The 267,665-nt window shown below is 56.6% G+C and overlaps 23 protein-coding genes across 30 annotated transcripts; 8 read left to right on the forward strand and 15 right to left on the reverse strand.

The window, feature by feature from the left end:
- The first annotated feature begins 19,953 nt into the window (after nucleotides 1-19,953).
- On the forward strand, nucleotides 19,954-38,877 carry CA9 (carbonic anhydrase 9). The gene is made up of 13 exons (XM_062018839.1): nucleotides 19,954-19,987; nucleotides 20,837-20,998; nucleotides 28,444-28,473; nucleotides 30,131-30,301; nucleotides 32,449-32,591; nucleotides 34,195-34,287; nucleotides 34,538-34,604; nucleotides 34,942-35,099; nucleotides 35,248-35,389; nucleotides 38,249-38,272; nucleotides 38,415-38,444; nucleotides 38,562-38,655; nucleotides 38,814-38,877. Exons 1-13 carry the CDS (start codon nucleotides 19,954-19,956, stop codon nucleotides 38,875-38,877), a joined length of 1,212 nt encoding a protein of 403 aa, XP_061874823.1.
- A 920-nt stretch (nucleotides 38,878-39,797) lies between these two features.
- On the reverse strand, nucleotides 39,798-47,014 carry LOC104559866 (gamma-secretase subunit Aph-1b). The gene is made up of 7 exons (XM_062018364.1): nucleotides 46,808-47,014; nucleotides 43,549-43,719; nucleotides 42,069-42,142; nucleotides 41,786-41,908; nucleotides 41,326-41,453; nucleotides 40,930-41,053; nucleotides 39,798-40,678 (listed from the first exon to the last, which is right to left on the reverse strand). Exons 1-7 carry the CDS (start codon nucleotides 46,918-46,920, stop codon nucleotides 40,641-40,643), a joined length of 771 nt encoding a protein of 256 aa, XP_061874348.1. The 5' UTR covers nucleotides 46,921-47,014; the 3' UTR covers nucleotides 39,798-40,640.
- Nucleotides 47,015-50,302: 3,288 nt separating this feature from the next.
- TPM2 (tropomyosin 2) lies at nucleotides 50,303-62,260 on the reverse strand. Its single transcript, XM_010195607.2, has 9 exons — nucleotides 62,058-62,260; nucleotides 61,180-61,305; nucleotides 56,975-57,108; nucleotides 55,318-55,435; nucleotides 55,143-55,213; nucleotides 54,827-54,902; nucleotides 54,156-54,218; nucleotides 53,801-53,870; nucleotides 50,303-50,607 (listed from the first exon to the last, which is right to left on the reverse strand). The coding sequence occupies exons 1-9, from the start codon at nucleotides 62,169-62,171 to the stop codon at nucleotides 50,525-50,527; spliced, it is 855 nt and encodes a 284-aa protein (XP_010193909.2). The 5' UTR covers nucleotides 62,172-62,260; the 3' UTR covers nucleotides 50,303-50,524.
- A 3,680-nt stretch (nucleotides 62,261-65,940) lies between these two features.
- On the reverse strand, nucleotides 65,941-100,759 carry TLN1 (talin 1). 4 transcript variants are annotated; one of them, XM_062017393.1, is made up of 58 exons: nucleotides 100,674-100,759; nucleotides 94,740-94,903; nucleotides 92,465-92,562; nucleotides 92,106-92,235; nucleotides 91,728-91,880; nucleotides 91,295-91,437; nucleotides 90,776-90,903; nucleotides 90,232-90,292; nucleotides 89,843-89,947; nucleotides 89,355-89,510; nucleotides 89,018-89,119; nucleotides 88,737-88,813; nucleotides 88,375-88,555; nucleotides 87,660-87,773; nucleotides 87,243-87,351; nucleotides 86,553-86,761; nucleotides 86,335-86,433; nucleotides 86,104-86,154; nucleotides 84,243-84,410; nucleotides 83,691-83,985; nucleotides 83,441-83,607; nucleotides 83,002-83,130; nucleotides 82,552-82,665; nucleotides 82,222-82,335; nucleotides 81,930-82,064; nucleotides 81,678-81,806; nucleotides 81,466-81,568; nucleotides 81,182-81,390; nucleotides 80,979-81,098; nucleotides 80,608-80,805; nucleotides 80,133-80,272; nucleotides 79,939-80,032; nucleotides 79,695-79,784; nucleotides 79,416-79,538; nucleotides 79,090-79,233; nucleotides 78,623-78,784; nucleotides 78,394-78,534; nucleotides 78,000-78,181; nucleotides 77,550-77,682; nucleotides 77,328-77,429; nucleotides 77,047-77,217; nucleotides 76,757-76,906; nucleotides 76,532-76,633; nucleotides 76,314-76,433; nucleotides 75,859-76,005; nucleotides 74,513-74,679; nucleotides 74,094-74,277; nucleotides 73,708-73,833; nucleotides 73,289-73,405; nucleotides 72,867-73,052; nucleotides 72,650-72,757; nucleotides 69,730-69,835; nucleotides 69,464-69,588; nucleotides 69,050-69,175; nucleotides 68,849-68,911; nucleotides 68,413-68,595; nucleotides 67,665-67,790; nucleotides 65,941-67,146 (listed from the first exon to the last, which is right to left on the reverse strand). In XM_062017393.1, the coding sequence occupies exons 2-58, from the start codon at nucleotides 94,867-94,869 to the stop codon at nucleotides 67,015-67,017; spliced, it is 7,677 nt and encodes a 2,558-aa protein (XP_061873377.1). In that variant the 5' UTR covers nucleotides 94,870-94,903; nucleotides 100,674-100,759; the 3' UTR covers nucleotides 65,941-67,014. The 4 variants fall into 4 exon arrangements, with proteins under 4 accessions (XP_061873377.1, XP_061873379.1, XP_061873378.1 ...); XM_062017395.1 differs by lacking the exon at nucleotides 100,674-100,759 and adding an exon at nucleotides 95,047-95,115; XM_062017394.1 differs by lacking the exon at nucleotides 100,674-100,759 and adding an exon at nucleotides 94,992-95,077.
- A 1,944-nt stretch (nucleotides 100,760-102,703) lies between these two features.
- Nucleotides 102,704-107,172, forward strand: CREB3 (cAMP responsive element binding protein 3). Its single transcript, XM_010203750.2, has 9 exons — nucleotides 102,704-102,835; nucleotides 102,922-103,192; nucleotides 103,462-103,574; nucleotides 103,796-103,888; nucleotides 104,462-104,571; nucleotides 105,948-106,016; nucleotides 106,177-106,261; nucleotides 106,386-106,467; nucleotides 106,886-107,172. The coding sequence occupies exons 1-9, from the start codon at nucleotides 102,704-102,706 to the stop codon at nucleotides 107,170-107,172; spliced, it is 1,242 nt and encodes a 413-aa protein (XP_010202052.2).
- Nucleotides 107,173-111,363: 4,191 nt separating this feature from the next.
- On the reverse strand, nucleotides 111,364-112,698 carry LOC104552218 (avidin). The gene is made up of 4 exons (XM_010195885.1): nucleotides 112,627-112,698; nucleotides 111,912-112,122; nucleotides 111,681-111,813; nucleotides 111,364-111,397 (listed from the first exon to the last, which is right to left on the reverse strand). The coding sequence occupies exons 1-4, from the start codon at nucleotides 112,696-112,698 to the stop codon at nucleotides 111,364-111,366; spliced, it is 450 nt and encodes a 149-aa protein (XP_010194187.1).
- A 1,964-nt stretch (nucleotides 112,699-114,662) lies between these two features.
- On the reverse strand, nucleotides 114,663-116,515 carry LOC104552145 (avidin). Its single transcript, XM_010195886.2, has 4 exons — nucleotides 116,348-116,515; nucleotides 115,575-115,788; nucleotides 115,056-115,176; nucleotides 114,663-114,762 (listed from the first exon to the last, which is right to left on the reverse strand). Exons 1-4 carry the CDS (start codon nucleotides 116,459-116,461, stop codon nucleotides 114,663-114,665), a joined length of 549 nt encoding a protein of 182 aa, XP_010194188.2. The 5' UTR covers nucleotides 116,462-116,515.
- A 5,615-nt stretch (nucleotides 116,516-122,130) lies between these two features.
- LOC104552208 (avidin) lies at nucleotides 122,131-124,101 on the reverse strand. 2 transcript variants are annotated; one of them, XM_062018908.1, is made up of 5 exons: nucleotides 124,027-124,101; nucleotides 123,092-123,211; nucleotides 122,767-122,977; nucleotides 122,293-122,413; nucleotides 122,131-122,211 (listed from the first exon to the last, which is right to left on the reverse strand). In XM_062018908.1, exons 1-5 carry the CDS (start codon nucleotides 124,099-124,101, stop codon nucleotides 122,178-122,180), a joined length of 561 nt encoding a protein of 186 aa, XP_061874892.1. In that variant the 3' UTR covers nucleotides 122,131-122,177. The 2 variants fall into 2 exon arrangements, with proteins under 2 accessions (XP_061874892.1, XP_061874891.1); XM_062018907.1 differs by having other exon boundaries at nucleotides 122,767-122,980.
- An 8,003-nt stretch (nucleotides 124,102-132,104) lies between these two features.
- LOC104551042 (avidin) lies at nucleotides 132,105-133,472 on the forward strand. The gene is made up of 4 exons (XM_062018840.1): nucleotides 132,105-132,210; nucleotides 132,301-132,505; nucleotides 133,034-133,160; nucleotides 133,418-133,472. Exons 1-4 carry the CDS (start codon nucleotides 132,139-132,141, stop codon nucleotides 133,470-133,472), a joined length of 459 nt encoding a protein of 152 aa, XP_061874824.1. The 5' UTR covers nucleotides 132,105-132,138.
- A 3,041-nt stretch (nucleotides 133,473-136,513) lies between these two features.
- On the reverse strand, nucleotides 136,514-137,839 carry LOC104551820 (avidin). Its single transcript, XM_062018773.1, has 4 exons — nucleotides 137,756-137,839; nucleotides 137,212-137,422; nucleotides 136,652-136,772; nucleotides 136,514-136,583 (listed from the first exon to the last, which is right to left on the reverse strand). The coding sequence occupies exons 1-4, from the start codon at nucleotides 137,828-137,830 to the stop codon at nucleotides 136,550-136,552; spliced, it is 441 nt and encodes a 146-aa protein (XP_061874757.1). The 5' UTR covers nucleotides 137,831-137,839; the 3' UTR covers nucleotides 136,514-136,549.
- A 351-nt stretch (nucleotides 137,840-138,190) lies between these two features.
- Nucleotides 138,191-139,584, reverse strand: LOC104549112 (avidin). Its single transcript, XM_010210851.2, has 4 exons — nucleotides 139,449-139,584; nucleotides 139,145-139,358; nucleotides 138,569-138,689; nucleotides 138,191-138,309 (listed from the first exon to the last, which is right to left on the reverse strand). Exons 1-4 carry the CDS (start codon nucleotides 139,518-139,520, stop codon nucleotides 138,267-138,269), a joined length of 450 nt encoding a protein of 149 aa, XP_010209153.1. The 5' UTR covers nucleotides 139,521-139,584; the 3' UTR covers nucleotides 138,191-138,266.
- Nucleotides 139,585-142,619: 3,035 nt separating this feature from the next.
- Nucleotides 142,620-160,627, reverse strand: GBA2 (glucosylceramidase beta 2). The gene is made up of 18 exons (XM_062018841.1): nucleotides 160,516-160,627; nucleotides 159,507-160,242; nucleotides 155,966-156,057; nucleotides 155,622-155,737; nucleotides 155,298-155,516; nucleotides 153,825-154,064; nucleotides 153,344-153,446; nucleotides 151,891-152,044; nucleotides 150,370-150,495; nucleotides 150,082-150,266; nucleotides 149,636-149,740; nucleotides 149,150-149,257; nucleotides 148,629-148,780; nucleotides 148,377-148,483; nucleotides 148,076-148,218; nucleotides 147,683-147,798; nucleotides 143,575-143,766; nucleotides 142,620-143,497 (listed from the first exon to the last, which is right to left on the reverse strand). Exons 1-18 carry the CDS (start codon nucleotides 160,625-160,627, stop codon nucleotides 143,276-143,278), a joined length of 3,228 nt encoding a protein of 1,075 aa, XP_061874825.1. The 3' UTR covers nucleotides 142,620-143,275.
- Nucleotides 159,913-170,585, forward strand: RGP1 (RGP1 homolog, RAB6A GEF complex partner 1). Its single transcript, XM_062018249.1, has 9 exons — nucleotides 159,913-160,134; nucleotides 160,602-160,741; nucleotides 164,042-164,178; nucleotides 164,533-164,616; nucleotides 168,176-168,325; nucleotides 168,405-168,551; nucleotides 168,882-169,009; nucleotides 169,236-169,413; nucleotides 169,639-170,585. Exons 2-9 carry the CDS (start codon nucleotides 160,626-160,628, stop codon nucleotides 169,860-169,862), a joined length of 1,164 nt encoding a protein of 387 aa, XP_061874233.1. The 5' UTR covers nucleotides 159,913-160,134; nucleotides 160,602-160,625; the 3' UTR covers nucleotides 169,863-170,585.
- An 882-nt stretch (nucleotides 170,586-171,467) lies between these two features.
- Nucleotides 171,468-172,886, reverse strand: MSMP (microseminoprotein, prostate associated). The gene is made up of 3 exons (XM_010195975.2): nucleotides 172,775-172,886; nucleotides 172,018-172,126; nucleotides 171,468-171,657 (listed from the first exon to the last, which is right to left on the reverse strand). The coding sequence occupies exons 1-3, from the start codon at nucleotides 172,884-172,886 to the stop codon at nucleotides 171,468-171,470; spliced, it is 411 nt and encodes a 136-aa protein (XP_010194277.2).
- A 9,344-nt stretch (nucleotides 172,887-182,230) lies between these two features.
- NPR2 (natriuretic peptide receptor 2) lies at nucleotides 182,231-193,782 on the forward strand. 4 transcript variants are annotated; one of them, XM_062017572.1, is made up of 22 exons: nucleotides 182,231-183,000; nucleotides 187,846-188,045; nucleotides 188,130-188,243; nucleotides 188,528-188,663; nucleotides 188,747-188,841; nucleotides 188,936-189,068; nucleotides 189,183-189,267; nucleotides 189,381-189,501; nucleotides 189,947-190,021; nucleotides 190,192-190,269; nucleotides 190,407-190,511; nucleotides 190,784-190,855; nucleotides 190,935-191,094; nucleotides 191,169-191,324; nucleotides 191,412-191,580; nucleotides 191,694-191,840; nucleotides 192,019-192,142; nucleotides 192,259-192,327; nucleotides 192,423-192,597; nucleotides 192,678-192,776; nucleotides 192,872-192,963; nucleotides 193,101-193,782. In XM_062017572.1, exons 1-22 carry the CDS (start codon nucleotides 182,238-182,240, stop codon nucleotides 193,161-193,163), a joined length of 3,231 nt encoding a protein of 1,076 aa, XP_061873556.1. In that variant the 5' UTR covers nucleotides 182,231-182,237; the 3' UTR covers nucleotides 193,164-193,782. The 4 variants fall into 4 exon arrangements, with proteins under 4 accessions (XP_061873556.1, XP_061873558.1, XP_061873559.1 ...); XM_062017574.1 differs by having other exon boundaries at nucleotides 192,647-192,776; nucleotides 193,101-193,188; XM_062017575.1 differs by having other exon boundaries at nucleotides 192,650-192,776; nucleotides 193,101-193,188.
- Nucleotides 193,783-200,028: 6,246 nt separating this feature from the next.
- On the reverse strand, nucleotides 200,029-201,232 carry HINT2 (histidine triad nucleotide binding protein 2). Its single transcript, XM_062018842.1, has 5 exons — nucleotides 201,179-201,232; nucleotides 200,686-200,841; nucleotides 200,475-200,579; nucleotides 200,299-200,371; nucleotides 200,029-200,198 (listed from the first exon to the last, which is right to left on the reverse strand). Exons 1-5 carry the CDS (start codon nucleotides 201,230-201,232, stop codon nucleotides 200,107-200,109), a joined length of 480 nt encoding a protein of 159 aa, XP_061874826.1. The 3' UTR covers nucleotides 200,029-200,106.
- A 230-nt stretch (nucleotides 201,233-201,462) lies between these two features.
- Nucleotides 201,463-205,871, reverse strand: TAF1C (TATA-box binding protein associated factor, RNA polymerase I subunit C). The gene is made up of 14 exons (XM_062018575.1): nucleotides 205,737-205,871; nucleotides 205,562-205,655; nucleotides 205,213-205,319; nucleotides 205,025-205,120; nucleotides 204,864-204,934; nucleotides 204,529-204,776; nucleotides 204,343-204,453; nucleotides 204,129-204,252; nucleotides 203,944-204,015; nucleotides 203,691-203,826; nucleotides 203,466-203,594; nucleotides 203,158-203,332; nucleotides 202,901-203,038; nucleotides 201,463-202,631 (listed from the first exon to the last, which is right to left on the reverse strand). The coding sequence occupies exons 1-14, from the start codon at nucleotides 205,869-205,871 to the stop codon at nucleotides 201,463-201,465; spliced, it is 2,805 nt and encodes a 934-aa protein (XP_061874559.1).
- Nucleotides 205,872-206,249: 378 nt separating this feature from the next.
- TMEM8B (transmembrane protein 8B) lies at nucleotides 206,250-216,025 on the forward strand. Its single transcript, XM_062018843.1, has 14 exons — nucleotides 206,250-206,705; nucleotides 207,641-208,115; nucleotides 210,483-210,672; nucleotides 211,183-211,390; nucleotides 211,545-211,678; nucleotides 211,814-212,073; nucleotides 212,333-212,682; nucleotides 212,986-213,082; nucleotides 213,278-213,401; nucleotides 214,366-214,508; nucleotides 214,713-214,891; nucleotides 214,982-215,128; nucleotides 215,203-215,319; nucleotides 215,544-216,025. The coding sequence occupies exons 1-14, from the start codon at nucleotides 206,250-206,252 to the stop codon at nucleotides 215,877-215,879; spliced, it is 3,216 nt and encodes a 1,071-aa protein (XP_061874827.1). The 3' UTR covers nucleotides 215,880-216,025.
- Nucleotides 216,026-226,228: 10,203 nt separating this feature from the next.
- Nucleotides 226,229-231,786, reverse strand: LOC133628888 (uncharacterized). Its single transcript, XM_062018844.1, has 8 exons — nucleotides 231,716-231,786; nucleotides 230,128-230,849; nucleotides 229,933-230,007; nucleotides 229,733-229,810; nucleotides 227,733-227,783; nucleotides 227,527-227,583; nucleotides 226,722-226,865; nucleotides 226,229-226,627 (listed from the first exon to the last, which is right to left on the reverse strand). Exons 1-8 carry the CDS (start codon nucleotides 231,784-231,786, stop codon nucleotides 226,290-226,292), a joined length of 1,536 nt encoding a protein of 511 aa, XP_061874828.1. The 3' UTR covers nucleotides 226,229-226,289.
- A 75-nt stretch (nucleotides 231,787-231,861) lies between these two features.
- Nucleotides 231,862-234,825, forward strand: LOC104561337 (killer cell lectin-like receptor subfamily G member 1). The gene is made up of 6 exons (XM_010206979.1): nucleotides 231,862-231,910; nucleotides 232,356-232,466; nucleotides 232,937-233,017; nucleotides 233,635-233,783; nucleotides 234,038-234,141; nucleotides 234,630-234,825. The coding sequence occupies exons 1-6, from the start codon at nucleotides 231,862-231,864 to the stop codon at nucleotides 234,823-234,825; spliced, it is 690 nt and encodes a 229-aa protein (XP_010205281.1).
- Nucleotides 234,826-240,177: 5,352 nt separating this feature from the next.
- Nucleotides 240,178-242,685, reverse strand: LOC133628889 (B-cell differentiation antigen CD72-like). Its single transcript, XM_062018846.1, has 6 exons — nucleotides 242,514-242,685; nucleotides 242,342-242,437; nucleotides 241,115-241,429; nucleotides 240,862-240,995; nucleotides 240,549-240,631; nucleotides 240,178-240,307 (listed from the first exon to the last, which is right to left on the reverse strand). Exons 1-6 carry the CDS (start codon nucleotides 242,659-242,661, stop codon nucleotides 240,178-240,180), a joined length of 906 nt encoding a protein of 301 aa, XP_061874830.1. The 5' UTR covers nucleotides 242,662-242,685.
- A 1,811-nt stretch (nucleotides 242,686-244,496) lies between these two features.
- LOC104555972 (B-cell differentiation antigen CD72-like) lies at nucleotides 244,497-247,460 on the forward strand. The gene is made up of 7 exons (XM_062019022.1): nucleotides 244,497-244,581; nucleotides 244,675-244,776; nucleotides 244,978-245,067; nucleotides 245,296-245,610; nucleotides 245,817-245,965; nucleotides 246,312-246,463; nucleotides 247,322-247,460. The coding sequence occupies exons 1-7, from the start codon at nucleotides 244,497-244,499 to the stop codon at nucleotides 247,458-247,460; spliced, it is 1,032 nt and encodes a 343-aa protein (XP_061875006.1).
- A 1,540-nt stretch (nucleotides 247,461-249,000) lies between these two features.
- Nucleotides 249,001-260,452, reverse strand: TESK1 (testis associated actin remodelling kinase 1). The gene is given in 11 exon segments (XM_062017881.1): nucleotides 249,001-250,152; nucleotides 250,154-250,710; nucleotides 250,949-251,099; nucleotides 251,243-251,332; nucleotides 251,790-251,873; nucleotides 252,113-252,203; nucleotides 252,549-252,631; nucleotides 252,786-252,932; nucleotides 253,114-253,162; nucleotides 253,299-253,420; nucleotides 260,123-260,452. Coding segments are annotated over 11 exon segments (2,070 nt in total). The 5' UTR covers nucleotides 260,342-260,452; the 3' UTR covers nucleotides 249,001-249,675.
- Nucleotides 260,453-267,665: the final 7,213 nt, after the last annotated feature.

The following is a 267,665-nucleotide window of genomic DNA, read 5'->3' on the forward strand; positions in this document are numbered from 1 at the left end:
TGGAGCTTTCCTTTTATGTCCTCCACTGAGCTGTGTTTCTTGACTTTGTTGCAGGTCGAGGTGGCTTAGCCTGATTTTTCTCCAGTGCTGCTGGGCCTTGCCAAACTAGGTGAACATAGCCAGACACAGCAGCCTTTTTTTTTTTTTTCTCATGTTTTTGCTGCATCCATCTGGCCCTGAGCCTTCAGACAGCACTGCTGCAGAAGGTAGCTTTCATCAGCACTCAGCCAGACTCAGTGGCTGAAACTGCAGTGTCTGGACCGGTCTCTTCCTGGCAGAGGGGACGGGATATGAACAGTCACATGCTGCACAGACCCACAGTGCCTGACAGGCCAGTCAGTATGTTGATACTTCAGTGTGCCTGGAGGCCACCTCACCTCACACTGTTACTAGTCACAGACGGTGGATCTCCAAAGAACTGTTCTTTCACAGATACCTGTACTGATTGTGCTGATTTCCTACCTCTTCAAGTTCTCTGTTTTGATCCTATGTATCTGGGTGCCAAGGGAGGCTGGGCGTGGGCTTGATAAGTAAAGAATGAACCATAGAAAAATAGAGTGGTAGGGGTTGGAAGGGAGCTTTAGAGATCATCTAGTCCAACCCCCCTGCAGAAGCAGGTTCACCTAGATCAGATCACACAGGAACACGTCCAGGTGGGTCTTGAAGACCTCCAAGGAAGGAGCCTCCACACCCTCCCTGGGCAGCCTGTGCCAGGGCTCCCTCACCTCAACAGTGAAGTAGTTTTTCCTTATGTTTAAATGGAACCTTTTGTGTTCCAGCTTCATCCCATTACTGAATCTGGTGCAGCAGCACTTGAGTGCAGCAGCACTTGAACAGGACCTGAGATGAGGGGCAAGAAGATCTTTCTGCAGAGGAAATTTCCTGCCTGTGCATCAGTGTACTGGCACATTGTTCCCAGGTCATTAACCAGAGCTCAAGTCGGGGAACCATTAGCCAAACTGTATGGTTGGAATCACTAGTCCAGGCTGGACAACACCCTGTTTTACACTGAAGGTAGAGAGCTTGCACCATACAAGCAATGGTTAGTGTTTGGACTTCATGATCTTAAAGGTCTTTCCCAACCAAAACAATTCTATGATTCTATACAGGACCATGCTACTTTTAATGTATTTTCTAGCTTTGAAAATATATCTCTTTTCAATGAATGTATAAGGAAAAGCTCAGTGTTTGCTTTGTTTCTCTTAACCCACAATCAGTTCATTGGCAGACTGCAGAGGGAGGAGAACGGCTGACACCTCTGAGGGTAGACACAGAGTTTCTCAGTGGAGAAGCTGAAAGCTCGTGGGCCAGCAATCAGGGTGTCCCACATGCCAGCCTCACCCCCCCATATATGCTGCGGGCAAGTCTCCTCCTTTGCAGCCACCCTGAGGTTCCTCTGGCTCAGGGTGTCTCTGACAGGCCCCTCTGCACCAGAGCACAGGGCAGCCAAACTGCCCAGCCTGCTTCACTCCTCCCTGGGGCTGCACAAGTGCGGCTCAGGCCCTATTGCACAGGCTGGCATGGTGGCCAGAGAAGCTTGCTAGTGTGTTGCAGGATGGCCGTGTCTCAGCTGTCTCTAACTGTGGGACTGTGGCTTCTCTTTCAGGAGAAGAAAGGTCAGAAGGCAACAGTGCTGATGACCAGACAGGGAAGCGGTGGCTGTCTCAGCCCCACGTCCTGGCTCTCCCCAGCATTGCCCTGCAGCATTAGTGCACCTTTTCTCTTCCTTGTGCTGGGTTTTGGCAGCTGCTTTGAGACTGTTCAGGACAGAACCAGTCCAGGCAGCCACAGGCTGCTGTTTGCAGTCTTCCTGGCTAAGCTCAGGGACGTTTTGCTCGGCAGCCTTGGTTCCTGTGCTAATGTTCTCTCTGATTTCCCTCACCACTGGGCAGCTGGAAGGCCTGCCTTCTGAGGAACACATCCAACCACTTCAGGGCCAAAACTCCCAAGAATTCACAGATGCACAGAACTGAGCCACGTATGAGAAATGCATTTCAATAACAGAGCTGCTCTGTTATTCTTTCCTAGTTTCCGTGCCACAGAGCATGGTGTAAGCCTAGAGCTAAGATCCAGCTGCAGAACACTATTTGCTCCTGTAGCCTGACAGGAATAATGCTGAACCAAGGAAGGTGATGAACAGCTTTCCTCCAGCAACTGCTTCCAGTACCTCCTGGATGCTGCTGCAGGCAGAGCACACAGCTTATACTGAGGGCAATGACAATAAGGAAGGGTCAGGACAATTCTGTGATGGGTGTGCATGGTACATCTGGCAAGCTTCCCCAAACCAGAGGTAATTGATCACAGATTTCTTTAGCCCCTGATTTCTGATTCTGGGTGGGAAGTAGAATCTCGAGGTAGAATCTCATTGTAAGGAGCCAGGAGCCTGGTATGGACACAGGCAGCACGCCTGGGCTTCCAGGTCAGATTTCTTCCATGGCTGCTATTGCTCTTTCAGTAACACATCAAAAAGAAACCAAGAGAAGGGCGAGAAGCTGTGAGGCTGAGGTTGCACAGCACTGGAGGCATTGTCACAGTTTCTGCAGGGCTGTGGCCCACAGGAGCATTACCAAACACTCAATGCTCTGTCTATAAGCAAGGTCTAGCCAAGCTACTGGAGAGCAGTCTGGGCTGGCACAGGGAGAAATGTGTGCCAGCAGTGCAGAAAAGCTGAGAGAAAGTGCTGGGAATACAATGGGGTGCTGAGGAATAAAATACAGATTTGACACATCTGGCATGGTCTTTGCTTGCATGGCCAAAGTCAGGAGCTTCAGCTCCATGTGAGAGCATGAACTGTGCCGAGGATTTCTTTCAACTTCTCCCTGGAGATGATTTTCCCTGCTGAAGAGGAGCAGCTGAAGGAGCAGCCGTACCTCATTTCCCACAGCAGCAGCTCACTTTGTGGCACTCGGAAAGTTGTGACTTATAAATAAAAAAAAGCAAAGAGCAAATTGTGTAAGGCAAAGTGGGAAGGCCAGTCATGTTGTATCATGTTATGGTTCAGTTGGAATGCAATGAACTGAACGGGATGTACTCACATAAAAAAGGCAATTACCAGGCTGCATCAGGCTGCGTGAGCAGAGGCAGCACCCAGAAGAGGGCCTGGTAGCCCACAAATCTCCTGAGCACTGAATTTCGTGCCCCTTGGGACTCAGCTGAGCTCAGACAGGAAGGCTGGGAAGAGAAGCTGAGCATGGGGAGCTTGGCAGAGCCAGTACCCAGGAAGGTAGGAAGAGCAGTGAGAAGGATCTGCAATCTTCAGTCCACAGGAGAACTGGAAGTGGGCAACAGATCTCCGAGCATGGAGGCTTGAGAGGAGTTTTATTTCATAACCTGTGCCTTTCTAGTTGCCTCTCTCACACTCACACATCCCCCTACCCACCTATCCCCACCCCCTATCCCTACAACTTCTGCTTCAGGGCATCCTTTAGAGAGCTTCGCTCACCTGCCTCCCTGTTTTTGCAGAAGGGTTGCTTCTCTCCGTCTGTGTTTTGCCTCTGAATGTTCTTGGCTGCAAACATTTTATCTAAGCACCACTAGGCTAAGACCTACTTCAGGTCAAGTCTTCTGTCCAAACTAAAGCTCTGGCTTGCCTTTGGCCCTTGAGGTGGCTGGCCAGCAGCTCCCCATCAGGCTGGCTACACCAGAAACTTTCGTTTGTCTCTCTTTCCATTCCCAGCCCTCTTTGTTCCCCTTCTGAGTTTAATCTTATTCTGACCAAGGCATCCTTCTGTGCAGTAGTCCTTGCTGGGCTGGTCTTCCACAAAAGATTGGTTTTGATCCTTTTTAGATTATTTTGCCTCTATGGCAACCTTGGCAAATAGGAAGTATTTAAATTTGTTTTGTTTTTAACCCACTATGTCATTATTCAAACAATACCCCCTTGCTTCTATACTATAAAACTTCATAAGTAATTGTTTCTGGAACACCTTCCTCACAGCATGTGGAATTACATACATTAGTTTCTTTCCCTTAGCTGTCTTTCTCTGTTCTATGCATTTGGTTTTCCTTTTCCTCTTTTCTGCCTTTTCTTAATTCCACTGTATCTTGTCTGAGAGGGAAGGGAGAAAACACAGAGCCAACCTCCAGGCTAGAGATCTTTCTTGAACTCTGCTCATTTTCATTACACTGCACAGCTGAGCCTCACCAGCAAACTCTGCCCCATTGTTGCTCACACATTTTCCCAGACTAATTATGAATACAGCAAAAATCACAAGCCCTAACTAGTCCTAATTAGGATGCTATTCCTAATTCCCATTCTGGAACTCAGATACGCAAGTCATAGGTCCCTAGATTTACCCAAGCCTCTTAAAAAGAAACCACCAACCCCGGCGTCTCGTTTGCGTCCTGTAACTCCTCTGGTTTTGGGCTGAATTGAGTGATAGGCTGCATGTCACACAGCAGCTGAGAGATCTGTGTTGGCTTCCTCCAGAGCTCCTGGATAAATGTCATTATGTAATTTACTGTTTGTGTTATAAATTTGTGTTGAAACACACCCTGCTGATGCTCACACCTGAAGCAGGTTGCTTCCTTCATCCGTGAAAGAGGAGACTGCAGTAAGGGAATTTCCCTGCTTTCCTTGATAGTGTGGATAACTCATTGTGCTTTTCTGCTGAGCCTCTGTCTTCTCTGAACAGGCTTTTGCATTTCCCGTGTGAAAATGTTGGGTTTTGGGGTTCTCAGGAGGGGTGGTTCAGTGGTCTTGTGGGAGGTTTTTAGTTTTTCAGCTTCTGACTCTTAACAGATACTGTTAAAGTTTTCAATTTAATTTCTTATAGTTACTCTCCTTCAGAGAACTGAAGGAGGTTTTGAGATATGGCAAAAGGTGTGTCATCTCTGACAATATGTGTCATTTATCCTTTTGCATGTTAATTTGGTTCTCCAGAATTTGGATTTCACTGGAAATCCTACTAGCAAATCACATCCTATTAGCCACCTCTCTACCTCTTGCAGCCAGTTTTTATTCCAGGAGATTAAACACCACTTAAGATTTCACTAGTTTCACTTTGAGCTCTTTAGAGCCTCTTTGGAGGAGTTTGGGATGTGAAACATCCAAAGGTGAAGGATTAAATCCCAAAGTAGCAGCATGGTCACAGCCAGTCTTTTGCCACTTTTGAGATACATTCACACCTGAGTGAGGCTCTAGGCAGTTACTAACCCTGCTCTCATTACGTTTTGGAGTGTTGCCAACTACAGGGGCACGTTTGCAACAGGATGCCTTGAAGGAAGCACAGTGTTTCTGAGGCTCACAGCCTCTCTGGACAGGGCAGGCCAGGCTGGAGAGTTTTCAGCTTGCATTTTGGTCTGTCCATCGAGTTTGCCATGTCCTGGGCCAGCTCTTAGCATCACAGATGCTGGCAGTTATCAGCCAGGGGAACTCCCAGTGCACTACAGATTTTTTCCCCCAAAGCTGTGCTTGGCTTTCACTCAAGCAAAAAATATTTGGCAAATTAGGACGTTGGAAAACAAGGAGGAAAAACCACTTCACAGCATCAGAAAACCTGGGAGAGCGTTTCAAAGCATTTCTACTGCTGCTTTTGTGCCTTGGAGGTGTCTGCCAGCAGCTGAGCTCTGCTGTGGTTGGTGCAGTGGGCAGCGGGACAGCTGCTGAGCGTCTGCCAAAGGCATCATCTCACCCAAAAACTGTCTAGGCTGGAACAACAGCAACCACATAGCAAGGCCCTGCGGAGCTGAGACTGCGCCAGCCTGACCCTGCTGCATGCACGGTGCTGGGAGGAGAGAGGGGGGAAGCGATGGGTTCTGTGGGAGCTCTGCACAGCCCCAGGACAGTATGCTGGCCCCTCTGGAGATGCTGAGGCCATGACACCACGTAGATCACAGTTAGGAGTAGGCAGTTGTCTGTTTTAAGGCCATAAGAGGTGCATGAGGTTTGCTATTGTCCAGACTGGGGAGTGATGGGGAGTGAAGTGCAATCCCAATGGATCAAGTACATACTTGCCAGTGCAAGGACACAGAAATGTTCCTGCAGAAGCCAGCTTGGATCCAACATGGTTACCCCTGACCCAGAGCTACTGCACCTACCACTAGCTGCTTCTTGCAGCGCTGTTTTTATGTGCCCACCATGCTCCCTAATGCCAAAGTGTTGTGAGCACAGGGATATTAGCATGGATAGTGCTCCAGCTCCATGCCAGCAGAGGCCAGGAGCATGGAGGCACCCTGGCCTCTGCACAGAGCTGCCTTGCTGCACATTCCCTGGAGTTCTGAGATGGAATTGCATCCAGGTGTTTGCTAAAGCTCTTGTAAAAAAGCAGCTAAGGTTTTTCTAGCCTGAAAAACAAACTACAAATATGTCTGATGTGTCTTGGCTATCGGTGGAGCCGCCTCTGTGCCTTCACATCCCCAGCATGGTTAATCCACAAACCGTCCTCAAACAAGGGAGAGACAGAGTTTCAGTGAGGACTTTGTAGCTGAGATAGTGCTGCAAAACATGACCCTTTGACATAGCCAGAAACACTCAGTAACATTTGCCTTTAGCTTTCAATTGCGGTTCTCTTCTGGTTTTGTCCAAAGTGAGATGCTGTCTGTCATCCTGGTTCTTGGTAACTAACACAAGACTCTCAGCATCTCTAGTTGCACTTCTCTGTGACCAAATTTTTCATTCCTCTGTAATTTGTCTCAGTGAAAGAAGAAAGGAAGCTGCTCTGAAGCATTTGATTTCTCCAATAACACATCAGAGTACATGGGGAGTGGTAAGGTGGTGCCAAGGACTCCAAGGAGAGCTGCCATTTTTTTCTCAAGACCACCTATGGCATGCGTGTTCTAGCTCTGTAGCTCCTGCAACTTGCTGCAAATGCAGGCTGTTCCTCGGGTCCTAGGCTGAGGCAAACTTGGCTGCTTTTCAGCCAGATGGCTAATGGCTGGGACAGGGGACGGCAGTGCTAACGCTGTTCCAAAGGCTTAATGGATTCCAAAATCATGTGCTCCACGTGACAGAACTAATGCTCCCCTTCAGAGGCTCATTTGGCATTCAGCTGAAACACGGTTGTCTGACAAGTTCCCAGAGCTTGTTACTTGCTCTTTTTGATCTTGTTATCCCCTCATGGTTCTGCTGCAGCAAGAGTGAGAGGCCAGGGACAGGTCTCCGCTGGGATGGGGGTTTGGGGGGCCCACAGCCATGCCCAGGCATTTGCCTGGCAGTGGGCAGCAGAGCAAGGAGGCTGCGCTGCCAATAGGCCCCTCACAGGGGACATAGTGTGCCCAGCTCTGTCGTGGGCTTTCCTTATCATCTCATTGGGTTCTGCTGACTTCATTTTTTCTTAGGAAGACTTTTTTCCTCCACAGAGGATGCAGTTTAAGAAACAGGCTGGTCTGCAGTTGAATAATGAATGTCCTCCGTTTCTCTGCAGCGTGTGCAGATGACTTTGCAGTTGTCCAGGAACACTTGGTGTATTCTGCCCACACCAGTCAAACTTAGTGTGACGTGTTTTACAGAGTATTCCTGCTTCCTCTTCTCATATACATACACATAAATACGTCTATATGTACAACAGTCACATATTTCTGTGTTCTGTCTTAGTGGTTAACATCTTGCTCGATTTTATCTTCTCATTACATTCATGCTGGTTTTTTACACTCTGTGCAAAAGCCATTAGCACTGGCACAAGTCCCGCTCTGCCTCACCCCAGCCCAACACAGACCTGTTGCTTTTTTCTTTGCCCCATGTGTAAACTGTATCCCTTTCTGTGGGGACTGCTGCCAAAGGAGATGGTTCATTCGGGCAGACTTGAGTGGGCAAGGAGAATATGGTGTTTGCAGAAAGTTTTTCTTTGGCAGTTGGGGACTGCCTTTAGGTTTGAATTTGTAGCATGAGCTTTGGCTTGGCAGTCCTATCTCTGCCACTCTGGAAGGAGTTGAAAGGTCTGGAGCTTCTTGGAAGAGACAATGTCAGCCCACATCACATGCAGAGAAGCTTCATTGCTCTCGACTCTTAGATGCATATAGTGTCCTTCAGCAACAACAGCTGATTATAGCACTGAGGAGCCTCTTCTGCAGGAACAGATAGATAAATTAGGGCACTAAGTCTCAGATCTGGTATTGCCTGACTTAATAATACTTAAACTGTTTTTGCTAAATGTTTTGTTAACATTTTTTCCCCTCTAAGAAAATGGGATCTGATGCATCAGAGAAATAAAATGCAGGAAGACTGATTGTGGGAGGGGAGAATGACCAGCATCTAATGGTACTCTCTGCATTCCTACTGTAATTATATCTGCTACAGAAAATAGTCTCTGCATAACAAGAAGGTCTATTTAAATGGCCACCAGGAAAGGACTCGTCAATTCATAATGTATTAAGCCTATAAGAGACCACAGGATCACCTGGCCAGACCTCTCAGATGGCCCTGGGGAAGGCTTTCATACAGTCCTCACCACATCATTGCAAACCTCCCCCTGGCTCTGGGGATGATTCAGGGCACACATCAGCTTCACTGCTAACAGTCAGCTTCTGCCATTTTGGGTTTCTGTCTTCTCAGGATGCCTACTTTGAAGCATCTATGATTCAGCAGCCTGTGCCAAGTAGCCTGGGCTGCTGTCCCACTAAGCACCAGCCTTTTGCCCTGGTGTCTCTGGGCTCTCTGGGCATTATTTGGGCAGCAGTGGGAACTGGTTGCTCCTATCTGCACGGTGCAGAGTGTCTGCCCTACTTCTGAGATGTGTTCCTGCCAGCTGGAAGCTCTCCCGTGAGTACAGCATCTGCACAGACTTGCAGTGTTGTTGTTTTGGGCTTTTCCATTTTCCTGGCAGGCCAGGGCAGATGGACACTGGTGGTGTGTTGGGCTGTGGGTTTTTTCATGCTGGCCCTGATTGCTCTTACTACAGTATGTTGCAGTATATTGTGAGTCCCAACCCACACCACATCCACAGGAGCTCCTGTTGTCTTTGCCCATGTGGAGATGCAGTCCTTCCATCAGTGACAAAGGATCCCAGGGGAGCCCAGTGCCTTCTGTTAGAGCCAGAAGGAAGGGATGCCTGGTCTGGAGCACGTTGGCAGTGCAACTGATGCTAAGAAAAAAAAAAGGTTCATGAGGGGGTTATGAAGAGTTTCAGGTAAGAAAGTATTGGGAGAATACTGCACAGAGAGCCACATGGGGTCAGGTCCCCAGCGGCTGGATGAGCATCCTGGGAGCCCTCCTGCTGTATTGTGCCAGCAGCCTCAGCCTTCTCAGGCATCACATGTGCCAGGAGTCAATGTGACTGAAGAGGAGATCCAGCCACAACTGGGTCAGACACCTGCAAAAAGGACGACTGAGTTGAAAACACTGGCTTGATGATCCAATGAGGCTGTAGGAGGATCTGTTAGGGATTCCGATTCTGCGGGAGATGGAAATGCTGGCTGGTCTTTAACACCGCAGTGGGGTACAGGTGAGTGTCCCCAAACTGTGCTGTGTGGCCCTGGGATACCCCAAAGCCCTCGCGCTCTGGGAGTATTTCCTTCATCTCAGCGCCAGTGCTGCCGGACAACATCCCTTGTGTCTTGTGCTGCTGGCAGCCAAAAAGCATGGATTAGGGTAAGCAAAGGAACCTGGTGCATGTGATATCAAGGTCCTGCCAAGAAACCTGGGAAACCAAATTTTTTTTGCCAGAGCACCTCTTACAGGCAACACTTCACTCATGTGTCAGAACTAAGGCCAGGAAAAAAAGGAGGAAGGCAGATAGGGAGAGGCAGAACCAGCTTGGGAAAAACAGCAGTTTACTAGTGGATGCTGTAGTGAATTGAGACATCCTCACCTCCTCTTCCCAGTGTCCTCTCAGCAGTCAGTGCTGTCAGTGTCACATGGCTGTGAGTAGGAGTGTCACAAGGCATAGCTGGCTCACAGGCATCCCCGCTGCCTTCCACCCTGTCTCCTGCTTCAGCTATCATACAGATTCTGAGCTGTGAGCCCCCCTATCCTTGTCCAGGAAGGAGCTCCTCAGTGGTTGTGCAAGGGCCTCCCTAGGAGCTGCTGTCTTTGCCATCAGCAGTACATTTCTACAGGCTTCCCCCCAGCTCTTTGCCACCTCAGCTCATACTGTGCTGCTGATCACGTCCACCCCAACACCCTGCTGGCACAGTTATCTGCGGGTTTTATCACCCAACAATGCATGCAATGTTATCGTGCTTGAAAGAAAACAAAGCCTAATCCATTCTAAATTAAAACAGTGCCCCAGTGTCATGCAACTGATGAAGACATGGTCTGGCTGTGCAGTCCTGCCAGCTCCAAGTGGGATTTGCCTGGGGGGTGCTGGGCTGTCCCAGCAGACATCAGCCACAGCTTTCAGGCTGCAGGGACTGGTTTGCACAAGACCCTCTGGGTCCAAACCCTCTGGGTTCTCCTGTCTCCTAAATTGCTACATCACTTTGGGTGAGGAGTGAAGCATTGACACATGTCAGAAGTTATCAGGAGACAGAAACCAGAGAAGACAGAAACATCTGAGATCTTTCTGTGGTGGTATGCCATAGAAGCCTTGGCCAGGTCTGGCTGGGAGTTTATAAAGTCTCAAAGGTCTGAAGACCAAGTGAGCAAGGGCATGGCATTTGCAAAGCAGAGAACTGCCCTTTCAGCTCAAGAGATTTTTTTTTTTTTGCTATATTGCTTCTATTGTAAGAAATTTCTGTCCGTGATGACCCCTTGTAGCTCCATTGGTCACCCAGCAATATCACGGAGCCTGCATAGAAGGCAAGGCTGGCCCTGGAGGTGCTGCTGAGCCAGAGCCCTTTCCCAGCCCTTTTCCAGGGTGATTTTGTTTCCAGCTGATGTATGCGTGGACACTGGCCACAGATGTTGTGCAGGCAGACCCATGGTGCCCACAGTGGCTTGCATGACAGAAAGCAATGCTTTGTGGTTGTGATGAGCAGGCTCACCTCCCCCTTCTCTTCACTCCAGAATCTGGCAAGATGAGTAAAGTTTCATCCTGCTGTTGTGGGGTACAAGCTGTGCCCTGGCAGCTCCACTGTGCTGGGCAGAGCTGTTTGACTTATTTGATCTATGGCTCTTTTCTGTCTGCACTCTCACACAGCAGTCATGGATGTGGGCTTCACTCAGAAACCATCATGTTGCAGTGAGTCTGGCCAGTGGGACCTCTGGCTGCAAACTCCTTCTGAGGTCTCTGTGCTGGGATGTGCAAGCATGCTGCCTGAGGAAAGCCTGTTTAGCACATGGCAGAGCCTGTGGTTGCTGTGCAGCTTTCTGGCTGCGCTCTCGGCTCTCCTCCTCTCCTCTGTCACAACCTTGCGAGCGTCATTTGTGAATCCAGCTTCCTTTTCTTCAGCCTGCTTTGCCAGCTCATCTCTGAAGAGGATGATGATTAAGAACAGAAATGAAAAAGTATACTGGATATCTCCTGACCCTTCAGTACCCTGGCCTGCTACATGTTAAAGAGACCTCCTATCTTCTGTCTGCTGCCTCCCACTCGAGTGTCACCAGAGGTGCTCAGGGCATCTGAGCTTCAGAGCTCAGCTTGTGGAGGTGTTTAACAGCTGAAAGTTCTCTCCTCTTGTGAGACATCCTGCCTGTCTCACTGCCAGGGGTTCTGTAGAGACTGGCTCCAAGCTGAGGATGACTGCTCTGTTTTGGAGGCTAACACAAGGACACTCTGCTAAAATCCCAGATGTTCTCAAAGGCTGGTGAAGTGAGGATTTACTGTGAGGCCTCAGTGGCCAGGATCTTTTGAAAGCATGGCCCGTGAAAGTCAAGCATGTGGGCAAGGAGCAGGGCAGGCTTAGGAAATGAGGGAGTTTTTTCTGGAAATTCACATGCTGTAAAGTGGTCTTGAGTCCTATAAGCAGAATGCTATGAATTTCTACCAGCATGCTGTGCCATAAAGAACTAATGTTTTCCCACCCAAATATCTTGGATCTGAAGTGGGAACAGGGATTTGATCTTTCATCCATAAGCAGTTTTGGTGAGGCTGTGACTGACATAAAAGGTCCTGTTCTAGCCTTCACACCTTCGAAATAACATTGACAGAAAATAGGAGAGAGCACAGGAAAAAGTTATAGACTGCTCTAAGGCCGGGAAAGTAACCCTGAGAGAGAAATTCCAAGGTCTTCCTTTGGTTAGTTTATCAAGGTCGCTATTGAGGGGTACTTTGTGGACGTGGGAAAACACATAGAGACTAAACACTGAGGGTGCCCTGGTGTCTGAGGATGCAGAAAAGGCTGGAGTACTGAATGTCTTCTTTGCTTCAGTCTTTACAGCCAAGGCTGACCCTCAGAAAGCCCAGTCCAGCAATGATAACAGGATGGCCAGGACAGCAGAGGACTTGCCCTGGGTGGAAGAGGAAGAGGTTAAAGACTTGTTGGCCAAGCTTAAGGCTCATAAGTCAATGGGTCCTGATGGGATGCATCATAGAGTGCTGAGGGAACTGGCTGATGTGATTGCTAAGCCTCTCTCCATCATTTTTGAATAATCGTGGAGGACAGGTGAGGTGCCTGAGGACTGGAGAAAGGCCAATGTCACACCAGTCTTCAAAAAGGGCAAGAAGGACAATCCAGGAAACTACAGGCCAGTCAGCCTCACCTCCATCCCTGGAAAAGTGATGGAACAACTCACCCTGAATGGTATCACTGAACATATGAAGGATAAGATGGTTATCAGGAGGAGTCACCAAGGGGAAATCCTGTCTGACCAACCTGATAGCCTTCTATGAGTGCATAACCGGCTGGCTAGATGAGGGGAGAGCAGTGGATGTCATCTACCTTGACCTCAGCAAGGCTTTGACGCTGCCTCCCATAACATCCTCATCAGAAAGCTCAGGCAGTGTGGCTTGGATGAGTGGACAGAGAGGTGGATGGAGAGCTGGCTGAATGACAGAGCCCAGAGGCTGGTGATCAATGGCACAGAGTCGAGTTGGAGGCCTGTGGCCAGTGGAGTCCCACAGGGATTGATTCTGGGGCCAGTCTTGTTCAACATCTTCATCAACGACCTGGATGAGGGGACAGAGTGTACCCTCAGCAAGTTCCCTGATGACACCAAACTGGGAGGACTGGCTGATTCCCCAGAGGCTGTGCTGCCATTCAGCGGGACCTCGACCAGCTTGAGAGTTGGGCAGAGAGGAACCTCATGAGGTTCAACAAGGACAAGTGCAGAGTCCTGCACCTGGGAAGGAACAACCCCACACACCAGTACAGGCTGGGGATTGACCTGCTGGAGAGCAGCTCTGCAGAGAGAGAGCTGGGAGTCCTGATTGATAGTAAGCTGAATATGAGCCAGCAACGTGCCCTCGTGGCCAAGAAGGCCAACGGCAGCCTGGGATGCATCAAGAAGAGTGTGGGCAGCAGGTCAAGGGAGGTTCTTCTCCCCCTCTCCTCTGCCCTGGTGAGGCCTCATCTGGAGTCCTGTGTCCAGTTCTGGGCTCCCCAGCTCAAGAGGGACGGGAAAGTGCTGGAGAGAGACCAGCACAGGGCCATCAAGATGATCAGGGGACTGGAACATCTTTCATACAAGGAAAGGCTGCGGGAACTGGGGCTGTTTCGTCTGGAGAAGAGGAGACTGAGGGAAGATTTTATTAACATTTATAAATCTCTAAAGATTGGGTGTCAGGAGATTGGGACATCCCTCTTTTCTATAGTAGCTAGCAACAGGCCAAGGGGTAATGGGATGAAGCTGGAACAAAAAAATTTCCACTTAAATATAAGAAAAAAACTATTTCACTGTTGAGGTGATGGAGCCCTGGCACAGGCTGCCCAGAGGGGTTGTGGAGTCTCTTTCCTTGGAGGTCTTCAAGACCCACCTGGACATGTTCCTATGTGACCTGATCTAGGTGATCCTGCTTCTGCAGGGGGGTTGGATTGGATGATCTCTAAAGGTCCCTTCCAACCCCTACCATTCTATGATTCTATGATTCTATGACTGTGGAGGATACTGGACTAACAGCAAAGCAGAATGAGAACCAGAGGTGCAGGGTTATTGGCAGACTAATGAAAACCATATCAGAACTCTCAACATCCATTGGAGGAGGCTCCTAAGGGAAAGTAAACTCTTTGTAGCTCTGTCAGTTGGAGTTTTCTGACCAAATCATGTGTTTTCCAAAAGCGAAGGCTGAATCACACACAAGCTGCTAGGGTCAGTGCCAAGGGTGGGTGGGTAAGGTGATGCATAGCCACAAGAAATGGTCTGGAGAGCCTTTTCGCAGCTTTTATAACCACAAACTCCCCTGCTTGTCCTGCCACAAGGGTATCCTGCCCATCACAGGTACTTGCTGTTTCATTGTAACAGCTTTCAGACAGTGAAACACTGCTGTAGGAATTCAGAGTGTTTCCTTTTAACCTGCTGTCTCACAATTTCCCTTTCTTTTAGATATCTGGTTTGTGGTCTCAAGGGAGGCTTCATTAGTCCATTTCTCTTTTCTGAGAAGCAATTAAGGAAGAAAAAGCCACCAGCATGGAGGACAGCATGCAGCCACTCCTGATCCCAGTGACCCATATGAGTAGCTCTACCCATCACCAAAGATCTTCTACGTAGTGAAAGATGTTTAGTTTCTAGTAGTATGGAGTTTCCAGTTCTGATGAAATGTTTACCAGGAAGCATTTCACAACTTTCTGTAAATTACAGACAAATCCTCAACTCTGCTCATTTCTTACTCATCAAAACGTCGCTTCTCTTTCCTTAATGCCAATCCACGCTACAGCAACTGGTGGGGAGTAGCTTGGTAGTTTCCTGTGACTAGAAAAGCAGTTCAGAGTTTGCTAATGGTGTCTCAGAGAAGCCACTTGCACCAACTCCTGCTTGCTCAATTTAAATGTCCAGGGAGCTATCCTGAGTCTATAGTCATTAACGTTGTTTCTTAGATGTGAGGAAATTACAGTGTACAAGCTGGTTACAGAAAACAACCTTATATTGAGAGATAAAATTTTAATTACACAAATCAGAAGGTTAAAAATGCTTACAGTCACGATTCTTAACTTCAAGGACAGTAGTTAAAGAAATAAATGATGGAACTAATTAATGAAGTCATCTGGACTGGGAAGCATGCGGACTTGGCATGGAATAAAGAGTGGCATGGAATTTGTTGTTCACTCAGTACAAAAGCCTTCTGAAACTCCTGAGGAAGCTCCAGCTCTCGGTAGTTGTATAACTACAGTGAGTGATACTAAGAATGAACAAAGAATCTGCTCCCAATAGTAAAAGCGGTGTCTCAGCAAAGGATGCTGTGGCTTGAATGTGAAAACTCACATGGAAAACCTGAGAATTGTTCCCAGTTCAGATCCTGTGGAGAAAACTCTTGATACTCCACAAAAGGGTCTTTAGCAGTATTTGAAGGAGATTGGGGGAACAACAGAGGGAAGATGGCCCCTATGTGAAGGCTAAAAACTAAACATTAAGTGTGACTCCACAACTGAACAAATTGTCAGACGTAGCATAGAAGGACCCAAGAAGTATAAGCAAGTATAAGGACAGACCACCACATTCAGAACAAAGCTTGGAGAGGAAGGTGTTCAAATGGCTCAGAGTTCACAAACTGAGAACTGAAAGAAGCAGTGATCAGCTTGCAGGGCTGATGTCCAGCTGGAGGTGGTGCCACACAAGAGACTGATAGATGTACCTCATTTTTGGTGGAGAAAGGGGATCTGGATTTCTTTAGAAGAAAGAAAAGTTACAGAATAAGCAGGAAGAAGGATAAAATGGAGTACATATCTGCTAAAATTTTTAAGTACCAGACTAATATAGTATCCTTCTGGACAAAGGAAGTGTTCCAGGGTACTTTACCAGGATTTTCAGTAAGTTATTTAGAGTAATTTCAGGTGTGAGTACTAATTAAAGTGAGGAGGATAAGGATTGTAAAGTAAAAATTGAATAAAACAAAAAAAAATTATAGCTCATTCCGATAGATCTGAAAATATTAATTAAACTTGAAGAGGTGCAGAGGGCTGACGTGATCGTGAGAAGAAGGTCATTTATTTTCTGATAAGCTAAGCTCTACTGAGCTTCTATCTAACCTTTCAAAACACAGTTCAAGAAGGGATAGAGTTGCTGCCTATAAATACATGAGGAAATAAATGCTACCAAGACTTCACACAGGAACAAATAAATAAATTTTAATGGAAAAATCAAAGAAGATTCATAAAGAGTGAGGTTTTATAATAAGCCCAAAGAAATACAGGGCAGGAGGAGGACCATTACTTTCCACAAATAGTTTGATCAAGACGTGAGGGAGGCCACGTAGTTGCTTTTCAACAAAAAGGGATCAGACTCAGTGCCCAGACAAATCCTGTCAGTCCTAATTTGCACATAGCTATAGGTAAAATCTTGTTCTGTTTGCTGTAATTAAAAAGATTGACTTATTCACTGCTTGAGCAGAGGTCATGCAAGATCTCAGCACTCTTGGAAGTGCTTGCCAGCTCTGAGGCTCCACATTTTTATCCTGCTGGGACAACGCTACCACTGCTGTTTGCCAGCAGCTGCTGTGGAGGTTGCTTGCCTACCTGAAACAGACTGACACAGGGATCTGGAGGCTCCTACTTAGACCTCATCTGGTGTCAGACTTTCCTGGTTTCCTGAAGTTTTGATATTTTGGAATATTTACAAGAAAATCCCTTAAAAATAAATAAATAAATGAAATGAGTTTCTCATCACTCAAGATTCATTGTCGCTTGTTTTTACCAATAGGTAACAATGGATGCATGAATATTTATTACACATTGTAATTGCATATAGAAATGGGTTAAAAACCCAAGTGTTTTTAAACCATACCAATTGGAGCTGCCAGAACTCATCATCCCAAAGCAGTGACCGTACCACAGGGGTGGCCCTGGGCCAGGAGTTCCTGGGCCAGCTGGCTCCTCTGGCTACCTGTTCCTGACAGTTTTGGTTACAGAGCAGTGCCAGGCCGGTTGGACTGTGTCTAGAACCCCGTAACATGGGGTTACTCTGAAATTAGTATCCTAGGAGATCACAGGATAGCATCCAGCTAATTAACTCTATGTCCCCCCAAAATATTCCCCACTATCTGCGCCTCAGACACTGCAAGTTGATGATCTGCTGGAGGTAAGCTATGCACTGTGATGGTGGAGGGCTCAGGTGGCCGAAGGTACCGGCACAATGAATGTGCAAGTATAGAGGTGAAAAGGAAAACAGTAGGAGACCTTTCATGCACTTTTTGCAACTGCAAAGCAGATTCTAATATCATTTTGAAGGAAATATTATCATTTAGCAAATTCTAACCAAATCCCAGTGAAGAAACACAAACTGCAGGGGCCAGTGTCTGGGATTCACCTCAGTGGATGGGCATAAATCAGCCTGGGTTTGTTTGGAAGTCATCTGGGGCACTTCTAAATCGTGAACAGGCACAACAAGAGCACTGGTGAACTATTGCCCGCTGCTGTTAGATTCAAAGTAACAGACAATAAGACAGCGAAAGAGCTCAGGAATTTGCTAGTATATCCCATGGGAAAGGATTACTGGTACAAATTTGAATCAGACCCTGGATCCCAGAGATTTTCTAGACATCTGAGCCTTTCCTTAGCATGAGTTAATTTTCCTGGGAATTACGTCTTTTTTTTTTTTTTTCCTGAGAATAAACCCTTTTACAAGCATTTAGAGGTCATTCCTTCTCACAGCACTGGAGCTGAAACGAGACCAGCCAGTGTTTCCAGACATACATCCACTCTAGCTCTGCCCAGTGCATCCTGTGCCACTGAAGATGGGGGAAGCTCCCTGGTTCATCAGTGCTTTCTGCCTCAGGCTGGGTCTGTGCTGAGCTGAGCAGAGGTTTGATGCTGTACATCCCAGGATACCACACAGCAAAGAAGGGCACCGAGCTGGGCTGCTTACAGGGGGCTGAATCCAGCTCATCAGACCTCCTCTGATGTAAGTCTACCAGAGAAGCCTGAGGGACATCTTTCAGTGAGGGTATCACGTCGTTATGAGCCTTGTACGGGAGGACAAATGCTGTGCTCTTCCACTTGGCCCGCGAGGCTCGTGGGATGGGCCTGTGACCCACAACTCCCAGTGCTCCCAGCAGACAGGTCCAGACAAAGTGCCCTGCTCCTGGAGTCACCTTTCATTGTAAAGGTGTCCCCAGACACCAAGTATCATCTCTGGAAGAAAGCTGACAAAGTGTAAGAGATCATAGGTGGAAAGAAGACACGTGCCGTTTCAGCTTCTGTGATATGATATGCCCAGCCTCAAAGAGCAATGAAGAGGAAGGAAAATGAAACCTAAGAAAGACAGGGCAGGAAAGGTGACGGCTCCACAATGACTCCATTTGCGCAGAGTCAAAGCAGGCAATGCAGGGTAACCTCCGTGGGGAGGAAAACAGAAAGAATATGCTCAAGGGTGAGGTGGGAACCACGTGGGGCTTGTCCTGAGAAAGGGATACAGTGAGGCTGTCCTCCCTCTGCCATATCCAGCCACCTTCTTCCTGTTCATTCGGGACCGTTAATAAGACAAACCACAGGAACACGAGCGGTAAAGAGTGTTGGAATTGTTATGGTTTGTTTTTCACCCCACAGTCCCATTTCCTGGAGCCTTGATAAATTAATTTCTTCTTATCTGATGGCTCATTTTATCTGGGGTTGGAAGGGACAAGGTGAATTGGGGTTGTTTTCAGTTTGGGAGTGCATTGATTCTACATGCAGGTCACCGCCAGAAGCAGGGCTCTATGGAGAGGCCAGGAGCACAGGAAGGCCTCTGGCACAGCGAGTGAGGAGCTTATGGTGTCAGGTTGCCTGTGCCTTCTGCTCCCAGCTGACAGCTTTTCAGGAGAGGTTCTTTCTGCTCAACACAAAATCCACCCCCAGCCCCAGAGGATCTCCTGTACTGCTTGACAGGTCTGGAGCTCTCTTGCAGTGATGGCCAGTCTGCAGATGCAGATGTATTCACATGGGCTACGCTGAGCATGTTCATCAAGGAACATGCTGGGACGACGTGTGTTTTGGGCTGGGAAACAGCAGGGCAAACTGGTCTAATAGAGCTGTGGGGCTCATGGGGCATGGCACAAAGCTAGGACTCTGGAAGCACTGCAGAGCAAGGTGGCCATTAGCTTCTAATACCTTCTTGCATGTGCACAAGTTGCAGGTTTGGGAAAAGGAGGTCCCCATTCCCCTCTACAACACATTAAAAATAGTTTTCCAGTTGGACTCAAACTTCTGCTTGATTATTTTGGTTGATTGTGATGTAAACCTGCTATCCTGACAGAGTGGGTGCTTGTTCCCTGCTCACTGATCCTGTATAAGCTGGGATACTGTAAGCACAGATTTCACTTGTCCAGGTTGGGCAGCTCACGTCTGCCTTGTTCCTTCCTTCTGTAGAAACCACCCCTGTCCCTGAGTGGCACTGGGAACATATGTCTGCTGTTTATGATTCTGACCCTTTTGTGATGGGAGAAACAAAACTGTGGGCAATAACTGAGACAAGGTTTCACCCAAGATTTATACAACAGCATAAATGTTTTGTTTGTTTTGTTAATTGTTTCTTTCTTCATCATCCCCAATGCTTTCTCCTTAGCAGACAGTGAGCTGACGTTATCTCAACTTTCTGATCTCTTCTGCAAGTTGCATTAGCTGATTTAATTCCAGCCTCATTCTGTGCATCCTGGATTACACCACCTGCACATCACTCTGCGTCTGCCAACCTGGACAGCAGTCTGCCATTGATGTGCCTGGTCACTCGGCACCATTATTGTCCCCTGATCTCTTCAAGGCAGCTCCAGTCCTTTACTGCCCTAAATTAGTGTTGTGGCTAGTTCTGTCCCATGACTGCTCGTGTGCTTTTTCAGATAATCTCTGAAAATGCTGAAAAGCACAACACTGAAAAGCACAAGCCCTAGGGAGGCATTTCTAGCATCTCTCTCCACCTTGAAAACTGACCTACCATTCTACCTTCCACTGTCTTTCTGCTTAACCACAGAGACTGGGACCTTATAGCATGAGATGGACTAAGGAGATTTGGTGCAGGACCTTGTACAAAGCTTTTTGATCCAGGTACACTATGTAGATGCATTGAGATACACCCACATGCTTCCTGCCACCTCCGAGAGGCAGCAGAAAGGCAAGACTTCTGCCCAGAATGGAGTTGTGGCATCCTCTAGACTCAACAGAAAGACATGCTCTTCTTAAGTGTCCATCACCAAGAAGAGGAGACACCCACCACTGAGAGGTCTCTTACCCATCACTGAGGAGAGGAGACATTCACTGCTGAGGGGTCTACCACCAAGTGCTGAGGGGACACCCACTGCTGAGAGGTCTTTTGGCCATTGGTGAGGAGAGAACCACTGCTGAGGGTCCGTCACCCACTGCTGAGGAGAGAACTGCCACTGAGGGGTCCTTCACCCAGTGTTGAGGAGAGGGGACACCCACCACTGCGGTGTCCCAATCCCATCACTGAGGAGCAGGGACACCCACTACTGAGGGGTCCCAAGCACAACGTTGAGGAGAGGGGACACCCACCACTGAGGTTTCCTTCAGCCGTCACTGAGGACACCCACCACCGAGGACTCCGAACCCCATCACTGAGAGCGGACACCAACATCCGAGGGGTCCCGAGCGCACCCACCACTGCGGGTTCCCAGGAGCCGCCGGGGCTCCCCGGCCCCCGCGCAGGAGCCCCCGCCCGTGCCGGTGGGCGCGTGGGGTGGGAGCGGAGCAGCCCCCCGGGGTGTCTCCGGTTCGAGCCCCGCGTCGGGCGGCTCACCTGCTCGGGCCAGGCCGAGCCGGACTGCGGTAGACTTTGTCTCCAGCCTCTATAAAAGGTATCGGCGGCGTGAGTCAGAGCCGCCGCCTCCTCCCCGCCCGCTCTCACGTACGCGCGGGCGGGCGTGCACGGAGCTGCCGAGCCGAGCTGAGCCGAGCTGAGCCGAGCCGAGCTGAGCTGAGCCGAGCCGAGCCGAGCCGAGCCTAGCTACTGTCCGTCCGTCCCGCACGTCCCGCACCGAACACTTGCTGGAGATGAGCCGCGCCGCGCTGCAGGTTTCCCTCCTGCTCTTGGCTGCCCTGGGTAGCGCCGGCGCCGCCAACGACCAGGAGCACGGCGGCGAGGAGACCCCGCACTCCCCGGAGAAAGGTGAGTGAAGGGTCCTCGGGGCGCCCCGGTGCCTGGGACACCTCCGATGCCGCATTCGGGGTCCCCTATGCACGGGAGGAACTTGATGCATGGTGCAACCCGCTGCTGCATTTGGGGTGCCTGTGTTAACGTGGAGTACCCCAATACTGAGTCTGGGCTGCTTGATGCATGGGGTGCTCTGATGCACAGGGCTCTCACTAGATTTGGGATCGTTGGTGCATGGGGAACCCCAGTGATTAAGGTGCTGGACTTTGGATGCTGAATGCTTTTTTTGGGGGGGGAGTGCAATGGTGAGAAGCTCTTCACTTGCTTAGTTTTTTTTTTGGGGGGGGGCTGCTGTACCTCCTGCTGCACCCTCATTAAGAGCCCAGGTGTGTCCTGGTGAGGGGTGCCCCAGTGAGTCTGTGACCCCCAGCATCGCACAGCGGTGGGAGCTGCCTTCCCCCAGCACATCCCTGCCTTTGTCTGTGCTCCCGCCAACTCCCGTGCAGCCCGACCCCTGCCCCCTGACCGGGGCCCTCGCCTCATGTGCAGCCCTTTTTCCCGCTAAGTAGCTTTTTGCATCAGATTAAGGGGCTCACAGCTGCCGGTATGGGGATTGCCAGGGCTGTGCAGCAGTGTCTTGCTGGGACTGCCTAGAGAGTCCAACACTGAAGGAATGTGTGGTGGGACAGCGGCTGGTCTCCTTTGTCCTGCAGCGTGGCTTCTTCCCAGCAGGATCTGCTGTGACTGGCCCTGCTTCCACATTGTGCCCCCACAGCCCAATGAGGATAGGGGTCTGGCCCCAGCGCAGAGTTGGTGAGGATCTGCCCCATGGCTGGCAATAGCAAACAGGGAACCTGAACTCAGGGCTGGGTGGTGTTGTGTGCCCCCTCCCCTTAGAGATGATTTGCTGGAGGTGTGGGGGCTTTCAAGTTTTAGGGTCACTGTTTTGGGGGAAAGGTTGTAGGTCTTTAGTTTTGTTCCCTTTTGTGACTGGGGACAGTGGGACTGCGAGTGCTCAGCAGGGATTTTGAAGCAGTGCCATACATTTGCTCGAGTGGGGCTGAGTACTGCACTGGGACATTCCTGTCCCTGGCCCTGCTGCTTATCCCAGCTTTTCCTGCAAATTTGTTTCTGGGGCTCAGCCCCATAGCACATCCTTGGTTTTGCCACTGGTACAGAGTTGCCCTGACCTGTGCCAAGACAGCTGTCCTGTGGTATGAACCAGCAATTGTTTGGTGCCAAGAGTGGCTCTTGTTATTGCAGTGAATCACATTTCTTACCAGAGCCTCGCTTGATGGGCTGAGTGCTAGACAGAGATGGGGATGCAGATGGTCCTTGCCACAGAGATGAAGCAACCCCGGCCACAGGGTGGGAAGGCGTCAGGCGTTCAGCATTTCGTGGTGCACTAGCAGTGAGTGCCTGGGCAACACGTGGGGTTTGGGATGGGTGGATGGATGAGTGGGTGGGGAGACAGAGGTGGAGATGAGAACAGGAGCCTGGGAGGTGGTAGGAGGGTAGGTAGGGAACAGCCAGCCTGGCTGATGTTAGAGATATGGCTGGAGTCCCATGAGGGAGCAGGTCTTGACTGGGACCTACCAAGGCTCCTGCTGGGTGCTAGAAGCTGCATGTCTCAACATTGCTGCCAGGCAACGTTCTGGCTCCTTCTTCCTCAAGACTTGTGCATGAGGTGGGGCTGGTGCTCCCCCAGGCCTGGCCACTCAGCACTAGTAGGGCACGGTGTCACCAAGGCTTTGCCATGGGGTTGTTCTCTGAGGAGCCTCTGGTTTGCCCAGAAATGTTACTCCTATGTTATAGGTCTCTTTAGGAAACAAAAACTCCGTTTCCCACTGCAGCCTGTTCCTTCTCTCCCCTCTATTCAGTCCTGTTGTGTTCTCCATCTCCTCTTTTTGCTGATTCCCTGATGCCTTCTCCCTCCAGCTGAGCCTATTTCTTTAGCTTAGTACCCCTTACTCATCTCGTTTGCCATCTCCAGGCACTGATCTCTCCTGTGGGATTTCCCCATTTTTTATCCTTTTTGCTGGGATGGCCCTTTCTCAACAGTGCTCTGGGGTTGTATCCTCCTTCATCTGGCACTTGCTGGGGCAGCTGGGTTCACAGGGAGCAGGAATGTGTCCTGGGGTAAAGCCTGCCCTGTGCCTTCTTCCATCCAAGCCCTTACCCCCCTGAGGGGGAGCTGGCCCAGTCTCAGGCCCCACAGCTTGAGCAGTTTCTCTCAGGAGCACAAAGAACAATCCCTGCTGTAACCTGTGCTACCAGTGACAGATTAAAGGCTGATCCCAAAGGCTTGCAGTGGGTCAAAGTTTATAAACACAAAGAGGTTTTAATGCAGCCAGGTTTGGGAGCGATCAGTGCCCTGTGGGCAGCACACGTGGTGGTGTCCTGGACTGAAAGGGCACGTGTGCTGCACGAGATGTGTGTCTGGGTGGAGAAACTGGGGGCTGGGATGGCAGAGTTACGGTTGGGATGGCACTGATGTCCCGTAGAGAGGCTCTGCTTGGCAGAAGGATGCTCAGATTGTACGCCCTGCTGCCCATGCCTGTGCCATGCTTGGCACAGACCAACCTGGGGGGCTGGTTGTGGGCAACATAAGCACAGTGGCACAGCCCAGGTACTGTGGTTGGGTTATTGCTTTCAAGGAATATGGTGCTTGGATGTGTTTTGTAGGCTGAGACCTGACTGCTGCAGCTGGTCCCTGCTTTAAGAACAGGACGTCTCTGCCTTCGCTCACTGAGCGTCAGGAGTAACACCATGCTTTCCCTCTTCCTTGGGCTGTGAGATGCACCGGTCACCCCACAGCCTGGGACTTTTCCATAGACAGGATCTTCTTCCTCTGGGGCATGGCAAGGTGGTCCTGCCTTGGCATCCCTTACAAACAGGCCTCATCCCACAGCGCTCTGACCTGGATCTGGCCCAGAGCTGGGTCCCAGCAGGGTGAGGAGGCTCTGGCAGGATCCCAGTGTTCTCTGTAACTGAGCACAAGGCATCGTCTGCCCGGCTGGTAAATGAGCAAAGTGTCTGAGCTAGAAGCAAGCCTTCTGCACCACTTAGAAGCCATCAAACTTCTGCTGGAGCTCAAGCCACGCAGGTTGCGTCCACACTGTGAGCGGCACACACATTTCAGTGCTGTCAGGTGCCCTACAAGAGCTGCAAGCTCTGTACCCCCAGTGTGAAAATAGGAAAAGCTGAGGCTAGAGGGAGTGGACATATAGGACAGACCTACTGGTCTCCCTCCTTCTCACAAGGGATGCCTCTGGCTCTGTGTGGATGATGCTGAGTCCCTCGAGTGTGTGGTCCTTCCCCATGGTGAGATCTCCTGGGAGCAGTCGGCTGAATCAGTGCCTTTCCTAGGCGGGGTTAGCAGCATCCGTGGCTGCAGCAGCTCCTCACCCTGCAAGAGCTGCTGCTGCCCTTCCTCCCCGGCCGCGGGACATGCCGAGCAGCACGCCGGTAATGGCAGCGCCTGCCTGGGCTCAGCAGGAAAGTGTTGTTGGATGGTGTTGGATGTCAAGGAGGGAAGGGAGCTGCCCCTTGCGGCAGCACCGGTATCCCAAAATGGGAATGCTGAGAGGGAGTGAGCAATAGGGGGAGAAAGCACAAAGGAGGGAAGGAGGGAGAAGGGAAACTTGGCGGGAACCAGGCTACTGCGGGAAGGGGGGTGGCATCTAGTGCTCAGCTGGACTGAGGGGCTCTGCGTGGTTGAGCACGGAGGCTTTCTCATCTGCAAGGGCAGGCAGCTCTTGTTGGTCACCTACTATATTTTCCTGCTGGGCCTCCTGCAAGAAGTCCTCTTCTTGCACGTTATCTCCCAGTATGCTCATTGCAGCAGCAAAGTTGTTTCCCCCTACATTTTTGGGAGTGCTTCGCAGTCCCTGCCAAGGGTGATCAGAGGTGGGGCAGGGCATGCAAGGAGCTGCAGCATCCACTGCCGAGGTGCAGCCACATGTGTTGTGGTATGTAGAAGCAGTTCAGCAGAAGCAAGACCTGGCACCATGCAGCTTTCCAAGGGAGAAGACGTGGGAGGTAGGATGAAATTACTCAAATTGACGTTTGGGCAGAGCAGTGGGTTAATATTCATGGCAAAGGGCTGCAGGATTGCGAATGTCCCCACATAGAAGAGACATAGGGCTCCCCCAAGCCATGCTGAGGCTGGGGCAGATACCAAGAGCCTGACCCAGAACGCAGACTGGGCTCACATCCTTGCTGTCTTGCAGGGCTTGGTGCATGTGCCAAGGGGACCCCGGATCAAGAGTGATAGGTTCTAGAGAAAGTCCAGTGGAGGATACCAAGATGCCGAGGGGACTGGAGCATCTCTCTGGCGAGGAAAAGCTGTGAGACGTGGGGTTATTTAGCCTGGAGAAGACTGATGGGGATCTTATCAACCCTTAGAAATACCTAAAGGGCAGGTATTGAGAGGATGGGGCCAGTTCCTGTTCCGCAGCACCCGCTGTCAGGACAAGGGGTAACGGACACAAGCTGGAACACAGGAAGTTCCACTTGAACATGGGAAAAACTTCTTTGCTGTTCAGCTGAGGGAGCCCTGGAACACGGGGCTTGTGGAGTCTCCTCCTCTGGAGCTTCCCAAACCCTCCTGGACACATTCCTGTGCACCCTGATGGAAGTGAACCTGCTTTATGAAGGGGGCTGGACTGGATGATCTGTAGACGCCCCTTCCAACCCCAACCATTTTGTGATTCTGTGACACTGCACAGCTGGGCTTGCAAAATGCCTCCCCAGCTGTGCCAATCCTGCAGCCAGATCCATGGGATGGGGTAACACACTTCAGTGTGTGGACAAGTGCTCGTGGATCTTCTTGGCTGTGATGCCGTGAGACTGTTCTGTTTTGTTGGAATGGATCAGATTGAGTCCTGGGTGCAGCTGCAGCCTTTGGGGTGTTCAAAGCTGCTGAGCTGAGCTGGCAGGCAGCTGTGAGGAGGGTCTGGACCCACCTTGGCTGTGAGAACAGACAGGCACGGGGGGGCGTGGGAGCCTGGGATGAGTGACACAGTGCTGACACAGCAGGGCAGGTGCCAGCATGGTGCTATTTCTCAATCTACCATATGATGTCAAGGCAGAGTCTGGAGGGGAATAGAACATGAGGTGCCAGGGCAGGCCGTGCCAGTTGAGGCATGTGAGGCGAGCAAGGGCACCACATGCTCAGGCTGCTGTGCCTTACCTCTGCTGGGACTGCCCCAACGCGAGGGCTCCTCAGCAGCCTCCTCATGCTGATGGGCACCCTTCTGCTGCAGGAGAGGAATCCTGTCGAGGATGCATCAAATGTGACTCTCGTGTGTAAGCCATGACCACTGTGTGCAGACAATGTCAGCTGGAGCAGGAGAGAGGGGACGGGGTGAGGGAAGACGTGGCGTGTTTCCTGAGGAGGACTGATGTACTCTGGATTTTGGTGCATAACCAGTGTCTGGGGAGCAAGGTAGGCAGGGTGAATCTCAGTTTGCTGCAGCATTGCTGGATGCATCTCAGGGCAGGGCCATGCAAGCAGTCTGTCCCAAGGGCACACATGTTCCTGCACAGCCCTCTGCGTGTTGCCCCTTCTTTATATGCCTTTGGGAGCACCCCGTGCCTGGGAAAGTGACTCCCAAGCGTCACTCCTGAGCATCAGAAGCACTGCAGAGATGAGTCACTGGTGACACTGGAAGAAGCCTGGAGGCTGTTCCCATCTCTCTGCATCTCCCAGCGCCCCTAGGCACCCTCCAGCCCTTCCCAGCGCAGTTTTGCCGTGGCCATCCACTCTCCAGGCCGTGCGCTGTACCAAAGGCCCCCAGCAGTGGCCATGCCTGAATCCTCGCTGGGAGGAGAGCAGGATCCCACTGGGCGTGGGGCCTCGCACAAGTCATCTGGGCCTGGGAAAGCGTGCCTTTTCTTTTCTCACCCCTGAGCTGGAATCTGCTCCTATTAATAGCAAGTGACTGTCGGTAGCTGTTGTCAGCAGCAGGGATGGGGCCCAGCACAGCGCCTGCTGAGCCCCTCCTGCAGCCCAGACACCCCACCATGAGACAGAGGTGGTACTGGGGATGAACTGCCCCAGTCAATTGCACCTTGGAGAGCTGATGGAAGCAGGTGTTGCTGCTGCCCCTCACTGAGGGGCCGCATGGACCCCTTTGCCCCAAGCTTGTCCCATTCTGGCACCCTCCACCTCATGGGCTGGGATGTGCCAACAACCTGTCTGCAAGGATGAGCATGCTGGTAAGGACAAGGCAGAGGACGAGGCTGTGAGTTACCTGTCATGCCAATCACGCCAATCAGAGCAGAAGCATAATCCTTATAGGTCACGTTTCCCTGTCTGGGGCAAATCCAGTTCCTTCACCTGGAGCTAGTTGCATGCAGAATTGCTGGTGATAGCCAAGGTGTTTGGTGGTGGAGAACTGAGAAGAGGCTCTGGGGCACCTCTAAGGCCAACTCCAGTGATGTGCCAGGAGCCTGTGCTTTGCTGGCAGCTTTGGAGGAGAGTGATGGTGCGAGGGCCAGTGTGTGGAGTGCTGTTCTACCTTCAGGACCTTCCCCAAAAGGGCTTTGGTCCTTCTAGACCTGCACACTGGTGACTTTTGGCTGTGGGAGGCTCAGGCCATAACAGCACACGACCTACAATGCCATGGCCATTGTATTCCCCATGGGTGACATGTAATATGCAGAGGCCCTACCTGGCCTTGGCTCACCCATCCTCCTCCCTCCTCCTCAGTGTAGGGTAAAGGTTTGTTTGTGGTAGGACCCTTATGCACTTCTGCCTGGAAATGTGTGTGGCCAGGTGAGTTGGGGCAGGTGACTGCTGGGATGGGAGCTGGGTGGCCCATTTTCCTGTGGCAGTGGGAGGGACACATAGTGATGAGGATGTTTTTGGTGCTCATTTGCTTCTTCTTTTGTGAGTCCCAGGGCTACTTTCCCTGGTGGGAGGAGTGTCAACACAGTGCCATGCATCTCAATGCCCAAACCCCTCAGGTGGGTTCTGCTCTTCCCCACACCCTCTCCAGCACTTCAGCATCATAGTAGTGCCACCAGGACAGCCACCTCCCTGGCTGCTCCTGCTTACAGAGCCTGAGCAGGGCTGGTGCAGACCTGCCTTGTTAAGTGCTTTGTCATTCAACAGTGGGAGGTTTTGGCCACTTCAGAGTAGCTGCAAGAGTGCTGGTACAGCTGCTCAGTGACGGAAGCTATCTCTTGATTTTTCCGTTATAAAGTTGTTAACAAAGCACCAAGCCCTGGGGTTTTCCCTCTGGCTGACAACTGCAGGAGACAAGGCCCTGCTCAGGGAAGGCAGTGCCCTCTGGGAGTATCTCCTGTGGGAAAGCAAAGGCAAGGAGTGGGATGGAAGGCAGTGGGACCTCAGAGTCCTGCTGCTGGGGCTGGGAGCACTGCCTGGCAGAGGTGTGTTTGCTGTCAACCTTTCCCTTGCATTCATGGGTGGTTTTTTTTCTCTTCTTTTCAAGGTCCTGGCCACAGTCACTGGAGCTATGAAGGTAAATACCCTGCAGCTACTCCTGCTTTTTTTCCTACCACCTGCCAGACCCTGGGCCCGAGCCATCTGTGGTTAATGATTACAGGGCTCCTGTACGCACTCCACGGCTCACCCTTCCCTACTGCCTGGCCCTGACTCTTCATCAGTGCCCAAACACAGATGGGCTGAAGATCCAGAGCTTGCTCTGATTTGAGCAGGAAGCAGTGGCTTTGCTGAGGGTCAGGGTCCCTCTCTGAACGGGAGCTCTCGAGTGGGGAAACAGGCTGCGCTGCCCAGGTTGGACTTGCAGCCTATGCTGGGACTTTGACCCACCCAGGGATTAATTTGTGTCCTTACCTCTATCCTCTGTCACCTGCCCTTCCACCATTACCTGGGGGGCTTCTTCCTGAGACTAGACAGTCGGGCAGCTTCTGGAGAGAGTCCAGTGCAGGGCCACCAAGATGATCAGGGGACTAGAGCACCTTTCTTGCAAGGAAAGGCTCCAGCACCTGGGGCTGTTTAGCTTACAGAAGAGAAGTCTGAGGAGGGACCTCATCAACACTTATAAGTATCTAAAAACGTGCATGTCAAGAGGATGGGGCCAGTCTTTGTTTCTGTAGTGTCAGACAGAACAAGGGGTAATGGGCACAACCTGGAACACAGCAAGTTCCACTGGAACATGGGAAAAACTTCTTTGCTGTTCAGGTGAGGGAGCCCTGGCACAGGCTGCCCAGGGAGGGTGTGGAGTGTCCTTCTCTGGAGCTTTCCAAACCCCCCTGGACATGTTCCTGTGTAACCTGATTGAGGGGAACTTGCTTTAGCGGGGAGCTGGACTAGGTGATCTCTAGAGGTCCCTCCCAACCCCCACCATTCTGTGATTCTGATTCAGAGCACCCATGATGGGCATCATTGCAGTGTGAGCATAAACACAAGCGCAAACACCTGTCCCTTGTGGTGGTGGGCCAGGACCCAGCACCATCACTCTGCTTGGGACCAGGGGCTAGCTCGGACCACCTAGTGTCCAGATACATCTTCACAGGGGTCCTGTGAAGGGCTGGACTGCGTGGGTGTGAGGCTGGGTTGGCACTGGCCCGAGACATACTAGAAGCAGTGTAAGGGAAGGTGTCTGGGGCATCAGAGAGTTGTGGCACTGGAGAGAGGTGGCAGTTGAGGTAGCCACCCTAGACTTGTGACCTGCAGAGCTGTATCAGTGCAGTTAACAGCCAGGAACCTGTCATACCCATGGCTGTGTGCTCATATCATCCCAGCAGCACTGCAGTACCTTGCTTGAGTAGCAGCGTGGGTCAAGTGGTGAGTTGACACCTGCCAGAGTCCAGGCTGTGCAAGGAAGCAAGCATGTGATGAGTTGCAGAGCAGCGGTCCCTTAGCTTGCCAAGTCCAGTTGTAAATGATCTTCTTGCACTCTTCCCAAACACCCCAAAAATAGACGTTCCTGGCAGCTCACCATGCTCTGAGACCTTTCATGAGACAGCTACATGCAGTCACATGGTGGCACAGAGCTGCTCCCAAGCTAACTTGGTGGAAACTAACCTTACATACATGGCTTATTCCTTGACGAGTGCCTTTCCCCTTCCCCACCACCCACCAAACCCCCTTTCAGGTGGGCTCACTGCCCCAGGTAGTCTCACTGGCATTCCCTCCCTTCCTCCTTGTACCAGAGCTGCAGCACTGGGGCATGGACTACCCGTTCTGTGCGGACACCATGCAGTCACCCATCAACATTGACACAGCAAAGACCATCTTCAGCCCCCAGCTGCGGCCGATCCAGCTCTCTGGATACAGCCTGCCTGCCAACGAGAGGCTCAAGCTGAGGAACAACGGGCACACAGGTGGGTGCAAAGGCACAGGCAGAGACTGGAGCACAAGCAGAGCCCACAGCCTCTTGCAGGCAGGACCGATGTCCTTCCCCTGGCCTCTGGGAAGGGGATTCTCTCTCTCATGTTGCCTTCCAGGCCAAAAGGGAAGCATAAGGCTGTTGAGCCTTTATAGGTCCATGTGTTTTCCTGTCTGGAGAGAAGAAACAATGAGATGGAGAACTTGCCACTTACTGCTTTTGGGAGCTGTCTCCAGAAATGCATGCTAAACCCCATATATCATTTAGAAAAGTGTCCCTAGCATTTCTGATGCAGGTTTATAGCCACTGGCTCCTCCCTCTTCCTCTTTCAAATGGACTAGTTGGTGGTTGGTGTAACTTAGCCTTTAAGGTACCTACCTCTCACTCTTCTAGGATGCAATATTGGCAAACTTCAAGTCTGTGTTTCAGGATGCATCTCAAGGTCTTAAGGATTTTTTTAATAGGTCTTTTGTTTCTCCTCTCTAATTTGGGAAAGCTGGTTTTTTTTTCTTAAAGCCTGGGTGCAACTTATAGACATTATTTTAGTGTCAGCCGTTCCTGCCTGCCACCCCACAGTTGGGGATGGCAGGTCCTGCTTGCTACCGGCTTTTTCTTGGAGCAAGCCAAGTGCTTTGTGCACGCTGGTGTCTGCCAGTCCCTGAGCCAAGAGAGAGGTGGTGGAGAAAGCAACTTAAAAACTCTCTGATGGTGTGATAAGGCACCTCCTTGCCCTGGTAGCTAGCGAGATGGAGCTGACCTGCGCAAACAGCTAATCAACAGGTCGGACTCACCGTGCATGGTCAGATCAGCCGCCCAGTGCATGCAGAGAGCTTTATATTATGGCCTCCTGCCCTAGCATGCCTGCAGAGCTAAACTAGTTGAGCTCAGTAGTTGCTATTTTAGACACCCTGGCATCTGGTGTTGCTTGGTGTTTAGAAAAGCGTTTTCTAAACAGAGCGTTTTCCTTGGGGTGGGGTGGGGGGAAGTAGTTTCTCATATGCTTGTAAGATGCCTTCTCTTAATTCTGGCAACTACTGATCTCCTTTATGAAAAGCCATAAATAAATAAAAAGTTGCAAGTCCAGTGAGATATCTCTACAGTTCCTCCTTTTTGCAATATAAAGCCTATACACTGTATAAACCTTTTCAAGGGCCTGAAAATGACTCAGGTAGCTAATAGAAGGAACACCATGATTTAGATACACAAAAGAAAAGTAAATGCTGATAAATCCCCAGTCTCCCACTTCCTGTATTTGAGTTTTGTATCTCTGAATCTAGTGTCAGGGAACATAGGAGAGGACGAATGACTCATCACAGCGCTGTTATGTGGTTAATTTCGAATCTGTGCCCTAGTTCCATGATGTACGGGACACTTCACCTATAAAGAAAAAGGTGCTTAGAAGGGTGGAACAGCCTTTCTCAGGGTCCAGGGAGGCTCCCAATACATTTCACGTCTGTACAGGTAACTCAGCTTTTAGGTTTGTCACATTGCTGCTTGAGCCCAAGATAGCTGGCTAAACTTCATCAAAGTAAAAGGTAAATCCGAGTATGTATTTACCATACCTAAAGAGGCAAAATGTTAGCTCTAAGTGCTTTAAAAAAGATTAAATGCTTCTGTGACATCAGCTCCAGTGGTGTCAGACACACACACTGCGTCTACTCTGCGTTTATTTGAAAGGTCCCAGCTCGCCAAGCGCTGCAGCTCTCTCTGTCCAACTGCTTTGCTCTTGCAGATATTCACCACTCTGCCAATATCGTTCTTCATGAATTTGCTTCTATGGTCTCTTTATATTTTTCTCACTTACTGAATAAATTGCTGGATAATATTTGGCTTGGAGCTGGCCCATGGGAGTCTCTGCAGAAGGCTTCATTGCTTTCCATCACAGCAGCTATTTTTGAAGCTGGTGTATTTACTGGGATGCCCTACAACCTTAGGTTGGTGGTTGAACCCTGCTGCATTGGCACAGCTCTGGGTATGACTTGCCCATAGCCTCAAGAAAGTGGAAAGTAAGTTTGTGTGTGGTAAACAATTTCCACAAGCCCAGGGTGACTCTTTCCCTTCATACATCTCCTCTGTGTACCTGTGGGATGGGCTGTGGGCTTTGTTTAACTGACCAACGACCTCTTCCTCTTGCTTCTGCAGTTGTCCTGCAGCTGCCTGAGTCACTGGCCCTCACTGGCGGCTATGCCCAGCAGTACCGAGCTGTGCAACTGCACCTGCACTGGGGCTCCCCGTCGGGACCCGGCTCAGAGCACACTGTCAATGGGCACCGCTTCGCTGCGGAGGTAAGGAGGCCTCATGAAGGGGGATGCATCCTCTCCTCTCCCGCTGCTGGCCAGGGAAGATATTGGAATACTCTCTCGCTCCTAGCCCATGGCTCTGGTTATAGAATCATTATAGAATCATTTTGGTTGGAAAAGACCTTTAAGATCACTGAGTCCAACTCCTACCCTCACACTGCCCAGCCCATCACTAAACCATGTCCCTCAACACCTCAGCTACGCAGCTTTTAAATACCTCCAGGTACTATCTTTCTGTGTCTAACAACCCCCTCAGCAAAAAAGTTCTCCCTAATCTCCAATCTAAACCTCCTCTGGTGCAGCTTGAGGCCATTTCCTCTTGCCTTGTCACTCATTACTTGGGAGAAGAGATCAACCTCCACCTCACTACAACCTCATTTCAGGTCGTTGCAGAGTGCTCATGTCTCCTCTCAGCCTCCTCTTCTCCAGACTAAACAGCCCCAGCTCCCTCAGCTGCTCCTCATCACACTTGTGCTCCAGACCCTTCACCAGCCACAGTGCCTGTCTCTGGACACACTCCAGCACCTCAGTGTCCCTCTTGTAGCGAGAGGTCCAAAACTGAACATAGTATTTGAAGTGTGGCCTCATCAGTGTGGAGTACAGGGACGTGATCACTTCCCTGGTCCTGCTGGCCACACTGGTTCAGATACAAGCCCGGGATGCCATTGGCCTTCTTGGCCACCTGGGCACACTGCTGGCTCACGTTCAGGCAGCTGTCAACCTAGTCTCTTTCCTTTGGGCAGCTTTCCAGCCACTCTGTCCCAAGCCTGTAGTATTGCCTGGGGTTGTTGTGGCTCAAGTGCAGGATCCAGCACTTGGCCTTGTTGAACCTCATGCGATTGGCCTCAGCCCATCTATCCAGCCTGTTCAGGTCCCTCTTGAAGAGCCTGCCTGCTCTCAAGCAGATCTATGCTCCCACCGGGGAATGTCACTAGATGAATGCTGTAAGCTCTGTCCAGGAACGCTGCTCCTCAGACAGCTCTGCAGCAGCACAGTTCGGTTTAGAAGGCCATACTTTGGTGCTGAGCTGGACTCAGGCTGCAGCCTGGGGTGCAGAAGTGAGGAGGAGATCCCCTTCCAGAACACAGTGGGCTGGGGCTGGCTGTGTGTGAGCTTGTCCCCAAACTGCAGCCCAGTCCTGGGCTGATGGAGCAGGAGCTGTGGCAGTCCCCAGGCTACTCACAGCCAGGCAGCTGCTCACAGCCTGCTTTGGGAGCTGCAGGGACTGTTTACTCTGTACACACTGTCCTCCTGTTCTGACAGCTCCTATCTGGTTTTATCTCTCCTTCTCTAGCTGCTGTCCTCAAACTGGGCCTGTCTCTGCAATAAGACCCCGCTGGTATCTAGGGCAGAATGCTGGCTTGCTGTCCTTGCCCAGGAAAGTTCCTGCAGGCAGACCTTCACGGTCATTGCTCTGCAGAAGCACATTTTTTTTCAGCCCCACCAGTGTATTTTCCTTCCTAGGAGGGGAGCTTGTCATGGGTGTATGTCTACCCTGGCCCTTTCTCCTGCAGACTGGAGCCCTGTGTGGGTGAGCACTTTCCCAGAGTGCCCATCCTGCATCAAGGATGACATGTTTCCTTTACAGATCCACGTGGTCCACTACAACACCAAGTATAGCAACTTTAAGGAGGCAATGGTCCACCCAGATGGCTTGGCAGTACTGGGAGCCTTCCTGGAGGTGAGTCCCATAGATCAGCCTTGGGTAAGAAGGAGTAGGGACAGGAATGGGACAGGGGTGTGCAGGTTTCAGGCATGGTTTTAGGGGCTAGCAAAAGTGAAGATGCTCCTGGGGAGGAGAGAGTGGGCAGTCCACAGGGTAGAGCAGCCAGGATAGGAAGGAGGGATCACCAAGACAAGGCACTGCCACCACCAGCCAGTCTCCACTCATCCCCTGTCCTTGTCATTACTGTCTGGTCTCTATGTTGCAGGTTGGGCCAAGGGAGAACCCATACTATCAGGAAATACTTGAGCATCTGTACAAAATCGAAGGAGAAGGTAAGGTCCTGTCCCACCCAATACTTGTCTCTGGTGCCAGAGCCCAGCAGAGAAACCTGCTACACAGCAAAGAGAGGCTGCAGCAGGCATTTGCTTATGTATGTGAGAAGGGGAGCAGTGCACAACCTGTACAGAAACATTTCTCCAAGGTGCCCTCTGCTCCCAGGTACTGCCCACTACCTCTGGGGAAAACCCACTGCTCTTTCCCCAGCATGCTGCTGGCAGTAGTGCAGATCCTGGCACCTGCAAGGCCCGGCTGTCCACTACCTCCATGCTGTTTCTGCCTGTCGTCCAAGAGGTTGCCCTGGTCTCACTCCCATGGTGTTTCTTCTTGCAGACAAGGAAGTCTTGGTGCCCGGATTCAATATTGCAGGTCTGCTGCCTGCCAACCTGAAGCACTATTTCCACTACAATGGCTCTCTGACCACCCCTCCCTGCTACCAAACAGTGAAATGGACAGTCTTCAACCAGACCATGCTGCTGTCTCCTGAACAGGTCTGTCAGGGCAATGAGCTCTGCACTGGGTCTTGCCCAGCCTCTCCCTGCAAGCGTGCACTGTCCATGCTGGTGCCCTGGAGCTTGCCTGGCTCCTGAAGGCAGGACGCACCCGCACCCTGCTCTGCTCACACCATTCTCCTTCCAGATGTCAATGCTGGAGAACAGCCTGAGAAACGACAACGGCAATCCTCTGCAGAACAATTACCGTCCGGCGCAGGACCTGCACGGGCGACGCGTGCTGGCGAGTTTCCAGACCACCCTCATGTCAACAAAGCAGCTGCCTCCTGGTAAGGAGTGTGTGAACACGCTTAGCCTGCACCCAGCTGCAGGGAGGCAGAGATGGGGAAAGGAGCAGTTTCTCTCTTTGAGAAATGCAGCACTTGCATGGGTTAGCCTTGCCCAGCAGGTGACTTTGGGCAGCACTAGTCTTAGGGTCCCACTCTCTCCCATTCCTGCACTCCTCACAGCCTGGCTGGGGAAGATTGTTTTCCAAGATCTATTTTGTCCTTGGTTTTGCAGATATCAGAGTAGCAGAACTAGGGGATGTATGATCAAGGGTAAACAGCCAGGTCTTAGCATCCCAACCGGAGAGCTGGAAGGGTCCTTGAAAGATCATCCAGTCCAACTCCCCTGCCAGAGCAGAGTCACCTAGATTAGGTCACACAGGAACTCGTCCAGGTGGGTTTTGAACATGTCCAGAGAAGGAGATTCCACAACCCTTCTGGGCAGCCTGTTCCAGTGCCCCATCACCTGAAAGTGAGGGAGCACTGGAACCTGAAAGTTTTTCCCTGTGTTTCTTTGAAACTCTTCTGTTCCAGCTTGTACCCATTACCCCTCATCCTATAGTTGGTCATCACTGAGAACAGCCTGGCTCCATCCTCCTGACACCCACCCTTTACGTACTTGTAAACATTAATGAGGCCACCCCTCAGTTTCCTCTTCTCCAAGCTAAAGAACTCCAGCTCCCTCAGCCTTTTATCATAAGGGAAATGCTCCACTCCATCGTCTTTGTAGCCCTGTACTGAACTCTCTCCAGCAGCTCCCTGTCCTTCTGAACTTAGAGGCCAATATTCTAGATGTGGTCTCACAAGGGCAGAGTAGAGAAGGAGGAGAACCTCTCTCAAGCTGCTAACCCCAGGATGCCATTGGCCTTCTTGACCATGAGGGCACATTGCTGGCTCATGCTCATCCTGCTGTCCACCAAGACCTCCAGGTCCCTTCCCCCTACACTACTCTTTTAAGAGTTCATTCCCCAACCTGTACTGGTACCTGGGGTTATTCTTTCCCAGATGCAAGACTCTACACTTGCCCTTGTTGAATTTCATTAGATTTCTCTCTGCCCAACGCTGCAGCCTGTCCAGGTCTCGTTGAATGGCAGCACAGCCTTCTGGTTGCGGCAGCCACTCCCCCTAGTTTAATATCGTCAGCAAACTTGCTGACAGTGCCCTCTGTTCCCTCAGCAAGGTCATTAATAGATTCAACAGTACCCAAATGCAATGGCTGCATTTGATAGGAGCTGCAGAGGTACATGCTTGCAGCAAGTACCCTTCTACCAAGCCCTGTGGGGAGGGGACCCGTCCTGAAGACTGAGCTCTGCCAGCGGGGCCACGCAGCCATCTCAAGTGTCCTCCATGAGGCATCTCCATCTGCCTGCCCTCGGTCCATCCTCAAAGGCCTTTCTTGCATTGGTGGTTTCCAGTGATAAGCAGGAATTCCTGTTAGTCCTTAGGTGTGACTATCACTCTGCATCACTGAATTCTTGCCTGTTGCTGCTCTCTGAGGTCGCTGGGTTTTTTCTGTCTAACATCCTGTTCTTTTTCTGTTTTGATGGCATTTCCTACACCTTGTGTCAAGGTGACTAATAGAAACAGCACACAGGCTTACTCCCATGCCCTTGGGCAATGCCTTGGTAGCCACACACCATGGTGCAAGGCACTTCCCTTCACCGTCCCACCTGCAGCCAGCTCACTAATGTCTCCAGGCTTTTAATCACCGTGGTCTTCAGCCTTTCCCATGTGGCACTGCCTCAAATGCTTCACTGAAGTCAGGAGAGATAAAATCTACCGCATTTTCTTTGTCTAGAATATCAGTTATCAAAGAAGGATATCGGGTTAGGCTGGCATGCTCTATCTTTGGTAAACCTGTTAGACACTTTATCAAATTTTCCACTTACCTCCAAGCCTTTCTTTTACCACTTTCTTAAGAGAAGCTGTTCCAAAGCCTCCAAACACCAAGGCTGGGGTGGGGGGGGGGAGTTGCTGGGCTCACTTCTCTTTCCTTATTTGCTATTTCTATCCAACAACCCACACTTTAACAAAGCCACAAAGCCCTTGTTCCTGGAGTGCCAGAACACTGTCACAGTACTCCCGGATGAAGTTACCGCTCCTTGGCCTTGCATGCACAGGGTTCTTGAGGTTTTCTGCCCACCTGGTGCTGATAACTGCTTTAGCCCAGGGGGCTGATGAGCACTAAGATGAGGCGCTAGGGGGGTCACATCTCGCTTCACTGGCAGCTGCACCTCCCGCACCCATGCTTGGTGATCTTTCCCCAGTCACTCCCAGTGCAGGACTTGTGCCCCAGGCTGCCAGGGGAAGGCTGTGCAGCTGCATGTGGCCCACAGATTGTGCCACCCTGTGCGCAGTACCCAAGCCATATACAGATGATAATGCAGCTGTGCAAAAGCCACACTTTCACCACAGGTAAATATTTGCGTGGCACAGTTCCTGCCCAGCACGTAGGGCCACTAAGCCATCCCCCCTGCCCCCTCCCAGGAGCTGCTTCCCATCTTGCTGTTCCCAACTGTCCTCATGGTCACTGCCTGCTGGGCTCACCTCATCCCTCTCTCTGGGGTTTGGTTCAGTCCATGGGGTGCTGCAGTGCTTAGCACCCTGCTTGCCTCCTCCCTGGGTGATGGGAGAGTTTCTGGCTGTGATCAGTGAAGCCTTTGTTCTGTCTGTGGTTCAGAGATCCCTCTTTTGTCTCCTTCCTTCCATGCTTCTGGCACAGTGTCAGGGCTGGGCTTCCAGTAGCAAGACGCTGGGGTCTTGCAGGCAGCCTTGCTTTGGCAGTATGGCCTCAAGCCCTGCAGGCTTGACACTTCCCTTGACACCTCAGGCAGCCTCCTAACTGCCCTTTCTCTTTTCCAGGTAGTGAGAGTGCAGTAGCAGGAGGTAGGTGAGGGGCTGGCCTGAAGGAAGGGAAGGGGGGCAGGTGGGGGGGAGATGGGCAGGGGGTGAACCTGCCTGGAAAGAGGGTCCTGGCAGCCGTGTGCTGAGCAGGCTGGCTCTCATCCTCTCTTTTTCTCCTTTGCAGAAGGACACTCCACATCTTCGTTCCATGCAGGTGAGCGTGCCCAGCCAAGGCTGCTGCCTTGGTGTGCCCTCTGCCTTTACGCCCTAGCCTTGCTCCATGTCCCTCAGCCGGCAGCCGCAGAGTAACGTGCCTGTGCTTGGCTTGCAGGGGACGTGCTGGCCGTGCTCTTTGGGGTGCTCTTTGCCATCACAGCACTGGCCTTCCTGCTGTACATCTACAAGCATCGCAGCCAGAACACACGGTGAGCGACAGGGAGCTGCAGGAGAGGGGCCAGGGGTGACAGCAGATGCCCAGGGCATGAGAAGGGGGATTAAAGGTGGTGTCTCATGTGGCAAGATGGTCTAACAGGGCCTCCCTGCCACTCTAACACTCTTCCCCCCAACCTTCCTCCCCCGCCAGGCTGGACTCACCAACCAAATCGAAGGTCATCTACACCGCGGCCTCCACCGAGAACACAGCGTGAGCCCCGTGCCCGCCGCGGAGGCTCAGCCGGCCGCCCACCTCCCCTCACTCCCAGCCCGGCCCGAGGGAGGGCCAGCGCTCCGGCGTCCCTCGGCTGCACGGGCTGCCCACACAGACTGTTTGCCTGGGGCACCACCTGGGCCCAGCACATATTTTTGTTATAAAAAAGGTCAAAAAAGAATTATAAAAAAAAAAAAGAGCAAAAAAAAAAAAGCGAAGGCCTTCCTTGGTGCCAGCCCTCTCTGCTGCCCCTGTGTGAAGCTGTGGGCACGAGAGAGCACCAGTGGAGCTGGACCCACAGCACTGAGTGGTGTGCAGGGACCATTTCCCCACCGGCAGAGACAGCACCGGCCTCTGTGCGCTGGGCAGAGCTCCAGACCAAGCAGCGCAGGGCTCTTTCCACAGCCCGGCCCTGCCCTCCATCGCTCTGGGACTTCTTCCTCCTCTTATTTGTCCAAAGTGTTGGAAAAACATAGCTGCAGCTCAGTAGGGCTGGGGAAAGGCAGAACTGAAGGTCACAGAGCCACTGCTTCCTCACTGGCCTGCCCTCAGCCAGCTCCCGTCTCTACCATAGCTGGAGTGGTCTCAGATCCATGGCTGCCTCCTCGTTTTAGTGGTGGCTCCAGTGCAGCTGGAGCCCAGGGAGCTCTACAGCCATGCCAAAACCAAGAGAAATGGATCAGGTCTGGGAGGAACTCACAGGTCTCATCTCTCAGCAGCCTCCACTCTAAAGCAGTAAAACTACAGCCCAGCCCCTCTACAGAGCAAGAGCAAGACCTCCAGGCAACCGGGGTCTGCAACTGCCAGGCCCTTCACCCCAAGTCACAGCAGAACAAGCCCCTGTCACCACTGCTGCAGGGTGCTTGCACACCCCACGAGGGCAGCACTGCTGGCTGCACAGAGCCCCGTTTGTTTGTGGTACTTCTTTTTATTGGTATAAAAGCCCAATCTGGATAAAAGTGCCTTCTCAGCCCTGAGCCTGACGGCAGTTTATCCCCTTTAGCCCTGCGGCACACCATCAGGGCTGGTGCCTGCCTGAAAATCCCCATCCAAGTACAGGAGAGAGCAATGATCTACTGGAATGGCCCCTTGAACCCCTTCCCCAAGCTGCGCCAGCCCCCAGCTGCAGAGCTGCATTCCCACCTGCGCCCTCCACCACCCTCCATGACCACTGCGCCCTTTGGGTACCATCTCTTCCCCAGTCCTCCTCCCATCCTCAGTGCTGTCAGTCCCCTCAGGTCTCACAGCACCAGGATGCCTGCTGCCTGCAGCTCCCACAGTCCAGCCTGGGCTGTCGCAGTGGGCACAGAGCACAGCACTCATCTCTGACCCAGAGCAGCGCATCGCAAAGCTGCTTCCTGCACTCTGTGGTGAGGGGCCTCGCGGGTGGTGTCCCTGCAGCACAGGGGTCCGGATGTCTTCTGGGGTGCGGGGAGAAGCGATGGGTTTCTTTGGACTCAGGCTGTTGGCAGTTCATCCTTCCCAGGCAGGCTTAAATGGGGCTCATGGCAGGGCCAGCGAAGCTAGGCCCTCCCAAAACTGAGCCGTCCTGCAGGGGCTCCCCGAGGGGTGTGGGAACAAGCTGGCCTCAGCCACGGCAGTCAGCTGGCTGCCACAGCCAGACCCCAGCGCCCACCCCACCAGCACTGGCCACGGTCCCCCAGTCCAGGAGAAAAGATACTGCAGAGCAGGTGGTGGCCGCTGTTGCCGTCAGGATGGAGGGGAGGGCAGGGGTGGCCAGGGACGGGAGCATCCCATGGGGCCTCAGGATCCTGGCTGAGGGCTGGCTCCGCTCCGTAGACCTGCAGAAATGCAAAGGAGCAGAGGGGCAGCTTTCATCAAACCCCTTATCCCATCCACTTTCCCCAAGAGAGGCAACAACCAGAGCATAGACCCAAAACCCATCTTCTCCATTCTGGCAGCCAAGGGAACGATGCCGTTGCTTCAGCCCCCTAAACACCCTTTCCCCGTTCTGGTGTCAGAGGGGAAACACTGGTCTTGGTACCCAGAGGGACCCATGGGGTCCCCATCCCCTTTATGGAGCAGGACTTACAGAGCAGGAAGCGCCGCAGGTTCTGGGCAGATCCCCCTGAGAGATGGTAAGCCCAGACAGCTGCAGCGGTCATCAGCAGGTAGGAGGGCACCAGGCTGCCCACGTATAGGGGGTTGCAAAACGTCTGGGGAGAGATGTGGGAGAGCAGTGAGCGCACAGGAGATGGAGAGGATGGGAACAGGGAGGTGGCAGCCACATCCCCCCTGACGAGTGGAGCAGCACACGGGGCACCAGCCCTAGGATTTGGTTTGTGAAGGGCCAGCTGCAAGTCCCTCAAACCTAGCTGCTTTGCTAGTGATGAAGGCTGCTCCCCTCCTGCCAGCACAGGGACCAGCACACTCTGCAACCACCCCTGAACACAGGTCCTGGCACAGAGTTCTGTTCCCAGCTACTCACCGACCCCGAAACAGCAAGGTGCATGACAACAACTGCCGTGATCTCCCACCAGCGCCGATGCTCACAGCCATGGAAGAAAAGGATCCCCCAGAAGGTGTGAAGGAAAATCAGCACCATGGTCATAAAAGCTGCGTGAAGACACAGAAGTGTGTCACCGTGGAACCACCCACCCGGCAGCTCAGGGAGGGATGGAGAGGAGCTGGGCAAAGGGGATTAGGGGCACTGATGAGATAGACTGGGAAGTGCTGGGGCACACCCCAAGCGTGGGAAGGAGGGCTGAGAGGAACAGGGAGGGTCACATGGGGCAGAAAGAATGGTTTAAGCACATAGGGATGCAATAGGGGACTGTAAGGGCTTCAGATGGGTATAGGGAACAGCATGGAGTGGAGACTCCAGCCCTGCTGGGTCTGCTGCGTCTGCAGTGGGGCAGAGATGTGAGCAGAGGCTGCCGGTTGCTCACCTGAGGTCAGGAAGTAGAGCTGCGAGTCGCCGTGGATGCCCACGGTGCCAGGCCCCAGCGCGTCTGCCAGCAAGTTGATCATGGAGAAGGCGCCACTCATGAGCCCGAAGCCCACGCCAGCCACTGCCGGGATAGGGCAGCTGTCAGGCCTTAAGCCTCCCCAGGAACGTCCCAGCCAGCTTCAGCGTGAGAAACCTCCCCGTGCCTGCCACACCATGCCCAGCATTGCCCAGGCCTGCCCTTGTCCCCGCGGCCGGGCCGCCCCGCTCTGCGCAGCGCTCACCGTATGCCATTTGCTGGATGGATATGGGAGAGCAGCCGTCCTCGCTGAGAGCCACCAGCCCCTCGATGGCCTTCCTGTGGGGTGAGAGCACGCTGGAGCCCCACACAGCCTTGCCACCTCCCGAGGCACAGTCCAGCACTAGGATGGGGTCTCATTCTGTACCACCCCACCCTCCTGGTAACCTCCACGTCACTGAGCTGCAACACTGCGTGACCGCCCCAAGCCACCAGACAAACCACACCTGTGAAAGCCACACAGAAAGACTTTCCAGAGAGGAACACGAGTGCCAGCCAGGCCCGCACAGCAGGGCTGGGGCGAGTGGGACATGGTGCGCGTAGCAAGCTGCACCCCAGCATGGAAAGCAGCCCCAGTGCAGGCACGGCAGACACAGATCAGGTGGGTGTATCTGATCTCCACCTTTATACCCTTAGAACTTCCTGAAAAAACACGGAGGGGGTGCAAGGAAAAGCTCAAAGAGACAGAAAAGTGTCAGGGGAGAGAAATTAGAAGAGGTGGGGCTTCAGAACTTTTTATCAAGTTAAGAGGTCTGGCAAGTGAGGAGGACGCCAGATGGGTCCTCAGCCGGAGGAGGGCTGCAGAACCTGAGAGTGGCAAGGCAAGTGAAACCGCAGTGGTTTGTGTTAGACAGAGGCTGGTCAGTGGAGCTCTGCTACCCTCTGCCTGCCTGCCTCCTGCAGCACCTCGCAGAGGGAGCCGCAGAAGCCTGAACACCCAGCCCTCCCCCAGCCCACCTAGAGCCAGCTGGGAAGGCGGGAGGGTGTGAGGGATGCTGACCTGTCTGCCTGCCCAGCCCCAGCACAGCAACCGTTGGTCTGTCAGGACACAGGACAGGGTGCAGCACGTGCTCACTCATCAGGCAGCACAAGGCCCTGCGCTCCGGGACATGGTGAGACTTTGCCCTGGGCTGGCCAAGGCATCAAGCACGGGGCCAGCAGTGATGTGCCACCCCACAGAACCCTGAAACCATCTTCAGGCTGCCCCTGCTTGCATAAAACTCTCCCTAAGACAGCAACACAACTTGCCAGGCTGTGAGGATACATTCCTAACCCTTCTCTGTCCCCTGTCTCTGTCCCCTATGCAGCAAAGAGCACATTTCCTGGTGCCTGGCATCCCCCCAGCATCCCCTCAAGCTGTTGGAGCATGGTTGGTGCTAGTCACACCAGGGCACAGAGGATGTGACATGCCTTGCAGCAGACCAAACCGACAGCCCACCAGTCTCAAGTTCAAGTTGACACTAGCAAGCACCGCCAGATCTTAGGGCTGCTCTGCTCCACCACCTAGAAGCTGCTCAAGGTCAACCAACTGACGCAGGTACCACTCACACACTCCCAGCAAGGACCAAGGTGGCTCGGCGCCATGGTTGACATCCCCAGCCCGAGAGTTCCCAGCCAAAATCTGGCACCCGCCACAGCTGGGAGGACCACCCACAGTGCTGGAGCGTGGTGGGAGATGCCCTTACCTGAGGAGCTTGTAGTACAGGAAGCGGAAGGCCTCCTGCAGCAGCACAGAGAACATCACCCCAAATATCAAGAGCCCCTTCTGTAACGGCTCGTCATGGGGGTCGCTGGCTTTGACCGCGATAAACCAGATGAGGGAGGAGAGCAGTAGAGACACCAGCCAGAAGAAAGCCCTGCAAGAGAGAGTCTGTGCCGGGATCGGTGCCATGCCTGTGCCCAGCAGCACTGCACCCCTCTGTGCTGGCGCTGCCACTCACAGCTCTGCTCCAGCCTTGACCACTCTCCTGCCAGTACCAGCACGGTGCTGGTATCAGTGCTGGGCAGTGCGTGCCCATATGGCACTGCTGCTGTGCCTGCTGGTAACCAGAACTGGCACCAGTGTCCACACCAGCGCCAGGCTCATACCCGCATCGGTACTCCTTCCAGTAACATACTCTACTGATCCCACAGTGGTACTGGTGCCCTGGTGCCCTTGGTTCATGCATATACCAGTACCACTACCAACCCTCCACTGGTACTGGTACCAGTGCCCCATCAATCCCACATCATTATTAACACCAATTACCACACCATGTACTGATCATGATGGCACCAGTACAAAACTGGTGCCCTTGCTGTGCAAAGACTGGCATCAGTACAAGCACTAGTACTGGTATCCCTGTCATGATCACAATGGTACCAGTACAAGGATCAATGCTCCTGCAGTTCTTGCAATGGTACCACTACAAGGATTGATACTACTGGTGCCTCGGTCACATTCACAAGCATATGAGCACCAGCACTGTGTCACTTCTGTCAATATGATGACTTCTGTCAATATGATGTCAATATGATACAAGTACTGGTGTCTCTTGACGTGCCCATGACTGTATCCGTAAGAGAAACAATACTGGTGCCCCTGCCATGAATGCATTAGCACCAGTATGAGTACTGGTATTGCTGCCACTGTTGTGTGCACCACAGCATCAGCATGAACACCAGTACTGGTGCCCCTGTGGTGCCCACAAGTACTGGTTGTGCCTCTGCCCATACTATTCACGTCACTGTGACACCACCAGTACAGGCATCAGCACTGGTACCAGCATCGCCATTGCACGCATACTGGTACTGGCACTGGAACCAGTATGCCTGTCCCACCCATGCTGGTAACCACAGCCCCTGTCACACCTGTACTGGTACAACAGCCCCTACCACATCTGTACTGGTACCAGTGTCTGTGTCACACCTGTACTGGTACCGTAAACCTGTCACATCCATACTGGTACCAGTGTCTCTGTCGCACCTATACTGGTATCAGTGTCTGTGCCACATCTGTATTGGTACCTCAATCGTTGTCGCACCTGCACTGGTACCACTGTCTCTGTCGCACCCATACTGGTACCAGTGTCCCTGTCACACCTGTACTGGTATTAGTGTCTCTGTCGCACCCGTATTCGTACCACAGTCCCTGTCACACCCGTACTGGTATCACAGCCCCTGTCACACCCGTACTGGTACCAATGTCTCTGTCGCACCTGCACTGGTACCAGTGTCCGTGTCGCACCCGCACTGGTACCACAGCCCCTGTCACACCCGCACTGGTACCAATGTCCATGTCACACCCGTACTGGTACCGTGTCGCACCCGCACTGGTACCACAGCCCCTGTCACACCCGTACTGGTACCGTGTCACACCCGCACTGGTACCACAGCCCCTGTCACACCCGCATTGGTACCGTGTCGCACCCGCACTGGTACCACAGCCCCTGTCACACACGCACTGGTACCGTGTCACACCCGCACTGGTACCACAGTCCCTGTCACACACGCACTGGTACCGTGTCACACCCGCACTGGTACCACAGTCCCTGTCACACACGCACTGGTACCGTGTCACACCCGCACTGGTACCACAGTCCCTGTCACACCCGTACTGGTACCGTGTCACACCCGCACTGGTACCACAGCCCCTGTCACACCCGCACTGGTACCAATGTCCATGTCACACCCGTACTGGTACCGTGTCACACCCGCACTGGTACCACAGCCCCTGTCACACCCGCATTGGTACCGTGTCGCACCCGCACTGGTACCACAGCCCCTGTCACACACGCACTGGTACCGTGTCACACCCGCACTGGTACCACAGTCCCTGTCACACCCGTACTGGTACCGTGTCACACCCGCACTGGTACCACAGCCCCTGTCACACCCGCACTGGTATCGTGTCACACCCGCACTGGTACCACAGCCCCTGTCACACCCGCACTGGTACCAATGTCCGTGTCGCACCCGCACTGGTACCACAGCCCCTGTCACACACGCACTGGTACCGTGTCGCACCCGCACTGGTACCACAGTCCCTGTCACACCCGCACTGGTATCGTGTCGCACCCGCACTGGTACCACAGTCCCTGTCACACCCGCACTGGTACCAATGTCCATGTCACACCCGTACTGGTACCACAGCCCCTGTCACACACGCACTGGTACCACAGCCCCTGTCACACACGCACTGGTACCGTGTCGCACCCGCACTGGTACCACAGTCCCTGTCACACCCGCACTGGTACCGTGTCGCACCCGCACTGGTACCACAGTCCCTGTCACACCCGCACTGGTACCGTGTCGCACCCGCACTGGTACCACAGTCCCTGTCACACCCGCACTGGTATCGTGTCGCACCCGCACTGGTACCACAGTCCCTGTCACACCCGCACTGGTACCGTGTCGCACCCGCACTGGTACCACAGTCCCTGTCACACCCGCACTGGTACCAATGTCCGTGTCGCACCCGCACTGGTACCACAGTCCCTGTCACACCCGCACTGGTACCAATGTCCGTGTCGCACCCGCACTGGTACCACAGTCCCTGTCACACCCGCACTGGTACCGTGTCGCACCCGCACTGGTACCACAGTCCCTGTCACACCCGCACTGGTACCAATGTCCGTGTCGCACCCGCACTGGTACCACAGTCCCTGTCACACCCGCACTGGTACCACAGCCCCTGTCACACCCGCACTGGTACCGTGTCGCACCCGCACTGGTACCACAGTCCCTGTCACACCCGCACTGGTACCACAGCCCCTGTCACACCCGCACTGGTACCGTGTCGCACCCGCACTGGTACCACAGCCCCTGTCACACACGTTCTGGTACCGAGCCGGCACCGGTGCCACTCCGGCACCGGTACTCGCAGCAGTGGTGCCATCGCGCCCGCACCAGTACCCGCGGCGGTACCAGCGCCCCTTGCCGTGCCGCCGCCGGCGCGGGACTGACCCGGCGATGAGGATGATGATGCGGAGCGGGTCGCGGGCGATGGTGAAGAGGAAGAGGCCGAACGCAGGCCCGAAGGCGATGAAGGTGCACCCGAAGAAGACGGCGAGCGTCATGGCGGCGGGAGGCGGGACGCACGGACGCGGGGCCGAGGGCCGGCAGGTCGCAGGCTCCCGCAGCGCGGCGGCCCCGCCGCCCCTTCCCCGTCCCGGGCCCGCCGGACGTCACGCGCCGCCGCCGGACGTGGCGCGCGGGGCGCGGCCGGGCGGGGCCGCGGCCTGTCATGGCGGGCGCGGGGCGGCGGGGCCAGGTGGCTGGCTGCTGGCAGCCTCACGGCGCCACCGAAAGCCCGCCTCGGAGAAACCGGCAGGCGCTCACTCGGGGACTGCAACGCTGCGTCGGGCGCCGGGTGCGTGGAGGGGTCGGTGCTCCTAAGGCGCGCACACCGAGGTACGAAGGAGCAGTCCTTACATACAGTGCAGGGGAACGAGGCAGTGATCATTCGCAACCCTGTGGCCTTGCTGGACCTGCTTTGGAGTTGTTTTTCTGCTCGGGTCCCGCAGAGGAGAGGCTGCTGCCGCGTCGGGTTTCAGAGGCCTGAGCGCGCAGGTGTCCGTCTGCACTTCGGAGAAGCGGCACTGGTGCTTTTGAGCGCTCTCAGCCCGCTGGTTGCAATTCGCATTGTGCAGCTCGAAGCCCGGATCATGCCTGTATTAAAAAAGCAGCGAGTGACAACAGGGATTTGGGAGTCTAGAAATGAGAAAACTCTGAAATCTGGTACCAGCAGGGGCCAGGCAACGCTGCCTGCGAGGCCTCAGAGGGTGGAAGACAGAAAGAATCCACTATACCTTCTGTGCTAGTCATGTTTTGTTTTTGCTGGAATGACCACGGGTATGCACACATAGATAAGAGGCTCAAGAAACCTTAAGCTTTGCGATTATAACTAGCAAAAGCCCATTACTTTGAAGTTATAACTAGCAAGAGCCAATTTGCCGGTGTGGTGGGACAATATAAACTTGACCTGTTTAAATACGTGTGGCATGCGCTTTAGGTGGAGCAATCAATCCCCCTGTGCATCAGGCACTGCAACAAAGAATGCCTGCCTTCTAAAACTTCAACAACAAAGTGCTAGAGTGTCCTTTACAATGTCACCTGCCAGGCCCTGGGCCAGCCACTGGTGTGCTGACTGTCCCCCAGGGGCCCGTGTTGCCTGTCACCCTGCCGCGGGCCTGCCTTGCTGCGGAGGGGCTCCTGCAGAGACCCGGGAGTTGGAGGCAGGGAGCTTTGTGTGGAATTTGGCTTTAGGCAGCCTGGCCCACTCCGAAATCAGAGCCAAAGCCCTGCAAACGCCACACAGCTCCTTCCCTCATCCAAACATAAATGCAGGAAGGGGCTGGGAGGGGAGTGGTGGTCTGTGCCCAGTTCCGCACAGCTCAGCATGACTTATCCAAATGTCTCTGTGGTGCTCCTTATGTGGTCCTCCTACAGCCCATAGTTCAGAGGTATTGAACTGGAAAGATTTGGACATGAGACACCAGAGCAGTGAGAAAACTGGAGGAGAGAGCAGAGGTGAGAGGCTGCCGGAGATTAATGTGATGGTTTATCTATGGAATGGCAGCCCACACCAGGGCTGAAAGCTTACTGGGGAGATCGTCAATCTGTTAGGCCAAAACAAACAAATCCAAAGGTTCAACGGGAGAGGTGCCAGGGGAGGAAGGGAGATGGGGCCAGGCACTGCAGTCCCTGGTGTGAGGCTGAGTTGTGCATGTGGGCAGATGTGCTTCTAGGTCAAGCCTCACTGCCAGCAGCTCCACAAGCGCCCTGGCCTCCCAGAGCTTTCCCCAGCCTTTGTGTTTCTGCAGGGCCATGGGGCAAATGTCTGGGAGGATGGAGAAAGTGCAAAACTTTGCTGAACCATGACAGATAGGCTCATCTCTTTGGGGCAGAGCATCACCCAGGAAGACCACCCAGGACCTCACTGCCAAACCATGGAAAGCTCAGAGGGACTGGGGCCCTTGCAGTGGGCTTTGAATGGTTAAGCTACATGGGCTGGTCCAAAGCAGGAAGCAGCAGCAGCTAAAAGGGGAAAACTACTGGGTGTGAAAAGGCTCTTTGTCCCAGCAGGAAGGGGAGGGCCTCCGGGAGCTGGGAGCTGACACTCTGATAGGAGCACAGGGCAGGCAAGGTGCAGGCTCCTGGCAGAGAGGGTTTTGCGCTCTTATTCCTTTCCCAGCCAGACAATGTCCTGCCTGGAAAGTACTTTCACTAGACAACATCTCAGCTGCTGTGCTGTGGAAAAGCAAGGCGGAACCAAGGCCGAGTTAAAGCCCTGTGCAGGGCCACCAACCGTCCTTCCCTCCAGCGTGTCCAGGGCAGGAGGCTACAGCTCACAGAAGGTCACACAGCCTGGGAGGGCAACCACAAAATGAGCAGGGAGAGCCCTTTTCCCTGTAGGAGAAGGTCTCAGAGACACAAATCAGAGGTGCTGGGCCAGTGGGAAGGCAGGAAGCCAGCAGCACCTAGGCAGGAAAGAGATGCAATTTCACCAGCTCTCCTTTCCTGAGCTGAGAGGCACAGCAAATAGAGGAAAGCAGATAGCTGACAGCTGTCCCTGCTGGACACTATCTGGGGCAATGGGCTGAGCAAGGGGTCAGTGTGCATTATCTTTCCTGGCAGCAGGAGGCTGGTTTGCAGAGGGATATCCGCTGTGCGGCACGGGGCGATGGGGCTCGGCACACACCACAGAGGGGCCCAGAGGGGAGGGAAGGGCTACACCATGACTTTGGGCATCCCCAGGAAATCCAGCCTGTTCTGGTGACAGCGATGAGGACACATCCTGCTCCTCTTCTCTTTGTGTTGGAGAAAATATGGCAAACCAGGAGGAAGCTTCCTGAGCACTTGGGGAAGTGGTTGCCTGCATGAATATTGGGCAGTTTATACAGCCATCCCTCAGGCAGGCATCCAGTGACTCATTCATCTTTCTGATGGTAGAAAATACAACCAGTATGCAGGGTAAGCAGCAGCTAACCCCAAACATGGAGAAGAGCCTGATAGCTAACAATGTGTGGATTCATGGTCACAGGGTTGGTGTGGCTCCTCAGGGGGCACCATGAGCATGAACTGTGAGGCCAGCTCCAGGGAGAGGACAAAGACATTGTGGATTCCACAGGTGCCAGGCCGGTAATGTGGCAGCTGTGAAAGGGGACACACCAGTGACCTCTGTCTGTTCACTGTGTACTTCAAAATGATGGTGAGTTTGGATGGAGCTGGAGAGGTGGAGGTTTCTGTGCATTCCAAAGAAGTGATGGAGACGAGAGCACAGCCCAAACTGAGTTGTCACTCCCAGTTCCCCATAGTCACAGAGGACATCTCTATGCTGGCCAAACTCACCCTGGACCCCGGCTCTGGCAGAACCTCCTTGCACAAAGCCATCAGGGATACCCCCACCACATCTCCCAGAGCCTGTGCCCGCCCCCAAGGACCAAACACAGCCATCCATCTTGTCAAACTGCTTTAATATTGGGACATGAAGACAGGACAAAGCCAGTCAGGCTGTGGACAGACAAGATTCCTGCAAGCCATAGTCTAAGGCTGCAGGGCTTCCCTTCTCAATGGACGTGTGGATTTGGCCAAAACGCAGTTCAGCTGATAACATCCTGAGCGTGCCAGCGGGGTGCATGTGTGGGGTAAGGGAGAGGGATGGGGGCTCCCCAGCACAGCTCAGAGGTTGTTCAGCTCCAACAAAGTCTGGTCCAGAACCTGGTGGATGCCCACGTTCTCTTCTTTGGCACTGGCCAGGTTCTCTGTTAATACAAGAGACACCCAACCACACACATAGATACAGCCCAAGCATATGCAGATGCCGCGGGGCCCACGCACACCACACCGAGCACAGGCACACACACACACACACACACAGACACACAGACACACACACAGACACATAGACACACACACACACACACACAGACACAGACACATAGACACACACAGACACATAGACACACACAGACACACACACACACAGACACAGACACAGACACATAGACACACACAGACACATAGACACACAGACACATAGACACACAGACACACACACACACACACACACACAGACACATAGACACACATAGACACATAGACACAGACACACACAGACACAGACACATAGACACACACAGACACAGACACACACGGACACACACAGACACATAGACACAGACAGACACACACAGACACAGACACACACAGAGACAGAGACAGAGACAGACACACACGCACACGCACACACAGGCACACACGCACAATTTCAATTTCAATGTGGTGGCAGCCTCCTGAGCAGCATCCTCTCAAGGAGACCCACTTGCCAGCAGTGATGAGTCCACCCCCTCCGAGACTGGCCCTTGGCTAGGCTGGTCACAGGGAGCAGGCAGGCCTTGCTCCCAGGGTGCCCATGGCTGGGCCCTCGCAACACAGGTACTGCTGGTGGGTACCATTCCTTGGCCATTCCTGGGTCATTACCACCAGTTGCCTGTGGGCACATGCACAAACCTTTAGCCAGCAGAACAGGAGAGAAAGTGTATGACCCACATATGCTGCAGGTGCTCTGTGAAGAAAAGGAGAGACAACAGCCTAGGAAGGCAGGCAGAGAGGACAGCAGAGACAGAAGAAGCAGAGCTAACAAGGCTGCAGAGATGAGCTCTACCAGCCAGCCTGCTGCTGACGAACCCTCCTCCTGTGTTTGCTTCCAAATGGCATCCTCTTCCCCTCTATTGATGGGGATGGGAACTCTGCCCACCCAGCCCCATCTCCCAGTGCTCCTTGTTCAGCGCTTCTGTATCGCCTGACTCAAGTTTGGGGCAGCAGTTGCTGTTGGGTCCCCAGCTCCTATCCTAGCCCTCCCAGCACCCTGCAGGAAGCCTCCTCTGAGGGGGTCTCCCCTGCACAGTCTGGGGTGATGAGAGTGAGGAGGAAGAGGCTGGCCCATAGACTCCTGGGACAAGGGGAAGAAGGCAGTGATACACACCACTGCATGCCTCCCTGACAGGAACAGGCTTATGCCAAGGGACAGACATCAGTCACCATGTGGACATCCCACAACATCACAAATACTCTCGTTCCTCTCCCAAGAAAAAAAGTCTGCTGCAGAAGGGCTCCCTGTGCCCCCTACAAGCAGGATAATTATCCCTGGGGTGGGGGAGAGGAATTAGCCAAGGCTCCAAACCCCACCTAGCTCTGTTGGGGACCAGGCTGGGGCTCCCAGCCCCGAGACAGCCTGTCCAAAACAGGTGAGCACAGGGAGGCTGTGCTGAGGCCAGGAGCTCTGGGCAGCTCAGTTGTTAAGTTCGGTAAGGATGACCCACAGCTCATTAGTGAGAACATGGTTTTTCTTAGCCTCCTGAGAGTGCTCTAGAGAAAATGGAGACGTCAGCACAGCAGAGGGGAGAGAGAGAAATAAAGGCCAGTTAGTGAAAAGAGACAGCGTTCCCCAAAGCCTTTACTGGAAACTTTACAGCCAGGCAGCCAGAACTGGCAGGAGGAGGCAGCTGGGCCCAGGGCAGGACCACGGCTGTGGAATTTGGGAATCAGGGTCTGGGTCAGGGTAGCATGCTGAGGAGGAGGAGAAGGATCAGGTCAGCCCCCTCATCGAGGGAGAGTGATGCAGGATAGGTGTCAGGGCTGAGATCACTGCATGCAGGCAATGTCTGAGTGTGAGGATAGGAAATGGACAGGACCAGGATCAGGACCAGGTCTAACCCTGCTTTCAGGTCAAATGAGTCAGGGAGAAGATGGCATGAGACGAGGAAAGCTGCCTATGAGAGATAGGGGGTGACACCTCCTACCACCCAGCTGCCAGCACCCTCAAGAGACAGGCAGGAGATGAGGGACAGAGCGGAATAAAGAAAACAAAAGAGAAACCAAGGAAAGAAAATGCTTTTATTCAGACCAGAGGATAACCCTGAAGGGTCGGATGTAAAACATGAAATGCAAACTGAAGAATCCACTTGCAATGGACAGAAAAGAGGTGGGAGTGAGGGAGGAGCTGGGGGCTGTCTCTCTGTTTGCTCAGGGAAAGTGCTGCCAGCACAGTGGGACCGAATCTCCATCCCCCCATTCTAAGCTTTGGCAGTGCAGATGTCGCTTCCGTTGTGCAAGTCCTCCCCAACTTTGGCCCAGCATGCAGTACCAAGGAGCATGGCTGGGGCAGGATGTCGGAGGCAGGTGGCCCCCCAGCCCCATAGCTGCAGGGTCCCTGGAGCCTCTGATACTAAGAAGCTGAGGAAGGAGCTGCTGGAGCGAAGGGCTCCTGGGCATAGCCCATATCCCCTGGTGCTAGGGCACGGACCAGCATGTAGGGGTCCCTGGGGCTGCTTCCCTGCCCTGCCAAATAGCCCTAAGCATCTGCACCACATCTGCCCAGAAAGAGGGGTGCTGCAGGAACACCCCAGGCTGGCTTCTGTCCCAAAGGAGCTGACAGACATGCACAAGCTATGAAGGACAGCGGGGCCATGAAGAGAGAACAGTGGCATGGCCAGACAGGCAGGCAGCTGAGCTGTGGAGGGGAGAGGTGGGCTGGGGTGAGGGGGATGCAGTGCTGATGCTCGGCGAAGGACTCAGAGGGAGGTGATGTCATTAAGTGCATTGTCCAGCTCCTCGCTAATGGCTTTGTACTTCATCTTCTGAGCATACACTTCATCTGCAGGTGCGGGGGGTGGGCAGCGGAGACAGAGAGTGGTGGTGAGCAGGGGCTAAGGGCAGCTTGAGCATGCAGGCACAGGCAGCGTGTATATGGCCCTATTCCCCACCCAAGGGCAGAGCACAGACCCCAGCAGCTCTGCATTCGCACACCAGACACCCAGGCATCCAGCCTGACACCTTCCCGGGACCTTTACCCACCCACCGCCCCAGCCAAGCCCTGTCCAGCCTCACTGGGGGCACGCTGTGAACAGTGCTCCCCAGGAAAGAGGGACACAGGGCTGGTGGGGGACATTTTACCTTCTAGGTCGTCAATAGTTTTCTCCAGCTTGGCCACAGATCTCTCTGCAAACTCTGCCCGGGTCTCAGCCTACAGGATGAAGGAGAGAGGGTGAGATGTGGGGCATGACCACAGTGCAGGCTGCACAGCACCCCAGATGTGCATCCCTGGTGCCCTTCCCCATGAGCCCTGCCTTGGGAAAGCCAAGAGATGAGGGCCTCATGGACCCCCACACCCTAAACTAGGATGGGCTGCTGCAGGGGCATCTCAGAGCCAGGCATCTGCTGTGCTGTGGGGCTGCAATGTGGGGAATGGTGAGAGGACACGGGCATAACAGGGTCAAAATTGATGCAGTGCCAGCCCCACACCCCTTACCTCCTTCAGTTTTTCCCCTAGAAGCTTGATTTCCTCCTCGTACTTGTCCTCCTTGGTGGAGTACTGCAGAGACAGAGACGGCACCCATGAGCCCCACGGGATGCCTCCAGGCATCCTTCACCCCAGCAGGACACCCCAGCACCTTCCTGACCCCACTCACTCTGCCCAGTCCCCAGCAGCCCTGGCAGGTCCTACCTTGTCAGCCTGGGCCTCCAGGGACTTCAAGTTGTTGGTGACAATTTTCAGCTCTTCCTCTAGGTCACCACATTTACTACATCCCAAGCAGGAGCCACGAGGAAGGGGAGTGAGGCCAGAGGATGGCAGGAAAGAGAGGAGCAGAAAGAGCAAGTGCGGGGAAGGAAGAAAGAAAGAGAAAACAAGTTGAGAGAGGAGAAAACAATGCAGGTGGAGAAGGAGCAGGGCCGCTGCGAGTGGGAGCTGCTGGGACACATCAGTTTATCCATTCCTCGTGCTTCCCTGCGCAGACGCTCTGTGCTGGTAGGAGAGCAGGGAAGGATGGAGGAGTGTGCCCAGCCCATGCTTGCCAGGGGAAAGGTGAGGGGCAAGGGGTGGTGGAGGCAGCTGTGCAGAGGAGATGGCTCACATGGCTCAATAGACAGCGATAGAGAGGGGGCGCTGCTGCATGTCATCCTGCACCCCTGCCCCAGTACCTCTTCCTCTGAGGCAATGAGGGATTTGAGAGACTGGTCCATGGTCCGCAGCTCTTCTTCCAGCTGTCTCATGCGGCTGGGGTGGATGAGGGGCACCCCGGGGTGGGGAGGGGACAGTAGAGAACAAGATCAAGGATGTGTTGATGGCTGCCTGACACCTCCCTGCCCCCTGCCTGTGAGCCCAGGGACCACCCTAATGGTAGACCCAGCTGCTCCAGAGGAGGGACATCCCCATTCCCATGCAGACATCCACCCCCACAGCTACCAGCGATTTGGAGCTGGGCCTGCTTAGAACCATGCCTGCTGCCCCACTCACCTCTCTGCCACCTCTGCTCTCTCCTCTGAGCGCTCCAGCTCTCCCTCAAGGACAACCAGCTTGCGAGCAACCTGTTGGCAGCAGCAAGAGGCACACCGTGTTGGCCCTGCACTTGCCCCAGCTGGTGGCTCCAGGGGCTGTCAGGGGGTCAGGTCTAGGGGAGGCAGGCACAGACCTCCTCGTATTTGCGGTCAGCCTCCTCTGCTATGTGCTTTGCCTCCTTCAGCTGCATTTCCTGGAGCTCCATCTTCTCCTCATCTTTCATGGCCCTGTTTTCGATGACCTTCATGCCTCTGAGGAAAGCCCAAGCCAAGAGACGTTACTGCTGTGGGTGAAGGGGGCACCCACACCTCCTGCCTACCCACTGTACCCTTACCTCCCATCCTTCAACTCCAAAGACACAGGATATCACCCGAGGATGCTAGCACCTGCTGGCCACCCCACGCAGTAGGGTCACACCAGTGGTACCCTAAGGATGCCCCTGAGCACGATTACAGCACAAGGACCTGGCAGGACCTGAACTTATCCTTTGAGGGGGAAAGTGTACAGCCCAGGAGAAGCCAGCTGCAGCCTCCACAGAAGCAGCCTGGCAGGCCGTCAACCTTTAGGAAATGCTAGGAAACATCCTGTGGCAAAGCCTTTTCTCGTGCAGGGGTGATGCTCACAAGCAGGGGGTCACTGGAACCCCAAGAACTCCTGTGGCACAGAACCCTGCAGATCTCCTTTCACTCAGATGCTGTTGCTCAAACTGGTGTTTGCCAATGGAAGGAACCAGGACGAATGCTGGGACACGTCCGGGCACTCCCATGCAACCTGAGTGCCCTCATCTGCAGAGCTCCTGCCTGGGAAACCTGTTTGCTGAGAGGACGGGGCAACACACTTTGCAGGGCTTCTTTTCTGTTGGGTTTTTTTGGTTTTTTGTTTTTTTCTAAATGAGGCTGGTTTGTTGTCAAAAGTTGAACGTGGTTTCCAGCAACAGATGTCCCCTCCTGGGCTGCTGTTCAGCCTTTGAGCACAGGACTCCACTCTGGGGCAGAAATGAGGTTTCAAGCACCCTCTGGCTTTGGTTACAGCCCAATATAAATATAAATATAAATATAAATATAAATATAAATAAATGCCAGGTCATATTTTTCAAGATTTTATCGTAGAATCACAGAATCTTAAGGGCTGGAAGGGACCTCGAAAGATCATCCAGTCCAACCCCCGCCTGCCAGAGCAGGATCACCTAGAGTAGGTCACACAGGAACTCGTCCAGGTGGGTTTTGAATGTCTCCAGAGAAGGAGACTCTACAACCCATCTGGGCAGCCCGTTCCAGTGCTCCCTCACCTGAACAGTGAAGAAATTCTTCCTTGTGTTTCTTTGGAACCTCTTGTGTTCCAGTTTATACTCATTGCCCCGTGTTTCATCATTGGCCATCACTGAGAACAGCCTGGCTCCATCCTCCTGACAACCACCTTTTACTTATTTGTAAACATTAATGAGGTCACCCCTCAGTCTTCTCCAAGCTGAGGAGCCACAGCTCCCTCAGCCTTTCATCGTGAGGGAGATGCTCCACTCCATCATCTTTGTGGCCCTGCACTGAACTCTCTCCAGCAGCTCCCTGTCCTTGAACTGACGGGTTCTTGATGGGTACTCTGTTAATATCAAAGCTTTTCAAGAATGCTTGTATGCCTGTGGGATTGCAGCTTTGCTCTCTCCCCTTGGGGTCTGGAGGAAAACCAGTGCAAGCCTGATAGTGTCGCTTTGGAGGGACCCCACTGAGAGAGCAAGGGGGCTGGCTGCAATCAATGAAGACCAAACACCACCCCGTCATCCCCTCCTGTCACACCTCTCACTCTCATCAGCTGCTTTTTCAGCCTCTTCCAATTTCTGCAGGGCAGTGGCCAGACGCTCCTGGGCTCGGTCCAGCTCCTCCTCCACCAGCTGGATACGGCGGTTCAGAGAAGCCACTTCAGCCTCAGCCTGGGGGAGCAGAAACCACTTGATCAACCCGTGTCTCACACATACAGACTCGTTTTAAAAAGCATTTTCAGTGGTCACGTCTGCATTTGCTGTCCAGAACATCCCTCGGCACTGCACAACAAGTACCGCAGTGGGATGCCTGGCCACGCATCCCCTTGCCTTTCCAATCCCTCACTGCCAGTTTGACGCTGGCTGCTCGCAGCCATGTGACCCCAGCCCAGCACGTGCAGCCCCTCCACCATGTCCTCAGCATCTCTGTTGCCCAGCCCCAAGCGGGAGGCGATGTGTTGGCCAGGGCAGGGTGGCCATGGGGCTGTGCTGTCACAGGGATGGTATTTGGGGTTTGTAGAGCAGTGAGTAAAAGGGGAGGAATGACCTTGGGCGGCTTCACTCCCGAAAAGGAGAGAGGAGCCGCTTGTGGATTTTGTTTACAGAGGCAGCGGAGCAAGTTGGGAGTCTCTCTGGTGGAAACTCTCCCAGCCTGTGCAGCCTCAAGGACTGCCAAAGGCCAAGCTGCAGCATGGTGCTGGGGCAGTGAAACGAGTAGCCCACACAAGCTACGGATGCTGGGACCCAGTGACCAGGGCTGGCCCCCCACAGCTTTCCCAGGCTCCCTCCATGCAGGGCCAGGAGCCGGGGACAGTCAGGAGCAGTGGCCCTGGCCTCCTGCCAACCCCTTGACGCCTGGCCTCACTCTCTTTCCATTTGGTAATGGCCTCCTTCTCCACTGCCACTGCCAGACAAACACAGCCTCAGCTCCAGACCCCATCCCTGCCGGGGACAGAGGGGCTGCGGGAAGACAAACCCCAGGTGCAAAAGGATAGTTGGCAATGAGACCTCATCATGAGGAGCAGCCCCATGCAGCACGATGCCGAAAGCCACACGCTGACCCAAGACATTATGCCTCATGCCCTGTGCTCCAGAATGCCCTGCAGGACATTGGCTTTCATCCTGCATGGCCCTGCTGAGCAGTCCCATGGTGAGCTGGCTGGGATGGGCACAGCGGGCACCTCTCCCTACAGGGCAGCCCGGTGGCACAAGAGCCACCTCCTCCCTGTCAACACCCCTGTTCCAGCCTCACCTAGAGCTTGTCCCCAGCCAGATTGCCCAAGGGGAAGCTAGGGTTGGCCCCGTAGGGCAATGCTCTGCCTGTGGCATCTGCATCACCTCCCCAGGAGCTTTTCTTTTTCCTCAGGGACTCACCCCCAAAGTGGGTCAGAACTGCCCAGACAGACACTCGGGAACACAAGCCCTCCAGCAGCTCCCAGTGCCCGGGGAACCCAATCTGTGGCCGCACAAAGGGGCCATTTCCTCCGCACACAGCCCTGCCTGCACTTCACACCTGCCTCTGGGGACACCGATTCCAGTTCTGACCTTGGCTCCAGGGCCAGGGGTCCCAGGGGACACAGCCACAGTGCCGGCAGAGCCCTGCAGCCCCCCAGCCCCCTGCCAAGCGGCGGTGGAAAAGTGGGTCCCCTGGGAGAACATGGTGTTGGGCTCAGCCCAGATCCCAGCTGGTCCCGCCCCGCTCCCAGCCCAAGGCCTGGGTGCCCAGAGCAGAAGCGGGTTCCTGGGCAGCAATGGGGCAGGGGTGGGCTGGCTGCAGGCAGGTGGGGGGGCAGGTCAGGGGTAGCCCCCCATGTGCCATGGTGGCCAGGCTGGGTGCCTCCTGCTCTGGCCCCACCCAGGGATGCAGTCACTTCCCAGCAGAACCACGCTCCCTCCCACCGGCTCGGGGAATTCGCCAAATAAGAGCAAAGTCTCTGCCGAGGAGAGCAGCTGGGGCGGGAACTCGGGTGAAGCTTTTGGGATCACAGCCTGGGAACGGCAGAGTTTCCCTGGGCCCTGCTGGGATGTCTGGGGACCGGCACTGACGAGGATTTGTGGGGTGGCTGGAGGGGGCTAGTCTGGCAAGCCTGCCCTTGCGGGGCAGCCCAGCAGCCCCTGCTCCGTCCCACCCTGGGCACCACCGTCTGTCCCTCCTGGGCAGAGCAGGTAGTGAGGCCGCATTGCCCTCTCAGAGCTGCTGGGACGGAGCCACTGGTGACATGGAGCTGCGAGTTAGGGTCGAGGGCTCTGCGGTCTGTGTCAGCATCTGAGCTCCCTTCCAAGGACCCAGGGAGTCCGTCTGCAGTGCCCGTGGGTTTCATGCACTGCCACTCATGCCAGAGGCAGGGCAGTGCTAGTGCTGGTGCTAGGGGAGATTTATGCTTCTAAGGTATTTGTTGACATTTTTTGCCGAGAGCAGGAACCTGCCTGCATGGTTGTGATGGGCTCTGACTTGGCAGAGGGATGAGGACACTCTGTGCTCATAGGCACATGCTGTCCTGGCAGCCAAGGCAGGTACAGGGTCCCTAAGGATGCAGGCAGGTGGGTTTCAGGGGTCTGTTCTGCACTTCCTCTGCTGCAGCCCGGAGCTGAGCTGTGCCTCATCCCAGGGAGGAGGTGACACCAGCCCTGGCACTTAGTGCTGTCAGCACATTCAGGTCCCTGGCACGGGGGGACGGTGACTCCCAGAGCCCCCTCACATGGCCCAGCCTGTCCAAGCTTTGGCACAGATCCAGGGCAACTGTGCTGGCAAGGGGCTTCTGGCCCAATCTGCGGCACCTGCTGCAGTCAGCCTGCCCTCCCCGAGGCTGCTCCTCCACCACGGCTCCCTCCAGTCCTTCCTTGGAGGGGTTGGTGGCTCCCATCCACCATACCTGCTGGGATGTGACTCTCCATGCTGCAGCCCACAGAGCTGCTGAGAGCTGAAACAAGGGCAGCACGTCTTCCCTGCCCAGCACAACTCGCTGTTGGCAACAAACAATTCTGCACCCTACAGCTGACATCTGCCCAGGGCCACCACGCGCCCCGTGCTTTGAGTCCTGTAGTGGGGACGACCCATCCACACTCAGCCAGCCTCTACAGTTTGCCCAGTCCAACATGCTAGCATGGAGCCAGTCAGGCTGGTGTGAACCCTGCTACACCCAGCAGCCACCCTGCCCAGCTCAACACATCCCATGCCAGGATAAAAATGCCCTTCCAGAGGATTTTCAATGTTTTAACTGCCTGGTTTAGTGCCTAACTAAACTCGAGCAGATCTGTAGGGTCACCAAACAAGGCTGAGGAGCTCCCCAGCTGCTTCCTAGGGCTCCCAACCGCCTCAGAGACTTGCTGCGGCTCGTCCTTGTCCGCTCACCCCTGTCCTTGGCGTCCGTCTCAGAGACACATCTCCCCCATTTAGCTCCATAAACCACCTGGGATTGAATTTTTTTGTTCTCAATCTCAAAAAGCCTGGCCATGCTCTGCTGGCTCTGCTCCAGACAGCTCCCCTTTAGCTTCTCCTCGAATTTCCAGGGTTGGTTTTCATCAAAGAAGGACTGGCTATCAAAAGGAGGATTTATTTATAGGGTGTCAAATACCCGAAGTGGCACCGCAGGTTGTTATACCCCGTTCCCGAGTGTCTCTGTGGCCACACACAGCTGTTCAACCCTTCATCCTGGCCGGGCACAAGCCAATTTCAACACCTCCCTAACATCTCCCCAGTGGGATCCACTTCCCAGGAGAAACATCAGTCATGGCACTAAATAAAACTCTTCTTGGCCTTGTCCTTCCCAGGGTACAGGGTGGTATGCGAGACCCCAAAGTGACTGAATGCCCCCGCCAACCCCCCCAAACATCCTTCTTTGGAGCCAACACTCGTCAGCTGGCCACAGGCAAAAGCTTTTTCTGTTTCTCTCCTCTTTTTTGCTTCCCTGACACGGTTTATCAAGTGCCACTGAGGTTTTTCCTCCTGGCATTGCAGAGGCGTGTGTGTGAGGACCGGTGACACAGCTCGAGGCGTCCGTCCCTGTGACCAGCGACTCGAGCAGTGCTTGCCACGGCTGGCCTGGCCCCGTGCCCCGAGCCCCGAGCAGTGCCTGTCCGGTCCCTGCCCAGCATCCCAGCCCGGCCCAGTGTTAGCCTCCCAGGAATGGGATCCTGACAGTCTGCCCCACGGACACTTTCCATATAAGGCCCCCCTCCTCCTTCACCCCCCCAGGGCCCAGCACCCGTGCAGGGGAGGGAGTTGCTGGGACGTCTACATACGTCTGTAGCTTTCTTCTCCGCCTGCTCCAGCTTCTCCTGGGCCTCCTTGACAGACTCAGAGTACTTCTCCACCTCATCCTCTGTGCCCTTCAGTTTCTTCTGCAGACTCTGCTGTTCCTCCTCCAGCTGGGGAAAGGGTGGAAGGCAGGGGTCAGGGGGGACAAAGGTGGGGGTGGGAGATGCCGAGGGACACCCAGGCTGAGGGCACAACTGGAGCACACAGATGTGCTCTCTCTGTCAACTTTGAGGCCACATTTCCTCAGGGAGCTCTGAGTCCCTCCAGAGCGAAAGCAGTCCCCCAGCATCCCTGAGCCCAGTGATGATAAGGGATTGGTGGGCTCCTTCCCTGTGTAAGGGAACAGAGAAGTCCAGACTTTGGGGACGCTGCTCTGGGGAGTACCCAGAAGGTCCCCATCTCTGTGTGGCTGGAGTGGGGGTAGACTGTTCCCAAGGGTCTCCCTGGCAGAGGGATAGAGAGGTGGAACTGGGGGTGAGGTGTCCCACCAAGGTAAGGCATGTCCGGGGAGGGGTGCAGGGACAACAGGTTGGAATGCCGGTCCCTGAGGACAGGCAGTGGGGCAAGATCCTCAGGTACAGGTGTGAGATCCTTGGGAAGCGGGACACAGTGTGGTGAGATCTTGAGGGCTGGACATCCCCAGAGCTGGGATCCACAAGCTGCACAGCTATCAGAACAGAGTCACCAAGGCAGGACACCCCTGGAAGACAGGTCCACAGGCCTGCAGACGTCCCCAGGGCTGGGTACCCCGAGGGTTGAGTGTCCCCTGGCTGGACACCTAGTGGGATGGGGTCCCTGGGGCCGGACTCCATGGGACCGGACAGTCCCCAGGCAACGCCAGGGAGGTCTGTGGGACACCCACCTGCTTGCAGCGGTCCTCTGCTTGCTTCTTGTCAGCCTCCGCCTGCTCGGCGCGGTCGATGGCGTTCTCCTTGTCCAGCTTCAGCATCTGCATCTTCTTCTTGATGGCCTCCATGGTGTCGGCGGGGTGGCGACGGGGCGGCGGCGAGACGCTGAGCGCTGGAGGCAGCGGGAGCAGTGGGAGCACTGGCACCGCGGCCTCGGGCCCCCGCGCTGCTAAAGAGCTGGGGAGGGGCCGCGCCGGGCCGGGGCCGCCCCCGGACCTCCCCCGCCGCCCGTCAGCACCTTTTAGGGACAGGCTCGCCACCGGCCGCACGGAGCGGGACGGGGAGGGCGGCGGGGGCGGGGGTGGCAGCCCCGGCGGGCGCCGCCGCAGCCTCTGTGCTGGGCACCCACGGGGGCGCGGGGCGAGGGGCACCCCGAGGGCAGCGGGCGAGGGGCATCCCGGGGCACTGTAAGAGCGGCAGACAGCCCGGGACGCGCCGCGATGGGTGCCCCGGCGGCACCGAGCCGGGCACTGCGGGGCACCGCGCTGGGGGTGCCCGGGGGCACAAGGTAATGGACGTCCCTGTGCGAGGGACACCTTGGGGCCCTGCGAGAGGGACATCTGCGTCCATGCTCGGGAACTGTGTGGGCTGTCGGTGTGCTGTGACTGTGTCTCAGGGACATCACCAGGCATCTGTCCCCAAGAGCTTCAGACTTGCTGCTGCCCTGGCACTGCCCACGGCACACCCTGTCACTGCTGGCCACTGCAGCATGGGGCCTGAGGGCCCCTGATAGCTGGCACTGGGTTGGAGACACTTCAGAGGCCGCCATAGCACTTGGGACACCCATGGGGTAGCACTGAAGCCTTGGGGACACCCTCAGACTGTGATTGCAGCTGGGGACTGCCATTGGGTATGTCACAGGCTGGCACTGCAGACACCCACAGGCTGTGTTTGCACTTGGGGACACTGTGGGCTGGCGCTGCTTACATGAGGAAGATCCCCTGGGAGATAAGCAGGGAGAGTCCTTGGCCTCCCCATCCAGCTCTGGCACCATGGTGGGCCTGTAGTGTTCCTCCAGCTCTGTGCAAGCACCCTGGCACCCACCTCCACACTGTCTTGCACCCTGGTGGCACCATCCCCAGCACCCATGGGGACACCTGGCATATGCACAGCCCATAGGGTGACATTTCAGTGTGACACAGGGCAGCCCACTGCCCCTCGCCATCTTTCTGCTCTAAATAAACTGTATTCCACAGGCAAAAAAATTGCAAACCTTTCAGATCCTGTCTCCTCCAAAAATAACCCGTGCTTTAATAATGCTCATAAATGCTTCTGGTGCATTCCCAGCTGCAGGGTGGGCTCCGAGACAGGGGGGCTGGAGGGAGACAGCTTAGGGGCCACGGGAGCCGTGTGGCACGTAGGGAGGCTGAGATGGGACAGGGACAGGGACAGGGACAGGAGGGGTGTGTGGGCTTCCCTGGCCCATTGCCTTGAGGCCGCATCCTGCCCCTGCCTGCCATGACTTTTCAGCACTGGTGCACCAAGCAGAGGGGAGAGAAAACAGTGTTTGAGAGCTGGAAAAAGTGGTTTTGTAGAAGGCCTCATCTCTGGGTTACGGAGCACATAGAAGGGACGTGAGCAGGCGAGGACTGAGGGGCCGCTGGCACAGAGAGGAAAGCAGCAGAAGAGCCGCTGCTGGACTCCAGAGAGCAGCTATTAATGCTGACGGATTAGGCACATATTTGGACAAGGCGAGTCAGTAACCGCCAGCACGCCGCTTTGGAGGGGAGGGGGAAGATCCGCCTCCCATCGTCCCTCTGGAAGGATGGATGGTTTTCAGTGAGCCCCTTTGGCCTGGAGCAGTTTCATGGCTTGGCACACAGGGGAAAGAAAATGATGTGCATGGTGTGAGCAGGCAGGCAGCCTGGAGCCAGGCAGGCCTTCGCCCCTCAGATATTCCCCCTAAAGGAGGTAGTTTTCTCTTGCTGCCCACCCTTCTTTGCTCTGTGCATCATAGCCACATCTGACTGCCAGAGCTGGGGCCATCCCGGTGCCCAGGCCAGTGCCTCTGTACTCATGGCAGTCCTCTGGGGTGGGACAAGGGGGTGCAGATGGGTGTGGAAGAGCACCCTCTCATTGCTGCCCCATGCCCATCTCACTCTGGGCTAAGGTCTCCAAGGATGGAGACCTACTTCATTCATGTCCTGCTTCAGGGTCTGTCTGCTCTCCCAGGGAAGGGCTCGTCTTGCCATCCAACAGGAACATCCTAGCAGCAACCCATGCCCTGCCCCTGGGATCCGAGGGAAGCTGGGCTGCAGCTTCCCTGTCTGCCTCCAACCCAGCCAGATTTGGGTGCCTGCAGAAGCACTGGAGCCTCATGACTGCAACGTCCCAGCTACAAGCCTTCCTGTGTCCTCAGCCAAACCAAAATAACCCCTTGCTCTGACAGGCAAGATTTAGGGGACAGGGATGAACTCCCCTCCCCTGGGAATAAAGAACTGGAAATTAGCAACTGCTCTTCAGATTGTGAGACAAACGAGAGCAAATAATTGTGGGCAAAGAAGGCAACATTATGAATTGTCCTGTTGTGAGCATGAGAAGCAGCAGCGTGAAAGTGGAAAACAGGCAAAATCTGAAGGTCGGTAGGATGTAAGAAACAAAAAAAATTGATGGTTCCTCTTTATAACAAGTTGGGAGCTTGCACACAGCACAGCAGCATTTGCTCATGGCAGTGCTCCCCCTTCAGCAGGGGGGAGCAAACTGGGGTGGGTCTGGTATGTTTCAGCGCGTTGCCCTGATCCTGGCTGGTCTGAGACTGGCAGTTTGTGCCACCATTCAGTGCCTTCCTCCAGCCTGAAGGACACGGTCTTGGCCACGCTTGTGGCCCTGTACTGGGGGTGCTGGAGCTCCCTTGGCCACAGGATGTCAGGATGAGTCCAGCACTGCTGCCACGCTTGCCCACTCCACCGTCCTTGCTGGTGGCTCAGAGGGGCCATGTGCCTGGCCAGTACCTGGGCGAGAGCCTGCTGCTGGGTCAGGCTGGTGCAGATTGTCATGGGACAGCTGGGAGGACTGGGATGCCTGTGAGAGCCACAAATCCACCCGGGAGTCTGGCCAGGGACGAGCGTCTCAGGGGGGACGGCCCCTCTGTGCCCCCAGGGGGACAGGGTCAGCAGTGGGATGCTGCCCTTGCCACCCGTGATGCTCGTGGCCCAGGCCGCAGGGACAGGCCCTGGAGGCAGGGGACGGGCGCCAGCCCACCCATGTCCCCACAGCATCCCTGTCTGCCCCACTGCCGCTCAAGCCCCCTGAGCCTCTGCTGAGTGATGGGGTGGGAACAGGTGGGGATACACTTGGGGCAGCTGCTGCCTGCACAGGTTGGACCCAGGGGGCTATTTTGGGGGGTGAGCTCAGCCCTCAGCAGCCGGGAGGGCTCGGGCCACATTCCCGGACCCCCCGGCACACAGAGGCCTGCAGATTCCCCGCTGGTGGGGCCACCAGTGACTGGAGTTAGTGGGGGCGGGGGGAGTCCCCCACCTGCACCCCTAGAGCACCCTGCCCAGGGATATTTTCAACTGGCAGGAGGAATGGGGTAGGCGGCCCAGCTTAAGCCCCCTGCCAAAGCCCAAATCCCCCAGCAACACAATCCTCCATCGGCAGCGGCCCCCCGGCAGCACCTGCGAGGGCCGGCACGTGGCTGGCCGCGGGGGTCCGGCCTGACGGGTGCCTGGGGCTGGACGTGCCTCAAATATTTTCCATGCTGTATAAGCACTCATGCTACACTCCTCCCTGCTTCTGCCAGGATGGCAGGAACCCGTGGCCCCCCTGCCCACCAGGCTGCCCTTTTCTCCTGGGGGCTTGGGGGGGGTGTCCTGTTGATACCTAGGCAGCAACAGAGCAGGAAAACCAGATTTTATTGATGGAGGTGTCTTTCTGAGGAGACATGGGCATCCCCCACCCCACTCTGGAGCCTCAGGGGGAGCTGGTTTCCTTCAATGTTTAATATAGGATGCTTAAAGTATCAAAATAGTGAGAAGCCTCAGCAAGTGCAAAGGGAGAGGGAGGGTGGTCCCGGAGCCAGGGATGGTGGGTGGGTGCTGGGCTACGGGACACCAGCGGGAGCTGGGTGTTAGGGGGCAGGGCAGGAGCGGGGTGGGGGAAATAAATGAACTCTGAAAGCTGCAGGCTCAATACTAGAGAAATGGAAAAGTTACAAAAATACGGCAGATTTTGGAAAAACGATGCAGGCACTTGGGAAGGAGAAGGAAGGCAGAGCTGGCTGGGGCCAGGGGTAGGAGGAAGTCCCATCAGAAGGCAAAGAGCAGCTCCGGGGCTGGACCCATCGCGATATCCCCATCCCGAGCAGAGGCACTGTGGCGTTCAGCCCTGTGGCTCCCCAGAGGGGCCCAGGCTGAAGAAAATGCTCGTGGCAGGTGCTCATTACCTCCCAGGGAAGCTGTGGAGGAAGGGGAGGAAGAGGATTCAGCCAGCAATAAGGCATTGAAGGTGGAAGGCAGCTCTGCGCGGGAGCTCAGCGAGGGACCATGCTGCTCCCTGCACCCCATGGCACAGGAGAGGCAAGCTGTCCGCCTCTCCCATTCCGCACAGAGGAGAGACAAGAAAGGAGCACAAGTGGGAAGGGTAAAGGCACACGGCAAAATCCCCTGCAATGGAGGGCTCTCCGGAGCTGGCGGGCGAGCCCTGGGGCAGTGCAGCCCCGGCTCCCACCCCAGCTGAGTCCCTCCGGCTGCGCTGGCCGTGCCCGGGCTGTGCGTGGGAAGGGGGGTGCTGGGTGGCGAAGCAGGGGGATGCTGGTGCTCCAGCTTGGAGAGGCAGCTGGGTCAGCCCTGTCGCTCTGTGTGCGGGCAGAGCCCTGGTCTGGCCCAGGCAGCCCCTTGGCTTCAGGCAGGTCATCTTAAATAGGAGCGGGCAGGCGGGCGGCAGTCTGTGCGGCGCGGTGGGGAGGGGGGCTCAGTTCTGCTCCTCATCTCGCAGCTCTGAGGGCAGGAACTTGTACTGCTGCTGACGGATCATGGCCAGCTTCTTCCGTGCCTCCTCCAGCTCCCGCTCCTTGCGCAGCATCTCCTCCTGTGCAGCGATGATCTGCCGGGAAAGAGTGTTGGGGTCATGCCTGTCTCTGGCAGGGGCGGTGGGAGCCTCTGCCAAAGCAAGGCCGACCCCAGAGCCAGGCTCTCTGGGCTGCTGCTTTCCCACTCCCTCATCACAGCCACAGCCTCTCTGGGCTGGTGTGGGCCTGAGCACAAGGGCTGTTGTCCCTGTGGCACACCACGCAGTGCAGCTCTTACCCCTTACCCAACCCTCTGCCCATGTGTCATGCACACTGGGATGATGTGGGCACGGCCCCAAGAAGCCTGGAGGTTACGCTCCCGGAAGCGTGCACCATCCCCAGCTGCACCCACTGCAGGAGGTGGCAAGACAAGGGCAAAGCCACGGTGCTTAACTGGCACTGGGTGGGATGGGGACATCTGCAGCAGTGCTGTTAGGCTCTCTGGATACATGCCCCGTGCTGGTGGGCTTGGCATGTGCCCGAGAGAGGCACACAGAGGTTGTGGTGGCAGCCAGAGCTGCCCCTGCCCCATCAGAGCAGCCTCGCTCCTCACCTGTGCAATTCCCCCAACCATCTTCTCCTTCACCACCACCGTTTCGTCATGGTCCTGGAAGGCAGCTGCCTTTTGTGCTGCCTTCACCAGATTGTCCGACGCTCTCTTTACAGCGTTGCCAGCAGCCTGCAGCAGGGAAGTGGAGGAAGGAGCAGTGTCAGTCACAGCTCCAGTGCAGAGGGATGAAAGAACCCCTGTCCCTGTCCCAGGCTGGGCTGGCAGGCAGGAGAGGCAGCCTGGCCGCTGGAAGCTGCAGGCTGGGATGGATCCCTTTACATGGCTTGCTGCCGTGCCACCCGCTCATGACCATTTCAGGCACTGCTGCTGCTCTGACTGCTGGGCTCTGACTCCTGTCTGAGACATGGGCCAAGGACTAGGGGGCAGCCCTGCTCACTCTCCTCAGGCCTTTGCCCCCAGGGACTGCTGATAGGACCCCACATTAACCCTCAAACACATGGGTATTAACCTCTTCTGTGCTACGGCCTCCGATGCATGTCCCCCAGGACATTAACCTCTCAAATGCCAGTGACGCAGCACCCGCATTTCAGGCGTTCCTGTGCCAGTTCATCATCCCTGAGCACTGCCAGGCTCAGCAACCCAATATCACCTGCACTCCTCCCATGCAGCTGGGGCCCCCAAGCGACCTGAGGCTCCTGCTCCAACAGCTCTGGGGAGCACCCATGCATCCTCACCCCACTCCCACCAACCCCTCATGCAGCCCAGGCCGCAGGGGCAGCCCAGGACTCACCTGGAGCCGCTTCATGGCCTCCGAGTCATGGTCAGCCTTCACCTTGCAGGCCACCAGGAGCTGAGCAGTGGAGGCAGCCACCTGCTTGGCGGAGGAGATGAGCTTCTCCTCGCTGGCGTGGCCCTGCACTGCGGCGTTGGCAGCCTCGCACAGGTTGTTGGTGGCAGCTGCCACCATGCGCGCCTGTGGCAAGAGAGGCTGTCAGCAGGGTGCAGGAGGCTCCCCCAGAGAGAGCACCCTGACCAGACCCAAGGAGGTTGTGGGACACGGGACGGTGACAATCAGCTTCCATGCTGTGTCTCAGATGGTGGGGAGCGAAAGGGTAGCACAGCTACTGCTTCCACTGAGAAGTGCAAGGGCAGAGCACTCTCATCTTTGCAGCAGGAGCCAAGGAGAAGGTCCCCCCCATCCCTTGGGCACGACATTGATAACTCACGGCTGAAATGAGTCCCTGGGACCACTGTCCATCATCCACTGCGTTGGCGGGGATGGCGCCCACCTTCAAGGAAGCACAGGAGGAGTGAGGTTCTCTGTCCTGCATGCCCCTCACCACAGAGCACGAGGGCTACGAACAGCCCCAAGAGAAGGGAGGATCCCACCACAGCTCTTGTTATTTCTTTCCCTCTTCCAGCCTTACCTTTCCTTGGGCCACTAATTCTCTCTGGGCTGCTGAGGCCGCCTTCACCAGTGCGCTTGTGGCTGCAGCAATGGATTTGGCAGCTTCCAGGATCTGCTCCTCAAAGTTCAGGCTCTCATCTGCTTGCTGTGGGCAAAAGTGGGATGTGAGTCCCAGGCAGGGTGCTGGGACAGAGGTAGGGTGGTGGCTGCAGGGGGCTAACGGGGCATATATAAAGCTGGATTAAAGGCTGCAGGGTGCAGAGGGGTGCGTGTTGCCCAAGGAAGGTCTAGCTGGGGATGTGGGAAGCAGCAGGAGTGCAGGAAGAGGCACCAGCTGTTGGTCAGGGTTTCACATCTGGCTGAAACACAGGCAGGAGAGTCCCATCGCACCCCAAACTGAGGACAGGGGTCAGCCAAGGCTCAGCACCACTACCTTGGGCTTGGCTCTTGGTTTCAGCTGCTCCAGCTTCTTGGCTGCGGCTTCAATGGCAGCTGCTGCCCCCAGCAGCTCATTCTCAGCGATGACAGTGGGGTCTTCTGGGTCAACCCACTCTGTCCCTAGAAAAATCAGGAGGCCAGGAAGGTCAAACCTGCATGCAGCCTTGTTTCTGACTCACTCGACCCTCTCCAACAGCTGCTGAGCCCTCGACCCTAATCCCAGACTTCAGTCCTGCCCCTTTGAGCAGGAACTATCCTTACCTTTCATGGCCTCAGCTGCCTGGATAAGCTCGGTGACGGAGCTGGCCACGCGCTTGGAGTAGCCTGCCAGCTGCTGCTTCAGTTCATGAGTCGGCTTCTGCAGGATCTGCAGGGAAGGAACAGATGTGAGCAACTGGACAAGAGGCAAAGGTCTGTTTGAGGTGTGCTCCCCAGGGACAGAGTGGGATCCCCCAGCTCCCCCATACGTGCGCACACATCAGGCATTGCCTGTGATGCTTTCTCGAGTGACTGTGGCTGGTCTCCTCCTGCCTGAGGATGGGATGAGCTTCCCCTTAAGCCCTTCTGCATCCACAGTTTCTGGGACATCTCCACATACACAAGATCCTCAGCACATGCCTTCCGGCACTCAGCAGCTACCTCCCGCCCCCAGGATTTCTTCCCCTTAACCCCACAAAACATTTCAAGCTCCAGAAGCACTTCCTCCTCCCTGTCTCCATTTCAGAGGTTTGTCTGCAAACACAAGTTGGGCAAAGGGGGACATCCTGGAGCCATGTCCCAGCCCAGAAGGGCCATCCCATCTGGGACTAGTATTGGGCAGAGCTGTAGGGGTCCTTCACCGGGGTGGGGGTGGACACATGCAGACACCACAGCACACGGGTGTGCACACACACAGGGTCTGTACACACAAGCAGAGCTCAGCACTGCCGCTCAGCTACAGCAGGTGTGAGTACACACATCCCCCCCCCACCTCTGTGGTCCCTGCAGACACGTGCAAGGGCCACCCCAGCACTGAGCTGGGCACGCAGACACACTGCCAGCAAGGCTCATGCTGAGGTTAGACACCAGCAGGCACCCCAGAGTTGCCTTACTCACCGGCTGAGATGGAGGGAGAAGAGAGAGAAGAAAGCAGTGAATGCCCCGTTTGAGACACAGGGGTGCTGGGGATGGTGGGCATGGGGAGGGCAGGAGGAGGTGCGTGCTCTCCAGTGAGGGAAGAGGCAGCCGAGAGGTGTGGGAAGGAAGGGTCAGAGGTGGGGAGCTGTGCTGCCATCTAATGCTCATACCTCAGCCTTGCAGGGCCAGGGCACCTGGGTGAGGCTCCCACAGTTTGAGGAGACATCTACATCCAGAGCAGTCACAGAGCTGCTCTCCTCCTTGCACCATTTAACATCTTATTCTCCCACCCCAAATCGTATCACTGTAGTTTTCAGGCGCTGCTGTCTCTCCGCTTTTGGAGGGAGAGACCAAACACTAAGTCCCCATGGAGGCTCAAATTGTTCCACTCCCCAGTGAAATATGCAAGCTTCCCGCTCCTCTGCTGGGAGATACATTTTTTCCACCCTGGGCCACATAACTCTCTTTCTTGAACCCTAACCACGCTTGTTCACACTCTTTGTGAGGCTTCAGCGATGGACCCACAGCAGAGCAGCCGCCATCCTCCCCACTGCCCTGCATCCTTCCTGCCCCACAGCTTCCCAGGAACCTGCTTCCTGCTGATAAACAGGACCCATGAGCTCCATTCCTGCCTTCACAGGTCAGGGTGCTGCGGCTGCTGTGGAGGAGGAGTCTTGGGTGTGGGGATGTCTCAGCAGAGTCACCATATGGCTCGGAGTCCCCAAGCTGAGGGTGCACAGCGATGGCTGGTTTGCCCTCATAAACCCCTCTAGACCAAATGCCGCCACATTAAGGATGCTGCCTGCTCTGCGTTTAAAACTGCTAAACGGTCTCTGTCTGGAGCTGAGGGCATCCTGGAGGCTATGAGCTCACTGAGACACGCTTCCAGTGAGCATTTCACAGGATGCACCAATGTAGGACATTCAAGAGCCCGAGGGTTACACCCAGAAGACAGTGGAATAGCATGTTCCTGCATGTAGGTTGACCTCGGGCACTGCCACACTAAGTCATTAGCCTAATCATCTGCTAACAACACGTCAGCCAGAGAATTTCCCCTCAGCACTCCAGTCTTGGCTGCCACAACCTACGTGTGGCTAAAGCATCTTCCAGATGGATATTTGATCTAGATGCAGAGGATGGAAAACTCACTGCTCCCTTTGGAACTGTACTTGCAGTTACCTCCTTCAGATAAAACCAACCTCTGACCTCCCCTCTGCCCAGCTTCAACTTCTAGCCATTGTTTCCTGCCCACTTCTTTTTTGTGCTGCCAGAGATGGTTACTCTCTGCCTAAAGGGGCTCTTCCCTGCAGGAAAACACAGCTTCAGCTCCACTGCCTTCTATCTGGTGAACCTGAATGGCTTACTCTCACCAAGCCCTTCAAACCAGCTTAGTGAAACCTGGCCACAGAGCTGACTTGCCCTCAGTCTCTGTCCTGACCACAGTATAAGAGCTTTCACAGCTCTGTAGGCCAGGCCTGTCCATCCCTCCGTTGCCCTTAAACCCACCTCCAACATCTTGCCAAGAATGCAAACCACTGGAAGGGCCTCATTGGATTTTTTTCTACAGCACTATGGTCTTAATTTGCTTCTTGTAAACCACACTAATTTTCTAGGACGGCTAATTAAAACACACACTTGAAGTCCCTGGCAGGACTCAGACAGGGGAAGCCCACATCAAAAGGGTGCAGCTAGCACTTGCAGCTGTCTCCTCCATTATCACAGGCACTGCCCATCTCCCACTCTCCTGGGAAATAACAAGTTGTTTTCACATTGACTGAGGTCCCTTACTCCCACCACTTTTACTGGAAGCTGCTTCAGGATTTTGCTCCCAGCCTTTATCTGTTTAACAGCCAGTTAATCGCCATCTGTTGCTAGTTGAATACCTTTCTTCAGAGCCTGTTTATCTCTTTGATATCTGCTTCCAAAGCACAGGCAGCGAAGGTGGCTGTGCAAAGACCTCCGTGGGAGGAGGTGCAGAGCCCAGAGGACTTTGGGGATTTGGGAAGCACCCTGGCATGCAGGGGCAGCTTCTGCCCACTCTGGGAACCGGGAGAAGAACACTCACCACCAGCACATGCTCCAGCAGCTCCAGGTAGCCATCGGCACACTCCTTGCCAAAGCGCAGCGCCCGCTGCCGCACGTCCCCACTCACCTCCGGGTGGTAGGCGGCTTCCTGAAAGCCAGAGGCAGGGAAGCCCCAGTTCACATTGTTCCTGCTGGCACCCACAGGGCCCCACATCCGTCCCCTGCCCTGCCCACCCCACATCCCCTGTCCACCCCACCTTGCAGGCGCGCAGCATGTCCGCGATGGCACGGCGGCTCAGGTTGGCCGTGGCGATGACATCCTCCTGCCGACAGGAGTTGCCGGCAGCCACCGCTTTGGCTGTGGCCATTGTGATGCCCTTTGTCATACGGATGAAGTCCTCTGGGGTGGAGACCTTGGCAGGAGGCACAGGGGAGGAGAAGACCTGCAAGGTGAAAGGCACAGGTGAGGCACAGGACAGCAGTGAGGGGCACAGCATGGGGCGGGATGGTGAGGGGCAGTGGTGAGGGGCACGGCATGAGGCAGGATGGTAGCAGGGCAGCAGCGAGTGGCATGGGGCAGGATGGCAGTGGTGAGGGGCATGGCACGGGGCAGGATGGTAGCAGGGCAGCAGTGAGGGGCACAGCCTGGGGTGGTATCATGTATCGTGGCTGTCCTCACCGCCAGCTCTTGGCGGATGTGCTCTATCGTGGCCTCCAGTGCCCGTGTCCCTTTTGTAGCCTCATCCTCGACGGCCTTCACTGTCTTCAGCAAGGAAGTGACATTTGTCACCATCACCTGTGGAAGGGAGACGAGACACAGCTGAAGCCCTGCACAAGCTCTGGGATGCTGCCAGCACCTGTCCTCACCTTATGATTTGGTCCAAAACAGCCCTGTCCCCAGACTCCACTCACACCACCTCATCTTGCTCTCCCATCAATGCTTCCTTTGCATGTTGTGCCACACCTTTTATGTGCCCCTTCCTCCCCCACCTTGCCCTGGCTGCCTCCTAGTTGTCGTCCTGTCCCCAGGCAGGCAGAGAAGCCCCTCCTTACTTTCTCCACTCTCCCCCTCAACTTCCCATCACACCCAGTTCAGACCTTGGCAGAGTTCTTCAACTGGTAGACAGCAGGATCATCCCCAGCTTTGCCAGCAGCTGCTTTGGTGGCGCCAATCAGATCCCCAAGTGCCTTGGCCACATCCTTCACAGCATTTATCAGGACCACCTGGGGAAAGCGAGACCAGGACAACAGCTTGGCTACAGTCACACTTAGGCTGGGGCTGGTGTGGCCCAACAATGTGAAATTTGGGCAGCCCAGGACATATGGTATGCATTTATACAACATACAGTGCAGTCAGTATAAGCCAAATCCCAGCCAGTCCTCTACACAACGTACAGAGTCCAGCCTAGAGCATCACACACCACCTTCAACACAGCTCCTCCAAGCAAGCTACAAGCAGACTCCATTCACACCTCCCAACCCACCTGCGTCTCTGGGTCTTCAGATCCCAGGCTGGCAGCACCCAGCTTCACCACCTCTGCCAGGCGGGTGATGGTGGACACAGAGGACTGGGCAGCCTGGGCTAGCTTCTCCTGGCTGGCTGTGGCGTTCTGCACCAGGACCTTGGTGTCCTCCACCAGCGCTTTGGCTGTCTTCAGGATGCCCTCTCTGGGGAAGAGTAGGGAGTCAGAGAAGATGCAGCCCTCCACAGCACCCAGAGTCCTTGGGCTGTTGAGAGACTGCAAACCCTGCCTTCTCGTATTTATACACAAGCTGGAGAAGAAACAGAGTCAGCGCGACCCAAACACAGAGCTGATCCACAGCTCAGGAAGACAGGAGATGCTGCGACACAGCCTGAGCCCTGCCTCTGGCTAAGCAAGGACTGGAGGAGGTGCCTGGGTACCTGTGATCAGCAAAGGTCTCTGAGTTCTCCCGGTTGAGGGTTCCTGCCGTGGCAAACATGATGGTGGTGTCGAGGTCAGCAATGATGCCCGAGACGGCGCTGGCTGCAGTGATGCAGGCCTGCGTCCCACGGTTCCCAGCCTGCAGCGCTGCCAGCACGTGAGACACCTGCGGGGCATCAGCAGCAGGGTCAGCAACCCCCACCACACATTAAAGAGGGGAAGTGGTGATCATGTGGTCTGGACACCTCTTCTTAGCTTCTGTGTATTTATTTTCACCCTCTATTTGTTGTGTTTGGACTCAGCTTCAAAATGAATAAAGTTCACGTGACGGGCATCATCGGCACCACAGCTCACTCCCTCTTTGGCTGCTAGACTCAAGTTTCTGTACTCAGGCAAGCACTCACAGTAGAACTTTCCTGTTGGAAAGCAATCTTTGAAGGAAAGGACTTGCTGGAAGTCCTGATCATGCAGGCACACACCAGGCACTATGAACAAGTGTTTTGCTTTTTTACTATTGCTGACAAGCTGGTTTTGCCTGGGCCAGGTTTTTGGCAGCTGGGGGAGGCTACAGGAGTGGCTTCTTTAAACAAAGACCTGCCAGAAGCTCCCCTTGTAGCTCACAGGGTCAATGCCAGTCAGTTCTAAGATGGACTTGTAGCTGACCAAGGCCTGGCCAATTAGTGACTGATGCAACATCTCTGTGATTAATTGAGCAGGGGAAGAAGTTGCTGCACAGCTGCTAAACTGCAGCTGCAATAGGGAGTGACATAAGCTTCTGGCAACAATTTGTTTAAAAACGCCCCTCCTGCAGATCCTTGGCTACCAAAACCTGGCCCAGGCCAAACCAAACCACTACATAAGCCTTGCTGCTCTATCACTGCCTTATTGACTAGAGTTTTTTAGCCACGTTTTCATCTACTTTTCAGACGTTCTTTGGCAACACTTTCTACTACGCTAGCAAAAGAGGGAGGGGAGATTGATCACCCAGCACGAGCTGCACACTTGTCCGACATGCAGCAGACACTATGCCCACCATTGCAAGAGTTGATTTGGAGACTTCTGAGGTGCCACCTGTGTACAGATCAGTCTCTCTTGGCAGGCCATCATTGGCAGATAGCACCTGGACATCATGCTCACCCATCACAGCACCAGCTGCCATTATGGTACCTGGAGAGGGGGGGATCCATCCTCCATTTCACCCGCTGGGCAAGGTAAGCACGGCTGGGAGCCAGCAGAGCCCAACAGGACCAGGGGAGAACCCAGTATGGCAACTATAAAGGTACATGGCTCATTCAGTGTTCCTCCTACCTTGCCACACCACCATCCCCCTCTGTGGATCACTCACCTTCTCAGAAACTTTGCGTGCACTCTCTATCAGCTCCTTCTTGGTGTAGGCGTCGCTGGGGCTGCACTGCAGGGCTCCAGCCTTAGTGACCAGGGCAGCACAGCCATGGCCCAGCTCCTGCACTCGGCGCTTAATATGGGAGCCGATCTGGAGGGGAAGGTGTGTGTGTGTGAGAGAGCCTGCAGGGAACTAAACCCCACACCTGTGACACCCCCTGGGCAACACCAGCCATTCCCCCACACAGATCCTCTCTCCTGATCCATCCACCCACCCAGGAGGGGTAAAAAGGAAACATGGCTTTGCTCCACATTTCCACACCATATTGCAGGAGGTGTGAACGCTGCTTGTCTCCAGCTCTGAAGGGAGATTTGGGTGTCCCTGTCCTCTGCTTGGAGGCCCCAGCAGACCCTGCTCTGCCCTACAGCATGCCCCAGCACTGTCCCCCATGCCCGCACCTCCTCATTCTCAGCGGTGAGGGCAGCTGGCTTGGCCTCTTGTGCCAGCTGCCCATAGTCATTGGTGAGCTGGTTGGCCAGTACACCCAGCTCGTCTGGGTTGGTGGTGGATTTGGTGACCTGCCAACAGAAGAAGAGCAGGAGTTGGAAGGGCCCTGCGCTGGGCTGGGTGGTCGCTTGCCTGAGTGGCAGGCAGTGACAGGCATGCTTGCACCCACCATCTCCTGCACAGTCACTGCAATGGCCTTGGCTGTCTTCACCATCGTGGTCTGGTAGTCCACAAAGGTCCCCTCTGGCTCACCCATTGGCCCCTCATCAAGCTGAAAGAGACCATTTAGAGACTAAGACTCCATCTCCAGCCCAAAGACCTTGGGACACTTGACACAGACTCTTCCTCTCTCCTACCCTCAGGCCCAGTCAGGTCCCCTCCATGCTTCTCTCACCTGGTTGATGGCCTGGGTGATAGAGTCCACCATGCCCCCTACAACACCTGCAGCACTGGCTGCCTCATTCAGGGTTGTGGTCAGGTCCTCCACCGCCTCCTTCATCATCTGCACAGCCTCCTCCAGAGCCTCCTGGGTGTGGGCAGCTTGCTGTGAGGACAAGCCAGAGTGAGGGGAGCAGTCAGCAGGTCCCCTCCCGAAAGAGATGCTGCATGCTGACCCCAGGGGTCCGTGCCACATGCCCACACACCAAGGGGAGCACACCACGGACATGTGCTCTCCCTTCTCACCTTGGGGTTCCCACCGGCCTCCTTGGCTGTGTACAGCATCTGCAAAGCAGACTCAGCCAGCGTTTTGGTCTGGTCCAAGAGGTTCATCTGCTGCTGGTGGTTGGGTGTTTTGGAGGCAGCGCCAATAGCTGCCATAATGAGTGGCTCAAAGTACTGAGCCATCTGGGATACCTAGAAAAGAGCAGAATCAGCAGCTCTGTCTGCCTTGCACCTCTCCTCCAACCGTGACCTCCTCCAAGTGCACTGAACACCCTGCCAGCAACCCCCCATCACCGTGTTACCTTGTGTCCCAGCTGTGAGGCCTCAGCCCGTGCCGCACTGGCCACAGGCTCAATCAGGTTGCTGATCTCCTGGACCGCTGTGATCATCTGGTTGTGCAAAGCCTGTTGCAAAGAGAGGGTGTTGTGTGAGGCTGCAGCAGGGCTGAAGTCACCACGTCCCACCAGGAGCTGGGAGGCAAGGACAGCCATCCTGTTCAGCCTGCAGCAGTGTCCCTGACCCACCTCCTGAGAGATATCTTCTCGGGGGGCCAGCTGCTGGCTGATGGCAGCGAGGGAAGCCTGGTCCACCTCCCGCATGCATTTGTTCAGGACCTCGATGGCCTCATCACACTCCCGCTGTCCTGGAGCTTTGTCCCTGCAGGACAGATGGATCAGCCCAGTGCTGGCAGGTTTTGTGCCAACCCTTCACCCTCAGCCTCGGCTGGTGCTGGTGAGGGACAAGATCCCTCTCTCTGGGGCTCTGGGGGAACCCAGCAACAAAGAGCCTGGGCATGATGGCTTGTGTTCCCATCAACCCATCTTCTGACCCATCGCTTGCCTTGCCCTGACAGCTGTGGCCAAGGAGAAGATGAGCCAAAACATCCCCAGGGATGTGATGCTCACTCAGAGCAGGGGTACCTGCCAGCAGGGATAGGGCCATTGCCAAGCAGGCCAGGGCACGACTCGCCTCACCTCATGTTGGTGATCAGCTTCTTGATGGAGTCTGAGACAGTGCGAGAGTGGCTGGCCAGCACTGACCACTGCGGCGGGTCCTTGGGGTTGACAGCCAGAGAGCGGGCGGTCTGGATAAGGCCAGCAGAGCTCTCCAGCATGGTCTTGGCCGAAGACACAATGGGCTCCATGGCTCTGCGCCCCTGCGCCAGGAGATGACAGATCAGTGGTGTGTGCAAGGGACTGTGCCTCAGAAGTTACCCTCCCTCCCGTGATCCTCACCTCTCAGCAGCCCCTCAAAACCAAACACCTTTCCAAGCACCAGCCCCAAAGTGGGACTCCACCTCAAGCTCCTCCCCACTCTTTGGCAGCTCCCATCACAACAGCATCCTCCCTGCCCCCTGCAGCATCCCACCTCTGGGCTGATCTGGGCAGGAACAGTGGCAAACTCTGGGTTGGAGGCAAAGGCCGTCAGGTTATCCACGGCCTCTATGAGAGGGGCGGTGGCGGCGCGGCACCGCTCCCGGTTCTCCTCGTTGAACTCGCCATCCAGGGCCTGACGTGGAGAGACCGGAACAGTCATCCAACCCCCTCCACGCCCCAAACACTATCCCCACCGCAGCACCCTAGCAAAGAGATCCCACCTTGATGGTCTTCACCAGGTTGGCCGTGCTGTTGGCCACCTCCTTGGCTGACTGGACGAACTGTCGTTTGGCCACAGGGTTGGCAGTGCGGGACGAGGCCAGGCGGCACGTGTTGCACAGGGCTGAGGTGTGCTTTGCTACAATGGTGGCTGCTGACAGCACCTGCAGGGAGCAGCAGGGGCAGGCGGGAACCACCATGACTCTCTGTCCTCACCATTCTCCCTTCCCACCAGCCTCACATAAGGCACCAGTGAGCACACAGGTCTCTCTTGAGACCCAAGAGAGATTGTCAAAGTCCTGCATGTCCATACAGACCCCCATCTGGATTGCCACCATTGCACCAAAGCCACCAGCTGGTTCCTGGCACAGCTGAGGCACTAGCCATTATCTTGTCCAATTCCAACTAGCTTCACACTCCTTTCTCTGTGTGCAAGAAAATGCTTGCCAATCACTCAGCTCATACTCACCTGGGACTGGGTGCAGGCAGGGTCCACCAGGTTCTGGCAGGCCATCTGGATGGCTTGGTTAGCTCTGGCGAACTGAGTGGGGTCTACCAAGCCCTGTTGTCCAGCCTGGCTGTTGGGGTCTGAGACCCCCACGAGATAGGCAGCCTAGGAGCATGAGGGAGGTGGTGAGAGCTCCTGCACAGGGGAGAGGCTCAGAGCAGGCATGAGCTGCAGGGGACGCTGGCAGCACCATTCCACACGCCCAGGCTCTGAGGGGCAGGGGAGAGGTGCAAACAGCAACTAAGCACCAGAGATAACATTCAGGGCTGGGACTGAGCATATCTCACCTGGGCAGCTGCCTCGGTCAGCCCACAGAGAGCTTTGGAGGCGGCACTGATGGAGTCTCCAAACTCGGGCAGTTTGCTATTCTTGGCGTTCTGGGAGATGCCAGCCATGGACTCACCCAGCACCTGCAACACACACCACTCTCTGATCAGAGATCATTTCCTTCTCCCATGCCATGCTCCCTGGCTCAGAGCTCACTCTGCTTTATCAATAGGGGAGGAACTGTCTTTTCCCTTGCCTCCACATCCTTCCCAAATCTCCCCCTCCAGCCCAGGGCTTACCTTGGAGTTCTCCATGACACTGTCAAGGCAGTTGAAGTAGGACATATCGTTGACAGTCTGCATGGGGTTCTCCAACAGCTCCTTCACCGTCTGCAGGGACATGGATGTCACATCCAAGGGAAAAGTTTGTACCATCCACTTGCATCTCTTCTTTGCTCCCCTCCTGCCCCTTGCAGCGGGGTGTAGCTGCCCCTTTCCCACCACCTCAGCTCCTCCATTGCCTTGTCAAGATGTGGCTTCTCACCTCCAGCTCCCGTAGAGCATTGTCACACTCCTTCTGGCCTGGTGCCTGCTGGGTGCACATGGTGATCAGCTGGTTAATGCTGTCGGTCACAGCTCTGCCAGAGAGAAGGGAGAAAGACCCCACAGATCAATGCCAGCTCAGCCACTCAGCCCCACTGCTACAGCAAACAGCTCATGGGCAGAAGCTCCTCCTACCGCGCTGCAGCTGCCAGTTGATTCTTGAGGTTGGGGGCTGCAGGGTCGGCAGAGAGTGCCTTTGCGGCCAGCAGCAGCTTGCTGGAGGACATGGAGATGCTCTTCAAGTTCGACACCACCTGTGCCTGGTCTTCTTTATTCTGCAAAGGGCCAAGGAGAGTTACCTGCTGTTGGTTTTCAAGCTCCACACCCACCCTGGGTGTCCTCCAGCAGTTTTCAAGCTGAGCCGGTTCCCTTCATCTAACTTGTCTGCCAAAAGCAAGGATATGGTGGCAGTACTTGCTGAACAAACCCAAGCCACTATCTCTGCTGCTGCTGTGGTTCTGCACAGCTCCAGACCTTATCTCAACAGCTGTGCTGGCTGCAGCTACCCTAACCACCACTGCCTGGCAACCCTACCAGTGGTCAGACACCTTCTCAGGCATCCCAAACCTTTCACCACACCCAGGATCGCCCAATGGGCGCTTGCACTCACCGGGGACTGGCTGGCCATCTCCACTCCCGCCTGCAAGAACTCATTGAAATCCTGTCCAAATTTGCCAGAGGACTTGGCCAGGTCTTGAGGGGTGCCACGTGATGCCTGCACCAGCTCGTTGGCAGACTGGTTGAGCCCTGCGGCCGCCCGGTTCAGCTGGCTCTGCGCCTCCTGGAAGCTCTTGCTGCTGGGAGGGAACTGGAGGCAGGGAGAGTAGTTAGGAGAGGCAGTGAGGAGGATGGAGAAGGAAGACGGAGGATCTGGCACACGCCTGGAGACATGCTACAGAGGAAGCCGGTGCAGACAGACTGGCTTGCATTCCTACAGGGCTTCCCCTCCCTCCCTTCCCCTTCTAACCCAGCTCAGCTCACCGAATCTGCCAGCAGCCTCTTGCTGGCGTCTCCCACCATGCGGATGGCAGCATCCACGTCCCGCTGCCCTGGCAGGCAGTTAACGCAGCGGCTCAGCGCCTGCGACACCGCCTTGGCCACCTGTGGAAAACCAAAGAGTGGTTACGTTCCCCCGGACACGGCCCTGCATCCCTCCTGTGGGCTGGCGCCCTGTTTCCCCATACCTGGGCCAGGCGCTGCTGGCTCTCCGGGTCGCCAGGCTTGGCCACCGCCTTCCGTGCCTCCTCGATGAGGTTGTTGGCTTTATCCATGACGTCGCTGGCACACTCGAGCATGGCGCTCTGCACCTGTGGGTCGGGGGTGCTGGCTGCCACGCCACGGGCCGCCTGGCTGAGCGAGCGCAGCGCCTGGGCCACCTCGCGGGCAGCGATTCCTGCAGGGACAGAGAGGTCAGCAGCTGCCAGCACAGCCCCCGAGCCGAGCCGAGCCCTGCTGCAGAGAACAGTACCTGTATAGTTCTCGTTGCCCTGGGCCACCTCTCCCAGGAGGTGAGCAATGGCAGAGCTGACAGCTTTTGTGCTGTTCCCCAGGTCCTGGGCACACTTCTCCATCTGTGAGGGGATGAGTGGGTGACATGGTGGTGGACAACACATTCTGGCAGCTCCCCTGCCCTGGCATCCACCCCGCATCACTTTGTAACACCCTGTGCCATGGCCTCACCGTCTCTCCAGGCAGAGGCTTGAGCTTTCCATCACGGGCAGCTGCCTTGGCTTCCTGCAAGTCCCTCTCCAGGCTCTGGACCAGACCCAGCGCAGAGTCTATCTCCAGGGGTCCGCATGCCTCCTGAGCCTGTGACGGGGGAGAAGGGAAGTTGAGCAGGGTGAACACTGAGCCCACCCTGCTGCAGCAGAGACTGCACTCCGCTTTTCTGACAGTTGGGAGGCCCCTGCAGGACAGGACCCATCCTCTCACCTTCTGAGCAGCTGTACGGAGCTCAGCCAGTGCTGCGGCCAAGTTCTTGGCACACTGGCTGAGCTGCATCGCAGATGCTTGGTCTGTGATGGTAGGGACAGTGGCCTTGGCTGCAGCTACCATCTTCCCACCAGGCTGTTGGGCCAAAAGAGAAAGGCTGTGAGAAGGAGAGAAACGCAGCATCTCTCTGCTGCCCCCATGCAGCAGGCTTCCCACTACCTTAGAAGGCCAGGCATGGGAGGAAAGCTCTAATGCTAGAGCCAGTGCGGGAGGCTCCCGAAAGCACAGGTACCTGCAGGAAGTTCTGGCTGGCAGCAATGAGTGCCAGCTGGGCACTGGGGCTGTCTGGCTGCGACTGGCTTCCTCGCACGCCCTGCACCAGCATCGGGATCTGCTCCGCCACCACCTGCCAGAGAGGAGGATCACTGGAGAGGCTTATCCTGGAGGAGATGGAACTAATCCAGAACCAGTGGCTATAAGACTTGCTCCTGGGGGAGCTGTGTGAGGATCCCAAGGTCCTGTCGGCTCACTGCAGCCACACATCAAACTCTGAAGCAGTTGAAGGGAGAAGGGCTGGGGAGAGGCAGTAAAGGAGATGCCAGGATCAGGCCTGGGCCCTTACCTTGCAGCTCTGCACCAGCTGCTGCTGTGCAGCAGGGTTCTTGTTGGAGGAGGCAGCGTGCTGCGCAGCAGCGATGGTCTGGGTGGCAGAGGCAGCAGCTTGCTTGGCTGCATGCTGGTAGGGGAGGCATGGGTTAGCACTGGTGGCAGGGCAGCCTAGCCTGGCCTGAGCCCCCCTGCCACACACCACAGCCCAGCTCCCCATTAAACATAATTTCCTGTGTCTCTGCCCACGACACAGAAGCATGCCAAGCACCCTTGATGCCCAGTGTCCCAAAACAACACAGTGCACACCAGGGAAGGGTGCAGCAGGGAAGTCTCTGCAGGATGCAGCACAGACACTGTACATGGAAACAACTTTGCCTCTTTGGAAAGTGCAGGGGCTCCTGTTAAGGTCTCACCTGGTGACTGTACCTGCTTGCCCCCAACAGCCCCATGCCCAGCATCTCACCTCCAGCTTGTGTACAAGCTTCTTCTTGATGGCATTCTGGGCTGCCGCATTGGTTGCCATGCGGAGCCCCTCTGCTGCCTCGCGGAGCCGCTGCTGCTGCTCCTCACTGTCTGGGTGTGCTGCAGCTCCCTGGAGAACGGAGGAAACCCATCACACCTTGCAGAGACCACAGGGTCCTTTGTCCTCCTGAAGCAGCAGCTGTGCTCTGGCCTGATGCCTGGGAGTCCCCCACAAGGCCACCTAGCTGCTTATGGTGCCAGGCAGATGCTCAAAGAAGAGCTAACAACTCTTCTGCTACCACCCAAAGCTCGTGAAGGAGCCTCACTCTGGGAACCACTCCAGCACTCAGGGGCTGCTTGTCCCTTCCCCAGTACTGAGCCAATGGCACCGGATGGGGCTGGGGGACAAAGCCAGAATCCATCCTGACCAGGCCGCTGACCTTCGCAGCCTCCACCATCTTGGCAGTTGCATCCGCCAGGATCTTGGCTGCGCTCAGCAGCTTGCGTGAGTTCTCCAGGTCTGTCTCTCCCTCCGCATCGGCTTTGATGGCATTGACAAGGTCGGAGGTGGCCTGGGCCAGAATACGAGCCTGACGCACCATTTCCCCTGGGGCAGAAAGGAAGGCTGGCCCATTAGCAATACCCACGAGTTCACCAGTACCTCCCCACCTGCCTTGCACCTGCGCTCACCAGCATCACCCATAGAGCTGAATATGTTCTCGGTGACATTGAGGATGGTGTCAGTGGCCTGGTCGTAGCGCCCGATGGGCTGCCCGCCCAGGGCGTGCTGCTTGATGTGTTGCAGCAGGTCGTTCAGGGCCTGGGTGACGGCCGTGGCTGCCACCCCCACCTGCTTCAGCAGCTGGTCATCATTGGTGGCTGCCTTGGAGGCCTCCACACAGCCCTCTGCTGACTTGGCCACCAGCTTGCCAGCCTCGATCAGCTGCTCCTGGCAGACTGGGGAGCTGATTGTGGGAGCCACTACCTGGAAAGGAGGAAAAAGGCTGGGCAGTGAGCATTGTGGGACAGCTGTCCCCAAACTTCTGCACCTCCAAAGTGTAATTTCACTGCTTAGGCACGGTGGCAAGAACCCCAGCCTGAGGCAGACCACACTTCTGGTGCCAGATCCCTTATGTCCCACCTGAGGGACATAACACACCTACAGTCCCAACCCTGGAGCTGCTACCAGCCAGGTGATGCTTGCAATCACACCAAGGCAAGGGTTAAAACCCCACTGTTTACCTTGGTGCAGGCTACCAGCTGGGAGGTGGAGAGGGCACACTGGGTGGCAGCAGCGATCACTTGCGTCTGCAGCGCAGAGTCCTCTGTTTTCTGAGCCACATTCTTGGCTTTGAGCACCAGCGCAGCTGCAGCACTGGCCACTGCTTTCGCCAGCTGCATGAGCATGTCCTGGAGGGGGATAGAGAGGGTCAGCTTGGAGCAACAGCAGGAGCAGCACCAGCAGCCACCTGCCTGCAGGGCTCTTGTGAAACATTCAGTGGGGAAACGTGAGCTCTCAGGAGCCTTTCATCCACTCTGTCCCAGCACCAGCCACACCAATACCTGGAGTAGCTGGCAACACCTTGACCCCATCTCTACTGCGTGCTACAGCCAGCAGTGAGGCTGTAACCTGGCCTTGAGACACAGTCTGCACCACCAGGAACACTGCCCAGAGCAGCTTGTACAAAGCTCAGCATCATCCCACCACACACTGCACACTCAATGCCCACTCCCCAGGCAACGAGGCCTTGACGCTACTGCAGCCACAACCTGCTGTAAGGCATGGCCAGCACTGCCTGGCTTTGCAACCCCAAAAAAAAAGAAGGGACAGATCCCTCCAGCCATGAGGCAGGCAGAAGCTGGACATGGCACAGCCGCACTGGGGTCAGCTCTCAGCCCACAGGCTCACATCACCAGCAAGAGGCGAGCAGGAGATGCTGTCCACGCTGGTGGCCTATACTGCAGGCACGCCAGCTATCTTCTAGCTTGTTAGCAACTGGCCACATCTCTGCTGTTATTCCAGGTGTTAAAGGAGAGGCATGATGAAGCAACCAGTCTCCTTTCCCTGGTGGTAGCAAGGAAGACATGGGTCTGCCCTGCCAGCAGGAAAATAGGCAGCAACCAGCACATGGCAAAATGCTCTCCCGCAGAGCATCAGACAGGACAGCACACTGTAGCCTTCAGGATCAGTTCCCATGGCTCACCAGCGCCAGACAGCAAATGCTTGAGGCAAAGACCTCAGCAGGCAGGACAGACCTCTCTGCTGCACAGGCAATCCTGTTGTGTGCACCATGCGCAGAGCTGAAACCTCTGGCCACCAAAGCAGAAGTGTCGCAGCATCCCCTATGCCTCCTGGCAAGCCAAGACTGCTCCCACTGCAATCCACCACCTTTCCAGACAGGAGAAGAGACCGCTGACCACATGCACCCAGCTGCAGAGACCCCCACGCTGCACCCGAGCCCAAGGAGGGAAGTAGATACACTCGGGTCTGGCAGCTGCCAGGCAGAGCATTCCGCTGCAGATGCGCAAATTGCCTCCCAGGTACTAAATCTGCCCCTTGAGGCTGCCTTCTCCTGGCACTGCTGCCTGGCCAAGCATGGCTTCTTGCCCTGGTGCTAGCTCTACTGCTGCCTTGGCTATCTGTCCAAGCTTTTCTGCTCACATTGAACCTATGTGGCTGCCATGAACAGAAACTCCTTTCTGGAGTCTGTTTTGGTTTATACTATGCTTGCATGATCCTCCTCAGCATGGTATGCTACCTCCCTTGTGCTGGCAGTTGTGGGAAAGCAAGCCAGCTGGAAGTCAGCTTGGTCAAAATAAACCACCCCACGAGGCTCCAGCCAGGCTCTCTGATAGCATAGGTAGGCAGCTCCCACAGGAACGGCAGGCAGGAGCTGAGGCAGCTGCAAGGGAGGACTCTCAGGGCAGCGCTCGCCCAAGCAGCGACCCGAGTGCATGGACTTCTAAAAGCCAACCACCAGAAAGGTAAATTTTTGACAAGAGCCCTTCTCCAAAGAGTTTGGTTGATCATTGCCAAAGGAGCAGGCCCTCACACATTGGAGAGGGTAGGAACAACTAAGCCATGCCTACAGCTCCCTTTTACCGTCTTTGGGTCAGAGGCAGGCAGGATCCAAGCACGTCGGCTTTCTGGGATCTACATGGGAATCCACAAGACAAGAGGTGTTATATCACAGCAGCTCTAGAGCCTAAGATGGGCAATGGCCTGTCATCTCCCTCAGCAAAGTCACAGCCGGAGCCCTCCTTGACAGGTCCTGTGCAAAAGCTGAGAGTTTTAGGGAGTGTGTGTTCCTGGTTGCCCCCTCAGTGCACTCACCTGGAACCGGGGGTCAGTGTCGCTCTCCCCGATCTGCTGCAGTAGCTCCCCACTGGTCTGGCCCACGAGGCCAGCAGCCTGCAGGAGATTCTGGCGAGGCTGCAAGGAACCAAAGCAAAATCAACACTGGGCTCACGAGCAAGCCTGAAAACCCCACTCGATGGTTCCCCTTGGCTCCCACGCTTCTCTCAGCTTCACAGCCCCCTCCTGCCGCCCACCTCAGCACCAGCAGGCTGTGCCGTTTTCAGCAGGTCCGAGACGGCGCTCGCCAGGTTCTTGGCTGCCTGCAGAAGCTGCCGCCCATTCCCTCCCTCATCCTCCATCAACGCGGCCAGCAGCTTCACGCCCTTGGACATCTCCGTCAGATTGGAGGAGATGGTGGTGACAGCGCAGCCCACAGCAGTGTAGTCCGTGTCTGCCGGATCCCCTGCACAGGGAGATGAGGCAAGAGGGGATGCGCTTCAAGCGATGCTCCAAGAGCATCCCCATGCCTGTCACCAACGTGGCTCTCCCTCCTAGGAGCTGGGGGAAAAGACCCTCTGGCTCCTAAGCCAGAAAGGTTGTCATATCAGCAAAGTTTAGGCAGGAGAGCCTGAGGAAAGAGAGCTGCACTGTGCCATGGCTGTGCCTGCAGCTGTGGCAGGGACCAGATAATACACTTCTGGTTCAGAGGATGGTTGGTCAGCCAAGGACTGGGAGGAAGGACAGGACTGGGCAGAGGCAGGGTGAGCTGCAGGGCACAGCCAGCTCTATGGGGACATTAGCAGTAGTCAGGGCTGATGCGGCTCTAGTTGGGGCAGGCTGGCTCCTCTGGTCTCTGATGGAGGGCAGGAGTTGCAGCCTTCAGACAGGACAGAGTAAGTATTCTCTAGAGGTGGGACACTCCTGTTCTGAAACCCTCCCTATACCTGCAGTGAGGTTGACAACTGAGGCTGTGCCAGCAGTGATAGCATCCACTTGGGAGTGGATCTCGTGTTTTGACTCATCCATCTTGTTTTTACGCCACGCTTTGGACGCCTAAAATGGGGAAAAAAGGGTCAGGAGATGGTGCTAGAGGGTAGCTGCAACCATGCTCACAGAGAGAGATGCAGGAAAGATGAGACAAAGAAGAGGGAAGGAAGAACTGCAAGCTCACTCAAAACTCTCCAGCCCATCTTGACCAAGCAATGTGACCAAACGTAACCTCCATCCCCTGCCCCCAACCCTTTGCAGATGGTAGATCTTCCCAGGAGCTGCTGACACCTCTCCTGGGAAAGCAGCCATCCTCACCCAGCCCAGCCACTAATCTCCAGCAAGGTGTCCTCAAATCACCCCCCTTCACTCACAGCATCCTGCCCAAGGGGTGGCAAAGTCTCGAAGTCATCCAGTGTGGCCTGGGCTGCATGCACAGCCTGCATGCTGGAGTTGATGGTGCCCGTCAAGGCTTGCTGGGCTGAAGTCTGCAACACAGAGACCAACTGAGGTATGCTGGAGGCTTGAAATCTAGGCTTAAATATTTGGCTCACATGGCCCCTTCTCTGCACTTCTCACTGGGAAATGCTGTGTCCCACCATGGGTACAAGCAAGCCTCACAGTTAACCAGCTCTCAGGGATCTGATGCAGAGGAACTCCACAAGGCTTTTACAGCAAGCCCACAGTAGGCTGAGTGGGGACAAAGTAAACATCCTCCTCATGGCCTTTTCAAAGTGCTTCTCCAGCTGCAGAGGACATAGCACGCAGCAAACCCACGCACAGGGACCTGCTGCAAACCAATGGCAGCACGGTGGGGCTGGCCAGGCACATCAGCTTGGGGCAGCTCAACCTGAAGGAGAGGCTGTGGCCACTAGCCAGGTGGGAACACCAGGGTGGAGCTCAAGTTTGCAGAGCGGGTGCGGGATGCCAGCTCAGCCAGGCCAGCAAGCACACACAGCCAGGGCCACAGAGACCTTGCCCTTCACAGCAAGCCACCTTCTACACACAGTCCCAAATGGATGGGTCTACACAAGCCTGATGAGCATCTTTCCAAGTTTCTGCCCTTCAGTGGGCAAAGGGAGGGCTTACCAGGGGAGGCATGTGCCCTCGGTGCATTTGGCCACTGGTGATCTGCAGCTGAGGCTGCGGCATCGTGCCCACCTGGAAGTTCTCCGGCCCTCCGGCCCCTGTCCGCATGATGGCTGGCAGGGCCACCGAACCCAGCTCGGCCTTGCCTACACGGTTAAACTGCTGCTGCAAGACAGTTGGCCTGAAACAGAGAGAAACCCCAAGTTAAGAGATGTCCATTGCCCCAGCACCAGGCTGTATGGTAGGGCTGCCACCAAAGGACTGGCAGCTCTTCCTCCAGACACACTGTGCTGCACGCTTGGCTGGAGCCCGCTCTCCACTCAACTTCCGATAAGCAAATAACTTGCTCCCAGAAGACTTACTTCTTTGGAGACACGGAATCTTCCAGCATGGTGGACTCCTCATCCCCCTCCAGTCCAAAGTGGTCTTTGCTTTTTTTCTGTGAAGGGAAAGAGAAAAATGTGTCAGACACCACATACCCTCCAGCCTCCTCCTGGAGCCCAGGCACCATACCAGGGCCCTACCTCCAGCTACACCAGCAGGCCCATGTGTCAGTGGCTGTCTGGAGGCAACTGGATGGGGCAACATGTCCCCCTCTCTGGAGAGGAGTTTGTTATCAACATCTTTATCAGCACAGCCTCACCTTTTTGAGGATGATATCGATGTAGCCAGCAATCAGCTGGGCAATCTGCTCCCCCTCTGTTGTCTGCACCGAGTAGTAACCATCCTGGTAATCTCCAAAATCCTGTAATGGCAGGCCACAGGGTAGCACTGGAGCCAGGCACTGGCAGCCACCCTGAGCCCCTCTGGTATGCATTAAGCACCCAAGCACCAGCCTCAGAAACAAGAGTGGGGAGAGGCACCAGAAGAGGGTAAGGCTGTCTCACCAAGGGGCAAGACCCAACAAAGCAGCCCCCACTGCTGGGGGCTGGGGGCAGGGGGCTGGAGGGCCAGGGCCAGGGCCAGGGCCAGTCCCCTACCAGGGTGAAGCTCTTTGGTGAGGCTGCCCAACGCTTGATGTTGGTCAGACTCCACTCCTGAATCACTTCCTTGGTCTTCTCATCCACACGCATCACGCACTCCTTGGTGATACCCAGCAGCCGTGGTACCAGCTTGTTCTTCCCCTTCATCTTCTCCTGCAAAACGTGACAGAAGTGTTGTAGGTTGTCCATGGGATAGATTCATCCACGCAGAGACCTCTGAGGCCTGCTGCGGCTACCAAACACTGCCAAGGCCACATCTTCTAGGGGTGGCAACCATGATATGGGGGTTGAAAATGAGAAGCGTGAACCAAGCAGTGAGAATGCAGTGCACGGGGAAAGGGAAGAAACAGAGGCAGATAGTGGAGACAAAGGGAAAAGTGGAGCAATGTGGGTTGAGAGGTAGCAGATACAGACATGACAAATGGAGGGATGCTGGAGGAGTTTTGTCCAATGAAGAGGTGGGATCAGAGGAAATGCTGCTCTACCTTGACCAAGAAAAAGGAGACTCCATATGTCTTGAGGGAACGAGCAAGTTTCACATAGCGAACTTTGGCCTCAATCTCACTCATGTTCCCACAGTTCTTGTGGGCCTGAAACAAGACAGAACATTACACTAGCTCCATGGTCTCCCAGCAGTGCCACCATTGGTCTGCCATAACCCTTCCAGGCTCTCCCTGCCCCACCAGCATCCCCTGCCCCTGCTACAACATCCCTCTGACCTCTGGGACCTCAGGAGCTGCCTTGTCTGCCCACCTAGAGCTTCCTGTTTCTCACCCACTATGCTGCTAGGTGTTGTCTCCAGAGACAAAAGCAACCTTTGACGAGGAGGAATCTTTGAGGAACCTAGGTCTCAACACATTCCTCCTGCACATACCATGAAGATCTTGCGTTCCCCTTTCTGCTTGATGTACTCCTTGGGCAGGAAATCCTTGAGTCTGCCAAAAGGGAGGCAAGTCAGCCATCAGCAGCAGAGCCCAAAGCCAGTATTTGTTTTCAACTACAAAGAAATCCAACCCACAGACTTGGACAAATCCCTGCTAGGGCACAGTCTGGGAGTTTTTGGGAGCAGGATGCTGCTGCAGTAATGAAAGCTGCCCCAGGAACTGCCCTCCTGACAGTGGGGTGGAGGTGCTGAGGATGCAGCCCCTTGTGTAACATCAGGGGAGGCCATATGGTGGGCTAGGGTGCCCCCATCAGAGCTATGTGTCCCTGGGAGTTGCCAGAGAGAGCAGGATAGAGGGCTGGCACTCCTTGCAGCTAGTGTGGACATCCACACTTGGGCACTGTGCTGCAGGGAGGAGAGGGCTGGCACCAGAGGCAACCATAGGCTCAGAGCCCCTTGTGTTGGCATAGGGCTGGGGCTGCCAAGCTGCTCCAGTCACCTTGAGACAAGCCCAGGGACTGCCCAGGACACTCACTCCAAAAAGCCTGGCTTGTGCTTCTGCTCGTTGTGCGGCCCAAACTGGATCTGGCACTGGTAGCCAGCGAATTCACAGGCTTTGTCAAAGGAGACAGGGTGGGAACCGTTCAGGATGTCATCACGAGCCTGTGTGGGAAAAGAAGACACTGCTGTGGGACGGGCAGCCAGGCAGCCCTGTCACCAATCTCCGCCACACCAAGAAACACTGATTTTCCTAGGCTTAAAAAAAGAAGGGTCCCTGAAAAGAGGATCTGGGACCAGGCTGTCCTGGACAGGGACCATCATTAGGTCTACAGAAGGAACAGCAGCAGGACTTCAGGATGGTTCCTACCAGACAGAGGAGCCACAGGATCTCCTGGGGAGCTCTGAGTACACAGGCCTGAGGTTACCATTGTTGGCTCTTACTCAGGAGATAATATGGGCATTTTGATGTGTCCCCATGCTGGTTTCCGGCCAAAACCCTCAGCCACCAGCCACAGCACAGGGCAGTGGAGCCAGGCGCTCCGGGGAGCTGTACCTGCACATAGAGCAAATTGAGTTGCACGGGATCTCGTGAGTCCACATTCTGGTCAGAGTAGAAGAACTTGCGCCGCAGCAGCAGTGTTTCATTGTCGTCAATACCTTGCTCACGCAGGGTGCGGCCATGGTCCAGCCAGTTCACTGCAGGCAATGCCAGGACATGAGCAGGGACAGGAACCAAGTCACGGCCGGTCTCAGACCCAGGGTTGGCTCACAAGGAGTGAGAAAAGGCTGTCTGGTGCATCTTAGCTCTCACCCCTCTGCCCTGGGCCTCTGGGCAGGAGACATTCCAGGGAGCGTGGGCACACATTCCCTCATCACCATCATCTCCACTCCCTTGCATTGGTTATTCCTTGAGCAGGGGTCCCTGCTTCCCTCCCTCCGGCCCTAGGCATAGGCTGATCCCATTTCCAGCACACGCAGGCACTTACACTCATCATCTGTGTGTAACTTCTGCTTAAGTTTCTCCATCTTCTTCTCATCTCTCAGCAGGGTCTTGTCCTTCTTGAGTGTGCCGGTAACTTCCTCCTTCTTCTCTTCCATAATCTCCCGAACAAGTGAGTACTCATCATAGTTGGTGATGCCTGCAGGAGAGAATTGCTCAACACATCTTCACTGCCAAATATGGAGCCTGAAGCAACGCAGGGGTGCAGAGCAGTGTCCTCTCCCCAGTGTCACACACCTCCTCGACATCCCTTGCTGCCTGGCCATCTGCCATGGAGCTGCTGCTGCCCTCCCAGCATCCCCATCAGATGCTGCCATCTCTCCCCACTTTCCTTCCTCCCCCCATTGCTGCCCTCTCCTCTCACCAATCCGGGCACAGATTGTCATCAGCATGTCTGTGACAGTTTTGGAGTCATCCACCATCACTGTTTTCACTGTCCCATCCAGCATGCGGATCTTCAGTGGCCGCTGCTTCTTCTTGTACATCATGGTGTCCTATGGGCACAGAAGAGCACAGCTCCAGCAGCAGCACCGGCACAGGGTGCCCACATCCCACCAACAGCTCCCATCTCCCGCCTGCAATGGCTGGGGAGAAGTGGAATGCTGCAGGGCAAGAGGCAAGGCAGCAGGGCAGGCACTCACATCACCTCCACAGCACTGTGGGCATGTCCAACTGTGGAGCTAAGGCAGGTACCAGCTAGAAGGATGTAGGATGGGTCCTTACCCCATTGCGAAGCATGTAGTAGTCCAGAGCCTTCCCAGCCTCCAGCCAGATCCCTTTCTTTGGGTCTTCATCCGAGAGGAACAGCCCAAAATCATTGGCTGAAAAACAGATAAAGTCTCTGCCAGGCTAATCCCAAGCAGGACAGGGTCACTGAGATGCCAGTCTGTGCCCACAGATGTCCATTGGCGTAGCCCAGCACACGAAGCACAGTAGTACCATCAATGCTGGAGTCTAAACATAACAAGTGGGTAACAAAGCTGGAAAGCAAGCTTCAAGGTACATGTTTTACAGTAGCTACCTACAGACAAAATTATCTGAAGCATGCCTATGCAATGCTGAACTTGGAACTCGTAGTCAAAACAGAAGGAACAGCTCGACAGCTCTCCAAAATCTTCAGTGCAATGTGTAGCAGTGACCACGTAGTCGCAGTTAGGTAGTAAAAAGCTGAAAATCCCCAGGAAGGGTGCTGGGAATTCATCTGTAAAACCTAAGTACATTCATCTCTGGATGAGTGTGGCCTGCACCACCTCAGAAGGACGCAGCAGAGTTTGAAACAATACAAAGAGGAGCAACTTAAACGACAAAGCCTTGGTACCAGGAGCTGTTACTCCTCCATTTGGGGAGGAGGAGGAAGGGATCAAGGCTAACAAGGTCTCTGAGGTGGCGAATAAGTGCTGCTTATCAAATCCTGCTCCCTCTGGGCTGGAGTACCCAGTCAAAGTGCTGCTGCTGGGACCCGCACAGTGGCACCCCAGCTTTGAGCCACAGGGATAATTTTCCTGCTGCAAGAGGCCAAGACCACGCCTGGCTTTGGCCTTCTCCACCTTTGCAACAACCCTGCCCCGCAGGCTGCCTTGGCTGGCTGTGTTTATAACGCGTCATCTGCTTGGCAGCTCTCTGTGGGGAGGGACAAATTCCTGAGCCACCCGCCCGCCCCACTCCTGCCTGGCCAACGCTGCCCTTAGGATCCTGCTAAACAGGGAGCACAAAACCCACAGAGGCTTGCCATTTTATTTTTAAATTCTAAAATTAAAAAAAAAAAAAAGTAATAACCAACAGAAGCTATCTTCAAAGCAAGTTCCACGAGGACAACCTTAAAAGTGCTGAAAACTGAGCAGCTTGCCCCAGATCCATACATTGGGTGGGAAGAGGCACTTCTGGAGACAGAGCAAGAGCAGAGCTGGAAACCTACACTGATGCCTCCCCAGTCCCAAGGTGTGAGAAAACACCAGGGCAGCTCAAAAAAGGACCCCTGAGCGCCACTGGGTAAGGAGAGCAAAGAGAAACAAAACCTGCAAGGAACCAATAGGAAAAGAAGAGCTGTGAGCAACTGAAAAGGAACAGGGGAATAAGCAGTTCCCTTTAAGGTTTTCCCCTGGCCTTTTTTTTTTTTTTTTTTGTAAGCAGGCTGGCTCACGCCCAGGAGCAGGAAATGCAATGCTCCCTCCAACACTGCTACAGCCCCACATCCACACAAACATCCAGTCCCTCTCTGAAACTGAAAGCCATGTTCTGCCAGACAGGGGGCACGGTGGGAGAAGGCATTTCCTCCCATCCTCGAGGAATTTGCTGCTCACAGATGTTGCTGTACTCCCCCACCTCTTCCCATGACTCTTGACCTCCTGTTTGCTGCCTCTCCCCAGTGGTATAGCAGCTTTCAGGGGCAGCAGGGACCCAGGAGAGCCCCTAAGACAACGTCCCAGAGCTCCAGCCCTCCCTCCTCCATGGGGACAGGCCACATCTGCGTGGGTGTGAGTCACATCATAAGCTTCTGAGTCCTAAGCTTAATTTTGAACTTGGTGGCTGCAGAGAAATATTAAGAGCTGAGAAGGCTTAACGAGGTAACAGAGAACCAGCACAGCTCTGTCAGAGAGCTGCCGGTAGGGAACAGACCTGACTATATATCCCTCAAGACAGGAAAAAATAACTTACATGGCTTATTAATGCTTTCTGCAACTCCTGCAACTGTTTAAACCCACCTAGTCCTCGCTAGTGGTGATAGATGCAAGTAGGACAGAGGAGCAGAGACAGAAAGGGCTGCAGGATCAATTTGCTTCACAAGTTATTTCACTTCCAAATGTGGTTTCCTACCTTCCAAACCCCTAAATTTCTTCTGAGGTATTGAGGAGGAGCTCAGCTCCCTTGCCTCAACTGGGCAGGAGGACTTTGACCCTGCTCCCTCAACCCCACCACCACCCTGGGAAAGGCCAGACGGGCACAAGGTGTCACGAGGAAAGGGAGACTGCTGAAACACCAGGGGCCACCATGAACTTACGCTGTCCCATCTGTGCCTCGGGCACGCGCTCGCGGATCATCCGGCAGGCATCGTACACCATGGTGGAGGGCTCGAACTGCATCGTCTTCACCACATTGCCGATGCTGATCTTCAGTGACAGGGCAACCATCGTGGCGGCTGGGCTGTCCCCACTCCTGCGTCACCTGCCACGGAGACAGACGGGTTAGCTCTGGCTGCTGGCCACCCTCAGTGCGCAGGGTCCTTCCTTCTCCTCCTCCCCCTCAGCAGCACCTCAGCTCCCCTAAAGCCAGAACTCAATTCTGGAAAGGCTGCAAGGGGTTACCACCTTCCAGCCCCGTGCTGACTGTAGGGTCTCCAGCCAGCGTCTCCTGGTCCCAAGGACCCAAAGTTGATTTTCCTCGCCTGTGAGAGTGACAGCAGCTGGTACTCGGCAAGGAGGAAGCGAGTGCATGGGAGCACGCGAGATAAGCAGGGACAGCACGACGGAAGGGGTTATAATTAAACTTGCCGTGACACAGAAGCCACAAGAGGAAAACCAAGCTTTGACCCTGAGCTGGCAGGGTCAGTCCTGGCTATCAGGGCCCCCCATGTTGCCAGAGGATGGTGCTGAGCCAGCAGCCTGAGCACAGAGGGACCCAGAGGGATGGAAAAGCCCAGAGCTGCTCAGGGAGGCAAGATAGCAGCACCAGGAACCAAACTAACTTGTTATAAATAATTACCTGCGGAAAGCACCACTCACACTGAGTGACTGCTCAGAGACAGGTATCTGCAGCAGCGGCTCCCACACAAACCCAGGCCCAGGGAAACTATGCACAGGATGATGAGCAAGAGAGCAAGGGACCAGCTGCTGCAGGTCCTACTGCAAGGGGCACCTGAGAGCCACACCACACCATCTGCAACAGGCCCCAAGCTGCAAGGACCAGCTTCAAGCCTGAAGGTTTCCATCAATCAACTTCAGAGTAAGGACGGACCCCTCCACAGGGCTCCAAAACACCAGATTTAATAACACCAAATTAGAACCGTGATATTCTTATAGCAGTGTAAAATCAGAAGGAAATAACAGAGTTAAAGGGAGGTTGTAAAAGTGTCCTCTGCTTGCCTGGCACAACTTGTAGGGCTTGTAAGAGCCCTTTCTGTTGGGTCTACCCACTGTGCAGTAGCTTTCCCTGCTTTCCCAGCTTGACAGACGCCTCGGGGTCCCTGCACCAGGTCCTATGCCCTGCCCGACTGCTCTCTGCCCTTCTCAACATTCCCAGTCCCCAGCTGGCCCCAACCCAGTGCTCTCCAGCAGTGTCACATCTTTTCCTGTCCCTGAGAGCCTGCTCATGGGGAAAGAGTCCCCTGTGCTGCGTTGACTCAGGCTGCCTTGTCCATAAGCTCCGGCTCACGGGAGGACACGAGAGCATGGGTGGGATGTACCACATCTGCTTGTTCTCTTTTAGATTGATTTTCTCCTGCCAGGTCTCCTATTATGGCTGTCAGGGAAAGGTTACCGGTCACGTGCATCCTCAGCCTAGCCCAGGAAGGTTCTTGGGCAAGGCTTGCTGGCAGCCTCCCTCGCCACTGTAGCAGCACACAGAGAGCCTGTGCATCCCTGCCAGCGCTGCCAGCTCCGGTCCCCCATGGAAGGGGGTACACCTTCCTGGGAGCAGGCTGCTCCCAGCCACAGACTTGAGCAAGTGAGGGGCAGTATCTGAGACAGATTAAAGGCTCTCCTCCATGTGATCTGGGCCAGGAGCGAGTCAGAGGGCAGGGGTCCTGCTCCTGCTGAGCCATAAAGCCACGCTGGTGGTGCAGGGTAGGAGGCAGGGACCGGGGAGCGTGCCGCCTCCGCCAGCACATGGAGCGGCTCCAGCTCTGCATTCCTGAGCCATTCGGCAATGTTTCTGCGGAGGCCCGCGGCCCCCACTGGCTCCGCTGACAAGGAATGAAATGCATTTTGGGTCCGGAGCAAGGGAGCCCAGCGGCAGCGGCGCCCATCTGAGCCACTGCCGCCTATCTGGAAGCACCAGCAAAGCTGCGGAGTTGAAGGAACAAGGAACACCCTGCTGTAGAAAGGGCTTTCTAAACATTCCATCTGTGGCAAGGGCTGCAGTGATCACCAGGCCATCTTCTCTGTATCTAAAAATACTCTCCAGTTGAGTGTAAAACCGCTTTCCGTCCCGTCCACAGGAAAAAGGAACATGCCACTGCTAGGACAAGGTCAGAGACTAGAGAGGAAGGGGAGGGGAAAACGAACATCTGACAGCAGAGAGGAACCAAGAGGAGCCAAGCCATGCCCAGCCATTTCTGCAGCCTCCTCTTGCCCTCCTTGAAGCCAAACAGAATCAGGTGCTGCACTGGAGGCAACCCTTAGCACACCCTTCACAGGGACCACCGTGCTTTCCCAAAGAAAGACAACTACTTGAGCCTTTCCACTCCCAAGCTCTTACAAAAACATCAAAGGGCAGGGAAGTTGCTCGCGACACCAAGGAAGACCTCAGATGTTTCATTTTCATTCCCGTGTTCTGCAGAAACAGTACAGGCTCCAATAGCTGAACTTTGCTGACATCAGTGTCTAAAGCAGAAACACTTTCTGTTGCCTAAGAAGTACACCTCCTAAAAACCCAGAGATCTGTCAGCAAACGTGGCAATTAATCACACAGCGCTGGCAAACTCGCTGCCTCCTGCAAGGGCACCAACACAGGGCTCAGCCCCTGCAGACCTCTCCCTTCTGGATACCACGTGGGGAAGGAAAAGACGGACTAGATGTAATGGATGAGACAGCGTGGGAGCCCTGTGCTACGAAGCAGAAAAAATGAAGGAAAAGGACAGCGAAATTCAAGTTGTCCCTCTGGAAAAAAAGAAAAAACAATCTAAACAAACCAAGTCTCAATGAACACACACCAAATTTCTCTGCTGGCTCGCCTCCAGAGCAAGCAAACCCGTTCTCAATCGGTTGTCGGTATGCAAAGGCAGATAAGGCATCAGAGAGTTGAGCTGGCCAGCCAGCAGACAGATTAACACACTTCTGCATTTTATAGCAAGCTGTGTGCAACCCTTCGAGCTACGAGCATGCTCCCTAGACGATCCCAAAATGGGGGAAGTGGGGGCAGGGGGGGAAGCTCTTGATGGAGTTCCTGTCTCTGGGAGCCATCCCAGCTGCTTCCATCTCACCTCGCCCTAGGGTGAGTAAAACCATTCTGGTGGCAGAGGTCTGTGGGCTTTGCTTAAAGGCAGAGATGGCCACAGGCAGCCAGTGCCGTGCCAGCCCAAGGAACTACCGTGTCACTGCTGGGACCACTGAGAGCAAGTTTTCCGTCACGTGACATAACTGCTATATTTGTATCGGCTGCGTTTAGCACTGCGAGAACGGCTACAGAGAAGGTTTTGTATCTTAAAGGAAAAAAAAAACCCAAAAAAACCCAACCAAAATCCAACAGCAGCCTGCTGGGACACTCACAACGAGTTTCCAGAACACGCTGCACATCTTCAAACACAACAGTTTTGCCATTTTTATCATGCTCTTTCTAACAAACTTCCAGATGAGGTTTGGGTTTGTCGTTTTGTTGGTGTTTTTGGTGGGGTTTTTTTTGTTGTTGGTTTTGGGGTTTTTTTTATATGGCAATGTCGAACTTCACTTGGGAAAAGCCCGAGTCTGAACCACCCCAGCCTGGGAGCTTGCTGCAGGAAGCTTAGTCAGCTGCAAATCGCCCCACTGCTGGGGTTTTCCACAGGCACGGGGCTGCTAGCCCGGCCAGTATGGCTGCCGGCACAGTCAGGCCACCGTAGTGCTTGCCAGACTTGCCAGCACATTGGTGTCTGCACAGCAGCATGATGAACTGGGTCAAAAATTAACCTGGCAAGAAGTCAGACCAGACTCTGTATGGGTTCTGCAGTACATGACCAGTACACAGAGCCACTACAGGCACGAGGGGCACGGGTGGCTCAGCCCCATGCCAATACGAAGGCTGAGCCAGCAGCTCTGGCTGGTGACAGTGCTGGCACGCTGCTGAGCCCACTCAGTCCAGTTCCTCTTTCCCAGACACACTGTCCATGTCATATGGGATGATGGTTTTTTCCAGCTGAGGCTAAGCTTAACCCCAAGGAGCATGAGAGGTCAGCAAGTCCAGCCCTGGCCCCATGGCAACTCTGCTGCCAACTGTTACCCAGGGCTGTGTCTGGAGCATCCTCTTGCCCTGCTCAGTGTGGGAAGTGAATAGGGGATGGGCAATAGGGTTGCAGGACCACAGCTGGCCTGTGTGCTCACCTGTCCTTACGTGAAGCAGCTCTGTCCAATACCTGCCAGCATTTCCCACACATCCCCTGCCCTCCAAAGGGAGGAGGCACAAATGGTGCCACCCCCGGCAGCCACTCCTGCATCCTTAGCAAGCTGGCCCTCCGGTGTAGCATCTCAAAAGCAGCACTTGAGGTGCAGCAGGTGCTCTCACAAACTCAGGAGAGCACCAGGCGCCCTGGATCCAGGCACTCATGCTTGCCAGTGTAAGCGACTCATCCGCTGCCATGACACCAGACAGACAGAAAGGGGAAATCGGGGAGAGCATGGTTGGGTTTTGGTGGGAATTTCTCCACCTAGCAGTCAGCAAAGCTCAGTGTCAGAAAGCAAGGCATCCCACAGGTCCCTATTCTCTCTTTCTCAGCTTTACCACTCCACTTCCCTAAATCTGTCACTTGGGGATGCACCAAACTCCTGCTGCTTCTGTTTGGCAAGCAAGCTGCGTTCTTGGACAGCACTTCTTGCCACACACCATCACCTGCCCGTTTGGCATTTAGCAGGATCTCACCCCACAGTCTGTTTTTAAGACCCTTTACTCGGTGACCCACAGAGTCTGGCAAAACTAAAGATCCCAAAAATATGTCCCCTCCCCTTCTCAGCAGCGAGACTGAAGGAGAAGAAAGGAGTAAACAATTATTGCTACCAAATATGGGTCTAACAGCCAGCGATGAAGCCACGGCAGAAGCATGTAGACATCCTGCCGGCAGATTCAAAGGGCTGAGGAGCTTGTAGGGGCGCAGGCAGGATCCATCAGGGAACAGGGCTGAGCAGTGAACGCACAGAGGATGGGGCAGGGTTTCCCTTGCCTCATTAGCCGCTCCAAGACGGGACACCGCAGGACCCTGGCTTTTTCCCGATGGGGGTCAGTCCTGCCCCCGCAGCACTCATCCCACCCCGCACAGGTCACACCCCAGCTCCCCGTCCCGCAGTGAGGGGGCCGATGGCCCGGGGTCTGTCCCGGGACGACGGGCGGGAGCTGACGGGGTGGGGTGGCCTCCCCGGGCTGTGCCGCAGCCATGGGGAGCGTGTCCTCCGCCGTCCCCACCCAAAACCGCGCCGCAGCCCGGAGACACCCTTCCCACTCGCTTCCCGCCGCGCTCAGCCGGGCTGTCAGCGGGAAAGCTTCGCCGACGTGCCCAGCTCGTCCCCCCGCCGTTGGAGGGCCCGCAGCCGCAGCCCAGAGTTCTCCCGCTCGGCCCCAGGGGACCTCCCAGGTGGGGATGTTGGCCCGGGCCTGGACAGCAGAGACTCCGAGCCTGAGGCCTGCAGCGGCGGCGGCCGCCTCGGGGCAGAGCAAGGACATGGCCCTTCTTAACGGGGCCAGGCCCGGCCCCGCCACGCCCGGCCGCGCTGCCCCGGGACGCCCGATGGGCCTCGGCGCTCGGGAGCGGCCCGCCTCGGGGGCGACATGGGCGCGCCCCGACACCAGGCCAAGGCGTGGGCGACCCCCAGAAGGCCCCAGGTCACCGCAGCGCGGGGCAGAAGCGTCGGCGTGAACGGAGAAGTCCCGGTAGCCGGGACCGTGCCGCACCCCCCGCCTCCCCGGTCACGGCGGGGGGAGGGGCCCCTCCCCCCGAGACATCCGTTTCCGGGACCCCCCCGGGAACCAGGGCGCTCCTGGTCACTGGGTCCCCGCGGCCCGTTCCCCGAGTCTCCCCGTCCCCCAGTCCCCGTACCTGTGCGCGGGCAGGAGCAGCGCGGCGGCCCCGCCGAGGCTGTACGGAGTGGGGCGGCACCGCCCGCTTCCCGCCCCGCCGCCCCCCGCCGCGCATGCGCCGCGCCGTCGCACGCAGCCGAGCGGCACGGCAGGGCACGGAACGGCCCGGAACGGCCCGGAACGGCCCGGTGCGGTACGGCAGCCCGGGGCCGTGCTCCGCCCGGTCTCGTTCCTCCCCCCCCCCCCGCCACCAACCACAACATCTTGTCCCCACGCCCGGGGCTACACTCCGCACGGTGCACACGCAGCCCAGCCCTGCGCCTCGGGGCAGGGCACGGCTCTGCCTGCTGCCCGCGCCCTCAGGCCTCCACCCGCGGCCCCGGGCCCCGCGCGCCCCGGCAGAGCCGCCCCCGTGCCCGCCGCCGGCGTCGCCGCGAGGGGCCGGGGCTGCCGCGTCGCGTGGCCCGCGGGAGGCGCGTGCGCTCAGCCGCGGCGCGGGCGGGCAGCGGCGCGCTCAGGTGAGGGATGGAACGGAGTGCGGGGACGCGTCCGGCACGGCCGCCGTTCCCCTCGCCCCGCCCGGTGCAAACGGGCGCTGCCAGGGAGCCGGTTGTCCCGGGACGGCAGGGGGCTGACGGACCCTCGACGCTGACATGCCTCCTTGCCCGGTGGGGCCGTGCTCCTCGTCCCAGCTGCGGCCGTTCTGCGCGCTTGGCCGCGGCTGCCCCTCAGGCAGCGGGCACGCCGTGCTTACCGCGGGCCGGCCGCACGCCTCAGGCTGTCAGAGGCATCTTGTCCATCCTCAGGCAGGTGTCGTGGCAGGGAGCGGTTCCTGCCCTCCACGCTCCTGTCAGCCTTCCTCGCCGCTCTCTTCTCTTGTCCTGCTCCTCTCCTCGCTGTCTGCCCAGCGCATCCTTGCCACGTAAAAAATGCTTGGTGTCTGTAGAAGCAAGGGGCTTTGCTTCCCAAGGAGATGTCCTTCCCAAAGGCATTGCCCAGCTCCCTGTCCGGTCTGCTCTTTGCTGTGGAGGGTCTGCTCACCGTGGTATCTGGTCAGGTCAGCCCTTCAAACGAGCCTCCTGCACTCAGGCAGCTGGCACAGCAGCCCTGAAGAATAGAAGCCCTGCCCAGGCCTTCTATTTTCGGGTGGGATTTTTTTGGATTTTACAGGGGTTGGGTGTTTTGTTGGTTTGTTTGGGATTTTTTTTTTTTGACTGGTACTTGCCAGGTAGATGTGAAAGCTTAATGGTACTAATGGGGATGCACAGTGCTTTGGTTCAAGCATCACCAACACGAAGGCCTGACTGACACCAGCCCTGCAAACCGTGAGAACCACACAAGGTTGCATCTTCTCAGGGACCCAGGAGCCTCGGCTGGGTCTTATCAGGAGATAACAGCACTGGCCAAGCTGGGACTAGAGAAAACTAAAACTTCCACAGCTGCGCATGTGCACAAACATCAAGGGGGGAGTTGATCACAAGTCTCATCCCGTTACACTTTCAATACTCATAGCCTCCCTAAGCCCAGTGAGGTCTCCACTTGAGCAAGGATGCCTCTGAAGGTTACTGCTTGAAGCTCAGACACACTTTGCCGGGCTTCTGATATCGACAGCAAGGTAAGGGACATTTTTCATTTGGCTTAAAAGTATATTGTGTCTGACGCTTAGAGAGATATAAATACAGCTATAGATTAATTACTGGAAGTGTAGTAAGTAGCAGAGTGCGGTAGAGCACCTTTGAGCTTCAGGGGAGCAGTGGGATCTTCCCTGCGCTCGATGTCAGGAAATTTGGGGCCCTTCCACTTTCTCCTTCCTGCAGATTTTGAGCACTGGCTAAAGCATGGCTCCTGTGGCTGGGTCTCAGTAATCTGGTGGGGACACTGGTGTGGTAGGACCACTAGTGCTGGTATAATAGCCGTCTTGGGGGCAGTACTCGTGGGCTGCAGGGCTCTGGCAGCTGTTGAGATTTTGTCTGTAAGGGCTGATGGGCATCTCAAAGGAGTGCTGGTGTCTCCCCCTGTGCCTGTGCTCACTTTGAGTGTTCTGCTCAGATGTCGTGCTCAGAGGAGTTGACTACCCTGATAGATGACGACCTCCTCGACTTCATTCTAAAGGATAATGCTCGGTACCTTGAAGCCCCAGAGACGGAGAAGTGTCTGATGGAAGACCTGCCAGAGCCTGAGGTGAGTTCATTGGGAGAAATCACTGCCAGGTGGTGGTTCAGGTCATTTGGCTCTCTACTGAAAAAGTCAAAACTTTTACTCTGCAGGTCCTGGACAAGGAGATGGATGACTTCATCACCTCACTGCTGAGCTCCTTTGAACATGAACCCTGCATGCTGCAGGGTCATTCACCTGCTAATAATGACAGTGGCATTTCTGAGGATCAGCATCTGTACCATAGCCCTGGCAGCAACCTTGCCAGCAGTTCTTTGAGCTCAGATATTGTGCATGCTGATCATAACTATTCCCTCCATGAGACCTGGCCTGTGCTGGAAAGCGTGAGGCCTGACATGGCAGAAGGTGTTTCTATTTACCTTGGTAAGTAATGTACGTGGGCTCTCTCTATCCTGGACACAGACAAAAAAAGTAGTCTTATATTGGGGTTTTTTGGGTGAGTGGCAGGCAGTGATGGAGAGAACCAAGTGTAGTGGCATTCTGCTGACATAAAATTGTGGTTTCGTGCTACTTAGAAGTGGCTGGTGAGCTACTGCCTCACTGAGATGCAGTGCTTGACTCTCCTTCAGGGACAAGCATGGATTCAGAAGGGACAAGCATGGATTCGGAAGGGACAAGCATGGATTCGGAAGGGATGAACATGGATTCAGAAGGGATGAGCAAGACACAGGAACAGAGCTTCTGTTTCCCCATTGTTGTTGCTGTGGATGCCACACCACAGTTTGTGCCTGATGCCTTTGTGCAGGTACTGACTGCCACGTGTGTGGCCCGCAGCTTTTGCTTCTGCTCCTCTTCTGACTTGGTTCCTCTGAGAGATATCTCTGAGGAAAGCATGATGCCTCTTTGGGAGAGCTGGTCCCAGTTCTGTGTGTTTCCTGCATGCCCACTCTGCTCTGGGGCGGACCCCCTTTGCTTTACATTCTCAGCAGGTGTATTTTTGCTGTTTTCTAGATTACCTACCCAGAGGCGGATTTCCCAGAGGTGATCCTGATAGAGGGGAAGAGGCCCCTCTGGGAGAAAGAAGATGTTTCAGTACCAACCTCTCCACCACCAAGAAAAGTGAGTCCTCCTTACAGTCTCTCACTCCCAAACAGATTCAGACTACTTGGATGCTCTAGCCTGAGTATGCGTTTGAAAACACAGGATGGTGCTTTGATGAGAGCATTGGTGCCCAGGTGGCGTGTTCAGGGCAATGTGTGGCAGGGCTTGGCATTCTTTTCCTCCTTTCAAGGCCTGGGAGGTGCCCATGTGTGCAACAGCCGCTTCTTTGCTAATTAGGTGCATACAAGGAGCAATGAGACCTGTCTGCTGTCAGTCTCCTCGCTCATGACTGCAGGAGGCAATTACGCCAGAAGTGCCTCCAACCTATTTTTCCCTGCTTGCCTAGTGGCTTGTGAGCTCAGTGCTTTTTTGTGACCGTTGGGTACAAAGCCTCACTTTTGCTACACTGGGGAAACTGCTGGCTGCATCAGCAGGCCAGAGACTGCCTTGTAGCTGCTGCCTTTCCTTCAGTGGTGTGGGAGGGACAGAGGGCAAGAGCGTGAGGGCCAAGTGTGGCAACGTTTGTAGGGTTTGTTAGGGACTGGTTGCCAACACCCTGGGGTTGCTGCTAACAAGGAATGACCCTTGCAGGTCAGAAAGCAGCTTCCGAAGAAGGTGCGTCCAAAGATCCAGAGCAAGCAGTCAGCCCAGAATAGTCGTCGTCGTCGTCGTCGGAAGATGCACATGGGGCCTGGAAAAAGGTATGGGCACACAGCAGTGTCCCCCTACACTGAGGGGACAGACAGGATCTTTTACAGACCCTTGGCAGAACAATGACAGAACTAAAGCATAGTTTCAATTAAACCTGTGTTTTCTCAACACAGTGTGATTAGTATGGCACACTTTGTGATTAGAGTGGCACAGGATTTCTACAAGCAGAATCAATGCAGTGCAACCTATAGGCAGCTTAGTACAGAATTTGTAATACAACTTCATTTATGATTTCTAATCACCTGGATCCTAATGCAACTTGACTTATGCTTTCTAATCATCTGGGCCCTGCAGACCTGATCAGGTCTTAATACATGGTTTGCTGTATCGATATAATGAGGTGTGAAAATGAGATAAAGGAATACAAATCACTCGCTCCATCACGGGAGGAAGCAGGTGATGGCGGAGGCGCCCCTCGGGAGGAAGCTGGTGATGATGGAGGTATCCCTGGCCAGAGCGAGTCTTGCATCTCACTATCCAGCAGCAGCTCTGGTCCAAGTTTCCCTTTAGGACTTGTTACTGCTTGGTTTTCTGTACAGTGCTGCATGTGCTGTTATGCTTCCCTGCTCTGTGACACAGTCATCAACACCACATAGCTGGCCAAGTGCCTGGGACTTTCAAGGCCAGTAAACAAGGGAGTAATCAGCCTAGCTCCCAGGAACCTTGAGGCTGGAAGGGAGGGCAAGAAGAAAGCTGTTTGGTTTGTCTGTGGTGCACAGGACCTTCAGGGCCTGATAGTATGAGTAAGGAAACAAATACATGACCCGCTGGGTCACAGGGAACGGCAGCTCCCTCGTAATGTGCTCTTAGCAGGGCCAAGAGCAGGGCCAGGGCTGGGGTCGGGGGAAGCTGGTCATGAGCCATTGCACCATGCTGCTGCTGGGGTCTTCCCACCCTGGACAGAACATGAGGCTGACCTTGTGGAGCAGCAGCTGCCCTCAGAGGGCTCAGAAACTCGGGGCATGTCTCACCCTGCTCTCTTACACTTGGTAGATGGCCCAGAGCTTGCTCAGTTCAAGCCAGGCGCTGGCCTGCCCGGTCCAAGTGTGTTCTCCAGTTTGCAACACAGCCTGACACCATAGATCTGCAGGTTTGGTGTCCCACTGGTAGCAAGCATCCTTAGAGGTTAGTGTGGTGCTTCTCTGTGGGACTGGTCAGGGCTCACCCCTCCTCAAAACTCAAGTGAGGTGCTACTCTCTGAGCTTAGCTCCAGGTGCTGCCACGTATACCCCAGGAGCAGTTTTACCTGCCCCACCTACCAAAAGGTGATGGCTGATCATCTGAGTAGAGATTCCTATGAAATCCTTGCTGTTGACTACCAAAACCTCTCTGTTTTTCCCCTGTGCTGTTCATTTTTCCTGGGAAGAATGACAGCCTGCACAGCTCGGAACCATGAGCTGGAGAACAAGATACAGCTGCTGCGGAAGAAGAACATGTGAGTTCTTGTTGTTGGACATTGCAGGAGATGTGGTGGGGAAGTCTATTCCTCTTCTTGGGATTGTGGCCTGGCCTTGGCTGCAAAGCAGTGAGAGGGGAGCATCCAACTCTTGGTTCAGTAGCTTCCTTGACCTGCATTGTTGTATGCTCTCCTGCAGGTCACTGCTCAAGCAGCTGCGGAGACTGCAGGCCTTGGTGAAACGCTTCACTACCAAAACTACCATAATAAAAACCTGCACCATGGTAAGTGTTTTCAGCCCCAGTGTCTGTGAAGGGGTCTCTGCAGTCCTTGTAAGTTCAGGAGAGGGATGTTTATTGCAGCCAACAGTGTTGCTGAGGCCTATGCCAATTTTCCTTCTGTTTCCAGATGGTGGTTATGTCCTTCTGCCTCTTTAAGCCTCAAAGCATTTGCTCCTTTCAGAACACTGATACACAGGGGGAGCTCAGAGGTGAGTACCTGAGGGGCTGAGCAGAGGTGAACTGCTGCTGAACACCTTCCTCAGAGGCAGCCTTGGACTCTGGGGCACCTCCAACCCCACAGCCCCTTGCCTGGGGTGACTGCCAGGTTTGGCTTTGCTGTCTTGCCCCAGTTTGGGACTGACTCTTCCTCGGCCCCGTGTCAGTGGCCTGCCAGGGGGCAGGGCCCTGGGCCAGGGCTGGAACAAGACTGAGAGGGATCCAGTCCCTCTCAGAGCACAGGACATGCTTGTGCCTGGCAGCTGCTCAACGTCCTCTCCCCACCTCCCCTGGGACGAGAGAGCCCTAGTTGAACAGTTGGTTCTCTTCTCATGAGCTCTGTGGAGACCTGTACTCAGAGCAGGGCAGTCAGAGGTGGGGAATGACAGGATTGGCTCTACTTTCTTGCAGCTCTGCCACAGCTGATCAGCGAGCTCCCAAACCAGGTAGCACCTGATGTGCAGGAGGACGCTGCGCTGGAGGGGTTCAGCCCAGACCCCGATGATCTCTCACTGTTAGGGATCCGCAGTCAATCGTGGGAGGAGGTGCAGAGTCCACCTAACCCTGATCCCAGCTATTTTAATAACAGCAGCTCATCCACAGTCCTGGTGTCAGCAGCCTCCCAGCTGGGCCCTCCCCAGCCTCAGGAGCAGCTCTCCCAGAGCAACCCTTTGCAGATGGTGGTGCTGGTGCCATAGAAAGTCAGGATACAGGAGTGGGTGGAAGGCACCATCAAAGTTGACATCTAGCAGCACCTTGCTGATGAGATGTAACTGCTGCCACCTCCTGCTTCTTTGGGTGATGCCAGGCACTCTGCCAGGCTGGGACAAATGGAGCTGCATAGGTAGATAATCTATCAAAGAAGATTCTTCTGAATACTCTCCTGATTGCTGGCAGCTCGGAGGGTTTGCCACTGAGGGATTTTAGTGTTGACTTGTTCTGACATTCTGCTCTGTATATCTATAGTAGGATTGTATCTGAGATGGGGTATGAAACTCTGGGAGTTTTGCTACAGCTGCTGAGGTGACCTGCAGCCTGGGATGCCTCCACGGCCTGCAGGGATGGTGTGTGACATAGAGGGTAAAGGCGGCTGGGCCTGAGATGCCCATGCTTGGTCTGACTGGAGGTGAGTGGTGATGGAAGCTGCTGCCCTGATCCTTCCCTGCCCAAGTGGAGGTGAACCTGATACCTGCACCTGATACCATCTCTGGTAGTTGCAAACAGGTGTGCCATGTCCTTTTCCTTTGATCCTGCAGTGTTGCCTGATTTCTAGGTGGGGAATAGGGAGCTGACCTTCAGGACTGCCCCCTCCAGGGGGTGGTCCTGTCATTGTGATGGACTCTGCTTGTCACCTGTTCCTGCTGGTTTGTAAGCCATGGGCACAGCTCCTGACCCCACTAGACGAGGTAACACAGAGCCCTTCCTGAGCCATGTGTGCTGTTTCCCTGCTTGTAGGGGTTGAATTTTTCATGTCCTGCAGCGTGGGGAGCAGTGCTTCTGGGCCTCGAGGAGAAGGCATGTCTTAAACTGTACTGCTGAGGGATTGTGGAGCAGAGAGCAGGAGAGCTTGCTTGCTCTTCTGAAGGCTTTGCTGGCCATGGGACAATTTCAAAGCTCTGTCCTTGTGTGCCTGAGCTTTGCTTCACTGGGTGATGATGCAGTCAGCTGGCTGTGGTCACTCTCTGGGGCTGAGCAGAAACACTTTTGAGTTGGTGAGTGGTGTCTTTCCTGGAATCTAGTTTAATGGTACCTGTTGAGCATCTCTTCTTGTCCTACTTCAGGACATTTTGTAGAATCACATAGAATAGTTTGGGTTGGAGGGACCTTTAAAGATCATCTAGTCCAAGCCCTGTCCAGTAAGCAAGGACATCTTCAACTAGATTTGGATGATAGCTAATAATTTCCTTATTAATAATAAAATCTACTAGTGTGTGACTATGTCTTCAGTGGTTGCTTCAGCCAGGGGCTGGGGACGTCGTGGGGGGGAACGCAAGGGAGACCGGGCGCGATCACACCCAAGGCAACGTGTGCTGCCTTCCCTTGACCATGCCTGCAGCTGTGCAGATGGGCCTGGTGAGGCACGGTGCAAGTCTGCAGAGCAGTTGCTTTGCTCTCACCCCTCGCTTCGGGGGTGCGAAAACACTCCCGAAACACCTTTTGGAGGCGAGCGGGTGCCGCGAGCGCCCACGCGTGCCCGGCTGCGGGCCGGCGCCGCGGAAGCCAGCGGCTGCCCCGGTCGGAAGCAGGAGGAGCCCGAGCCCGTCCGCACCGCCGCTTGCGTAACCGGGAGCTGCACAATCGCAGGAAGCGGAGCGGGGCCGCGGCGGTGCAACGGCCGCGTCCCTTCGGCCGGGGGCTGCAGGGAGGGCCCTGCCTGCTGCGGGGGCTTGCGAAACCTGCGTCCGTGGGAAGCTTTGCCTGGCCCCGTGGAGCGCTGCGTGGCGCCCGGGGATGCGGGAGCCCGGCGAGGGGGTTGGAGGGGTGCCAACAGCACGGCGCTTGAAACCCACCGGGGAAGCAAAGGCGGGACAGAAAGCTGCACTTTGTGTCTGTGCCAGGGGCGGCCCTTGCCGCGGGACTGGCAGCAGAGCTTTGGTACCGGGAGCAGGTTGTCCTGCCCAGGAGCATCCGCTGGAAGCCATGGGACCTTTACTCCCCAGGAGCTGTGCACGGTGGCAGGAAGGTCCAGCACCCTGTTCTCCTTTTCATTTCAGTTCTTAAAGTTCAAAGCTGGGGTGTGTAATGCCACTGATGTCAGCTGGAGTCCCTGGCCCAGCACTAATCAATACTGGTTGAGTCATTTGAAATTAAACACGGTCACGTTGCCAGCAAAGCAAGGCGTGGCCACCGGGGCTGATGGTTGGCCAGAGGCCATAGGGTCAGCAGCTGGCTGCCCGGGCTAAATGTCAGGAGGGGAGACGGATCTGGGGGAGCAGGCAGGGAGCCAGACGAGCACTGCAGGCTCCTCATCGAACGCAGCCAAACACATGCTGCTGCTCCCAGGTACTGCCTGCACCAGCCAGCACAGCCCTTCGGTGGGTAAGCTTGCCGCAGGGGCTGGGACATCACGGGGCCGGGTACTGTGCTGGAGTTGTGTCTCCTAGAAGGTTTGCAGACAGTTGCTCTGTGGTCTCAGCCCATACTCTCCCAGGGCTGCTGTTTTTCATTGCTATGTGTGTTCTTGCATCTCTCAGAGTGAGAGGCTCTGAGCCAGAGAGAGGAAGGAAGCCCAGCCTGTGCCTCACACCTTGGGTTAAAGGGCAGGGATGATAAAAGTGCCCAGAATGACACACACACACACACACACACAGAGGCCTGCACTCTCGCTTTGGTAGGTGTTACAGCCCTGCCTGCCCTCCCCACTGTGTTCACTCCGTTACTCCAAAGGTTGACCTGTTTTTCCCTGCAGGCGCCTGCCTGAACATCATGGGAACACCTTGAACAGAAACACGAGCCTTTCAGGACAAAATATTTTGCTCTGCCTTTGGCAAGTCCCATGTGGGTGGTATTGAATGGAAACCTCTTTTCTGCCTGGTAACACACCGAGTGTCAGTACTGCCAGTTCCTTTCCAGGGCAGTGACACCTTGAAAGTTAGGACAGCATGGAATTTGCCTTCTCTTGCTGAGGAGGGCCTGGGCTGTTTTGCTGATATGAAACACCTCCTATTCACAGCTTTAAAGGAATCAGGTTTTCCTTTTTTTAAATGAATCAGGGTTTATCAGAGACATGGGAATTTCAGTTGATAGCAGGAGGAATAGCCTTCTTTTTAAGGGAAACCTAAATACTGTGTCACCATCCATCCTACTTTTATCCACTAGCATCAGCTGCTAGAGAAAAACTAGCAGAAGTCTGAGCACTTGGTTAAAAAAGCAGCTGGGAGTACAATGATGGAGCCATGGCCTCCCCGCAGCTTCCCAAACCAGACACCTCAGCCCTAGGGCTGGTGAACCCCACAGCTGCCAGTTGTGTGGGAACTTCTTTGGCAAGGTGTGTGAGGCAGGAAGCAGAGAGGTCCGGCTGAGGTGCCTGAAAAACCCCAGCCAGTGCCAGAGGTGTCCTTGCCACATCCCCCAGCCATGCACAGCACAGCAGGGGCTTGGCTGGAGATCCTCGTGTGTGCATTGCTCAGGGGGCATGGCCGTGCTGAGGACTGGGCCATTTGGGAGCCCTGGGATGGTTGGCAGCTGATCAGCATGATGCATCTGCCGGGGCTGGGACCGGGACACCGCCTGCTCTGCAAAAGCCATTTGCAGCCTCCCTGTGCGCTTGGGCGCCCGAGAAACTTCCTCTGCTCAGTCTGGAGCCTGGCCCTCAGCCCTGGAACATGCTGCCCACGGCATCCCTCTGAGGCTGTGCCTCATCCCACTGCCCCGCAGCTCTGAGACATGCTGCCTGTGGCATCCCTCCAAGGCTGTGCCTCATACTGGTGCCCTGCAGCCCTACACCATGCTGCCTATGGCATTCCTTTGAGACTGTGCTTCATCCTGCTGCCCCACATCTCTGGAGATATTTGGGACAGACACCAAGGGATCAGCTACACACGACACAGCAGCAGGTTTGCAGCACTGCCCAGGAAGGGACATGGGACAGCCCCTAGCTGCAGACACTCTTTTATCCTCAGCCATGCTGCATGAAGCCAACCTACGGGGAAAGTGGCTGCAGGGCAAGGCACACCCCATAGGTTTGAGGGAGGGCAGAAACCATAGTCAAGCCCTGCATCCCCACAGAAACCTTTTATTTTGTGCCTGATGCCCAGCCTTCGCGCTGGGATGAAGTTACCTGGGCAAGCATGAGCCTGTGGGCTGAGAGCTGCTGAAATGCAGCATATCACTGTGGGCAGAACCTGGCAGTGCCATCTTCTGGGCCTCCTGGGTTTCCCTGTTTGATGTCATTTTATCCGGGTGAAAAAGCTGGTGCCAATCCTGCAGGAAACCCCAGATCACTGTGGTTCACTCAGCTGGGATTAGCTGTGCAGTGGTGAAGGGTACAGAGGGGAAACTCCACAGTGGGCTCTGATGCGGAGTGTGCGAGGAGAGTCCTGAGGTCACCTGTCCTGGGACACATCCAGGACACAGAGGCTGGCTAGGTCACGGATATGGTCCTTAGCCCACATCACCCTCTCACTACTGCCACGCCTCATCTTGTGAAATTTCTCCCTTTTGCAGCCCAAGGTGCAGAAAGCTTGGCACAGGACCCAGTGCTCACCGTGTGGCTTTCCAGTCCTCCTCGGGGCTCTTCGTCGCCTCTCGCAGAAGCCACAGGGCCTGCAGAGTCTCCTTCCCACTGGTGTCCACATAACACTGGCCCAGGAAGGTGGTTGTCCGGACTGCCTCCAAGTCTGGAAGGGTCCGAGGTGATGTGAGTTGGGGTGGTAAGGCACAAAGCCAGCCCTCAGTGGCATCCCTGCTGCGGACTGACAGCCCCCTCCTGCCTTACCTCGGAGCTGCCAGTGCACGGTGAAGGAGAAGGTGGGCTGTGGGACCAGCCCCACGTCCTGCTGAGACCCCTCCAGTGGCGAGGTGAGCATTTCGGAGTTGCCAGCAGCAGGACCTGGCAGGTAGGATCCGGAGAAGCTGCCGTCCTGACCAAGGGCAGACACGACCATCCGGCAGCCCGTGTCGCTCCGCCACGACCCAGACAGGAGGCACTGTGGGTTTGGGGTGCCCAGTGCTGTGGCTTGAGGTGCCAGGCAGGCAAGGAAGGCATCCTGCTCCCACCCCACCACCCTGGCTGTGCCCAGGGATGCCTGCAGCACTGTGGGCCATGCCATGGGCCTTGTGTGAAGCCAATGCCACCGAGCTTCGCGTCCATGGCACTGGTGGCCTTCAGTAGGCTGCTGCTACTCTGAGCAGGTCCTCCCCGTGGTATAGCAGAGGATGCACTGCTTTCCCTGCACACTTAGTCAGAAACAGGGTTTCTCTGGGGCATGGTTCTGTTTGCCTGGCCCTGGATGGATTCCCACAGCGAGGAGCATCCTTGCAGAAGAGGTCCCTCCCTCCCAGCCTCTCCATAGCTTCCCACAGCCCTGCACAATGCTGGTCCCACCAGCTCCAGCAGCCTGGCCCCAGCTCCCCCCTGAAGGAGGATGCCCCGCTGAGGCAGCCCCAGCCTTTGGGGTCTCACAGGGTATTAACACCACCCATTCCCATACCTTCCTCTCTGCAATGGTGGCATGTGCCCCTAGAGCCAGGGCAAGGACCAGGGCAAAGGCACCGCTCCCCATGGCCGCAGGGCTGCAGAGTGGCTCCCTTCCTCCCGGCTCCATGCCCTGTCCCCCTTTATAGGGCTGTAACTGGAGCCCCACGGGCACGGGGCTAGCACCTGTGGGGAGGGTGGGTGGGTGGCAGAGTGCCCAGGACAGGATAGATGAGCTGAGGAGGTCTGGGTGACCTGGGCAGTGCTGGAGGAATGTGGGGATGAGCACGCCTGTGCAGAGAGGAGGGGTTGAGGGCTTTTTTAAGGCCTTTATAGCAGCCTGAAAAGCATCAGGTACCTTCCTTGGGAATCTACCTCCTGTGCATACAGGCTGCAAATTGTTACCTGTTTGTTTACCTGCTCCCTGCTTTGCTCATGCCACTGCCTGATCAGGATGCTGCCCACACTGCCAGGGCATCCCTGGTTCATTCTGCTTTACCAGCAGAAACATTTCCTTGGCATTTTTTTAGGTATGGGCTGCTAATTTTGCTACTTTTGCTTTTACAAGACAGAAGAGTAACTAGAGGGGCACTGGGTTCCAAGCGAGCCTTTGCTAAGCACACCCAGCATTTTAACCAGTCTTGTGTTTGCACCTCTACCTTTTATTTGCCGCTCCTCGGGAGTTTGGATGTGCAAAGCACAACATGCAATGTCTCTGTGATCCTGAGCTGTCTCTCTGCTCTCTGCAATGCCTGGAGCAGACGCAGGGCTGTGGGCAACTGAAAAATAAGGTGAGATTTATGTACATGCACACGTGCTATTTCTGGGATAGCTGTGTCTGGGGCACTGGGGCTGCAGTGTGCATACTGGGGGTGACAGAGTCACCATTCAGTGCCCACCACAAGCGCAGGCATACCGCAGGACTCCACTGCTGCTTCTGCTGGTGCTCAGCACCTTGCCCTCTGGTCTGGATGGTCCCAGAGGCTGAGATGAATGGAAACCAGCGCTCTCCCAATATATTGTTTTTGTTGTCACCTTTTACAGTCCCAGACCCATGGGCTTAATGTAGGGGCCTGAGAAATCCCCTCTAGACGATCTCCTACTCTTGCCCTGGATACCATCCCCCACCCTTTTGGCCTGACACCAGACCCTGCCTTTCCATGCTGCTTGGCAGGGACAAACTGACCTGTTTGAAGTGCCAGGGAGGTGTCAGCCACCACTCCACGTCATGACAGAGTGCACCAGCCTGGCTGGGGCCAGGCCAAGCTTGACAGACTGTGCAGCTAATGTGCTGGCATCCTCATGGCTGGGTTATGTTTGTAATTCGTCTGCAAGAAGCTTCATCTTCACCCATGGACCTGCCAAAAACTGTCAAAAGAGCTGAGTAAGCCTGGCAGGTGCCCACAGAGACAGATAGTGTGGCACTGATGAAATGCAGCAGCAGAGAAGGGTAAAATCCCTGGCTGTAACTCAGGAGAATGGTGTGGGATGGGATGGGATGGGATGGGATGGGATGGGATGGGATGGGATGGGATGGGATGCAACAGGATTGGGGCTTTAGCTGGGCACATTTTACTTCAGATGCAGTGAAGGAGAAAGGAAGGACTTTACTGACATCTCACATTTGCTGATACTGTTACTTCTGTTGCTCAGCCCTATGAAACATGGAGTCCAGAGACTGGGAAGGTGTCTGGTGGGGATAACTGTGAAGGCACTGCAAGGAAGGTGGCTGGGTTTGAGGTTCTGATGCCACCTTTGCCACTGTCAGGCAAATGAGGAGTGATAGCACAGTATGGAATGAGGTGGGAAATGAGCCCAGGGAGCTGGATATGGGAGGAATGGATCAGGGATGCAGATGTCTCTGAGGGAGGGGGATGGCAAGCCCTTGCCTCTGTGGGTTTACCTGTGGGGGGCAGAAGCTGCCTCAAGGTGAGAGTGACAGCAGTTTTAAAAAAGAGATGACCACAGATTATGTGATTTTAAAATTTTATTTCTATGCAAGAAGCTGGTTTTGCTTGACTTGGCGGGGTGGACTGGAGCCAGAGCATGCCCTCACAGGATAGGTGAAGATGCAGCCTCACAGGGCGGGGACAAGCTCGGCAGGACCTTTCTTTTTGGGGTGCGTTTACGTGTGAAGACATTTCTGCCCACGCTGTTGGAAACAGAGAGTTCCCATGGGACGACCCACAGACACAACCCACTGAGGGCTGCCGGAGCAAGTGGGTGACAGAGCTGTCCCCAAAAGCCCCGCAGCATGCCTCCAGCAGATGCTCGATGCCTCTGGGCAGGGCAAGCCCCTTGCCAGGAGTCATTGGCATCTCTACTCCAAACCCACAGCCAGGGAGGTTCCCAGGGGTGGTCCCCTCACCCAAAGGGATGCTTATCCTCAGGGGTCCTGGGAAGGGCCCCTCTATGGGTCCACTATCCCCCACATCCCTCCACTACCTTGTGGCTTTCCATTCCTCATCGAAGGACTCGACGGCTTCACGCAGCAGCCACATGGTGCTCAGCATCTCCTTTCCCACTCTGTCCACGAAACACTGCCCCACGAAGGCAGTAGTGGCATCTGTGGGAAGCGCTTGGTGGGAGGTTGGTGGAAACAACACCCATGCCCTCTGGCTGCTTCCCCTTCCCTGGGGTCCTCCTGGACACAGTTGTGTTCCCACTCTGACAACCATGAGCCCATCTACCCCACAATGGGGGAACTGTGTCCTAATGGGGTCCAGATCCACCATGGCCATTTAGGGCTGCCCAGCTTTGCAAAGGTGAGGGTGAGGGAAGGCTGCCCTGTGTGATCCCAGCATTGCCCATTAATCCCACACTGGGCCAGTGCTGCTGCCTCCCTCTGCTTAGCTGCACCAAAGCATCACCCAGCAGACTACCCAGCAAAGGAAAAACACTGCTGGCCACCTGTGAGGCTCTCAGTGGCCCCACAGTGCTGTCCCCAGGTGTCCCAACACTTACTGGAGAACTTGTCCCAGCGCACGGCAAAAGCGAAGGTGGGCCATCCCCCCTCGCTGGGCTGCTGCTGGGTACCCGTCAGGGGGGAGACACGGGCACAGCCACCACTGAGGGTGACCCACGTGAGGTATTTCCCTTGGAAGTTGCCGTCGTCCCTCACTGCTGAAATCTCCATCAGCGAGTCCTGATCATTCCTCCACAGCCCACTGAGCTGGCACTGAAGGGATACAGCCATGGGACCTGTGCCCCCATGCACAGAGCAGAAGGGGAACCCATTCTTCCCACCCTCCCATAGCCACAGCTGTGAGCTCTGCTGACAGCGTCCTGTCCCCAGTTTGGGGAAATGCTCCCCCGGGTGCTATTGGCTACTGAATGGATGCTGTAACAAGGCCACTCGTCCCTGCACATCAGCATGCATGATACACCCAGACACAGACCCCACAGCAGCAGATGCCCTGAGCATTGTACTCCTGGGGACAGGCCCCTATGGCAGGGGATGCTCTGTACATGGTGCCCAGGACACGTATCCCGTGGCAGGGGATGCTCTGTGCGTGGTGCTCCTGAGCACAGGCCCTGTGTGCACAGTAGCCCTGTGAGAGAAAAGCTTCATGGAAGACGTATCAGATATTGGGGAGTGACCCCAAGACATGCTGCCTAGTGCCAGGACCAGGTGCTTGCTCCTGCTCGTCCCAGCCCAAAATGGCATTTAAGAGAGAAGTTTTGGCTGCCCACATTGCGTCCCAATGCCACATCCCCATCATCACCCATCCCCATACCTTCCTCTCTGCAGGGGTGACACGTGCTCCCAGGGCCAGGGTGAGGACCAGGGCGAAGGCACCGCTCCCCATGGCCGCAGGGCTGCAGAGTGGCTCCCTCCCTCCCGGCTCCATGCCCTGTCCCCCTTTATAGGGCTGTAACTGGAGCCCCACGGGCACGGGGCTGGCAGCTATGGGGAGAGTGGGTGGGTGGCAGAGTGCCCAGGACAGGATAGATGAGCTGAGGAGGTCTGGGTGACCTGGGCAGTGCTGGAGGAATGTGGGGATGAGCACGCCTGTGCAGAGAGGAGGAGGCATGAGGATGGGTTGCACATCCCCTATCCAAGAGGCTCTGCCAGCCTGTGACAGAATCCGTAGGGTGGGCACAGCCTGGCACTGCCCCACTGCCACCATCCCAGGGCTGCCATCCAGATGCAGCATTGCAACAAGCACAGCCATGCCAGCTCTTCTGTGCTATACTGAAGGCTGGTGTGTCTGCCCACGGGGGCAATCCTCTCCTGAGTTACAAGCTTCTGCTGCTGCTGCTAAGCTGTTTTCTTCTCCTGGGCTTTTCCTGGAGCTGGGAGCTGTGACTGTCATGCAGCAAGAACTCTTGGGAACCCTCGAATTAAATGTGGAAGGGTTTGTTTTTCTTCTGGAGGATGTGTAGGTATTAAAATTTGCTTGTCCCTGTGGGAGGGCATGACCTGTGCATGCAGCCTCCATGCACAGACCCACAGGCAATGCTGAATGCACATTTCTTTGAGGCTGGGCGGGGTGCTGTTCCATGGCAGAGCTCTTTTGAGCCCCCAAAAGGGGAATCCTAATAGTATGAGACCATGCTGAGGACATGTAGGTGGCCAGGGGGCCTGGGACTGCCTAGCTCTTGGACAGGCGTATGCTCAGCCTCCTCCTCTAAGATACCTCTCCAACAGAGTGAACATGCCACTGCCAAACCTGCAGAGAAAGACAGAGCTGTACTTGGCTGTATCCAGGTCAGGAGGGACCTCTCTGACCCCTGTATGGAATGGGGGATGGGCAGATGAGCATCTGCTTTGAGAATCCTCCAGAGACACATCTTCCTCAGACCTGAAGACACCAGGAGGGCTTGTCTCCTTCCCCACTGTGAGCAGGACCTGGCAGTGACTACATGCAAATTCTACTTTGTTTATAATCAAAAGCTTACAGCAGCTGCCTCCAGCTCTTGCTTTGCAGATGACTTGCTCTGAAGGCCCTTGGAGTGCCAGCACTTCTCTCGCTTGCTTGCTGCCAAGCTGCCTGCCAGCACCAGCCCACCCTCAGGGCTTGGTGCTCACCCCAGGGGCTCCATGCAGCACCCATGGGTGCAGCCTCAGCACAGAGCAGGGATGGAGAAGTACCCTGCAGCCCTGCTCTGCCCGGGGCTCACCCAGTCTTCCTCAGGGCTGTCAGTCTTATCTTATATGATGCATGTGGTCTCAATAATTTCATCCTGTCCTCGTCCATGAAGCACTAGGCCAGTGGTGGAGTCTGTGGCCCATGAAAGGGTGGGAGAGGACACTGGAATGAGTCTTTCCCTCTTTGGCAGGCATCTTGTTCGTTTCTGAGTGGAAAAAGCTGCTTATGGGTGGATGATGTTTCCCTCCCCAGCCTCGTATCCTACTGGAATCAGGGACATGGCACTAGACAGGTGTAGGATACGCATATCTTGAGGGGAGTATGAGTCCCACTGAGCCTGCATCTGGCTGGACAAGAAACAGAGTTGGGGACCAGAAGGTGCCACCAGCCATGCAGCTCTGGTGCTGGGATGTGGGAACACCGAGGACACTGCAGGAGGGGAAGGACCATCAATACCACAAGGAGGACTGAGAAGCTCTGGAGACACTGGGAACAAGGGACCATTTGCAACACCTCAGGAGCTCATTTGCTGCAAAGGGCAGAAGAGCACCAGGGACATCACAGAGAGGACAAGAGAGCTCTGTGGACACTTCAGGGAGGCTGAGAAGAGAGAAGCACCTGAAAATCTCCACTTGACAGTGAAGCCAAAGGTGGGCTGGCTCTTCTGGTTCTCTCTGTACTGGGAGCCCTGCAGTGGGGATCTCAGGATCTTCTTGTTGGTGGCCGTCACGGCCCTGTGGTACGAGCCGGTAAAGTTACCTTTTCCATTGAGAGCCCAGATGGTCATGTTGGAGCCCAGGTCATTGACCCAGCTCCCGGTCAGCACACACAGCTGCACAGGAGCATCAACCCTGGCATCTGCACAGGGGAAGCTGGACCAGACCCAGATGCCCTGTCCACCTGAGGATATGTACTGCCAAACATGATGAGGTCAGATGTGTGTTGGAGATGCAGATCGCATATGGGAGGGTGCCCTGCCTCCCAGACAGCCCTAGGAGGGGCTGGAGACCCGGCCAAGGAGGTCCTCCATCCTCCCAGGATGACAATCCATGCTCAGCAGTGACTGAGGAATGAGGTGGAGCAGAGTGTGTTGTCCTGACCAGGGGCTGGCAGTACTGATGAATACACAGACATGGCAGGAGCTATGGGACTTTATTTAGGAGTGAAGTTATGTCTTGAAATCAAATGTATTCTTTTGTCATTACTGCAGCATGGCTGGGTACTGGGGTTTGCCTGCCCACATGCCTGAGCTGACCAGCCATGGAGACTCCGAGTAACCAGGGAACTCCCTGGCTCCATCTGCCTTGGTAGGGCAACACCTGGGCTGAGACAGATGTTGGGCACTGAGATGTCCAGCATGGAGACATTTGTAAACAGTTACTAAGAACAGTCCCTGCAGAACTGGTCAGGTTCTTACACATCTGGTTAAGACATATAAGTGCTGGAGGACCCCTGCAACAGAAACTCCTTCTCCATTCTGACAGTGACAACTGTTTGAGGGAGTCAGTCCCCTATGTGAGCATTACCCAGTGCCAGGACCCCAGTAAATTCCTTGTAATTTCCTTTATCCAACAGGCTGTGTGTGAGCGCCTGTGACACACAGCCACGGCAGCAGCCACCTGCAGCACGCGATCACAAGGTGTCCCCTGCCTCCTCCAGCTCCCCGTGCCCCTTAAGGCACACGTGGTGCATGGATCACCATGGCCCAGGCTTACCACACAGCAGCAGCAGCTCTCCTCCTAGAGAGAGGCCTGCAGTGGGGCTAAAAGGGACCCCACTGCTCACCTTTGTTGTGTCAGTGAGCCCGAGCTGGAGGGAGGCAAATAGTGCTGGGTTTGGGGCTCAGAGAAGCACAGCAGACATGAGCACAATGAGCAGGTCTTGCCCCAGGGTAAAACCCAGTGCTGAGGAACAACCAGCATCCACAGGGAAGTATCCTCAGCCCCAGACCTCCTCTCACTCTGATGCCTGTAGGTACTCCTGGCACACCAAGTTCAGTCACCTGCCACCCCAAAATCAAGATGCAGAATGTGCCACAGTCTTGCTCGATGCCCTCATGTAGGGACTGACTTTGCAAACATATCTGCCAGCCCATGTCAGCTGCCTTTCTCACTAGCACTGTGGCTACCTGCAGGGGGTTGCAGACTACTCAAACTAGCTGTCAGTACTGCTGCCTTGCTGGAGCAACCCAGGACTTCTGCACAACCCCCAGGAAGCCGTGCCCTGGGGAAATATTGACATGAAGGCAGTAATAAAGTCAGGAGGATGCATGGGGTAAACCTGCAGGCTTTGCAGGATGCCCTGCTTCTGAGCTAGACACACTTTGGGGTGAAAGCAAAGTCCTGTGGTCCCTTTCTCACCCTCTTTCCTAAACCTTGGGTTCCTCTGAAGCAGGTAAAGGCTGCATAGACCAAAGACACCATAGCAGGGGTTGGCATAAAGGCATTGTGCTCAGAAAGACTGTAAAGAGGTTGAAAGAGATGGAAAAATTGCAGAGGGGCATGGGGAAGGAAACAGCAGCATTGCTTCAGAAGCATCAGAAGATAGATCTAAGGGAGAAAAACATGAAAAGCAAACCACATGCAGGACTGCACTGAGTCAGGCTGAAACACAGAGCAGGTGGAAAGCTTGGTAAAGCCACAGATGTTGTTAGCAGAACTCTCCTACAATACTCATGGCAGGAAAAGCAGAGAAGCAGTGGGAGGTGGCAGCCCGCGCCTGCCTTTGTGCTGCTCAGATTCCAGGCAGAGTGCCAGCACAAAGTGTGCAGCATTCTCTGTGGTTATTTTAGGACTAGACATCTTGAGGAGCAAGTTTCATATTCAGACCCAAAGCTAAGTTTCCTGGAAATCATCTGTCAACATCGGTACTATGCATTAAAATAAGGCACAAAACCTGTCAGGCAGGGATTTGGAACTGTGTTTACTGTCTCTTTCCAATAAATCACACACATTTTTTAAAGGAAGAGTTTTAGGGCTGGATGTGCTGCAGGTGCTATCACTGTGCTGCCAGTACAGAGCAGCCCTTACCACTTGCCAGGAGTGTGGACACAGCTAAGACCCCACACCTGCCCACCCAAAGGCTGCCTCAGAGCCAAGGGGGTCCTGGACAGCTTTTTGGTGTGCAGAAAAGCCCCTCATCTTACCCTCCTCTTATGCTGACCTGACATCAAGTAGGCAAGCTGGCCTGCCCTTGGTGTCAGAGGGTCACTTCTTGGGATGAACTATCCCTTTTGAGAGCATCTGGAAAGCTGCCTGACAGAAAGGGACCTGGGGTTTTGATCTACAGGCAGCTGAACGTGAGCCAGCAGTGTGCCCAGGTAGCCAAGAAGGCCAACGGCATCCTGGCTGGTATCAGAAATAGTGTGATCAGCAGGACCAGGGCAGGGATTGTCCCCCTGTACTCTGGTGAGGCCACACCTCGAATGCTGTGTTCAGTGTTGGATCCCTTGCTCCAAGAGGGACTCTGAGGTGCTGGAGGGTGTCCAGAGATGAACACCAGGGGCTGGGAAAAGGTCTGGAGCACAAATCTGATTGAGTAGCCGAGGGAACTGGGGTTGTTTAGTCTGGAGGAAGCTGAGGGGAGACTGGGGCTTGATCTCTTTTCCCAAGTAACAGCTAGCTGAGCAAGATAAACGGTCTCAAGTTGCAGTTGGGGCGGATTAGTCTGGACATTAGGAAAAATATCTTCTCTGAAGGGGTTGTCAAGCCTTGAGCTGCCCAGGGGGGATCTTATTAACATTTACAGATATCTAAAGGTGGGTGTCAGGAGGTTGGGACATCCCTCTTTTCTATAGTAGCCAACAACAGGACAAGGGGTAATGGGATGAAGCTGGAACACAAAAAGTTCCACTTAAATATAAGAAAAAACTATGCCACTGTTGAGGTGAGGGAGCCCTGGCACAGGCTGCCCAGGGGGGTTGTGGAGGCTCCTTCCTTGGAGGTCTTCAAGACCCGCCTGGACATGTTCCTATGTGACCTGATCTAGGTGATCCTGCTTCTGCAGGGGAGTTGGACTGGATGATCTCTAAAGGTCCCATCCAACCCCTACCATTCTACGATTCTATGATTCTAAGTGGTGGAGTCAGCATCCCTGCAGGCATTTAAAAGCCATGTAGTCGTGGCACTGAGGGACATGGTCTAGTGGTATCTGTGACAGGGGTGGGTTAGCAGTTGGACTTAATGATCTTAAAGGTCTTTTCCAGCATAAAGAACTCTGTGATTTTGGCTGGTAAAGGGTCTTGGTGCCACTCTCTTCCCAGAACAATGAAAAGTGAGCTTCACCTCTCACCCACCAGTGCTTTAGCCCAGCTTCCCCAGGACACATCCAGAGACTGCACAAGGTTATGAAATATTTAAATTTATTTGAGTTGTGTAAACATTTTACAACTCTAATGCTGGTGCACACCGATGCTGCTCATGGGTCTCCCCCTCTCCCCAGCCCAGCTGAAGCCAGAGAGTTCTCCCTTCTCCTTTCAGCCTGTCCGAGTGAAGATGTTGCGGCCAGTCCTGTGAGGAAGCAGAAGCCAGTTGGTGCCTCACCAGGGGAGCGGCAAGGCTCCCAGGCAAGATGGGTGTCCCTTGGCTCACCTGGTGGCTTTCCAGTCATGGGGCAGGGAGTCAACCTTCTCCCGCAGCAGCCAGGAAGTCTGCAGCACCTCCTTGTCACCGTCTCCAGCAAAGCACTGGCCCACAAAGACAGCTGTGGAGTCTGAGGGATCAGTGGCTGTCAGCACCCCGCCAGGAACCCATCTGTTTTTAGGGCTTCACAGGCACCCCTGGGTTTAAGCTCGTGGAGCCCAGGTGGGTCCCAATGTTTGCAGGAAAACGCTCTGTGACAGAAATGCTGTCAAAGCAACTCCTGGTGCCTCTTGGCCCAAACAGTGTTTCGGGAGGTGTCCTGCTGCCTGCAGTCACCATCCAGAGTTGGGAGAGATCAGAGAAGGACAGAGTGGGGACAGGAGACTGTGGACAAAGGAACTGGGGTGGGCACTGGGACCTGCCTGAGCTCCCTTCCCCATCCCACTGCCCCATCCAGGCACAGCTGCTGCTGCAGCCACTGACCAGAAAACTTCTTCCAGTTGACAGTGAAGCCAAAGGTGCACTGCCCATCGTCGTCCAAGTGCTGGGAACCCACAAGGGGGGAAGGCTCAATGGGTTTCTCGGTGCTCGACACAGCAGTATAGTACTTGCCAGAGAAGTTGCCCTGGCTGTCAACGTCATATACGTGCATCTTGGAACCCAGATCATTCTTCCACCAGCCAGTCAGGTCACACTGCTTGGGGATGAGCAGACATGTCCTCAAAGGCTGTCTCCACACAAACCCTTACCCTTGCCTCACAGGCTGAAGTCCCTCCCCACACCCCCCCAATGCCCATGGGGCACTCACCTTGCCATTCCTTGTGGGGAGATTTTGCCTTTGGCCCAGCCACCATTTGTTGTTGGTTGCCTTTGCCTCCTTCATGCTGGCCTTTTCTGCCCTGGGTATCTCAGCTGCCTGGCAGAAGATCTTGGAACAAAAAGAAAACAGGGGCAAACTGTGGGCTATAGCACAGTAGGGTGTCTCTGGAGCCTCACAAGTGCTAAGCCACTTGTCTTTTTAAGAGACATGATCTCTAAAGTCATTGACTTCTCATTCATTTTCAGAAGGGCCAAAAGGTGGGATAAGCTGAACAAAATGGGAGAGGTGCAGAGGAAAAGCCCTGCCTGGTGAGCTCTGTGGCACCAGCACACATCTGCCTGTGATTATGGGGACATATACTGTGTTTGGCAAGAGTGGGTAGCCCTTTGGCATGGCCAAGAGCCCTCAGGTTCATGGTGAGCTCCTGCAGAGCCAAAGAGGTGGCACAGCCAGAGATCAGCAGCATCCCACCTGCAAAGCTCCGCCTCCAAGCACTACGTGTCCTGTCCCACACCACATCTCTCGGAGAAGGGGAAAGCCACCCTCGTCGGGTTACGTTGACCCGGTTCCCTTGCATGTCCCCGGGTGGAGGGGTCCGCACATGCACGTCCCCCCACCCGTGCCCGGGAAAGGATCTCCACGGTCCCATCCCTCCTGAGAACAAGGAGCATCCCCCGCCCCCTCGGAACACCCTCCCCGTCAGGAGCCCGCTCCCGTCAGTGTCTCCTCCGGAGCGCGGCGTCCTCCCGCTGCCGGGGATTCCCCCTCGGATGAGGCTTCCAGGCGCGGATGGAAGCTGCAAGCGCCGCAGCTCCGACGTCTGCCCTGCCCCGCGTCCCCGCGGTGGGTCTCCCACGCGCGCCCCCGAGCAGCTTCCCCACACCTCCCCGGGTCCGCATTTCCCACGCGTGTCCCCATCCCACCTGGCTCCCCGCGGCAGCCGCCGCCAGGGCCCCCCCGGCGGGCAGGGCGAATGCCGAGAGCAGGCGCCGACTCATCGGGCTGCGGCGAACCAGCGAATGCCACCGTACTGCGGCCGCTCACCGCTTTATATAGAGCCCGGCACCGCGCTTCCCGAAAGTCACGGGCGCGACCGGGACGGGGACCGCAGTGGGCTTGAGGGGAGGGAGGTGGGGACGGGGAGAGGCATGGAACGGGGAAGGCAGGAACAGCGACGCAGGAGTGTTTCCTGGGGCTGTCCGAGGAGGTGGCTGTGAGGTACCTACACCTCAGACCCCTCCGAAGCGCTCCTGGGGGGTTTTTCTTTTCTGCCACAAGATAAGCATATGGTCCGTGCAGGAGTACCTGACACACCTGACATTACCGTGCTCATACACGCAGCGATGGGAAGGGACAGGGAGGGCAGTCCACGGTTACATCACCGTCTCCACAGAGGAGCAGCAGGCAGGCTGCCGAGGCAGTCCGGTGCTGTGATGTTACAGACTACGGCAGATTGAAACCTAGTGACAAAGATGCGGCTGTGTTGCACAATCTGAGTAAGGTGCTTAAGGATTTCACGAAAGCACTGGCGCAAATTGCATGGGCAAGTAAAAAAATCACAGCAAGCCTCTCCCCCCTGGGCTGGTGTCCAAGCCCCTCTAGGTAACCCCAGGACACTGAGGGTCTGAGGGGGCAGCTCTGGTCACAGGTAACAGGTGAGAGCAAAAGGCCGTTGAACATCTGGACAGGATCAGGCCAGAGCAGGATAGCTGCTGAAGCAGCAAAGAGGGGGCCATGTGGGGAGTGAAGCCAGGATGTGAAATGTCTGGGCCAGCTCACGAGCCTGGGTTGAACAGCATGGCAGTGACTGCCATCGGTGCTCATTTCTTGGAAATCCTATGGTTTTGCTTTCAGTTTCTGTTTGCCTGTCTATCAAGCAGGCTCCTTACATCTTCTCCTATCCCGTCTGGTCTTTGGGATAACTCAACAGGCTCAGAACTTGCAGCCATGGAGGTGATGACAGAAATCATGGAATCAGGATCATGGAATCACAGAATGACAGTATGGTTTGAGTTGCAAGGGATCTTAAAGACCATCTAGGTTGAATCTCTGCCATGGGCAGGGACACCCTCCACTAGCCCAGGTTGCTTCAAGCCCCATCCAGCCTGGCCTTGTACACTGCCAGGGATGAGGCATCCACAGCCTCTCTGAGCAATCTGTGCCAGTGCCTCATGAGAACTTCTTCCCACTGTCTAATCTAAATCTACACTTGTTCCACATGGCTCTCCGTGGGCTTTGCCCACCAGGGCTCCCCATCTCATCCTCCCACCCCTACTGAGGTCCTGAGGCTTTCGCCTCACAGATCATTTGGGGAAGCATTTGGGGATCTGCTTATGGTCCTGGTGAAAGCCACAGTGAACACTGGAGGAGGATGAGTGTCAAAAGGAGCCCAGTGTGGTCAGGAGAGTGACAAGGATGCTGGTGTGGAACAAGGATGAACTGAAGGGCTGCATGTGGAAGGCAGGGGTGAGAATGAGAATGCAAGGGTGTTTTTTGATCAACAGCTAAACCCCCAATTGGACTAGACCAGTACAGGCACACCAAGGACAGGCTCTCCCTGATCTTTTCACTCTTCAGGATCTGAGCAGCCTCAGAGTCCAGCAGGGAAGGAAGGAGAGGAATAGAGGCTGAGGAAGGATGGAGGAGCATGGCCAGAGGAAGAGGATAGTGGACAGGCACTCACACTTTCCTGGAGCACTGTGTACTTGTTGCCCCAAAGTCCCTGCCTCAACCAAAAGCCTCATCCAAAAGCCTCTTCACTTGGCAGCCCTGCAGCCCTCAGTCAGCACCATCCTTTGAGTCCTTTGCACCCCTGCCTCCCTCTACCACTTCTCCCCAAGGTTTTCAAGGGCAGCTGAGTGAGAAGCTATGTGTTACAGATTAGGGAACTTAAGAGTTAGAAACTTGGTGAGTTGCTGAAGTGCCAAATTAGTGATTTCACATGTTAGATGAGTCCCTGCAAAGGGCATTGACCCCTTGCTTGACTTGCTTATTTTCTTTGGTAGTGAGCTGATAAAATTAAGTTTCATGTACAGGCAATGTACTATGAATTTGAGCACTAAAAATGAGCTTTATTCTGTTCCACCCTCCAGCTCACTAGACAGCAGCCAGTTGATGGGAAACACATGTAGACCTCAGCAGAGGTCCCTCCGCTAGCTGACCTCAGCCAGCCAGCCCACCTTGCAGGACAGGAGGGCAGGAGGGCAGGAGTCAGACTCACCTGTTGGCTTTCCAGGTGTCCCTGTGAGATGGGACCTCTTCCTACAGAAGCCATGCCTTCTCCAGGGTCTCCTTCCCACAGTGGTCCATGAAGCACTGGCACACAAAGGTGGTGGTGTCTGGGGAAGGGTCAGGTGGATGGGGAAGGAGCATCTGCCCCAAAAGAGAACCAAGTCTCTCAACAGAGAAAGAACCAGACATTGTGCTCTGGATGTAAAACAGCCACAAGACTGGTGGGTGCAGGTGGAGCTGGGTGCCTTATGGCCATCGTGGCGAAGTGTAGAACATCACCTACAGCAGTCAAAGGCCCCCACCAGTAATGTTACTCCTCAGTTGAAAGAAACTTAACATACACCTCATAGTTCAGGTTCAACCAGGGTGCAGGTGGAGCCCCACTAAAGGGCTTGGCATGCCACTCTTCCTCGGAGCAGTGGGCCTGCAGTCAGAGATACTCTCCCTTTGGGCTGGGACAGCTTTCAAGGAAACTCCCTGGGCTCAAGAGTTTTCATCTCGTAGGTGAGGGTGCACACTTCATCTGACAGGTGAGGATGAATCATCCTTCATGTGCACATTTTGAGTCCTCCCTCAAAACTCTTAAATTGTGCAGTACTAATTCCATCTGACCTTCTGAACTTTGATTCCATTCACTGTTGACAGTTTTCACTTTTGTTTTGCATTGGAGCCTGTTTTTGTTGTCACTCAGTTGAACACTGAACAGTTTTGAGTTCAGCATTTCTTTGATTTGATTTTGCCTGTAGCCTCCATGACATGAAATCAGTGAAGCAGCAAATGTCAATAGAGGAGTTACTGGAAGAGCATGGCTGTAGCCCATCTGCCCCAGGTTCAGGATGGATGAAGGAGGTGTGCTCTGACCCAGCAGCTGTTGGGGAGAGGATGGGGCAATGCAATGGAAACTGGAGACGGTAGAGGCAAAGCAATTCTATGTGGCATCCTGGGTACCTGCTGGATTCAGGCACAAGATGATTACAATTATTGTGGTTCATATGAAGCCATTAGAAACAGACAGTTTAAAAGGAGAAGCAAAAAGAGAAAGATGGTGGACACGTCTGTTAGAAGAAAAAAAATGAAATCATGCTACCACAACCAAAACAGAACAAGCTGTCCTCTCTAGCAGGGAAACAGGGCAGGACAGTGAATGCCGTAAGTGCCCTTCATCCACACCCTGTGCTGAGATGCAGAAGGCTGATCACCCTGAGGGAGAGCCAGAACAGGGAGGATCCTCCTGCATCTGTCCAGGGAAACCTGTGTGTTTGAGTAAGCTCCTGCACTGCCTCTACACCGAAGCATGCAGCCTGGGGAACAAGCAGGAGGAGCTAGAAATGTGGGTGCAGATGTGGGGACTAGGACCTCATTGCGGTCCCCCTTCCTGAGGAAATCCAAAGTGATAACAGGTCACACTTTACACACTTTACAGCTACAGTGCTACAAGATTGGGCCAAGGAGAAAGGAATTTGGTGAGTATTTCACAGTCCCTAATATCCACAGGCTAATGGCGTTGTTGAGCACATCAATGGATTGGTTAAGCACTTTGCAAAAACTCATGAATCTGGATGGCATCTAAGGCTGCCCAATGCCATCTATCAGTTAAACAACAGGTGGAGTGGAGACGGCTGTTCCAAAATGAAAGCTTTCTGTGCATCAGCTGCAACCATTGCTCCAAAAATACACACCAAACTGGGAGAATACCCTGCTGGTTTTCATGCAGGACAGCCTGCGCTGGTAAAAAAGCCTCAAATTGGAAAGCTACCAATAGTACTGGTTACTCCCAAAAATCCCTGTGCATGGGAAGCCAAAGATTGTTCAGCAAAAATACAAGGGAGCAGTACCCGGCGGATCTCATCTTCTTTTTAACCCTGTCAGTCAGATAAGATCAAACGTGTTTTCTTCTTCCCTTTTGTGTTCACCGAGTCCAGGATGAACTGCACATGGACAGACATATTGGCTTATGCTGACCTTGAGTGCATCCAGGGGATCTTGTTGTTTGTCCTAGCCACAACAGTGTTTTTAACACATACGATTATTTGCAAACCCACGTTTTGAAATGTATTGTCTCTGGGGTTATAGAGGCACAGAATTATCATTTGACTTTGTGATTTGCACAATGACACCTCGACCTGCTGGAAACAAAGCAAAACCCACACCCCAACACATTTTGAGGGGCGTGCCCACTCAGACACCCATTAGTCTAATGCTGTACCTTTTTAACATCGGCCCTTGTGTTCTTGTCGTGGTTTTGCCCAGCCAGCAGTGAAGCACCATGACAGTGTCTTGCTCACTGCCCCCTATCCACCCCCACCCTCATTAGGATGACAGAGGCCCCAGTGAGATGGGAGGAAAAAAGATACCCAAGGATGTTGTGGATGGAGACAAGGGCAGGGAGGGCTCGCTGTTAATTACGGTTCTGGGCAAAACAGACTCCAGTACTCAACTTAGAGAGGGAAGTAGGAAAGTTTATTCTACTACTTACAAGAAACAGAACAGAATAAAAAGTAAAAGGGAGTAGGATGATGAGAAAATTACAACCAGCACTTAAAGATCTCCCTCCCCCATCCCTCCTTTCTTCCTGGGCCCAGCTCACTGCTCCCGATATCTCTACCTTCTCCCCCATCAATGGCTCGGGGGGACAGGGACTGGGAGATGTGGTCAGTCTCTCTCAGATGGGCTCTGCTGTTTCTCTCTGCTCAGATGAGGACAACTCCTGGCATTCTTCTCTGCTCCAATACAGAGTCCCTCCCATGGGACACAGTCCTTAATGAACCTCTGTGGTGTGAGTTCTTCCCAGCAGCTCTGGCTTCTGCTGATACAGGGTCCCTCACACAGGACACAGCCTCCTCTGGCCATAGTCACTGCCCCTGGCACGGGGTCTTTAATCAAGCGAGTCACTGTCCCTGATGCGCGGTCTTTCACAAAACGCAAACAAATCTCAGCTTCACCAGTCCTCTCCACAGGATGCAGGGGAGTCTCTGCCCCAGCACACCTCCTCCTCTCTTCTATCACTGACTTTGGAGTCCTCATCATCACTTCTCTCTCTCTTCCAACTCTTGCACCACCACCAACCAGCCAGAAAAGAAGGAAGGACAGAACAAAAAGGAAGAGGAAGAACCCTCCTCTTCTGGCTTCTTCTTCTTAAAAAGTGATCGTGGAGGAGCCCAATTGGCTCAGCCCCACAGAGAGTCTGGCTCAGAGCTGGGGAGAGTTTTGAGCAACTTCTTACAGGAGCCATCTTTACAGCTCCTTCCCCAGTACCAGCAACGGCTTCATGCCAAACCATGACAGTTATCAAAAGCATAGGTCAACAACAAATACTGTTTAATCCAACATACTCTCTCAAATGAGTAGACCTATGAACACAGGTCTCTCTGCAATCAAACTCCCCATTCCTGGGTACCCACCTCCAAGGTGCCACCACTCCTCCTTGAGTCTGCACCCTGAATTGTTTGTAAGCTGTGCCTTTAAATGTGAGGTGAGAGAATTTTACACCAACCCTAACAGAGGTATTTATGACTAAAGGCACTGAAACTCCACCTTGAAGCTTAAAAAAGGTATAAAAGGGTTAAAGTAAAGCAGGGTATTAGGGGGAAGACACCATTGTGAACAAGTCAGGGAAGCTCCCTTGCAAACTGCCTGTGGCTCCTGGATTCAGCTGACAGACTGGGCCTCTCTTCCTCCTGCCTTGGGTCACCTTGGGTGAGACTTAAACTGAGGACTTCTGTAGGAAACTTAGAAATCTCTGCAGAGTTACTCTTTAACTTTTTGTAGCCAGGCTGTATTGTCTATAACTCATGCATCATATCACTTATATGTATAGTTTTTGCACATGCTTTCTTTTTCCTGCACGCAGTCACTGTCATCAGCAACCCCTAAGAACCTGTGTCTCTGTTGTGTGATTAAAACTGCACTGTTTCAGTAGCCAGTCCTCACAGTTTCCCACTGAACGCGATTAAACCCTGGAGCATGGCCCTGCTGGTTCATGACTGGACTGAAGGTGCAGCCCACTATCAGGGAATCCAGAGTTCACAGGAGATGAACATGACTGGACTGATTGTGTCAAATTGGGTATCTCTCAGGGGCTTACTCAAACAGACAGACTTCTCTGGACAGGTGCAGGAGGATCCTCCCTGGTTTAGCTCTCGCTTGGGGCAGTCAGCCTTCTGCATCTCAACAGGCTGTGTGGATGAAGGGCACTTATCATCGCATTCCCTGCTCTGCCCTGTTTCCCTGCTAGACATGATGACTTGCTCTATGTTACTTCTCCCTGCACCCCCCAAGTCCTTCAGTTTAAAGCCCTCTTTATCAAGTTGGCTAGCCTATTCCCAAATATTGAAGTGCCCTTATGGGAGAGATAATGCCACAATGTTTTCTTTTCCCAAATGTGTAAGGGAAGTCCCTTACCTAGATGATCTTTACTGATTCGTGAGCGAACAAGCACTTACTACTTCTTCACAGTTTAACTGACACTGGCAATTCACAAGCTATATCTTCCTGATATAAATCCACTTACCCAGTGTGGCCACATTTAAGGTGTAACCATTTGTCACAGTTTAGCAAGGAGCCACTTTTGCTTGGTAACAGGGGGACAGGGGGATGGGGCTGCAGTGCAGACCTGGTAAAGAGTTCTCAGACTCTCCCTCAGCTCTTGGGTTCAGACCCACCTCCAGCCCAGCTGGGCCAATTTGGTGCCTCTGGGAGCACTGGTTAAGGATGGGAGCAGACCCACACGAGAGGCAGAAGGGAGCTGCAGCCTCTGGGATGAACACACGTCAGAGCAGCCTGTGCAGGGCTGCTGGGTGTGTGAGGGACCCCACAGACGTGCAGGGAGGATCACAAGGAGCCCACCTGCCCCGAGGAGAGACAAATGGCAGAAGCCATCAGCAACAGACTGACTGAAACCCCCATTCGCTGCCCCCTGAGCTGTTCACCAGGGCAGGAGAAATAGATACTGGGACCAGGGCTCTGAGCTCGGGAAGAGGGGAGGGGTGGGGAGAAGGTGGTCTTAAAAGGCTGGTTGTGCTCTTCATTGTTGTACCACTCTGTGTTGATTTGTGTTGGTTATATTTTGGGGGTTTATGGTTATGCTTTATTTGGTGGTGGATAGAATTATTTTCTGTTTTCTTCCCAAGCTGAGTAGCCTGGTCTGTTTTGTCTTGGACCATAAGTGGCAATTAAGCCCTCCCTGCCCTTTGGCAATTCTCAGTTCTGTGGTACTTGAGTCTGATTTTGGTCTTTTGTCCCTGGATGGACCTAAACCAAGAAATGCTTCATTAAGCATTCTTATTCCTGACCATTGCCTCTGATGTCAACTGCCTGCAGCTGTGTGAGGCTATCTACCTGTTGACTGAACTGAGCAGTTTGAGAGATCATGTCCTTTTACCGAACCAATTTGGACATTTTATGCATGTTTTTGTTGCCAAATGTAGCTCTTTGTTTGAAATGTATAAAAAACTTGAGAATCATAACTAAAGATGGCGTACAATTGGAGGAGCTATCCTCTGTGTTCCCCAGCACTGCATAATAAGGAAGTGCCTGTTTATCTGCATCTCTGTGTAGATAAGTTCTTCTGCAATTGCGAATCCATCAATGGCATCAGTGGGCACTTTTGGGCATATTTGGGCAACTAATTGGCTGGTACCACATGGTTGGTAATTGCTCATCTGGAGACACCCATATTGCACAATGCTTTGGCCAGAGCTGCCAGCCCTAGCCCTGGCAGCAATAAAAAGGCGAGGGAGCAGGCAGAGCAGCAGAGCCCTGCAAGGAGCACAGCCTCAGTACGCCACTGCCTGCCCACTGCAGAGATGATGCGAGCAACTGCCTTCCTGCTGGTGCTCAGCCTGGCGCTGGTGGTTCCTGGACTCTCTGCAAGAGAGGTACTGGCAGGTCTGGGAGGCAGGGGCAGGGTGGGCAGGGGCTGCAGCTGTTGGTGATGCCACAGCACCAACGCTGAGTCCCCTGTGCAGCTGTGTGTGCTGACCGGGAGCTGGGTCAACGACTTGGGCTCCAACATGACCATTGGGGCTGTGAACAAGGATGGTCAGTTCAGAGGCTGGTACTCCACAGCTGTGAAGGACACACCAGCGGAGCTCTTCACGTCACCACTGGTTGGGTATCAGCACATCAGCATAGAGCCCACCTTTGGCTTCACTGTCAATTGGAATTTTTCAGGTGCTTCTCCTTTCCCAGTCTCTTTGCAGTGTCTCCTGAGTGCCTCTGTCTTCCCTAGATCTTGCCGTGTTGTCCTCAGACCTTCCCTGAGATCCTTTGATGTTCCCAGACCACCCCTGCTCTGCCTCTGGTGTCTCCAGAGCTGCCCTGTTCTCCCTGTGACAATGCTCTTCTGCCCTCCTTGCACTGTCTTGTATGACCCCCTGACTTTCCCTGTGCTGTCCCCAACACTGCCTCATCCTCTGGGCTCTCACTGATGCCCACTCACCCTGACATTGGAGCTGCAGGGCTGGTGTCACATCCCAGTGTGCAGAGGATGCACTGGGAGCTAAAGCCATTGTTCTCTGCCAATGCTCACATGAGACTCCAAGCCCTCTCCCTCCTCCTGTCTGCTTTCCCAAGCTACTGACCCCAGAGGGCAGGGACAGCTTGGCTCTCCTGCCTCCTGTGCCCAGAAGGCAGCAGGGCCACCATGGCTCCTGACTGACCTGCTGCCTTGGTCACTCTCCCCTCCACCTCTTTCCGCAGCTGATATAGACACTGTGGCCGTCTTCACGGGCCAGTGCTTCATAGATGATGGAAATGAGCTTTTGAAGACCACATGGCTCCTGCGGTCACATGAGAAAGGCACCAAAGATGACTGGATGGCCACCAGGTGAGCCCCTGTCCCTGCCCAGTGTAAATCCCCTCCATATCTCCCACCTCCCAGTGCTCAGCGGACCTTCTGAGCCTCTCCCAGAGCAGGGTAACCAGAACAGGGTGTTTGTGCACAGCCTCCCAAGTGTCCCTCTGAGATGCAAATGATTTGGAGGGAGAACAGGGCTGGGTTGGTATTTGGCACTGGGAGGGTCTGTTTGCCCCTTGTGAGACTGCATTTCCCAAACTTACTCTCGTCCCTTGGTCTCCCTGCAGGGTCGGCACTAACAGCTTCATCCGCCTAATGTCACCGTACAAGTCAGGATACTGAAGTGGGGCTGCTGCTGCCCACTCCCACCACAACACCTGCTGCTTCTCCCAATAAAGCTTTGTTGCAAGCATCCACGGCTCCTGTTGTCTCACAGCTCAGTGCCCACATTTCCTAATCCACTGCCCATCCCATCTCATGGCCTCTCCATCCCCCAGGACCATTGTATGTCCCATGCTGTGATGTGCCATGACCCAGGATGCTCCCCTGCAGCCCTCACCACCCCCTCTTGCCCAGGGGAGCAGGGCCCTGCTTGGGCCCATGGAAATAGTCCTGAAGGGAAAGTCGTCTGGGGAGTTCAGTTGCTTGCTGAGGCCTCCTGTTTCCATTGGCACCACTGCCTCATCTCTTCCCATGGGTCTCTGGGCCATGTGGTGCCTCCGTTCAGGGTAACACATGAGTGGGTGGATTTGGGGGGATTTCCCCATTTTGTTCAGTCAGTCTCTCAGTCCTTTCTCCAAGGGGCTGGACATGCACCTTTAAAGCAGCTGTTGGCCCTCTAAGAAGAGGCCTAAGCTGGCCAGGGTCTAGCAGGGCAGCTATTGGTTCCCTTCCTACATCAATTGGACTCAAGCAGCTTTTGACTCCCCCAGCCATTTTACCCCAATGGTACCAGGTTCCCCTTTCTCCATGGGGTCCACATCTCCAGCACAATAAGCCACTTGAGGTGTTATCGACTAGTTGCCTTCTGGCCCATCACTCAGAAACACTTCAGGTCCCCACCACCCCAAAGCATCTCCGTGGCCCAACAGCGTTTGAGCCCCCTATCAGAGAAACTCTCCACAGATGTTCTGTGGTTTCAGTTTGACCAGCCTTCAGTTTTGCCTGGCCTGCCTGAGTAATTCAGTTTGTAAGTCACTGAGCTTGGTTCCTGTCCAAGGGGACAAAACGTCAGATGGCAGTTCAGCGTTCCCTGCCTTTTCTGAGTTCACGTATCCTTCTCCTCCTGATCTTCTTCTCTGAACTGCTCCCACCAGGCTCTCCCCAGATATCCCTATCCCAGTCCTTGGGGTCTGCGCCCACAATCAGTTTTCAGATTTGTGGTAGCATGATTCCAATGCCCTTATGGGTGAGATGAGTCCCATCCTGTCCTATCAAGTTATAGTCCCCAAAGAAGGATGCATTGTCATAAAACCCAAAACCTTCCCACTGGCACCAGCCTCTTAACCAGGAGTTCACTTGCCTGATTTTTTCATTGGTGTCTTTCCCTCTGGTGAATAGGATGGAAGAATAATGTGTACCCTCCTACCTTTCACTTGCTCCCCCAAGGTTTTAAATCCATTTTTATTCTGGAGATGTCATGTCTTATAACATCATTCATACCTACACGGAACACAAGTAAGGGATAGCAGCCTGTGTCCCTGATGAGCTGTGGCACTCTCTCAGCCACATCACTGACCTTGGCTCCTGGCAGGTAGCACACATCTCGTGACTCCTTATCTGCTCCACAGCTGGATCTCTCAGAGCCCCTTAGCAATGAGTCACCACCAACAAGCACCCATTGCTTCTTTCTGCATTGCCCATTACCTATTGCAGGTGGAGCAGCGGATGGTGAGTTGTTTGCTGGGATTTCCTTTTCTGGAGCTTGCTCATCAAAGTCCCCCATTGCCAGTGCCTCATACTTATTTGTAATTGGCACTCTGGAAGAAGTGAGGTGAACGTGACTGGACTGGTTGTGGCAAACTGGTCATCACTCAGGATGTAAACCTAGACACACCTGACCTCCCACCTCGGTGAGGAGAGTTAGAACGCAAGGGGAGTTATTTTCTGCCACACCACTCTGCCCCCTTTTAACAAGACACAAGGAAATGCGGGGGTCATGCAGGACAGTGCAAAGAGGGTATAAGAGCATTAGGAATACCACAGGGAGCTCTGGGAACCTCAAAACAAAGGCAGGGGTGGTCAGGGGACACCAAGAAACATCAAGAGAGACCCGTGGACACCACAGGAAAAGCGTGGGAGCTCTGGGGATGTCAGAGGTAAGAAATAAAGAAGGTCTGGAGACGTCACAGTAGAGGTTAGGGAAGGTCTGGGTGTACCACCAGACAGGCAGGATAGCTCTGGGGACACCACAGGGAAGGAAGGGAATGTCTGGGGACACCACAAAGAGGAAAGGAGAACACTGGAGATAGCATAGAGAGGCTTGAGGAGTTCTAAGGACAATAATGGAAGGGCAGGGGAACTCTGGGAAAATCAGTGGAGTTCTGGGGACATCACAGTGGTGGTAAAGGAAGGTCTGGGTACACCACAGGTAGGGCAGGGCAGCTCTGAGGGCATCACAAGAAGGGCAGTGGAGGTCTGGAGACACCACAGGGAGGGAGGAGACATCTGGGGACACTAAATAAAGGGTAGAGGAGGTCTGGGGACACTTAATGGGGAGGGGAGCTCTATGGACATCACAGTGGAGGACAGGGGAAGTGTGAAGACACTGCAGGGATCAGGAAAGGAGAAGCACCTGAACAGCTCCAGCTGATGGTGAAGCTGAAGGTGGGTTGCCTCTTCTGGTTTATGTGGTGCTGGGAGCCCTGCAGCAGGGGCACATGGATGTCACCCTTGCTGACTCACCTGCATGCAGCCTTCTCCCTGACCCCAGCTGTGGGGCATCCTGCTGCTCCTCCCCAAGGCTGCTGCCTGGGGCTTCCCGGTGCAAGGCCTCTGTCTGTGCCCCAAACCAATGCCCAGGTGAGGAGGCAGTTGCCGAAGCCTGAAGCCGCGCTTGAGACGCAGGATCGTTAGCTGCTGTCATCCTCAGCCCCCAAAACATCATCCTGCCCTCCCCAGCTGCCGCCCAGCCTGCCCCTGGCTCTGCCCATGGCCACAGAGCAGCTTCTTGCACCCCAGGGACAAACAGGACATGGCTCTGGCCAAGCAGAGAAAGGTTTATTTGGCTCCAGGCGTGCAGGCAGCAAGTTTGGCAAGGAGGAACCCTCCAGAAGCCCCCTGCAAGGCACTGGGAGGCACCAGGAGGAGGCAGGGCTGGGCGAGGTTGTTTTCCCTGGCCGGGATGCTGGGAGCAGGAGAGAGGAGCCTCAGGGCTGCAGCGGGGCATCAGTGTGGGAGCAGATCCACTCCCCATTCCATCACTTGATGCGGGTGAAGATGGAGGTGCCGACCCTGAGGGGCAGCAGAGTCAGCGCGAGAGGAGGTGGGCTGTGGGGGGAGAGGGCAGGGGCTAGGCTCACCGGCTGGCTTTCCAGGTGTCTGTGCGAGATGGGACCTCTTCCCACAGGAGCCACGCCATCTCCAGGGTCTCCTTCCCGCGGTGGTCCACAAAGCACTGGCCCACAAAGGCGGTGGTGGAGTCTGGGAGGGGGTTCAGGCAGGGCAGAGGGGGCTCAGAGCCTGCAGCTTGCAACAGGGGAACCTGAGCCACCTAACCCTGGCAGACAGACAGATGGACACCCCCCGCCACATAGCCTGGACAGACAGGTGGACTTCTTTGCCAGATTGCCTGGATGGTTTACTTCTACATCACCTGCACAGGTAGACAGGCACAACCTCTTCCATGTCCCTTGGACAGACGGGGGGTCACCCCTTACATCTCTCCCAGACAGACAGACAGCCCTGTCACTCTTCCCAGACAAACAGCCCATGCCTGCCACCTCCCATGGCAGGAGCCAGTGCATGTCTGTGGCCACAGCCAGGGTGTCTCTGGGTGCCACAGGGAGTATGGTGCACAGGACAGGGGTACTCCACTCCCAGCACAAGCAAGGCCTCTCTGCCCACCCTGATCCCACTGTACCTGAGAACTGCCACTGCACAGTGAAGCCGAAGGTGGGGTGCCCCTTGGCACTGTCATGCTGCTGGGCCCCTCGCAGGGGTGACACCACGATCTGCTTGTTGGTCGCTGCTACGGCGGTGTGGTAGGAGCCCGAGAATGTCCCAGCCTCATCCAGGGCCGAGAGGGTCATGTTGGAGCCCAGCTCATTCCTCCACAGGCCCTGCAGATCACACTGCGGGCCGGGGGTTGTTTGGGTGCTTTCGTCATCACCAAATCACATCTCCCCATCCAGTTTGCCTAAGCAGTGGCACATATGCCCCACTGGGACTGGCATGGGCCCTGCCATGGCAGCTGGCACCAGTGCCATGCACAGAGCTGGGACTGCCCTGTATCCCCCAAAACCAGGAGGAGGTGACAAACAGTGCCCTCAGGGACAGCACAGACAGAGCTGGCAGCCCCCCTGGTCACACACTGCGCCTGGGCATGGCCCAGCCAGAGCAGGCAGCCCCTCATCCCGTCCCCCTGCACCCTGGGGATGGCACGGCATGGTGCAGGCTGTCCTTACCTTCCTGGCAGCAGCAGCAGCGCAGGGGCTGAGCAGGGCCAGGGCGAGCAGGAGGCAGCAGCTGAGGCTCACCATGGTGACGGCGGCGGCCGTGCGCGGTGCCCGGGCGCTGTCTGTGCTGCTGCCTCAGCTGTGCGGCCCCTTTATAGCGGAAGGGGCTGCAGCCGGGCAGCGGCCGCCCTCGCTGGGCATCCTGCCAAGGGCCTCCCTGGTGGGACATGGGCCACTGGCCACAGCATCGTGCTGAGTAGGGCCCTGCTGCCCCGGGCAAGGCGGGCCCTGAGGGAGTGTGGTGGAGCAGTGGGGACTGTGGGGGAGCAGCCGGGCCGTGGCAGGTCACAGCACGGGACACACAATGGCCCTTGGGGATGGTTACGGGTGGGCAGAGGACAGGGGAAGGTGGGCACTGAGCTGGGAGATGACAGGAGCCGTGGGTGTTTGCAACAAAGCTTTATTGGGAGAGGCAAGTGGTGTGGCAGGAGTGTGCAGCAGCAGCCCCACGTCACCACCCTCACTCCTGCAGCTGCAAGCGGGTGAAGACATTGATGCCAACCCTATGGGGACACAAAGGGAAGAGATATACGGGTGAGAAATGCAGCCTCACATGGCCATGCACAGAGCCAAACAGTGCTCTCAGTGATGCCAAATGTCCATCCAGCCCCATTCATCCCACAAAGCATTTGCACCCTGGGAAGGCCGTGCACAAGCACTCCATCCTGGTCACCCCACTCTGGCAACAGCTTAGCGGGACACTGAGCACCAAGAGGTGGGAGATGTGGAGGGGACCTGCACCAGGCAGGGCCAGGGGCTCACCTGGTGGCCTTCCAGTCATCATTGATGCTGTCCACACTTGACCGCAGGAGCCACATGGTCTTCAAAATCTCCTTTCCAGTCTCATCCACGAAGCACTGGCCCGTGAAGACAGTGACAGAATCTGCAAGGAGGAGGCAGGAGGTGTAGGGGAGCATGGCTGGGAGGGCAGGTCAGTGGAGAGCCATGGTGGCCCTGCTGCCTGCCCCGGGGTGGGCAGCAGGAGACAGGAAAGCCAGGCTGTCCCTACTCCCTAGGGACAGTGGTGATGGGAAAGGCAGGCAGGAGAGGGGAGAGAGCTTGAGGTCTCATGTGGAGATGGGGAGAGATCTGTGACTTCAGCTCCTGCTGCATCCTCTGCACCCTGGGACTGGGATGTGACAACAGCCCTGGAGCTCCAAGGTCTGAATGAGAGGGCATCAGGGAGAGTCCAGGGGATGGAAAAGCCATGGGGACAGCACAGGGAAAGGCAGGGGTTGTGCAGGATAGTGTGGGGAGAGCAAAAGAGCACCAGGGACATCACAGAGAGGGCAGAGGAGTTCTAGGGACACTTCAGGGAGGCTGGGAAGGGAGAAGCACCTGAAAATTTCCAATTGACAGTGAAGCCAAAGGTGGGCTGGCTCTTCTGGTTCTCTCTGTGCTGGGAGCCCTGTAGTGGGGATCTCAGGATCTTGTTGTTGGTGGCTGTCACGGCCGTGTGGTACGAGCCAGTAAAGTCGCCTTTTCCATTGAGAGCCCCGATGGTCATGTTGGAGCCCAGGTCATTGACCCAGCTCCCGGTCAGCACACACAGCTGCACAGGGGACTCAGCGTTGGTGCTGTGGCATCACCAACAGCTGCAGCCCCTGCCCGCCCTGCCCCTGCCTCCCAGACCTGCCAGTACCTTTCTTGTAGAGAGTCCAGGAACCACCAGCGCCAGGCTGAGCACCAGCAGGAAGGCAGTTGCTCGCATCATCTCTGCAGTGGGCAGGCAGTGGCGTACCGAGGCTGTGCTCCTTGCAGGGCTCTGCTGCTCTGCCTGCTCCCTCGCCTTTTTATTGCTGCCAGGGCTAGGGCTGGCAGCTCTGGCCAAAGCATTGTGCAATATGGGTGTTTCCAAATTTTCAGTTACAGGCAGATATTCCCAGAAATGCCTTTTGAAACTTTCCCTCCTTGTTCACGCTTCCCTGGCACCTTGCAGGGAGGTCCTGGCTTTTGCTGTTTGGCAACTGCCAGGAAGGATGCTCAGCCAGGGAAAACCCCTTCCAGTATTTTTTTTTTTTTTCTCTCACTGTCCCTTCTGGCACTTGTTTGCCACTTCTGCTGTGCCTGAAGTGAGCTAAGAAGTGACAAGGAGCATTAACCCAAATGTCCTCCAGGATCTGCCACAGCACACAGCCTCACCCTGCTCCTGCACATCAGGCATGCCCCTGCAAACCCAGCCAGGGTCCTTTTGGGGCTTTGCTTTCCCCCGTTTCCCTGACCCTAACAAAGCAGCCACAGATAAGACTACAAAGCACCTGGTCTTCTCTTGCCCGGGGCTGCCGTGAAAGTTTGCTGCTGTTTTTATAAATCTCTTCTTGGAAATAAATTCTTTTGTTTATGAGGAACAAACATTCCCCAAATATCTTGGAAGTCTCATTTTATGCTGATAAAAATTGTATTTATGCAGTGCTTCTTAAATAAATTTAAGTACATATTTACATAATCCCCTTTAGATTATAGCTGCTGGCCAGAGAGGCAGAAGGGGCTCAGTTCACACTAGATTTTCTCACCTATTTCCTAAGTTTTCAAGGCCATCTCCTAAAGTATGTGTGTTCCAATTCCCACAGTCATCACAGCAGGAGTTTATGGGGCCCTTTCCACCAGAAAATGCTCCTGTTCCTAAAACTGCACACAAGGCAACTCTTTGCAAGGTCTCAGAAATACTTTCCAGGTTTTGCTCTCCCTTTAGTCTCACACTTGAGCCCCAGCTTCTCTCTGAGGGTATAACTCATCTCTACCCAGACTGGGGAGCATTGTGTTTCTGCTGCTGGCATCTCAATGCCTTCCTCTCCTCTCCTCTCTGCAGGAGCCCCACTGGCCTCTCACACCCTGCCCACAAGAGCTCCTGGCCTGGGAGTTGGCTGCCCATAGGAAATTCCTGCCTCACTGTTTGCCTCCTCTGTCTCAGACATCAACTGCACAACAATGTATGTTTTCCCGTGCACCTGCTGTTTGCTTTTTCTGTTTTTCCAGCAGGCACGTGGTGCTTGGAGTGTGGCTGAGATTTGTGATTACAAACAAGGTTAGCCTGGGAAGGTTGCAGGGGGCAGGAGGGGCAGTCGTCACTCTCTCGCCATCACCCCCTTGCCATCTAGCCCTTACCATCACCTTGGTCCTCTCACAGAGACCCTGTGGCCACCTTTGGGGACAGGAGTGGGCAACGCCAGGTTCCAACACTGGCACCACTGCTGAGACCAACACATATCTCATTTACATGTTTATTTTTGCACCACACAAACAATATTGGCGCTATCTGCCTGTGACCTTTACTTTCCCTGTACTCAACAATCCTGCTGCCGTATCTTGCTCAAGGTCAATTTCTTGACCAGCCTCAGTCAGGTCAAAAATAAAACAATTCAAAAGCTGGGGTATCTCCCTGAGGTTTGCATCTTCCTAAGGGCAGGCAGTGAAGCAGCTCAGGGCTGGCAATTATTACTGTGGCTCAAACTCTCCATGATATGCCTGAGCCCTGGCACAGCAGGAAGCAGGGAAGGGGCAGGCAGGGAAGAAGTCCAAAGCAAAAAGTGCTGAAGAAGTGAAAAAGCGGGGCTGTGGTTTAAACCCATGCATGACAGGGGTCAGGAAAGGGTTAATGAATAATGGAAAGTAAGGCTTAATGAATAATTAAACCTGCTCAAGCTGGGATTGAGTCAGCCTTGAAAAAGTGTAGTACAGGCAAGGGTTACAGAAAATCCTATCTGTAACCAAGGAATTGTTCTCCCAGCACGCAGCTGTGCCCGTGCTGTACTTGCTGAGAGCTGTGTCTCTTCTCAGAACCAGGATTTATTGAGGCAATACAGTCAAAAGAGAAAGAAAGATCAGAAATATCCTGATACAGGTGGAAGGCCACAGCTTTTGAAAGAAAAAGTGGGGGCAACCTCTTTCCTGGGGTTAAAGAACAGTGGTGATAGGTCACAGCAGTAAAACACAGCCTGCCAGGAGCTGTGCTGGCTTCAATACCTGCTGTCCTCCCTGGCCAGTTAGACCGGGATGTCACTGTGCTTGGCAGACATCAACACAAGACAAACAGAGGTGGGCAGCCCCAGTGAGCTGCAGCAGTGTCCTCGTGCCCCTGTTCCACTCCAGCCTTAGCCCCATGACCCTAAGGGAGGGCATCTCAGCCCCTCTCCAGCAGCTGTGGGCTCTACCCCAGGAGGACAACACAGGCTGGCCTAGGCAGGGAACAACCTGTCCTTCCCCGACAACGTTATTCCTCTGTCCAAGTGGATGAAGGAATGCTCCCCCAGGTAGCAAAGAAAAGGTAATTTGTCACCTGTTGTCAGCAACACCTCAGTGCTGCCCTGCCTGCACCAGCTCGCACAGGCAGCACTGGGACTGAGGCAGTGGGGACCAGAGGCTGCTCCCCAGCCCTGAGAGCAGTCGCGGATTGAGGGAAGGCAACAGAGAAACAAAAGTGTGTAGCAAAATTTGAGGTCAGGGCCCTATGTCACCCACCCTGAACCCAGGCAGGTGCAGCCTCCAAATGTTGCATCAGTAGAGAAAGGAAGGAAGGTGGTCCCAGGACTCAAGTCTCAATTTGGTCCCAGGGCAGCCACAGTGGCACCACTGCTCTGCACAGATGCATTTTCAGAAAGAAGGCCTTCCAGGCAGGAGAGATCCAGGGGCAGGTGTCTCCTGCCATCACCTTGAGGAGGGTGAAAGCTCTTGCTCCCCTTAAAAAATTCCCCCAGGATTTTTCCACCCTCTGCCACTCCAACCCTTCAGCACAGCCCAGTACAGAAAGAGTAAGAGAGGCTCCCTCCTCCAGCTTGGCCTTACAGCAGAGAATACACAGAAGAAGTAGGGACAGCTGGACAAATTTATTAAGAACTTATTCATCCTCTAAAACATGTCAGCAGAGAGGGGTGCCACGGTACCAGACCAGGACTTGCTCCTTGGGCTCCGATTGTCAGTGGGCAGGGAGCCATGGCTCCCATGGGGATTGTATCTGTCACTGGCTCTCCTGGGGCTGATGCAGTGCCAAGAAATGGAGAAAGTACAGCATCCACACAAATGCACATAAACTGCCTGCACCAGTCCCATGTCCTCATCCACACATACACCTATGCTGGTTGGGTTTTTTCTCAACCTGCAGGCCAGCTTCAACCTTAGCTAGGCCACTGACTGCAGGGGAGAGGGCTCCTGTGCTCAGGAGCAAAGGCTCAGCTTCAGAGGATGGCTGGGGTTCCTGCAGGCTGTCAAGAGCCCTGAGCGATGGGGAAAGGGAGGAACAGGTTCCAGCACAACCTCTTTATCCCCTTTTTCTCTCCGAGGAGAGATCAACTGCAGCTCTAGCCCCTCCACGTGCTCAGCATGGGTGGCCAGAAGCCCCCTGAGGTGAAGGGCATGTGGTGGAGGTAGGGAAGGAAAACAGCAATGTGAGTATTATGAGGTGGAGGGAAGAGACCCTGCGGGGCAGCCGAGGCCCCACCAATGCCTCTGCTGCTCTGCGCAGTGCCTGTGGGCTCAGGGGCGGCTGGGGGCAGGGGGAGGCTGTGCAGGCGCCCGCCCAGCCCTGCGCTCCAGGGCCAGCTGCATGCTCCAGATGCTGAGGGGCCGCATGTAAGCCAGCGAGCGGTACAATTTCTTCTCGCAATAGGCCTCAGGGGTCTGGAAAGCCATGCCCAGCTGCTCCCAGACCGTTCGGTAGCAGCCCTCCGCCGTATGAAAGCCTTCCTCCACCAGCCCCTGTGGCAGAAGGAAAGAGGAGTGTCAGTGCGCTCAGGGAGCCCGCAGGCGCCACGGGACGCAGCCTCGCCACTCACCTCCTGGATCATGGTGGCAGCCAAGGCATAGACCACGCCGACCCACACCTCGTTGGACTGCACGCTGGAGGTGTCGGGCACCCCGTCAGGCCTCATGCCGTTCACCGCCCCCATGGTGCCACCAGCAAAGCCCATGACATTCTTCTCAAAGATGGTTTTGAGAGCACTGACGACATGACTCTTGGGGAAGACCTGTGTAGAAAGAGAGGGGGCTGGGGGATCAGTGCTCACACACATCCCTTAAGGATGAGGCTCCAGGGCTGCTCCCTGGGTTAAGCTCTCCATGGAAAGAAGTCAATCCTGCTTGCTGTAAAAATAGCTACCTCAGGAACACAACAGGAGGAAGAGAAAAAGCCTCTTTCCCTGAAGAGACAGAAAAAAAAGTTATGCAGTTACTCAACCGAGGAGATGATGAACTTCATGCCACCTTCCTCCTGGGGAGGCTGATGGCTCATCCAAACAGCATGTCTCCAGAACCATCTCTTCCCTTTAGTCACTGGTCAAACCCACACATCTCTTAGGAGTTTGTTTTGGGGATCTGGCCAACTGCAATGTCCTCATCTTGGTCTATGGCCCCTACTGCTCATTTCTCAGGGTAAAGACTACTCGAGGCCCTAACTTGCTCCAGTAGGATGTTTTCCCAGACCACCTGCACTAGCTACAATAGACATTGCAGTAGCCAGAAGGGAGAGGACACCGGCCTGAGGTGGCGAAATGACAATCCGGGACCACTGAGGCTGAAGGTATCTTCCTGCTAGAGGGCAAGATTACGGCAAAGCCAGTCTGATGATATCAGAATGTGTCTTTGCAGCTTCAAAGAGAATACTGTGGACACAGGTAGGTTTGTTTGGGCAAATGCTGGGAATTTCGAGAAAAAGCAAAAATAAGAAAGTTCAGCTTCAGCTCAGGGGAAAAAAAAAAACCCAAACAGGGCTTAGCTTTGAGTGATTTCAAAAGCACTTTAATCCTCCCTATTTTGTAACCGGGAAGTGATGCAAGAGTTCTGTGGCCTTGGGCCAAGGAGAGTTTGAGGTAAGAGAAGAGACTGTCTGGGATGAAGAGGTCCCCAAAGTGAAAGTTTACAGACTCACAGGTCACAGTGCTGGCTGGATAAACAGTTTCAGGAGATTACCAGGAGGAACTAAAACCTTCACTTCCAATAAGGACAAAATCAAATAGTGTTCAATCAGCCAAGGCCAAGAGCTCTGAACAGTAACAAGAACAGAATGAAGTATCATGCTGATAAAAAAACTAAACTAAAAAAAAAAAGGCAACACCCAAACCAATCAACCCCACCTGGGCATCACAACACCTGCCAGCCAAACAAAAAGCAGCGGAGCAGCAACGCAGCGAGGGCCACGGCGGCCTGGCAGCAAAACTGAGACTGGATGATCAGGTAGTGAGGGGGATTGTTAACTGGTTGAAGGGAAGAAGGCAGAGAGTGGTTATCAATGGCGCAGGGTCTAGTTGGAGGCCTGTATCTAGGGGAGTCAGTGCTGTGCAATATATTCATTAATGACCTTGCTGAGGGAACAGAGGGCACTGTCAGCAAGTTTGCCGACGATACTAAACAGGGGTAGTGGCTGACACACAAGAAGACTGTGCTGCCATTCACTGAGGCCTAGACAGGCTGGAGAGTTGGGCAGGGAGAAATGTAATGAAATTCAATAAGGGCAAGTGTAGAGTCTTGCATCTGGCAAAGAATAACTCCAGATACCAGTACAGGCTGGGGAAAGGGACGTGGGGGTCCTGCTGGACAGGAAGATGAGCATTAGCCAGCATGTACCCTTCACGGTAAAGAAGGCCAATGGCATCCTGGGGTGTATTAGCACGGCAGTGGGCAGTAGGTTGAGAGAGCTTTTCCTCCCTCTCTCCTCTGCCCTTGTGAGACCACATCTGGAATATTGTGTCCAGTTATGGGCCCCTCAGTTCAGGAAGGACAGGGAGCTGCTGGAGAGAGTTCAGTGCAGGGCCACAAAGATGATGGAGTGAAGCATCTCCCTTACAATGAAAGGCTGAGGGAGCTGGGGCTCCTCAGCTTGGAGAAGATTGAGGGGTGACCTCATTAGTGTTTACAAATAAGTAAAAGGTGGTTGTCAGGAGGATGGAGCCAGGCTGTTCTCAGTGATGGCCAATGATAGGACAAGGAACAATGCATATAAACTGGAACACAAGAGGTTCCAAAGAAACACAAGGAAGAATTTCTTCACTGTTCAGGTGAGGGAGCACTGGAACGGGCTGCCCAGATGGGTTGTAGAGTCTCCTTCTCTGGAGACATTCAAAACCCACCTGGATGAATTCCTCTGTGACCTACTCTAGGTGGTTCTGCTCTGGCAGGGGGGTTGGACTGGATGATCTTTCGAGGTCCCTTCCAATCCTTAAGGTTCTGCGATTGCATTAAAATGAAAAGCCTTTATACTTGGCTAAAAGCAAATAAAGCTTTTGCACTGCTTCCATTATTGGCAATAAAACTGGGGACTGTCAGTGCAGCAGGATCCACTGCCTCAGTAAGAAAAGCAAAGCTCAGGACTGGGTGAAGTTTCTTGGGGAAGGACAAGCTCCTCTCCGTCTCACAGCCACTTAAGAGCTATAACAAGAACTCTTCAGGGTGACTAAGCCAGGAGCACTGTCATGGAGCAACCATGACATCTACTTGCAAGAAAGGGAATAGGCAGCAGCTCTGGGCTCACCAGGGCAGCCCAGGGATGTGCCAGACCTTTCTTGTCAGTCTGGTGCCACCAGAGCTAGGGGAAGCAGAAGGTGTGATGACACCAGGCAGGAGCTTGCTAAGGGAGGCTGGACACTCTGACCAGAAAGCTTTGGTAGACTCAAAGAAAAAGCAGCAGATCCCTTTTGTCTATGCTAAAGGCAAGCATCTGGCACAGTCATTTTTTCCTAGTGTGGCTTGGAGACAAGCCCAAGTGCTCCACTTCAGTGAGCATGAGTCAGCAGAGGTGGGAGTGAAGCAGTGTCTCTGGCAGAAAGTTTTGGAGCACAGTGTCTTCAGGACTGGGGTCACAGGCTTTTCTCTGTATTTTGTTACTGATCTGTGCAGGCAGCAGGAGTGCATTAATGAGGTTACAAACAGGAGTGCTGCCAGCCGAGCGAGGGATCAAAATACATTGGAAAAAACCCCTGATGGTCATAGTAACAGAAAAGAGAAGTTCAGCAGTCCCATCTCTAGAGAGTTCAAAGCTCACCAGACAGTAGAAAAGTGCCACCTTCAGCAACAAAAGTATGAAGTTATGGAAAAGCAAGTGAGATTTTTGGATTGCATCAGATTTGGTTTTGCCCCAAGAGGGGTTTGGGTACCACTGAAGAAGGTCTGTGCTACATCCTGCCTGGAGGCACAGCCCCAGTCCCATATTCTAGAGACTGATATAATAAATGCAGGAAGGTATGACCAGGCATCTATTTCTCATTAAGTACCACAGCATTCAGCACAAGCTGTTCCCGGGAAAGGCCACTTGAACCTGCCCTTTGACACCAACAGTGAAATGCTCCATCACTCTCATACTGACAGGAGTCATTCCTTCCTTCAGTCAGCCAAAGCATTTGCATGTCCATCACCACCACAGCGATCTTTGGTCTGACAACTGTCTACAGGTCATAAATGATTCATACAATGGCTCTCTACTACCCAGCTCTGTTCCAGCTATTGCACCACCAGTAGCTGCTCCTGCCACCCCATCAGACAAGAGTTTTCAGACACTTCTCTTGCAGCTCAATACGGACAGACTCTAGGGACCCAAATATGCCTTAGTTACCTCAGATATTCCTTTAGGACTTTTAAATGGGCAGCAAAGAACACGTGGAAAGTTTCGTACACTTTTTCCTCACTTTTTTAAACCAATAGTGCTTCACCAAGAGCGGATCCCAGTGGGACCTTCCTCCAAATGTGCCAGAGCTGACCACAGTCACACACCCTGGCTGCACAGCTTCTCCATGAGCAGAATCTTTGGTTTTAAGGTGGGTTGTATACATGTGCATCCTGCAGCCTCCACCTGAGCAGGCTGGAGCCCCTCAACACTAGCCCCTGATGGGTAACCCACACTACACACCAGCCCTGCTGCTACCTGTCTCATCCCAGCCTACACCCTACTCTTACCTCAAATCCTGCCTGGTCCAAGCCACAGGCCCCAAGAAACCACTGTCCAGCACACTGGTCTGACATGATGCTGCTGGAGGTATCACTCCCACTGCTGTCATAGTTGTAGTATTTTCCTAGAAAAGGGAGGAAAGGGTTTAAGATCCAGTTTGGGAACCCAGTTCATGTGTGCTGTCCCTACATTCCTCCCTGTGAGGCAGAAGCACAGCAGCTTTTTTCCAGAAGGCTCTCTTCTTCCTTTCACAGGCCACCACACCCTTTCTGTTCCTTACCTGGTACCTGCTCCCTCCCCTTCACTTGGAGGGATGGCAACTTCCCTCCTTCTCCCATCCCCCACAAGGCTCTGTGGCCCAAAGAGGATTCCCAGAGGACTCATGGCCAGTGAGCACCTACCATTCCAGAGCACTCTTTCAAACACCTCCTTGCCCCTGCTCAGGATGTCCGTGTACTTCTGCAGGGCCTCAGAATCCCCCAGTACCTCTGCCATCTTGCACATCATGCAGATGGCCGCCAGCCACAGCCCACCACAGTATGCGCTGCCAGAGACAAAGAGGAGAAGCATCAGCAATGCAGGATATTCCATGGACAGCACAGAGCTCCCACAACAGATGGGAACCACGGCCCCAGCTCTGAGATGCCTCCCCACCTCATCCATATCCCCCCAATTCCCACCCTGCCTGCCTCTCTCGCTCACCTGGGCCCATTCACCACCCATGCATCATACGTCTGGTCGGCAAAGCCACTGTTTTCAATGAGCCCATCATTATCCATGTCAAACTTCAGCTCTGACTCCATCACAGCCTGTGGGAGAGGCAGGAGATGACCACAGAGGCTCCTGCAGCCCTGACGCTCTGCTCAGGAGCGTCCACTTGCTCAGCACATTGCACGGCTGCCAGCGAAAGCAGGGAAGGGTCATCAGCCTTGTGGCCTGATCTCCTCCCAGTACCTGGCAGACTGGCCACATGTCCTGCAAGTACAGGGAGTCCTGTGTCAGGTAGTAGTCACGGTACACCTGCAGCACAAACTTCAGGTTGAGGTCCTTCCAGTTAGCCGTGTTGTGCATCCGGTAGGCATTGACACGCTGCCACGGCTCGTCATCTGCGTGAGGACAGAGCAGATGCAGAGGGCAGCAAGTAAGAAACATGCCTTCGTCGACCCACAGGCATGGTCACAAGGGTGCTGTGACCAAACAGCACTAAAATAACACCTTGCACCCTTTGCCATGTCAGGTGACAGCAGCCTTCCCACTGCTGCTCACCTTCTCTCCATCTCCCTGCACAAGCTCCATGCAGTGTGGTCTTTGTCACCAGCCCAAACCACCCAAGCTTTTCATCCCCAGAAAACAGTGTATTCGGTACACCATACTGTTTTCCCATAGCTCGAGAGTTCACTACCCTGAGAAAGCTGTGAGAACATCCCTGCACCCCCTTCTGCCCCTCACCAGGCACAGAATGATCCTCCACTTACCTGGGTCCCCAATGTCATGTGGCACCACATTCTTCACTTTCACCTGGCTTGTCTTACCACAAACCAAGTATTGCCGGGGCTGGACATCCTCATTCACCACTGTGACAGCTGGAGAAGACACAGAGCACAGGATGTTAGAAAGGATGCACGCACTGCAACAAGCTCCAAGCACAGGCAGTGCCACCAGCACTAGTTCCATGCTTCCCTTCTGCAAGGGGCACAGAGATTTCTGGTAAGACCAGGGACTTCCCCAGAATAGGTAGAGCTGGCTGGGCACCCATAGTGTGGCAAGAAAGAATCCCAGTGCTGGGCAAAAATGCTGAGAGGCAGCTATATTGGGCGTTTGTGAGTCCTGGGCCCAGTAGAGGAGCTGGAGGAGAATGATGGCTCTACAGTACATACTTCTATGGCAGATTCTCTCCCAAGTCCCCCACCACTTCCCCAGGTGAAAACATCAGCAGTCATCAAGACTCCTGGGTCACTCACCAATGTCATACTGCAGGCTGATCTGCAGCTTAGGCCACAGCATGACAAGGGCAAAGGAGGCATAGAAGTGGACATCGTAGGTGTTATACATTCGGTACTCCTGGCCTGGAAGGGCAAGAGAGACAGTGAGGGATGAGAGACATGCCACAGGGAAGAGAAAGAAGGGGCAGGCCCTCCTTCCCACAGGGCAGTGGGCTCTCTGCCAGCACAGGCATGGATTCCCTTTAGAAGTGGTTATTCTCTACATATAGCACCCAAGGGTCTGGAGAAGACCTTGTGACATATCCTACAGAGCTTGCCCCTGCAAAGGGTTTTGCTGCTGGGAACAGACCCACTCCCTACCCCTCAGGGTGTGGAAAGCATCCCCATGGAAAGTTAAAACCACCTGGTGACAAGCGCTGGGGAGGAGCTGAGTTGTGATCATCCATCACGTCCCTGCAAGTTACCTTCCAAATACGCAAACCTTCCGTACTCCTGCAGGACAGGCAGGAGGTTGGTGAGGCCAGCTCCACCCGGCCCCTGCAGGTCCTCGGCCCGGCAGTCCTGGGGCAACTCCAGCCATACGGTTCCCCCGTCCGTCACAAAGTACAGCTCATTGAAGAGGGCCGACTTGTACCAGGAAGGTAGCTGGCTGCGGGCAAGAGGGAAACTCAACCCTAGCAGCCAAGGGAGGGATGCTCCCACTCAGAGTAGCCTCAGGAGGCCCCTGGAAAGGTGCTCCCAATCTACCCTACCTGTTCTCCAGGATGGGCTTCTGCCAGGCTTCAATCTTCCTCTCCCACTCCTTGTAGTGTGTCAGGGCATGATGGGACAGGGCAGGAGCAGCATTGCCTCCGCTGCCAAAAAAGCGGGTGTACCGCCTGCAAAGCAGGGGTCTGGTGAGCACGTCACAGGCTCAGACCTCAAGGCCCACCCAGCCACAGGAGAACCACAGAATTGCTTGGGTTGGAAAAGACCTTTAAGATCATCAAGTTTAACCATTAACCCAGCACTGCCATGGCCACCACTAAACTGTGTCTCTCAGTGCCACAGCTACACAGTTTTTAAATGCCTGCAGTGGTGACTCCACCACTTCCATGGGCAGTCTGTGCCTGGGACTGACAACCATTTTAGGGAAGATGTTTTGCATAATATCCCATCTAAATCTCCTTTGGTACAACTTGAGATCATTTCCTCTTGTCCTGTCACTTGTTACTTGGGAGAAGAGACCAACCTCCACTTCACTACAACCTCTGTTAAAGCAGTTGCAGAGAGTAACATTTTCCCTGAGCCTCCTCCAGACTAAAACACCGTCAGCTCCCTCAGCTGCTCTCCATCAGACTTGTGCCCCAGACCCTTCACCAGCTCCAGTACTCATCTCTGGGCATGGTCCAGCACCTCAGTGTCCCTCTTGTAGTGACAGGCCCAACACTGAACAGCACTCGAGGTGAGGCCTCATCAGTGCTGGGTGCAGGGGCACAATCACTGCCCCGGTCCAGCTGGCCACAGTATTTCTCATATGAGCCAGGGTGCTGTTAGCCTTCTTGGCCACCTGGACACACTGCTGGCTCATCTTCAGCCACTGTCAATTAGCATCCCCAGACCCCTTTCCTCTGGGCAACTTTCTATCCCCTCTGCCCCAAGTCTGTAGTATTGCCTGAGCTTGTTGTGGCCCAAGTGCATGATGCAGCACTGAGCCTTGTTGAACCTCATCCTGTTGGTCTCAGGACCATCAGCTCAGCCTAACCAGGTCCCTCAGAAGAGTCCTTCTGCCCTCCAGCAGATCAACACTCTCCCTAACTTGGTGTCACCAGCAAACTTACTGAGGATGCACTCGATCCCCTCATCCAGATCAATGATAAAGATGTCAAAAAGAACAGGCCTCAACACTGAGCCCTGGGGAACACCACTAGTGACTGGCCACCAAATGGATTTAGCTCCATTCCCCACCACACTTTGGGCTTGGCTGTCCAGACAGATTTTTGCCCAGTAAATAGTCCCTGTCCCTGCTATGAGCAGCCAGTTTCTTCAGGACAGTGCTGTGTGATTCGGTATCAAACAGAGGGGCCTCCTGTGAACACCAGAACTGCATGACTGCTAGCGCAGGGGCACTGAGGAGCAAGGGCTGGGGAGAAGGTCCTCTCCATGCACTGGTAAGAGCCATGGCTGCATGCAGTGGGTGGTAAAAGGTTCCCCAGATGGCTTTCAAGCCCAGAAGCAGGGGGAAAGGGGGCTTCAGGGACATCAGGAAAGCCCACTGGAGACAACCCACCTACCTGAGGTGAAGCTTCTCCTTGGATCCAAAGTGAACATGGGGCATGTCCCAAGCCAGGGCCATCTCCAGCGTCCTGTGCCCCCGGGCAGGCACCTTGCAGCTGACACACACTGCTGCTGCCGTCACCTCCCCCTTCTCTGTTGGGTTGCTTTTACCTGCCAGGAAAGAATAAATGATTCCCAAGTGACCATGAAAGCCATACGAGGAGGGATAATCGATGCTCCCACACATCCCAAGGGGGATAAGAGTACTGGGGCATGCCTCAGCCCCCTTGCACCCTGGAGGGTACATCCCCACGGTTTTGAGCGATGACATTACCGCACATGAGTAACTGCTTTTTGCAAGCAGGAAAAAAATACCTGCTGTGGGTGGAGGGGTTAAAAAATATGTCATCAAAGCAGAGCAGTAAGTCAGGCAGGAAAAGCCACCAGGCATGAGTGGAAGGCACGGAGCATCCCGTGACTCTAACTGCTCTGCACTGGGAGACAAGCATGGTGACTTTCTAGTGACAGTCATCGTTTCCAGCGTTTTGCAGGGTGCTTGAACCATGCCTGTATTTAAGAAAAGCCCCGAGGCAGCTGGGTAATTGCATGCTGGTTCTGACATGTGTATCAGGTAAACTCATTACAGCAACAATTTTAACAGAAGCACAGATCCTGACTACGATAACGCCTGGCATGCACAAAGGAAAGCCACATCCCAATAGCCTGGGGAGCTCCGGGTGCAGTTAGGCAGGAAACTTAGTTTTCCGGAAATATTTTATGTAAACACTTTATTTACATAATTTAAGCTTCATGAAATCTTGCAGAGGCCCAGTGCCAGCATCACTAGTTTGGCAGCACCATCCTTGTTCAAAAGCTGTCAGAGACCATTAGGCAAATGGTCACCTTTTATGACAGTAAGAGGTTATCAAGCAAGGACTGGGAGATGCTACACTGCTTCAAGTCTTTTGCCAAGGGAGTGAGCAGGCAATTGAGGATGATGCAGAAGTATCAAGGGAATATCAGAGACCTTCAGGGAACTGACAGGGTAACAAGGAGACAGTGAGTGACAGCAGCACCTAACCTCAAGCGCTGCAAAGTGCCCGGTAAAAGAAATCTGACGGGGCCCAGCTTGCAGATTTGGCGGTAAGAACTCAGCAGAAATCTCAGCTCAGCGTGCAACCCTACACAGACTAACCAAGATACCTTCATGTGCAATTAATACAGCCCAGAACAGCCCCAAAGCAGTACAAACACTTTAGAAGCACAAGGAGGACAATGTGACCAGCAATGGGGGAGTGGTATACAGCTTAAAGCTGGGATTGAGACACAGTATCGACACGAGTTTTTCGTAGTGGCACCAAGGCAGTCAAGAGGATAGGAAACCCTCCCTGTGTTTGTTCTGTGGCCAGTGTGGCCACGCATTCCCCCTGCTCCCTGTCTCCACACCCCACAGAGGCCAGGAGCACTCACCATCAGGGGAATCCAGCCTGCCATCCTGCAGGAGGTCCTGCCACACCTCTTTACCCGATCCCAGGGGATTGAATGCTGTCAGGTGGGTGACTTCTGTGCCAGCCTGGGGATAGGAAAAGCATCATAAGGGGCTATTACTTTTTAGTGGCAGGGGTAGGTTCTCCTCTCTCCCAGTGACAGCTCTGGGACGCCACACTCTCTCCCTGCACGCTACCCAGGATGCTAAGTCCAAAGCTGCTGTTCTGCATGCTTCACCCATAGCTCAGTTGTTGCCCAAAGAGGGTGCCATCCGGGATTTCACATCTCTACCCACGTTCCAGAGGTCAGGTAAGCACTCAGGACCACTGCTGAGGACCAGCACTGACTCCAAACCATTGCACACCAATCCTTTACCAGCTGCCTGGAAGCTGTCCCCATACACACATTCAGCAGGGTCATGCAACCTCCCCAGTAGGAGCCATAGCATCAGTCAGCCCTTTACCTTCTTCCGGGCAGAGACAGCAAGGGTGAAGGGATTTGCACGTGTGCAGTGATGCAGAAGGACTCCAGCAATGCACTCGCCCTCCTTCTCAAAGGCAAAGGGCTCATTCCAGTGCCCTCCACTCTCATCCTCCTTCACTCCTGTGCCATTCTGCATGCTGAACATGATGGAGACATCCACATCCTCATCCCTTCCATTCTCCACCTCCCAGATGAACACTCCCACTGGTAGGCTGGAGTCCTGGTAGAGACAGACAACACTTTGTGTAGGGCTGGTGCTCCACATTTAGCCATCAGAGAATCACTTGGGAGACCACCTGGGATGCTGCAGGAGCCAGAGCACCAGGAACAACTCAGTCTCAGAGTCCATTGCCAAGATCAGGAACTGAGGCAATTTGAGGGGCAGGCAACACAAAATTCAAACCACAAGCCCTTGGCTACAAAACCCCACACAACAGACAGAAGGAAAGCAGCATTTAAAGGCTCAGGCAGGTGTCTCAGCACCTATTTGCCCGACAGGTTGATGCAGGCTCACGTGCCTCGGCAGGGTAAGAGGAAGGTCAGGCGTGTTGTCAGCGCAGCCACCCTGGCCCGTGGCTGGGAGTGAGCAGCAGTGCTGTGCAGGAACAGCCCGGCATCCCTTTCTGCCCAACACAGCTTCCGCTTCGCTGCAGGGGCTCCTCCTGCCTGAGGCACTGCTGAGTGGACACATGGGGAAATGGTGGGGAAGCCCAGCTGGCAAAGCCCAGCTAATAAGCAGGGCTTATTTCCCTTGGGTTTGGCAGGGAAAAATCCAGCTAAAATGTCCTCAGCTGACAAACAAGCCCACAAGAACAGGCCGAGAGTTTTTCAAAGGGCTGCCAACAGATCCTCTGGGCAGTAAGGCCACTGCTCTGGACCTGACATTCTGGGTGGACAGGAGCTGGGATGGTCATGGTACAAAACCAGAGGCACAGAACAAGTAGTACAAATAATCAAAGTAAAGCTCAGAGGAGAGGAGCAGCTGCCATAGCTAAGCACAAGGGAAAACAGATAACTCTTCCAGCACCAATTGTCCCAGCAGAGGCAAAGCCTTCCAAGGTCCCACAGGTATACATATGACAGCTGGCACTAGGGTCAAGGTCTTCAGAGAGAAAAGACCAGGCTGTGAAAGAACATTAAAAAAGGTGGCAAGCCTGGTAATGCTGGACTGGGCAGGAAGTACAAGCAACTCGCCTACTGCAGCACCCCCAGACACATGGGCAATGTTCAGGAGTCAAAAACTCAGGAACGCCGAGCCTCTACTTATCAAAGCACGACACATCAATCACCACACATTACAGCCCTGTCTCTGCTGTGCTAATGCTTTCCCCTTCCCATGCAGGCAGCTCTGCCACATCCTTGCCAATCTGCTCCCATACAAGCCCTGCTGCTGCAGCCCAGTGCTCCCACAGGACAGGTTGCAATCAGCAAGGCAGAACCATCATCTCCTTACCTCATAGTCATGGGGGATGACGGGAGAGACTTGTCGGCAAGTGAGCACCACGTTTTGTCCTGGGAGCTCATAAACCATCCAGGCACGGGGGTACAGGGCATGGTAGAAGGCATAGTTGCCACAGAATCCCCAGTTCCAGCCCTGCAGAGTGTTTGGTCTCTCCACAGACAAAACCTGCTGGTAAATCGTCTGCCCCTTGCAACGCAGGCACACTGTGAACTAGAGACAGGAGTACACAAAGGAGATAAGCCCAGGAGCAGAGCCCTCAGCCACCCAGGCTGTTGCAGTGCCACTCGCCCTCCTTGCAGGCGCTGATGTACCTACCTGGTCAGCCATGACTGTTGCATAGTGGTAAATGCCAGGGTTCAGCTGCCAGCGGCAGAACTCGCCACGCCAGCCACGGGAGATGGTGCCTCCCCCAATCCCGCCCAGCGGGCACCCTGGCAAAGACACCAGAAATTAACAACTGCCCCTTCCTTCTCCATGGTGAGATCTGGATCAAGGACACTCCCCCACCACTGCCACACAGCTGTGGGGGCCCTTTGGCACTGCCCACACTGCAGAAGCTCCTTGACACTGCCTCTAGCATCTTGACAGCCCCATGTGAATCTCTGCCCACCCAGCACATTGGGTCTACTATCACCCTGGTGCCCAAACTGGAGGCTGACCGTAGATCTGCTGCAGAGGAACGGGACATAAGAGGTCAATGAAGGCATGTTTCTTCTGTATAAGGGTCTTCTTGTACCACCACCTGAAGTATCTGCAATGGAAAGAGAGATATGAAAGAGGAGGGAGCAGGTGTCACTGTCCCTTCAGTGGGGCTCCCAGCTCATGCAAAGACAGGAGGCTTTCTCAGATGCCCATGGAGAAGTGGGAATGCACAGAAGGACCACCACCTCTGTGCTTGGTAGGGCATGTTCTGCTAAGGAAGGTCTGGGAGCAGCGGCACAAAGCCCATCAAAGCTTTATGCTGCTTCACGGACACAAGCCTCGCTCTTCTACCGCCACGTCCCCATCACAACACATATGCCAGTGCCACATCCCTGGGGGAAGATGGCACAGGGCAGCCTCACCCTGGAGGAGGCGATGCTTGCAGTCTGCAGCTGGCAGGATCACAGGGGCTCTCCTCACTTCAGCTGCACAGCCAGATACTGTCCATCAGATAATTTCTCACCCAAAGGCTTGAGAATCGAGACATATCCAAGCAGGGGCACACCTGCACACACACCTGGTTGTGCTGGCACCACTCGAGGCAGGAGGAGCGAGGCTGGGCTCCCAGTCTGCACTCATAAAGCCCTGGCTGTTGCTAATGAACCGCCCCGAGTTAAATCTTCTATTAGGAGACAATTAGCTTCCAGACCTGAAGGAGCTGCTGAACTTCCCCAGCAAACAGACAGGCAAGACCCACTGGTGGTTCCACGTCCCTCAGCTCACGGAGCTGAGGTGATGGGCAATGGGTGAGCAATAATCCCAGGGGACAGGTACCCCCAGGAGCAAGGCTGAAAGACTCTTCCATGACACTCCCTGCTCCTACACATTCCTCAACAACAACAAAAAAAATCCCAAACAACCAACCCACATTTGCCTTTTTGGTTGCATGGTCACAGGGCATTCACTTTTATATACCAGCATCTAAGGTCATGAAGTCCCTCTCAAAGTGACATTTTCTGGAGCGCTGTCTCACAGAACACAATTTCAGCCTGCTCTCCTTTCCTACACACTCACCATCACATTTGCCTGTTTAGGGACAGTTTGTTTGCAGAGGTCCAGGACACCACAAGAACCAACCTGTCCTGCACAACCACCTTGAATCAGGCCCTGCCACTATCTTTGAGCTACATCTGCTGCAACTGCTCTTCTCCCAGCTGAGACAGCCCTGGCTTTATGCTGCCGAGACAAGGTTTTGGCAGCGTGCTCTCTCTCTCCAGGAAATGATTATTTTTTTTTTTAACTCAGCGTCAGGGAACCAACCCAGCTGCTTCCCCAGCAGGTTTATGGTGATGGGAAATAAGGCACCCAGACAGAGTGGCTGCAGCACAGCCCGGCCAGGCATCCTGACTCCTCAGGAAGGAAGGGACAAAGAGACTTCAAAAAGCAGCTTCTCTAGGAGCATTCAGCAGGAGAGGTTTGGGATTTACAACCAGCCACTGCCTTAGCTGTTTTGCCTTCTCCATAGCAAACTGTCCTCTGACAGCTTCTCCCAAAATCAAGCAAGAGAAGAAGGTGGCCAATGCCCAATCGCTCACCATTAACAGCTCTGCCAAGGCTACAGAATAACCAGAAGAAAGTCCTTCTATTCTACAGCACCAAAATCCCTGTCAGGGCCAGAGGGTATTTATTTCCCTTCAAATTGGCAGTGGAAATAAAACCTGTCCAGGCACCACCAAGCTGTTTCAGATCTGTGCAGTGACTCTCTCTCAGGGCACAGCGGCCACCCGTGTGAAAATCTGCCCACATCTCTCCCCATCTTTTGCCAGCACCTCAGCCTCAGCACCCACCTAGACATTCACAACACCTTTTCTTTCCAGATATGCAGCTGTGGACATCCCTACAAAGCAGTTACCCTGGTGAGCCTTAACAAGAATCTCAGCCCAGGGCTGTCAACACCTCTGGCCACCCCACTTGCAGCAGGAGAGGACACTCATCAGCCAGAGGTTTAACTCAACATGACATCACAACAACCCAGAGTATGGTGGCTCCTCTGCAGGTCCCAGACTTCCTCAGGCAAAGATGTGCAGCAATCCCAAGGCACTCCCAACCATCTCGGGAAGCAGGAGAACCTGCACCAGGGGACTTTGCACTTGAAGCACCAAGCCATGCCTGATTTTGAGAGCACCCCAGAAACAGGTGCTGCTCACCATTTGGCAAAGGGCATGTCAACCTGCAGGGCACCAGAGGCTGGTATTCACACCCTGGGCCAGGACTGAGCTCCAGGTTCAAATCCAAATCGAAACACAGGAGCATGCAGCCTCCCACACATCCACGCGTCCCTGTATGAGCTGACCTTTGTTGGCCAACATCATTCCCCTCAGGTTTTAATTTAAACCCACACAAGCATCTTTTGATCCCGTGGCTCTTGCTCTCCTTTGTTCTCTAGGTTAGAGTCTTCTTGCAAGGAACCTTTGCTCCGCAAATTGCCTCCTAAACTTGACTTTTACTTTCTTGCTTTTGAAGCTTAAAGTCTTTATCTAGGACTGATAACAAGACACTTCCATTCCGAGATCCAATGAGAACAGGCCAGTAGTCTCCCCAAGCTAACGCAGAGATGCTCCTTGCTTACGCCACCAGAACTTCACGCTTTCGCTCACATTCAGTTCATCCCCAACCTGCCACGGCAGCTTTTCTAGCTGTCTTTATCTCCCCTGCGTGACCCACACTCTCCCTTCCCCAGTGCCCAGGATCATGTCAGGATGTCTCAGGTCAGACCAGCATGCCCACATGCCTCAAAGTGGTCTGCTATCTGCTTCACAGGAACCAGCTTTCTGAGCAGCAACGTCTGAGGGCATCGAACAGTGAAAAAGCTCAGAAAAATGGAGGCAGGAGAGAGAAAGCAAGCACGAGGAAATAAATCACACCGTCATCAGTTCCAGCGTTCAGCCCAATAGGTACACAAATGCTGCCAGTAGTTCTAAGGATTAAAATGATACAGTTGTTTCACACATGTGTTTTTCTTGGTTACTTCCAGCTCGCTTACATGCAAAGCCGGGTCAAGTCCACAATCCTGAACCTGCTACAGTGCACGGCGTCTCAAAGTCCGCCCAATCATTCTCCCTTTTAATCCCTATCTGCCGAGGGGTGTCTTATGCAAGGGGCGAGCACCTGACGCCGGACAGGGAAGATGCGGTGGTGACGGGCACCAGCAGCAAGCCTCGGGAGTGGCAGATGGGGGTCCTGCCCCGCCTCTCACCCGTAGAAGCGATGCCCCAAGCCCTCTCAGCTCCTGCTGGGTTCTGGAGGAGCCCCGAGAAGTGGGTGCAGTCCCTCATCCAGCTTTGCCTAGTCCGCACCAGTGCAGGGGACGGGCGCGGGGGAAGGGGGGGTGGGGGGGGGGGGGGGGTGTAGATGCCGTCAGTCCAAGGCCTTCCGCCGTACTCTGCCCTCCCTGCACCAGGGCATCGCCGGTGCCCCCCCGGGAGCGAGCCGCGCACAGCACGGAAGGGCTCTCACCCCCCGTACCGTTCCCCCTCCTCCAGTCCCCCATTCCCGTACCGCAAGATGAAGCCGAAGTGCCTCAGGACGTGGCGGACCGGCACGTCACCGGCGCCGTAGGGCTGCCACGGCTTGTCGAAGCGGTGCGCCAGGCAGACGCGCCAGCCGTCCGCCGCCACGCCGCGGCCCCGCGCCGCCCCCTCGTACTGCCGCACCAGCGGCCCCGCCGCCGCCGCCGCCGCCGCCGCCATCAGCGCCCCCGCCCCGAGCGCGCCCTCTTCACCGCGCACCGCCCGGCCCCGCCCCGCCCCGCCCCGCCCCGCCCGCGCCCCGCGGGGCTCGGCCCCCGAGCGCCGCCGCCGAGCGCGTCCGGAACGGCCGGGCCCCGACCCGCGGTCCCCGGCCGCGCCCGCCCGCCCGCTGCCGAGCGCCGCCCGGGACTTCCCGAGCGCCGCCCGAGGGTCTGCCGAGCGCAGACCGACAGTTGTCGAGCGAAGCCCCGGCGCCGCCCGGCGGTTCCCGAGCGCGCTCCGAGCGCCGCCGAACGCCGCCCGAGTGTTGCCGAGCGAGTGCCGAGAGCTGCCGAGCGCCGCCGGAATCCCGCCGAGCAGGCCGGGAGAGTGGCTGAGGGGAAGCGCCGGGCCCGCTGTGGCGCGGCGAGGCGAGTGCGGCCTGTGTCGGGCGCTGAGTGAGTAGGCCCGAGGCGGGGGCTGCACGGTTCCCTGTCCCCGGCATTGACCTTTGTGTGTTTGCGGTCGGGCCGCCCCTTGCAGCGGGTCCTGACCGCTCACTACGTCTTTGTGGGGCCGGAGGAGCAAGGGAGGGGGGATTCTGTATCTTTGTGGCGGAGATGTGCGTGTTTCCCCGGAACACCTCACGGGGGGAAGGGGGCTGGGGCTGTCACCGCCCGGTCTCCTCCAACGCCGTGTGTGGCCAGGACTGGGGGGGGTGGGGTGTGATGCACGTGTGTCTGTGTATGTGTGTATCCGTATCTGTGTGTGAGGCCAGGGCTGTCGCACAGCTCTGTACGTGTCTGTGTGCCGTGTCTAGAGATGGGACTCTCCCTCACCTCCCTGTATGCATGTGTTTGACCTCTGTCCCTCTAGGTCCACCGTCAAATTGGGGTTTGTTCTTGGTTGGTTTTTTTTGTGGCAGGTGTACAGCAGATCCATCCAAGCCATGATCGAGGTGTTGGCTAAGCTAGGCCGTGGGCCTGTCTTCCTGGCCGGGGAGGTGCTGGAGTGTGTGATCACCTTCACCAACCCGCTATCAGCCTCATCCACCTCTGCCAGCAGGTAGGAAATGCCAGCAGTGCTGGTGGGCCCTTATGTGCCTGAAGTCTCAAAGTGAGCAGCCCACCCTCTGTCCTCAGCAGGCAGATGTAGTCATGGCTGGCTTGTGAGCAAATGGAGCCAGTTCAGCCACTGATGACTTCGCTGCCCAAGGTACTCCCTTAGGGTGCTTTGCGCCATCGCTATGTCAGGGCTGAAAAGGAGGTAATTATTCTGGTTTTCTGCCCTCAAGAAAAAGATGAAAAAAAACCCCAACCAGCTATGCAGTTAGAGATGTTCTTTGCTGCCTGTCAGGTGAGGTCTCAGTGACAGGATTGCTGGCAAAATAATGAAGCCAAACTGGCTGTCAAAGCAGGATATCTAGTTACACCAGGGTGACAGTCTCACAGGGCAACATCCAGACAGCATAATTATTTCCTTCGTTTATGAAGGTGCTCTCTGTGTCCAGCAGCACGCTGACATGTCAGTGTGATCCCTGCCTCCACAGCTGGCAGGTAAAGTGGCAGGCATTACCTAGAGTCAGAAAGGGATGGCATTCTGTGCATTTTCTGTGGCCCAGCCTTTCAGCGCTGCGTTTCCCCTTATCTTTACTATGCCTGAAACGGGTGTTGAGGAATTGTGAGAAGATGGGAGCTTCCTACATTGGCTCACAGCGGGTGACTCCACATCCTAAGTAGTCACCCAAAGCCTCTACGTCCGCTGAGTGTGTGGCATTGTATGATTCTCCAGGGGGTGGAGGGTGCTTTCTCATCTTGAGCTCTTCCTGGGAAGTGTCTGTTTCCAGCCCAGTCGGGTTCAGCATCTTTTCATCACCAGTACACATTTCATGTGTGATTGTTTTGGTGGACCCACTTTCAGTTCTTACAGTCTCAGCAGCAGCAGAGCAGTCTCTTGTTTTACCACTGTAGTCTTCTTTGTTTATTGCCTTCCTTAACTTTCCATGTTTTCTTCCTGGTTCCTCTGGCCTGCTGAATTCAGACAGTGCAGTGTAGGAATCTAGCTTTCTGGAGTTTAGTTTGGTTCACTGACAGTGGCTGTTGTTCCTGGTCCAGAAACTTGTGGGACTGTGATGGTACTAGGTAAAGCAGTTTTGGAGGTTCACAGCACAGTTAGAGGAGCTTCAGGTGTGTCCTCATCCACGGAAAAACAGCTCTCAGGGAAAAGGAAAGTCCTTAGAGTAGAAAAAGCAGGGAACCAAGCAGACGAGACCTCACAAAGTCGTACAAGTGGCACCACCAAATAAATGGATGTGTAGTTTGGAAATTGAAGCTGTGGGTTGCATAAAAGCAGGAGCCAGATCAGTCATGGCAACAGGCAGATAGACCTGTCGGGGGCTGGAAGTCAGAGGTGAAGGTGTGTTTTTCAAGCGTGGTGACAGAACTGAGGGGTGGTGAGTAAATAGCAGAAAGTGGCTGTGATCATGGTGTACAAGGCATGCGAGAAACCAAGCTCTTCTGCCTAAAAGGTGCATGCAGCATGGCCTTTGTGGGCTACAGGAGTTGTAGGGGTAGATGAGACAGGAGGGAAGTGACCTCAGTACCAGCACAGGATCTTCCTGCTCCCTGCCAGCTGGACAGGCCAGATCTGCCAGTAGGAAGGCACATGCAGATTTTGTTTGGATGACTGGATAAAAAAACCCAAAACCAATGCCATGGCATATTGTTGGGCAATATGTAAAAAGAACCAAACGAAAACATTTAAAAACATTCAAAATACAGTGTTTGAATGTATGGTGATTATGCTAAGCTTATGTGACATTAGGAGTGCTCTTAAACCAGAGAATTTCTCTGATACCTTTTGGCAGGAAACCTCACAGCAGCCCTTATAGAAAAGCCATGCTGTTACTTTTGAAGATACAGAATTGCAGTTGTGGGGTTAGAGTTATACTGGGGAGAGTAACCAAGGTAAAGGCAGCCAGTATATACAAAAGATCAAATGATGTGTTGTTAGTCAGCTGAAACAAATGCAGCACGCCCTTTTCTCTGGTTCATCTAGAAGTTCAACTGCTCTGATGTGTCACATGGAGAGATACTCCTGTGCAACAAAAAAAAGTAGCTGCACGACTTAAAACTCCAGTATCAGTGCTTACTAATCAGATCATGGTGTTAGAAAACACCAGAGCAACTGTGTGCTGCCTAAACTAATGCAACTGCTATTGAAATAAAAACTGTTAAGTGTTTTGGAAACTGAAAGGTGGCAGGAATGCCATAGGAAATGTCCTGTGGAATTGCTGGGGTTGAAGCAGAGTCCCAAACATGAGACTTTTTTATGCAGGATGCAATCATCCTTGTGGCTGTACAGAGAGGGGCAGGTGATTCCTTGATGTCCTTTGTATCTGTCAACGAATCTCTTGCATCAGGAGGAGAAAATAGGTCCTTACAAAGGACCCAGGAGTGTTCTTCCCTGTTCTGACATAAGCAGAAATTGATATTGAGGGATATGGTGTGTGGGGAGAGAGCACATCTGCACCCTGCCTGCCCTGAGGAGTGTTGAGTGTGGGGCAGCCAGGCAGGGACAGCTGAACCCAGTTTGTAGATATTTCTTGCTTTTGAATCTGCCTAATTCACTGATGGCTGCAGTATTACCAGAGGCTCCTTGGAGTTCTACTCTGCATCTGTCTTACGATTCAGCTCTTTGTGACTAAAATTCCTCTGCCAGGCTTGGCCCGTGTGTGACAGCTAGAGGTGTCCTCTCAAGAGTGTGATCTGTGCGCAGTCCCAAGCCATGTGCGATGACAGAGACGGCCAATTGAGCCAGTGCCAGGGCTCCCCCACCCTTACAGTAAAATTTTTCCTATGTTTAAGTGTAATTTTTTGTGTTCCAGCTTTTCTCCATTACCCCTAGTCTTGTCACTGGACACAGCAGAAAAAAGCACTGCCCCATGCTCTTGACATGGCACCTTTTTAATACTTGTAAGTGTTGATATGATTCTCAGTCAATAGCCCCAAGTTGAAAGAGTAGTGTTTCTTAATACATGACTTTAAAAAAATAATTAATTAATTTCTCTACAATAGCAGTTGATTTCCATAACACTGCTTATGCAAAAGAAGCTTAAGGTGGGTTTCCTGGGTACTATTTTAGACTGTCTAAACTCAGCTCTTTGCTTTTACTCTGCGAGACACAGAAGTACGCTGTTGCACTCCAGTTGTTGATATCCCTTTTCCAAAGTTGTCACATGCACATCTCACTGTAAGCAATGTTACTATTCAAGTACAAGTTTCTCTCTGCTACATAAAAGCAAAAAGGTCTGCACCCCCCTTCCTTAGGCATAGACACTTGAGTGTTGCTCTTCTTTACTCTCAGTGAGATGCTGGCCTGGGCCAGTGCGCAGATCCACTGCCAGTTTCACGCCAGCGAGAACCGGGTGGCACTCCCTCCCTCCGACGGCAGCAAGCACGACGTGCAGGCAGAGAACGAGACTGTCTTCGTCCCCAACAGAGGTGAGTTCTACCCCTGTCAGCTAGGGACAGCAAGCAGGAATCAAGCAGACTGTAATGTGTGTCTTGAGGGCAGCACGAGTGGGACGCCCACATTGCTTACCTTGTGTGAATTCCCTTGTGGTGGCTGCTATAGGACCTTGTTAATACTGAGATCAGAGTGGTGTTAGATTGGAGCCAAACATGAAGGTTGTCTGTCCAGCTGTTCTGGGAATGTCATGTGATCTGACCAGGGCACGAGATGTTTTCTCCTTGTCCCTCTCCTCCCCACTCCCTGGGCCTGTGAGGGTGAGACCCAGGTGGCCTGGACACAGCCTGAAGCTGGGCAGTGTTCATGTGATTCCTCTTCTCTTCCAGGAGAGCGGGGTCAGTGTATCCTGTCCACCCCACCAAAGATTCTCTTCTGTGACTTGCGACTGGATCCTGGGGAGTCAAAGTCCTGTGAGTCCTGTCTTCTCTTCCCTTGCTCGGAGTGCTCTCAAAGCTGGCTGGGCGCTGCAAGTGAGAGGCTTTGGGGGGAGCATGAGTGCTAAGGCACTGCTGCATTGTCCAAAGTCATTTGTTTCTTACCAGATGAGGGCTGCATACTGCAGCATGTCCCTCAGTCCTACCCCTGGCCCACATCCTTCACCAAAAGTCTGTTGTGTAGCTGCAAGACATAAATATTTTGGAGTACCTGGCTGCAGCTGAAGGGGCAGTTACGTGTCCCTGCCTTTATCTTTTCAGCCACACTGAGGTGTTCTTGGGATTTAGGCTGGCATCCTGCAAAGGTCTGAGCTTCCTCCTCAGGTTGTGGCTGTCCTGGAGATTACAGCCTTTTGCCTTTTCTAGTTTTCCTGTTGTAAAATTGAGCACTTTTCGTCTTCTCAGCTTAAGAACTCCATGTCTCCTACATCCTCCAACGTCCAGTCCACTGTCCTTCCAATGGGTCCTCTTTAAGCTCTCCTTCATCATTACTTTCTCTTTTGCTGTTTAGAGAAATTGTTATCTTTTCCACAAGGAATTTCCAGCAGCTCGTTATCATTGTTCCAGGAAGCTGCTTCTACCTGAGCAGACAGCTGTGAAAGTACATGCTGCTGTCTCTCAGTCAGTGACTGTGTGACCCAGTCTGTCAGTCCATGTCTGATCTCCTTTACTTTGCAGCAGCCTGTGGACTAACATTGTGCATTGCAGGGAACAGTTGACAGAAAGGAGACCTCTCAACTCACAGAGCCCAGGGAGCAGAGAGGCAATGTCTCTGCTTCAGGGAGCTTTGCTAGTGTGTTGAGCTCTGGGGAGATGAGAACAGAGCTGCAGGTGAGACCAAGGAGCTACCAACTCTGACGTGCTGGTTTTGAAGCTGGAATCTCCTGCCTTAGGGCTTGGAGGGTCCTAAGTGAAGGGAAAGGTGAAACCAGCCTGACTTTGCTGGGTGGTTAGTGGAGTGGGGCACTGCTGTCTGGGGCCATGTCTCCTAAACTGCAAATCCAACTGTCTGAGGACATTTAGTTACTTTCTGTTTTGCAGCAGCATGGAGGGAAAAGGAGCTGGCCCTGCCACATCAGAGCTAAGGTCTCCTGTGTTTTCTGAAAGTGGCTGTGCCAGGGAGGAGGAGGAGGTGGGTATCTTAGCTAGCCTAAGGCATGCTTGGTTTCTCCTGTGCTTCTTGTTGCTGGCAAGTGTGGGACTGGAACATCCGTGGCCTGGAAGCAGGGGGAAACCCCTTTTCCTGACACATCTCAGGCAGGCTTCTCAGGCTCTGGGCGAGCAGGTCAGTGACTCCAGGTGCTTGGGATGGATTGAGAGGATTTCCCTGTGTGCTGGCTTTGGAGGCAGAAGCTGCTCAGCCCCCAGCTAAAATACTGATAATCTGCCCTTCACTGTGATGTGTGTCCACGTCAGCTCTGCTGCTGGGTGCCTAGCACGAGCAGCCTGCTTCTGCCCCAAACTCCATAGGAAGGACATAAACTCTCCTGCACTTGGAGGTTCCCTGGCCATGTGTTACAGCCTTTCCCCTTGGCTGGGTCATGCGTACGTCTGCTGCAGGTGCTGCATGTCAGTGGGCTTCTGAGCACTGATCCCCCTGTGTCACAGCCCCGGGCTGCTCCTGCCGAGCCCCTCTGCCTGCGGCACTGCTGCTCTCACAGGAGACTGCAGCTGGCACGCTTGCATATCATTCCTGGGGTCTCCTGCCAGCTCTGTGGAGGCAGAGTTAAGGCTGTGTGGGTGTGTATCTTAATTCTTCATTTCCTGTTTTTCAGAAGTTTTGAGTTTTGCTGCACAGTTTGGAAAGGCAAAAAAAAACTCCAAACCCCCAAACCTGAGAAATCTTAGTTCTGCTTCAGCAAAGTGCTATCTGATCAAACTGTAGCCAGGGCTGGCTTGAGTTGCTGAGGTTGTGTCAAGCTGTCTCCCGATAAAAGGCCTTGTTTTCAATTGCCAACCAGATTATTCCCCAACATCTTCCCCTTGTTATGGTGGCTGTATGTTGAAGCTGACTCACCTCACATCCCTTTGACACACTGCCCAGACTGAGTTCTTTAAGTTTGTCACCATAAAACGTTTTCTGAAGCCCTCAAGCCATTTCTGCGTATGTTTTTTTGCCTCCTCTCCAGATTTGTAATGCCTTTAAATATTTGGTAGATCACAGAGAGGGGAGGAAGTGGAAGCAGCCTGGACACAGGCCGGGAGCACAGCCAGAGGGTACAGCGGGTGGGTAAGGAAGGCATCTGTAGTGCCAGGAATGTGCTTCCTTCTGGGATCTGCACGGAAGCTGGGGCTTCCCGAGCCTCTGCATTCATGTGTTGGGGAGCAAACCACCCGTCCTCCCCAGACAGCAGTAGTCTCTGCTGAGATTGTCCTCACTGGGCATAAAATGCTTTGTAATCACTCTTGTTAAGCCTGGTGCAGGGGTTTACAGCACTCTGCTTTTTCGTTCTTCTTTCTGTCCCTGTCAGGACAGTTCTCAGCTCTATGCACCCCAGTCCAGCAGGACAGCCTTGTGTTTTAAGGTGTGACAGCCTGCAGACACTACACACCAGCATGGGCTTTTTTCTTCCTTCCAGTCCTGTTATTTTAAATCTAGAAGTTATGTTTAAAATGTAACCCTAGCTTTTAATCTAAGCCTCAGTGTCCAGGATGTGCCAGACACAGGGAAGGATCTGTGGTTTCACAGCAGGATTGCTGCCCTTCCTCTAAGGGTGTATCTGCATTACGGTGGGGAAACCAGAGAGGTGGAGACTTTCCACAGTTTGCTGTTTGTGCCTTTCTTATTATACACTGTGTGGTTTGGGAGAGCTGCAGAAGTGTTCACGCCGTGTAAAGAAGCACTGGGCTTTGTGTGGTGGCCAAGAGGCTTTGAGAGGGCTGAAAGTGGTGTGAAACTGGACCCCAGCATCTCGGAGGCCTCCAAGTCAGAGGCTTTGTGGCCTAAGTCATCGGTCTGTGAAGGGAGACATGCCATAAGTTGTTGTAAAGGGCTCTTAATTGTTTCTTGAACATTTATACCTGGTGCATCAGAGGAGAAAACACAGGAAGGAGCTGATCTTTGTGGCCGAGTTTGGAGGTTGTGTAAGGTGAATCCCAACAGGGGTGTGAGGTACTGACAGGCACCTGTGTGCCTCGTGGGGTAGTGCCCAGGGGAACCGCAGCATGTGGCTGGCCTCAGGGCTCGAGGGGACTGCGCAGAGGCCGATCCGGGTTGGGCTTGTGGTGACTAAGTTTAGCTCTTGTGTTTGCGTCCCTGGACTTTGCGTCTTTCGCATTCTTTTGAGGCAGAGTTTGTGCGTGTGGTTGTGTGTTCTGGAAGCAGTGCCTGGATGACAGTGCACGTGATGCAAGGAGGAGCAGTGCACCAGCACAGGGATGTGCTCAGCCTCCTGCAGGAAAGAGGAGACGGCAGAGCACTGTCCCTAGCTCAGCACCCCTGCTGTCCTAACCCTCGGTGCAGGGAGCCTGCGAGCAACAGCTCCGGCAGCTTCCTTTTGGCCTTGGAAAGCAACCTTTCCTGCGCTCCTTGCAGATTCGTACTGTGAGACGCTGCCCATCGACGGCCCTCCCTCGTTCCGGGGGCAGTCGGTGAAGTACGTGTACAAGCTGACCATCGGCTGCCAGCGCGTCAACTCCCCCATCAAGCTCCTGCGCGTCCCCTTCCGTGTCCTCGTGCTGCACGGTAAGGCTGCACGCCGCCCTGCCTGCTAGAACATGACCAGCTGCACCCTGCCCCGCTGACACTCTCACCTTCTCCCCAGGGCTCAAGGATTACCAGTTCCCACAGGATGAGGCTGTTGCGCCCTCAAACCCCTTCCTGGAGGAGGAGGAAGGCTTGAAGAAAGACTGCCGCCTGGCAGACCTGGCAACAGAGCTGCTGATGGTGGCTACGTCCCGACGCAGCCTGCGTAGGTCATATCCCCTGTTGTGAAGCTGCTGTCCCGAGCTCAGGGCTCTCTGCAAAAATCTCTCGCTGGCAAAGCGAAACAATGGAGCAGCTCCTTCAGAGCCTGCTTGGGTCAGAGTTTCCCGTGGGTTCCTCCCAGCCAATCTCAGGTTCTTCCTCCTTCAGCCCGAGAGACCTTCTCCTCAGCGTATGGTTTGCTCTTGCTCACCACCGGTGTTTCCCAAGCAAGCATAGGGTCATGTCTGCTGGCCTCTGGGATGAACCTGGAGCGCTGCATGGTGCAAAGCCTTGTCCTACCACAGCTCCTTCCTCCCCTCTTCTTGCTCCACAGACCTGTATAACATCAGCAACACTCGTGGGAAGGTGGGTACATTCTGCATCTTTAAGACTGTGTATAAGATCGGAGAGGATGTCATTGGGACCTTCAACTTCTCAGATGGAGACATCTCGTGTCTTCAGGTCAGTGCTGGCTGAGGAGAGGCAGTAATTTCCAGTGGAGGAGGGATTGGGGTGGCACAGGGCTGCTGTGAGGTTTCTACTAAGGGTTTCTAATGGGACCCAGCTGAGATCCCTTTGAGATGTGAGATAGGGAAGGGGAGGCTCAATTGGGAAACGTAGCCCCTGAGGCTTTGCACCAGGGCTGTGTGAGGCTGTGAGAGCAAGCACCCCGCTGATTGCCTTGCAGTTCTCAGTGAGCCTGCAGACGGAGGAGAGCATCCAGGAGGAGTTCCAGCGCCGGCAGGGACAGCCCGTGTCCTTCAGCACGCACGCCCGCCATCAGGAGTCCTGCCTGCACACAGCCCAGAGCAGCTTCAGCCTGCCCATCCCGCTCAGCTCCACCCCAGGATTCACCACCAACATAGGTTAGTGACCACTGGGGAAGGCAGCCTGGTCCCTCTTTGTCTCCACAGCCCTCACCAGTGTCCTCAGCCCTGCCTTGCTCAGCGGGGCTGTGTCCTGTGGGAGGGAGCTGCTCTTCATATGTGGGTTATTTCACGTGTCCCCTTGCCAGGACAGGCAGCACCAAAACAGCTGCTATCCCTGTCCCATGTGGTGTTGACTGCTGCTGACCCCTCTCTTGCCCACAGTGTCCCTGAAATGGAGGCTGCACTTTGAGTTTGTCACCTCTGGGAAGTCGGCGGGGACTTGCTTGGTTCGTGGGAGCCAGTCTGAGGCTGTCACCTGGACTGGCGTGGAGCAGATGGAAGTGGACACTTTCAGCTGGGATTTGCCCATCAAAGTTCTTCCAACCAACCCTGTCCTGGCTTCTTACGTGTCTCAGTTCTCCAGCACCAACTGCATCACCATCTGAAGGGGAGAGAGCTGGTGCGGGCCTACAGTGCAGCAGGCTGGACTGTCACTGGCATGCTGCAGGGCACATCCCAGCGTCTGCTGGAGCCCTTGCTGACATCCCTGGACAAGGCTGTCCCGCCTATGGGGGCAGGAGCACTGTTTGCTGCCCCGCCGTCTGCTGCAGCCCTCCCCTGGGAGCTGCACCCCTCCTGCCCAGCTGAAGGTGCCAGTCCCAGCACCTACCAAAAAGAAACCTGCTCCCCAGGGAGCAGCCCCACGTTCGTGCCTTTATCTCACGAGAGACTCCCAAGGCAGGAAGGCAGCAAGAGCTGTTCCAGTGAACCCTGTACCAGTCTCAGCCAAAGGCTGTTGCACTCCAGGGCAACCCCACAAGCAGAGGTCTAGTGTCTGGGGAAGGACTGAATGCCCCCTGGGCTGGCTGGGAACCCACTCCCTTGCCCTGACACGCATCCTGCCTCTTTTCAAGGGGGTCTCATACATCACTGTGACCTTCCCCCAGGGCAGGCGGGTCCTGGCACGTGGTGCAACGCACGGTCACCGTGGTCCAAACTGGAGCTCCCAGGCACGAGAGCATCCTGCTGGTTTTGGGATTCTGAGGGAAATACGTGCTGTGGAGTCGGGAGCAAGGATGGAGGTCACCCAGCTCAACAGGCAGCTCCCTGTTGTTACCAAACCTTTCCAAGAGATTTCCTCTTTGCACAGAAGTCTAATAAATAACTGAATGAGCAAAACTTGCCCTTCCCAAAGAGCCTTTTAGTCCTATACCATTGCTGGTGGTGTGCACAGCCTGCCCTGCACGACAGTCACAGCCTGGAGACTTTCCTCTTTGTTCAGAATCTTTATTGCAAGAACAGAAACATCTACACAAGGCTCTGCAGGACACAGGCATGGCACCAGCTGGGGCAGGCAGCCAGGGCGACCAGCTGCACCCCAGCACAGAAGGATTGCTTCAGCTCCCTCACCCCCAGCAGGACCCCTGTGCCTGGAATGGGACCTTTTCCAGTGCTCCCCCATCTCTGCCGCTCACCTGGCTGTGCTGCCTGGCACTGGCTGCCCAGGGCTGACCTACAGGGACCCACAGGCCCATCCCTGTGAGCTGCAGGGAGCATTAGTGGTTCCAGAGGTGGGTCATGCCCTTCATGCTCGGGGGCAGAGCAGGGAGTGGCCGGGAAGGGAAGCTCTGCAGGAGGGAGCGTGTGCTCCCCATGGTGCAGGGGTTGCAGGGGGCTAGGAGAAACAAGGCAGTGGGTTAGCTTGAGGCTGGATGCGGCAGTGCAAGACTGCTGTGAAACTGCAGGCTGGTCCTGTAGCCCTTTCCTTTAACGCCTGTGGGTTCCCTGCCTGCCTGGGAGGAGATCCCATAGGATCTGCATTCCCACAGTGTGCAGGGCCCTGGGGAGGGGGGTCAGGGAGCTGAAGGCAGAAGCAAAGCCATACTGTGACAAGGCTATGGTGTAAAGATTAACACAGTACCATAGCATGTGGATAGTGGTTTCCCTCGAAGGTGGCAGCAGTGGTGGCCCTACGGGATCGGGCAGGTCTGGAGCATGCGGGAGGTCTGGGCTGGAGGAGGGTGCCGGGGGTGCGGGGCTCTGGCAGGCTTCTACCTGCTCAGCCCCATGCCCAGCACCTTGTTGATGAACGGCTCAGGGGTGCCGGCTGCGCCCCACTCGTGCTCCACGCTCTTCACACAGGGCAGGCTGGGGTTGGCCTTCTGCACCACCGAGATCTGGCAGGTCTGTGAGTCGTAGTGGGCCTCGCACCAGTCGGGGAAGTCGATGGGGTGCTGGGTGCTGCGGGAGGAGGCACGGCGGTGTCAGCACCCTGTGTTCATGCCAGGGGGCTACTGGCAGGGCCGGAGGGCTTCCTCTGCTGCCAGCCACTCCCAGCCAGCCTGTCTACCGGGCCAGCTCAGGCAGGCTGGGCCACAGCTCCTGTTATCAGGCTGTGCTGAAACACCCCTGTGTCCAATTTTGTCACCCCACCACCCTCAACACCCCGGTTGCCTCTCATCCCCCAGGGCCTGGCACCCCACAGATGCAGCCACCTGCACCCACCCTGCAGCCTCCTCCCTGCTGCGGGCACAGAAGTGCCGTGGCCAGGCAGTGCTGTTGTCAGTAGCCCACCCCAACACCCCTTGGCCCCTCACTCACGTCTCGCAGCAGCCCACGCCGACGGGGTGCAGGCAGGTGCAGAGCAGGCAGTTAGTGCTCAGCCATGACTCCCCCAGGGAGTACTGCTTCCCCTCATACTCACAGGGAGCTGCAAAGGAAAGTGTGGTGATGAGCATGTGTGGGCCTGTGCAGGGGCGTGTGGGAGCCTTCTTGGCACCCCTGTGCACTGAAAGAGGGGATGGGGGGACGTCAGGACCTCCCACCCACCCTGTGGTACAGAAGGTACTCGATGGCTTTTCCACCACTCTGCAGGAATGGGATGCCTGGGCATCTGCCAAGGGCAATGTTCCCATCCATCTTCTCCTGGCCGTGACCTGTCGCTTGCCCCACTACCCCAGGCACCTAGGGCAGAGTCAAACAGCCCTTGCTTCCCTGTAGAGGGCATATCCAGCACCCCTTGAGGTCTGAGCATCTCTACAGCCCTGGAAGGAAGCAGCAGAGGAAACAAGGGTAATCCTCCTCCCTTTGCTGCTCATCCTGCACACTGGGCTCCAGATAGGCTCCTGCCAGGAGCTCTTCATCACCCGGTGAGCTGTTTCTCAGCCAGAGCCCTGGGGAGCTGTTCTGTGGTTTATTAGACTGCTCCTTCCACTCATCACTGGCCCACAATCACGCTCCTGAGCTCGGCACAGTACCTTCTGCACTTCACAGGCACACAAGGCAGAGCCTTGCTGCCCTGGGGAAAGCTGAGGCCTCTTCTTCCATCTGCCTCCTCCCGTCTCACCTCCCTGCTTACCTTTAGCCTGGAAGTAGCATTTGCCTTGGGAGGTTGGCAGCTGAAGGAGGAGAGAGAGCAGCAGACACAACCTGCCCCAAGCACTTCCCATCTTCTGTGCTCGCATGGCCATGGCTGACGTTGAGATGGGCTTCTTCACTGAGGTCGCCTTGCTTCTCTCTCTATTGCCTTTGCTCCTTTCTCTTCTCTCTCTCTCCCTCTCTGCCTTTTTAATGCTCTTCCCCCTGATCCCAACAAGAGATATTTATAAAGTTCAGCTTTACGACCCTGGCCACCAGCTGTGCCCCACTGGAAAAGTTGTAAAACTCATTTCCTGATTTGAAAGGCATGAAAACAAGAGGTAGGATCAAGATTTTTAACAAGCTGTGAAAAGCTGATTCATGCCCTCCAGAAATGTCTCCAGTTGGAAGCCCCTGTGGGTGCGAGACTCTGCAGCCAGGGGAGATCCAAGGGACCCCAGTGGGGTTGCCCTCAGCTGAGCTGTGGGCATGCAAGTGGAGAGTACAGGAGACCCTGGCCTTTGACCAGCAGAGCTCCAGGCTCCTCTCTGGTCACACTGAGCTGTCTGTGATCCCTCACAGCGGCCAAGGTTTCGGGAGCATCCCATCTCATAGGGGCTGGAGCGGCATAGGCATCCTGTTCACAGTCAGTGTGGGCTGCGATGGCACCATGCTCAGCAGGGATGGAGATGCCCATACCCAGCTCCAGGTAATGCAGCACAGCAGTGTCACCACAGCCTGGGCTGCAGCCGTGCCATGCTTGTGACCACGCATGGACTGGAGGTGACAGCAGGTTTTTTGGGCAAGAGCAGGCAGTATGGCAATTGGCACTGCTGCAGAGCTGGTGAGGAAGGCTCTGCACGAGGCGTGACCCAGGGGTCATCTGAGCCATGCCTTGTGTATGTGCAGCACCCATAGGATACCTGAGCTGAGCAGCCCCTTTCAGAGGCTGGAGACCATCCCTAACAGAAATAGGGAACAGGAGGGATGAGATCAGGAGGCAAAGATGCATTTGAGCAACAGATGATCTGAGAGGGAAAACAAGGAGCTTGACTGTAAGTAAGAAGCTGTGGGAAGATGCCTCGCCACCCAGGGATGTGCCCCTGGACTGCATGGACACTTACCCAGTGGGGCTGCCTCTGGGCTGGAGTGACAAGGCTACTATCAGCTGGCAAAGAGAGGAGATGGGCGAGATGGAAGAGGCCAGACCCCTGGAAGCCACATGTGCCTGGAGAGCTGTGAGTGAAGAGCTGACTTGCCAATAAAAATTCACAGAGGTGCTGCCGGCAGCAGGAAATGGGGCTCTGGGGACAGCCTGGCCAGTGGTCTGGCCAGCATGGGGCCGTGCTGGCAGCGGGGCTGTGGCCCTACCAGTAGCATTGGTCGGTCATCTGCCGCTGCGTTGAGCTCCCTGCTTTCTGAGAGTTTGGGACAGCTTCACACCCTGACGTGTGAGGCTTAATATCCCTTCCAGAATTTGTGTTGGCATCCGCTGTTATAGCTGGATATTTTTGTTATCCCCATAAATGTCCAATCCCTCCTTGAATCATGCTCGGTTTTGGCCTAAGTATTTTCCTGTGGCAGCCTAATTAAGCACGGAGTGAGAAAACCAAAACAAAACAAAAAGCTTCCTTTTATCCGCTTCAGATTTGCCCCCTTTGGAATCAAAGTCCCTTTGAGGTGGTGTTCTGGGCCTCATCTCTGTCCCGATGCATCCTCACCCTGCATCCTGTGCTATCGCCTCCGAAGGAGCAGCCCCGGCTTTGCATCCCTTCTACCCCTCAGAGAGTTACCACAGCCCTCTTGTAGTGCCCTGGGTCATGCTGTGCCCTTCTGGGCTGGGGAGGCTGGACAGCAGGGAGAGTGGGATCAGCTGGAAAAGGCTGATAATAAATCAGGGAGGCTTGGGGCACTCATGAATAATGCACTGTCCACGGGGCTGTGAGACGGCATGGCCAAGTGCATTGGTGACAAATGAAACTCGCCCTTCGGTGCGGAGTTGTTACTATATAAGGAGGATAAAAGCCTTCGTCGTTGCAGCAGTAAATGAATATTCCCATTGTGTGTTTGGAAAAAGAAGCCTGGCACGCTAGTAACCACAACGAAACAATCCATCACCGTTTCGTCACCGAGTACAGCACATGTTAAACAAAAGTGGTGGGTTTCACTTGGGGGCCCACGTGATTTGGCCAAGCTTCCAGAAGGGTGCTGAAAATCTAGGCTGAGAGCGTCTCTGCACTGTCACAGGAAGGCATTCCCAAGACTTATGTAGCCATTCTGGTTTCCCAAAGAGCAGGCTAAGGCTACCAGCCCACTCGTGGCCTTTGACTAGTTCATCAAAGTGGTTCGCTGAGGAGGAGGAAATTCTAGGGTCAGGACACTCCTCATCAGGTTACAGAGGGATCTGTGCAGTGCAGCACCCTCCATGCTGTGACTGTACGTGCTGTGAAATGGAGCTGGTGGCCCTCATAGCCTGTCAGTAATACTTTTCCCCTTCCTGGACATTATTCTTCTCCCAGTTTTGCAAACCTAGGCACCCACCTGGCCTCAGCACATATCCCCATGGGGGCCCAGAGCATTTTTCAGCCTGTGTGGGAAGTGTATTGTAGCTGGGAAATCAGCAGCTGGAGTTAGACTCAGTGCTCAAGGGCTTCAGCTCAGGTACCCAAGGGATGCTGTGGCTAAAGGAGTTGACATCCCCTCTGAGTGCATTAGCTGGTGCATCCCAGAGGAGATTTTGCCTCAAAGAGTGAAAAGAGGCTACTGGCTTTGGTGCTCACATCTTCAGAGGGCAACTGAGGCTCAGGGGAGGGCCATAGCAGGAATGTTGGGACTGGAAGAAATGCCTCACTGTAAGTTCAGTCGCTTTGATGTCTCAGGCAAAAGCCACCAGCAGGAACTGACTGCATGTCTTCGTATGTTTCTGAGGAGCAGCCACCACCTTTTAGCATCCCAGGACCCTGCAGAAGATCATATCTGTGTCTCAGTATCCCCCAATGGGTCTCAGCTGCTGAGCCCTATTCTGGCTTGTAGCTGTGCCTAAGAGCTAGGTGCTTCACCCTTCACAGCATTGATGGCCTCCTCTCCCAGCAAAGGTTGAGTGCTCCCTCTGCGGAGATGCTGGAGGATGGGACCTTGTGAACAGACAGGGATGAGCACGCAAACTGGCGGGTGCCGAGCTGGGGGATGACAGCTCCCCCCAGCCACACAGGAGGCACAGGGGTAATAAAGGATGCTGGACAAGTTGCCATCGGCAGGATCCAGGAGTGTTATAAAACCTGAATCTCCTGAGCCTTCATCTGGGACTGCAGCTGCAGAGCAGGAAGCAAACAGGATCCCGGCTGGCATTGTGAAAGCAAACACCATAAATCCGAGGAAGTGCTGTGATTGCTGTTTTAGGCACTGGGGAGCTTGGCTCCTGCTCCCCACAAGTGCTTTATTTTCTCTCTAAACAGAAAAAAAAAGAAAAAGAAAAAATCCACCCCACTCCAACTTATCACTGAGCTGAGCTGCCCCAGGGCTGCCTCAGGCCCTGTGGAGGCTGCACGTTGTGGGCATCTCTCCTCGTCTAGACCCTTGAAGGTGCTTCAAGCCCCTGTGCCTGCAGGGCACCAGGGCAGAGTGCAGGCAGATGCCAGCTCTGAGCCATGTCTGCTCACCTGAACGCCCACCACTCACCAGAACAGGCAGACCTCCAGAGACGTGAGCAGAGGAGTCAGAGGGAGCTGGGCAACCCATAGGGGAATAAAGGGCTCCCCAAGAAATGACAGGTGGGTCACTCCATCCTTCATCCTATGGCTGGTAAGGCAGATGGGATAGCTTCTGGAGGCTGGAAGCACAGGTGGGACCAGAGCCAGACCCACCCAACAGCAATGAAGCTGATGCTCTCAAAAGGGGACAAAGCAGAGAGGACATAACGAACACCTTGGTATCACCTCACTCTGCAGGCTGGCTGCCTGCTGGATGAAGGTTGATGCTACCAAAGGAGCATGGACTGAGGGTTGTGCTGGCATGCTCTGTGTCTCCCACAGTATTCCTGGGCTAGGCACACACAGCTCGACCTTCCTTGCAGGTAACAGCTTTTCCCACCCCATGGGCTGGGCATTGTGTTTTGCAGGGACTCCACAAGTCTGGGCTGGGTGGTGTCTGCAGGTTCCCAGCCAGGGGACAGCATCTGCTGCAGGATGGTGTCTGCAGGTACCCAATTCAGTACAAAAGTTCAATTTAAACATAAGAAAGAAATATTTCACTGTTCAGGTGAGGGAGCCCTGGCACAGGCTGCCCAGGGAGAGTGTGGAGGCTCCTTCCTTGGAGGTCTTCAAGACCCACCTGGACATGTTCCTATGTGACCTGATCTAGGTGAACCTGCTTCTGCAGGGGGATTGGACTGGATGATCTCTAAAAGGTCCCTTCCAACCCCTATCATTCTATGATTCTATGAATTCTGCCCACCCCACAGCTGGTAGCAGGCCAGACTCCACAGTCTGAGCAAGCCCCACGCCATGGCTCCCTCAGGACCTCTCGCACCTTCTTGCATGATCTCATCCTCTTGTGCTTGTTCCCCGTGCTCCATTCATCTCCATCATCCTTTGCCACTCTCCTGGGACTTTTATCCCAGCTGTGGTTGCTCTGTGTCAGTCCAGGGTTTGGCAGCAGTGTGTTAGCCATGCTGTCCTCAGCCCTCGCACCCCAGCACCCCTGCTGCCCCAGCAACCTGCATGCGCTGCAGCCCATGGCTCTTCCCCAGGCTCCCCTCAAGGAAACGTGCCGAGAGGGTATGGGGTGTTTAGGAAAACAGGCCTTGGCACTTGCTGGCTATCCCGGGACAACAAAAACATCCGGGCGGGCAGCCGCAGCGCGCTGCGAGCGCGAGAGGCCGTCACTCCATAAATCCCCTGCAGCAGGTGCTTTGTAGTCGGCACAAGGAAATGAGCACATTATTCAGCTCGGCTTAAACCCCAAAATGTTTCCTGTCCTGTGAGTCAGAAATAACCCGGGGAGATCATTCCTGGGCCACACAGGAGCCACACCAAGCCAAAAAAGTGCCATGTGCCTGTTGGGCCTGGGGACGTGATGGGGAGGCCAGAGGTCCAGGCACCCCGCAATGGAGGGGACTTTGCCACAGCAGGGCCATGCCACCAGCATGTCACTGTGCTAGGATATGCTGGGGAGCCCCTGAGTACTCCCAGGCCTGTCCTGGGCAACATGCTTTAGTGGGACGCAGGGACAGGGAGAGTCCCGGGAAGCATGAGGGTTGTCTGGGTCCTGGGTGGATCCTGCAGGTCTTCTCCAGCTTCTCTCTGTTATCAGAAAGACAGATTTCCCCCTGCACCCTGCATCACACCAATGCATCAGGTGCTGTTGGTTGGCAGCTATGGGAGCACCCTGGCATGCTACCCTGCTTTAGGGACACCCCATAGGAAAAGCCGGGGATGGTTGGTGGCTTCATGGTGGAAGAGACCCATTGGGCATGGGGCTGAGAACAGGGACACTTGTAGGGTCCCACGGTGCATCTGGTGCATGGACAGGTATGGAGAGGTAGGGCATTTTGCCACGGACACAGTGGGGCAGCCTTTGCCCTAAACCAGCTAGATGACATGGCTCGTGCATTACCCACACCTTTCCCTTTGAAATATTTGCCTCTGCTCCATTTTTTCCCACTATTGGCACACAAACCCCAAACCCAAACAAACTTTCTGAAGATGTTCCTCTCCCATTTGGGATGGAGTGGCTCTCCATTTGGGAATGGAGAGCACAACAGGGCCCTGGCTCCCACTTGGATGGAGATGGGGACCCTCAGTGGTGCTTACTCTAGCCCTGCCCTCTTCCCATGCCTGCCCTTTGCAACTGCATTTACAGCTTTCATCCATCCTAGACCTCTGTGTGACCCAGTGCCAACCGTGCCCTGGCACAGCAATGCACAGAATTGCTGCACCCCTCCTTCACTTGGCCCTGGTATGGCCAACTGTGCTGCAGGCACCCACTTCTGCTGCCTGCTGTGCTTTTTACAGCCACCTCCCCATGCTGGCAGGTTCCTGGCCCCGCTCTCGGTGCAGAGCTGAAGGCGCCTGTCAGGGCCCTGCAGCTCTCTAGCTTGCATTGCTGTGCCCCAGGAGGTGGAAAAACATATTTTAGCAATTAAACTGTCATCAGCTTTGGGGATCTGGGGCTCAGTTTCACTTGCTGGGAATACAGAAAACAAGACAGAAACAACTTGAGCTCTCTGGTTCAGGCAGGTATGGCTGTGCCCCTGTGCCCACCATGTTCTAGTGTAGTGTGAGGACCACCACAGACCACCATAGATCACTATGAACTGTCACGGACCATCATGGATGGCCACAGATTTACATGGATCATATTGCACCACTACAGCACCCTGTAGACCACCATGGAGCTCTGGATTTCCATGGAACACCACAGCCCACCACAGCCTACTATGGATCACCATGGAACACCACAGGTCACCATCATGGACTGCAGTTGACCACCATAGACTACCTTGAACTGTCATGAACTGCCAGGGACTACCACAGTCCACTTGGACCGGGGTGCTGGGTGCAGTCCCCTGGAAAGGAAACTTGTCAGCTCTGAGATGTGGGATGCCAAGTGCAGAAAGACTAAAACTCACTGTGACACAAGGGGATGGAGTCACACAAACCCTAAACACTAGCATGCTCCAGGGAGCAGGAGCAGGCTGAGAGGACAGTGAGTGTACCAAGTCCTGCAAGACTCCATTCCACCTCAGCTCCTCTCCTCCTATATGCACTCGGAGGGGCATATCCTGGTTCAGCAAGGGATGCAGGGACAGCCACTCCATGTGACCCTCAGCTGCCTGGCGCAGGGAGGGCTGTCCCAGTGTCCCTGTTGTAGGGGTGTACGATGTACAGTGTACAGGCAGCAGTGACCCTTCTGCTGACATGCACGTGCCAGCATAGTGTCCCAGCACCCATGCAGTCCCCTCAAAGCATGCCATGCACCTCATCCTGCCTCCAGTGAGTCCCCTGGGCTGCTCCCACACTCCTTCCACCCCATCTGCTTCGTTTGCCCCCACACCTCTTTTCCTTTTTGGTTTCCTCAGCTGGCTGCGCCCTACTACCTGCGGCAGGCAGGGAGAGGACAGCTCGGAGAAGGCTTTTCCCTGCCAGGCTGCTGCCAGCCCCCGCTGCTCCCCGGCCTGTGCCCCCGCACGAGCCTAGCCCGAGGCTCGGAGACGCCAGGGCGGCTCAGGACACGGAACGCGGCGGCACACGGAAGGCACAAGATCCAGCCCCATCTGTGCTCCGTCAGCCCCCGGCAAGCAGGGATGATGTTGCAGAGCCTGTGGGGCTGTCACTGACCCGCCATGCCCAGCCCTAGGTCCCAGCTCTTCCAGACTCTCCCAGCTTCTCCTTTCTTGCCTATATCCGCTGCCGGTTGGATTTCACCACCCTTCGGCTCGGGCACCGTTGCCGGCTCGACGCCGCGACTAGACTCCGCGTATTTATAGCCGGCAACGCAATCCCCCTGGCTCGGGTGTGCCGGGCTGGCTGAGCCGTGCTCCGTGGCCCCACGACGAGAAGGACGTGTAACGCATGCTGGGGGCAGCAAAAGGGGCCGTGGTTTGCAGAGGGTGCCGTGCCGGAGCACCGCTCTGCTCCGGAGGCCCGTCGCAAATCCCGGCCGCTGTCCGCAGCGTCCCTCACGCACCCGATCCCCGCGCCAGCTTGCGGAGCCAGCGGTGCCCACCAGACCTGCGGGGTCCCTTCACCGTCCAGCCCCTGGGTTTCCCCTGCGCTCCCCGCTCAGCCCCACACACTGCCCTCCCCCGTAGCTTTGAGCCGTTGGGCAGGGGCTGCCAGCACCCCCACCCCCTCGCCCAGCCCGGTGGGAGCAGGCGGCAGGCTGGGAATGCGCGGAATGCACCGCAGGCATGCTGACCCTTACGAGCAGTTAGCCCCCCGCCTCCCGCACCGAGGCTCCCCCTGCAAACGAAGGGCAGCCCGGGCAGCCCCCGCGGCAGCCGGGGCTGGCATCCCCTCCGGTCCCAACCCAAATCCAGGGGGAAGGACCAGCAGCCCCGCTCTGCCCAGTGGCGTCCTGGGGGGTTGTGCGGGGCTTCCTGCCTCAGGGCCAGCCCGTGTTTTCCTCCCCGAAGCGTTCCCCTGTGCTCCATGGAACGGGTCCCGGCCCCTCTATTCCTCCTATAGCCTCTCACCCTCCTATCCTCCCCTCCCACCCCCACAGGCCACAGACCTGTGCTCCACAGCACAGGAGCTGGACCCTTAAAACCGCAGTAGTGATGTACTCGGTGCCTCGGTACCCCTCGACATCCCCTGCCTTCAGTTGGGCCGGGAGGGCGACGCTCCAATTGCTCCCTTGCATCCCAAATCCCCAGAGACCTCCCCAGCCCCCTCCCTGGCCTCAGTGGGGATATGGACATGGGATGTCCCCCCGAAGAAGATACCCAAATCCTGCGCACACCTTCCTCAGAGCCCGACTCTCTCTGTGCCCCACAGCCCAAGACCTCCCTAAAATCCCAGGTGGGGACACCTGCACCTGGGATGTCCCCTCCCCTACCAGCTGCCTGAGCCTCACAGCAGTGTACTCCCCTCCCCGCCCACCTCCCCAGGGGGGACACCCCTCCCAGAGCAAGCCTTTGCCAAGAGCCCATCACACACAACCGCCTAGCACCCCATTGCCCAGAACCTTGCCCAACCCTTGGTATAGAGCATCCCCTCCCTGATACCCAGACAGGGTACTCCTCCTGACTGCACCTCCTCAGAACGCAGGCACCCCTTCCTCAAATGCCTCACCCCATAGGGACAGCCTGAACCCATCCTATATAAAAGTCAGACACACCTCTCCTGAATCCCGGCCAACTGGGGACCTAGAGAACCTCCTCCCTTATATCTCACCGGGGACCACAGATCCCATTCCTATATCCTCCACCAATGGCCCCTCCTCAATTAGTCCTCACACAACTTAGCGCCCCCATCCCCTTCGAGGATACTCAGAAGGCGATGAGCTCTCGACCAGCGCAGCCCTCTACAACCTCCTCCATCCCACTGAGACCCCCCGAAGGCGACAGACCCCCTCCAGCGCACTCCTCCCCAGTGCCCTCCCATCCCATCCAGCCCCCTCCTCTCCGGGGCCACCTCTCCGGACCAGCATTTCCCATCTCCCTGTTCGGAGACGCCCATTGCACCTCTCCCCAGTACCTCCCATCCCATCCAGCCCCTCCGCCGCCTCGGGGCTACGCAGCCCCGTCCGTGCCGCAACTCCCCGCGGCGGTGCGGCCCCGCCGGGCCGGGCCGGGCAGCCGCGGGGCGGCAGGGGGCGCTGTCCGCCCCGGGCGGTGCGGTGCCGGTGCCGGGGGCGGTGCCGGGGCGGGGGGGGGGGCCGGGGGCGGGGGCGCGGCGGGGCCCGGGTGCGGGCGCGGCGGCGGGCGGCGGGCGGCGGCCGGGGCGGAGGAGCCAGCGCGGCCCATGGCTCGGCGGCTGCCGCTGCTGCTGCCGCTGCCGCTGCTGCTGCTGCTGCCGGTGGCGGCGGCGGTGGCGGCGGCGGCGGGAGGAGGAGGTGGGGGGCGTCGGCGAGCGTCGACCTCCTCCGACGGGACAGCCGCCAACTTGACGGTGGCGGTGGTACTGCCGGAGCGTAACGTGAGCTACGCGTGGGCTTGGCCACGCGTGGGACCGGCGCTGAGCCTGGCGCTGGAAGCGTTGGAACGGGGCGACCCGCCGCTCTTGCCGCGGCCCTTCTCGGTGCGCGTCGAGTTCATGAGCTCGGAGCTGGAGGGAGCTTGCTCCGAGTACGTGGCACCGCTCAACGCCGTCGATCTCAAGCTCTACCACGACCCCGACGTCCTCTTCGGGCCGGGCTGCGTCTACCCCGCCGCTTCCGTGGGACGCTTTGCCTCGCATTGGCGGCTGCCGCTCATCACCGGCGGGGCGGTGGCGGCCGGATTTAGCCGGAAACGGGAGCATTACAGCACGACGGTGCGTACCGGGCCCTCGGCCCCAAAACTGGGTGCCTTCGTTTCCCACCTCCACGCCCATTTCAACTGGAGCACCCGCGCCGTCCTCCTCTACGTGGACCGCAAGACCGACGACCGACCCTACTACTTCACCGTCGAGGGTGTCTATCAGGAGCTGCAGGACGGCAGCAACCTCACCGTCCGCCACCACATCTACTCCCCCGACGAGGGGGGCCCCGACACCGCCGTCCACTTCATCAAGGCCAACGGCCGCGGTGCGTGAGGCGGCATGGCGTGGGGAGGGGAGGGAAGGGGACGAGACCCGCGCGGGACAGGGCTGAGCACCGGGGCCGGGGGGAAGGAGGGAGGGAGAGGGAGAGGGAGAGGGAGAGGGAGAGGGAGAGGAGAGGAGAGGAGAGGAGAGGAGAGGAGAGGAGAGGAGAGGAGAGGAGAGGAGAGGAGAGGCAAAATCCTCTTTGGGGTGCAGCAAGGGGGTGGGGATGTAGTAGGATCTGTCAGGCACAGTGAGGGGATGCAGGTGCAGTGGGACTCATCTGGGGCATAGGTGTGCTGTGCAGCTCACGTAGGCTACAGCAGGGATGGGGATGTGATGGGACCTGCTTTGGGTACAGAAAGGGACTAGGGGTGCAGTGAGACTCATGTGGAGCACAGCAAGAGGACGGGGACACAGTGGGACTCATGTGGGGCACAGCAAGGGGTTAAGGGATAATGATACCTGTCTGGGGCAGAGCAAGTGGTTAAGGGGCCACTGAGATCAATGAAAGGCACAGCAAGGGACCAAGAGGACAGTGAGATCCATGTGGGACACAGCAAGGGAGCGAGGACACAGTGGGATCCATACTGGGGCTCAGCAACAGGGCCGAGAGACAGTGGCACCTTTGTGGGGCAGAGTGAGGGTTTGAGGACACCACGGGGCCTGTGTGGGGTGCAGCAAGGGGCTGAGGACAAAATAGAACCCACATGGGGCACAGAAAAGGGCCAAGGACACGGTGGCACCCATGTGACATGAGAAGTGCTGGGGCCACCCTGCTGTCTGCATTGGCATGGCCAGGGCATCCCCAGTCCTGCTCAGGCAGGACGCAGAACCCAGCCACCTCCTTGGAGGCTGAAGGTGATGGTGTGGACGTGACTGCCTGAAGGGCAGTGCTGGCTGCAGTTACGTGCCCAGAGCAGCTTGGAGGTGACACGCTGAGGTGGCCATGCTGTGCTTGGGCACAGTCTCCCCAGCCTGGCAGTTGGGTGCCCAGGCTGTACCCAACCCTGCTGCGCCCCAAGGATGGGGCTGAGGATGGCCTCACCCTACTGATGGAGGGATAAATCCATTTGATGCCTTAGGAGTGCCCCAGGAGAGCAGCTATATTGGGAGCAGGAGGAAATGGAGGGGCTTACGGAGGCAGCTGGAGCGCAAGGGCAGCCTGATGCTCTTTCATTATTGATGAGCGGGGTGTATCGATCCCGGAGCCAGCCGCTCCACGATGCCTCTTAATGGATCCTGAGATGCTGTGTCATTAAGAAGGACATTGAGCCGGGATGAGTGGAGCCAGGAGGGCCAGCGGGAGATGTGTCTGAGGCTGCGTGGGACCAAACTGAGGGCCTTTGGGCTGCTGGGCTGGACTCAGGTTGGGTCTGTGGGGCTGAGCATCCCGTGGTGTGCTGCAGGAGCTGAGCAGCTTGTGGCTGCTCCTCTCGTTTGCTAGGCCAAGGACCTGGGGTAGAAGTTCCCTGCAAGAGCTGTAACCAACCGTGGGGTGCGGAGCTTCACGTGGGGAGGGAGCAAAGGAGCGTGTGGGGGAAAAGGCTAAAATCAGCAACTCCTGCCAACGTTTCCGGCTTGGTGCTGTAAATCACGCCGATCGGAATTGATCCCTCCTGGTGCAGGCAGCGGGTCGTGGCTGCTGGGAAAGCAGGCCAGGTTTGGGCAGAGACCTGGGGGCCCTCTGAGCTGGGTTGCAGGGGGAGATCTGCGTCCCTGTGGCCACAGCCCAGAGATGAGGCAGTGTGTGGGGCTGAGTGCTTGGGCTTAGGGGTTTGGGTGCTGAGGGCTGTGATGCAGATGCTCAGTGCTTTCTGTGGGGCAAAGAGTGGGTACCCTGCAAGACTGCCCCAGAGATGTCTTCCTCTGCAGGGTGTGACATGGAGAGGGAAGCAGGAGCTTTGGTTGCTGCTACATCCATGTCCATGCCTTGCAATGACACCACATGATATCCTCCTTAGCATCATCTTCCTTTGCTCAGGTGGTGGGCAGGAGTTTGGTAAGCCTTTCTTGAGGAAAGGTGTTTCCCTGCCCCACCATGTGTCCCCAGCTCTGCTGATGCCTGATGTGCACATCTCTAAAGAGGGGCTGTGGGGGGGTGTGGGTGCATTGCCCTGTCCCATGTATGGCCATTTTATGCTTCCCATCGCCCAGTGCCTGGGTGACGTGCAGGGGCCCACGTCTCTTCTGCCACTTGCAAAAGCTCTGATATAATTAGAGCTGTGGTTCAGGGAATTATCAGACCATCTGCCTGCAAAGCCCAGGTCCCCCGCCTGGGGAAACGACTGGATGCTGCTGCTGGGAGGACAGTGTATTTGATCCCCTCCACCCATGATCCCTCCGGCCACAGGATGGCTGTGTGCCTGGGATGAGGGTCTCTGTGCTGCAGTGCCTTGTCCTGGTGGGGCAACTTGAAACTGGGATTTTTTGCTGCCTAAAATAGGGATTTGCCCTTACTTCAGGGTTATCTTCCATGCAGGGGTCAGCTACCATCTGCGTGTCCGGGGTCCTGCCTGACCCCTGGGGCTGTGCTCTCTGCCTCCTGCATCATATTTAGGGTGCTCCCTAGATAAACACCAGGTGGCTACATGGACCTCTGCCTTGCAGGACCCCATTCTCTTTGTCCTCCTTGATGCTGAGGCTGTGCTTGCCCTGGGGGAAAAGTGTGGGCAGGCAGGGGTGCTTCTGGCCAGACAGGGAGGCTGCCAGCTGGAGGCAGCTGCCAGTATCACAGCGAGCCCCAAGTGCTGACCCTTCCCTTCTGTGCAGCTCCTGCAGCCTGTCCCCAGAGAGCTGTGCAGGCGCCATCCATCCCCGTGCTCGGTGGCCTCTGACCAGGCGGGCTGCTGCCATCGCGGTGGGGGCTGGCTGCCCGGGGCTTCCCACCATCTGCCACCAGCTGTTGTGGCTCCCCAGCCTGCCTGGTGCTGTGGGATGCCTTTTCTTGGAGCCTGCAATGGGGAGAGTGCCACACTGTTCCCTGTGGGAGGGACCCTCAGGCTCTGCATGCTGGGGAGAAGCTGAGCTGTCCGTCCTGGATGAGAAATGTGGAGACCTCGGCACGTTTCTGAGTGTGGGACTAGTGAAGTGGGAAAGCTGAGAGTGTTTATTTGAGGTATTGCAGCACTCAGAGGGAAACCATTTCAGGCCCTGGGATGGGCTTTTGCTCATGCACAGCCCAAGCTGCTGCAATTTTCCTCATTTCCCTCTTACCCCCATGCCCACGAGCAGCTTCCTCAAGTCTCTGTGAGTTTCCCACTCCCAAAGTGCTTTCTTCTCCCCCCATCACCCCTGGGCTGCCTGTCTGCCCCGTGGGTGACCCTGTCAGCCCTGCTGCCTGCGTGGCCAGGTGCCCTCTGGCAGCAGGGACCGTATGGCAGGGCACGGGGCTTTGTTGCTACCCCCGACCCTTCCCTGCGCTCCGGATCCGGCCGGGGCACTGGGCCCCATGCAGAAGGGCTGCGCGCTGGGGCCAGCGCCTGAGCGTGACATTCCTCCGGCACCGACCGCTGCCTCCTGCCTCCTTCGTTGCTCAATCCCGGGTTCCCAGCCAGGCTGGCTGGAGCGGGGGCCCTGGTTTTCCGGGGGGAGGGAGGAGGCAGTGGCAGGATCCTCAGCAATGGCAAGGAGGGCCCCTGCATGGGGGGTTTTCGGACACTCTCAGGCACCCGTCTCCGTGGCTCAGGGTACCTTGGTGCCAGCACCACTCCAGCCCCACGCAGACCCACGGTGCACATCCCCCTGGGGCTGGGTGAGCCCCCAGCAGTGTGTGGGGGCACGTGGGCCGGGCCGGGGCCGGGGCCCGGGCACCCCCTTGCTGCCTGGGTCACACCAGTGAGATGCTCTGTTTCCAATTAGCGCCGGCGGCAGACGAAGGTGCTGGAATCTGGGAACCTGCACATTCCTGCCGCACGGCCGCCCGGCCACGAACCCAAACATGGGCTTGTCCCATTCCACAGCCCGGCTTCCCCAAGGGCCTCTGGCGCTCGGCCCCAGCCCCCACCCCCGTCCTGAGGCTGGGGCTGACGGGGAGCAGCCATGGAGCTGATGCCGAGGGACGTGTCCCCAGGGTGGTTTTTGCTGGAGCAGGGTGTGTGGGGTCTGTGTGTGGGGTGTCTGCCTCAAGTTTTGGAGAAAAAGTTCTCCTGTTCTCTTTTCCTCCCCTTCAGCCCAAGATAGGTGATGGGGCATGAATGGGTCAGGGCCAGACGGGGCGGTGAGGCTGAGTGAGGTCCGTGGCTGTGGAGCGTGCAGCATAAGGAGGCAGTGAGCCGTGCGCTGCCCTATCCGCCTGCTTCATCCTCCCCACAGCCACCGACTGTGTCCCTAGGTTTGTGTTGCCCACAGTGATGGGCAGCAAAGCTGTTGAAGGGTCTAGAGAACGAGTCTGGTGAGGAACAGCTGAGGGAGCTGGAGTTATTCAGCTTGGGAAAGAGGAGGGTGAGAGGAGATATGATCACTCTCTACAACTGAAAGGAGGTTGTAGTGAGGTAGAGGGGATTCTCCCCAGAAATGAATTATAGGACGGGAGAAAATGGGCTAAAGTTGTGCCAAGGGAGGTTCAGAGTGGAGACTAGGAAGAACTTTTCCAGTGAGAAGGTTGTTAGGCACTGGCACAGGCTGCCCAGGGAGGTGGTGGAGTCCCCGTCGCTGGAGGTATTGCAAAGCCATGTAGCTGAGGTATTGAGGGACGTGGATTAGTGGTGGGCTTGGCAGTGTGAGTGGACTCAGTGACCTTTAAAGGTCTTTTGCAACAGAAATTATTCTATGAAAGCGTCCCAGCCCACACTTGGCATGGGGGGGGGGAGAGGCACGGCCCTCCTGACGCCCCACGTCTGGCTGGCAGTGGTGTATCTGTGCGGGCCGCCGGAGATGCTGCGGCAGATCATGCAGCTGGCGCAGCGGGAGAACCTCACCAACGGCGACTATGTCTTCTTCTACCTGGATGTCTTTGGGGAGAGCCTGCGGGGCGACTCTGCCCGCGACCCCTTCAAGCCCTGGCAGCAGAGCCCAGGCCAGGACTCGGGGCTGCGTGAGGCTTTCCAGGTGAGCTGCACCCACTTGCCTGTGGACGGGGACTCCCCTAGCCCAGCCCTGCTGTGTGAACTGGGGTGCTCTGCTTGCTTGCAGATGGTGCTGGTGATCACGTACTACGAGCCCCAAAACCCTGAGTACCAGCACTTCCAAACCCAGCTCATCCTGCGGGCTAAGCAGAAATTTGGGGTGCAGCTCAACTACTCCCTGGTGAGTGGGTGCCCCTGTGTTACGGGGTGGTGAAGAGTCTTCACACGGGGCTGTGGCACCTTACCAGGATGCAAAGGGTGGGTTACAGCCGTGGGCAACGCCAGAGGGGCCGTCCCTGGTGGGAACAGCCACAGGCACTGCCATCCCTGCAGGCTGCCTGTTGGCCCCGGCGGGGGGCTATGGGGCAGGGAGTGGGTGAGTGCATGGCCCCAGTGTGGGGGTCTTGGGGCCAGGGTGCTCCTGTGCATGTGGCTACGGGTGTGCTGAGGTCCCCTTGCCATCAGATGAACCTAGTGGCGGGGTGTTTCTACGACGGGATGCTGCTGTATGCCATGGTGCTGAACGAGACCCTGCGGGAAGGCGGCTCCAAGAAAAACGCCACCCACATCATCGAGAAGATGCGGGACCGCAAGTTCCAGGGTAACGGTGGGACGGGGGCTGCGGGTGCAGAGGGGGCAGTGGGACCCGGTCCCCGTTCCACCTGCATCTTGCTTCTCCCACAGGCGTGACGGGGCTGGTGAGCATGGACAGCAACAACGACCGTGACACCGACTTCAGCCTCTGGGCCATGGGCGACCCCAAGAGCGGGCAGTACGAGGTAGGGGCTGGCACTGGGATCCAGCTGGCAGCTGGGGCTGGGGAGCGGGGTGCTGGGGGTTGGGGGGGGGGGGTCTCAGCTCTCTCTGCTGTAGGTCGTGGGACATTACTCAGGTGTGGAGAAGCAGATCCACTGGCTGGGACGACCCATCCCCTGGGTGAAAGGGGTCCCCCCCTTGGACAACCCACCCTGCGTCTTTGATGTGGATGACCCCTCCTGTGATAAAAGTGGGTGCACTGTGTCCCCACATCTCTCAGTGCACGGCACCCATCCCAGTGGCTGAATGGCAGCCTGGCAGCCAGGGCCAGCCAGGCCACGCTGACATCCTCTCCCACCTGCAGCCCCCCTCTCCATGCTGGCCATTGTGGCTTTGGGCACCGGCCTCACCTTTGTCATGTTTGGCATCTCCAGCTTCCTCATCTTCAGGTCAGTCACAGCTCGGGCAGCCTCTGCCTGGGCACTGGGCACCCCTGAGCCTGGAGAGGCAGGAGAGGTAGGATGGGACAGGTATGGGGGCCTGACCGCCGTGTGCCCCCCAGGAAGCTGATGCTGGAGAAGGAGCTTGCCAGCATGCTCTGGAGGATACGCTGGGACGAGCTGCAATTTGGGAGCCCCGAGCGGTACCACAAGGCAGCGGGCAGCCGACTCACCCTGTCCCTGGTGAGACCTGCCAGCCCTGGGGTGCTACGCTCCCCCTGCCCCTGCACTGCCCTCCCTCCTTCCTTGTTGTTCCCATACACAGCCCTCTGTCCCCTGTAGAGCCACACTTCATCCATCCTCTGCATTGAGACCCCATCCGCTGCAGAGCCACTCTCAGTCCATCACCTATAGAGCCTCATCAAGCACTCCATCCCCTACACAGCCACACCTTATACATACCCTGCACTTCCTGCATCCCCTGCAGTGCCCTATACCTCATCCCGTAGTCTTCACGCCTCCTGCAGAGCATGCAGAGCTCATCCTCACCTTCCAGATCTTGTCCCAGCCCTACAGTGCTTGTCCAGCACCATCCCAGGCACACCCCTGAGTGTCCCTGCCCGGCCCCGTCACTGCTTCTCACTGCTTGCTCCAGAGTCCCCATCCCTAACCTCCTGCTTCTCCACAGCGTGGCTCCAGCTACGGCTCCCTGATGACCACCCATGGCAAGTACCAGATCTTTGCCAACACCGGCCACTTCAAGGTCAGTGCAGCAGGCAAGGAGCTGAGCTCTGACCCCAAAGCCCTGTTCAAGCCTGTTGGGGTGCTCCCCATTGGCTGCACCCTGTACCACAGGCTGCTGGCACCTTCCTCCCCTTCCCAAACCTGCCCAGCAAGGTACTGACCTCTTCTTCCCCTTCTTTGACACCCCAGGGCAACGTAGTGGCCATCAAGCACATCAACAAGAAGCGCATCGAGCTGACGCGGCAGGTGCTCTTTGAGCTGAAACATGTAGGTTTGGGGTCTGGGCTGGGCACTCTGCCTGGGGAGGCCCAGGGAGTGGTCGTGGCAGTGGTGGGGGTGTCAGTGAGAGCAGCGGCCCATCCCCTCTGACTTCAAGCCGGTCTCGGCTCCCTTTCCACCTCCAGATGCGGGATATCCAGTTCAACCACCTGACTCGCTTCATTGGGGCTTGCATCGACCCCCCCAACATCTGCATCGTCACCGAGTACTGCCCACGGGGCAGCCTGCAGGTATGGGGGCTTGGGGGCGCTGGGGCTGACGCTGAGACACTCCTGGCGACCCAGCTGGGCTGGGCATTGAGAGTGGGGCTGTAGATGCTGTGGTAGCCACCCAAGCCCCACAGGACCCGCAGCAGAGCTGCCTGCGCAGGTGTCAGAGGCCAGCGGAGGGGAGGAGGGGGGTGGGTGCCGCAGATCCCCCGCGGCCAGGTGTTTGGTGAGGCTGGTGCTGGTGCCACCATCCCACGGGCACTTGGCGGGGTCCACTCAATGTGCTGCCCCAGGATGTCCTGGAGAATGAGAGCATCAACCTGGACTGGATGTTCCGCTACTCCCTCATCAACGACATTGTCAAGGTACCCAAGCGAGGGGCACAGGGGGCTGGGGGAGGTGCCCGAGGGAGATGCCAGCTTCACCGTGTCCCGTCCGTCCCAGGGAATGGCCTTCCTGCACAACAGCATCATCGGCCACCACGGCAGCCTGAAGTCTTCCAACTGCGTGGTGGACAGCCGCTTCGTGCTGAAGATCACAGACTACGGGCTGGCGAGCTTCCGCTCACCCTGCGACAGCGAGGACACGCACGCCCTCTATGCCAGTGAGTGCCTGCTCGGGGGCACCAGGGACATGGGGTGGCCCTGCCTCACCCCCCCGTGGTCATATCCCCATCAGAGAAGCTGTGGACAGCCCCAGAGCTGCTGCAGAAGGGCCGCCTGCCCACGCCAGGCATGCAGAAAGCTGACGTCTACAGCTTCGGCATCATCGTGCAGGAAGTGGCCCTGCGCAACGGCCCCTTCTACATCGAGGGCATGGACCTCAGCCCCAAAGGTGAGGGTGAGGGGGTAGGTGTGCGGTGGTCCTGTCCCTGCTGAGGGAGGTGCAGTGCTCACTGTTTCCTTTCCCTGCCCTGGTCAGAGATTGTGCAGAAGGTGCGTAACAGCCAGAAGCCCTTCTTCCGACCGTCCATCGATATCGGGGTGCACAGCGAGGAGCTGGCAGTGCTGATGGAGCGCTGCTGGGCACAGGAGCCAGCCGAGCGCCCCGACTTCGGCCAGATCAAGATCTTCATCCGCAGATTCAACAAGTGGGTGGCTGGCGAGAGGGGAAGGTGGCCCTGGGCGGGAGTGGGAGTGGCCATGGGGGCAGTGGGTTGGGGAACACCTCTTCCAGCGGTGCCAGCTGCCTGCATTCTGGCAGGGAGGGCAGCACCAGCATCTTGGACAACCTCCTGTCACGCATGGAGCAGTACGCCAACAACCTGGAGAAGCTGGTGGAGGAGCGGACACAGGCCTACCTGGAGGAGAAGCGCAAGGCAGAGAATCTCCTCTACCAGATTCTGCCCCAGTAAGAGCGAGAGAGGCGGCAGCACATGGGCCTGGGGATTGACATGGGGTGTGCACCCACTGCTGTGCGAGCATGGGGTCCTTCACCAGTTCTGCACAGTGGTGTCCAGCAAGGCAGGGCAGGGACAACAGGGAGGTTTGGGCTGGGAGCTCACTAGCATCCCCTCTGTCCTCGCCAGCTCAGTGGCAGAGCAGCTGAAGCGCGGGGAGACGGTGAGGGCCGAGGCTTTCGACAGTGTCACCATCTACTTCAGTGATATCGTGGGCTTCACCGCCCTCTCGGCAGAGAGCACCCCCATGCAAGTGAGAGCAGGGCTTCGGGGGGCAGCCTTTCTGGGGGGCTCCTACCCTGGCAGTGCCATCCGGGCTGGGGCAATATGCTAGCTCCCAGCCCCACACACATCCCTTGCTCCGTCCAGGTTGTGACGCTGCTGAACGATCTCTACACTTGCTTCGATGCCATCATCGACAACTTTGACGTCTACAAGGTGAAAGGGTGGGGGGAATGTAAGCAAGCACAGCCTCCAGCGCAGGGTGGGCATCGAGGAGCCTGGGCTGTACCTGCTGTGCCCTGACCCCACAGGTGGAGACCATTGGGGATGCCTACATGGTGGTGTCGGGGCTGCCGGTGCGCAACGGGAAGCTGCACGCCCGCGAGATCGTCCGCATGGCCCTGGCCCTGCTGGAGGCCGTCAAGACCTTCAAGATCCGGCACCGGCCCAACGACCAGCTCCGCCTGCGCATTGGCGTGCACACCGGTGAGCCCCGGCGTGCCCAGGGCACGCTCACCCACTCCCCGCCCTGCAGCAGCCCCTCAGACGCCTCTCTGTGCCCGCAGGTCCCGTGTGCGCCGGAGTCGTGGGCCTGAAGATGCCACGGTACTGCCTCTTCGGGGACACGGTGAACACTGCGTCCCGCATGGAGTCCAACGGCCAGGGTGAGCTGTGGGGCTGGCAGCTGGCGTCCGGTGCCACGGCTCGTGCCCCACCCCCAGACCCAAACATGTCCTTTTTGCTCCTCTACGCCACTCAGCCCTGAAGATCCATGTGTCGTCTACCACCAAGGAAGTTCTGGATGAGTTTGGCTGCTTCGACTTGGAGCTTCGTGGGGATGTGGAGATGAAGGTGAGGGCACGGTGACCCCAGCGGGGCTCCCACAGGGGCACACAGTGGGAGGTTGGATTGGGGCTGGGACCCTTTGTCCCCCTCTCAGTGCTGGGGACAGGGGCGGGGAGGGTCTCACCACCCCCCTCCACTCCCAGGGCAAGGGGAAGATGAGGACATACTGGCTGCTGGGTGAGAGAAAAGACCCCAATGTCATCTGAGCCTGTCCGCAGTGGCAGAGTCCCCAGCCCTGATGAGGCCACCATTCTTCCCAGCACCTGGCCCCCCCGGGATGCACCGGCACCCCCCATCACCTCAGCCCCCACCACCGCAGACCCCTGCTTCAGCAGGGCTTGGATACGGGGGGGGCAGAGGCCACAGCACCGCCTGCCCCCCTCCCTCGGCACCAGCAAAGCCCACCTCCCCCTCGCAGCTTCTGTTGAAGGGGAGGAACCAGCCCCAGTCCAACCCTGGGGGGCACTCCGTATCCTCCTGCCCTCTGGGGTCCTGCCCCCCTGCCCTCTCCTCCATGGCTCAGCTGGCTCTGAGCTGCTCCCGGGGCCTGGCTGCCCCGCAGGGCACTTTGCCGTCTCTTTTCAGTACCTGGCTCCTGGCAGAACTTGTGCCCACGTCACCCCCTCGCCCCAGGGGCAGGGGGTAATGGGGGCTCCTGCCGGGACTGACCCCTTGGCCAGGGCAGGCTTCAATGCCGCGGCTCCCCCCATTTCCCAGTCTCCTCCTCCCATGTATATAGCCCCACTGGGTCATGTAAATAACCCCCGCCCTGCCCCCTTTCCCCAGGTGTAAATATAGGAGTCGCTGCAAACTATTTTGTTGAAATACAGACTTCCCCAAATCCCTCCGTCCCCTGACCTCTGCTTCGCTCTGCCCCAGAGCGCGTGCAGGGCTGGGGAGGGACCCCAACCACCGAGCTCAGCCTGAGCTGGGGACAGCTGCCTGGGGCACCCCAGACCCCCTCCGAGGGTCTGCCCACTGTGTGGGTTGGGCAATCCAGGCATGGGGAGCTGGTGCAGGGCAGGGGAGGTGGATGGCGGGGGCTGGGGTGGTGCTGGGAGGGCAGGGCCACCTCGGTGGGTTTTGCTTTGGTGAGAGGGCTGCAGTGTGTTCCTCTGAGCTCACGCTCTGGCTGCCCTGCTATTGCCTTTTGCTGGAACCCACCTGTGCCACCTGCTGCGGGCATCCAGAGAGAGCACTTCCCAGGGAATGAGGCTGTGCCAGGGCTGTCCCTCCCTACCCGAGGTTGGAGGCTGCAGGCTGTAGCATGTTTTGAGGCAGCAGTGACTTGGAGCAGGGCTGGAGGGTGTCTCTGAGCTTGCCAAGGGATGAAACTGCCAGGGACACAGTGCTCCCCCTCCAAATGCCCAGCCCAAGGAGAGTTCTGGGGCAACGGGGACGCTGCAACCACCAGTGTCCCGCTACTTTTTATTGGCTGTAGGTCCAGAGAGGGCTGCTCGGGGAAAGGGGCTGCTTGAGGGACTCGGTGATGGGAGTGGAAAAGGCTGCGTTTCTCCGAAAGGGACTGTTCCTGCTGCGGATGCTGGTGACGCTCTGCAGGGAAGGGGAGGGGAGAGGCCCCTGTCAGCATCTGAGCCTCCTGGGTGCTGGCAGTGCAGGGTGCCGGGGGGCTCACGGGCAGGGTGCAGGCTTGCTCCAGCCAGAAGCTGCAAGGCTGCTCCGTGAAGTAGTTGTGGGTCTGCAGGTGGAAACAATGTGACAGTAGGCAGAGGGGACAGCAGGCCCGGGCCAGGGCAGGGGGGACATGGGAGCCTTGCAGGCTCCCTGGGGGCTGCTGTAAGCTGGGGTCGGTGGGGGGGGGTCTGTCCTCTACTGTACCTGTTTGGTGGGCAGTGGTGTGAACTGGCAGTCGCTGGCACAGAGGTCATGGTGGGTGGTGGAGACCGACTCCATGGGCTTCCAGGAGGCAGACATCTCCTCCAGCATCTCCTTCCTGCTGGCAGAGCAGATCCCAACACCCCTCAGCTCCAGGATCCCTGCCCCCACCCCTGGCAGGCACCTGCAGCAGGGTCTCCTCTGGGGCACGGCTCCAGTGGTGGGCGGCACGCAGGAACTCGGGCTTGCCTGTATTTCTGGTAGAGCATGGACCTCAGCATGGACTCCTGCTGCCCTGTGTGGGGATGATGCTGTCAGCCCTGTAGCCAAGGTCCCCTCATTGCCTTTTTTGGGGGACACGCAGCTCAAGGGGGAGCTCAGCCTCACCTGACTGCACCACTGGGACCCTTAGTGGTGGGCGGTAGGTGTCCGTCATGGTGGTGGACCAGGAGAGGAGCAGCCTGTTGTGGCCATGCTCAGAGGTGAAGCCCTGGCTGCCTGGCTCCTGCTCTGGCATGGGGGCATTCGTGGCAGACTGGGGACAGATTGTGGGGGAGCTGCAATAAGGGGGCAGGAGCCCACCCTGCAGTCCCCAGTGCCCTCTCCTGGATTTTAGGATGTTGATAGTCCCAGAGGGCAGGGGTGGGAGGCAGGGGTGAGCCACTCCCTCCTGCTGAGCAACTTGCCTTATACCTAAGGCCATGCCATGCAGGTAAATGCCCAGCACAAGCCCTGGGAACAGCCCCAGAGGCACAAGCTGCAAAAAAAAAAAAAGGGGGACTGTCCTTCCATACAACTCCCTGGGAAAGCTGGAGCAGGGGCACCCGTGGCTCGGCCACCCCAGCCTCTCAGGTGCCTCTGTGGTTGGGCAAGCACTCTTATGGTACCTGGACAAACCTTAGGATCCCCAGGCTGTGCCAGAGCTTGGCCCATGTCCTCCCCAATGTAGCTTTGCCCAAAGAGGCGTCTCCACAAGGGGCTGTGACACTCGCCTCCTGCTGCCCCAGTAGCAAGCTCCGAGCTCTCCTCCCCAGCCCTCTCTGTTGCTCCCCACATGCCTGCCCATGTATTTTGTGCTATTGAATTTCATCCTCTTTCCATTTTGCTGGGCTCAAGGTCATCCCTGGAGTTCTGGCTCAGCCAAGGGCAGCTATTTAAAGAGAGGGGGCTGCCCAGGAGCAGGGGGCTTCATGGGATCGGCATGTGGGATGTGACAGGGAGAGTTTTGAGGGGTAATTGCCCTTAGGGCCCCCAAGGCAGTGGTGGGGAGTTACCTCCTCCTGACAGTTGTGGATCAAGCAGCTCCCATGGGGTACCAGTAGGCCAGGCTGCTCTGCTGACATCTGCAGGGAGGTGGGCAGTACTGTGATGGGGGGCACCTCACTGGAGCACAGCCCCCATTTTCCAGGACACGGTGGCATCTTGGTCTCACAGAGATCCTTCCCAACCTGAGTGGGTGGCACCACAATGGGCACAGCTGGCACAGCCTCCACGGGCAGCTCGGATGTGGCCGACAACACCTCAGCCGTGGTTGATGACTTCTGGGGCATCTTGGCCGTGGCCATTAGTGTCTCCCAGTGGCACAGGGGCTTCTCCATGGGGTCCTCAGGCAGGACGATGTTGCTGTGGACCCTGGCCAGGCACCGTAGCTTCTTCCCAGGGCAGAGGGGAGGCAGGCAGCCAGTCAGGTGGGGACAATCCCTAAGGAAAGGCTGTAGGGTGCATTCTTCACCCCTCTCCCCCCCACCTTGCCTGCCACATCCCCAGTCTCCACCAGAGCGGGCAGTGCCCTGGGGCTGGTGACTCTGTGTCCCCCAGTGCCCCCTGCAACCCGGGATGGGACACGAGGGAATCTTCTCCGTTTGAGAGGGGTGGAAGCAGCGCCTGCTGCTGCGTCTGCGCTCCAGAGAGGTCTCCCCCTCCCGCCTTGCCCTCCCCTCCCTGTCCCCAGCGCGGGCTCTGCCCGCCAATGCCCGGCTCCCGCGGCCCCGCACCCCCTGCCGGAGCTCTTCCCCTCCACCCCCTCTTCCTTCCCAGCCTGACAGCTCCCCGCCGCGTCCCCTCGGCCGTGACGCCCCTCGCTGCCCGCGGGCCCACCGTCGGGCTCTCGGTCCGTCGCGTCGCCGGCGCGGGTCGAGCGGCGCCGTCTCCATGGGCACGGTAAACAGCGGCCGCGCCGCCAGCTCATTGGCGGGCGCCGGGAGTCTGTGCTGCTCCCATTGGCGGAGAGGCCCCGCGGGGGCGGGGCCGCGGTCGGAGCGGCCGCGGCGGAGCGGGGCTGGTGTGAGGCCGGGACCGTGCCGTGCCCGTGCCCGTGCCCGCGCCTGGGCCAGCGCCGCGGCGCCCAGCCAGGGCTCTGTGTGCCCGGCCTGGGGGCTGGGGTGTCCCCAGAGGCTCCCGAGGTGGGGGGAAGGCCGGTGGGCGCCGCGCCCGGGCAGGGCAAGGGGGATGTGGGCTGCTCCCGTGACTTGACCCGAGTGATCCCCCTGCTTCGGCGCCTGGGCCGGGCTTCTCGGGCACACCCGTCTGCCCCAGGGGCCCGGGGGTGTCCCGGGGGACCGGGGCGGGACCGGCCCCGGCGCCTGGCTGGGCACAGCTGGCGCCCCCCCGCCCCCGCCGCCGGCCCCCGCCGGGCCCCCCGGCCCCCATCCCGGGCAGAAGAAGGGCCCTTTGATAGCGGCCGCCGGGCTCCGGCGCGAGGGCTGTTATTCCAGCGCTCTGCGGTGTGCGCTGCCGAGGCCACCGCCTGCTCCGTGCTGGGGCCTCTTGTTTTTCCTGGCCGGGGATGTGCCTGGCCCCTCTGGCCTCAGCCAGCCGGGGCCCCCAGCGGGGATCATGCCTCCCTCTGGGCGCTCAGACGCTCGCCAAGCAGGGACTCCTGCGAGCCATCTGCTGCGCAGCTGCACGGGGAAGGGAGCGACGTGCCGCGGCGCTCAGGCTCGGCAAAGAGCCGCCGTCCCACTGTGCCGTGCTGGGAGCGCTCCAGCCCCGCTGCCACCGGAGCCGAGTGCTTGGGTGCCCTCGGGGCTGCGAGGCTGCACACTACTGGGTGTGTCCCCAGGCTCGGCCCTGGGCCCCTGAGGTGCAGTCGTACCCCGGCTCTTGCTGGGGAGGTGGCAGCCTCGGCACCCAGACCCAGCTAGCTTGCCCCCCCAAGTGCTTCTTTCCAGGAGGGTCCCCACCGGACATAGCAGGCTTGGACCTGGGGCAGGATAGAAGAGCCGGGCCGGGCAATGTGGGGGCCTGGGGGACACCGAAACAAAACAAAACAAAGCACCAAAAGTACAACATGGGACAGAGAGCCCGGTGATGCCAGCCCGGGAACGTGTACTCCGGGGCTGTGGGGCACCGTCATGAGGCCGCACCCTGGCAGCATCAGCGGAGCAGCAGCCCAGGAGCTGCCGAAGCACATCTGGCTGCCTCTCGCTGTCTGACACATCCCCCGCTTCCCCCCGCCCCACCCCCCCCGCCCGGCTCTTTTGGGAACTTGCGTCATTTGTGATAGTCTCCGGCTGTAGAACGAAAACAGCCGTTGCCTCCACGTGCCCCCCCGCCCCGGCCCCAGCGCAGCCCCATGGGGCTGTGACCGCTGCGCTGCCCTGAGGCTGCTCGGGGACTGACAAAACAAACGCGGGGCGGGCGGCAGCGCGGTCGGAGGCGTCCGTCCGCTGACCTCGCGTGCCAGCGCTCGCCCTCCCGCCCAGCACGGCATCGCGCGGGAGGGATGCGCTGGGACCTCTTCGTAGCCTTCAGAGACCCCCAGCTCTTTTTTTGCGGTTCCCCGAAGTGGGCAGCTGTCCCATGTCTATGAGGCCCCTCCCCAGCCTCTGCTGAGGCTGCGTGAAGCAGCAACGTCCAACGTTTTTAAGGTCCATTCGCAGCCCGAAAACATTCCCTGCGCCATACCGGGTGCGCGTGCAGGGCAAGTGACCGCGCTGTGCCACAGCCCCACGCTCCTCCCGGGGGGGAGGCGCCCACCGCCAGCGCCACAGAGCCGGGGGCTAAACAGAGCGGCCATTCTCCCCTTCGGGCTGCGGTCCGTGGCGCGGCTGGCGCTGGCCCAGGCGGCCTGGCCGGCGGTGCCAGGTGGGACGTGCGCCGCGACAGCGCTGGCCCCTACACTGCTAAATTTAGCCACGGTGCCGCGGCTACGGGCCTGGTGCACGGCGGGAGCAGGAGGCGCGGGGCAGGGGGTGGCTGTGCCGCGGCAGCGAGCGTGCGCTGGCCTGTGGTAACACATCCCCCATGTGCACCCCACGGAGAGTGGACACGGCTGTGTGCCTGCGTCTGAGGTGTGCAAACGCGTGAGTGCACGTGTCCATACAGCACTGTCTGGGGCAGGGCGGTGGGAAAGCGTTCTGCAGCACACACCACTTGCACACACACACACACGTACATCTGAGGTGTGCAACCCTGTTTTGCATAGTGGTGCACACACACAGGACACCTGGATGTGCAGTGCCACACATGGTAGTGCATGCATGGGGATCTAATGTGTGCAATACGATGTTTGCACAGTTGTGAAAGCATACGGGGCTCTGGGGGTGTGCAGCACAATTTGTTTTGCATGAGGGTCTGGGATGTGCAAGTGTGATGCATTTAGTATAGTGCTGCACAGGTGACGGTTGGGGCGTGCAGTGCAGTGAGTTTTGCACATTGGTGCACACACATGTGCAATGCTACACACGCACTGGGCATCAGTGAAGGCCCTCAGGAGTGGGGAAGAGGAGTAAATGTGCAATTAGTGCTTTTCGTTCAATTTAGTTCAATTGGCTCACTTCTGAAAGGGGCAAAGAAACACCAGTGCCCCTCTGAGGAACTCCAGCAGCAACACAGGATGTTTGGGGGTGTACCCAGGCCAGGGTGGGGGGCACACATGGGTGCTGGGGGTTTGCAGCAGTGGGTCTCAGTTGGCAGGCCAGGGCATAGTGTTGCTGGCACTCCCCTGGTGTTCCTGAGCTGTTGCAGGGACACTCTTGTGGCATCCAGCTTGGTTCTCCTCCACCCAAAACCAGGATGGCCTATGCCTCCAAAAAACCGCTTGCTCTAAGTTGGGTGGTCCAGAGTGCCTCCAGTATGGGTAGGTGTGGAGCCCAGGCCCTCTGCCCCTTCTCCAAGAAGCAGTGCACCAAGTTCCATCCACATATCTGCCCCAAGCCCTGAAGCCACTGCTATCCCAGGCTGGCCACCTCCAGTCCCAGGAGGGCCACCCCGACACACAGCCACCACAGACACTGCCAAGGAAATGCTTTATTAGGGGGCAGTGGGTAAGGGAGGTGGCTCAGTCGGGAGGTGGCTCAGTCGGGAGGCTGCTCAGCCGGGAGGCCATCCCAGCTGCCGCCCCCCCAGAACGTGGAGGTGCAAATGGTAGACAGACTGGGCACCGTGCTTCCCATCGTTGATCACTGCCAGGAAAGGGACAGGGGATCAGGCCACTCTCCTACTCTCCCGGGACCACCAGTGAGTGGTCTAGCCCTGTGGCACGGCAGGGGGCAATCAACTCACCAAGGCGGTAGCCATCAGCCAGCCCCTCCGCCTGCGCTGTCTGTGCTGCCACAACCAGCAAGTGCCCCAGGAGCTGCAGGGCAGGGACGGTGGTGGAGGGGGGGACATGGGAGGGTCGTCACCCTCCATAGGTGCCCACCCTGCCACATCCCAGAGACATTTCCCCAAAACCTCACCTCCGTGTCCTGAGGACCCACGCGGCTGATTCGTGGGATGGGGCGCTTGGGAATCACCAGGAAATGGACGGGGGCTTGGGGGGCCACGTCACGGAAAACCAGGCACTGCCGGGTTTGGGGATGGGGGCAGCAGGGTGAGTCCCTCATCCAGGCGTGCTGCCCCGCTCTCCCCCGCTCCGACTGGGGCCTCTGCCCTGCTGTTCCCCCCTACCTTGTCATCTTCGTAGAGGATGGTGGCGGGCACGCTGCGGTCGATGATCTTGCTGAAGATGGTGGTCTGCCCGCCCGCCTCGCCCCCCACTGCCGCAGCCCGCCGCGCCTTGCCCACTTCCCCGTCCTGCGCGCTGCCCGCCGCCACGCACCGCTGCTGCGGAGAGGAAGGACACGCGGGGGAAGGGGACACGCAGGGCAGCAGGACACGCGCGCAAGGGCGATGGGGGCAGGCGTTCGCTGTGCGCAAGGGGTCGATGAGGGACGCAACCGGAGCTGACAGGGGTGCGCGCGGTGGGGTGCCGAGGCCCCGCGGCGCGGAGGTGCGCACGGTGGGGGTTAACGTGCGCCGTGGACCTTGCCCGGGAGGAGCAGGCGAGCGCAGCACAGCAGCGCAGGGCGAAGGCCCGTCCGCTTTCCGCCCCCCCCCCCTCGCCCGGAGCGTCGTGTCACAACCAGCCCCGTCCCACGCGTGACCGGCGCCGCGCGCCCACCTGCCCCGCACGCAGCGCCACGCGCGCCAGGCCCCGCGCCAGCACCGCCGCCATCGCCGCCGCAAGCGCCGCCCCCTCACTCCGCCCCGCACCCCTTAAAGGGCCCGCGGGCGCCTGCGCCCAGGCGTAACAGCGCCGGCCTCGCTGCCAGCCCCGCGCAGCTCTCCCGCCCGACCCCCACGCGTGGATGCCGTGTCCGGGCGCGGCGGCGCGAGCCCCGTCCCCCAGCCCCAAGATCACGGAGCCCTGGAGGTCGGTGGGGCTGGAGGGGTTTTATTGTGCCCTCAGAAGCCCATGCGCGGCCGCTTGCGACGGGGCTGGGACGCGGAGGACAGTTGGCTCTGGGAGGAGGGGATGCAGGCTTGACTGGCCTGGCTGCTAGGTAACTCCGGGGGCTCGGGGGGGCCCTCGGCCCACACCCCCAGGTAGTCCCGCAGTGTCTTCCGACGCTCCTTGGGGATGCCGCGCTGGCGCAGGGTCTGAGAGGAGAGCAGGGCCTCGTCGGGCAGCGGGGATGCTGGGGGATTGGCCCTGGGGGGAGAGCCCTCCCGGGGGCAGCTGGGGGACGGTGGCTGGGGGGCCCCGTCGCTCAGCTCTGACAGCTCTGACTGGTAGGTGAGGGAGGAGGTGAAGCTGGCCGAAAGGCTGCGCCGGCCCCGGGCTCGCTTCTGCCGCCGCCGCCGCTCCCGCAGCGCCCGCTGCCTCTGCGCCACGCTGAAGCTCGACCTCTCCTCCCACCACTGTTCCCAGTCCCCTGACCAAGCCACTGTCAGCCGGGCGCTGAGTGGATCTGGGCCCCCTGACAGTGCTGAGGGCTGTGGTGGGGCGGGGGGGTGGGGGGCCAAGGTGTCCCAGTGCTGGATGCGTCCCCCTTTGCGCATGGCCTGACGCATCTGCTGCCGCGCCTGGTCGTGCAGGGCACTGGGCTCCGACGCTGCCCTGAGGTCCTTGCGAGTGAAGAGGCGCCTCTGGCTGAGGGTGGGGGGCCATGTGTGCTTGGGGGGCTTCCTGCAGCACTTGGAAAGAGCCCTCAGCCAGCGGCGGTACCGCAGAGCCACAGCCGGGCTGGGGTCCGCAGGGGGAGGCTGGGGGCTGGAACAGGGCTCCTGGGGCAGATCAGCTTCCTCTGGGGCTGCTGGCGTGCCCATGTCTTCCTCTTCTTCCTCCTCATTGATAATCACCTCCAAGTTGGACAAGTAGAAAGTTTCCTCTTCCTGCTCTTCCTCTTCTGCCTTTTCTTCCTCCTCACTTCCCAAGCCAAGTGGGCTGCTGGCTGGGTCATCAAAGAGAGGGGAAGAGCCGGGGGCTGTCGTGGCCTCATCCCTCAAGGCAGGTGCAGGTGGCTGGGCTGCTTCATGGGTCAGCCTCTGGCAGAAGACATCTCCGGCCTTGGAGAGCTGGAAAACCACTAGGGACTCGTGCAGCCTGTCCTTCTGCAGCACAGCAGCCAGTCCTGTGGGGACAAGGGATGCGTTGCCACCAGGGTTGCAGCCCTGAGGCCATCTCCTGAGGCCTGGCCAGCAGCAGGGGCTGCCTCCAAGCCCCCACAGGGACACTCACTAGTGGCTCCCACCCCGCCCCCAGCCTTTTCCAGGTCATTAATCTTTCTTTCCCACGGGGTTTCTTCAAGACTTTGCTTTTGCAACCCCTCCCCTCGCCCCCTCTAATCCACATTCTCCCCCTGCCCAGGGCCTGCAGCCCGTAGTGGTGTATGATGCTCACCTGCAGCCGCGGCGCTGAGGCGCTGCTGGAGCAGGTGGTGACGGTGTGGGAGCTGCGCAGGCAGGTGCTGCAGGCAGCCGGCCATGCTGTGCAGCTTCTGTGGAGTCCCCACTAGCTGGCAGGCTGACCGGCTGCCCCCTGCACAAGGAGATGCCAAAATTGCCCAGTGAGCACCACTAGCAGGGCGGCAGATGGTCACAGCTGTGAGGAGGCACAGAGACCTGGCCTCACAGCACCCCAAAACCCCCATCACTCACCCTGGTATTGCAGCAGCAACAGCTCCTGGGTTTGGGATGCACCGAGCAGCACCTTATGGGTCCTCCTGGGGCCCCCCGGTGTCAGATGGGCAAAGAGAGGAGGGGCTTTCATCATGTGTGCCCACTTCAGCACGGGTACCAGTGGTAACCTCTCGTCCAGCACGTACACGGAGAACTGGGACGAGAGGCACATCTCAGGAGGGGAGCTCACCCCAGCGTCCCCCTTCAGCTGGGTGACCCCCCTGCTCTGTGGGCACTGGGAGCCTGGGCTGTGCCAGGCTGTCCCCCTCAGCTGTGGTGGCACTGACCTGGGTGGTGATGAGGTGCTGGGAGGGGTGAGCCCTGCCCAGGTACATGGGCAGCACCACGCGTTCACCCTGCTGGCAGCTGGATTCCTCACCCACTTTGAACAAGTCAAAGTGGCATCTCTCGGGGGCCTGTAGCAGCAGAGTGGGGTGGTGTGTCAGCAGCCCTGGCTGAGTAACCCGTTCCCCTGACTGCCAACTGCCCTGTGCCCACTCTCCCCAGCTCACCCGGGCATCCAGGCACTGCAGGCCAGTGCGGTCGGCACAGCTCAGCACCCGCGGGTGGGCAGTAAAGTCGCTCCAGCGCCAGGGTGAATGGTCCCGAAAAAACATGGTCTGGGGGTCACTGCGGAGCCGCTGCAGCCTGCGGGGAGAAGGCAGTGCCATAACCGGGCAGAGGTGCCGCTCTCGCTCAGGCTCTCCAGGCCTCCCTGAGACCCAAGAGTCTGTGCAAGTCCCTTCCTGGTCCCCAGTGTCTCACCCTGTCTCGACGCTCCAGAGGTAGACGGCTCCGCTCTGGGTGCAGACAGCCAGCTCCCCGGGGAGGTGAGGGCTGCAGGATGGGGGGCACAGCATCACCGTGGGGGCAAAAGCATATGCTACAGCGGGGAGGGCTGCAGAGGTGGCAGGCTCCCCTCCTCACACAGCTGTTGTCCTGGCGCCTACCTGACGGTGACGCAGGAGGCAGGCTTGCTGGTGCGGATCACCTGCAGTGGGGCGGGGGCCGCCCCTGTCCTGCCTGGCACCCGCCAAACACCGCAGTGGTAGTCTGAGCGGATGCCGATGAAATCTGTCAGGGGGCAGGAGGGGGAATGTGAGACAGCAGCACCCCGTGAGCTCCTCGTCAGCCCCCTGAGGCCAGGCTGTGGGGCTGGCTTACCTTCCCCATCCACCCGAGCAGCAGACACTTGCTGGATCCAGCCGTTGAGCTCGAACTGCGCTGGGGAGCCCCGGGCGCGTGGCAGCTCCTCCAGCACCACATCCTGGAAATCTGGGGAGGCTGGCTAAGGGCAGTGCAATGTCAACCATCTTGCCCCCACCAGTGACACCTCATGGAGAAGGATACAGAGGTGGTTCATAGCCTGACCCCCGGGGTACACCAGGCGGCCCTCACGTCCCTCTGCATCTTCAGGGGGCAGCCAGGCCAGTGCCCCCCCTGTAGGGCTGTCATCGAAGAGTAGGTTGGCCCACTGCTGCAGCAGCTCCTCGTGCACGCAGTCCGCCAGCAGCCCCAGTGGTACCTCGAAGAGCCAGTCACGGCTGAGGTGGGAGAACCAGCGCAGCCGGGGGGCGATGCGCTGCTGGGGGCAGCCGCTGCAGGGGCACACATGGCGTCATGTCAGGAGAGAGAGCAGGAGGCCCCCTGGCCCTCTCCAAGGCAGCAAGGGGGCAAACACTTACCGCCTGGCCTCCAGACGGTCAATTTCCTCTACTAAGGCTGTCATCCGGATGGTGCTGTCCCGGGCTCGTCTCTGTGGGGAGGAGAAGGGGCAGAGGTTGGGGCTGGCAGCTGTAAGGGGAGGGGTGGGGGACAGCATCGTCATCCCTGGATGGGCACTGACCCTCAGCTTGGAGTTTCCCAGGTAAAAGTTCTTGTGCAGCAACTGCCCCAGGGAGCCAAACGCATCTTCTGGGTGATCCACAAAGAAATGCCCCAGCTATGTGGGAAAGACATGGAGGGGTTGGGGTGTACAGTTACCCTGTGCTGTCCTCCCAGGTCCTCCACTGGACATGGCACCATGGCCCCTACCTGCTTGGTGAAGTCCAGGGTGGCTCCAGACCTGCCTGCCCGGAGCTTCCCACGCAGGATGCCGTGGTAGAGGATGTCCCGAGGTGTGAGCGAGGGGATCCAGCAGCCTGCAGGGACAGAGCAAGGGTCGGACAGTACTGCACGAGTACCAGGACACCGCCACAGCTCACCCACCCACACTCCCTCCCGCCCGAGCACCCTCGGGGTGCGCTACTACAGCCTCCGAACAGACCCCAAGGGGCGCGGGGTAGCCTGGCAAGTGGGCGCAGAGGCGGCATGGGGGGGTGTGTGTGCGTGCGCGTCCCCACCCCACGCAGCGCACCCTCGCCTCGCCCCCCGCGGCTCTCACTCGCGTTGGGAGGCAGGACGGGCACGGCGGCGGCGTCCGCGGGTTTCCAGCTCTCGGCCGTCCCGCCGCGGCGGGGCACGAACGCTGCCTCTGCCTGCGGGGAGAGAGGAAGCGGGAGGGGAGAGCGGCCCCCAACCGACCCCCTCGGGCGGCACGGGCCGGGCCGCAGCCTCACCTGGCGACGACCGGGGGCGGCCTCCAGCACCTGCCCGCGCTCGCCCCAGCCGGCGGCCGGAGCGGGGCCTCCCGCCTCCTCCCGGGGCGGCCCGGCGGCGAAATACGAGGGGAAGAGCACGGCCGGGAACTCCATGGCCCCGGAGCCGGGCTGAGGGGCTGCGGCGGCCACGCGCGCGCACGGAAGCACCGCCCCCGGGCACGACGCGGCCGGGCGGCGCCGTGGCGGAGCCAATCAGCGCCCGCGCAGCCCATCACCGCAGCGCGGCCGGGGCGGCACCGCCCCCCCGCGGCCGGAGGGAGAAGCGCGGCTCGGGACGGGACGGGAGCGGGACGGGACGGGGCAGCACGGGACGGGAGCGCGACCATACGGGAGTGGGAGGGGGCGAGACGGGACGGGACGGGACGGGACGGGACTGGAGCTGGGCGAGACGGGGCAACACGGGACGGGAAAGGGACGATACGGGAGTGGGAGCGGGGCGAGACGGGACGGGACGGGACGGGACGGGACGGGATGGGACTGGAGCTGGGCGAGACGGGGCAACACGGGACGGGAGCGGGACGATACGGGAGTGGGAGCGGGGCGAGACGGGACGAGGCGGGAGCAGCAGCGAGACAGAAGCCGGACGGAGCACGACAGGACGGGACGGGACGGGGCGGGAGCTGGGCGAGACGGGGCAACACGGGACGGGAGCGGGATGAGACGGGACGAGGCGGGAGCAGGAGCGAGACAGAAGCCGGATGGAGCAGGACAGGACGGGGCGGGAGCAGGGCAGGAGAGGACCGGGCGGGACGGGCCGGGATGGGGCGGGACGGGACAGGATGGGACTGGATGGGAGCAGGACAGCACGGGACGGGGCGAGACGGGACGGGACCAGGCTGGACTGGCAGGGACGGGGCGGCACGGGACGGGGCGGGACAGGACGAGAAGGGAGCGGGACGGAGCGGGGCAGTTCGGGACGGGAGTTGGGTGAGACCAGCCGGGACGGGGCGGAACGGGACGGGAGCGGGACAGGAGTGGGACAGGAGACGGACGGAGCGGGACGGGACGGGGCGGGAGCGGGAAGGGGCCGGAGCAGTGGGGACCAGACTGTAGCTGGACCGGCGCTGCAGCAGCCATCGGCATCGGGACACAGCGAGGGATGGGCAGGGAGTGGGCATTGTCATCCCTCCTCATCCCATGGGTAGCAGAGGTGTTCCTCTCGTAGGTTGCCTCCCCAGCGCCACAATGGGTAGCCCTGGCTGTCTCCCATCCTCTCCCCACATAATTGCTGGCATTGTATCCCCCTGGTTCTGCTACACTCCCAGCCCCAATGTGCTTTTTCCCTGTGTCTTGTATTCCCCTTGTCCCCTGGCCACCTGCATCTCTATCCCCCAGGTCTGTGTCCCTGATCCCAGCTTTTCCCCCTGTCCCCCACCTCTCAGCCCTGGCTGCAGCCTGTATCGCTGTTCCCAGTCCTGCTGCATGCCTTCAGCCTCATGTCCCTCTCCCGCAGCCCTGTACCTCTGTCTCCAGCCTCTGTCCTCATCTCCAGCTCCATGTTCCTGTCTACAGCCCATGTCCTTGTTCCCAGGCCATATCCCAGTCGCCATCCCCAGGCCCCTGTCCCCCAGCCCGATATCTCTGTCCCTAGCCATCGTCCCTGTGCCCAGCCTATGTTCCTGTCTTCAACCCCATGTCTCTCTCCCCAAGCCCCGTATCTGTGTCCCCAGCCTGTGTCCCTGTCTCCAGTCCCATGCTCTTGTCCCCCAGCCTCATATCTCTGCCCTCAGTCCGTGTACCTGTCCCCGGCCCGTGTAGCTGTCCACAGCCCCACGTCCCTGTCCTCAGTCCCACGTTCCTGTTCCCAGCCCGTTTCTCTGTCCCCGGTCCCCTGTCCCTATCCTCCATGTCTCTGTCCGCAGCCCGTGTTCCCGTCCCCAGTCCCACGATTCTTCACTATGTCCCCGTCCCAGCTTCACGTCCCCGGCTCCCAGCCCCGTTTCCCCAACCCCCGCTGTTCCCCCTCCCCCGCCGTGTCCCTGCCCCCGCGGTGCCCCGAGCAGCCTTCCCGGAGGATCGAGTGGCTCCGAGGGGGCGGGTCGCTGCCGCGGGCGAGTGACGCGCGCGGGGGCCAATGGTGGCGCGGGGGCGGCCGGGGGGGCGGGGCCAGTGACGTCATGGCCGCCGGTGCGCGGCGGGGCTGCTGTCGGCGCGCGCCCCACGGCAGCCGTCGCGGCGGCATGGGGCGGCGGGGCGGCGGGCAGCGGCGGCCGCTCGCCCCGTCCCTCCGCCTCCCGCTGCTGCTGCTGCCGCTCTTCTTCCTGCCACAGCCCGCCGGTGAGTGCCGAGGGGCCGGGGGCTCGGGGCAGGGGGGGCGGCGGCAGCACATCGGGATCGGTACGGGATAGGGCGCGGGAGCGTGGGTTGCGTGTGCCGTGGGGCGCAGGGATGCGCGTTAAGAGGGATGCATGTGCCACGGAGACAGCATACACACGCCGTGGGGCGCGGGGTGCGTGTGGCGGGGGGGTGGGTGCTTGTTATGGGCAGGAGGTCTGCTCGCTGTGGGGCGTGGGGGGTGCGGTGGGGCACGGGGACCTCGCGTCGTGGGGCAGGGACCTGAACTTGCTGTAGGTAGGACCTGCAGGAGTGGTGAGATATAGGGCGCACATGCCACGAGGGATGTGTGCCGTGGGGCGCAGTGGCCGCCTGCTATGGGATAGAGGATGCACGCTGCTATGGGACACGGGGAATCTGTGCCACTTGGAATGGGATGTGCACGCAGTGGGGTTTAGGGCAGGTATGCAACAAGGCACGGAGGTGCAGAGGGTGGGTGTGCGATGGGGCAGGTGGTGGGTGCGACGGGACACAGCGACACGTGTGCAATGGGATATTTGCATAATGGGGCATGGGGACGCGGGTGCGAAGGATGCCTGATGCTTATGCAATGGGGTGCAAGGATATGTGTGGAATGGGGCATGGCAGTAGGCATGCTGCGGGCCGTGGGGTACCCATGCAGTGGGGCATGGAGACAAATCTGCAGTGGGGTGCGTGCCAGGAGGACGCAGACGGTGCACATGCAGTAGAACACCATGGGGGGACACGTGTGCACGGGCAGCGGGCCCCGCGGAGTGCGGATGCAGGGCAGAAAGCTGTGTGCGTGTGCAGTGGGGCAGCGGGGGTGGACAGCCTGCAGAGAGGGGGATGTGCGGGGGGAGACACCAGCGGAACTCTGAGGCGATGAGCGTGTATGGCCACGAGGAGCTGGCTTTGGTTTGGCTGGGGGGCTGCGGAAGGGTCTGCATGGGCTCGGAGCGCATCCCCTGGCGAGGGGAGCCGCGGGGTGCAGGGCTGGAGGGGGAGCGCGGGAGCTGTCCGCGGTGCTGAGCGGCTCCTACGGGAGCTTTCCGCGGTGCTGAGCCACGGCCGACCCACCTGGGGCTGTTGTCCCGGGGTGGGTGGTGGTGTAGGGGTGTTCATCTGGTGATTTGAGGCAGAGGGGCACTTGCTTTCCTCCTTCTCCATGGAGAGAACTGTGCTAGCACCGAGAAGCTCCGAGTGTTTCCCCAAATATGCCGTCTCCTAGAGTTGTGCTCAGCATCCCCTCTTCTCCCTGGGGTCCCCTGCCAGGTCAATGTCCCCGCTTGGATAGCTGTGGAGTATCTTCATGGTTCATGAAGGGGGATTTTGGATTGTGTGCCCTTGCATTGAGGCAGGTATTTTGTGACTGGCTTGTGTCAGCTGGAAGTGAAGGGGAGGGGGAGCTGCCTTTGTTCCAGGCAAGGGAGCAGATGCATGTCAGTATATAGCCGGCTGGGGCTGCACACACACAGCACAAACACATGTGCACACAAGCACATGCGTGCACTCCCAGCCAGACGTAGGCTATGCAAAGAAGCCTTTCTCCTCAGCTGTCCCGCTCCCCACTGGACAGAGTCCTCCTGGGCATAGCCCTGCTCCCAGACATCCTCCTGCTTCCAGGGTTTCTGGAAATCAAGCTATCAGACAGCTGGTCAGTGGGAGGTGGTCCTGGTGTGTGCCGTGGGCTTGCAGGAAGTGTCTTGAAGACTTGGGGCTGGGCACAGCTACATGCACCCATGCAAGTGGGTGTGCACACCTCCATTTTGCTGTGCACACAGACAGCACCCACGTGTGCATATGTACACACATATGTGCACCATTCTTCCTCTGTGAAGAACTAGGGAGAGCTGGGGGCTGTGTGGGAATTGAGCTGCCTGTTCCTCCTTCTCGTGGCTTTAGGATGGGAGTTTATGATGGACTCTGTGCTGAGCCTCCCTGGCAAGCAGAGAAAGGGGGAATCTATGTCCCTGTGCCAGCTTTTGGGGCAAGGCTGGAGCTGTGAGAATTGGCCCTTTATTACAGGTAAAAAGCAGAGAGCAGGTCCACACCAAAGGGGGTGATGAGTTGAAAGAATTGAGCTGCACCTGGGAAGATCCTGAGTTGCCAGGGCTGAGAGTTCCTTAGGCTCCAGAGGATGAGTGCCCACAGCTTGATGAACTGGGTCTGAGGCAATGCTGAATGAGGCACGGTGCAGACTGTGCCAGGGCTAGGAGACACAGCTGGGCACAGCTGACATCAACCCTGGGGACTCACTGAAATGGCATGACTCTTGCTGCCTCCAGACTGCCAATTTTGGGACATAACCAGAGCTTGTGTGGGAGGATCCGGTCTGGGAGGGCTGCTGTACCCCCTCAACTCCCCTCATTGCTCCAAACCTGCTGAGAGCCCCTTGCTTGTCCTCTGCAGATGGGCTCTTTGTGACTGACTACTTCACCCGCACACCACGCAAGCTCAGCCCCTTCCGCTCCTTTGCCAGCATTGAGCTCTTCCACTTCCACATCCCTGAGGACACCGTCATTGCCGTCTGGAATCTCATCACTTTCAAGGAGCAGGGTGGCACCTTTGGGGATCAATGTCCAGACCGCAGTATCACTGTGTGAGTAAGCAGCCTGTCCTGTCTGTTTGTTTGCTGTCTGCCTGCCCCCACTGCCTGGCCTTGTCCTGGAGCCTGTGTGTTCTCGTCAGCTTTCTGCTTGCATGTGCACTTGTGAACATATGTGCACACCTGCAGAAGGAGTAGTCATGCACATGCATGGGTATGCAGGTACAGGCACGTGCACAGATGAGAGCACACATGTGCGTGTATGCACATGGACACATACACACATGCACACACGGTCCCAATGATTCATCTTGCCAGGACTGTTGCTGGCTCCACTCTTGTACATCTGATATGTGAACATTTTTTTCCTTGAACACCCACCCAGGGAAGATCACACACAGAGAAGCTCACAGTCTCCATCAAGGTCCCAGCTTACAGATGGCTTCCTGTGCTGAGTCTTCTTGAGCTTCCTAATTGCATGGAGGACAGGCTCCCACGTGTCGGGCATGCTGGCTCTTCCATGATGCCCAGCTTGTGTCCTTCTAACTGCTGTCTCTCCTGCAGATATTTCCGCTCAGGGGCTCCCTCCGTCATTAACCCTCTGCACACGCACTTCCCCAGGGACACGGCTGTCCCTGGCTCCTTTGCACTGACCCTCACCTGGACCCTGCCCAACCGCACCACAGGGGTGTTCAATGTCACCAGCCCGCTGCCCGGGGACTGGTTCCTGGCTGCCCACCTACCCAAAGATGAGGGCAAGATCTCCGTCAAGGTGAAGGGCTTGGGGAGACTGTGGGATGTTGGGGCTTACCACAGGGCTCTGCTGGGATCGCACTGTTCTGGACTGGCGGTGCCCAGGGTGAATGTCCCAAGTGGGCACAGTGGCCCGTGTCCCCTGGCCTGTGCTGACTGTCCTGTTGGTGCAGGGGCTCTACGAGGAATGCCAGTATCTCTTCCAGCCCCAGCTCATCGTGCAGCGCCTGGTGAACATTGCTGTGCTCTACCCTGGTTATGTTACCGAGCAGACCATGGCCCCCCACAACCGCTCGTGCCTCTACAAGTGAGTGTGAGAGGGTATCCTAAGAAGCAGGGCATCCCCAGGGTGGGGAGCTGAGGGTGCCCTATCCCTCTGGCTTGTCTCCTCAGCTCCCTTGGTCTGTGCTGAGGGGATGGACCCTATCTCACTGTCCTGCAGGGTATTTGTGCCCAGCTACACATCACGAGTGCTGGTGGAGGTGCTGAGGTGCCGTGGGGCCGAGGGCTGCCCGCTCTGGCTGCGTGTACGGGCCAAGGCTCCACCCCTGCACAACTCCACAGCGCTGGACTGTCGGGAACATGCTCCCTGCCAGCTGGCACTGGACCTGCCCTTCTGGCAGCACTGGTACTATGTGCTGGTGGAGAAGCACCCTGGGGTGCCGGGCACTGTCTCCTTCCAGGTCACTGTGCAGCTCACAGGTGAGAGTGCACAGGGAGGTATGAGGGGCGTGCATAGTCTTGACTTTGCCTGGGTAACTGGTGGGAGGGTAAAGGATGCCTGTGAGATCTGTTCCCAGCTGGGCACAGCATTATACGCAGCTCTCCTAGGACGGGGATGCTGGGAGGTGTTTGGTCTGGGTTGCAGGTGGAAGTGAGTCATGGGCAAGAAGGGAAGGCGGGAACTAAGAAGGAGCTGGAGGAGCTATGCAGTACCCAGCCTGACAGCTCTGCTCCCCAGACTGCTCCCGACCTAGCCTGGCCCGGCCACCCTTCCTGCCCTCCAGCGCCTCCATGAACATGCCCCACTCCTTCGGCTCTGCGGGTGGGCTGGCATTGGGGGACAGCCCTGCGCCCACCAGCCCCAACGGCACGAAGAGCCCATTCCCCATCGCCTCACTCGCCGGTGAGCAGTGCTGGCCAGTCCGCCCCACGCTGCGCAATGAGCTGGACACCTTCTCCGTCCACTTCTACATCTTCTTCGGGCCCAACGTGTCAGTGCCGCCTGACCGCCCCGCTGTCTTTGTCATCAACCTCCTGCCAGTGCTGGACAGTGGTGGGGTGCTCAACCTGGAGCTGCGGCTCAACGTGGTGAGGTGGCCATGCTGTGCCATGATGGGGTGGGTTGGAAGATGGGTGATGTCAAGGCTGCAGCAGAGTGAGAAGCAGGATTTAGGATGTTCTTGGGTCAGGAGCTGTGGTTTGGGAGCTCTTGGGTGATGGAGCACAGATTAGGGTGCTCTAAGGGCAGGATGATGGCCTGGATTTGGGGTGTTCTTGGGTGATGGGCAGGGGCTTAAGGTACTTCTAGGTGGTGTGCCGTGTTCCGGGTGCTGTTAGAGCAAGGGAGCTCCCTTAGCAGTGGTTTAGGGTCATCTCCTCCTCTGCCATCAGAGCTCCCTCTGTGGTGAGAACGTGACGGTGTTTGGGTGTCTGAACCACGAAGTCCCGCTGACGTCTGGTGACAACACATCGGTCACCTGTGAGACAGGTAGGCTGGGCCACACATGTCCATCCTACTGTGGCTGTGGGGGTCTGTCTAGTGAAAGGCTGGGTGGGAGATAGCAGAGACTGTGGGGGCATCTGGCCTTGGTGTCTGGCACAGGGTGCACTTTGCCTGTCCCAGCTCTGCCACGGGAAAGGGGCTGACCCTGCCCTGCTGACCCAAAGCTCTTCCAACTCGCAGAGTCCCTGGCAGGCTTCCTGCTTTCTGTCAATGCCACAGCCAGCCTCAGCCGCCTGCGGATCCCCTACCCCCAGACGGGCAGCTGGTACCTCAGCCTGCGCTCGCTCTGTGCCACGGAGCACGGGTAAGAGTCCCAGCATGTCCCCTCCCTGTGTGCCCCGAGAGGACGTCCCCACCACGGCCTGCATCCAGGCATGCTGCAGGTCCATGGGTGCACCCGTCCCTCGCGTGTCACCGCTCATGTGCGCACACGTGTGTCGCCATGGGAGTGCCTGCGTGGGCACAGGCGGCTCTATCTTGTGCCTGCCTGACCATCTGTGGGCCCCCGCTGCTCTTCCCTCTCCGTCTTGCGGTTAGGAAGCGCCTGTCAGCTTGTGAGCACTGTGCATCTGTTGGTGCCTGCCTGTCCCTGCGGCAGTCCCCATCTGTGCCCAAGCCTGGTATGGGACAGGGCTGTCTCTGCCAGGATGGAAGCTGGGTTTGCGGGACGAGGGGGTGGCTCTGGCCAGGCGTGCCTGTGTATGCTGGGTGCCGTGATGTGTGTGCGGCAGCAGCCAGTGCGTGCTGTCGGGACGTGGGCCTGCCTGTGCTGTGGTGTGCCGAGAGGCTGGTGCATGCCGTTGGGACGTGGGCCTGCCTGTGCTGTGGTGTGCAGGGAGGCTGGTGCGTGGATGGCGTGGGGCAGCGGGGGTGCTGTACCTGCTCCCACTCCTCCGGTGCATCTCTAGTTCACCCTGAGTTGCCAGCTGCAGTTCAGTCTTTCCCTGAGATGATCACAGGCAGGCATTGCGGGGCTCACAGAACAAAATCCTAATGAAATAAGGTCTGTCTAAGTGTGCTGCTAAAGGCAAAGCAGGTTTTAAGCATGGCCACCTTCCTCCTGCTTGCCAAGCCTGGCACAGCCTGTTGAAGCACATCAGGTCCTTGGGAATTAACTGGCAGCTGCAACAGTATAAAAGCAGCTCATTTCCATGCTTGCCCAGTCCCTCGGTCACCTGCTAAGTCTGGGTGCAAGGGGTGCCTCCGGCGGAGGCAGGAGCTGCCTGGGGGCACAGGGCAAGGGTTGACCCCCTTCTCCTGGGCCACAGGTTTGAGCCTTGCACCAATGTGACAGCCGAGGTGTATCTGCGTGCCTACCTCTCGCCCTGCATCAACGACTGTGGCATCTATGGCCAGTGCAAGCTGTTGCGCACAAACAACTACCTGTACGCTGCCTGCGAGTGCAAAGCTGGTGAGTGCAAAGTGCTCCAGGCACTCGCAGTGAACACCACAGCCAGGGACCCCCCCTCGCCATGTCCCCCTTCTCCCTCAGAGTTGTGCGCCCCATTAGTCCCCCTCAACACCAGCTATTCCCAGAGGGAGAAAGAGGCTTCCCTGCTCCCTCCCCAGCCTCTGCTGGTGCTGCAGGGGTGACAGCAGCTCTCCCTGGCTGTAGGCTGGAATGGCTGGGGCTGCACTGACAACGCCGAGGCTTTCTCCTATGGCTTCCAGCTCCTCTCCACGCTGCTGCTGTGCCTCAGCAATGTTATGTTTGTGCCTCCCGTTGCCATCGCTGTCCGCAGCCACTACCTCATGGAAGCTGCTGTCTACATCTTCACCATGTTCTTCTCCACTGTGAGCCTGGGGTGTGGGCTGCTGAGGGAGGCAGGTCGGGGGCCAGGGCTGTGAGGGGCAACTCTCTCACACCCTTTCCCACTACCCTAGTTTTACCACGCCTGTGACCAGCCAGGCATCGTGGTGTTCTGCATCATGGAGTATGATGTGCTGCAGTTCTGCGACTTCCTGGGCTCCCTCATGTCTGTGTGGGTCACCGTGATTGCCATGGCCCGGCTCCAGCCTGTGGTGAAACAGGCAAGCGCAGCGAGAGGGTGTGTGGGGTGGGCAAGGAGAGGACCTAGCCTGACGGATGCCCTGCTGCCCCACAGGTGCTGTACCTGCTGGGGGCCATGCTTCTCTCCATGGCTCTGCAGATGGACCGCCATGGGCTCTGGAACCTGCTGGGACCCAGCCTGTTTGCCTTAGGGATCATGGCCATTGCCTGGGTAAGGAGACGCTGCCCCTGTCCTCTTATGTCCCACCCTGACTGTGGTCAGCATCCTCCCTGGTCATCCAGCCACACCCCCCTGCCTGAATCTCCCCTCTGCTGCTTTCACCTTTCCCCACGAAGCCCCCTCCCTGGCTCCTGGGGTATGTGGCATGTCAGCACAGGGGCCGTGCTCGTCCTCGCTGGGGCTGCCTCTTCCAGCCCCTGCTTTCCCCACTGCAGACGACTCGCACCATCCGGCGCCGCCACTGCTACCCGCCGACCTGGAAGCGCTGGGCTTTCTACCTGTGCCCGGGAGCTCTGATCGCAGCAGCTGCCGTGCTGCTCTATGCCTTCGTGGAGACGGAGGAGAATTACTTCTACATCCACAGCATCTGGCACCTGCTCATCGCTGGCAGCGTCGGCTTCCTGCTGCCACCCCGTGCCAAGCCCAGCCGGCGCCTGGGGCCGCTGCCCCGGCGCAAGGGCTGTGGGTACCAGCTCTGCGTCAACGAACAGGAGGAGCTGGGGCTCGTCGACCCAGCCGTGGCCTCCATCAACAGCATTTGCACCAGCTGATGCTGACGGCGGCGTGGACTTCTCCATCACCGACAGCAGCCCTGTGGGGCCCAGCACCCTCTTTCTGGGCCGATGCCCATCCCTGGGAGCATCAGGACTCCTCTGGGCAGGCTCACAGCCACCCGTACTGCCCTGTTGTTGCAATTACAGCCTGGTTGAACTTGTCTCCGGGAGTTGCTGCGGCTCAGTCTGGTGCAGAGCTGGGGGCGGGGGTGCTCGAGGCTGAGCTGGGACCACATTCTCTTTGCCAGGCTGTGAAGGTGTCCAGGGGATGTGACTGGGTGTGGACCAAGGAATGGCAATGGTGTCTGGCTCTTGCTCAGTGGTCTGTAGCAAGAGCTGCTACTCTGTGGTGGGCTGCTCCAGGGCTGATACAGCTCAGGCATAGAGCAAGGTGGCCAGCAAGAGGCGGGGGGGCAGGGGGATACAGTCCTTTGGCTCACTGCAGGGCCAGGATGACTTTGCTGTGGCACTGTGCTCTCACAGGATGGCTGTAATGCCTGACCCACAGGCAGCTGTGCTGTGCCAGGGCAGCTGGGGTGCTCCCGAGGTCAGTCACCACTGGGGAGTGGTGCTGGGGCTGGCTGCTGTGGTGATGCGTGGGAGTGAGATTGCACTGCCTGCAAGGGCCGTGTCCCCAGGAGGCCACAGCCCATTTGTGTCACCCCTTTGTTGCCCCACATGTGGGTGCACGCACCCAGGAGCAGTGAACCCCATGTCCCTGTTGTTGCCACCAACTGTAAGCAGCCTCTGCAGGGAACTGAGCATCTGTAGGAGGGGGCATTGCATGGATTGTAACTCCCCAGTTTGGTTGAGACAACCTTATCTCAGTCCCTGTTCCTCACCCTTGCCCCGTGGTCAGAGCCACAGGCTCAGCACTCACTGGAGCCAGTGACGACCTTGCTGTGGTGGCAAACACCTGGGCTCTGTGTGTGCGGCTCAAGGACAGGGCATTTCCACCCTGATCCTGCAGCTCAGAGTAGGCAAGATGGACCAGAGAGGAGATGGGAAACCTCATGGCTTCTTCTCACCACTCTGGGGACAGTTCCAACCCCCTGGGTCTCTTCCCAGCCCTCCAAGGGTCTTCAGTGGTGAGTCTCCAGGCAAAGCCCTGCACCCCAGCAGTCATGTCCTGGCTCAGTAGAGCCCACCTGCCAGCAGCCCCTCTCTCTATACCCCAGGGACAGAGCCTGGCACAAGGAGATTTATGGGATGCCTAACAGGATTATCAACTGCAGGCGGGCAGGCAGCTAGCTAATAGGATTGCAATCTAATTAAGCCTGCTGCTTGGGAGCTGGGCCCAACTGGCTGTAGTGGGGTGGGCTCAGGGAGCTGTGGGGGCAGCTGGAGATGATGGTGGGGATAGAGTGGGCAAAGCAGAAAGAGAGATGAGCTGTTGAGGGCCACGGCGGTGGGTTCAGGGCTTTGCTGGCTGCATCTCTGGGCTTTGCAGGGGGTGATGGCTATGGGGAGCCAGCCTGGCATGGAGGTGTGCTGGGCAGGACCCCCACTCGCTGTGCCGGGGTGACCTGTGCCTGCCACCTGCCTTCCTCCAAGAGCTCACCTGCCAGACCTTTCTCTGCCATGCAGACTGCCCTGTCTGGTCAAGCCAGGTGGCTGCTAAAGATTATTTTTTTAATTAAAAACATTACTCACTTCACCAAGTCCAATTGCATCCGCCCCAGCAATAGTGGCCCCCGGAGAACAAAGAGCTCAGCTTTAGCTTTCACATCAGCAACAGACCAGAGCACATAGAACATGGGGCTGGTGTCACCCCCGGTGGGAGGTCCTTTGCAAAGGCATCCCAGTTTCATGGAAGTGTCAACACTCCACGCAGCACCCTTACCCTTCCTGCATGCCCTGGCTCACTCCTGGGCTGCCCCACGGCAGACACCATGGGGTGGCACACGCAGATCTGGACCCATGAGAGATCCTGGCAGAGATTGGCAGGCGGTTTAGCCTGCAGAGATGGCTAGGGAAACCTGGAGGTGCCATGTGCTGGCTGGGCTCTGCTCCTCTGTGCTGTCAGAGTAGCTCAGGCTCCCTCTCATTTTAATTAAACCTGTGACTGCATTTTTCATCTCAAGGACAGGCCAAGCATGCAACTGTGATGCCAGAGAGGAAACTCAGGCAAACATCGCTGGAGGGGATCCAGGCACTCTCTGCCAGCCCAGTTCATCCCCTGGGGCCTGTAGGCTGCCCACAGAGCCGAGACTTCCCGCTCCCCACTTCACTCCCCCATGCCCAGTGGGGAGGAACCTGTCTGACTGCCCAGGAGGCTGCCACAGTTCAAAGGGCATTGTAGTGCAGTGCAAGCACAGGACACACAGCCTTGTGCAACTGGAAGGATTTTGCTCAGTGCTCCTGGCACAGAGCATGGTGAAGCCGTCCTCTACTGAAGGACATCCAGCACTGAGTGTGCAGCACTGTCTCTCCCACTGAGCCTCACTGGGAGCCTGCTGGGACCCCTCATGGGAGACTCTGCATCACCTCAGCCACCTCCCCTTCATTGCAGGGTCAGGAGGATTGGCCTGTCCATCTGTAGGGGATTGAGTGAACTTTGCCAGTGTGCTCCCCGTGGTCTCCAGCCTTGGCCCCATGCGAATGTGTTTGGGATGCAGGCTGGATTTTGCCTTTCTTCTCTACTCAGAGAGTTAAAGTCTTTGTGACTCTTCCCCCTCCCCCCTCCCAGTGTAAACAGCCTTTCTGATGCTCCATCCCTGCCTCTGCCAGGCACAGCAACCACATAACCATGGCAACAGTGTCCCTATAACAACCAGGTACATCTGACATCCCCATGGCAACTGACTCCCTGAACAGCCGGTGAAGAGCTTCGTGTCCTCAGTGCTGGGGATTGATGAAGGAGTTCCAAACCCCACAAGGGCCAGGGGCTGCAGGGACTTGGGAACAGACACAGCTGTGAAGGGCTTTGGTCTGGGGCAGCACAAGCCTTCATGGCCTCTGTCCTGTCAGGGAGGCTGCAGGGACACAGGTGATGCAGGAGAAAGGAGTTGGCCTTAGGAACAGCATTTCCACAGCTCAGCTGCCTACATCCCAACCCCATTCTGCCTGCTGGGCTGTTGGGCTAAAAGGCTGTGATTCCCTGCTCCAACACAGGCTCCCTGGAAACTTGTATCTGAAAGGCTGGGACTGTGCTACCTCCCACAACCTCCTTCCCAAACTCCCACTGCAGGGATGCTCTGCCCTCCCTGAGGGGCTGCCGAGCCCTCCCACCACTGCCTGCCCCTGTCTGTGGGGCCTGGCTCACCAGTCAGCAGCCCTGACACAGTCTGTCGTTGCAGACGGCGATGGCACATCACGCAGCCTTAATGTATCAGGCCTGAATTATTGAGCCTTGCAGCGGGCTGCATGCGTGCAGCCAGGACCAGTCATTCCTCCTCCTCTCCCCGTCCCTGCATGCCCAAAGGGCTGGCGAGAAGTCCCACCTTTTTGGGTCTCTCTTTGGGTGCAGGAGGGTGCTGTGCCCCTTGTTAGCCTGTGGTGCTGTGAGGTGTGGGTGGCAGGGTGGCTGTTGGTGTCACCACCTTGGTTACCTGGGGTTTGGTCATCCCCAAGCATGACGTTACCTCTGCAGGGTGCAGGCACAGGTGTGTAGGGAGGGATGTGCAGCCCTGGTCTGCCTCCACCTCAGCATTTCTCCTTGTATCCTCGTGGTCAGGGGCAGCAGATCCCCTACTACTGCCCTTAGATGTCTTTGCCCCTCTCCTGCTCAGTGTGCTGCTGGGCATCAGAGGGACAAATCCTTTTGACCACAGTGGTGCAGCAGGAGCTTGCTCCCTGTCCAGACACAGCTGTCACCGTGCCGCTCTGGGGATGATGAAAGGCTGTGAGAATGGCTCGGCTGCTCTCTTATTTTGCAATTTGCCTGGTGCACCCTGCAGCCACTCGATGATTTTCTCATCAGAGCAGCAATCCTTGGCTGCCCTCCTCGCGCAGACCCATCCATCACCCATGGCGGGTACCACCACAAAGATCAGAGGCAGTGGAGTCCCCTTGCCCTGCTCTGTCTCTGGCTGTCCTTCAGCCTTGCAGACGGCACCCCCATCACATCCAGACTGCACGGAGCAGCTCTCAGCATGCAAAGGGACACCATTTTTCCTGGAGCAATGCACACAGAGCCTGCTTGCTCACCTCTTCTTCCTCCCTGTCCCCTAGCCCTAAGTCACACCCTTCCTGCTGCCATCCCCAGCACTCATCCCATGTCATGGACTCCTCACAGATTCGTCCCCACTCTTCAGGGTGCTTGGTGAGGGCCAGGTGGGAGCCAGGGACCTCCAAGCAAAAGATAAAGCTACAGACAAGAACAAACCCAGCTCCAGGACCTGCCCCTGCATTGCTCCTGCTATGGGGCATCTCTCCAGGTCTCTGACCCAAGTTAGCAGCATATCATGGGTGCCTGTCATGCAAGTGGGATGGAGCTGAGCATTACAAGTCCATCCCAGAGCAGGGAGAAGAGGCTAGGAGATGGACCCAGGGCATCATGAAACATTATTGCCCCAGCAGCACCCTGTGCCACAACATCTGGAGGTACGAGACAGCAGCAGGGTGTCAGGGCATGCCCAGTTTTGCGTATGGATGCAGGGGACATGGCGATGAGGAACAAATGGCTTAGCTGTACCTGTAGGGAGCAGAGCATCACAGGGGGGCTGTATCAGAGCCAAACAGCAGCTTAGCTGGAGGTGAGCAGGGAAGGGGGACACAGCGACATCGGAGACCAGGTAAATATGATGGTGATGCAAAGCACCGTAATTTTTATCTGCTGGTAATTGAGTTTGTTGGTGAGGCTGGTGGGGGAACTCACAGGGAGGGGCCAGACTCAGGACTTTATCCTTGGCAATTTAGAAGAGGGCTGTTGAAGAGCTGCTCTGTCAAGCAGAAAAGCCACTTGAGTTGCGCTTAACTTCATCAAGGGAACTGCATAGAAATCAGGGAGCTCACTAAAAGAAATTAATAGAGCAGCCAGGAGGGCAGAGTGCCTGCAGACAGCATGAGAATTGCTCTGAGCAGCATGCTGGAGACTTCCAGTAAATAAGTGTGCCCTTTAATGAGATTTGCGGGGCCAGCAAGGCTGAGGAGGGGAGCAGAGTGGGTGAAGGAGTGGGAAAGGTCATTCCTCAAGGAAGGGATCTGTGTCAAAATGAAGAGCACGGGAACGGGGTTGAAGTTGCCTGGAAAAACAGAGTAAAAACAAACTCCAAAAAGCTTTGAGGAAGATCTCGGCAACAGCATAGCATCACAAATACTGTTGCAGTGCTAACTTTGGGGCATTGCTGTAGCAATGAGGCTTTGGGGTGTCCAGAGGCACACCATGGTGCTGCGGCTTGAACCTGGCTTCTTTGGACTGATCTTGGGGGAGGACCTGCGTGTCCTGCAAGCCTTTGTGTTGGGACAAGAGGGTCAGGCATCTCCAGCAGGCACACAGGGCCCAGCAGAGGCACGCTGCTGGAGGAGCTGCCTCAGCGCCCGGCGAACAGGGGAACTATCTCCTGTGGGCAGCCACTGTGAGAACAAAGTCTACAAGTACAAAGTACAGCTGTGCTCACTGTCAAGTGGCAGAAAATCAAGGCTATTGCTCTCGTGAGAAATCAGCCTGGCACCAACAGAAAGCAAACTTTTAACACCAAATGCAATCCTGGATAAATTTATCTGAAGAGGCAAGCCTGCAGAGGAAGATAAAACCATGTTAGCGGAGGCTGAGAACATTTTCCATGGGATGCAAAGCCACTGTTCCCTTTATGGCTTGCAGATTAAAGTTTTCTCATAAAAACTATTTCCCCCACTTGAACACCACCACTAAAATTTCCCCTGAGAGAACCATGTGCTAAGCAATATGTCGTTCTGTGTGAACAGTGCTCTCGATGGAAGCTGGAGCAAAGAAAACACACTGAACCTTCCTGTTGGAGTGTGAGCAGTGCCGACACCAAGGGGAATATTACTGTTTATTCTTACTTTATATAAAGATGTTTCACTGTCACCACACCCAGAGCTCTGGGTTTTGAGGAGCAGTATTTTGGCTAAAAATAAATTAGATGGGCTCAGAACAAGTGCAATCCAGAGGGTCTTGACTCAGCAGGAGGGGATGTAAGTCCCCATGGGCTCTGAGCATCACGTCCTCCTGAGGAACTTTGCCCCAGGGATTGCCTGCAGTCAGCAAATCTGCCAGCACAGCTACAAATCCCAGACAAGCCCATGAGGACTGTTGTTCTAATTAACTAATGAAAGCGTCTCCCACAGGGCAGATGGATAATCTGAGCTGGAGGCTTCCTCCTGTTTGCAGAGGCAGAGGACGACCTGGAGCAACACCCATCTCTCTCTAAGGACTCCGTAAATGTTAAAATGCCCCGAGGATCAGGGTGCAGTACCCACTGTGAAGAAGTGCCAAGTGTTCCAGGCACTCAGCCTCTCCCTGCACTCTGCCTTCAGCTGAAATACTGCCTCAGACCCCAGATGAGCTCCAGTTCAGGACTGCCTTCAAAAACCTACGCGACCCCATCCTCCCAAGGCAGCTTGGCTGCTCTCATCCATGAGCTTTCACTTCCTGTCTCATCCTGTCTGCTGCAGCATGGAGTTTTCCTCAGGCAAATCACATGAGAAAAATTAATGTCAGGCGAGGGTGTGTGCGGCATCTCTCTGAGCCACAGCCAGGCTCAGCACAAGGAAGATACGCTTCAAAGTGTATTTAACTGCTCGGTTAAAACATTGAACTTGGGCTTTTGACATCAAGATAAACAGTCTGATCCAATTCAAAGTAGCTTCCTCTCCTTGCACTTAGTCGTTGTGGGGTGGGAAGATGCTGGATGCTGCTTTGCCCCTGTGAGACCTTCAAGGCGTGATCACAAACTCTCTTTCATTGCCTTCCGGCCCACCTATAAGGGTTGCTGGTGAAAGTGAGTCCATTTCCATCAGAAAGCATCATGGTTTTAAAAGCAAGTTCAGTAGAGAAGTATGACAGGTGCCTCCGTGACCAGAGGTATTCATCCCTCCTGACATCCCTCCGTCAGAGGCTGCAGGCCCTTCTCTGGCAGCAGGTCGAGTGCCCGGGAGAAGGCACTGAGGTGCAAATGCTGACCACTTGCACAGGTAGAGGTGTGAGGAGGCAGAAGCAGTGTGTACATGGGGGTGTCAGAGGGAGCCATGCTGCACTCTGGTTTTACTTCATGATAAGCTTCTGCCTCAGCATTTGGAGTTGGTGAGAAGGATTTTGTGAGCTAGGGGACTATTCCTAATGCCAACACCCAGGGCTTTTGCTGCGGATCGGGGCTTTAGTAGGGTGGTCATCAGAGCGGGGCTGTGGTGTGAGCCACGTGTCTGTGTGCCCCATACCAGGGCACCCCAGATCTCGAGGCAGGGAAGGATAGAGAGAGGCTGGTGCAGTGGGGAAGCCTCAGGGGCTGAGTGGCAGGAGCAGGTAACCACAAGACACAACCCAAAGCTACTCTTGAGACAGTCATTTATGTCACACAACTGGTGCCTCTGCTTTGTGGGATGGGATGAGGCTCCAATGGGCACACAACATTGTTGCTAGGGCATGGGGTGCTGGTGACTTCTGGAAGGGCTTGTTGCCTGCTCCCCTGGCAGGTAAAAACCCTTCATTATTTCAGTTCCTCCAGACATTATATAAGGGCTGGAGCAGGCCATGCATTCCTCAGCCTGGGAAAGAGGAGAGTGAGGGAGGATCCTATTAATACTTACATGTATTTAGAAGGTACACGTCAAGAGGATGAGGTGTCACTTTTTTTTCTGTCCAGTGACAGGGCAAGGGGTAACGGGCATAAGCTGGAACACAAAAAGCTCCACTTAAACATAAGGAAAAACTGTTATACTATTCAGGTGAGGGAGCCTTGGCCCAGGCTGCCCAGGGAGGGTGTGAGGGCTCCTTCTCTGGAGGTTTCCAAACCCACCTGGACACATTCCTGTGTGACCTGATCAATCTGCTTTAGTGGGGGGCTAGTCTGGATGATCTCTAGAGGTCTCCTGCAACCCCCACCATTCTGTGACTCTGGAGGAAGGAGAGGATTGGGACAGCGGTGCAGCTTTGACTCGTCCCAGGGTAGGGCCGGGCCGGGCCGGGGCGGGGAGGCAGGCGCGGAGCGGCGCGCGGGCCCTCCCTTTGCCGCCCGCTGCGGCCCCCGCGATTGGCTGAGCTGCGCCCCGGACACGCCCCCGGAGGGCGGGACCGGACCTGGCCACGCCCCTTTCCGCACGCGGCCCGAGTCCCATTGGCTGCCGAGCTGTCACTCCAACCCCGCCCTGCCCGCACGGTCACTGCACCCCATGGCTCCCCACTGCGCCCCACCGCTCTTCATTGCCACCGCGCTGCGGCCTACCGACACCCTGCTGCCCCCCAACGCCTGGCTGCACCCTCTGCACCTGCCACACCCCACTAAACCTGCCCCTGACACCCCACTGCACCCCAATGCTGCCTCACTGCACCCCCATGCGCCCCTTTGCACACTCAGTCCAACGCTCCCTATTCCTGATGCCTCGGCACCTTGCACACCCCACCGATCTGCAGCCCCCAGAGCAGCCCTCACTGTGCTTCAGCTCCTGCCACTGATGTACTGCCTCTCTGTGTGGGGGCACTCAGCAAGGTGCTGGGGAGCACAGCAGGCTGCTGAGGAGCTCCGTGAGGTGATGGGGAGAACAGCAGGGTAGTGGGGAGCTCAGTGGGATGATGGGGAGCAAGCACAGTGGCGTAGTAGGGAGCCCTACCAACCACAGCCCAAAGGTGCCCTCCTGTTGCAGCCTCACTGGTTACGAGCATCAGTGCTCAGGAGGGGAGATCCCACCTTTCTCCCGCCTTTGCCCACCCTGGTCAGTCCCCAAGTGGGAAAGCCAGGGCAAGAGCTGCCATGAGGCTCGGGATCAGAGCTGCTGCCCAGCCAGAGGATGGCTTGTGTGTGGCAGTGGGAGCTGGCCCCAGCCCCAGTGGCCCCGAGTGACCACTGGAGCTGGCCCCAGCCCCAGCAGCCCCCACAGCCCCAGCTCCCTGCCTGCTGCTTCATGAGGCCAGGGTGCCTCCTTTCTGACCCACAGTGCAGCTGATGTGGAGATAACATGCTGTGAGAGACAACAGGCTTTCCCGGCACCACTCACCCACGCTTCTCCGCTGACAGATGCTGTCTGGGCTGTGACGCTGCTCCCTGGCGCCACAGAACCTGCTGTTCCCTGGCCACTCCGCTGCTGGTCAGCGGCCTGGACCCCGGCCCCTCTCCATGGCTTAGCCACACATGGGGTGCCCTGGGAAGACCCTGGCAGATCACGTTTCTGGTGGGGCAGGCATCTGAAGAAGCAGTGGGCCAGTGGGAAGGGCAGGAGGCAGGGGAAATCTTGCTGGGGAGCTACAGGGACATGTACTGCAACCTCACCCTGAAGGTCACATGTTGCATCTGCGCAGTGCTGGTCCAGCTACATCTGCAAGATGCTTCAACTGGAAGATGGACTGCTTGCCCACCTTACCGTCTGGGCTTCACCTGACGTGGCTCTACCTAGGTTCCCTCTTCTCCTAGGAGAAGTTGCAGGTCATCCCACCAGACCTCCAACAAGTGGCACGTATGACTGCTGTGATGTCTGGCCGCTCAATGCCAGCAGCGCCAGCTACATGCTCTCCCTGGATGTGGCCAAGAGATTCTGTGGAGGCAGCTCCCACATCTGCCCTGTCGCTACGGAGGACGCAGGCATCCTGTTGGAGGTGCTGGAGGCCCGGGCAGGAGCCAGTGACCACTACCAAGCACAACATTTCCATGCCCTATCTGTAACTACTGCTACCTGATGGTGATCCACGTCCTGAGCCCCAGAGCAGGAGAGAGCTTGGTGCAGCATACTGAAAGTCCACAGCACCAGCTGCAACGGCCCCACCTCACCCGCTGCAAGTGACCCAAGGACCTGGAGACTGAGGGACCAGGGCTGCAGCCCATGCTGCCTCGTCCACCACAGTGCTGCCCAACATCGCCCACCCAGCCCCTTCCCTTGCAGCGGGATGGAGTCTGTGCCCCGTCTGGGCTCCCTGCCCTCCCCAGCCCCTGCAGCAGCCCTGCTTCACACCATGGCTGGCAGCATGTTCTACAGGCAGTCCTGGCACAGCTGGAAGCTGTCAGGGAGTACACAGTGGCTGAGAAAGTCCCACTGTCCTGAAGGGTGCAGCCTATAGGTGTTTCTCTGATGCTGTAAATAGCCAAGTTCCCCTTCTGCTCATCTTGAAACTGAGAAGGGGAACATCCCCTTGAGAGGGGGAAAGAATTGGTTGATTGTTGCTGGTGGTACAAAAGCTATTTTTAATTTTATTGAAATGTCTGTCTTCTGTAAACTTCCAAAATATCTGGGGGCTCTGCTATAAAGATCTGTGCAGTGGCTGAGAGGCAAAGCTGTCAGCCCTGGGGCTAGTGGCACTCATGAGGAGGTGTGGCAGGAGGAAGGGGGTACCTGAGGATCCTCCTTCTGATCTGGGCAGGTGTGGGGAGTGCTGGGGTAGCAGGGCACCTCGGTGCCACCCTCAAAATGGGGCATGTGGGGAAAGCAGTAGCCAGGGGGGCCGGTGTAGGCCTGTGGATGAAGCAGGAGGTGACACAGGGTCTCACCCACATGCACCAGCCTGTTGGAGAGGAAGCTGAGTTGTGAGACGGTATCCCGGGCCAGGCTCTCCAGCAGAGCCTGCTGCTGCTGCGATGTCTGCAGGATCTGCACCAGCAGCTGCTGGATGTTCTGCAGCACGCCTGAGACACTGGAACCTGTAGTGAGAGTGGGGATTCAGTGGCAGCAAACCCTCACCATAGCTCCAACAGCCCCCCACGATGCTGCTGGGATGCTGCAGAGAGGACCCACCGTGTAGGCTTGCATTTGATGCCTCTTCATCCATTGACGACTGCTTATGCGTGGCAGCTGTTCCGGAGGAGCCTGGGACTGTGGTGGCGACTGGCAGCATTCGGTTTCCTCTTCCCATCCCCAGGGACGTCTCACCAGCAAAACCTGCCACGATGGTTTGGCACGGAGGGAGCAGAGTGCCGGAGCCACCCAAGCTCCACATTCAGCCTGACCCCGTGTCCTGGTTTTGCCAGGGATAATTTTCTCTCTAGTATCTGCTACAGGTCTGTGTTTTGGGTTTATATTGGCAAGCATGCTGTTAACACAGGAATATTTTGGTTACTGCCTAGGGATGCTTGCACATTGTCACGACCTTTTCTGCTTCCCACCCTGCCCTGCCAGCATGGGGGCTGGCAGAGGGCACAAGAAGCTGAGAGGGAACATGGCCAGCACAACTGTCCCGAACTAGCCAGTGGGCTATTCCTTACCATAGACCATCACTGCCAATACATAAACTGGAGTTGGTGGGGTTGGGGATGGATCGCTGCTTGGGCATTGGTCAGTGGGTGGGAGCAAACCTCACAATTCTCCTCCCCATCCCACTGTGGGAGGGGGTGGTGAGGAAGTGGCTGTGTGGTGCTCAGTTGCTGGTGGGGTTAACTCATGATAAGCCACCACTGAGCCCTGGGATGGCACCACCCTTGGGAGTCTCTGTCATCTATCTCCATGCACAGGACAGGACAAAGCTGTCCCTTGGATCCACAGAACTTGCTCAAAGCCTCATACACTTACCAGCCTTTTGCTTATCTCCTTCCTGCTTCAAGACAGTGTGGCAGCCTGGAAAAAGCAGGTATAGCCTGTGAACTGCAGCTATCTACCTCCTCTGGGTGCACAGACACAGTGGCCTGGGTATGGTACTCACACAAGAGATGAAAGGGTGAAAGGAAGCAGTGACTAGTGTCTGCAATGAGAACCCCCTGCTCGTGGGGCTGAGGGGCTTTAGGGGGCTGAGAGGGGAAAGGAAAGCCTTACGTGGCACGGTGAGTGGCACAGGTGGCACTCCAGTGATGCTGTCCTCACTGGCTGCTGGGAGAGAGCAGAGAGGAGAGATGATAGGCCATCTGATAGAATCTGCCAGGGGACCACCACCAGCCCAGGGTCTACCCAGTTTGCCCCAGCCAGCCCTGCAGCACCACATACCCTCGCCACAGCTCCACAGCACCTTGCAGGAACCCAAAGTACTTGCAGTGGTTTTGCCTGGCCCAAGTGTTTTGGTAGCAGGGGGCTACAGGGGTGGCTTCTTTAAACTAAGAGTTGCCAGAAGCTTCCCCTGTAGCTCACACGGTTAGGGCCAGTCAATTCTAAGATGGCCCTGCAGCTGATCCAGGCCTGGCCAATTAGTGACTGAGGTAATGCCTCTGTGAATAATGTATTTGAGAAGGAGATGTTGCTGGGCAGCTGCTAAACTGCAGCAGCAACAGGGAGTCAGAATGTGAAAACATCTCCACAGACACGCAGGTCAGTGGAGGAGGAGGGTGCTTAGGCACTGAAAGAAAAGGCTCCTTCTGTGATATGTGGTGAGGACCATGTTGAAGCATGTTGTCCCCCTGCAGTCCACAGAGGCCACCGCGAAGCAGAGACCCACTCACAGCCCATGGAGGAGCCCACGCTGGAGCGAGTGGATGCCTAAAGGAGGCTGTGACTCCTTGTGCTCACCGTGGAGCAAGTTCCTGGCAGGACCTGGGAGCCTGTGGGGAGAGAGGAGCCCACGCCAGAGCAGGTTTGCTGTCAGGACTTGTGATCCTGTGAGGGACTCAGGCTGGAGCAGTCTATTCCTGAAGGACTGTTCTCCCAGTGGATGACCCCATAGCAGGGCAGTTCATGAGGAACTGTAGCCCATGGGACGTACCCATGCTGGCGAAGTTCATGAGGGACTGTCTCTCATGGGGAGGGACTCCACACTGTAGCAGTGAGAAGTGGTGCAGGGGATGGGGATGGGGGTTGTGGTCACTTCATTATAGACAGACTTTGCTGCTGCTGCTTCTCAGAGGGAGGCCTGCTCACACTTCCCACTAATTGGCCAGGCCTGGGTCAGCTGCAGGGTCCATCTTAGAATTAACTGTACCTAACTCAGTGAGCTATGGGAAGCTTCTGCCAACTCTTTGTTCAAAGAAGCCAGCCCTGTAGCCCCTTGCTACCAAAAGATTTGGCCCAGGCAAAACCACTACAGTATTTCACAAGCTAGATACACAAGCAGGAGTCACCCACCACTGCAATGCAGCCACCTCTGGGCTGGAAGGCAGCAGTGGTGGAGCAGCAGCATGCAGCAACGCTACACAACAGATTAGGACTGGAAGTGAAGGAGAATCCTACATTCACCTCAAACTGCAGGGGGAATTTAGAGAGACAGAAGGTAATCACCCAGTCCAGGATGCTGGCTGAGGTGCTCCTGCAAATCGGACACAGGGATGTATCTTGCATCACCTCAATGCCAAAACCCCGTGAGTACACAGAGAGAGGGGACTGCAAGATCTGCCCCTGGATGGGCTGCAGGGCAGGGGAGCTGCAGACACCTCTGGTCCTCATGCCCAGTCCTAACTCATCCCAAGCTTCAGGATGTTATTGGGGAAGGGGGGAGCTGGGACCCGCTGAAGGGAGTCGCACGCTCTGCAGTGCCATGCAGCTGCCAAAGCCCCCTGGCCTGGACTGGGGCCACTGTCCCTTGGAGTCCCACACTCTGCCATGGGGCAGCCAGTAAATATCCTTGCTATGCTCTGAAGCTGGGTGAGAGCTGGGGAACACCTCCTGCACTGTCCCAGCCATCCCTATCCCTCACGCTCTGTGGCTGATTTGGAGACAAAGCCTCTGGAAAGAGAAGTTCTGACCCTCCCATTGGCAAGTATCCCTGCTGAGGAACTTGTGATGGGCCCCCAGACTCTCTAAACCACTCATTCCCATCATGCTGGCCTGGGTTTGGGTTGGCTAGAGCCATGGTTGTGTAGCCCAGTGCAGTGGGATAGACTGGTACTTACAGCTCTCCAGCTTGTCTTTTGTGCGCTGGAGTAGCAGGGATGGCGGCACATCCGAGAAGCCCTCATCAACGTCGTGCTCTACAGAAGGGTGGTGGTGGGGGAAGTGTGCAGAAAAGAGCTTCGGTAACTGTGAGACGAGGGGTTCCTGCCACCCCACAGCCAGGAGAAGCCCTGCTCTGCCTGCCTGAGACCCTGAGTACCTGGTGGCTCTGGCAGGGATGGCAAGTCGATGGCAACGGCTAACTTGCGCTTCCTGGGAGGTGGCTTGAGCACGTCTAAAGGAAGAGAAAGAGATCGTCAACGGGCCCCAGGTAGCCACGCAGCAGCACCGGTGCTCCCCAGCATCCCACACGCAGCCACCTTGTCAAGCCTACTCGCCAATCCCCGGCACACACCTGGCATCCTCCTCTCACCAAAGACAGGCCGTCCAGCCGCCTTCCACATGCTGTTCATGGCTTGGTAGTGTGGGCTCAGGCGAGGCGTGTGATGTCGTGCCCTGTGGCGCGTCTCCCGCTCCAAGTGGAAAGCCTGCTTGAGTGCCTTCCACTTGCAGCGGCACTGGGCCACGGTGCGCTCGTAGCCAGCAGCCACCAGCCCCTGGCAGATCTCCTGCCACAGTGCCTCGTTGGGTCTCGACGTGGAGGCCATGAGCAGGGCGGCTTCCCCCGAGTCCCTCACCAGCTCCAGGAGGCTGCTGACCTCCGCCTGCGTCCAGGCCCTCCCGCGGGGCATGCTGCCGGGGACACGGCGCCGGGGCGCCGACCGAAAGCTCGGCCCCGGGAGGGCGCTGAGGATGGGCCGGGCCGGGTCGGGCTCGGCCCCGGGGTTCGGCTCGGCTTCGCGCTGCCGAGGGCGCGCCGGGCGGGTCGGCAGCGGCGGCCGGCTCCGAGCACCCCTGCGCCGCACAGGGCGCCGCGCCGGGAGCTGCCGGGAGTCGCACAGCGAGCATGTGCGGCCCCGGGAGGAGCCGCTGGGAAACGTAGTCCTGGCCGCGCCCCCCCGCTCCCCCCCCCACGCTCCCCGGACCCCCACCACCCGCCCCCCGCGGCGGAGCGGGCCGGAGCCGGCGCCGGCGCCCCGCAGCCGCTGGGGCCTTGCTGCTTGGAGAGTGCAGAGCCTGGGGATGCCAAGGGAGGCCCGTGCCCTGCTTCACAGGTACTGCCCAGGAGCCCTGCGCGGGGGGCTGGGGCAGGGCGAGCAGCCTCGACACGGGGGAGCCTGCCAAGCGCTGGCCCCGTGTCCGAGCTAGCAGCCCGTCCTTGGGCTCGCCAGCCCCATGCAGGGGGTGGTCAGAAAAACCTCGTCATTCACAACGCAGACAAAGGAGTCTTGAAAACTTTATTCGAGTAAAGGGAGGGTCTCCTGCGGCATTCCCCCATGGGATCTCTCAACTCCTTGAAGAGCGCAGCCTCCTTTTATCCCAATTTCCCGGCCACCAGTGACTCTCCTCTTTTCCCTGTTGGCTGAGGCACTTCGAGGGTACAGCCTGCGGGATCTGCCTGTTACATGTTTGCTCTAATATGTGTCCTCTTTCATACTGTGTGTCGCTTTAGGGAGAAGTTAATATGTACAAACCTGTTAAGCATGCTTATTAAACTCAACCTAACTTCAAGAATGCAGAGGTCAACAGTATCTTACTTTGTTGGTGTTTTGTCTCAGCTGGCCCCAGCTGTTGAATAGCTCTTCAAACCCATCTGCCAGGTTGGATTGTTTTGCAAATTTCTGCCACTTCCTGGCATTTTTTGATTCTGAAAGCCCAAATAAGGCCTGCTGAGCCACCTCATTGCAAAGCTCGGCTGAGGTCTGCTAAACCACTTCTGTGCAAAGCTCAGTGGAGGCCCACCAAGCTGCTTCTTTGCAAAGCTACGTTGTTCACCTCTTTAGTTATCCATTTTCATGTGAGGTGTGGGGTTCCCTTGTGCTAGATGCCAGCCTGGCTGGGGATCCCCCATGCTGCAGTGGCTGCCAGCACTGTCCCCCCACCCTTGGGGCTGTGGCCCAGGTGGGGCCTCTGGGGACTCTGCCAGGAAGTGACACTTTCCATTCCTCGTCATACCCGCCTGCCAAAGCAGGCTGGGACGCGGTTGCTATTTCCCCTGGGAGGCACAGAGTGAGACACCGAGGGAGGGATGGAAGAGGGGGTCATGTATGCCGATCTGCGCCTGCCCCCCCAACCAGGTAATGGCACCCCAGCTCTCCCAGCCAGTTCCTTGCCCTCCTGCAAGCCCTCTTACCTCTGCGAGGCCATTCCCCTGTTGCTGCTCCCCACTCCTTGCAGATATTCTTTTCCACACAGCTCTTTTCCAGTCCTATTGCAGACTGCTTGCTCTCAGGGTGGGGGTCAGGAGGGGCTCAAGGGCAGGGGATGCCCACTGCACCTCAGTGCCACAGCACACACAGATACCCCCTGCTTTCCTCCCACCCAGTGACAAATGTCTGCAAGGTAACAACTTCTAGGAAGCTCAAGGTGCTGCACTGGGGCTCTCCCTCAGCTTTCCTGGGCTCCCCCACTGCCTTCTCAGACCCTGCCCAGGGTTCATAGACCTTTCCTGGATTGGGGTTGTGGGGGGAACCCCACCGCTCCCGCTAAGCCCCCAGGGCACAGGTTAACTCCTTTTCCCAGCTCCTCAGCAGCCAGTGCGCCTGCCCTGGTGCTGGACAGCCCTCAGCCTGGCTCTCTTCTCCCTGCTGCTCCTGCTGGCACAAATCGTCCTCATCAGCTTGAGCTTCCACTGTGAGTATCTAGATCTCTCCGGACAAGGGTCTTGGGGTTGAGGCTGGCTGGCACCACAGGGCCCATGTACTAATAGATCTGCAGCTTGCCCATGGAGCTGGGTCCACTCCTGCCTGGGGCTGAGGGCATTGCAGGTCCTGTGGCAAGCACAAAAATTGGTGAGACAAGATCTTGTCTGCCTGGCTGGGAGAGGAAGGTGGGGGTACAGTGTGGGCTTGGGGATGATGCTAGGGCATCCCACTCCATCACATGGCAACAAAACAAAGACAAGAGGGAGAGAAGTGACAGTGAAACCAAAAGGCAGAAGCACTTTCCCTGGAAGCCTGTTGTGTGGTGGGTTCCCAAGCACAGCAAAAGCCACAAGGACCTTGGTGGGCTTGTCTGGCAGGTCATCAAACACTGGGGGGACATCCTCAGATGCAGCCGTGGCAGCCCAGGGTTGTTACGGACACTCCTGTGCTCTTCTTTAGATTTAGTGCAACAGGCGAGCTGCACCCATGGTCCCTGGAGCATGGAGGAGAGCCCCAGCTGTGGGCAACAGACACTGCAAGGTATGAGAGCCTGGGAGAGGTTTGGAGAGGGCTTTGGCTGGCTGCTCCTTTGCAGGGGCAGGATCTGTTCCTACTCCAGAATGTGTTCCCCCCTCAAGTCTTCCTTTATTCTTGCTGCCTGTCCCTTTGTTCACAGCATGGGGAGCTTCCTCAGTGCTGCTGAACATGCTGCATTGCTAGGTCCCCTTTGGAAGAGGTGGCCCTAGTGTCCCCTGGCTATGCCATGAGCACCAGGATGGTGGCTACCACAAACACTCATGTGCCGGATGGCATTGGGCACTCTCTTTTGACCTGCCTCTGGTGAAGTTGAAATCTTGGCTGCATTCCCAGGGCTTTGCAAGTGGTGTTTGTATCACACCCCTAAACCTGGAGCTCCTCTCCCTGACACACTTGCCTGATGCCAGTGTCTTTTGTGTATCCAGCCCATCTCCCCTTGGGCTCCCACTGGGGTGTGGGTGCTGGGCCCCAGAACAAGGGCAAGCAGAGAGTCTTCTCTGTGAGGCAGTCACAGGAGTACATGGGCTTGGTTGGTATCCTGTCTACCCCTTGTCACCCCCTTGTCCCTTGGGCTGGGGGCAGCCCCGTTCTGCTGCTCCTGCTGTCTTTCTGTTGTGCAGGGAGATGTCAGTTCTGCCCGGCTGGCTGGCTCTGGGATGCGGGGCAGTGCTACTACTTCTCCTCTGCCAAAAAGAACTGGGAGCAGAGCAGAGAGGATTGCTGCTCCAGAGGGGCACAGCTGGTTACTATCCGAGCCAACACCACCCTGGTGAGTGCATCTACCCTGCAGAATCCATCCAGCATCCCACGGGCATCGGGTTGTGTTGGTGACCAGATCAAGGTCCCTCAGCAGTCACCCATTCATCGCTGATGTCGTCTCAGCTGCATGGCTCTGGCCCACGTGCCCAAAGCCCAGCCAAGCTCCCAGTCAGGGAGCTGTAGATGCTGTGCCCTATCATTAACCATGTGTCTGGGGCTGAGTGTTCCCCTCAGGGAGCTCATGTGCATCCTCTCCTGCCTTAGGCTTTCCTGGCACGCACGGCCAATAAGGAGATCTTCCACGTGGGGCTGAAGCGAGATGGTTCCAGGTCTGACTGGAAGTGGCTGGATGGCACTGCACTGAAGGGGTGAGGCTGTCACCTTGTCCCCAGACAGGGCTCCCAAGGGTCCGGCGTCAGGGCTTGGGGTAGCGACAGGGAACAGGCAGCCCACTGGCATGCAGGGATGTGCTTCCACCTCTTGGCCACCTGTCATCTTCCCAGGGCTGCACTGGAGCATTTTATGGAAGATTGCAGGGGCCTGACCCTGTTGCCCATTCTCTGCCAGGTTGATGGGTGGAGGGTCCCTCAAAAAGCAGGTTCTCAGGCTTGGTGAAGCTGGTGCTGAGCCTTGCCAGGAGAGATATGAGGTTCCTGCATGTGTGGTGGCGATGGGGTCTGCATGACAAACTGACAGGGGTCGGGTTGGGGCAGGGGGATCCTGATCATGAGTCCTAATTGGGAGGAGGATGTTAAAGGACAGTGCTCCTTGGGAAGGGTGAGATTTGCCCCCACAGCATCTCTGTGCAGCAGTTTCCTGCCTGTCCCAACGGAGCCCTCTTTCTCTCTCCCCTCAGGCTCTTCCCCATCCAGCACATCACCAGCTCCTTCCTGGCCTGTGGCAGGGTGTCGGACTCGAGGCTGTTGGGTGGGCACTGCAAGGAAAACCTTGGATGGATCTGTGAGCAGAGCGCAGCCACCCTGCAGTGGCTCCGGTCCTCACCCCCTACCTTTCTCTGGCAAAACACCACCTACACCTGTGCGGGGCTCTAATGGCCACAGAGATGTCTGTCCTGTCCCACCACCCTGCTCACTGCCCCATCCCAGCATATGGATATCCCCAGGTCCCGCTGACAACTCCTTTGTAATCACCCTGGATATCTGCACTTTGCCAATAAATTCTGTCACTTGGCTGCTGTGGCTGGCTTTGGGGAATGAGGATGGGGAGGTGGAGGTGTACCCTTCAGCTCAGCGACTCAGTCACATCACGGCTCAGTAGGAAATGGCAGCTGCCACAGCACTGAAGGAAATGGGTCAGCATGGGGCAGCTCCTGTGCAGGCTGGATCAAGTCCCCTCAAACTCTAGGGCTTTCTGGTTGTGGTGACTGTCCTTGGGGTTTATCCTCCTCAGGAGAGGCAGATCTGAGGCCTGACAGTTTGTCTCCACAGTCCCACAGGAGGCTTGAGCCGGGCAGCAGCTTGTCTTTGGGTGCCTGCCAAGCCTGAGAAGGTCATAGCAAATGTCCTCAACTTTACTTTGAGGCTGGATGATGTGCAAGAGCCTAAAAGGCCTGGTGGGGCTTGTTTTGAAGGAGTTTAGTCCCAGGGGCTGTTATGGTTTTGGTATAGACCACTTGTGTTGTGCCAGTAGCATGCAGCTTTGTCATGGACATCCCTGGATGTCACTCCTGGCACATGTGGAGAACCAGGTCCCCACTGTCACTGCATCCTGTTCCCCAATCAGGGGCTGAGATGGAGAAGGAGATACATGGGACAGCACAGCCCCACTCTACACAGCACCCAGCATCCCCCTTGCAGCCTGGGCAGATGGTTACAGAGAGTGCTGCCTGGGATGGAGCTCATTCACTGCCTCCACCCAAGTGAGATCAGTCTCAGAAATAAAGCTACTTTTTGCAAATAAATCAACCACTTCTGCTTTTCTGCTCATCAAGATGTAGCTCCACTCCACATAGTGTTGGCCACCTGACCACATCCCAAGCCTGAGCTGAGGTTGAGGGTGGATCTGTGCAGATCCCACGGGGCAGCAGTGTCTGCAGAAGAGCTCCAGGTTCCCATCCCATGCAGAGGGGAGCATGGCTGGCCTTGGGGTTCCTGGGCACCAGGCATGGGGCATGAGGTTGACAGCTTCTTTTCTCGCAGCCTTTTGTGCAGGCATATGGTGCTGTGTACTGAGTTGAAGCACAATTTTCTTCTGTGTTGTGGTTTAACAGTTTATATAGAGCATTGCGTTCTGTAGGATGGAGTATCTCTTTCTCTGGTTTGGGTGAGCTGACCTTCCCATGCTACCTGCCAGATTCTTTCTCACTGAAGCTCAAAAATCCTTCATATAGGATAAGCACTTCTTAGTAACATCAAAAACATCCGTGTGTTATCAACATTCTCCTCGGCATTAAATCCACAGCACAGCCTGGTAGCAGATACTAGGAATAAAATTTACTATGTTCCAGACAAAACCAGGACATTCTGTCACAAACAAGAGTGTTGTATGGCAGAAGAGCAGGCACTTCTACTTGTGAGTGCAGCAGTCCTTTGCACAAGCATTTGCCCTTTAGCTATGCTGGTCAGGTACTGTTTCATCTCTGTGAGAACCCCCCTCAGCAAAGGAGGTGATGCTGCACCGAACACCGTTGTGAGGGAGGGGGCCCTGGGCAGAGCCCAGCTGAAGGGTGTACTGCCACATCTCCAAATGGCAGAGCAGGAGGTTGGGGGACAGAATGTGACTGCAATGCCAGGTACATGGCCTGTCCGCCCGAGAGGAACGGGGAGCCTTTGGCAAAGGTGTTCATGGTGAGATGCTGCCACTGCCCCTCTGAGATGTGCTCTCCCTCCTGGGTACGACCATTCTGCAGACTGCAGGTGTCGTGGTTTGGCCCAGCTAGCACAGCAGCACCATGACATTCTCTTGCTCGGTGCCCCCATTCACACAATAAAAAGATGAGCAAGGTTGTTGTGGATTGAGGCAAGGGCAGAGAGGGCTCCCTGCCAGTTATGGTTCTGGGCCAAACAGACTCCAGTACTCAACTTAGAGAGGAAAGCAGGAAAGTTTATTCTACAAGAAACAGAACGGAATAAAAGCAAAAAGGGAGTAGGATGATGAGAAAATTACAACCAGCACTTTAAGGTCTCCCTCCCCCATCCCTCCTTTCTTCCCAGGCCCAGCTCACTGCTCCCGATATCTCTACCTCCCCCCACCTCAGCCGCTCAGGGGGGCAGGGAATGGGGGATGTGGTCAGTCTCTCACAGATGGGCTCTGCTGCTTCTGTCTGCTCAGATGAGGACAACTGCTGGCATTCTTCCCCTGCTCCAACACAGGGTTCCTCCCCCGGGACACAGTCCTTATCGAACTTCTCTCCTGTGGGTTGTTCCCAGCAGCTGTGGCTTCTGTCGATAGAAGGTCCCTCACACGGGACACAGTCCTTGGTGAACATCTCTGGCGTGGATTCTTTGCCACAGTTGCAGTTTCTGCAGTTACAGGGTCCCTCTCTCGGGACAAGGCCTCTTCTAGGCATAAGTTTAATGAGCTGCTTTGTCGTGGGTTCTTCCCCACAGTTACAGCTGTGGATATTGGGTCCCTTCCTCGGGACACGGCCTGCTCCAGCCATAGTGATAAAGGGTCCCTCCTTCGGGACACGGCCCGCTCCAGCCATAGTGATAAAGGGTCTCTCCTTCGGGACACGGCCTGCTCTGGCCATAGTTTTAAAGCAGAAATTCACTGCCCCTGGCTCGGGGTCTGCAGTGAAGTGGTTGGGTCCCTCCCATGGGACACGGCCTCCTCCGGCCATAGTCACTGTCCCTGGCTTGAGGCCTCTAATGAAGTGAATGGCTGCCCCTGGTTTGGGGCCAGCTTTAGCAGAATGAGTCTCTGCCCTGATACAGGGTCATTATCAAAATGAGTCTATGCCGCTGATGTGGGGTCTTTAAAAAATGAAAATAAATCTCAGCTTCACCAGGTCTCTCCATAGAATGCAGGGGAGCCTCTGCTCCAGCACACCTCCTCCTCTCCTTCCTCACGGACCTTGGAGTCCGCATGGTTGCTTCTCTCTCTGTTCCTACTCCTTGCACCACCACCAGCCAGAAGAAAAAGAAGGGACAGAAGAAGGAAGAAACAGGAAGAAGATAGAGGAAGAAAGCTCCTTTTTTGGCTTCTTCTTAAAAAGTGATCGTGGAGGCGTCTAATTGGCTCAGCCCCAGCAGTGGGTCTGGTTCTGAGCTGGGGAGAGTTGCGAGCAGCTTCTTACAGGAGCCATCTTTACAGCCCCTTCCCCCTTACCAGAAAAGGCTGTCATGTCAAACTATGACAGCAGGCTACTGGGAAATATTCCAAAATGTGAGAGAAAAAGCCAGTGGATGTGTGCACTGAGACCCTCTGTTCTCTCCTGCTTGAGGGCTGACTGTGCTGCCACCCACCCAGGGCTTTGGGCTGGGCCTTGCCTAGGGAGAGTGCAGGCAGCAGTGCCATCAGTGACAAACTACTGGGAAGCCCTGAGATGGTGGAGATGGGGAAGCACAGGGGGGCCTTGAGGCCATGAGGAACATGGGGGAATACTTGGAAGCCCTGAGACTGTGGGGAACATGGGGAAGTACGGCTGATACAGGGCTGTGGTTTTGGGTTTGTTTTGAAATGAATGTTGATAGAGAAATGCTATGGTTATTGCACAGCATCAAGGTCTTTTCTGCTTCTCACTCTGCCTTGCCAGTGAGTGGGCTGGGGGTGCCCAGGGGCTAGCCTATACCATGGATATGTCCTGCCCAGTGGATAAACTGGAGGAGCTGGCAGGGAGGGATGGATTGCTGCCTGGGGATGGGTCAGCAGGTAGTGAGCAATTGCATTGGTGTTCACTTAGTTTAGTCATCACTTAGTCCCCCTTAGGTTTTATTTCTCTCTCTCTGTTCTAATTATTTTAATTATTATTATAATGTATCACTAATGTTGTTGTTATACTTCATTTGCTTTTAGTAAACTGTTCTTATCTGAACTCATGAGTTTTAATTTCTTTTTTCCCTGTTCCTCTCTCCATGCCCCTGTCCTGGGAGAGGAACTGTGGAATGAGGCTGATGGTGGAGCCAGCCCATGGCATGGTGACCCTGGGAGAAGATTGCAGGAAGTCTCCAACGATCTCAGCTATTGTGCAAAACAAGGTCTTGCCATGTCTAGCTTGTCCTGGGGAGCCTACATGCAGTCTCCACAGTGCTGGCAGAGGAGCAGGCTTCTTGTCCCTGGTGCCTTGAGCTCCAGTCACCACAGTCCAGAGCTCCATTGGGCTCTGCCATTGCAAAGACACACTGCTGACTTCTGTACAGCCTCTGCTTTGTTGGTCCCCAAGGCCTGTTCAGCATGGCTGCTTGCTTGCTCATGTCAAGATGTTGAGTTTCTGCCTTCCTTCCCAGTTGCAGGACTTGCACTTTCCCCCATCCAACATAATCAGGCTCCTGTCACCCAGTTCCTCCAGGGCACTCTGAACACCAGTCCTGCTCTCCAGTATGCCCACTACTCCCCAGTTTAGTATTGCTCTCACAGCCTCAGGATTGGCCCCACAGGGATGTTGCCAGCAGGATGAGGGACATTGCTGACAGCCCTTTACAGTCCTCTCATCATCCAGGTTTCCACCCACCTTCTCTTCTCCTGGCCACATTTCCCGACTCTGCCAGCAAAGAGACCATGAGAAACTGTGTCCTAGACCTCTAAGGTTCATGAGAAACAGTCCCCATAGCCCTCCCCCTTGTTAACAGCCCAGTGTTTCCACAGCAGCAGGCAGGTTGGACAGGCATCACTTGCTCTTGGTAAATCCTGCCTGGCTTTCCCCATCTACCCCCCTGTTCTCCCTGGATCTGGATTGTCACATGACCAGTAGGACATGCTGCATCTTCTTCCTGAGATCCAGCCTTTTCACTGGGAGAACAAAGCTGAGCTCTGGAACAGGCTGTGGCTGAGGCGGGTGATGGAGAGAGGAGAAAGAGCAGGAGCCAGTGGCAGCCAATGATAGAGGCAATGGCAGCCAGTAAAACCTCCCCAAGAGAGACAATCTGGGGACACCAATGACCTCATCATACTCAGTGTCACAAAGGCACCTCACAAACCAGCCTCAGTGGAAGGCAGCAGAGGTGAGCAGGGCTTGGTATTGGTATCCCATTCCTGGGTGACAGGAGGTGGGGCTGGAGGGCAAGGGCTGGGGATGTAAGCACGGCCATGAGTGTGGAACACAGGAAGAGAGTCTTTTTTCCTTACATCTTGTTTTAAAATGAAGACACCTCCTTTCCCAACCTGTATCCCCAGAGCTTTGCAGTGCAGTTGAGGCAGCAGTGTGCAGTGAAGTGGCTGCACATGGATGTGTTTGCTGCACATCCTCAGCTCCAGTCCCTCAGACCTGTGGTGGAAGGAGAGTCTCAAAGGTTTCCCCTTGGCCAGGTGAGGGTCTTAGATGGTGAGCTCAGATCTGCAGGCTTCTCACAGATCCATAGTAATTTATTAAAGCAGTAGAAAGAGGCTGTCTTCCCGTGGTGCGTTCCTTCACAACTGTCCAAAAAGGGAAGGAAGATGTGAGAGGTGTCACCCCCACACTCCCAGCCCACTGCCAGCCCCGTGGTTCCCTTCTCTCCCAGTTGCAGTCCTAGGGCCCAGACAGGAAGGCCAGAACACTGCCCATGCCTGGGCATCACTCCCACACCTGGAACAGATGCCCAGGTAGTGCCCAGCACCTTTACCCACGCGTGGTGAAGGTGGGAGAGGTGCAAGTGGCCAAGGTGGAACAACTTACCTACTGTCATACCTCCAACTATCAGGAAAATTTTGGTATTTGCTTCTGATCCAATAATTGTCACGAGATTGCTGGACAAAATGCTGGGGGGAAAAGAAGCTACTGACCACCTGCCCCATGTCCAACACCCTCCTGGTGCCTGGGAGCCCCAAGGCTGGACATGCTTCTCTTTACAGCCCAGCTGGATTAGAACTTGGGGCTTGTGGTGCTACCCCGACACCTCTGCAGATGCTGCTGCCGCTGGCACAAAAGGATCTGCCCAGACCCACCATCACCCCCTGTCCTGGGTTAATGCAGACCCCATGCTGTGTACCGGCCAGTCCTCGTGGGACAGCAGCTGAGCAGATTTCCTACTGCAGTCTTGATAGCTGTCCAACCATTTCTTTGTCTCCACAGAAATGAAGAGGCACCTCCTCCTGTAGAGCACCCAGCCCTGGGGGCAGCACTCTGCGGACAGGGGAATGGCTCAGGCACTCATCCTTCTGTGGATGCTTGGGACGCCCAGCCGGGCTGGGATCAGCCCCCGATCTCCCCGTCAACGCCGATGCCCATTCACTTTGCCCTACCTGTATTCACGCAGGCACGCAGGATGGCCACGGTGCTCTCGCTGCTGTTGAGCTTCCCCTGCACCTCCTGCATCTCCCTCTCAGTCTGGCCCAGAATGCCCCTGACGCGTCCCAGCTCGGCGCTGAGGCTGCCCAGCTCCAGCTGGCTGCTGTTGCCGTCCCGCCACGCTCGCTGCAGCTCCGCGCGGGCCCACGCCAGCTCCAGACGCGTCTGCTCCAGGCCCTGCTCCTGCTCGCTCACCTTCTGCCACAGCCGGCCCTGCTCGGTGGCGTGCTGGAGGGCAGCGTCCTGCAGCCTGCGGCTCACCTGCCAGTCTGGGGCATGGCACGACATGGCACGTGAGCTGCGGCACGGCCCGCACCGGCTGAGCGCGCCCGGCTGTGGGCACAGCCTGTCCCGGGGCTGACAGAGGGGAGGGAGGGCGAGCCCTGGTGGTGGCAAGGGGAGGGGAGACGATGAGAGGGCAACGGGACATGGTGGTGGGAAACACAGTGGCAGTGGGAAGGTGATGAGGAGGCAGTGGGAGGCAGTGGGGGGCAGTGGGGAGGTAGTGGGAGGCTGTGGGGGGCAGTAGGAGGTAGTGGGAGGCAGTGGAGGGCAGTGAGGAGGTAGTGGGAGGCAGTGAGGGGCAGTGAGGAGGTATTGGGAGGCTGTGGGGGGCAGTAGGAGGTATTGGGAGGCAGTGGAGGGCAGTACGAGGTAGTGGGAGGCTGTGGGGGGCAGTACGAGGTAGTGGGAGGCAGTGAGGGGCAGTGAGGAGATATTGGGAGGCTGTGGGGGGCAGTAGGAGGTATTGGGAGGCAGTGGAGGGCAGTGAGGAGGTAGTGGGAGGCTGTGGGGGGGCAGTACGAGGTAGTGGGAGGCAGTGAGGGGCAGTGAGGAGGTAGTGGGAGGCAGTGGGGGGCAGTGGGGAGGTAGTGGGAGGCTGTGGGAGGCAGTAGGAGGTAGTGGGAGGCAGTGAGGGGTAGTAGAGGGCAGCTGGGGGCAGTAGGGAGGCAGTAGGTAGTCACTGACTGGCAATGAGGGGCAGTGGGAGGCAGTGCAGGCAGATGAAGCATGTCTCAGAGTGCCAAGGCAAGACACAGCACTGTCCCCGAACCACCAGCACCAGGCATCCTCCGTCCCTGAGATTACCCCCATCAGTCCATCCCTCTCCCAGCCCTAAACCTGCTCCTGGTGCCCCCCTCTCAGTATACCCCTCCCCTGCAGGCCTCACCCCGACTCACAGCAAGCGCCTAGGGTGATGGTCGTCAGCAGCAGCAGCAGCAGCAGGCTGGCTGCCAGCAGCCCCGTGGTGATGCGCCAGCGCCGGGGCCAGCGCCCTGCAAGAGACAAACACCCCTGGGCAGCACCCCGTGGTCCCACAGCCACCAGCCATAGCTGTGGCCGAGCTCTCACCTGGGCCAGCAGCTGCAGGCACCGTCCCCAGCGGCACGTTCTCATAGGGGCTGTCATCCTCATCAGGTGCTGCGGGGCAGGCCGGGGTGGGAGTGAGCTGGCGGGCTGCAGCAAACTTCAGGTCGGCGTAGAGCACGCTCTGGGCCATGCCCTGGACTTCCCCGAGGGCCCTGCTGGCTCCTGCTCCGCCGCAGTCGCCCCCTCTCTTCTCAGGGCTGCAAAGGACAAGCACAGCTGGTTTTCTGCAGAAGCAGAAGTTTGCTCTGAGATGTGTCAGAGGGGAGGAGGAAAGTACAGGCACAGGGATCAGCACCCTGCCATTGGCCCTGCCCTGGGGCCACCGTCTTGTCCCCTCCACACCCCGGAACTGCTCAGGGTCCCCTGGGATGGTGGTGGGGAGGTGCAGCGCAGGGCTGAGGCAGAGCTGCGGAGCTCAGCCTACCCAGAATAGACCCAAATCCTTGGGGCCGGCTTCCACTTAGGAGCAGGCGGCTCTGGCGCTGGCCCCATCTGGGATGGAGGTTTCCCCTCTCAGTGCTCTGCTCAGGGATTTGAGCGTTGCTGCTGCACAGAAATGTTTGCCAAAAGGGGTTTGCACGTTGCAGTCTGAGCTCCTGTTTTTCTCCCTCTCTCCTGACTGCATCTCCCTACTTGGCCAGCAAGGAGACCATGGGGAACCATGTCCCAGACCTCAAAGGCTGAGGATAAATGTCCCCCATATCTCTGCCCTGGTCCCCAGCCTGGTGCTCCCACAACAGCAGGCAGGTCGGGTGGGCATCACTCACCCCTGGTAAATCCTGCTGGATTTCCCCCCTCCACCACCACATCCTCACTGGGCCTGGAACTGCCAGCAGGATGTGATCCATCTTCTTCCTGGGGACTGTGTGGAGGCTGATTCACCTTTTCCAAACCTCCCTCCTGCTCCCTTTGAAACTGTCTGTGATTTGTGCCTTTCTCCAGCGATGTAGGACTTCCCCTGCTCTTACTGAGATGATGGAGAGTGCCCTTGCCATGCTGTGCTCCACCAGTCCTCCTGCACACCTCCAGTCCTGTCCCAGGAACAGACTCTGTCCGGGTGTGTCAAGCTGACTCACAACTCAGCATTCCTTCTGAGACCTGCCTTTCTCTGGAGGCAGCTCAGTAGAAACCTCTGAGATGCTGAGTGCCTGGAGGACCAAGACAGTGATGCTGGGAGTTCTGGGACTGCAATCTGGAGAAGGGAAGGCAAAGCAAGGGTCAGTGGCAGGGGCTGGAGTTCTACTGAAGCTGCCGTCTTCTAGGAGAGGAACAGGGAGAGGACAAGGGGCAGCAGCACAAGGTACATCGTGGGAAAATTCCCATTCTCGAAGGCTCGGAAGGGAAATCTGCATCCATGAAGACCTCCAGCTGTCCCCAGGGCTGTCCCCAGGACAACGTGCTCATGTGTCCAGGCTGTCCCCGCTCTCGCACAGCTCTCCCCTGGTGCGGGGGTTTCAGTCCATAGAATGGTAGGGGTTGGAAGGGATCTTTAGAGATCACCTAGTCCAACCCCCCTGCAGAAGCAGGGTCATCTAGATCAGGTCACATAGGAACATGTCCATGAGGGTCTTGAAGACTTCTAAGGAAGGAGACTCCACAACCCCTCTGGGCAGCCTGTGCCAGGGCTCCCTCACCTGAACAGCGAAATAGTTTTTACTCCATCCTTGCTCTGCCTCTGCCCTGGCCCTGCTGCGTGCCGGAGGGAGGAGACTGAGCACTTTTGGGAGGTGACGTGCAGGTAGTACTGGGACCAATGAGAGGGTGCTGGTCCTTACACAGCCGTGCCTCGCTGGTCCCATCTGCTGCAGCTCAGAGCAAACTTCTGCTTCTGCAGACACTGTCTGCACTTCTCGTTTGCACACAGAGAGACGACACGGCTGCTGGGCAGCAGAGTCATCCCAGAAAGGCATCCCAAGGGCAGGGCCAGGGGCAGCAGGGCTCAGGGCTTGCCCAGCTCTTGCCCACATGGCCCAGAGCGTGGTTTATGCTGACCTGAGGTTTGCCAAGGTGACGGGGGGCAGGAGCACGGCCAGCCAGGCACTGGAGGCAGGTGCGAGCCCACTGAACACCCCCTCTCCCCGCACCTCTGCCATGCCCACTCATTCCCACAGCCTCAGCACTCTCTCCCGCTTTCTTCCAACAGCCCTCGGCATGGACGAGACGGAGAGCCCCTATGAGAACACGCAGCCGTTGCCAGCAGGGCAGGATGGGGACGGGGATGGGGACGGGGCCCAGTCTGGCCCAGGTGAGTGACTGCTGCAGCGTGGGGCTGTTGGAGGAACTGGTGCTGGTCGTGGGAGGTGTTTTGGGGTGCTCTCGCTCCCATTCTTGATGAGAGGAAGCACCCACACTTGTGCCACCTGAGCCATTGTGCGAGAGGTCTGGGGGGACTGCCAGGGGTTTCCTGGAGCAGCAGGTGATGCCCGTGGCTGGCTGTGTCTTGCAGGGCGCTGGTCCCGGCGGTGGTGCATCCCTGCAGGGCTGCTGGCAACCTGCCTGCTGCTGCTGGTGGCGACTGTGGCCCTGGGTGCTTGCTGTGAGTCAGGGGACGTGCGCATTTCTGGGGTGGGGGGTGGCTGTTCAGCACAGGGAGGGGGAGGCATCCAGACTGGGATGGGTGCTGAGGATGAAAAGGGGAGTGAATGGCCGGGGCTCGCCCTCCCTCCCCTCTGTCAGCCCCGGGACAGGCTGTGCCCACAGCCGGGCGCGCTCAGCCGGTGCGGGCCGTGCCGCAGCTCATGTGCCGTGTTGTGCCGTGCCCCAGACTGGCAGGTGAGCCACAGACTGCGGGACGCTGCCCTCCAGCACGCCACCGAGCAGGGCCGGCTGTGGCAGAAGGTGAGCGAGCAGGAGCAGGGCCTGGAGCAGATGCGTCTGGAGCTGGCGTGGGCCCGCGCGGAGCTGCAGCGAGCGTGGCGGGACGGCAACAGCAGCCAGCTGGAGCTGGGCAGCCTCAGCGCCGAGCTGGGACGCGTCAGGGGCATTCTGGGCCAGACTGAGAGGGAGATGCAGGAGGTGCAGGGGAAGCTCAACAGCAGCGAGAGCACCGTGGCCATCCTGCGCTCATGCACAGCTATAGGTAGGGAGATGGTGGAGTTGAGCTGAGCATCCTTAAGAAGGTGCAGTGCCAAGGCACAAGTGCTGGCTGTTTTGACCTTATGGTGGTCCAAAGGCTGCAGATGAGCTTGTGATATCTGCTGGGAAGATGTGGGGCTGTTCTCAGTCCTCACAACCCTCAGGGCATCCATGGATTAGCAAGCACCTGAGTTCTTCCTCTGTCCTCAGACTGCTGCCCTTCAGGATGGTTGCTGTACAGGGGCAAGTGCCTCTTCATCTCATCAGAGAAGAAGACATGGGAGGACGGCAGAGATGAGTGTGAGAGTAAATATGCTCAGCTCCTCATCACCAAATCCTGGACTCGCTGGACAGTGCCGGTAAGGTGTCGGAAGAGCTAAGGGCAGGAGCTATTGCATCCAACCCTGGGCTTCCCAGGTGGGCCAGCGCCGCTCTGGAGGCCACTGGACTGCCAAAACATTGGAGGGTGCAAGGCTGATCTGTGTGTCACAGGACTGGTGGTGGACATGGGGCAGAGAGGCTCTGACACTGCCCCAAGCTGGACTGATGCTGCTCAAGCTGGAGTGGGGCACCAGGGATGCTCAGCTGTCCGGTCCCAAGCTCCATCCCCAGGGCCTCCCTGGGGAGATGACCACCCCCCTGCAAGCACTGTGGCACACAGGTATCATGGAAAAGCCAATAAAGGCCTCTTTTCTCCTTCTCCAGACCTTCCTGAAGAACGCAGACATCCCATACTGGATCGGGCTGCAGAAGGGCAGCTTCCCTTGGTATGACTACGGCTGGCTGGAGGAAGAGGACCCGACTGGCGAGAGGGCCTCGGATGCCTGGTTCTGGGTGGACGGCTCCCTTTACGAAAGGTACCTGGCAGCACGGCCTCCTGCCAAACCCTTTCTCCTCTAGCGTGGCTTTAGGAACTGCTTTAAATCCTGCCAGCACCCAGGCCCAGGCCCAGGGCAACAAAGAGCATCAAAGCAGGAGAGGAGGTGGGTGCAGTGGTGTGACAAGGGGCTTGGGAGGCTACGCAAAGGGAAGGCTAAAACTTGTGGGGGATGCTCGTGCAGGGCATGCGCAGGCAGGAGGCAGTGAGAGGAGACAAATGAAACGGCAAGTTTTATTTGAGGTCTAGACAAAGCCTTTGAGCATCACCTCTATCCCCCACATGCCTCTCTGGTTTCTCCTTGAGGGGAAACTAAGCTTTCCCACTGCAGAGGGTCCAGGCTCCTCCCTGCCACGTGCCCCCTTTCCCACAGCTTACCAGCACTTCCTCTTGTGGTGTCTGAGAGCAGTGGGGAGGAACAGACCCATCTGTCCGGGTGACGGGTACCCAGTCCTTACCTGCTGTCTGCCTCTCTATCCTCCTGCACCCCACCAGTGCTCTGTGCCCAGGGCAGCTCCTCCAGCCATCCCCATGTCCTTGGGGAGGACCAGGCTCTCCGCACTGCTGGGTGCTGCAGGGATCAAATATCCCCCAGCAGTGAGGTGGAGATTCAAGCAGGGTGGAGGTTCAGTGGAGTCACGGGAAATGCAGAACATTGGCAGAGTTTCTCACCCTGCCTGAAAGTGCATCTGGGCCATGTGGGCTGAGGCTTCAGCCTGTGCATCAGAAAGGGAAGCCAGGGGGATCCCCTCTTTGAGTGTAGTGTTCAACACTTTCCTTGTCTGGTGGCGGTAGATAGGGCAGTGGTAGTCCCCTGTTTCTTCATGTCCCTATCCAGGCCATGGCAGTCCAAGTCAAACGGGTCCTGTGCCGTAATAACCCGTGGGAACATCAAACCTGCCCAGTGCGCCAGCCCCAGTGACCTGCACTTCTGGATCTGTGAGAAGGCTGCAGGGCCGAGCTCCCCTTTCATGTGATGATGGCCCCCAGCGGTGCTGTGGTGAGTGTGCCCATGCCATGCCAGGCTCTGGGGTGCATGATGCTCATGGGGCCTGCACGGAGGAAAGTGGGGAGCCTGGGCCTCTGCATGGGGCATGCTGACTCCCTCTCATGGCAGGCACTGCTAGTGCTGGATGGAGCCTACCTTCAATCCCCTACTGCCATGGGAGTCTCTCAAGAGATCTCCGTCCAAGCTGTGGTGCAGGGAAGGGACTTGGAGGGAAAAAAAAAACCCCATTGCAACTGCCTTCCCAGCCCTACTGTGTGCAGCGGAGGCTGGGCAGCAACTCACCCTCACCTTCTGCCTTGCCTTGCAGCACCTGCACCCGCAACACCTCTGCTTCAGCCTTGCCGCACCCTTGCCTGGGATGTCTCATCCATGCTAGCAACCCCCTGCCCTCTCACAGACCCCTGCCCAGGGGCTGCCCAGGTCCTTCCCGGTGATGCACGGTGATGCTCTGGTGTCATGCTGGCTGGGGGAAGCAGTGGCCATTTCCACCGTCCCCTGCTGATGTGCTTCAGCAGAGCGATACGGGCCCCACAGCTCAGCCCCACACCTGCATGGGGTATGCTGGGTCCTTGTCAGGGGCTGGTGTGTGATGAGGAACCCAGACCCGACTACAGAGCAGAGCAAGACCTCGGCTCTGCAGCCACGTAATATCCCCAGAACAGAGCACGCTGCGGTGTGCCATGCTAGGACGTGGGAGTGAGGGACAGTGCAGTCCCACAGATCCCCTCCCCACAGCGAGGACTTCCAGCCTGCCCCTGTCCCAGACCACTGCCTTAGCAACAGCCCCAGCAAGGCCTCGGTGCCCATGGAGGAATGCTGTGCCTGGTTTGCGGTTTCTTTTTTGCTGATTAAAAAGTAGAGCAATGGCCTTTAGGATTGTATGACGTGGCGGTGGCTTTCAAAAGTAAAAGCAGGTTCCAGCACTTGCAGCAGACTGATGCTTTGCGAGAGAAGTCGTCAGGGCTTTAAAATAGTTACCGCACACGTGCGCACGCCAAGGTGAAGCGAAATGGCCCTGATGCAACACCGAGCAGAGGAAGTCATGTTCAGCCAGGCGAAGACACCCTCAGTTTATCATGGGGTCGTGCGTGCCATATATAGTTGATTAACTGCTGTGTGAACTAGCTTGCTTGAGGAGCAAAAGGGTGTTAAAAGCAGGCATTTTGGAGGTGGCTCATGTCGCCTCTCACTCTTGTCCGCTGGCTGAACTCTCTTTGTAGCAATAAAGACACACTGCTTGTCTGCCCTTTGCTTTCTTGTGTACTGCTGCGAATGCAGATTCAAGGACACGAACCCAAAGAACCTACATCATAACAAATGGGAATGTGAGCGAAGCCATTTCAACCAAGATAGCCACTTAGGGGGCACCGAGATCCTGGGCTGAGCCAGGCTGGCTTGTGGTCCCTGAGAGGCTCCACAGAAACCCCAGGCAAACCTGTGCAACCTTTTGGGGCTGGGCTCCCCTCTGTGCCCAATACGTGTGCAAGAGACAGAAGCAGCAGCCTGAATTGCTAGGACATTCAATTTTTAATGAACACTTTAAATAAGCCGGGTATATATTACTAGCAATTATTATTATTAATAATAAAAAAAAAATCACAAGAGTTCTGCATTCACCAGTGCACTGTGTGGGAGGGAGGAAAGCCGGCTCCCACCCTTGCCAGGGGCTGGGCAGCCTGGCCAGGCTGCCCTCTGGCCCCTTATCCCCTGGGTAGGCAGGGCTGACCCTGTGCTGGCAATCCTCCTCGTGCACTTCCCCACTGGCATTGCCCTTCTCCTGCCCCTTGCACGCTGCCCCCCACCCCGGGGCAGGGACTGGCGGTGCTCCCCACGCTTTGCAGGGGGAAGCATGGGCACACATCCCAGCCCCACAGAATCCCCCGACACATACATACACACGTTGACCCCTCTGCCCCCAGTCCAGCCTCGCTCATCCCCCCAGGGTCTTGGGGGAGGTCTTGGGGGTTTCCCAGTTCTCCTGGGGGCCCAGGCTCATTGCACACCCCTCTGTGAGAGCCCAGAGAAGGGTGAGCCCGGGGGAAGGGGGGGTCTGGCATCTCCCGCAGCGCTCAGAGCCCCGCAGGGGACCAGCCCTGCCGCCTGGGGCAGTGCTGGAGCGCGCTCGGGGCAGGGGTGTTATTGCCCGTGGCTGGACGTAGCCCTGCTCCCCAGGATTGCCAGCACTAGGACTGTGCCTCCGGCAGCTTCAGGCTGGGCTCTGCCAGCACGGGCTCCGGGCCTTTCTGGTGGCAGCCCCGATCGTGACAGAGGAGGCTCTTGGCTTCGCAGTTGAGGTTCTGGTAGCGCGGCGGGCTGGGTGCCGTCCGGTGGCAGACAGAGGTGAAACTGAAGCTGAAGGGACCCAAGCAGCAGCCGGGGCAGGGCAGAACCTCGTCCTGCTCTGCCACGGTGCCAGAGCTGTGCCCAGGCAGCATGGCAGTGCGCTCTGTCCGCTCCAGCGCCGCCGCGCACGGGATGCTCAGCTCGGAGAAGCCGTGCTCCAGCCCGCTGCCCCAAGCCAGGGGTTTGCTGACCACCACGTGGTTGTTGTTGAAGAGCAGTCTGCCGGGGGCTCGCGGCTCCGGCTGCCAGGTCTGGGCACCTGAAGATGCCGTGCGGATGAAGTTGCCGTTGGCGGGGGGCGGCGGCGGCGGCGGGGGGCTGCAGCGGTTCGGGGCTGTCGGAGCCGCAGTCCATCTGCTCCTCCGGCCCGGGGCTCCGCGAGGAGGCCGGTCCCCGGGCAGGGGGCTGGAGGTCACTGGCAGGATGGGAGTACCCCATGCCCAGAGCCAGGCCCCCTCGGCGCGGCAGCTCGGGGGAGGCGGGCAGCGAGTGGCACTTGCGGGGGGCGGCAGTGGGCGTAGAGAAGTCACACTGCACCTCCACGGCGGGGTCGGGTGTTATGGGGCTGCTGAGCTCCAGAGAGGCCGGGGGCGGCAGGTCCAAGGTGAGGGAGATGACCGACTTGCTCGGCGTGTCGAAGAGCTTGATCTTTCCCCCCTTCAGGTCCTCGCGCTGGGAGAAGGGGTTGACGCGGGCGGACGCCTCCTTGGTCCGGGCCCCGCCATGAGGCTCCGCGGGGTGCAGCAGGGCGCGTGATTTGGGGGAGAACATGTCGGAGTGGCTGCGGGACAGGCGCTGGTCCGGCTGCAGGTGCTGCGGGCCCAGCTCCCGCAGTGGCGACTGCTCGGCACGGCCGGCCGCCATCCCGGCCACCTCTGGGCACAGAAACTGGTCACCAGCTGCCAGCAGCTGCTGATGCGCGGTGCCACGGGATGCCCCCGGGCACCCAACAACACGGGTGCACCCTAAGGTGGGAACAGCCACCAGCCTCATCCTTCAGACCTCATGCAACCTCAGTCTCCTTCCTCTACAGCTTCTGGGATAGGACAGGACACCCCACATCTCTCCCCTCCTCACACCCCACTGTGTCCTGTCTGTGGGGTGCCTACCTACCATTGACTCTGGACACCGTCCCAGTCACAGGCAGGCTCTCTCCTCCACCGAAAAGGGTGGCCCCGGCACCCTGGGTGCCCATCTGGTGCTGTAGGATGCCTTCCAGGCACTGGGTGATTTCGAGGAATGAAGGGCGGGAGGTGGGATCCATCTGTGGGCAGGAGAGGACCCCCATCAGGTCTGCATCCCCCTAAAGCACCCCGGGGAGCCCTGCCCAGCACAGGCAGCTCCTTGCCTCTCCCCCTGTGCAGACAAGGCTGCCTGTCCTGCCGGCAGACAAAGTGGGAGGCTCACATTGCAGCAGTGGAAAGCCAGCTGGAGGAAGGCTGCTGGGCAGTCGATTTCCACCATGGTGCGGAAAGTGGTGATGTCCAGGCCAAAATCCTGTGCCAGGGAAAGGAGGAAGAGAGTCTAGGTCCCCTGAGGCACCACAAAGCCCAGGGTAACCTGGGTGGCCTGACTTGTCCCCATGCTGACTATGTGCTACCCAGGCCTGTGGACCTGGGATCACTCTGTTGCAGCATAGCAAGGGGGGCCCCTGGCTCACCCCAAGCTGGAGCAAGGCTGGGGGAAGTGAGGGACACAGATACCTCCCACTCTCTGCCTGAACCCAACCTCCCCCTTCCCCCTGTCCAGGCTCCAAAGACAGGTCATTGGCAGAGAGCATCCGTCCCCAGGTAGCATTTGGGGTATGGCAGCCCTGCCCTGAGACACGGGGCAGCTCCTGCACGTGGGACTCTGCCCAGCACAGGAGAATGGTCCCACTCATTTGGTGAAGTAGTTCCAGCCCTAGTGCTGCTGCCTACTCCCTTCCCTCCCCATTGCCACCCCAGGGAGTCACCTCGGTGCGGGGCAGGTAGTCAGGATCTGCAGGGATGCGAGCGATGGTCTCACATAGGATGATGCCATATGCAAAGACATCGGCCTGCAGAGAGCAAGTAGTCATGGGGACTGCAGCCCCGAGGTGATGTGCACACCCATCTGTGAACCCACAGCCCCCCTCCTCTCCATGGAGCCATACTGGGGGCCCCGTCACCTCACCACCGAGGGATGTCCAGTTCCTTCCCTCTATGTGCCCGAGTGCCTCCAGGGCTGCAAACCCTGCGAGCTGCTGGTGCTGCAAGCCTGGATGAAGCCCCATGAATGGCAGCCACAGAGCCTCACCTTCTCGTTGTAGACCTCCCCTCGCAGCACCTCAGGCGCCATCCAGTACGGGGAACCCACCACAGCCAGCGGCTCCTTCTCACTGCCCTCGCTGGGGGATACAGTGGGTCATCAGGGGCTGCTCACAGTTTCCCGACCCTGTCTGACCTCTCATCCTCCCGCTGTGCTAGTGCAAATCACCACCTCCATCTCCCTGGGCTAACGCTCCTTTGTGTGCACCATAACTTGTCTCTTCCCACTCACACCATCCCTTCTAGCCAGCCCCGAACACGTTCATCTACCCATAAATGCCCACCACTGGAGACCTTCCGCACTGTCATCCATCCCTGCCCTTCTAGATGGAACACAAATGTCCATCCCTTCCCAGCAACTCCTCCAAATGGTCTGGAAACCCTTCTTTACCCCAAGGATGGTGAAATGGACACTGCCCACGCACCTGTAGGTGGGAATCTTCTCTGCCAAGCCGAAGTCACCCACTACAGCCGTGTAGCCACTGGCCTCGCAGCGCACCAGGCAGTTCTGGGGGCACAGGAGGTCCCCTGTCACACCGACCGCATCTGTCCTCCCTCACCCAGCACAGAGCAGCTTCTGACCCCCAGCCAGCCATGCCTGAGCCGGCAACGCGGGTACAACGTGGGACAAGGGCAATGGGATGTCTTGGAGCATCCTGTACCTTGGAAGTGAGGTCACGGTGGAAGATGCCCTTGGAGTGCAGGTAGCGCAGTCCACAGGCGATGTCGAGGGCCAGCTTGACACGCACAGACCAGGAGAGGGGCACAGGGCTGTCTAGCACCTGCTCCAGGTTCCCACCGTTGATGTACTGATGGAAAGAGCTTGCCTGTTGCATCACTGCACACTCCCCCACGACTGCCTCCATAGTGCTGGATGCCCATCTCTCATCCAAATGCATCCCCCACCACCCCACTGAACAGTTACCCTGCACATGAAGCAAAGCATCCCCAAGCCCTCTCCAGCTCTGCAGGAATCCCTCAGGCTCTCACCTCTGTCAGCGCATGCAGCTGTCCCTGGTGCACACACACCCCCATGAACCTGCGAGACAGAGGGCAGCTGAGGGTGGCCATGGCATAAACCAGCCCCAGGAGCTCACCCAGACCTGCTGGCAGCTCCAAATCCCGGAGCTGAGGGGAAAGGCGGGAGGGGGAACGGGGACGGCAGCAGGTCCTACCTGAGGATGTTGGGGTGCGAGAGGCGGTTCATCAGCTGCACCTCCCGCAGCATGTTGCCCCGGTTGCTGGTCAGCTTGTTCATCTTCAGCACCATGATCTGCCCCGACTGCCTGTGCCGCACCTGGTGGGGGGGAGTGCAAGGGAGGCTGACCCCGTGTCTCTGCAGCCAGCCCAGACAACCCATGAGGCACCCCCGGGATCTCTAGGCCTATGGGGGCTCTCCTGGCACAGCAATACCCCAAGGACCTGCAGTGCTGATGACCCAATGCCCCACCCTCCCCAGGGCACCTCACTTGTCATGCTCCCCACCTCATGCTACAGTGCCCCGTCCTCCTGGAGACGCACTGGCCGTTCCTGTGAGGCGTGACCCCAACCCTGTTGCAGGAACAGGCAGGTGTAGGAGTGCAGTGCACCAGGGAGGGCTTTTTCAGCTCAGTACCATCCAACCTGACCCAAGAGGCAGAGGACAGAGGGGGCACATGGCCCCCTGGACCAGTGCTGGGAGTGTCCAATGCCACCCTGGTGTGTGACGCCAGCCTGGCAGAGCACAGCGCTGGGATTGGGCTGTGCATTTAGTTGGCCTCAGCCTGACGCTGTCATGTGAGCCGTGGGCCTGGCCCCCTGCCAGGAGCAGCAGCTGGGAGCACGGCCAAGCACGGCCACCCCAGTCCCTCTGCAGCCTCTCGGCACGTGTGGGGCGAGGGGTGTGCACGGGATCCCCTGTCCCAGCACCGCGTTGTGGGGGCCAAACTGGTGCCAAGGGTCTGCTCCCAAGCAGGGGCCGAGGGTGTGACGGGATGCCCGTGGTGCAGCAGCCGGTATGGGGGACACAGCCTGCGGGCTCCCAGCTGCCCCGGCACACGCCGAGCCGTGCGGGGAGGCACGGGCATTCCTCAGTGCTGCCGTCAGCTCCCCTCTCTTCTCCTTTTTAGTCGATGCTGGTGGAGGCTGCTGTGCTGCTGCCAGCCCCCGGCCTGCCCCACACCCCCACCTTGCCTCACGGATCACCTCCCTGGGAAAAACATGGGAGGCTGGCTGGAGGCAGGGTCCCCAGTGCCTCCCATCCTGCTTGTGGCTCAGTCCCTGTCCCCATCACGCTGAGGGCAGGATGCTGTGCTGAGCCCTCCAGGGCTCTCTCCCACCCCATGGCCAGCACGGTTCTGGGGAGCAGCTGTCCTGTGGTGTACATTGAGATGGAGACCCATCCAGCACCCAACACCCAGGCGATGGACAGCAAATCCCACCCCCACCCCCCCCTCCCCGCCAAAGGGCTTGTAGGACAATTAGTGCTTGATATAGATCCTTCTACACGTCTGGGTGCACTGAGGCCAAACCAGCCTCAGGCTGAGTGGAAGCAAGACGCAACAGCCTAGCCTGACCCGATCCTGCCTTCCCATCAGCAGATCACTGAGTTCACAGAGAGGCTCTGGATAATTCATTGGCTGCCTGCCCACGGCACCTTGCTCTGGTTCCACCTGCATCAGCTCCAGCCGAGCCAGCTCTGGACAAGCAACAAGGGGACACTGACCTCCCCTACCACACTGCAGAGAGGTCCCAGGGTGATGGAGCAGTCCTTGCCGTTGAGAGCAGGGCTCCTCCAGCTGTGTGCACCCAGGGTGCCCCATCTATGGCACTCTGGGTGTCCCCTGGTGCCCATCTCCCTACTCACTCCACTCCATCACTGCCCTGCAGCACCTGGCATTGCTGACAGCCTCATCCTAGTGTCCTAGGGATCATCATCCCTGCCCACACCTACACCAGCAGGCAGACATAGGTGCATTCTCCCCATCCCCAACATCACTGCCTTCTCTTCATGCCATCCCCATGCAGTGGGGCAGCTGGAGGCAGCACCAGACACAGAAACAGGGCTCCCAGCCCAGCTTCAGTTGTTACGCAGCCTTTAAGGAGGGGACCTCCTTGGTCAAAGCAGGGTTGGCAGGGTCTCCCTTAGTCCCTCCAGCTCCTCGCAGATCCAGGGGCCAAGGGAGCCAGAACCTCAAGGAGGCCAGCGGGACCCTCCAGCCCCACCAAGCCCAGGGCTCCCTTCCCTTCCCTTCCCTTCCCTTCCCTTCCCTTCCCTTCCCTTCCCTTCCCTTCCCTTCCCTTCCCTTCCCTTCCCTTCCCTTCCCTTCCCTTCCCTTCCCTTCCCTTCCCTTCCCTTCCCTTCCCTTCCCTTCCCTTCCCTTCCCTTCCCTTCCCTTCCCTTCCCGTGCTTCCCACGCTGCTGCGTGGGGCTGGTGGGACTGGCCGGGTTGGTTTGGCTGGCACGGCCCAGGCAGCTGCCAGGCGCCAGGCCCCAGCTCGGCCGCGCTGGGACGGCTGCGGGGGGTGAAGCGCCGGCGCCACGCGCCCACGGCCAGAAAGCCGGGCAGCACACGCGGCGCTGGCACTCGGTGGCCACGCAACGTGGGGCTGGACGGGTCACCCACAGCGGCAGCGTTCCCAGAGCAGGGAGCAGCCCTCAGCCCCACGTGGCCTGTGGTCTGAGTGCAGACAGACTGCATCCTGGAGGAGAGGCAGCCTGGGGCAGGGAGGGTCCGGTGAAAGCCCCTTCTCCAGGATTTCTCCCAGGGTCCCCAGGAGCCTCTGGCCAGCAGAGCCCTGTCCCAGTGTCCTTCTCCAGGACCCCATTCCCAGGGGCAGGGAGACCTCCAGGGGCTCCCAAGACAGCCCTAATCCCATGGCCCTGGGGTAAGGCCTCCCCAAGGGTGCCCAGCACTCTGAGCTCACTTGTGATGCTCTCTCCTGCTGTCTCCCCGGCACGCTCCACAGCTTAATGCCAGCCCCTGCCTGGGTGGCAGGGAAAGGGTTATGTTCCCTTGGGCTTCCCACAGCCCCCCACGTGTCCTGGACAGTTTACCCAGTCTGGCCAAGTGCTAGCACTAGTCCAATGCCCAGCAGCCCTTGAAAGTGGGCATTGCAGAAGAGAGAGTAAGTCGTGACCCCAAGCGGGACGCAGCTAAGGGGGTTCCCTTCCCTGCCACCATCCAGGGAAGGCAGTAGGCAGCAGAGACTCCCTGGGCAGGCTGACATCCCCCCTAGCCTCTCCACGCTCTGGCATGTCGCCCAGGAATCCCAGCACATTCCACAGGGCTGAGCTCAGCCATGCAGCCGTGCTGGGGTATGTGTGGGGGGACAACAAGCCACCAGTCCTCCACTCAGGAACCAGGCAAGCCCTCACTTCATACCAATGCCCCCCAGCACCACACATTGCCCCTTCATTGAGTGTTTATAGGGGTACTGCAGCCCAGCCAGTGTGCCACAGCGTGTCAGCCCCCATCCCATCTGTTGCCAGCACGCAGGGCTAGTGGATGGGATGGGGTTGGCTGCAGCCCCAGCCTGGGCACAAGGGATCTGAGCTCTTTTAGCAGCGGAAATTAGAGTCTTATTTAAAGAGCATGCTAATCAGAGCAAGCAGACGGTCTGCTCCTTCCCCATAGCCAGCACTCCTGTCTAGACACGGGGCAAAGCTCCCCCGCCACCCCCCCTACCAGAGGAGTCTCAACAGCTGGCCCTGCTGCACCCCATGCCAAGGACAGGCTCGTGCATCAGCCCACTCAGCACATGTCACCTTTCCAGAGCCCAGAGCAGGCAAGGCACAGTCACACAGGGACATCATCCTGCACCCCTTGTGCCGGGGAGCCCAGCGGGGAGAGTGCTGGGCAGTGGACATCGAAGGGCTGCACCCTGGGAAGCAGCTTCTCCAGGAGAATGGGGGGCAGAGGGAGCACAGGGTGGGTGAAGGAGCCAGCAAGGCTGCTGGGAATCCCACAGCCACCCGCAACAGCTGTGTCTGAGCTGCTGGGCGTCTCGGTAACCCAACAGGTCTTTTACTGGGTGGGACTGGAAAACCTGCTCGTGGAAAAGGCGGAATTGGTCAAGACAGACTCAAGGAAAAGAAAGGAGGAGAGCGGACATCAGCCGCTCCCGATGGACGTTTGAGTGCCGTGAGCTGTCAACCCCTGTGGCACCGTGGGCACCCCAGGAGCTAGGACAGTGCCAGCGTCACACCGTGGCAGTGTGGCACTGCCGGCGAGCCTGGAGCACGTCCTGTGACAGGAGAGCTGAGACAGGGCCCTGGCTAGTCAGCACAATGCATTTCCAGCACCCTGGGCTCCTGAGCAGGGCCAGGGCTGGCTGACCTTCGCAAATTCATTTCCTCCCCTTCTGCCTTTCTGTGTCACACCACTCCACCCTGCTTTGTAAAACAAGGCAAGGTCCACTGATGAAGGGCAGCAGATAAGAGGGAGAGAGCTGTGTCATTAGTCGCACTGGTAAATCGGGAGGAAATAGCTGATCTCAAAGGTTGGCATGGAAGTGAGCAGAAATGGGTGGGTGGCTGAGACACCAAAGCCCTCTGTCCACGCTGGGATCTGCTAATCCAGCCCCCCAATCCCTCGACACTGTGCAAGTGTGGTGCTGGGCTGAGCACATCGGAGGGCTGCACCCTGGAAGCAGCATCTCCAAGAGGATATGGGGCACAGGGAACAGAGTTAGATGAGTGAAGGTGTCTGGATACAGAGAGAAGCCAGGATGCTGCCTGTAGCCTCAGTGTCTGCTGTAGACTGCATGTGGGAAAGTAAGAAAGGGATATGGGGTAGAGATGCAACAGTGGTTTAAGGGCTGCAGAAAATGTCTGGCACAAACACATCTGGCTCAATCTGCTCAGTCTACTGGAGATGAAGAGGTAGCTTGCTGCAACATCACAGTACCTGAGAAAACAGGTGGGCCTGTTGCCTCTGAAACCACCCAGGGAAAGGCAATGAGAACTAGCCACTCCAGAGGGAAACAGCCCAGCTCCGCAGCACAGTGTGGGATCAGCTGGGAACAGCCTCTGGGGAAAAGGACAGCTTTTCATCATCAATGTGTCCCTGTTCGCTCCAGACAGCCTTTCTGAGAGAAGTGCTCAGCTGGAGCAGGGTATGGCTCAGCCCTGGGACACTAAAGCTTAGACAGGCTGAGCCCTGTGGCTTTAATGCTGGGAAGAGAGTCAAAACCTGTGCCAGCACCCCTGGACCCTGCCTGGTCCTGCTGCACACCAGTGCTGAGCTACCTGCATAGAAACAGAGAAGTCTGAGTCCCCTTCTTGTCCCTCACGCCCACCAAGGCAGGAATGAGGCAGGACCCAGCAGCCACGTGGAGGAGGGAGCTGAGAATGCCCACGGCCATGGAAAGCAACATCAGAAACAAGGGAGGTGGGAGGAAAACAGGTCCTGTGCTGTCCTGCCAAGCTCCATCCTCCTAGCAGGCTTAGGCAGCCAAACCCCAGCTCAGCTCCTGGGCCTGTCCCACCACCCTGCTGAGCTCTTGGACCCAACCCACAATACGAGCACAAAGCCCCATCTGGCCCCCTCCTGCCCCTGCCTCCTCTCCAGCACGCACACATGTCAGCTCCTGCTGCCTGGTCCCATTCCCACTCCCAAACCTCTGAAGATCCCGAAATCCTACGGGCAAGTGGCTCCAGAACAACAAGAACAACTGGTGGGAGAAGCAGCATTTTGTGGCTCCTCTCAGGCCTGGGAATATAGAAACAGCAAGGCAAGAAGAGACCGTGGCCTGGCCAAGACATGGGAGCATCCATTATTAAAGAGCTGTATCCATGCCTGACATTATTAAATGCCTCTCTCTGCTCAGAGGTGCTGCCGCACACTCCAAGCCAGGGACTAACAGCAGCAACCCAGCCAGCAGAGAGGCCACGGCTCCGCAGGGGCAGCAGAGAGCATGGGGGAGAGGGACCCCTCTGAACACTGACCACAGCCTCTCATGGGGCACCTCTCTATGCTGGCAGAGCTCATGGGGTCTCTCTGCTGAGTGGGGGATGGTGACAGGGCTGGAGAGGGTCCCCAGGGTCCTGCTGGGATGTTGGATGCCCAGCTGTGCTGCACGTGAGACCATGATCCCATGGGACTCAGTGGCTCTGTGCTGCCTAAGACCCCACGACCACGGTCGGGGTCTACTCTGCCCAAAGCTGATCTTTGAGAGGGGGTGAAGCCACTTAGAAGCACAGATAAGGGCAGTCCTTGCCAAGTCGCCTGTGGTGCCTTGTGATGCCAAGGACAAAAACAACACACGCACACACGGATGGGGAGAGGCGGCAGTGGTAGCAAGGCAGGGCACAGCCCTAGCAGCACCATGTACCGTCCCCATACCATCCCTGTGCGCCTCTGCCACACTGCTGGGACGCCGAGCTCCCCCCAGCACCCATGCACCCCTAACCATGGTGTGGGCTGTACACAGGCACCTCTGCTATGGCAGTCCCAGAGAGGACTGAGGACAAAGGCAGCTCGGGAGGTCCATCTCTCGCCCTGCTCTGCAGCATCACAGCCCTCTCCCAGACCTTCTCCCTTCGCAGGGTCTCCCGTGGGACACCCTGCGCGCCCACCTGCCCAGCGCAGGCGGGAGCAGGCCCCAGCACCGCTGGAAATCGCCCCTGACCGGCTGCAAACGCTGCCCACACCCCTGCCGCTGGCACGCCCCGGGCCTGGCGGGGTCGGGGCTCCGGGCTTTTGACAGAGGCACCCAGGGCTGCGCTGCCCGGCACCCGAGCCTCGCCCCGACCCTCCCCGCTGCGACCCACGCCGCTCAGCTTTCCCGGGCTGTAAACACAGCCGGCCCTCCCCTCGCCCTGCACGGAGCGACGGAGGCACGGCGCCGGCAGGGACCGGGCGCCTCGGCTCCCCGGCGCCGGCGGGCTCGGGCCCGCCCTGCCCCCGCCACCGCCGGCCCGTACAGGGAGGGGTGGGTGGGCTCCGCGGACCCCGGGGGACGCCCAAGCCCGGCGCGGCGCTCCGGGGCCCGCCATCCCCGCTCCCGCCCCGCGCACCTTGAACACCTCGGAGAAGAAGCCGGCCCCGATCTTCTCGCAGTAGAAGTCGTCGATGCGCGCCAGGGTGGAAACCGCGCTGCGCAGCGCCCGGTACGAGGAGGGCCGCGGCCGCCCGCAGCCCGGCCAGGGCCCCGCCGCGTCCCCCTCGCCCTCCCCGCCCCGCCGCGGCAGCTTCTCCCACTCCATGTCGGTCCCGCCGCGCAGCCCCAACGCCATTCACATGCCCGGCCGGGCGCCGAGCGAGCGGCCCCCCCCACCCCCCACCGCCGCCTCCCCGAGCAGCCGAACGGCGCGCCCGCCGCCGCCTTCCCGGCTCCCGGGGGCGATGCTAGCGGCGGCGGCGGCGGCGGCGGCGGCGGCGCGGCGCGGGGGGGCTCGCGGCCACCATGGCCCGGTGACGGCCCGGTGACGGCTCGGCGGCACCCGCAGCCCCGCCGCCGCGGCCCGGCCCTGCGCCTCCACCGCCCCGAGCGCTGGCACCGGCGGGGCGGAGCCGAGGCGGGGACAGCCTTTAACTCCTTGGGACCCGCGGGAGCCGCCCCCCGGCCCCGCACCGCCGGGCGGCGCGTGTCCAGCCGCACCTCCGCACCCGTCCGCACGGGCTGCGGGGCCCCGAGCTGCCGAGCGCCGCTCGGACAGGCGCCGCGGACACACAGTGCTGCGGCGGGCCCCCGATCTCACCCGGGCCGTGCCGGAGTCCTCTGTGTAGGCGTGCGGCTCTTTCTGCCCTGGGTCCCACCTGGATGCTCACTGTAAATGCGGGACTCGCTTTCTCTCCTGGGCCCTGACTGGATGCTCCTCGCAGCTGTGAGACACTTTTACCTCACAGCACTCAGTCCCCGAGCAGATGGACCACGAAGGGTGTGGGTATCCGATCGATCCCCTCGTTCATCCAGGCCCACACCATAAAAGGATCGTCCAAGTCCCCCATGCAAGCAGCCGTTGTCGGGATGGGACCCATCGGTATAGGCTCGTGTCTCCTCACAGCCATCTCCGGGATGGATGGGGACTGTGAATGCGGGGCTCCGATTCTCCCCTTGCACCCACTCCTGCCTGAATGGCGTCCCAGAGGTCTGAGGGGCAGGGAGATCCAGCTGATCCACTGACAGTACACCCATTGCCTCTTGCACCCCTTTGCATTTTTCCATTTCCTGAGCTCTTCCACTTCTCCTGGGGTTTCCTCCTGCTTCTTGCTCCCCCCGCCAAGGCCTGTTCCCTGCTCTGTCTTTTCCTTCCTGCCCAGGGACTCTCTGCAGCTGGATCTGCCCTTGTTTCGTCCCACACATTTCCCTGATGCTCTTCTTGGCATCCACCTGCTTGTGCTGGCCCAGGCCTGCCCCAGCTGCCTCTATGGGCACTGACACAATCCTCTTCCACAATCGCTGGCACCTCAGGTACCCCACAAATGCTTTGCTCCAGCTGTCTCCTCTCTGGCTGCTTTGCCTCCTGAGAAATGCAGCCACATGGAGTGTCTCCTGGGATGGCACTTTTTGGCCAGTGCTTGGCTTCAGGTGCCACCAAACACATTGTAAATGCCATGGACCATGAGCCCTGGGTTTTCTCCCTTTTTCCAGGAGGAGGAATAACCCTGTGGGCCAGAGCAGGGGAGCTGAGACTGGCTTCTTTTATCACAGAATCGTAGAATCGTGATGGTTAGGAAGAGCTTTAAGATCATTGAGTCCAACCAGTCACCTCACACTGCCAGGCCTGTTACCAAACTACACCATGTCTCTCAGCACCTCATCTATGTGTCTTTTGAATCTCTCTAGGGATGGTGACTCCACCACCTCCCTGGGCAGCCTGTTCCAAACCGGTGGAAGCAGTCTCCTCCCCCTTGCCCCTTGAAGTGCATGGTATTTCTGCCCTTCCAGGTCAACTTGAGGGACTGGGTCAGTGCCCAGCAAGTTTCATACATGTAGGGAGGCAGAATATGGAGTCAGAGCTCTGCTAGTCCCTGTCTCATAGGGTTTTGGGTCATCCTTTTCCTCTGCCTGCCAGGGAGACTGATGGCATGTGCCAGGGGGGCTGCTGCAGCCGTGGGGAACTGTGCTGTGCAATAGGCCACATTCTCAGGCTTTCCAGTCCTCACACGTCTATCCCCCTGACAGCAGCCCAGCAGAATGACAAGAGCAGCTTCACAGGCCTCCTGTGGTGGGCTTGGAGAGGAGAGACCACTGTCTGTGTGCGGGGATAGGAGGCTGCAGGCACTGCCCTTCTGCCACGATGGGCAGCTGCAGCTGCACAGATGGCAGTGGGTGCCTTTCCTGCCTACCATGGTGCTCAAAATCTGAGCACTCTGCTGCACCCACAGTCCAGTGACCATCTCCTCAGTGGTGTAGGAGGACACTTGGAAGAGCAAAGCTAGCTGAACTGCGGACAGAAGGAAAACAAATGTTGCCTCTCCCTTTCTCTTGAGTGCATATGAACAGCGGCCCTAAGGGTCAAGGCACTGCAGCAGAGATGGAGTCTTGGCAAGACATCTTGCAGAGAGAAGCTGAGGACCACCTCCTGTTCAGTGCTCCCACTGCTTACAAGTGGCTGGATTTACATCCAATTAAGTTGTAACAGATAAATTAAAGCCCTGGAGATGGCCCCGACTGTGCAAATTGCTGCTGCAGGATTTACAGTCCCTTTTCTCATCAGCGCTGGTAACTTTACTGTGCTATTTCCACCAAGCTCTGTTCCTGCCTGGCACAGCACTGTTGAGCTGAGACACGGCTAAAGGTCCCCAGTGCCCCAGATCCCTCCCATGGTGCTGGCAGGTACATGCTGGGCAGCTGAGGACAAAGCCAGGCTGGGCTGAGCCTGCAGCAAACCCTGGATTAAGCTCCTCAAGTCCTGGAAGAGTGAGGAAGGAGGTCTCCCTGGCTGTGCTCTTCTCTTGTGGAGCTGCTGAGGGGCAAGGAGGAGGGGCTTTGTCCTCTTTGCCCTTCTCTGTCTGGGCTTTGCACCCTCCCCCTCTCATAGCAAGAAGGCTCAGGTATTAACAAACACCTTTACCCTGCCTGCTGGGAATGGTATGTCACCCACACAGAGCAGGGTAAAGAGGCTTCCAGCAGCCCAGGGGGCCTGATGAGAGAGGTGCAAGGGCTGGGGATGTCCTGGAAGGACCTAGGTACACCACGGTCATGGAGTGGCCAGGTAGTGAGGAATGGAGGGAGATTTCCACGCAGAAAACATGGTGCTTGCTGCACTCCCACCTCTATTCCACACCAGCATCTGTAGCACTGAGCCCTTACAGCTCAGCTCTGACTGGGATCAGCCAACAACAACCCACCCTGACCAAAGGCTTGCCCTTGTCAGGGCCTCAGAGAAACAGCTTTGGAGAAACAGTCTCTCCCTCTGCACACATGTGTGAGAGCCCATCCATCCCTGAGGCTTCTCTGCAAACACTCATGAAAATCGATGTCTGCTGCCACGGAGGGTCTAGCGATGACTGTAGGGAGTGAGTGTGTGCAGCTCTGTCAGAGCAGACACAAGGCTTCATTGAAGAAGGGTTTTCCAGCATGGAGGGGCTGAGCAAACCCAGAGGTGAGCAGGACAGGGAGCATCGACTGACTCCTTTGGTGCTTTCTCACAGAACGTGGGTGCAGCCTCTTGGTACTCTCTCCTCCCGTCCCCTGACAACCACATTACCATACACTACCCAGCAGATCTCCACATCTGCCTGTGTCCTTCATGTTCTCCAGCTTCCTGCTTATGAGAGGGCTGGTCCCTAACAAACGTCTCCCTTGTTTGCCCCTTAGGAAACAGGAGATGGGATCACGGCAGCGTCTGTTGCAAGCCATTGGGAGGCCTGATCCATGAGTGGAGCCCAGCGTTTGTGGGAGAAGGTGTCATCCCCAGGGGTTCATGAGCAGCCTGGTTGTGCCCAAGAGCAGGCAGTACAGGTGATGACTATGTTTCCCAGCATGCTGCATGGAGCACAGGCCCATACTGTGCGTGCTCCTCACCCAGCATCGTGGCTGCAGCCTGCACCAGCCCACATCCAGCTGCAAGCAGGGACTGGTAAGGTCCCTGCTGTGCAAGCACGTTGCTGCTCCCCCCGTTCCCTCTCCAGCACTCCATCTGCAAGGCCAAAGCGCGGCTGTCTGTGGCGAGAGGGCTGCAAATATTTGTTGTGTCATTAATTTTCCATGAGCAGAGTCAGCACAGCACCTGACAGCATTTGCTCACTGCCTCCTGTTATCTTCTGCTGATGCTTCTCATGCCTGGGTGCTGGTTCGGTGACATTTGTGGAGGCAGCACAATCTCATCCCTATCTCTTTGTGGTGGGCAGTGATTTCAGCTCCCTGCTCCGCTTCTCCTTAAACAAGCCCAGGTGCCCCTGCCAGACTGCACAACAGGGTGACAGGGAACTGAGCCTGAGCCCAGGAGAGCATGTGCCCGTTGGAAGCCCTGTGGCCTGTGAATCTGAAAACACTGAGAACACAAACAAAACAAACCAACCACCAGTTCTGAAAGGGAGGGACAGGGAGCTCTGGCCTTACCTGCACCACCTGTGACCCGCCAGTGATAAGAAGTACAGCCGTGTGAACCAGCACTGCAGAGTGCTTCACTGATAACCAGGAGCTGGTCGCCCCTTGCCAAACATGTAGGGGAAATGCGTTCACCTCCCATCCTACTTCTGAACCAGTCTGAACAGCTTATCTCCCAATATATGCCATGTTCCCATCCTCCAAGGCTGCCCAGCAGGTTAACAGAGCTGCTCCTTGTCCTTTTGACCTGGCCCTGAGAAATGGGTCTCAGCAGCTCCATGTTCATCCCAGGAGGCTGTGCCAGCCTTGCTCCATCTCCTCTTTCTTGCCAGGCTATTAGTAATACTCGTCAGCCACAGTACAGCGTCCCTGAAGTGCTTGTGGTTCTGTGAGGCATAAGCCAACAGCAGAGACACCAAGAAAGAAGCTGATCTGGCTACAATGCTGGGCTGAGTGGGACCACACCAGAGCAGGTCCAGGACCCGTCTGGGCTGAGCTGCTGGGAGCAGCCCTGTGACCCACAGTGCCAGCTGCCAGAGAGCAGGGCTGAAAGTGCTCAGTGGGTCTTGTCTGGTGGGTTTGAGGAAGACCCTTCACCTCTGGTTCATTGCTGCCCTTTTATCTGCATGGCTTGATGTTGCTGCAGGGCGGAACTCAGCAGCAGCACAGCAGTGTGGAGGGTAAGGCTGGTGAGGGCATGAATAGCTCAGCACAGTGCCTGTCAAAGACCCTACAGAACAAACCCATGTGCACAGCCACCCAAGAGACCCTGCATTAACACACCAACAGCCTCAGCCTTGCCTTGAGTTGCTCATCCGTTCCAGAGATGATGAAAGGAAAACTTTCTGTAGGAAAAGCAATGCATCAGACGGGAGGATCATTCCCCTGTGAGCCCTGAGCATCTGTTGGTGAAAGGCACATCTCACCCTGGAAACAGCAACATGGATGAGAGAGAGGCACCCAGTCCCTTCTGCTCTCCTGCCCCCCAGGTATAGACTGTGGGGCCCCACTTATTTTCCCGGACGAACGAGCAAGAGGTAGGTACAGCTAGGAGATCCCCAACTTTGAGCCAGTGGCCACTTGGGCTACAGGACTCTGACTAATTCCTTGTCTCGAGCATGGTCCTATAATCATCCACACCGCTCCGTTTGTTCCCTGAAACAGTTTTGGCCTGTGCTAAATAGGACAGGTTCAAGGGAGGTCATAGGCCAGGGCACATTCCTGAGAGGAAACATGGACTTGAACTCCTTCTGTCACAGATCCTCATTTAGGGTCCTGCTGAGTGTTTTGATTGCTTAAAGAAACACCATCAAAGGCGTTAGCAAAAGTGACTTAACAGAGATGGATGGCAAGGTTCACTCTATCCCTTACTGCAAGGGGAAAACACATAAGGGAAGACAAAGTTATAATTGATTTAGAATGTTCCTGCATCAGAGATGCAGAAAGGTAAAGGAGACCCTTCTGTTGAGTCACGGTGTTCAGAATGGACCCCCGTGCTTTGTAGACTCCTTCTGTGAGATGAGTCTCAGTGCAGATGGATCCAGACTTAGTCCTGGACTTGGTCAATGGTTTCTATCTAAAGAATTAGATGGACACAGTTGATCCTTTATATCTCTTGGCTAAGGTTTCACAGTGTCAGCATGCTTATTCCCAATTCACTTAGCCAGTATCTGATGCAATAAGGGATCTCTCTGCATCTTGCTCTGGTTCCAACCTGTGGTTTCCCAGAGCAGAGTCTCAGGCAATGAAGTATACATAGATACCTAATTTTATAGCACAGGAGCAGGATCAGCTTGAGCTGGGTGCCTCTGGGAGGGAGGGGGAGAAACCCAAACAGTGAAATCCCTGGGTAATTACACCCTTACACACTATTCAACTGCCCCTTGCACGACAGTTCAGTACAATAGCAGTATTTGGGTCTTTTTCCTCATCGGATCCTTTCTCTGTCTCCAGACAGGCCATTCTCTTGTTCAGCTGCACCTGCTGTTAATGGCTCTGGGCTCCTTATCTCCTGGTCTGGGTTAGCTCTAAAGGCAGTTTTGCTTAAGCAGATACACATTCAGTAAATCTTGGTGCAAGTTATCAGCTTGTGGCCAAAGGCACCAGCAAATCCGGCTGCTCATGCTAAGTAAGTGAAGCTAAGCAAACAGCATACTAAACCACATAACATTATGACTCTAAGCAACTCATTCTCTTGAAAACAAACTTATTTAGGCCAAACAGCTACTGTCTCTTAATCTTATCTCTCAGCCATGTCTCTGCTGAAGGGGAGAGTTGCCTGGTGTGCTGTCTGGTTGCTGTGCAAGGAGAACTCAAATTGGCCTCACACCGTGATCATTTGTTGGTTGATCTCATTGCTTTGAGGAGCAATCTTGAGAGCTGTCCCAGCCCACGGGGAGATTGTGGCCATGCAGCCACGCTGCCCACAGGGAGAGCCCAAAGAAGACTCATGTGGGTTGTCATTTTTATGGGTTAAAATGTTTGGCTGGTAGTCAAACTGCAAACAGGGGGAGAGGTATGCACAAGGCTCCTTGTGGCCACTGCTTTCTGTGTACTGGTGCCTGCTGTTCTTTGCTCTCAGGGATTTCCAAGAGGAGTTCTTGGCCTGGCCACAGCTTACGCCTTTACCTCTTTCGGAGCTGATGCCAAAGTGCTGCGAGTTTGGTTATAGAGGGTCAAGTGAATCCATCACACTTCCAGGCAGACAGGAGGTCACCGATGCCACAGCCACGTGTGGGCAGTGACGTTCTGTCCAGGTGTTGGAGGAGCTGCAAAGTTCTCTGTGCAACAGCAAGACCTGGAGCTCCCTGTGACTGGGGGCACTTCCCAGCCCTTTCCCTTGTCCCCGTGCCCTGTCCAGGCGAGGCAGGCTGAGCATGGCCCGGTGAGGCTAGGAAAGCCAGCCGTGCCCTGTTCAGTTTGGAAGTCGCTTGCAGCTGATTCAGTCACAGCTCTCTATTGCTTCTCCTGGCTGCTGAAAAATCTTATTAGTAGTAGCAGCCTCTGTAAGCAGTGCTGTCAGCCCTTCTCATCTCTTACCCTTTCCCATGAGTCAGGGCACC

Source organism: Colius striatus, chromosome Z, assembly GCF_028858725.1.
Source record: "Colius striatus isolate bColStr4 chromosome Z, bColStr4.1.hap1, whole genome shotgun sequence".
NCBI lineage: Eukaryota > Metazoa > Chordata > Aves > Coliiformes > Coliidae > Colius > Colius striatus.

Bases quoted from the DNA above. Each gene is read 5' to 3' on its own strand.
- CA9 (XM_062018839.1), top strand. From the start codon at position 19,954: ATGCTTCCTGCCACCTCCGAGAGGCAGCAGAAAG. The intron at 32,592-34,194 runs GTAAGGAGGCCT...TTTCCTTTACAG, and splicing joins GGCACCGCTTCGCTGCGGAG to ATCCACGTGGTCCACTACAA. The intron at 34,605-34,941 runs GTAAGGTCCTGT...TTCTTCTTGCAG, and splicing joins GTACAAAATCGAAGGAGAAG to ACAAGGAAGTCTTGGTGCCC.
- LOC104559866 (XM_062018364.1), bottom strand. From the start codon at position 46,920: ATGACGCTCGCCGTCTTCTTCGGGTGCACCTTCATCGCCTTCGGGCCT. The intron at 42,143-43,548 runs GTAAGGGCATCT...CTCACCCCACAG, and splicing joins CTGTACTACAAGCTCCTCAG to GAAGGCCATCGAGGGGCTGG. The intron at 41,054-41,325 runs GTGAGTAGCTGG...ATCTCTCCCCAG, and splicing joins ACCTTGCTGTTTCGGGGTCG to ACGTTTTGCAACCCCCTATA.
- TPM2 (XM_010195607.2), bottom strand. From the start codon at position 62,171: ATGGAGGCCATCAAGAAGAAGATGCAGATGCTGAAGCTGGACAAGGAG. The intron at 55,214-55,317 runs GTCTGTGCCTGC...TGCTGCCAACAG, and splicing joins CTGACCGCAAATACGAGGAG to GTTGCTCGCAAGCTGGTTGT. The intron at 50,608-53,800 runs GTAAAATGTCCC...TTGTATTAACAG, and splicing joins AACTATTGACGACCTAGAAG to AGAACCTGGCCAGTGCCAAA.
- TLN1 (XM_062017393.1), bottom strand. From the start codon at position 94,869: ATGGTTGCCCTGTCACTGAAGATCAGCATCGGCAATGTGGTGAAGACG. The intron at 88,556-88,736 runs GTAAGTCTTCTG...TCTCTGTTTCAG, and splicing joins GATTCCGTGTCTCCAAAGAA to GCCAACTGTCTTGCAGCAGC. The intron at 67,147-67,664 runs GTGAGGAGCGAG...CTTTCCCGGCAG, and splicing joins TGGTTGGGGGAATTGCACAG to ATCATCGCTGCACAGGAGGA.
- CREB3 (XM_010203750.2), top strand. From the start codon at position 102,704: ATGTCGTGCTCAGAGGAGTTGACTACCCTGATAGATGACGACCTCCTC. The intron at 103,889-104,461 runs GTGAGTCCTCCT...TGACCCTTGCAG, and splicing joins CCTCTCCACCACCAAGAAAA to GTCAGAAAGCAGCTTCCGAA. The intron at 104,572-105,947 runs GTATGGGCACAC...TTTCCTGGGAAG, and splicing joins CACATGGGGCCTGGAAAAAG to AATGACAGCCTGCACAGCTC.
- LOC104552218 (XM_010195885.1), bottom strand. From the start codon at position 112,698: ATGGGGAGCGGTGCCTTTGCCCTGGTCCTTGCCCTGGCTCTAGGGGCA. The intron at 111,814-111,911 runs GTAAGGCAGGAG...GGACCCTTCCAG, and splicing joins CGTGCACTGGCAGCTCCGAG to ACTTGGAGGCAGTCCGGACA. The intron at 111,398-111,680 runs GTGAGCACTGGG...GGTTTCCTGCAG, and splicing joins GAGGACTGGAAAGCCACACG to GATTGGCACCAGCTTTTTCA.
- LOC104552145 (XM_010195886.2), bottom strand. From the start codon at position 116,461: ATGGAGCCGGGAGGGAGGGAGCCACTCTGCAGCCCTGCGGCCATGGGG. The intron at 115,789-116,347 runs GTATGGGGATGG...GTATCCCTTCAG, and splicing joins TCACCCCTGCAGAGAGGAAG to TGCCAGCTCAGTGGGCTGTG. The intron at 114,763-115,055 runs GTAGTGGAGGGA...TGTTTCCAACAG, and splicing joins GAGGAATGGAAAGCCACAAG to CGTGGGCAGAAATGTCTTCA.
- LOC104552208 (XM_062018907.1), bottom strand. From the start codon at position 124,101: ATGAGTCGGCGCCTGCTCTCGGCATTCGCCCTGCCCGCCGGGGGGGCC. The intron at 122,981-123,091 runs GTGAGTGCCCCA...CTCATCCCCAAG, and splicing joins TCCCCACAAGGAATGGCAAG to CAGTGTGACCTGACTGGCTG. The intron at 122,212-122,292 runs GTGAGCCAAGGG...GCTTCCTCACAG, and splicing joins CATGACTGGAAAGCCACCAG to GACTGGCCGCAACATCTTCA.
- LOC104551042 (XM_062018840.1), top strand. From the start codon at position 132,139: ATGATGCGAGCAACTGCCTTCCTGCTGGTGCTCAGCCTGGCGCTGGTG. The intron at 132,211-132,300 runs GTACTGGCAGGT...TCCCCTGTGCAG, and splicing joins CTGGACTCTCTGCAAGAGAG to CTGTGTGTGCTGACCGGGAG. The intron at 132,506-133,033 runs GTGCTTCTCCTT...CTCTTTCCGCAG, and splicing joins TGTCAATTGGAATTTTTCAG to CTGATATAGACACTGTGGCC.
- LOC104551820 (XM_062018773.1), bottom strand. From the start codon at position 137,830: ATGGTGAGCCTCAGCTGCTGCCTCCTGCTCGCCCTGGCCCTGCTCAGC. The intron at 137,423-137,755 runs GTAAGGACAGCC...CCCGGCCCGCAG, and splicing joins CTGCTGCTGCTGCCAGGAAG to TGTGATCTGCAGGGCCTGTG. The intron at 136,584-136,651 runs GTGAGCCTAGCC...GCTGCCCCTCAG, and splicing joins GACACCTGGAAAGCCAGCCG to GGTCGGCACCTCCATCTTCA.
- LOC104549112 (XM_010210851.2), bottom strand. From the start codon at position 139,520: ATGATGCGAGCAACTGCCTTCCTGCTGGTGCTCAGCCTGGCGCTGGTG. The intron at 138,690-139,144 runs GTGCTTCTCCCT...TCCTCCTTGCAG, and splicing joins TGTCAATTGGAAATTTTCAG to ATTCTGTCACTGTCTTCACG. The intron at 138,310-138,568 runs GTGAGCCCCTGG...GTGTCCCCATAG, and splicing joins GATGACTGGAAGGCCACCAG to GGTTGGCATCAATGTCTTCA.
- RGP1 (XM_062018249.1), top strand. From the start codon at position 160,626: ATGATCGAGGTGTTGGCTAAGCTAGGCCGTGGGCCTGTCTTCCTGGCC. The intron at 160,742-164,041 runs GTAGGAAATGCC...CTTTACTCTCAG, and splicing joins TCATCCACCTCTGCCAGCAG to TGAGATGCTGGCCTGGGCCA. The intron at 169,414-169,638 runs GTTAGTGACCAC...TCTTGCCCACAG, and splicing joins AGGATTCACCACCAACATAG to TGTCCCTGAAATGGAGGCTG.
- GBA2 (XM_062018841.1), bottom strand. From the start codon at position 160,627: ATGGCTTGGATGGATCTGCTGTACACCTGCCACAAAAAAAACCAACCA. The intron at 148,219-148,376 runs GTGAGCGAGAGA...TGTCTCTGGCAG, and splicing joins TGGGTGGTGAATGGGCCCAG to CGCATACTGTGGTGGGCTGT. The intron at 143,767-147,682 runs GTAAGAGTAGGG...CTTTCTACACAG, and splicing joins TGGACCAGGCAGGATTTGAG to GTCTTCCCCAAGAGTCATGT.
- MSMP (XM_010195975.2), bottom strand. From the start codon at position 172,886: ATGGCCATGCGAGCACAGAAGATGGGAAGTGCTTGGGGCAGGTTGTGT. The intron at 172,127-172,774 runs GTAAGCAGGGAG...TTTCCTTTGCAG, and splicing joins ATGCTACTTCCAGGCTAAAG to CTCCCTGTGAGTATGAGGGG. The intron at 171,658-172,017 runs GTGAGTGAGGGG...CTCCTCCCGCAG, and splicing joins GGCGTGGGCTGCTGCGAGAC to CACCCAGCACCCCATCGACT.
- NPR2 (XM_062017572.1), top strand. From the start codon at position 182,238: ATGGCTCGGCGGCTGCCGCTGCTGCTGCCGCTGCCGCTGCTGCTGCTG. The intron at 191,095-191,168 runs GTGAGTGCCTGC...TATCCCCATCAG, and splicing joins CACGCACGCCCTCTATGCCA to AGAAGCTGTGGACAGCCCCA. The intron at 191,581-191,693 runs GTGGGTGGCTGG...GCATTCTGGCAG, and splicing joins TTCATCCGCAGATTCAACAA to GGAGGGCAGCACCAGCATCT.
- HINT2 (XM_062018842.1), bottom strand. From the start codon at position 201,232: ATGGCGGCGGTGCTGGCGCGGGGCCTGGCGCGCGTGGCGCTGCGTGCG. The intron at 200,372-200,474 runs GTGAGGTTTTGG...CCTGCCCTGCAG, and splicing joins TGGGTCCTCAGGACACGGAG to CTCCTGGGGCACTTGCTGGT. The intron at 200,199-200,298 runs GTGAGTTGATTG...CTTTCCTGGCAG, and splicing joins GGCTGATGGCTACCGCCTTG to TGATCAACGATGGGAAGCAC.
- TAF1C (XM_062018575.1), bottom strand. From the start codon at position 205,871: ATGGAGTTCCCGGCCGTGCTCTTCCCCTCGTATTTCGCCGCCGGGCCG. The intron at 205,656-205,736 runs GTGAGGCTGCGG...CTCTCCCCGCAG, and splicing joins CCGCCCCCGGTCGTCGCCAG to GCAGAGGCAGCGTTCGTGCC. The intron at 205,320-205,561 runs GTGAGAGCCGCG...CTGTCCCTGCAG, and splicing joins CGTCCTGCCTCCCAACGCGA to GCTGCTGGATCCCCTCGCTC.
- TMEM8B (XM_062018843.1), top strand. From the start codon at position 206,250: ATGGGACTGGAGCTGGGCGAGACGGGGCAACACGGGACGGGAGCGGGA. The intron at 210,673-211,182 runs GTGAGTAAGCAG...TCTCTCCTGCAG, and splicing joins CCAGACCGCAGTATCACTGT to ATATTTCCGCTCAGGGGCTC. The intron at 212,683-212,985 runs GTGAGGTGGCCA...CTCTGCCATCAG, and splicing joins TGGAGCTGCGGCTCAACGTG to AGCTCCCTCTGTGGTGAGAA.
- LOC133628888 (XM_062018844.1), bottom strand. From the start codon at position 231,786: ATGACGAGGAATGGAAAGTGTCACTTCCTGGCAGAGTCCCCAGAGGCC. The intron at 229,811-229,932 runs GTACTCAGGGTC...ACCCTTCTGTAG, and splicing joins ATCCCTGCCAGAGCCACCAG to AGCACGACGTTGATGAGGGC. The intron at 226,628-226,721 runs GTGGGTCCTCTC...CTCTCACTACAG, and splicing joins ATCAAATGCAAGCCTACACG to GTTCCAGTGTCTCAGGCGTG.
- LOC104561337 (XM_010206979.1), top strand. From the start codon at position 231,862: ATGGAAGAGGGGGTCATGTATGCCGATCTGCGCCTGCCCCCCCAACCA. The intron at 232,467-232,936 runs GTGAGTATCTAG...GCTCTTCTTTAG, and splicing joins CATCAGCTTGAGCTTCCACT to ATTTAGTGCAACAGGCGAGC. The intron at 234,142-234,629 runs GTGAGGCTGTCA...CTCTCCCCTCAG, and splicing joins GATGGCACTGCACTGAAGGG to GCTCTTCCCCATCCAGCACA.
- LOC133628889 (XM_062018846.1), bottom strand. From the start codon at position 242,661: ATGGCCCAGAGCGTGCTCTACGCCGACCTGAAGTTTGCTGCAGCCCGC. The intron at 241,430-242,341 runs GTGAGTCGGGGT...GCCATGCCCCAG, and splicing joins CATCACCCTAGGCGCTTGCT to ACTGGCAGGTGAGCCGCAGG. The intron at 240,632-240,861 runs GTACACAGCATG...TTTTCCCCCCAG, and splicing joins TGTCCCACGAGGACTGGCCG to CATTTTGTCCAGCAATCTCG.
- LOC104555972 (XM_062019022.1), top strand. From the start codon at position 244,497: ATGGCCCAGAGCGTGGTTTATGCTGACCTGAGGTTTGCCAAGGTGACG. The intron at 244,582-244,674 runs GTGCGAGCCCAC...TTCTTCCAACAG, and splicing joins CAGCCAGGCACTGGAGGCAG to CCCTCGGCATGGACGAGACG. The intron at 244,777-244,977 runs GTGAGTGACTGC...TGTGTCTTGCAG, and splicing joins CGGGGCCCAGTCTGGCCCAG to GGCGCTGGTCCCGGCGGTGG.